Raw genomic sequence first — 288358 nt, 5'->3', positions numbered from 1 at the left:
AGTCACCTCAGAGGGTAATCTGATCATACATTCCTAATTGGGCATGTTGTGGTTGGTAGTCACCCCCCTGGCATATAGCATTATAGCTAAAGGTTTATCTTTGCCTTTAGCAAGACCTGTCCATTGTTTTATGTATCTAGCTTAACACACCTTTGAATTAAGCATAGTAACCACCTTCAAGAGAGCACATGAAAGCTCATGTGTAGCGGTGGTGTCCATGGGGGCTGCAGCAAAAAGAGTTTGGCGTGATGTCTCACACCATTTCATTGGTACAGCCAAACCAAGAGGCCTGAAGGCAGGACTTAGGCTATGGATCAGTGAATGAGTGCATGGAGGGTGTTTGTAAAATGTATGAAGAACATATGAAGAGAAACAATCCCAACAGCCCCTCTACTACATATAATATCAGCCAGTTGTTTGATTTTATTGATGATCTGGCCGACCTCAGCTGTCTAGCTCACCAAGCAAATATCCAGACACACCAGCCTTATAACAAAGAAGGAATTAAAGAGAATATCTATGTGCTCCTTCATAGGCAAGCCCAGCAGGCCAGTAAGTAGTTGCGTTGGAAACCTTAGGAGGTTGGGGGAAGGCTTGGAACACACGTGTGCACAGCCATCTGCAGTGGAGGTTCTGTATTATTAGTATCCTGTTTCCATCGTGGTACCCTGGAGCCAGGGTTGAATGTGTTAGATGAAATGTGAGGATCTAGTTCAATCTGAAGCTCCCATCATCCCCCTTTTTCTTTTTGTTTTTCTTTCTTAAACGTTATTATGATGATTTTGAAGGACGTTTTTCTTTGTCAGTTAATTTTGGTTTCAATACTTTAAAAATTGTTCATATTTGCTTTATAACATTCACTGTATTAACCCTTTTTCAAGTTGGGTTGGAGATGGTGGCACAGTTCAGTTATATCCTAAGATAAAATCTTAGTGAAAGACAAATGACTGTTCTTTAATTGTATTTGAGAGAGAGAGAGAGAGAGAGAGAGAGAGAGAGAGAGAGAGAGAGAGAGAGAGAGAGAGAGAGAGAGAGAGAGAGAACATGACCTTGGTAACCATCCTATAATACAACCCTGACTTCCTTTCTCCCAGCTCCATGTAATCTTCCCTATATTCCCTCCTTGATTTCAGATACACAAAAGAAAGTGAAAAACTGTCATTCTCCAGAGATTTTGAGATCTTGCTTCCTGGTAATTGTCATAAGTTTGGCTCAAATAAACCCATAAAAATTCTCCACAGGTTTGAGTGTTTTTATATCATTCCTCCTCCCCACTCCCCTGCGTGTCATCTCAGCCTAATTCTATAGAATTCCACCTACAACAGATTACTCTTCACTTGAGGTCAATATTTCCTTTAGTAGAACATTATCATAAGTATGTCAACAAATGAATGCATGAAACAATTCATGTCAAAATAAGGTAGGTTAAAAGTACCAAAGGGTCCTTTTTATTTGTTTAGAACACATAGTTCTATTTCCAAGTTTTCAGAATGATTTAAACATGTAATAAATTACTTACAATATTGAAGATTTTGCATCATTGATTTTTCCATTTTTCTATTTGTCGTTGACAGCAGTATTGAAACTCAAAGTTTGATATGAATCATAAAACTTTCCAAGAAACCATTCTGATATGTCTATCCCTACAACTTAAACACAATATCAAATGATGAATGCTTGCTGATTTGAACATGTTAAGCAAGGGTGTAGAATGTTTGCAAGAGGAATGCTTAAGGCTACGGCTCTGTATTAGGAAATGTTTACACAACAAACAGATAGCTTATAGTTTTAAAATTCCTTTTTTTGTTGCATTCATGCAAATACGAGTAATGTTTTTTATTTTCAACTATAAGTGTCTGCAGATCAGAGTTTCCTTCCTGTTTTCAAGCAAGCTTGATTCCTGATAGAAAATTTTCTATGAAGCGTAACTATTTTCCTATTACTGGCTTTTCTTTAGAATGAATTTTTATCTCATCATTCATCTTCTAAGTGAGGCAGACAAGTAAATCAGTAATGTGTTCATTTAAATTTTTCTACTATGTTGTATAGAAAGACACTGGAGAAGCATGTGAAACTGGTATGTTGAATAAACATGACACATGAATTGTCATCAAAATTCAATTTGATTTTCTTCTGCCATCCCATTACATTCCATTCAGTTGAGATAACCTTACTCTGCCATCAGATCTGAACCCTGGCGAGCCTATGACTTTTCTGCTTATAATGAACAGTTCTGCCATCACATTAAGTCAGACACAGTCTCAGTGAAAAAATTAGAATGTTTAGCCAATGGAATAATTAAAACTCAAAACTTAACCAAATACTATATATTTTTCTTTTTCCTTGGCTGGACCTGCTTCATGCTGGAAGCCTGCTGTGGGAAAGAGGTATATAAATTGCTTCTTCTACTTCTTGTCTTAATCCTCTTGGTTTGCAAATCTCTCCATTGCTAGCATTTGGTGGGCAGAGAAAGGAACAGGGGATGTTAAAGGATTTTACGCTAAAATTTTTCTAAGCTAGCTTTACCGTTTCTGATTGTGCTAGTTATTTAAAGACTTTATTCTCGTGAAAATGTTTCATGTACTTTGTACAGGTCCCTACTGAACTCATATACCTTGAACTTCCTGGTGCAGGCACCTCAAATCCAAGTACTTTCTGACAAGGTCTTTGTCCATCTGGTAGCTCTGTTGGAAGATACTCAAGATGCTTTTACACTGGCCTGTCTCCCATAAGGCACACATATCCTCCATGATAAGTCATCATATATCCCTTGTCCCCCAGCTGTGGATGTTGTGTAGCAGCCCTCTACTGGCTTTGTCACCAGAGCAGTTAGTTAGCTTTCTCTGCCTTCTCAGTTTTCTTGGGGAGGAGTCAGTGCCCAGTCAAGCATCCACCCAGGAATCTCGTCTTAGTTTGGCACCATTTTCTGCACTGTTTATTACACCTATAGAAAATACTTTTCAAGGCTCCACGAGGCTGTTAAAGGCACATGGATTAAAATACGTAAAGGCATGAAGACCCATAAAATATAAAGCTTTTGAATAACTTCCCCATAAATAACTGTGTTTTATGTACAATCCACTGTCTCTTCTTCCACACTGTCTCCAAGCTAGCTCCAGACTTCAGGTCCCCATCCCCCCATGTCCCAGGTCAATTAGAACTCCCCACAGTCTAGACCCCCAGGATCAAATAGGATACATACAATAAAATGCAGAAAAGTATAGTCCACACATTGAAATTTAGAAATTCTTAAGAGTATTCTTAAAAAGTATTCTTAAAAGGGTTTTGAGGCTTCTGTTGTTATTATAGTTATCTAACAATCTAAAATAAGATATTGGAAAGTTGTCAAATACAGATGTTTAAATATCTATTAAAATATTATAATACACCAGAACACTGATATAAACTTGAAATTACATTACCAGAAGTTAATTGCATACCTTGACTAAGGCAATTAAAGTAAGCAAAAAAACAAAACCAAAAGAAATCATAGTTTTGTTTGTAAACAATGGAGTTGGTCTCCTATGTGCTTGTATTAGTTATCTCTTGCTGAGAGTTTTAATACCTCACTGCCATTTGCTGGAGGTCCATCTCAGTTATTGCCATGTGGACCTCTCCATAGGAACACTCCGTATGGTGATTGCCTATCATCAGAGTGAGCAAGCAAGAGAGCAAGAGAAGGGAGGAAGCAGGAGAAAGAACACAGTCTTTGTAATGTAATCTTAGATGTGGCATCCCTCTACTTTTATCATATTCTACTTACTAGCAGCACACCATTAGTTCTAGTATACTCTCAATGGGGGATGACACAAAAGCATGACTACTAGAGCTGGGATATTTAGGAGCTGTTTTAGAAGCTATCATAATCCCCTTCCTGTTTTAAGACTATTTGATCCAAGGATTATTTCCTTTCTTATGCAGTAGTCCCCTCTTATATGTGGGGCATACATTCAAAGATCCCAGTGGGTGCCTGAAACTGCAGATAATACCCAACTGTGGGGGGGGGGGCGGCTCCACCCACAGACCTCCCCACCCCGGACGCCACGGATGAGAATAAGTCTACCAAGACATGATCTGCTTGGGGAGGAAAGGTGGCCGATCTCTGGAAGGAGAAGGACTGAGAGCCTTTTCCTCAATGGCTTTTATTGGGTTCGTTTACACAGGAATTCAGGTAAAGCTCATTAATCAGTGCCAGGAAGTAAGGATCAAATAACAAAGAACTCTGAGGGCCTATTTTGAGTCAGGGTCAGATAGCTAAAGAGCTGTAAAACTTTGAGGAACAAACTTACTTCTTCCTTGGACCCTTATCATTCAATTGAGAGCATTCGAAACAAAGCAATTTTCACAGGATTTTACATATTCTTTCTTAGGCCTGATCACCCAGGGAACCCGCCCTTTCCAGCACAGGGCTGCACCATCCTCTGTCATTATTTCAGGCTTAGGTGGAGCAAGGGAAATAAGGCAGCCAGGAGATTAGGAGATTTTCTCACAGACAATGAGGACTCAGGCTATGTCAAAGTTGAGGGGCGAGGTTCCATCACCCCCTTTTGCTGTAGCCCCCAAAGCCCCTTGGGGGCCTCCCACATGATCATGCCTGTCTTAGGTTGTTCCCCCCTTGAGGAATCTTACCCGTCATTGACTAACCGACCAAGCATTGGGGGCCAGGCAGGGTGAAGTAAAAGAAGCAGAAATGGTGCTCCTGCCAGGGAGATAAGCTTCTGTCTCCTTGGTGGCTTATGGTCCAAGGTCATTCCCTCAGCCTCAGCCTTGGTGGGGGTTACAAAACCCCCACCAAGGGGGTTCCCAAAACCCAACCCTATATATACTATGTTTTTTCCTATATATACATATATACTGATGATAACAATTTTTAAGTTAGGCACAGTAAGGTGAACAACAATGATGAATTAAAAAATAGAGCAATTATAACAATATGTTGTATAAAATTATGCAAATGGTTTAGGACCACTAATAAGCAAAATAAAGTTTACTTGAACAAAATGCTGTGACACCGCAGCAGGTGATCTGATAACCCAGTTGCCCATTAAGTGGCGAACAGGTGGGTAGCGTATACAATGTGCATATGCTGGGCAACGATTCATGTTCCCAGTGGGATGAAGCGGATAGCATAAGATTTCACTATGCTGCTCAGAATGGCAAGTGATTTAAAACCAAAGTGTTGTTTAATTCTGCCATTTTTCAATTAATATTTTTGGACCACAGTTGACTATGAGTAACTGAAACTTCAAAAAGCCAAAAAATGGATAAGGAGGTACTAAGTAATGAAATAGAGCAATACTGAAATATCATGAATTTCAATTCATAGCAATGCTCAAACTCCTGTCTATTTGCTCACTTTTAAGAAATGTTTAGCTTGGAAGAGTTTCACGTTTACTAATTTTTTGACCAATCAGAAAAAGCTAATTAAAAAGTCATAATTTCCCCACAGTCTATAGTTAATAAGTACTTCTTTTTTTGTTTTACATTTTATTTATTTATTTTTAGACAAAGAGAAAAGATGAGAGAAAGAGAAGGAGAGAAACATCAATGTGTGATTGCCTCTCACGCACCCTCTACTGGGGGACTGGCCCACAACCCAGGCACGTTCCTGGACTGGGAATCAAACCAGTGACACTTTTGTTCACAGGCCGGCATTCAATCCACTGAGCCATTCCAGCCACAGCTATATAATTAATAAGCACTTCTAACCAGACCTGTCCATATGAGATATAAACATGAGGAACAAAGAAAAAAATAAAAATAACACAGTAATAAACATGAGAAAGAAAAAATGAAACCATTCTCTCTCCTTTATCACTACTCTGGTCCTCAGAAAGAAACAAATTGGGAAGAGTGAGGGTTGGGATGCTGGAATCATATGGAGAAGAGAACACCATAACGTTTTGAAACATTGTAAATGCTAAGAAGGCTATGAATTTCCAGAGGGAGAACTGTTAAGAACTTGTCTTGGCTAGTCTTGACTATGCAAGCCATGTTTCTTTATTGATATCTTAAGTCCTTCCCAACCAAATGACATGTTTAGTTGCCATTTTGAATACATGGAACTAATCTTTTGTCAATAACAACAGCAAAATCCCTGAAATTCCATACTATGGAAAAGTGAGAGTTTTGCTGTTCTTAAAATTAATCTTTAAAAGTCAGATACTAAATTTTGACTTGGCATAAACTCTATGCAAAATAGCTTTATGTGAGAAGTTTCTTAATTAAGAAGAAGGTGCATAGTTTTTATATAGTGGTCAAATAAGTTATAATTAGCTGAGTGATTTAATTATCACAAAATAAGCGACCAAATTCAACTTCTTATGACAACCATGCTATACAGTTTAAGTAAATGAACCTTTTTTTTTCCAAAACAAACATTGTAACAAATGTTTCTTTTCCATTTTTATTGAATTTATTAGGATAATATTGATTGATAAAATCATGTTAAGTTTCAGGAGCACAATTATATAATACATCATCTGTATATTGTATTGTGTTCACCACCCCAAGTCAAGTCTCTTTCCATCACCGTTTGTTCCCCCTTTACCCTCATTTACCTTCCCCCACTTCTCTTTGACTGTGGTAATCACCATATTTGTTGTCTGTGTCCCTGAGGTTTTTTTCTTTGATTAATCCCTTCACCTTTTCTACCCAGCTATCCAACCTCCCTTCCTTGTGACAGCTGACAGTCTGATCTCTGCATCTATGAGTCTGTTTCTATTTTGTTCATTAGTTTCTTTTGTTCATTAGATTCCACATATAAGTGAAATCACATGGTACTTACCTTTCTCTAAAATAAGACAAAGACAAATGTTGCTTTTTATAAGCATATAGTTTCAAAGTCACTAATTATTAATCTTTGGAAGTTAACTTTTAAAACATCTATTTATGTCTTCAGAAAATATTTGCCCTTTTAGTAAATGAATAGAAACAAGTCTATGATGAAAAGGCACAAAAATTATACATTAATGTTCTTTTTAGATAACTTATGCAAATATTTGCTGACCTTTAAAAAATTATTTTTTGTACAAATCAAAGGACAAAGTGCTTTGCATTCTAACCAGCACTTTTGTCAATAACCTTTTTATGAAGAGCTATGGAAACTTGTTGCCATTGATTTGACTATAATTTTAATTATGGCACACCAAATAATTTAGGGTTTATTATAATTATTTTTGCAAATGTTAATGAGAACGTATGTAAAGTCATAATAATTTTTGTTAATAGGGTTTTATACTTAGTTTGAATACTAAACAGAGCCTGGTATTCTGGAGAATGCAAAAAGGAAAACAAAAAAAGAGGCTAGTTTACTTTACAATAAGGTGAGAATCTCTCTTCATTTATATACTCCTTTATTAATTTTAAAACATATACATCATATCCATGTAACACGGTAGCAACATATTCATTAGAAGTCCACTTAAATCCCAAACCTTGAAAAACTTTTTAGGTTTGTCACCTTAAGAAAGATGAAGTATGAAAGTGGGAAAAGCTGAGTCTAAGTAAAAGGATAAAATTCTTGCCAGAGGACATGCGTTTGGAAAAGAAAATTGCATTGACTCTGAAAAAGATGGAAGAAAGAATTAAAACCATGCTGCAAAATGCCTAGATAGTGGCATTTTATTGGGCAGAAAATTACAAGTGACTTTAGTTACTATCATGTGTCCCTTTAAATCCAGGCAGCTAATTTACTCTCTACTAACAAAATATAAGTACAGCAAAAGTTTAGAAATATAATTTCATGTTTTTAGAGAGCCAGAAACATCATAGTTCAGATGTTGTTAGCATGGCTTAAATGTATTTTCCAGTGTGCAAATTACAGCAAGGTCACAATACCACATTAAGAAATAATTACATGCATGTTAGAATAATTTGAACATTGTTTTTCTGATGAACATCTGATTTCAACAGGTCCCTCTGAGGAGAACAAACTCCATTCTGGGTCACATCCACCAAGCCTTCCACATCAAAATCTGTGCACCTGCCTCTGGTCCATCTCCCAGATAGTACATTTTTAACACATCAGCTGCCAGGGGGGGAAAGATCACAAAACAGAAGCTTGCTTCAAATGAAAAATTTTCAGCTGAGAGCATTGGGAATTATGCTGCCAGTCTGGCAAGTGATATGGAAGCATAAATTTGAAACCTATTATTTTATGTTATCTGGTTTGAGACACTTTCATTGCCATTTTTAACCTTGAATACTATCTATATATCTGCACATTAATTTAAATAAAATCCATGCATTTTTTAAAATTAAGAAAGTATTGCAACCAGATTCAAACTGAATTTCAATCATATGAATGTATAGGATCACTGTGCATGGTAGAAATTTTTTTACAAAAAAATAATGGCTTTAGCCTGAAATGCACATATATCTCCTTAGTTTTTGCCATTGCCTGTTACTTGGTCATTCTTCATCATTCTACAAAATAAATAAACAACTGTCACTAATACAGACATGTCACTTGTCAAACTAGCATAAGAACAACCAATTAGAAGGATTAAAAATTGAATCCTAAAATAATTTCAAGGAAATATTTGAATATTTCAAGATACTCAAATGCATATTAATCCAAATTCATTGGGAGATGGCATATATCATTAACATATATTTCATACACTCAACTCATTATTGGCTCAGAGAATACATTATTGTATTTTTAATAAAATCACACACTTCTGCAATGGCAGGTACTGCTGTCTTCATTACATGCATTCTATTCTTTATGTGCAGAAGGCATTTTCCTCCCCAGAAAGAAATGAATCTAATGAAAAATACATTTGTCACCTTCCCTTGCAGCTAGATTTGACCATATGACTAGATCAGTTAATGAAACCTCAACAGAAGTTTGCTGGGGGATTCTAGTAAAGATTTTCTTTCCTAAGATACTCACAACCCCTTCATGTGCTTACCTAGTTTGCTTCTTCCTCATTTCTGCCTGGAACATAGGTATGCCAGCTGAAACCACAGCAAAGATAATGTAACTAAGAAAAAGTCCAGGAGAGTTGCAGAGACTGTTGTATCCTGTGGTAAAGCTGAGAGTGATGCCCACCATAAGACTTCTTGCTGCACAAGAATAAATAAATTCTGTTTCTTTTTATTCTTTTCCTCTCTTCTCATTTTATTACTGATGTATAAGTTACATACCAGTCAAAGTACACAAATCTTAAATGTACAGCTTAGTGATTTTAAAAAAAAATCCTCACCAGCTGATATGTTTATTGATTTTAGAGAGAGAAGAAGGGAAGAAAAGAGAGAAAGAGAAACATTGACATGAGAAACATCAATTGGTAGCCTCTCGTACATGCTCTGACCGAGGATCAAAACCAAAACCTAGGCATGTACCCTGACCAGGGATCGAACCTACAGCCTTTTGGTGTATGGGATGACTCTCAACCAACTAAACCACCTTGGCCAAGGCCAGCTTAGTGGCCTTTTTTTTTTTTTTTTTACGTATGCATACTCCCATGTAACCACCATCCACATCAAGATATGTGCAACACTGCAGAAGTTTCCATCCTGATTGATAGCCTTCTCTACAGGCAATTTCTGTTCTAATATCTAAACTGAGCTTCTTAAAACTACTGTTTAGTCAGTTTTAGTCTTCTTATAGACAACTATAATTTTATATAGTTTTTTTGGTAAGCAAATTCCCTATGATGTCAGTAGGTTCACCACACAAACAATACTTTTAAAAGTTTTCCTTTGACAAAAGTCTTTTTAATCCTATATAGATATCAGCATCACCTCTGTTTCAAAACTAATTTTCTAAATTCAGTGCACTTGGAAATAATGAGTTTGTATACACTTGATTAGATATTGCAAACTTTTTGCAAATAGTTTTCTTTATACCTAAATCTCATTCCTAATACTTGATAGATATAAGCAAATATTATTTTCCTATTTGATTCAGAGATTTTAATTATCAATGTGACAAAATTGAGTATGTCTAGACAGACAAACTTAATCACTGCATGAAAAATAAACACCAAAGGTTACGTGGAGATTGTTTGAATGATAAAATAGCCCACATATTTAACTATAACCAACAAACATTTATTTCTACTTGTTTAACATTTCCTAGTGACATTCATATCTAAGATAAATAGTTACTTTATGAAAATTTTCCACAGTTTAAATAGTTACTTTATGAAAATTTTCAATATTTTCCATATTTATTAAATATCTTTTACTATTTTCTATACTTTTTGTAAAATATTGAAAATTATTGGATAATAATTGAAATGGCACTAAAACCTAAATTAAAATAATAAACAAGGTCATTCAAAATAATTTGCAAGTCTCCTTTTGCAACAGGCCATCTTTATGATGGTTATCAAAGAAGAATTAATACTGGAACCTGTATATGTTTAGAGTAAGTGATTTTAATTTAAAACATATCAATCTATAACTTACTGGCAAATTAAGAAAGGTTTCTTTTGGGAATTAATAGTCATCCAATTGTTTGCTGTCTTGTGATATTTAATGACCCATGGATAATCTTACTTCTTTCTGCCTCAGACTGTAAATAACCCAAAGGTAAGAAATTTAATAACTATGTCAGTTTCATAGGAAATAGTCAACCTCTGGGATTATCATGTAAAATACATGTGGTACAAGCAAGGATTTTGCTTTCCTCACCTTGCTTTATTAATCCCCTTCCTCCTGAACTAAGGCTACACTACTCCTTGTCTTATCAGATAGCTTGGGCAAGACAGATGACCTAGAGAAGACAGTAGGACTAATGAAACCCAGTCAATTTCCCAGATCTTATAGGTGTGAATTTGAAGTTGAAGTGGATAAAGAGTAAGAGTTCACTGTGCCAATTTTTTTTCAAACCAGAGAGAAAAAGGAGCTTTCAAATGGATTCGGGTCTGATAGTGACTCCTGTAGGGTCTTGCTAGGTCTGTGAAAGCCGTGAATAACAAACCAGTTGGGCAAACCAACTGTGGTGCCTGTGCCTGCAGCAGCTGGTCTCTTTCGGCAGGTCACTCCATGGGAGAAGATAAAAAATATTAAAAAATTTGATACACCATTTAGAAATTGAGACATTTCAGATTAGACTATAACTCTGCTCATGAACCAAAACTTTCTAAGACCTTTTTATGTGTATCATTCCTCATTGTGATGATACAATGAATTTGTTATAGAACTCATGATTGTAAAACCCAAGGAGTGTCTGATATCTTAAATAAAGGGGAATATTGTGAATATTCTGAAAGGGAAATATTCTGAATATACTCTTTCTCCTGCTCTAAATGGTATCTGTGCTCTCTGCTTCATTTTCATCATTTGTCAGTTTAAAGGCCTGAATCAATGATTCATCTATTTATAAGTTGGCAGAGGTGATATACAAATACACAAAAAGATTAAACTTACTGTGATTAGATAACTATAGATTAATGAATATTCTTTTATACCTTAAATGTCTTCTTAACAAAAATTTTAACACAGCCATGACAATGCATTCTTTTGGTAACAATTGAGAGGAAAATTACAGTAGGAAAAATATTCTCAAAGCTGACATCACTAGAATTATTAAACCCTGGTAATTTTATTCTGAATATATTACTGCAATAAAAGTGTAAAGGTCAGGTGGGAATGCAGACTGGTGCAGCCACTATGGAAAATGGTATGGGCATTCTTCAGAAAATTAAAAATGGAATGCCCTTATGTATGACCCAGAGATTCCATCCACTTCTGGGAATATGTGAAGGAACCTAAAACACTAATTCAAAAGAATATATAAATCCCTATTTTCACTGCAGTATTATTTACAATGGCCAAACTATGGAAATGACCCATGTGCCCATGAGTAGAAGAGTGGTTAAAAAAGTTGTTACATATAGCCCTGGCTGGTGTGGCTCAGTGGATTCAGTGCCAGCCTGTGAACCAAAGGGTTGCTGGTTCAATTCCCAATCAGGGCACATTCCTGGGTTGTGGGCCAGGTCCTAAGTAGGGGACACATGAGAGGTAACTACATATTGATGTTTTTCTGCCTCTTTCATTCTGTCTTCCCCTCTCTCTAAAAATAAATAAATAATTTTTTTAAAAAAAGTTGTTACATATATGCAATGGAATATTAGTTGACCATAAAAAAGAATGAAATCTTATCATCTGCAACAGCATGGATATAGCTAGATGCAGGTGTGTCCAACCTTCTGGTGTCTCTGGGCCACACTGGAAGAAAAAGAGTTGTCTATGGCCACACATTATATACATTGTGACACATAATCACAAAAAAATCTCGTAATGCTTTAAGTAAATTTACGATTTTTTGTTGAGCCACATTCATAACCATTGTGAGCTGCATGCAACCTGTGGGCCACAGATTGGACACCCTGATAGACGGTATTATGCTCAGTGAAATAATTCAGTCAAACATGATTTTACTAATATATGGACTATAAAGCACAAAAAAATGAACAAAGTTAAAACAGACAAATAGATGCAGAGAACAGATTGATGGTTGTCAGAGGAGAGGGGTGACAAGAGATTGGGTGAAAAAGTTCATGGGATTAAGAAGTACAAATCGGTAGTTACAAAATAGTCACAAGAATGTAAATAAAGTACAGCATAAGCAGTACAGTCAATATTATTGTAATCACTTTGGTGCCAGGTGGGTACTGGAAATATCAGGGGAACACTTGGTCAATCCTAAAGTATATGATTGACTACACAGCTATACACTTGCAACTAATACAAAACAATGTTGAATATAAACAATAACTGAAAAATAAAAATTTTAAAAACAGTCTGAAGGTCAAATATATATGTCTAAGCAGATTTCTCTTCTGTATAAAATTTATTATACCCTGGATGTCTTATCTCAGAAATTTAGACATTGTTTCATGAATATAAGAAACCAGAGGATAAATTTATAGCATTTGATTCTTGAGTGCCAAATTTACTCTATAGAATGTCCTTAAAGTATAAATATATGTTATATAATGTAACAAAAATGCTATTTATTATGGAGCAGATGACATGATTTGTCTAAATATTTCAGATAAAACAGTTATTCAAAAAATATCAACAATGTACCAAGTATTAGTGGTGATTTGATGGGAAATTTTAACAACCATGGTTATAATCTGTGGTGCAGAGAAAGATACATATTTAGGAAAAGAATATTTCCTTTTTTAATGTTTTATATTCAATTCTTTTTCAGTAAAATCAATAAAAATAGTGGTGATAAATTCCTTGAAATAACTCAGTGGCTAAAGTAGTTTTCTACATATTTTACCTAATTTAAAGTTTCTTTAATGCCTTATGTTATCTCAGAGAAAATAATAGCTATTATGCTCCTCTAAAAAATTTTAGTCATTATCTAAATTGGCTTTCTTAGTTTATAGTGTCCTCTCTACAGACTCAGCTTTTGTCATTTATAAAACAGTTAACATCTCTTTAAATAGCCATTAATAATTTATTTTTCTCATCTATAAAATATTTCCATAAAATCACATAGATCCACATCAGTTTTTATTATGTTCATATATAAGTTAATATATCATCTTTCAAATACATTCAACACAATAGTATTGATGATAACAAACTATGACTAATTCAGCAAAGTAGCAGGACACAAAATTAATATCCAGAAATCAGTTACATTTTTATATGCTAATAATGAACTAACAGAAAAGGAAATTAAGGAAACAATCCCATTCACAAATGCTTCAAAAATAATAAAATGCCTAGGAATAAACCTAACCAAGGATGTAAAAGACCTGTACTCGGAACAGTATAATACACTGAAGAAAGACATTGGAGAAGATACAAATAACTGGAAGCACATACCGTAGTCATGGACAGGAAGCATTAATGTAATTGAAATGTCCATACAACCCAAAGTCCTCTATAGATTCAATGGAATCTATAGAATCTAGATTCAATGGATTCTACGGAATCATACTACCTAGTAGCAAATGATACTAATAGGCCATAGTAATAAAAGAGCCTGGTGCTGGTATATAAAATATATATCATGTATTTCATATTTAGTGTCACCACACCATACATCTTTCTAATTCCATACTTCCACTGTCATTTTTGATTCAACAATTGTGAAAGAAAACTTTTGGATTTTTAGTTGGTATTGTTTGCTTAATCTAAATATACAGTATTTTTATAAGAACTAAAGCTCAAAATGTTTATATCTCTACACGTGTAAAATGAGCTAATAAAATCCTTGCCTTATATAGGTGTGGATTAATTTGATAAAATACATCCAGCCAGGTAGACTCAATAAACACTAATTATTATTATTATTTAAAAATATGTTTAAGATGTTGAGTTGACATTTGAAGAAAAACAATGATGGAAACTATTTTATTAAACCTAGAACCCCAAGTAAAATTAGTTAAAATAATTTTCCTGTTTTTTCTTGCTCAATTTTGATATTATTATTATTATAGGCTTTATTAAATTTAAAAACATCTTGGTTAGTTTAATACTATGGGGTTTTTTAGTCTTTAAAATTTTGAAGACTATAGCTGTAAAACAATGTAGTCTATGAAATTTGTTTGATATAGTCTGTCCATAAAGTATCCAGTCATGCCATATGAAAAATGGAGACATTTATATTTATTGAAGAAGATACAAGATACAAGAAACATTGTACATGGGACAATGACACCATGATTCCCTTCAAAGTAGGTACCTTGGTTCCTCACAGTTTTCCCAGTCACCATCAGCTGCCTCATCGTATTTTCCTGATCTCATGGACTACCTGAAATCTCTTTCCTTTCAAAGGCGATTTTAATTTTGGAAAAGCCAAAAGTCACAGGGCACCAAATCTCAGCTGTAGGGTGGCTGAGTCACCTGGGTGATTTGATGTTTCACCAAAAAACTCTGCATGAAATGTGATGCATGAGCAGGCAGGTTGTTGTGATGAAGCTACCAACCACCAGTTGCCCATAACTGCAGCCGTCTGAATCATCCAAATAGTTTCTGCAGGGGAATATTCAAGCCTAACACAAAATTTGATAAAGATTCATTGTTCGACTTGCTCAGACATTTTATATGTGATGGTTACATAGACACATGCTCACTCAACAGTTTCTACTGCTCCCACTGACTAGTAAAGTCATCATTGTTCACACATGCACATTCCAGTCCACTCTCCTTGGCGGCAGCCAATGTTACATCGATGTCACACAAACCGTTCTGGTGATTTTAACAATGGCTGGACTTTTCCCACACAGACCTCGTATATATATATGTGTGTGTGTGTGTGTGTGTGTGTGTGTGTGTGTGTGTGTGTGTGTACGGGGGGCAAAAATAGGTTTATAGCTGTTTGTATGAAAAAATTACATAATAAAAGAATGAATGATAATATAAAAAGAAACTGTTTCACATACTCACAACTGTAAATCTCCTTTAGACCACCCCTGTATATATATACACACACATAACATATTTATAACCTATCCTGTATTATTTTAATGTATATAGAATTGGGAAGATTACTGTGATTTTTATTGAACCATGGCATATGCATTCAACAAAGACCACTTTGAAAGCTCTCAGGGATGGGGCTGAGAAAGATGGAGACCAGCAATGCCTGCTGCCAGAATAGTCACAGTTTTCTCCTCAATTCAGTAAGTCCTGAATGAACTGAAGTCATGAAAGTCTGAATGTTCAAGCAAAACCAATTTTCCTTCAAATGTAATGTTCTTATTCACCATCCTTTTCTAGCTTCTCTCTCCTTGGAACCTCTTCTTCATGGAACACTGGGTTGATATATTTTTGAGTTGTAGTTAGTGAATCACACTGAGGAAATGTTGACAAATACATATAAGGTGGTCATTAAAAATAAAATCTGTTTCATCACCAGCAATACTAGAACAAAAGCATTTGCAAAACAACCCAAAATCCATTCCTGAATGAATAAAAAGAAAACAATGAAAAGAAATAAGAAGAACAATAAATGTTTCTTAGCAAACTTGAAAAAAGGGGAAAGTGCCCTGGCTGGTGTAGCTCAGTGGATTGGGCATGGGCCTGCAAACTGAATGGTTGCTGATTCGATTCCCAGTCAGGGCACATGCCTGGGTTACAGGCCACTTTCCCAGTAGGGAATGCATGAGAGGCAACCACACATTGATGTTGCTCTCCCTCCCTTCCCTTCTCTCTAAAAATAAATAAGTAAAATATTTTTTTAAAAGTAGAAAGCTTCTAGGCTAGAGTGATTTTTGCTACAATTTGGATGTGCAAAGAAACTTTAAAACTGTTTTCTTTCCAATAATTTGACCTTTTCCTTTAGCCTTTATCTTGCTGGCTACCAGGAAAAGTTAACTAAATATCCACCCAGCTAACACTGTCTTCAGAATAATTATTAAAAGAAAATGTATTACTATTTAAATTTTATTATGATGATTATTATAGTATTATGACAATTTTATTAAATCAATAATTATATAATTAATTATAAAATATTATCCTATTATAATATATTATTTTAATTTAAAAGAAAACCTTTAACCTATATAGTCACTTTTTTAAAAAGATGTTATTTATTTATTTTTAGAGAGAGGGGAAGAGAGAGAGAATGAGAGGGAGAGAAACATCAATATGTGGTTGCCCCTTGCACATGCCCTACTGGGGACCTGGCCTGCAACCCAGGCATGTGCCCTGACTGGGAATCGAACCAGTGACACTTTGGTTCTCAGGCTGGCACTCAATCCACTGAGCCACACCAGCCAGGGTGTATAGTCACTTTTAGATAAAAAAAATTGCTGTCTCCATTTCTTCTTATTTCTCTCTGTTTTTGAGGATAACACTTTAAACAAAATTAAAAAAATGAATAAATAATTGTTGGGAACCGCCCTGACTGGTATCAGAAGCTGAAACCCCCGCCTAGGCTAAGGCTAAGGGAACGCCCTTGGAACCGTGAGCCGGCAAGGAGACAAAAGCTTATCTTCCTGGCAGGAATGCTGCTTCTGCTGCTTTATTCATGACTGAACCCGCAAAAGCTTGGTCGGTTAGCCAAAGACGGGTAAGATTCCCCATGGGGGGAACAACCCAAGCCAGGCACGATCACTTTGGGAGGCCCCCCAAAAGAAGGACTTGGGGGGCTGCAGCAAAAGGGGGGTGATGGACCCTCACTCCTCGGCTTTGACAAAGTCTGAGTTCTCAGCGTCCGGAAGAAAATCTCCTTATCTCTCGGTGGCCTTAGTTCCCGTGCTCCACCTAAGCCTGAAACAATGACGGGGTAGTACAGCTCTACAGCTCGGTACTGGGAAGTGTGGATTTCCCGGGGTGATCAGGCCTAAGAAAGAACATGTAAATTACTGTGAAACCTTCTTTGTTCAAGAGTGCTCTCAGTTGAATGAGAAGGGTCTTAGGAGGAAGCTAGTTTGTTCCTCAGCCTTACAGCTCTTTGACCCCCAACTCAATAGACCGGCAGAGTTCTTTGTTTTCTATAGTTCCTTACTTCCCCTGGTGAGTGCTGTACTTTACCTGAATTATTATGCAAAATGAGCCTAATAAAAGCAGGTATGGACGGTAAATCAGCGTGCTCCCCACTAGGGGGGGTGGCCATTTCGTCCCTACTTCCCCACAGAAACTAGTCTGTCTCTGTGCATGTTTTTTCTCGCGTGTGTTTCGGCGAGCCATCCACAGCGTTCCGTGGTCACTGCTAGCCGGTGACCCACGCACAACAAATAATATCTAGGAGGAAAACCCCAATACAGAAGTCTTTTAATATCTAATTTTACCTGTGTTCTACGGGGGATATCTCTCCTATTCCCTCTGCTTGCACTGTTGCCTTTAGGACTGTAATTTGACAAGGATGCAACACGATCCTTCCTTTGTCAAAGATTGGGTGAGAGTTCCTAGTTGGCTCAGTGGCATCCCAGCCCCTTGCAACACTGTTGACTCCAGCAAGATCAGGCTATGACTTATTGTTATTTGGTCCCAGACAGGCAGTCTACAAAAAAGCCTTCAGTGCAAAGCAACCACGAACCTCTTAGCATAGTTTCCTTTGACAAGCTCCAAGATGCTTTCTGGTTCAATTCCATTCCTCCAAAGAATGAAAGGTGTTTAAGAAACACTAAGACACTAACTTTTAGGACCTTCTACTGCCTGAATATTTGCCAACAAAAATCTAGTTTCTACTTACTTGTCCCATATTAATCTTCTCTCTGCAGCTCTACTCTCAACCTCACTCTCAGCAACCTGATCGGCCTTAGTGGCTCTACACTTCCTAGACCTGGAGAGATGTTTGGTTTTCCCATTATGTCTTCCATATTGCAGCATTTCACTGTGAAACACCACAGCTTCAAGGCACAATTGCTGAAGATGAACGGGCCACCTCATGGACTTTACAAGGCAGCTCTGCAGGTGTGGTCCTACTCCCTTGACCGTGGGAATGTCACTTGGGTATTAAAATAACTAGGAAAATCTTCTCTCAAGAAAATACCTTGCTTTCAATGTTCTTGTATTTACTGCATAATCCTACTTTTGAATATTAGAATTTTTTTTCTACTAATATTCTAGGAAAATCTCTAATCTTCCATTCACAAGACATCCTCAGACCAACTGAAGTAAATATTTTGTAGTCAGAAATACCAAAGGGTAAACACATTAATAATCTTAAAAATCATATCACTGTTGCTAATGCAATTTTAATCCACTCTGGAAAAATCTATAATAGAGAAATAGAAGTTTATATAAGTGTATACCTCCATTTTTTAAATTGCATAACAACAACCAAATTATAAATAAAATTATTGAATATATATTTATGCCAAGTACTACTGATATGAAAATATCTCAAAGACATAAGTGAAAAAATACATATTAGAATTCATATAAAATGATACAATCTTTTATATAAATCAAATGTGTACTTGAAGAGGTATGTGTGCATAATCATGTTTATTAAATGCACTGAGGAAGGACCAAGTTAACACACACTGAATTGTTAATGATCTGTGGTCGGGTCTGGAAACAGGGAGTGTGCATCCATTAGGAGTCTGAGGTTGGATGGACCTTCACATGGTTTTGCTTGGTACAGCTTGTTGTTGTTGTTTTTTTTTTTTTGCCACAATATATTTACATACTACTTACATGTATTTTTTCATTAAAAAATTGAATTATTTAAATGTATGTTTCAGTGATTTAAAAGGAAGGTTTTATTAAGACTCTGAAGGGAGAAAATAATGATGCAGGTCGCTAAATGTTTTGGTGTCAAACCTTCCATAACATTCATTTCTAAATCTCTGCTATGTAACAATTAAAAGCTATTTGCTCTAAAAAGAGAAATAGCACATAGCAAAGTGGCTTGTTGCTAGGATTCCATATTGGACTAATGTAGAAAATGTTGAGGGAAATAGTACGAAAGAGGTTTTATTTACACAGCATGAAATGTAGATATTCAAGCAGGGTCTGCCAGCACAAAATGGAAGCTTTAAAATCATTTTTTACTTAAATGTAGTTGACAAGCAATTTGAGGGATTTTTCTTAGTATTGAAGAAAATCTCTTCAAAAATTTAATCTAGATTTAAAGAAGCTCAAATGTCTGCATGTTATGAATCATGAAACAACTCTCCCCCAAAAGAGAAAGTTATTATAGATGCTCTTTAATTTGTGATTTTTTTTTTGCTTTATAATAAAGGAAAAAAATTAGATGAAGAAATGTCCAAGATATTTATTTTAATGTTATTTTTAATACTTTATTTATGAAACATTTATCATTTATTGATGAACGTGATTTTATTCAAAGCAGATAAATTACTTTAAAAAGAGATATAAAGAACTATAAGGCAGACTATAAATGGCATCCTTCTTACTCTTCCTTTTGGGATTCAAGGAATGATTTTATATGTCTTACAAGCACTTATAGATATAGAAAATGCCCCTTGATATTCATTTCGTGCATGCTACTTTATGTATCCTGATGTATTTCTGCCCTCATTAATTAAGCATAAATAATTTTTAGATGCTATTTGTATATATCTTTAGTTTTTTATTTTATATGCTTTGTAACTCTTCTTTGATATACATACCTATAAATACATGTATCACATTTCTTTTAATTAACATCTGTTGAAAATGCCATTAAAAATACATAAAGGTAAATGTGCAATGAGGAATTTATTCACAATTTGAACTTTATGGTAATTTCAGTAAAATACTACCTATATAAATCTAAAAAAGTATTATTTAACATAAATTCTTATTTAGTTTAGGATTCTTATCAATCTATTTCCCTGGTAATTATTATTAATAACACAATACAGTTTGACTTTTAGTACATTTTAAGAACAACACTATAAGAAATTATAAACATTTTTAAAATTGCTGATTTTCATTAATGTTGGAGATACAATTAGAGAAGGTAGCTCATTATTGATGGCCTTTATTTTCCTCATTATCCAAAATAAGCTACAGAAGATCACTTAAATTTAGGGTACTTGTAACTACTCTGTTTGCACAACAGTATTCTGGACAAGATCAATTAAAAAAATCAAAATAATAAATTCTCTAGTCAACACACTACCTTTTTGTCATTGTTGATATTATTATTTTTATATTAGGAAGAATAAAGAGAAGCATTAAATATATTTTTGCATGAAAAGAACTATCAACAGATAAAAAGTCATTTGAGTCTAAGGGAAGCATCATAAATATGTTAGTTGCATTATTATTTATAATAGAGCAGACAGAGAAATATTTAAATTATTCCTGGCTTATTCATCTAATAAAACTACATGTAGACATAGAAATTATATTTGTGTGTATTTTGATAATATGGATAGTAATTACTTTAGATATGTTAGTCCTTAACATACAATGCTTTAGACAATAGTATTTAAAGTTCATATGTACATGGAAATAGAAATGTCACAAATATTAATTTTGCTTACTCTATGAAGGAATAATGAGTGAATATACTCATTAAATATTTTATTATTTAAAAATATTATGTAACAATAAAAATATAGCATGTTCAATTTCCTTAAATAGGATTTTAGTTAGATTTCTCATGTTTTATTGTTATTCTATTACAGTTGTCTTGATTTTTTCCCTTTGACCTCCTTTGCCCAGCCTACCCCCGACTCCCACAGTCAATTCCCACACCTTTGTCCATGTCCATGGGTCATTCATACATGTTCTTTGACTATTCCCTTCCCCTTCTTTCTACCACTATCCCCCTCTCCCCTCCTCTCTGGTCACTGTCAGTTTGTTCCATGTTTCCATACTTCCGGTTCTATTTTGCTCATTAGTTTATTTTGTTCATTAGGTTCCACTTGTAGGTGAGATCATATGGTATTTGTCCCTCACCGCCTGGCTTATTTCACTTAGCATAATGCTCTCCAGTTCCATCCATGTTGTCACGAAGAGTAGGAGCTCCTTCATTCTTTTTGCTGTATTGTATTCCATTGTGTAAATGTACCGTAGATTTTTTTAATTTTTAATTTTATACATTTAATGATTTTGAGAGAGAAATGTAGGAGGAAAATGAGAAACATCAACTTGTTGTTCCACTTATTTAGTTAGGCATTCTTTGGTCAATTTTTGTGTGACCTGACTATGAGCATAAGGCACATACAAAACCTGTAACCTTAATGTATGGGGGTGATTCTGTCACCAACTGAGCTACCTAGACAGGGCTGGACCAATTGGATTTTAAATTTCATTGAATGCTTCATCATTTATTTACCTTATTTCAAACACAGATAATCCACACATTGTTCTCATGCTGTTGTTGTTAAATGTACTATAATTTTTTGACCTACTCACTTACTGATGGACACAGGTTGTTTTCAGCACTTGGCTCTTGTAAATAGCACTGCTATGAACATAGGGGTGCATAAATTCTTTTGAATTGGTGATTAGGGATTCTTAGGCCATATTCCCAGCATAGGAATTGCTGAGTCAAAAGGCAATTCCACCTTTATTTTTTCAAGGAAATTCTATACTGTTTTCCACAGTGGCTGCACCAGCACAACAAATGCTGGTGAGAATGTGAAGAAAAGGGAACCCTAGAGCACTGTTGCTGGGAATATAGATTTCTGATTTTAAATTTGGCAAAACCTTTCACCAATTCTGCACTGTCAAATTATTTTATTAGCCAATCTTAATGAAGATTTTTTTTATTTTTGCTGTGTCACACAAAAAAAGCATTTGCTAATCTCTCTATAACCTGAAATTATAAACTATGATCACCCATAATCATCTACGGGTATTCACTATTTTAAAACTATGATTATTTTATTTTTGAATCTAATCATGTGATTGATTAAGATAGAAGAGACTTCATTTTCATACCATACACAATGAAATTCATTAAATGGAAAGCAGCTAACACTGAACATCATTCACCTCAGCATCCAAATCAAATTGAATGAACAGAGAGACTCCATATTGAAAGGTGCAATGAATATAAAAACAAGTCTACGGGTATTACTACTGTGCTTCAAGATATAAAAAACAAAAATGATAGTTACCATATATAGATTTTTTTTGAGCAGAAAAAGTAAAATGCAAACAAAACAAACAATCATACTGTTCCAGGAAACCTAATGCTACTTTCATTCCTCATGGTATTTTAATAGAAGAAGTCAGGGTTTTTCTCAAATAAATCACTTAAAATAAATTCTAGGTATCAGATGTTCTATTTAATTTTGTCTATTAAATTAAGCTGGTTCAAATTGTCCATATTCTTTTGGGGAAGTCTAATGCCTTCTTGAAGTTTCTTTAGGTTTTCATGAACTTGTTCTCAAAATGACCTCTAGTTCAATTTTTAGCTTCCCCCAAACTGTTGATCTCCCTTTTATACAGATGGTTGTTAGATCATTGTAGGATGCTCCAAACTACTGATGTTTATCAGTCTTGTAGGGCAGCCAAAATAAAGTGCCACAGAAAGGGTAGCTTAAACAACATTTATTTTACCACTGTTATGAAGGCTGGAGGTTTAAGGGCAAGATGCCTGTATGGTTGGTTTGGGGCGAGGCTTCTCTTCCAAACTTGAAGATGATCAACTTCTTGCTGTATCTTCACATGACCTTCCCTTAGTGTGCATGCAGAGAGACAGGCAGAGAGACAAAAATCTCTGATGTCTCTTTCTCTTATAAAAGTATTAGTCCTATTAGATTAAGGCCCCATCCTGATGATCTCATTTAAATTTAATTATCTCTTTAAAGGCCCTATCTCCAAATACAGACATATTGGGGTTGAGAACTTCAACATACTAATCTGGAGGTGGAATACATATCAGTTCATAATATGACTCTCAGGTGAAATTCACTTTTTAAAATTACTGTCTTTAAAATTACTTTCTTTTACCTCATTCTCCTTCCCTCCTCAAAAAAAAATCACACAAAGCATTCTGACATCTAGATATAATTGCTATCTAATTGCCAAATAATAAAGAAAATGGAAATGATAAATTTCTCTCTATACTGGGAATTGGTTTGTTAGATGCCATTTTCTTCACAATTAACGATTTCTTAAGTCATCTCTGCTTCCTTCCTTAATGAAGTTTCCTTCTCTGAGCAGCCCCCAAATTCCAAATAGTTTGTTGTAAAGGTAGTGTAACCATATCTTCCTTGGGCATAGACAATACATACAAGGCCCCAACATCTCACTTTCTCAGAGACATAATTAGCCTCTTTAAATAACATTTTTGCTACCTTCCCTATATAGTTTCTAAGGAGAAAAGAGTAAAATATTACATTAAAATATGTTATTTAAAATATTTACATTCTATATTTTTGGTTAATAGAATTTGATGTTTATGAATCAAATGACACATATACATAATTATCATTATTGTTGCCTTACAGCACATAGTGCAATATTAGTATTTAAATTTAAATGCCCTAACATTCATAAACTACATATTTGTAATTAAACTCATCATACATCAATGAATTGTATTTCTGAGGCATATAGATTTATGCTCATTAGAGTGCATATTGATCACTATCTACCTGACTACTGCAGATTATTAAGCTTTTCTAAATTCAAAATACTTCAAATGATATACATATATATACATATATTTTCATTATCAAACACATGACTAGATGATTTACAAATTAAATAATTATCTGGTTCCAATTGTGTATTATTGTATAATAAACTATTTAAAGATTTGTGGTTGAGAACAACAACATTTATTTATTTTTCTTACACATCTTTAATTTGGGCAGGGCTTCATGAGAATAGCTGTTTTTGATCCATGTAGGGTCAAAGTGGGGCAAGAATGGATTGTACTATTCATTGTTAACTTAGCTCATTCACCCTGGGGAAAGACAGTGGTGAATATGGGCAATTGAGTTCATTAACCTCAGTTCTTCTCCACGTGAATCGTTTCAGATAGTGCTTGGTCTTTCATTTCTTCCTCTTCCTTCAGATATGTATTTTTCTCTCTCTAATCTTGTACTGCTGGCATTACACATATGTTGTACTCTATCAAGCTATCTCAGAGGTCTTAAAGATTTTTTTCACTCTTTTCTTTTTTTAAGATTTTATTTATTTTATTTATAGAGAGGGTAAGGAGGGAAAATAGAGTGTGACAGAAACATCAATGTGTGGTTACCTTTTGAGCATTCCTCACAGGGGACCTGACCTACAACCCAGGCATGTGCCCTGACTGGGAATTGAACCAGCAACCCTTTGGTTCACAAGCCAATGTTCAATTCACTTAGCTACACCAGCCAAGGTCACTTTGATGAGTTTTTTTCAGCTCTTTAGATTGAATTATTTTCACTGATATATATTAAGTTAATTGGTTATCTCTTTTGCTATCATAAAATTGCTGTTAAACATACTTAGTGAATTTTTCATTTTAGTTATTGTCCTTTCCAACTCTCAAATTTTCCCTGGCTTATAATTATTAATTTATTTTATTCTGTTGATATTTCCTATTTGTTGAATTATTGTTTGCAAGTTGTCTTTTAATTTTAAAACCATAATCTACTTGAATTTTTAAATATATTTATAACAGTTGCTTCAAAGTCTATTTCTGCTAAATCCAGTACCTGAGCCCACTAGGAGTCAGTTTTTATTAAATACTTTCTTATCTTTAGCATGAATCAAGTCACAATTTCCTTTGTTGTATTTTACCAAATATGTCTATTATATTTGGTAAAAATATATATTTTATAGCAACTCTGAATTATTAATTTTATTTTTGAGGGGTTTTTGTTTGTTTAGGTATTTTGCTAACTTGGCTGGATTTGAACTGTGATATTTGTGTCCCCTGCATTGTTTCTCCCAAGCTGATGTCTCTCATCATATTTTATAACTGTAATTCATATTTTTCTAGCATAATTCCTGAGGGACTAGACTTCCGTTTGCATAGTTTAGTGGTCAGCCAATACTTTGGCAGATGTTGCCATTAGATACTTCAAGCTCTGCTGACTAAGCTATTAGAGAAGACATTTAAACGTGCAGCCAATTCTCAAGTATCTCTTGAGTTTCATATTTTGCTGGGCTCTCTTGAGTCTTCTGGACATATAAATAGTTGCCCATGGATGTGTGAAGACATTACCTTAGCCCTGAGGACTTCTCGTTCCCAGATCATTCCCATTACATTTATGGCTGGTCTGCCAACACTTATAATTGTTGTTGAATAAATGACTAAACTTTTCTTTGTGAATTGACTCTTTTTACCATTACATACTGTTCTTTTTTGTCTCATAACAATTTTGACTTAAAGTATATTTTGTCTGATATTAATAATGCTACCCCTGTTCAATTTTGGTTACTATTTACTTGAAATATTTTTCATCCTTTTACTTTCAAACTTTGTGTGTCCCTAGATCTACAGTGTCTCTCCTATGACAACATATTGTTGGATCCTGTATTTTATTTTAATTTTTACTTTTTATTTTTGAATCTTTATGGGTGCTTTATTCAGATGACACACAATCTGAGAAGACTGTAGGTTTGTACCCTAACAGACCATCTTAAGTTCCATTTTAAAATGGCTCTTTTTATATGGAGAGCAAAGTGTAGGTAAAGGATTTGGAATTCAGGGAAAAGTTAATGACATTTAAAAAACCACAGCATTCTCTCCCTGGGTAGTGGTCTTTAGCTGTGTCCTGGATGGTGGTGATAATCTCACTCTGGAGAATAAGGGCTCAGATACCATCTTGAATTAAGTAACAGTTAATAATCTTAGTAATCAATGCATGTAAAAGCTGTTGTTCCAGGAACTGAAGGTATGATCCACCTTGACTCCAGGAAACCATAAGCAGTTCCACTTTTGCACCTCAGGAGGACTGCAAGCAATAGATCCTGCATTTTAAAATACATTTTGCCAAACTATAACCTTTGATTGGGTAGTTTCATTCATATACATTTAATGTAATTACTGACAGGGAAGCACTTACCTTTTATGATTTTATTTGTTTTCTATATGTCTTACAGATTTTTGTTCATTCTTTTCTCTCCTTACTATTTTTTAAAATCATCCCTTGAGGATATTTTCATTGATTTGAGAGAGAGAGAGGGAGAGACAGAAATATTAGTGCGAGAGAGAAACATTCATCAGTGGCCACACCACAACAAGGGACCAAATGCATAACGTAGGTATGTGTCCTGACCAGGAATGAAAAACACAACCCTTTGGTGTATGGAGGACATTCCAAACCAGTGAGCCACCCAGCCAGGACACTTCCTTCTTTTGTGCTTAATTGATTTATTTTGTAGTGACATGTTTTGATGTCCTTCTCATTTCTTTTTATGTATATTCTATACATTATCTTTGTGGCTGCCATAGGGAATATATATATATAACATCCTAAAGTTATAATAATCTATCTTAAATTGATAATACAATTACAATTGCATACAAAAACCTTACAGCTTCATTCTCCCCTTTCATATTATTGACCACCAAACAGATGTTTATATATTGTGCTATTATTAACACACATTTTTTGCCATTTGGACTTTTTTTTAATTTTTTCTTTTTATTGAGTATATTGGGGTGACACTGGTCAACAAAATTATACAGGTTTCAGATGCACTTCTCCATCACATCGCTTATACACTGTACTATGTGTTTACCACCCTGAGTCAAGTCTCGGTCCATCACCATTTATCCCCACATACCCTCCTCCAACACCCCTCCTCCCTTCTGCCTGGCAATCACCACACTCTTGTCTGTGTCCATGGGATACTTTTCTCTTTTGTTTCTTTTTTGCTCAATCCCTCCTCCCTCCTCACCTAGCCACCCCCCCCCGCCTGCCCACCCAACAGCTGTCAGCCTACTATCTACGTCTGTCTCTATATTGCCTATTAGTGCATTTTGTTTATTAAATTCCACATGTGAGTGAAATCATATGGCATTTGTCTTTCTCTGACTGGTGTATTTTTCATAGCATAAGGCTATCCAGGTCCATCCATGCTGTCACAAGAAGGGTAAGATTCCTTCTTTTTGAAGGCCAAGTAGTATTTCATTGTGTAAATCTACTGCTTGTCTACTGATGGACACTCGGCTGATTCCAAATCCTGGCTATTGTAAATAACATTGCAATGAACATAAGGGTGTATATATTCTCTTGAATTAGTGTTTTGGGTTCCTTTGGATGAATTTGTGGCTTTTCTTTACATATTTCACTTTCATATGCTATAGAAAATAAAAAGTAGAGTTGCAAACCACAATAATACTGTTTTTTACACATGTCCATTTACTTACCTTTGTTTAAAATTACTATATAGTGTCCCTTCATTTCAACTTGATGGATTCACGTTAGTATTTCTTGTAGGAAGATCTAGTGGTAATAAATTTCTTCAATTTTTGTCTGGTAATGTCAAATTATCCCTCATTTTGGACAGTTTTGCCAGAGATATAACTTTCAGATAACAGTTTTCTTTTTCTTTTAGCATTTCATATATCGCATTCCACCACCTTTTGGATTGCTAGATTTCTGATGATAAATCCTTTAATAATCTTATTGGGAATCCCTTGTATGTGATTAGTCATTTTGTTTTCAAGATTCTCTGTGTTTTTTGGCAGTTCGATCATAATGTATCTAGATTTATTCAACATGAAGTTTATCAAGCTTCTTGGATGTCTTATTCATATATTCCATCAAACTTGGGAAGTTTTCAGTCCCAAACTTGGGACTACTTCTACAAAATCTCTTTGTCCCTTTCTCTCTGCCTCGCCCTCTGGTACTGCTACCATGTGTATATTGGTCTGCCTGATGGTGTTGCATTAGTCCCTTAGACTGTTGACTTTTCTTCATTCTTTTTTCCCTTTATTTTTTGCTCCACAAACTCAGCAATTTCAAATGACATGTTTTTGATTTTGCTGATTATTCCTTCCATATGCTTGTGTTTCCTGTTGGACTCCAGCAGTACATTTTTCAATTCAATTCTATTTTTCATCTCCAACACTTTTGCTTACTTTTATAATTTCCCTTTTTTGATATTTTCATTTTGTTCATAGTTTTCTTTATTTCCTTCAGCTTCTTTTTGCCCATGTTTTCCTTTAGCTTTTTAAGGATATTTAAGGTAGTTGTTTTGAAGTCATTGTCTAGTAGTATGTCCAGAGTATGTTCCTTGAAGACTGTTTCTGAAGATTTGTTTTGTTCATTTAAATGGACAATGACTCTGTTTCTTTGTATGCCTTATAGTTCTTTGTTAAAAATGAGGCATTTGGGAAAAAAAACAACAACTATCCTGGTCTTTTCAGTCCTGTGCAGAAGACATTTAATTATTAGCTGGCTCCCAAGCCTTGAAATAAGCTTGTTGTTGTAAATGTTTAGTCTTCTCAGGTATGTTCTGGGCACATGTCTTATCTGGACTTATATGTGCGTGATGTATGAATGCCAGACACCTCTTTTCCCAATTTTCCCCATGTGCTTTTAAATGAATTAATTTCTCAAAGGGTAACACCAAAAATCTTTTCAGGGCCTTAACTGAGCTATTATATTCCTCTGCTCATAATATCTTGCCCCAGGCATCTGTGGGACTGCATTCCTCCAATTTTCATGCCCTGCACCAACTGCCATGCCTCTGGGGCTTCCAGTCTGAGATCCTAACAATGCTGCCTTTCCTGTATAATCACCAAGTCAGGGAGACAAACACCGGTCTCTCAGGCAGGCAACAACAGACAGGACTTTATGAGCATTTCTTTCACTCTACTTTTTGTGGTTCAGGAGAATGTGGAATTGAGCCACTTCTTTCCAGTGGCTCAGTGCTGGGGAAGCAGTAAAGCATGGGTGAGTAAAAGTGCTGTGAAATTTCCTACCATTTTGAATGTGACTTTTTCTTATTTGGGCATTTGGTTAGTTGCTGTAGATTTTTGACTTGTTTCCAGAGTTCCTGTAGAGTTATTTTAGTCAGTCTGGGGTTATTTATTCAATGTTTCTGTTTAGAAATAAAAGCCTAGGAGCTTCCTGCCAACTTAGTTTCTCAAATGTAACAAGACACCGTGGAAAAAATTTAGTGACTTCTCATCTTCACTGGATACTATATGTCTGATTCTCTAGTTATATGTTCTCCTTAGGCCAAAAAAGCACTTTAGTAGAGCAAAACAGTCTCTCAACATCTTACTTTGCATGGGGCAATTCAAATTGCTAGCATCTTTATTCTTTCCACTGAAACATACTCAATAGGAGTGCTGGTGTGGTATGATTTCTACATGTATATGACCACAGTCTCTCTAGTTACTGGGAAATCAACACTCTCTCACAAGCAGAGTGCTACTGCTATCTGTTTAGGACTGAAATAACCTTTGTCTTTACTCAGGAGATAATGCTTGAAAACACACATCTTTCACACTTTCCACAGTGTAGGGAAAATGGAGTCAGTCAGGCTCCCTCACCCCGAAGTCCCAGCGACTGTGGCCTGGCAGTGTTCATGCAGCCTTGAGAAAAGGCCGGCACAAGTAGAATGAAGCTCTGTTATATAACTAGAGGGTCAATATTGGCACTTTGCCAGTTTTTTGTGCACTTAGTATATAAGGGGATAGGGACTTCCTGAAGTTCAACTCTCAGCTTGAGCATGTGTGGATTGCCCCACCCTGGAATAAAGGCATGTCACATGTCCCCACAGCTCCACAAATTTTCTTTGGTCTGCCTGAATCCCACATGAATCTTCCTGGCCTTGAGCGGCTGCAGGACACACAGTCATAAGATTTAACACAATAGGATGATCTACCCAGGTTTCTTTAGTACTGCCTCTTTGATCTTCTGATGGTAGATTTAAAAAAAAACTGTAAAGAGTAGCATTAGCTCACAACATAAAATAAAGTAAGACATGTTTAGGTAATTATTTTGTGTTAGTATATTTGAAAGTATCTCCTGTTTTTAAAGATACATTTAGCAGCTTATTATTACATGTCAATGTCCATCATATAACTTTGTTGCCATGACTACTGTCTTAACTAGTATATAGCAGATATATTTGAGTAGCAAGAACTACAGAAAAACATGTAGTCCATATATTGAACACAGACACATTCAGATACACACACACATACACGCACACAAATATATTACAAGGCAATATAGCATAGTGGTTAACACTATGGAATTTGGCACTAGTCTTTCTGAGTTTCACCCCTAGCTCTGTATTTACTCTTCTCTAACCTTGAGCATATTACTTAATTTATCTGTAATTCATTTTTTTCAGGTGTAAAATGCAGATAAAAGTAAGATGCAGCAAAGTTTTATTATTAGAATTAAATCACTTGGTACTTAAAATGCACAGATTATTTCTTGGAATATAGTGCATCCTCAATAAATGCTACATATGGAAATTGAATTTGTCAAAACTAAATATAATGCCTAAGGTGAATTTCGCTTATGTACAAGGTATATCAGCTTTTTTCCCCATTTAATTTCATATTCCACCTTTGCTATATGAATTTTATTTTCAACATATAATTACATAAAAACACCTGTATATCATTAGTAAATGTAGTCTTCATGAAAATGCTGGTTATAGCCACTGAAATAAACCACTTCAGGTTTTATATCCTATATAAATAGGAATTCTTTCATTGGAAAAGCATGTATCAGGAAAATGAGTATTTTGAAATAGGCCAGGTTCTAAAAGCACTAATAAGTATTTATGTAATGTGACCATATTTGAAGTATACTAGAGATTTTAGTTAGGACTATATGTCCCGTCTTGAAATCTCTATATAATGTGATAAATAGTATTATTTCTTTGTATCTCTGCCATTGCATTTTATCTTTGCAACAGTAAAATCAGGACATATGCTGATTAAAGGAATTGTTTTAAAATCTCTGGACCAAATACCTTCCTGTAGCATTAATTTTAGAATGCTTCCCTTTTCTCACTTAGAACATCTAGCTCTAGGTTAAATGATGAATCAGTGATCCTGGAAGAAACCAACGTAGATAAAGAGTTATATTCTGTACTAAATTGGAAAGTTTTATTCCATATTTTCAGACCTTTAAAGTACAGGGAAAATACATATTGCTCTTTGTACAGACATATCTCTTCAAGAAATGATCCACTTTTGCCATCAAAATGGAGTAGATGGATTTGACCCATTTAAAAAAGTTGTTATGGAAGAGGTTGTGATGATGCAGATTAATTTTCTAGCTCTCAGTGCTTCAGAAACTTTAAAACATTTATTATCACCATGTTTATGTGCTTGTGCAGTTCGGTAAAATGACAGCAACATTTTATCTCAAGCAGTTAAAAAAGAATGCATTTTTAAAATACATTTATTGGACATTTTACTGAAAATACAGGGATGTAATAATGCATACAATAGAATTATCAAAAATAGTAGCTATAATAAACAATAGTTTAAAAGATTTTATGGGAAGTAATAGACAAAAAAACAGCTTTCATTGACCATCTAGGTATATACTTTAAAATTGTTAGAGAGTTATCCTTCTCCTATAGTTAATGGAATGTTTGCATTTAACTAACAGAAAAAAAATGATAAAGAATTGTGTTTTGTGAGATGTTCATATATTTTTGCTAGCTTAATTTCATAAGCTGTACCGACACAAGCAAAGTGAAATGAAACAAAGACAATCACCTAGTGTAAAACAAAGGCTGTTTTTCACCCTAATTGACTAGATTTTTTTATGCAGAGAAGTGTTCATGCTTTTTAAAAATAATTTTTAGATAGTTACATGAACTTCTTGTTCCCCAAATTGTTGGTGAGAATAACATTTAATTACTCTCACGATACCATGGGAATAAACTTGAATTTTTAATGTGAAATGTACTGTAAAACATAAGGTTGATTGTTTTTTAAGAAGAGAAAGAATTTTGGATAAGATCAATTTTAATTGTGTGATTTTTAAATAAAGGGGATTGAGTAAATATCTTTGTTATCAAATATGAGTATTCACAATCTTCATCTGCATTTCTTCTAAAATAGGCAAGAGATTTTATAGGCAAGATATATTAACCTCCCTCATCATAAAGGGCAATCAGACAAGCCACAAGGTTTTAGAATGGGAGAAGAGACACATTCTTCACAGCTCCTATGAGATTTTGTGATCATGGATGACACTGTGCTTCAGTCCTGGATGTATCCTTTTTTTTTTTTACCATCATTAAAAGTTATTGAGTTAACTGCTCATTATACAATTTAATCTGCACTCTTAGTTATAATCTATTTTTAGGAAAACTGAAGTAGGTAAGTTAAAATAAAAGTTCTTCCATAACTTTTAAAAATGTATAAAATATTACCCCAGGTACATGTTTGAGATCTAGAATGGTTTTGTGGATTTGAGTAAGTTATTTTTTTGCTTACATATATTGCAAATACCTTTCCCCAATTCACAGCTTTCATGCATACCTTTTTTTCCCAAAGATTTAATTAATTAATTAATTAATTAATTAATTAGAGAAAGGGAGGGAGAGAAACATCAATGTGTGGTTGCCTCTCACGTGCCCCCTACTGGGGACCTGGCCCACAACCCAGGCATGTGCCCTGACTGGGAATAAAAACAAGTGACCCTTTGTTTCACAGCAGGCATTCAATCCACTGAACCACACCAGCCAGAGCTCAGGCATACTGTTTAAAATGCTGTCTTTGGAGGATAAGTTTTTGCTTTAAGTGCAATTCAATATATTAATTCTTTTTCTTTATGAATAGTGTTTTATATATCCTTTTCACCAAAACTGTATATACCACAACTAAGGAATGTATTCTCTTAGGATTTTCTAGAAATATTAGGGATTTATTTTTCTTTTATGTTTACTAATATACACATAATCCACTTGGAATGGATTTTTAGTATAGCACTATTTGGTAGGTAGCGTCACACTACACGGATGTTGTTAAAATCATTAAAGGGGGGGGCCATTGAACTGGGGTGGCTCTAAGGGCATGGTGGCCTTTGTAAGCAAACCTAAACCTAGGCCAAATTCAATTCACTGAAATCTGAGAAAGTGAAATTTAAAAACCAATCACAAATAACTAACTAGGCTTTCTCAAGCAAAGCAACCTATTTAGTTATAGCCAATCATTCCCTGACTAGTGTAGCTCAGTGGATTGGGCGTCGTTCTGCCAACACAAAAGGTTGCTTAGTTCATTCCAAGCCAAGTCTAGGGTTAGGAGCCCGGGAGAGAGAGGGGGGCCACTGATCTGTGTTCCCCTCACACATCGATGTTTCTCTCCTTCTTTTTCTCCATTCCTTTCTCTCTCTCTGAAAATAAGTACATAAATAAAATCTTTAAAAAAAAGAAAGCTATGGCCAGTTAAATAATTTCCTTGCTTTGCTTTGAGTCTTCTCTATAAAAAGGTCTCCCTTAGCATCTGTCAGGAAGTGCTCCTAATCACTTTTGGTTTGGCTCTGCCTGATTTAAACCAATGTATTCTCAAAGTCTTGAAAATATTAATGTGTCCCAGTTTACCCATTAACAAAATAAACTCATCATAGGATTCTGCTGTTGAATAAACATACATGAATGAATACAATAGCCTTAAATTATAGCATACCTTGATAGAAAATAGCCAAACATTGTTTGTTTGCTACCTCTGTTTCCTAGAGATGCAGAAACTTTAATATATAATTAGTTCTGAAGTAAGGGTTAAAATTTAATGGTATAATTTTCAAAAAGACCATGTAGTATACAGCCAATTAAGAAAAAAATGGCACTCAAAATAATTAATATAAAAGTTTGGTTTTTAATATAAGGAAACCCCTTATTGCTCCTGTAAATAGTGAATCTGTGAACTGGAGAAGACTTACTTGAATTCCAACTATCACAATTTTGTCTTTCATGCTACATTTCTTTACCTAAAATTCCTATGATTGTCCCCAATATTCAACTAGATTTTATAAGTTTTCAGTATAACAAACACCTCAGATTTACTTAGGGCCCCTCAATAATGTCCTCAAATTATTTCTAACTCTCATGTTTATTCTCATTCTTTGATCTTGTCATTTCTGGATTAACTATATTCAATCCCTCTCTGTATCTGTCTCATGTAAGAATTACTTGGTCACTCATTTTATTTACTGAAAGACTTTGTATCTGTCATAAGAGTTTTTATCAATGTACAACTGCATAATTAGAATATCATAACAGTTGTTTATTCCCTCCAATATCTATACATTTATTATATATCGATTTGCCTTATTGCACGGGCTGGCTTGGACTCCAAATACAATGTTAAAAGGCAATAAGAGGCATTTTTTTTCTCATTCCTAATCTCAGGAAAAACCCCTCATTATTTAAAAAGTAAGTCTGAATTTTGGTAGAATTTTGTAGGTGCTATTAATTAAATAACAAAATGTTTCTGTGTTTATGATTAGTAGTTTCTATAATGAATAGATATGTATCTTTTGAAACTTAGTTTCTCTTTTTTATTGTTGTTCAATTACAGTTGTCTCCATTTTCCCGCATTACTCTCCCCTGCCCTACAAACCCTCACCTCCCACATTCAATCTTCCCCATCTCCCTCCCCTCAGGCCACTGTCAGTTTGTTCTTCATTTCCATGTCTCTGGTTCTATTTTGCTCACTTGTTTTGTTAAAGATCTAATTATTTACTTATTAACTAAATATGGTGAGTTACAATGGTTTAATTTCTAATGTTAAAACAATTCTAATATTCTAGGTTAAACATATTTGTTTGTGATTTTTAACTGTTAATATGTTGTCAGGTTTTGGATTTTGTCATCTGTGCTCCTGAAAGAGATCTACTTGTAATTTTTTTCCTGGTGGTATTTTAGTCTGGTTTTGGTGTTAAGATAATGATAACTCAATAAAAATAAGCTTGGAATTATTTACTGTATTCTTGATTTTCTAATAATTTTATTTAGAAGAAGTTGCTAGTAACACACACCTGGGCCTAGATATTTCTTTTGGTGAATATTTTAAATAGGGATTCAGTTTCTTTTATAGATCTAGGATTGATTAAATATATTATTTGTATCGGTTGTATAAGTTATCTTTTCTAGAAATTTGTCTATATCTTCCAAAGTATATCGGCATACAATGACTCAATATTGAGGAGTTTGGCTCCTGGTTAAATAATTTAGCATGGTTTTTTAGGCCTGATTAGACACTTACAAAAACTCTACCTGACAGGCCTCATGGGGGAAAGCTACCCACCTCAATACCCACTCCCCAACCCCCAGTCACACCAGATTTGCAGCACAGCTAATGCTTTGCAGACTCTGAAGGAAGCAACACTCAGGCTGGTTGTGCTGTTTCCCATATTTACAGTGCTAGTGCCAGCACCCTTCTTTAACTGAAGTTTGGGAGGGAAGTCTTCTTCAGGTACCTCTGCTGAGCCCTCCATACAGGGACCACGGGGAAATACATCGTCTTTTCCTCACTCTGACTTGGTTGTATTTTGCACTCCTAGCCCTCCTCCTTCACACTACTCCCCCTCTGCACTCCCATCCCCCAAGTCAAGGTCCATAAAAAACAGCTGAAGCATTTTGTTCACAGCTCCCTCAACAGTAATATGACCCTGAAGGCTGCTTCTGCTCTACTTGACCCTCAAGAATATGCCATTGCATGGAGAACAATGGAACTGGGGGATTCTGCTTTTTCTCAGGTATTAGGCTCTTGCTTATTCCAATTCCATAATGATTAAAGGCTTAACTGTCTTTTAATCAAAGAAAATTTATTTTTTTAACATTTCATTTATTTCTTGATGATTTGATCTTTTGAAAGGAGAAGGTAGCTTTTATTATTTTTCATTTTCTTTTATTTTGAATTGAAATTCATTTGACATAGAACTGTAAATTTAAGGTATAGAACATACTGATTTGGTATATTTATATATTTATTGTAGATGATTGCTATTGTAGTAATAAAACATCTATCACATCACATAATTATCATTTATTTTCTGTGACTAGAATAATTAAGATCTAATCTCTTAGTAAGTCTGATCATTATAATATTGTTGTCTATATTCTCTATACTGTGCATACCTTTATTGTCATTATACAATACAGTGCTATTAACTCTAATCATTGTTTTATACATTAGATCCTCAGACTTCATTAATCTTATAACTGAAAATTTGTACCATTTTAATAAACCCTCCCTATTTCCTCCTCCCCTTGAACCCTGGAAACAACTTTTTTAGTCTTTTGCTATAGATTTGACTTTTTTTTTAAATTGCACACATAAGTGATACCATGTGGTATTTTCTTCCTTTGTCTGACTTATTTCACTGAGCATAATATCCACCAGGTTCATCTATGTTGTCGCAAATGGCAGGACTTCATTTCCTCCTTTTAAAGGCTAAATAATTTCCCATTGTATATATGCATGTATAAACTTTTTATCCATTTATCTGTGGATGGACACTTACATTGTTTCATACCTCGGCTGTTGTGCATGCTGGCGTGCAGATACCTCTTCAATGTAATGCTCTGTTTCCTTTGGGTGCATATCCATGAGAAATATTGTTTTGCACATGGCCATACAAGTTTACATTCCTACCAACAGCGCACAAAGGTTCCCTTTTCTCCATATTCTTGCTGGCATTTTTAATTTCTTGTCTAGTTGATAATAGTCCTCCTAACAGTTATGAGGGGATATTATTGGGGTTTTGATTTGCATATCTCTAGTGATTAGTGATGTTTAACATGTTTCCATATACCTGTTGGTCATTTGCATGGTTTCTTTGGAAAACTTATTGAATGAAATTCTCTATCTATTTTTAATAGGGTTACTTATTTTTTTTACTATTGAATTTTATGAGTTCCTTGTATATTCTGGGTATTAATCCCTTAGAAGATATATTGTTTGCAAATATTTTCTCCTAATCTATAGGTAGAATTTTTATTTTGTTGGTGATTTCCTTTGTTGTGCAGAAACTTTTTAGTTTGCTGTAGTCCCACTTGTTTAATTCTGTTTTTGACACATTTGTTTTGGTGTTAAACTAAAAAACAAACATTGCTGGTAACAATGTCAAGGAGCTTATTCCTTATGTTTTCTTCTATGAGTTTTATGGTTTCAGATCTTATATTCAAGTCTTTACTCAATTTTGTGTTGATTTGTGTGTATGGTGTTTGATAGAGGTCTAGTTTCATTCTTTTACATATGAATATCCAGTTTCCCCAACCCATTTATTGAAGACACTATCCCTTCACCATTGTATATTCTTGGCTTATTTGTCAAAAATTAATTGTCCATAGATGCATGGATTTATTTCCAGGTCATCTATTCTGATCCACTGATATATATGTCTTTTTTTATGCCAATACCATATTGATTTCTTTTTTTAATTAACATTTATTGTATTTTTTCCATTACCATTCCATTCTCTTATACCCCCCTAACCCCCCAAAATCACCAGACTATTGTCCACGTCCATGAGTCTTTTTTCCCTTTTGCTCAATCCCTCCATCCCCTCACCTCCCCCACCATGGCTGGCTTTCATCCTGTTCTCCATCTGTGAGTCTTTCCCCATTTTCCTTGTTAGTTCAGTTTGTTCATTACATTCCAAATATGAGTGAAATCATATGGTATTTGTCTTTCTCTGACTGGCTTATTTCATTTAGCATAATGTTCTCCAGATCAATACTGTCTTAAAAGGTAAAACTTTCTTCTTTTTTATGGCTGAGTAGTATTCCATTCATAGAATGGACCACTTGTCTCATCTCATTTACTCATCTACTCTATCCACTCATCTATTGATCGACACTTGAGCTCTTCCATAACTTGGTGGATTGTAAATAATGCTGCAAGGGGTACTTATGTTATTACAAATTAGTTTTTTCAGTTCTTTCAGATATATTCCCAGAAGTGGGATAGCTGGATCAAAAAGCAGATCCGTTTTAAATTTTTTGAGGTATCTCCATACCACTTTCTACAGTAGCTGTACCAGTCTGCATTCCCACCAATAGTGCAAAAGGGTTCTCCTTTCCCCACATCCTTGCCAACATTTGTTGTTTGTTGTTTTATTGATGGTAGCCATTCTGACAGGTGTGAGATGGTATCTCATTGTGGCTTAAATTTGCATTTCTCTGATGATTAGTGACATTGAACATCTTTCCATAGGTCTATTGGCCCTCTGTATGTTCTCTTTGGAGAAGTATCTATTCAGGTCTTTTGCCCAATTTTTAATTGAGTTGCTTTTTTTTTGTTTTTGGTGTTGAGTTTTGTAAGTTCTTTATAAATTTTGGATATTAACCTCTTATCAGATGTATTGAGGAATATGTTCTCCCTTTCTGTGGCTGTCTTTTTATTTTGTTGATGGTTTCCTTTGCTGTGCAAAAATGCTTTAGTTTGATGTAGTGCCATTTGTTTATTTTTTCTTTTGTTTCCCTTGCCAGGGAAGAAATGCCATACTGTTTTGATTGTTATAGCTTTGGAATACAGTTTGAATACAGAATCAGGAAATGCGATGCTTCCAGTTTTGTTCTTTGTTAAGATTACTTTGGTTTCTCATAGTCTTTTGTGATTCCATATAAATTTTAGAATGTTTTTTCTATTGAATATTTCTCTGAAAATTGACATTGGAATTTTGATAGGATTACATGTATAGATTAGTTTGGATAGTATGAACATTTTCACAGTGAATGACTTCTCTCAGGTCATTAGGTCATTAATTTAAAAGTATTTATTGGTCATCTATTTTGTACTTGGTACCATGCAAGAGGTGGAAAGAAACTATGAGAGAAATATTTAAATGAGCAAAGCTTTCTCTTACCTCTGGATTATCATATCGTAAGTCATCTAAACAGAAGGGAAATATACTAACTTTTCACCTCTTCTAATAGAAAATATACCCAGTATAATATAAACACTTGCAATGTCAGGAAATGCAAATAAAAATACATTAGCCAAAAAATAGGCAAACACATACACAAAATGTGTAGTGCTGAGAAAAATAATTTGAGAACAATAATATTACACAAAAGTTTATTACTCATTGAGAGAAATGATTGTGCAAATGCTTTATTACAAAAATATTTCCAAAAATGGTTTAATAATTAAATATGTGTTCTCAATATATTTGAAGCAAACTACAAGAAAAGAGTAAGGTAAGGCGAATGAACCAGTAGGATGAATTGGAAAAGGGTTTGAATCCCATCAAAAATAATTTCAAGAAGTATAATAAAATCATAAGAGAATTAGCAATGTAAAAGAAGTTTGATGATCATTCTACTAAAAAAACCTCCAATGGTAAAATAAATGTGAAAAAAAGTTGCTCTTGGATAAATGGGAAAGTGAAAGAGATATGAGCACTATTATTAACTGGTAAAAATAATGCACAAATATTATACAATGCACTTGTTGTAAAATATAAATCATGCTCTATAAAAGTTAATAAAGTACCTTCATGACAACATTGTAAATGGCTTCAATATTCATATTAAATGCAAATAACACTCAGAATTTTGTGTGTATTTTAAGTAACTATATGCTATTAAAATGAGGAACCCAAAACTTAAAATGTAAAAATGCCTAAATGTTATTTATAACCAGATTTCCACCAATACTCCTTGGACCTTTGTAAGATATAGTTTCACTTTTCCATGGTGAAAGTGAATTTATTGGCAGGCTAACAGTCTATTGTTTTCTTGGGAAAAAAGTTAATTGCAGAAGCTCGCTTATTTCAGCTTTCAAAATAATTTTTTAAAGATTACAATTTTATTATTTTATCTAAAACTTTTATGGAACCATTCTAATTATTTTGAGAATTTTTGGAATGTAGAACAAGCATAGCTAACAAAAATACAGAATAAAATGAAAAAAGTTGTTTATTTTCTACAGCAATTTCTGAAAAATTAAAATTGAAATATTAAAAAGAAAAATTACAGTGAAAATTCTAATTTCCAATGTTCCCTTTTTGATGGAAGAAAGCATATAACTGTGTTATGAATTAAATTAAAATACATAGTAATCAAATCAGCCTGGTGTAATAAAATAATAAAGTTTAAACATCTGGTATAAAATGTTAGTCCCTCCTGACAATAATTTCCAAAACATTAGGAAACCTAACTTAAAATGATATTTGCTTGGATATCCAATGCTTGAGGCCTCAAATAATGTCAGTGTTCTGTCAATGCATGCAACCCAAGTATCTATTCTGTTAAATATTTGGCAGAGTAGCTCACCCTTCTAGAGAATTTCCTTATACTAAACTGTACATGTTTTCCCAATGGTGAATTAGAGCAAAAATCACTTCCATCTATCTGAAACTTTCATTCATATCAACTAGATTATAAGAATAAAAGTAAAGAATGTAAATCTCCAAATTCTTAAAGATGAAGTTATGAACATCACATTTCAGATTGTATAGTGTATATAGAAACATTTATATAGAGTGAAAGTACTATTTATATTTAAATGAAATAGTAGAGAAAAATTTATTGGCTTAGAGAAATGGAAAATATGGGGAAGTGTGCTTCTTAGTATATTTTATTGATTACACTATTTTAGTTGTCCCACCTTTCCCCCCTTTGCCCCTCTCCTTGCAGTCCTCCCCCTTCTCTCCAGCGATCTCCCCCTTTAGATCATGTCCATGGGTCGTGCATGTAAATTCTTTGGCTTCTCCATTGCCTATACTGTTCTTAAAATCTCCCTATTTTGTGCCTACCCAATTATGCTTCTAAATACCTATATCTTTTCCCTCACTCTCCCCTTTCCTCTTCCCAGCTGATAAACCTCCATGTGATCTCCATTTCTATACTTATGTTCCCATTCTAGTTTGCTTAGTTTGTTTTTGTTTTCTAGATTCAGTTGTTGATGGCTGTGAGTTTGTTTTCATTTTAATGGTCATAGTTTTGATCTTGTTCTTTTTCTTAAATAAGTCCCTTTAACATTTCCTATAATAAAGGCTTGGTGATAAGGAACTCCTTTAGCATTACCTTGTCTGGGAAGCACTTTATCTGTCCTTTAATTCTAAGTGATAGCTTTCCCAGACTGAGTAATCTTGGTTGTATGTCCTTGCTTTTCGTCACTTGTATAGTTCTTCCCATTCCCTTCTTGCCTGCAAAGTTTCTTTAGAGAAATCAGCTGATAGTTTTATGAAAACTCCTTTATAAGTAAATGTCTCCTTTTCTCTTTCTGCTTTTAAGATTCTCTTTATCTTTAACTTTTTGCATTTTAATAGTTGAAGCTTTATTTCTTCTTCATGTTCCAAATCAGTGATTTGAATCCCAGCTTCCTTCCCTTCCTTGTTGGTTTTCTGTGGACTTTTATTCCCTTAGTAGAGCCCTCATTTCTTCCCTTAATTTTTGCCATATTCTATGAGATCTTTCAGCATTCTGACCACCAGTGTGTTGAACTCTGTGTCTGATATGTTGGCTATCTCTGCGTCGTTTAGTTCTTTTTTCTGAAGTTCTGTTCTGTTCCTTCAGTTAGGCCATATTTCTTTGTCTCCTGATTTGGCAGCTTTCCTTTGTCTGTGTACTAGATAGAGCTGCATTGATTCTATTTTAGTGCACCAGTTAGATTGTGTGGGGTGGGGACCTGGGTATTCACCTGGGTGGGTCAACCATGGCTATAAGTGTGTGTGAGACAGGTCAAAGAGGAGACAATGACACTGTTGGCTGACTTCCGGAGGCTTCCAGGTCCTCTCCTTATTTCTAGTCACTTCACCCACTTCCCATATGTGACTGGCACCCCTTCAACTGCTGTTCTGGTTGTGGATCCCAGGATGGGTGGGTTTGCTTATGTACCAACAGTTTCTTCCACTGCCCCAAACTCCACTGGGTTTACAGCCAGAAATTGTGTGGCTTTATTTACCAGGGCTGGAGCCCTGGGCTGCATGGTCTGGCATGGGACTGGGCTCACTTGCTCACAAGGTGTTCCCATGACTTTATGCACCACACGTGAATGTGGGGCAGTCCCCTCCACTGGCGGACCACTTCACCACCTCTCATCTCCCTGCCCCTGGCTTGCTGCTGCCACACCACATCCTCTCCACCTGTCTCCCTGTCTCTGCCCCATCTGGATGAATATAGCTTCTTTAAAGCCTCGGTTGTCGGACTTCTGTACAGTTCTGGGTGTTTTGGGGGATGATTTTTGGCAGTTCTTGGTGTCTTCATTTTTAAGTTAGTTGTGTTCCTTCTTATGGTTGTGCAAAGAGACAAAGCATGTCTATCATGCCTCCACCTTGACTGGAAGCCTTGGAAAGTATGTTTCTTGTTCAAGTGTTTATTTCTACTTTGATAAAATATCTCAGTTCACATCACAACATTTCTGTGAAGTGTGTATTATTATGCTCATTTGGCTGTTAGGGAAATGCTCTTAGAGTGATTCAGTAATCTGCTCCATTTCAGACAATAAGCAGATGACAAGCCAGGATTTGAAACCAGTTCTGAATGATTCTGATAGCTGTGTTTTGTGGGTTTGTTTTTGCTTTTGTTTTCAATGTACTCACATGAGGGTATGTGCAGGTCTGTTAGAGGATTGACTTTAGTGGGAAGCAGAGAGGAGAGAGGATGGCAGCTTTGGTTTCACCTTAACAACTCCTAGGAAATGCATAATAATAGGTTATAAAAGAATATAAAGAAATATGCCTCCAATAAAGCCCCAAGTAGGGCTTTAATTCTCAAACTCGGTATAAATTAGAAATAGTAATGGAGGATGTACTTTTGCCATATGGAGCATATGGCATTTATCTTTGTTAGACAAAATTCAGAATACACCTCATGAATACTTCCATTTAAAGACAGGTAAAATGAGGGTTTACATAAGTAGCCTGAGATACACCTATTAATTTCCATGAAAAATTAACTTTTATTTCTAATCACAAACAGGAAAATAGTTGCAGCTAATCATTTTGATGTCTCCAAGCTACAATAGAAAGAAAGCATAGAGGAAATAAGGTCCCATTGTAAACACAATCAGAAACTATGTTTCCAGCATAATGAAGAGGAAAAAAATACATAAAACTTTGAGTAACAGGTTGTCCTAGAACACAAGATAACACACCATGCTCCTTTTCAACCAAATCTGGATTTTCCACTAAGGCTTGTAATGGCAAATGGAAGAAGGAAATGCTGGGAAGAGACTGGGGGAATGGGGAAACAGTGATGTCTGGATGGCTCGTTGATGCAGGCAAAAACTTGTGGCTCCAAGCTAACCTGGGGAAGTGGTTCAAAAGCAAGGCTGTTTCTCCAGGGAAATAAAACTTCCTCCTGGAAACATGGAGCAAGTCTGTATATTAGGGTTTTAATACAATTTTAGATATAAAAACAAGAGACCAGGCTCTTTAATGAAGGCTACACACCAGTGAGTTCACCTGCATGTTCCCTGCACACTCAGGCTAGATGGACACATTTCAAACCCCAATCCTCAAATCTTAGCTCAATGTGAAAATGTGGAGACGAATTCACATAAAATATATCAAAGTGAAAGAGCTATCTCTTTCAAGTCAGAAAGCCTGAAAATCATGGTTAAGTGTAAAATCATTTTACAATAAGAAGATAAGGCAATTAAAGAATATAAAACAGCATGGCAGCAGCATATTAGGGATTCATTCTATAATATAATCATGAAAATTACAAAATGCCCATGAATAAGACTATAGAAAAATGCAATGGGAACAATAATTCAGTAAAATAAGAATGCATGAACACGACAAAAACTTTAAAATTAAATGAGAAATTCCAGTCAAATAAATACATGTGTGGCTAAAATAATACTGTTAAAAATAACCAAAAAATGGAAATAGCAAAGAGTAAAAGAGTTAAGAGTCTATTACAATGAAAAACTTGAAAACCCTTTATAAAAAGGTTTGGCGAGAGTGTGGACAAATAAGTACTCTTTTAGTCTTATTTGTGGCATTATAAATTGGTAGGACTTTTGTAACTTGAATGTGTACGTGTGACTTGCTGCAACCATTAATCTCAAAATTTAATCTGAAATATACTTTTAAAAGCATACCAACTTATTAGTAACCAGTTTTACTATAACATTACTAATTTAGCATCAACTTTCCAACTTATAATACATTGGGAACAACCTGGATGTATACAACTAGTGGTCTGGAGAATATCATGCAACAGCTTAAAAACTGAGATATATCAATATATCTTTCTGTGTTTGGGGATAATAGGAGTAAAGAGTCATATTCTAAAGAAATGGATGCAAAGGTCACAAACATGAACAGCTTTATTGTGAAAAAGGTGAATCAAACAATAGAGCAAGATCTCTGGCCAGATGAACCACTTTATTCTTAGAAATAAACATACCCATGTCCTAACAAGGAACTCTACAGAGTAGGGAACAGAGGCTGCCCTAGTAAACTCACTAAATTGAGGAACATAAAATAAACAGAGAACAGTCTGCTCCAAAAAGAGGCAGTAGCTGAGACTTATATTTGGAACTTTTTTTTTTTGGTCTCATTGTTATCAACCTGATAATTCTGGGAGAGAAGGAAGTGAGAGAGCAGAACTGACAAAGTTGTCTTTTTAACTGCACTCTTTGCAGGAATGAGCAAAACTTTCTGACTCTACCAGCCACTGTTAGATATAACGAGAGAGAAAATATTTACTATGATGGTGTGAATAAAACCAAGTGTGAAGTAATGTTACCTTGTAGGCCTCTTAAATGTTTATTTCTCATAAAGTTGATATCACACCTAATAAATGAAATCCAACTTGTACTTAGGAAATGAAAAAAGGACCATGATTCAAATAAAAAACTAATACTTTATCCATAAACATACTTTTTATCCACCTACAGGCTGCATGTGTCCATAAAAACACTGTGACTGAGGTAGTTTATCTTGAGCCTTTTTCACCTTTCCATCTCTCTTTCCATTTCTACCTTTCTGTTCCCAGATCCCACTATCATTTTCCTCCCACCCACCTTTCCAGGCATCTTCAGGCTACCAGTGTCCTTGAGGTTCATGGGCCCTCCTTACACACTGCAAAGCCTGGTGTTAATTTCTTAAGTCACCACATGCCCTAGGAAAATAGCTCTTTATTAGGTAAAACATAGAGTTTGTAGAAACTCCAAAGACTGGAATTTGAATTCTGGGTTTTCCCTTAGCTTTCTGGATGATATTAAGCAGGTTACTTAAGATCCATTAGCCTCATTATTTTAATGTATAAAATGCAAATATATAAAATTACCAAGTTTTCTGTTATATATAAACTCTTGGAATAAAGGAACTTTGATTAAATTATAACCATTAAGCAAAAGAGAACACCAAATAATTTTGTATTAAAGTAATTTTTCTTCCTAGAATCCAAGTCCCCTGTGATATAAGGAAATATTCAAATATTTTTGGATTCGAAATGCATAGACCACACAGATAAAGTTCAAAGGATGTATATTACAGTTGCATGACATTAGACTTCACTATTTCAATAAAGAGGAGGCCACACAGTAAATTGGAGATATGCTCAGTTTATAATGTGCAGTTCTAAAGATTTTAAAATATCTATATGATCACCTGTTTTGTTTGCCCCCTCCCCACAAAAACTAACAAATAGAAGAACTATGGAAAGAATAATTTCTTTTATAAAGCTGAAGTAAATGAATTATTGTTGAACATTTACGAGAAATACCCAAATAATACCAGAGCTGTGAAACCTGTTCAATTAGTTGAAGTGGGATGAGGGCGCTGCACAGAAAATTTCATTTGGTTACAAACTAATTGGCCTAATACCAGTGAACATGGGATATCTTTTCTATAGACACAACTCAGAGTTCTGAATTAAAATTCAACACACTGTATCAGAAAACAATAGCAAGCACATAAAATATTAGCAGTAATTGTTAAAAAATAGGTAAAAATAGGTAGAGTTTATGACAGATTATGAGTCAAAGAATGTAAACCTGGAAACAAAATATCATTTGTTTTCAGTTAATCTTTTCTTTTCCTCCTATTTTATTCAGAAATAACTCCAAACATCTGGGAATGTATTATTTAGGAAAACTGTGACTCATTTCCTTGGTGGAGCATATTCACATGTAACCACTGAAGTTATTTGTTGTTAAACTATCTCAGAGATCAAGCGATTCTGTTTTGGTATCTATCTCCCTTATAAATCTTTCACTCTTTCCCTTAAAATGTGCTGATAAGGCTGACCTTCTGTAAATGATACTGCAGATGCTCCTTGACTTAAGGTCAGGTTACATACCAATACACCTTTTTTTAAGTTGAAGATGAATCGCATACACCTAAGCTACAAAGCGTCATAGCTTAGCTTAGCCCACCTTAAGTGAGCTCAGAACACTTACTTAGCCTACAGTTGGAAAAAGTCATCTCGCTGCTGCTGCCCAACTTTGTAAGTAGTGTCTTACTGCATACCAGGAGCTCCAGAAGAGATCAACATTTAAAATCCAAAGTACAGTTTCTAGTGAATGTGCATTGCTTTCACACCATCATAAAGTCAAAAAGCTGTTAAGTCAAAAAATCCTAAGTCAGGGACCATCTGCAGTTACTATAATCCAAGAAATGTTCCTATGTCAGTCAGCTACCATTCCATTTTAAATACACATATATACATATGCACATATACTACACATTTTTATAAACATATATATACTTTATATATATTTAGGCCAATTAGTTTGTAACTGACATATATATCTCAGATATAGCACTTTAAATTCTACAGAATAACAGTTTATTCAGTTGTCACACAGCCTGCTGAGGGAAGAAATATCTATCGGTTTCTTCCCACAGCCAACACAAAAAGAGAAAAAGAAAGCCCCTCCTTCCAATGTTTGTCATTTAAGTCCCAACTGTGCTGTAGCCTTTAACTGTATAAGACAGCAAGACAGCACATTTTGTAGATTAAACCAATAAACTCGCAAACATAAAAAAAAACAAATCTCATAATTGTGGATTTCAATTAAAGGAAGGGGGATCAAAGCAAACATTCTGCTTGAAATTACACAGCTGCTATCTATACAAAATGAGAAAAACGTCTAGAGCCAGCCATAATTTTGCAGAGGGAAAGAAACCACGTGGCAAGCCCTGCAGTAGGACAGATTGTCTATGCTCCTCACGTCCCAATCAGTAATACAGAAATATTGAGTAATAAATTCCCTGCCTCTCTCGATCTGGAAAGCTCCCACCATCTGTGAAAGACAATTTGTAACAGCCTCAGTATTAAGATTCAGTAAACAATCATTCCCATTGTGCCAAGCAGTGGTTACATTTGGAGAAAAGCATAAAGCAAAACAATTAGTAACACCAAGACCCCTCTATTACAAATTATCCAGCCACCAAAACACTAGTTTCAATTGCAGAATTTCCTGTCAACTGAAGAAGAGTGCCGGAGATTATGCAGATCCGGCTACCTCTGTGGCCCCTACATAGGCCTCATTCTAATGTGTTGAATTATTATTGATGGCTGAGGCAGTTTTGCTCTGTTGGTGAACCAATAATGTCAAGGCAGTACCTGCAAGATTAATTATAGGAGAGAATAGGCTGAGGTTTCACGGGACCGAGACATTAATATAGACTGAGCATTAGTTTCAGGGGACTCAACAGACAGCTGGAAAAAAAGCCTCAAACAATGTGATCCACACTAAATCCTGGCAGCTGTACTTCAGCAGCACTTGAAACTTCAGCACAATTGTGCTTAACTGTGAGACACAAGGCATTATGTATAATAATAAAAAATCTGAAAATGGAAAATTTACAATTCAACCTGAGTTACAAATTCCAACTGACTTGTACACATAACATAAATAGATGACACTATTTCACCAAGAAAAGTTAGTGCTACTTTTTTAAATGCTTTTGTCCTTGGAACAGGTAAGAAGTGTGCTTCTCATTTACTGTATTTTCTTAGGTTTTGAGTAGGGTGATAATTCTTCCTGGTTTCCTCAAGGGATTATTAAAAGCACACACAATTTATTCTTAACTGCCCTAGTTTAGATGACATGGTCAACCAAGTTATAAAGTATATGGAGCCTGAAGCAATTTCTCTCAGTAACTAAAGCAATCGCTTACCTAAATATCTTATTTGCTTATAATATATGGGTATTTGTACTGTTTCATATGTTGAAAGTAAATTTCATAAAGAGAAGCTGATGTGTGTAAATAGAATGAAAGAAATGTTTCAGTTTGAACCTCAGTGAAATTCAACTCAAGGCTTCCACTTACTTTTGCCAATATCAAAGTCAGCAACATGCAATTATATCATGTGCACATATGCACACACGTGTAATATATATGTGAATACACATAAAACACCCACATAATATTAGCATGCATTTATTTAGTTCTTACACTATTCCAGGAACTTGTTGCAGGGCTTTACACATATGAATTCTATTGATCTTTATAAATATACAGGGTCCAGCAGAAGTAAGGACTTCTTGAGTGTGGTTGGTAGGGCAATACTATGGGTAAAATAATTTATAGTCTTAATTTGAACATTTCATTTAAAATGTCATATGGTGGACTTCAGTGTGATATTGTCATGTTACAGAAGTACATGTTTGTGATTTTGTAATAAAAAATTTTGTAATAAAAAAGGGGCACTATTTGTGCCTGACCCTGTATTTTGGTTCTATATATATTTTACTAATATTTATGGCTGAGAAAAATGAAGCAGAGACAAGTTTAGTATCATACTCACAGCTTAAAGTTGAATAAATTATAGTACTCAGATTTAAATCCCCCCCAAAACTCTGACCTCAGTGCCTGGTCTCTAACCAGCTGGCATGCCACCATAGGACATTTATGTGTGAGCAGCTGGCAGACACCAGAGCAAACCACAGCCACAAAGATGAAACTGTAATGGCCAGAGGCTTATAAGTATGCACTGCTGAATTTGTCATTGTAACTGAGAGGTTTTAAAATATCCTAGTGCAGAATAATTATCAAAAATAATTTGTGTTTTGTTGTGAATTAATGCCACCCTAGACTTTCTCCCTATTCTCCCCCAGCAGTGACTAGACGGGAAATGAGTTATCAGGCATCATGTGACTAAAGATGAACGTCACTGTCAATCCCACATAGACAGAGAAGAATGCTCTGCTCATGAAAGAACTTTAATCCCAAGTAACTGGAAGCACTGCACTCATATACATGTATGGATAACCTGTCATTGCCACTCACGGTGTATTTCAGTAGAAAATTTAGAATTTAAAAGGTTGTGCAATCTGAATCAACCATGTAAATTTGTACAGATTAATGTAATTTTAAAATTATAAAACAATGTCTAATTTTATACATGTTATTCGTTGTCATGAGGAAAACACAGGAACAGAGACCATGCTTTCTACTAATCAGAGAAGATAAGGAACAAGAATATGTTCATTATATTCTTCCCCTGGTATCTTAGGCCACATTTAAAGGAGTAAGTTAAAGCAAATGTTTTAGGAAGATGATGCAGCTCTTCTAACACTCCATAGTTCTCTTTGCCCACAGAGAATTTCCATGCCAGTGTGTAAAACCGTCCTCTTCATGTTGCTCTCCATCCCCAAGACACACCTCAGCTTTGAGGCATCCGTTGCCTCAGGCCCAGATCAACACTGGGCTCCACGACTAGGTGCTGAGATATGTGAGGCTCACAAGCTCTCTGTCCTCAGAGCGTACATGGTCTGGTGGGCAAGATGAGAAATAAATATGTAAGTAGGCAATTTAAAGAATTGGTTATTTCTTCTTTTTACTTGTTATACTTTCATGCTTCTTTTTACCTCAGTGTCTGTCATCTCTGACCTCTCTTCTATTCCTGTACAGGGTGGGGCAAAAGTAGGTTTACAGTTGCGAAACACAGTTTATCCTTGTACTATACTGTATTACTTATTGTATTATTTTGCATATGAACAACTGTACATCTCTTTTTGCCCCCCACCCTGTATAAATAGCAGGTAAGTCACTAAAATCTTTCGGTTTAATATACAAAATTTGAGGCAATTTCCTTATTATTATTCTTTTGCTTTCTATTCCTGTGAGATTTTCAACCACAAAAGTCATGTTTAATACATACTTTTTATGAATAGCACCTCTGGAATCTTTAATCATATTATTTTATATTTATTTATATTTTCTTCTTGAGTTTATTTTTATGTAACAAACTTTCTGAAATGAACTGCATCTTTTTTTTAGGTTGCTTCTCTTTAATATTACATGTACAATATGTCTTTTTTATTTTAGACTATTTAAAATTTTTATTTAAGATTTTTATTCAGGATTTTCTCTGAATTTTTGTTATTAAAATTTGCTTTTAAAGTTGGAATTCAGGTACAGCATGTTGAACAAACACTCCTCGGTTCATGGCATATATCATCACTGGTTTTGCCACAAAACTCTCTTGTTTCTATTATTATTATTATTATTATTATTATTATTATTCACTTTATTCTCTATTCCCCATTTCCATTTCTCTCCCCCACATACTATATGAAAGCAATTCTATAATGTTGAATATTGGAACAAATTTTGGTATATGTATATTCTCTTAAGAAAACATTTATATTCAGTGCTTGTATTTTAATTTACATGATGGAAACATATAATTAATTTTAAAATAATTCTTTTTGCCCACTTTACATGAGGTTTTGAATATACTTGTTGCCTTACCCACATTTAGTCTTTTACCTTGGCTGCTGCCTAGTGTTCCATTTGTGCATGCCCATCAAAGCTACTGTACACTTGCCTAATGATCTACAACTTGCTACAAGAAATCTCACTGAAGAACCTTACTCTAATATATTCCCTCACACGTACCTATGTGATAATGTCTTTGAATATATACCAAGTGGAATGTCAGAGTCTATGGAAGGATGGGGTTAACAGCAGACCTATGATCTATTTTTTCCAGCTATCTGGATATCTGGGGACAGAAAATTCTCTGTTCAAACCATCTTATAAACATGTGAATGTCTGGCTTTCTGCAGAATTCATACTGATATTTCTAGTGGTCAAGCCCTTATGTTTAGATACTTATAGAAGTCTTTATCAAATTTTAAGGCTGCCATAACAAAACGCCACAGGCTGGATGCCTTAACAGAAATTTATTTTTTCACAGTTCCAGAGACTAGAAATCCAAGAGAAAGGTTTTGCAGGTCTGGTTTCTCCTGAGGCATCACTCCTCAGCTTGCACAGGCCTGCCCTTGCACTGGATGGTCATTTCCCTGTTTGCCTACATGCCCAGTGTTTCTTTGTTCAAATCTCCTTCTTATGAGGATTACCTCAAATTGAAGTAAAGCCACCCTAATGGCTTTAATTTTAACTCAATTTCATTTTAAGTTAAGTAGCACTTTAAAGGCCCTATCTTCAATATAATCACATTCTAAGGTACTGAAGGTTGAGGCTTTTGTTTTTTTTTCTTTTCTTGCCACTATCTCCTTGTCGATTTTTGTATGGAAGACCTGCCCACTGTTGACAGTGGGGTGTTAAAATCCCCTACAATGATGAAGGTTGAAGTTTTGATACATGAATTTGAGCGAACAAACTTTGGCCCATATCTGTACTGTGCCTGTTCCACCTCAATTGCTTAAACATGGCATATCTCTAGAAAATGTCATGTTGTATAGACAACTTTTAGGGTATAAGTGGAAATATTTCATAACTCACATATATCCCTTTTGTGTAAGTGATACACTTCAAGAATAGCGTAGAATGCATGTCTTAAATCTGTATCAGACATACTGAAAAGTGAAAAGGAAGAGTGTAAGGAGTGTTGTTGGCAGCCTTGGATTTCTCCATGGCTCTTCTATGCTTCACCATGTCCATGTCCTTGAAATTATTAGCGAGATTTGATATTGAATGAGACTTCAGAGTCCTGTGTGTCTTATTTGTAAAATGACCTTTTGTATTACTCTACTTTATTCTTATGTTTGTATACCATCAGTTTTTCTATCCATTTTCATAAGGGTGTTAGAATCATAAGGCTTGTTTCAACATTTTTAATTTTAAAATACATTGAGAACCTATTCTATCCTTGTGCCATCATTTTTAAACAACCCATTGCTATGTATTAGCCAGTTGGTTTGTGTGTGTGTGTGTGTAAAAAAGAGATTTGAAAGGCATTCATAAAGAGAAACCAATACATTGCAGCAGAGGAAATAGTAACAAGTAAAATCTTGGAAAATATGGAAGAAGGCAAGATGACATTCTCAAGAATAAAAGAGGAAATCAGGGATCAAGACTGGGTGATGAGATCCAAAATGGCAGAGTAGTAAGTGGAAGATACACTAAACCCCTCCCAAGACCAACCTGGAATTACAACTAAATTGTAGAGAAGTCATACTGAATAACCAACTGAACACTAGCTAGAGAGATGCCTTATAACCACAGACAGACAGAAGAAACCACTTTACCACACCAAAACTGGTAGGGGGTGCTAAGGAGATGTAAGAAAGCTGGCTGGACTCCATGAGTGGCAGCTGAAGTTCAGCTGTTTTCCTAATCTGGTGAAGTTCAGGAATCTCAGAGACTCCCAAGCAAATTGGACCCAGAGAGGGTTACACCAAGACACATCATAATTAAAATGCAAAGCTTAAAGACAAGGAGAGAATCCTAAAAGCTGCAAGAGAAAAGCAGGTAGTTACATACAAAGGAGCACCAAAAGCATCATCTGATTTTTCAACAGAAACATTTTAGGCCAGAAGGGAGTAGCATGAAATAATCAAGGTGATGAAAAGCAATGATCTACAACAACGTTTATTTACATGGCAAAGATACCATTTAAAATCAAAGGAAAAATAAGGAGCTTCCTAGACAAGAAAAAGTTAAAGGAGTTTGTTAACATCAAACCAGTACTGTAACAAGTGTTAAAGGGCCTATTTTAAGGAGAAGAAAAATGGAAAGGAAAAAACATAGAAAAATAGTCTAACAATAAAATGGTATCAAATACATATCTATCAATAATCACTTTAAATGTAAATGGCTTAAGTATTCCAATCAAAAGGCATAAAGTAGCTGAATGGATAAGAAAACAAGACCCATATATATGCTTCCACCAAGAGACACATCTCAGATCCCAAAATACACACAGACTAAAAGTAAAGGTATAGAAAAAAGATATTTTATGCAAATGGAAAGAAAAAAAAAGCTGGGGTAGTCATACTTATACCCCAAAAAATAGACTTTAAAACCAAGGCTATATAGGAGACAAAGAAGGGCACTACAAAATGATACAGGTACAATCCAGCAAGAGGATTGTAGTGTATTTACACTAGCAAAGTAGCAAGATACAAAATTCATATCCAGAAATCAGTTGCATTTTTATATGCCAATAATGAACTAACAGAAAAAGAAATTAAGGAAACAATCCCATTCACAAATGCTTCAAAAAGAATAAAATACCTAGGAATAAACTTAACCAAGGATGTAAAAGACCTGTACTTGGAAAATTATAAGGCACTGAAGAAAGAAATTGAAGAAGATAAAAATAAATGGACACACATAATGTGCTCATGGATAGGGAAATATCATTAAAATGTGCATACTTGCCAAAACAATCTATAGATTCAATGCAATTCCTATCAAGATTCCAATGATGTATTTCACAGAACTAAAACAAATATTTCAAAAATTTATATGAAACCACAAAAAGGCCCCACATAGCAACAGTGATCCTGAGAAAGAACAAAGTTGGAGGAATGGCGCTAATGCAAAACTATACTATAAAACACAGTAATCAAAACAGCATGGTACTGACATAAAAACAGATACATAGATTAATGGAACAGAATAGAAAGCACAGAAATAAATCCATATCTTTATAATCAATTAATATTTGACAGGAAGCAAGCACATACAATGGGGAAAAGATAGCTTATTCAATAAATGGTGTTGGGAAAATGGGACAAATACATGCAGAAACATGAAACTAGACCACCTTCTTACACCACACACAAGAATAAGTTCAAAATGGATTAAAGACTTAAATGTTAGACCCCAAACCATAAAAATCCTAGACAAAAGCATAGGCAGTAAAATCTCAGAAATTGCTCATAGCAATTTTTTTTTGCATATATGTCCCCAGGCAAGGAAAACAAAAGAAAAATAAACAAATGGCACTACATCAAACTAAAACATTTTTGCACAGCAAAGGAAATCATCAACAAAATAAAAAGACAACCCACAGAATGGGAGAACATATTCCCTGATATATCTGATAAGGGGTTAATATTCAAAATGTATAAAAAACTTACAAAACTCAACACCAAAAAAACAAACAATTTAATTAAAATTGGGCAAAGGACCTGAATAGACACTTCTCCAAAGAGGACATACAGATTGCCAATAGACCTATGAAAAGATGTTCAATGTCACTAATCATCAGAGAAATGCAAATTAAAACTATAATGAGGTACGTTCCCACACCTGCCAGAATGGCTACCATCAATAAAACAACAAACAACAAGTGCTGACAAGGATGTGGAGAAAGGGGAACCCTCCTGCACTGTTGGTGGGAATGCAGCCTGATGCAGCCACTGTGGAAAACAGTATAGAGATACTTCAAAAAATTAAAAATGTATCTGCCTTTTGACCGAGCAATCCCACTTCTGGGAATATATCTGAAGGAACCCAAAGCACTAATTCAAAAGAATGTAAGCACCCTTATGTTCATTGAAGCATATTTACAATCACCAACATACAGGAGCAGCCCAAGTATTCATCAGTAGATGAGTGGACAAAACAACTATGGGACATTTACACAATGGAATACTACTCAGCCAAAAAAAGAAGAAAGTTTTACCCTTCGCAACTGAAGAAAGTAAAAATGGTACATACTTTGAGCTGTTTCCTTTAGTTACTTCAGCTGAGATCTTTTTTTGGTGAGAAAGAAATCAAGCAACAGATACTGTATTAGACTTGGGTTATCTACCTCATATATCTATTTTAGATTAATATAGCAATAACTATGTTTTATAAAGCACGTGGTTTTTAAATTGTTACCTTTAGATATAAAGTTTGTTTTGTTCAATAAAAGAAAAACTTAATTTGTACAGCAGTTTTTCCAAGAAATTTTAGCAAACAGTACTAGGAGAAAAGTTTGTGATTTCTGTTTCACAACACTGGGCATATATAACAAGGATCAGAAAATGTAAAAGGTGGCTGGGGTTTTAATGAAACTTTAATTCAGATCCCTTGCAGTGATCACAGAATCTTTATGCATATGATCTTCTTGTATAATTTTGACAATAACTACTCTCATGAAGTAATATCTCCATTGCCTAACATTTTTTATGTCCTGTGTTGCAGAGAGCTCTTGCTACCTGGTTCATGGAGAAGACTTCTTGATTTAACTACACTACAATATCAGGTGTGATTTCTTCATTCCCGTATCCCTGTATCATCTAGCCAATATTAAACAAAGTATGTTCCTTACATATACTTGTAGAATGAATCACTCTGATGAAAATCAATGTCATTATTCTGTAAACTTGTAATGTTTAGGAAAATTTGTCTGAAGCATGTTTATTATGACTGCTTCATATATTTTTATATAATTTTCATATCTCTGTCACCATAATAGTGTTGGCATCTATCGATAATCTTTTTTCATTAAGTTTAATATCTTCCTAGTTCTTGATGAATATTTTATTTTGACATTTTTGTATTAGGTTGAGTCACTGAGTCATATTTAAACTTTCTGTGTTAACAGGCTTTCTGTGTCACTGCTCCAACAGAGTAGGGGTTGGACAAAACTTTCTTATTCCCAAATAGAAATAGAAGTCGAGGTTCCCCATTCATCTTTAATTAATACCCAAGGAAGGGAGCCCTCTGCTGCTAGGCAGAGGTGGGAGTTCTGGCTCCCCTGAGAGCTCCTCTGATGTTGTGCTGCCAGCTGTTTTGTTTCCACTGGATGATGGTGAAATTCCTGATTCTCCAGGAGGTTCCTGCTTCCACCTCACCATTGAGGGGAAGGAGCATATTACTGCTGGGTGGCTTGGCAGTCTATGCTCTTTATGTAGTTTGCATTGGCACTGCGGGATGGGAAGTGTTATTACAACTGGTGATGATAGAAGTTTCAGCTTCCTACTTGGTACCCCCTGGCACCACCAAGACAAGGGGTTTAAGGTGTCTTCTAACATATGGGTGAGGATGAAAGTCAAGACTTCCCACTCAGAATTTTCTGGCATACACTGGAGTAGAACCATAAGTTTTTGTTTGGATTTGTTTGTTTTGGTATTTGGGATGGAATACAGTGATTATTGTACTAAAGTTTTGTGTCTTGCTAGGCTACTACTCCTAACCTAGTCTTTTGGATAGAGACCCTTGTTTGCTAGAGCTTTTTTGTCTATACTTCTTAACGCTTTCAGTTTTCTGACTTCCCCAGTTTGAAGACTGGTATGTATAAGACAAACACAAAACCCAGGGTACTCATCATCATGTTATTCTTGATTTCTGAGATCCCTATCTGGCCCTCTTTCTTCTTTACACGTTTGAAACCCTTCTTATATATTCTTTATATACAATGCCTCAGTTGTAGTTGTCCTTAGTGGAAGAAAGAATAAAAAGTATGTCTGTGCCATCTTCCCAGAAGCAGAATCTCTCTTGGAAGTATGTTTTCAAATTTCCAAGTATTAGGATATTTCAGCAGTCTCTAATTTACTGATTTCTATCTTTATTCCATTGTAGTTGTGTAGGAGACGGTTCTGCATGGCATGGGCCCAGCTCCCACTGGGAGATGCACAGGACCCACACCCACAGACAAGTTCTCCCATGGGGAATCAGGCCTGCAAGGTACCCAGGCCATTTTGAGACTTGCTTTTGCTAAAACTCCCTCACCCTGAATTGAGACACAAGTGCTTACTGTAACTTCCTAAAATCCATGCTCAGGTTCAACTACTTTTCCCTTTTCATTTGCAAATATCCTTCTTCTGTGATGTGATTAGTGGCATCCACTCCTTTGTTTTCTGTGAAAGGTAACCACCTAAAGCCAGCCTGTGCATAGTAAATGAGGACCATCATGTAATGTGCCGAGAAACCCAATAAAGGCCAATCACCGCAAGGGCCAAGGCTTTTTGCTCCCCTTGAGAGAAAAAAACCATGTTCGCCCTTTTCCTCCACAGGACTCAGTAGTCTGTGTGAATGTCTTGTATCTCATCCATAATGTGGTGGACCCCATGAGCTGGGGTCTGCATCATAGTTGGGAGCATACTATGGATGGTTTAAGTTTTCTTAACTAATTGAACCATATACAGCAAATGTTATATCTTCAAGAATAGTCAATTTGCATTTGAAAAGAATGTATACTCTTCTGTTTTTTTAAATACTATATACATAATCTTTTCTTTGGAGGTAATTGTAGAATCGTGCTCAGAATTAAACATTTGAATTGTTTAAATACCCACACAAATCTTCTTTTATACCAAGTAGCTGGTTTATATTTATATCTTGTTTCAAGAACAACCATTTTGGGATTCACAGAAAAATAAACAAATAGTGGTTGAAGAAGTCTAAGAAAATGCTGACTTTTTAAAAATTTAACTTACTTTCCTTATCTGCCTTTCCCCTCCATGATAAAACCAAGATCATGTAAAAGAAAAATTTAAATTAGGGTTAAATTCCCAAGTCAAGCTTTGATGCAAACACTTTCTCCAAGAGAACAAATTTTCCCTACTTCTCCTTTTTTCAAATATAAGGAAAACATTTGAGACAATTGAAGTTCAAAATCTCAAGCTTTTATCCAGGTTACTTTTATATACCAGGCTCCATAAGGAACCACAATTCTACCTTTACATTTCCCAGTGGAAGTACTTACCACCAAAGGGATATGCCACCTGTCCCTTGACTAGGAGTACACAGCTTAAAACCTGGTTTTTACTAAATGCGTAAAATATTTGGGTGTAACTGGCACTTTAAAAAATCAGTAATGACCATAACAAATAACTGAACAGACTTAAAAATAATTTGTTAACTTTGATATAAAAAGAACCACTTGTTTAATAACATATTTATATCTTGAAAAGAACAAACCATTGTGACCTGGAAGAGACTAGAAATTCTTGGGTCAATGATAACAACACAGCGTTTCAAGATATTCTAAACTCAGCAAGCCACTGAGCTCCAACTGCTCCATCCACAAACTGATGATCACAACTGAATGTAACAGACATCAAATCTTTTTTCATTATCTGCTGGCATGAGTCTATTTCTGGACCACCAATGGCCAAAATATATGCTTGAGGTGGGTTAATAATAGCAGAAAAGTTCTTCATTCTAAATATTCCTAAATTGGAGATTATAAAAGTGCCACACTGGAACTTATGTGGCTATAGTTGACCCTCTCATACTTTGCTGAAGAAACAACATCATTAGCAATGGTTTCCAGTCCCTTTACATGTGCATTAAATACAAGAGGTGTGATGAGTCCTGCCAGAGTACTGACTGCAACACTGCTATCAATGTGATTTTTGTCTTGTAACTATGTCCAGCCGAGGATTTACTTCAGGAACTTTTGTATTTTAGTTTTTTTTTCTTTTTTTTATTGTCATTCAGTTATGTTGTCCCACCTTTTTCCCCATTGCCCACTCCCACCTCATTAATTCCCCCCCATTGTCCATGCCTATGAGTCCTCTATTTGTGTTCCTTTTCTTGCCCCTTCTCATTCTTTCCCGCATTATCCCCTTCCCCCTGTCCCTCTGGTCACTGTCAGTTTGTTATTTAGTCCCAAGTCTCTGGTTCTATTTTGCTCATTTGTTTGTTTGGTTGATTAGGTTTCACTTATAGGTGAGATCATATGGTATTTGTCTTTCACCACCTGGCTTATTTCACTTAACATAATGCTCTACAGTTCATCCATGCTGTTGCGAAGGATAGGAGTTCCTTCTTTCTTTCTGCTGCATAGTATTCCATTATACACACTGAAGCTAAAGCCTGTATGAGGAAGTCATCAACAGAAATATTGCTTTTCCCTTCTAACATCTAATAAGTTCTTTCTGTACCAACAAAACTTCTCCCATATTGACATCAATAGAAAGGGAATAATGAAATATGGTTTGCTTAGATTGCATTAACTGTTGTGCAAAAACTTGATGAATGTTGCTGATGGAGATATCTGTGAAGACACCTGTAGGAGCTGGCACCACTCCTGGAGCCGGGAGAGGTGCAGCAGCTGCTGGAGCAGGAGCTGCTCTAGTAGGCACAAAAGAGTTGTTGCCCTTCTTGATGATTCATCAAGTAAAGGGTCCAGTCCCTTTTACTTGGTCAATCCCTCTTTCTGCTGCCAATTTCTTTTCATGATGACTAACAAATAACCTTCCCTTTGGTCCAGCAGGAGTAGCTGTTGGGGTAGTTGATGGTGCAGAGGCCACAGGTTGGGGAATTAGAAGAATAGGGGTCCCAGGAGGAAGAGTAGTAAGTGGCAGTGTTTGTGGTTTTAAATAAGTTACTTCAGTTGGCCTGTAGTCAGTAAGTGCCAGCATATCTGCCTCTTTTCCTACAATGATACAGAGTGATGTTCCTAGAGGGATATCTCTAGTCCCTTCTGGGATCAGAATTTTTGCCAGGTAACCTTCTTGTACTTCAAAATCTGTCATGGCTTTGTCAGTGTCTATCTCTGCCAATAAGTCTCCTCTGCTTAGCTTTTCACGCACTTTTCCTCCATCTCTGAATTGTACCCATGGTCACGGCAGGAGAGAGGGCTGGAAGAACCACCTGCATGTGAGTGGGATATGAGTTAAAGGAGCCTGCACAGAAGGTGTAGGTGGAGAAGTGGCAGCAGGGGTTGGTTCTGGGGCTGCTTGTGGGGTAGGTGCAGCTGAGTCCAATGTATAATTTGTAAAGGCCTCACTATCCTCAGGTTTTTAACTGCGATACAGATGATCCATCCATCTGGAACATCTCTGGTACCTTCAGGAACAAGTATTGTTTCCTTATAACACTCCTCCAGGCTTTCAAATCTTATACTGGCCTTATCAGTTTCAACCTCTGCAGTTGGTTCACCCTCATTGATTTTTCCCCTGTCCTTTTCTCCCACTGGGCGATGGTGCCTGCTTGCATTGTCGGGGAAAGGGAAGGCAATGGAAGCTTCTGATGCGGGGCCGAGCTGGGAAAGCTGCTGTGGAAAGCAATTCTGCGGTGTGGCCCACGTGCAGCCCATGTGCTGGGATGGCAGCCTCAGAGGGCCCAGCCTCTACAATACCCAGTAGTCGCGCTGCTGCAATGAGCGAGGGCCCGACCCTCCTGCAAGTCATTCTACAGAGCCCTGAGAGCCTCGTTTCAGCTGGTCTGGTGCAACCACTGCACCCAAAACCAAACCTCTTCTGGTTTGGAGTACAGTGCTCTATAAGTGTCAATGTGGGAAACTAGTTGATAATGTAACATAGATTTTCTATGTCCATATTTTTTCTCTGGAAATACGTTAAGAGAGATTTTCTGAAACATCAATCTCAAATTGTAGATTTATCTTTTTTCAGTCCTCAGCTTTTGCTATATGTATTTTAAAGCTCTGTTACTAAACACGTACACATTTAAGATTATTATGTCATCTTGATGAACTAATTCATTTGTTATTTTAAAATTTCCCTTATTTTTACATTTCACATACCTTGTATAGCTACATAATATTTTTTAACTTATTGATTTTAAGATGCAGTCTTTTCCACCATTTTTTAAAATTATAGTAAAACTATTCTTTAACTTTTGAACTATTTATAATTAAAGTGACTTTCTGGAAGTCAGTGTTAGGTCTCTCCTAGTTGTGTATTCAATCTATCAGTTTCTGCCTTTTATTTGGAGATTTTAGTAATTTATAATTAATTTACTTTTAGATAATACTGGGCTTAAATACTGTATTTTTCAGACTATAAGATGCACGTTCCCCCACCTAAATTTGGGAGGAATAATGGTTGTTAATGCTGCTATTTAATTGTTTACACTTACATTGGTGAAATATTATGTTATTTTTGTTATTAAATATTTCATCATATATTTTGCTTCAAATTTTTTTCCTATTTTCCTCCTCTAAAACCTAGGTGCATCTTATGGTCCAAAACATATGGTACATTGTGTTGTGTTTACTTTCTTTTGTTGTATTTTTTTTGTCTTTTCCTGGATTCTATGAGGTTGATTTTATTTTAAAAATCATTTTATTTGCCTTATTGGCTATTACCTATACCCGTTGGCTTATTTTCCTTCAGAAGTTGATCTAGGACTATGCTCATTGAGATCAGGGTCTGGGGGCATTTTGTAATCTTCAAGACCCTCCCGCAGGGTCAACAATATTAAAGGCATGTTCATAGTAACACACTTGCATGTTTTTCCTTGAGACAACAATCGTGTGTTCATATGAAACAAAATGCTTCATGCGGACTTCTCATTTTATCATACAGAAAGTAAGAAGATGTGTAACCAGGCCCACATTTTTTTAAATCAGTGTTTCTGCAGATTCATGAAAGGATTTTAAAGTGAAACTTATATGTATTTTTCCTCTAAATTTTTGACTTTGAAGAATATACTGACAACCACTACAGTTGGGAGCCACTATCTTGATGCCAGCAGTTTTGCTCATCATTGCTTTTGCATTACCAGTCTAATTGCCAATCCAATGAAAGAGACTAATACTGCCTTAATACCATTATAAAAATAATTTTCACCTACCAGTCTCCCTAAAAGTATATTGGGGACTTGGGGTAATGGGGAAGCATATTTTGAAAATTGCTGTTATATACCAATGGGGAATCCAAAAAATACTCTATATGCAGCGATATAGCTGGTTCGCACAGACATTCTGCTAAGTGAAAAACACCAGGCACAAAAGAACAAATACTACAATAGCATTTATAAAAATTCAAAAATATATAAAACTAATATTATAATGATGAAGTCAAAAGTATGGTCACTGTTTGAGATTGTAATGACTGAGAGGTAACATGTGGAAAGTTTCTTAAGTGCTGCTAATAGTCTATTTGTTTTCTTTTTTTATCCTCACCTGAGGACATGCTTATTGATTTTAGAGAGAAAGGGAAGGGGAGAGAGGTAGGCGGAGAAACATCAATATGAGAGAGAAACATCTATTGGCTGCCTCTTTTGTGTACCCCAACAGGGGGCTGAACCCACAACCCGGGTATGTGACCTACCTGGGAATCAAACCCGTGACTTTTCAGTTTATATGATGATGCTCCAACCAAGCCACACTAGCCAAGGCTATTTCTTAATTGGAGTGGAGGTTACATATGTGTGCTCATTTTTTTTGTGCTTATCAGTCAAGTGGCGTATTATGATCTATGTGTGCTTTGCATATATTTATGGTAAAAAGTATGTTATAAACAACTAAAATTTTATTTTTTAATTTTCTGCTTTATCTCAACAGTGATTTTAGGGCATGATCTAAATAGCAAACCAGGTGTGTTTGATGCACACCATGCTACAATATATAGGGACAGGTGTAACAGACCAGATATTCATAGTAAATAAGTCAGATCTCAAACACAGAACTAAGAAAGGACAGAGTGACACCCAGAACAAAATTTATAATATTATTACATAAACTAAAATGCACAAAAATGAACATACACAATTTAGGTAAACATGTGCAACAGAAGGATGTACATTAGAAATATTAGAATTGTTGTTCACAGAGGGAGGAAAATGAGAGAGAAAGAAAGAGAGCGAGAGAGAGATGGAAATAAACAAAGAAATAATTTAACACATAAAAGGAGGAACTTAATGTAGACTGATGATATGGCATGAACTGGGCAGTAAGATTTACTCAATGTTCTGGACAACTGTTTACAAGTTCCCCCTTTCTCTGTGATTTGTTTTTCTACTGTTTTAGTTACCCGTTGTCAAATGCAGTACAAAAATATTATATGGAAAGTTCCAGAAACAAATAAGTTTTAAGTTTCAAATTACCACACCATTCTGAATAGCATGATGAAATCTCCCACCATCCCACACCACCCAGCTCTGCCCCACCCAGGCTGTGAACTTTCCCTTTGTCCAGCATATTTGTGCCATTAGCAATGTATGCTGCCTGACCATTAGTGACTCAGTAGCCATCTCGGTTGGCAGATCTAAGAGCTATCATACTTGTGTTCAAGAAGTCTTTATTTTGCTTACTATGAACTTCAAAGCCATTCACATAACTTTTATTACAGTATATAGTTACAGTCATTCTATTTTATTATTAACCTCTTGCAGTGCTTGATTTATAAATTAAATTTTATCATAGATATGTATGTATAGGAAAAAGTAGTATACATAGGGTTCGGTACTATCTGTGGTTTTCAGCATCTACTGGGGGTCTTGGGAAGAATGCCCTGGAGGTGAGGGGCGACTGCTACATGAGATTTTTCTGAACCCTGGTTTTTCACTTTTATCTCTAATGCCTGAGAACTGGCAGATTATCCATAAAAAATACAGCAGACCTCTATATACTTCTTAAGACAGCATTGGTTCTATGAAAGGCTTTTTATTTATTTTAACCTGTGCTTTCGATTGTGACAAAGAATTATAGTTTTCTTTGATTTCTCCTCCAGTCATTGCTTTTGGAAATAACAAAGATTATGTTCAGTGGTCTGCAGAAGCCTGCATGTAGACCTTAGATTTGAGGAAAGGGAATGGATTATCATAAATATAAAAAAGATGAAAGATATGTAAAACATAGTGGTTACATCAAATAATAACAAAGGGCAGCTCTGTTTAAGAACTCTGGAAGTTCCTCAAAACAGTTTACTAGTATTTATCTTACATAATATTGTGAAAATAGAGTGTGTTATCTAAAGAATCTGAAGATAAATAGAATATTAATATCTATTTCTGAAAAACCAGAGTTCCCCCCTCTACCCCCAACAAAGGTATAAAATGGCATTTTAGAATATATGTTTTGATGGTTTTCACACTGATTTCAAAGGCAATCAAATTAGTATTTAAATATGACAAAATACACATATTTATTAAAAATTCATAACATTAACAAAGACATTCTAGTGCACTTTCTAACAGGCTATGACTGAATATAGAGTATTCAAAAAGTATTCACTGCTCTGTGATATATTTACAGAGCACAGGCTAAATAATGCACTTGTTCTTTATTTCCTTTTTTCATTTTTTCCTCTATGAAATAATGACACTTTCATTCAAAATCATACTGATATATATGTAGGTTCAACCCCCTCCGAAGTTAAAAATGATATGAACCTTGAGAAACTACTTCTAGAAGATCAAACACAAACTGTATTTACAGAACAAAGAAGCCTTTATGCTCATCAACACCCTCATCCACTCACTGGAGAAACACAGACTGATACCTTTTCCCATCTACTCAGTATAATCTCATTATCTATTACCTGTGGTATTGAAATGGTCTTTGTACAACTCTCTCTATGTTTATCTTGAATCCATTTAGTGCAAGTTAATCATTTTATTTAATATCTAACAAGCCTTCCATAATTATCAGCTTCAAATTTATATCAGACTCCTTATTATAACATTTGAAACACTGTTTAAGCCAGTGATTCTCAACCTTTCTCATCTCATGGCACTCATAAACTAATTATTGAAATTCTGCGGCACACCAAAAAATGTATTTTTGTCCAATCTGATAAAAAATAGGTATAATTTTGATTCATTCACACTGGGCAGCTATTGCTGTGTTGGCTGGTGTCACTGTTTCAATTGGTCATCTAAGGGAAAAGAGGTCAGTGCCCTTGCATAATAGTTAGGTATTGCATGTTTAAAAATTCTGGCTGCAAGCCAGTTGAAAATCACTGGTGTAAGCTACACCTACATTCCAAAAACTTGCCTCTCACTAATTCATTCATCCTCAACTTATTCCAGTAGAATTACTCCATGTAACCTCTGTGTTTTAAACACTTGTATCTACATACTTTCTATACTAAGTCCCCTCTATCTTAAATACAGAACCCCCTAAACTTGAAACAACCCAAGTCTTTCTTATTCTTAAAATTCTTTTCCATTTTTATATGAAATTACCTCTGGCTTCTTCAATCTAAATGCCCACACATTTATTATTTTTTATTTTGAAATAATAAGAAATTCACAGAAAGTAACAAAAACAAACCAAAACTAGTCCCATGTTGCCTTTATCAAATTTCTCCCAAATGGTAACTCCATGCAAAAACATGGTACAATGTAAAATCTAGAAATTTGGCATAATCCACAGAGTTTATTCAGATTTCACTAGGTTCACACTCATTTGTTTGTCATAACAGATGTGTGTAAAGGGCTATGCAATTTCATCACATGTAGATACAGAACTGTTCCATCACTATGTTTCCTTCATGTAACTTACATCATGTAACTTACCTCTTTGTATCACATACTCTTGCCCACACACAATACTAATACCTGAAAAACACCAATCTATCCACTATCTCAATAATTTTGATACTTAGTGAATATTATGTCAATAGAACATACTATATTAACCTTTCGACATGGGCTTTCTTTTACACTCAGCTTAATTCCTTTGAGATCATTCCTAGTTGTTGTGTGTATCAATACTCCACTCTTTTTTACTGCTCAGTGATATATTCCATGATATTATAGTTTGTCTAACTATTCATGCATTGAAGAATCTTTAGGTTGTTTCCAGGCATGGAGTATTACAAAATAAGCTAGTATGAATATAACATATTGGTTTTTGTGTGAACATGTATTTTTATGTCTTTGGCAAAGCTGAACAAGAGTGTGATGGTTGGGTCATGATAAGTGTACATTTAGTTTTATTACACTGACCACCTTTTTCTCCAAGAGCTGTGCTATTTTACAGCCAAAACAGCAATGCATGAGTGATCTAGTTTTTCTCCATCTCCACTAGCATTTGGTGTTATTGCTATTTTTATTTCAGAAATTCTATGTAGCAACATCACATAGTTTTAATTGGTATTTCTCTAATGACAATGATGTTGAACATCACCTGTACATCCTTTTCACTGAGTTATCTGTCATAATTTTGTCCAGTTTCTAACTTGATTGCTCAGTTTTTACTGCTAAGTTTGAGAGTCCATTACATACTCTACACATGATTTGTTAGATGCATGGTTTGTAAACAGTATCTCCGACATATATTATTTTACTCATACATTGTGTGACTGACATCATTTTCTATCTTGTATTTTAATATTAAATGTATGTTTTTGTTTGTCACATAGGACAGTGATTTCTAACCACTGTGCCACAAGAGACACACCGGTGTGACGCCACCATTTTTAAAAGATGCAACACCTGACTGTACCGTATTTTTCAGACCTTAAGATGCACCTAGACTTTAGAGGAGGAAAAAGGAAAAAAAAAATTTGAAGCAAAAAATGTGGTAAAATATTTAATAACATAAATAGCACAATATTTCACCAATGTAAATGTAAACAGAACTCAACAGCAGCATTAACAACCATTATTCTCCCCAAAATGGGGGGGGGGCATGCGTCTTATAGTCTGAAAATAGGGTAATTAGTTTATGTGTGCCATAAAATGAAAAAGATTAAAAATCATCACTATAGGAATGCAATACATAGAAAGGTAGAACCAGAGCTAATTAACCCTTATATATCCCCCCCACACACACACAAAGGTGTTTATTACAGAGACACCTAAAAACATTGATGCAGTGGTAAAGAAAGAAATAAATGTATTAAAATATGCATTTCAATCACAAGCCACCACACCAGACTGTTAAATTGATATAAAATAGAATCATAGTCCTGGCCAGTGCGGCACGATCGGTTGGACATCATTCTGCAAAGCGAAGGGTTGCTGGTTGGTCAGGGCACTGCCTGGGTTGCAGGCCAGGTCCCTGGTTGGGGGCATGTGAGAGGCAACTGATTGCTGTTTCTCTCAAACATTGAGGTTTCTTTCCCTCTCTTTCTCCCTCCCTTACTCTCTCTAAAAATAAACAAAATCTTTTTTAAAAAACCTCTTTAAAATAGAATCATATACTTTCCAAATGACTAAATGTTTTATTTTAATACCTGAATTTTATATCTTCTATCTTCTATGCAACATGACTTTGTTTAAGTTGAAGCTTTTCCCTCCACCTTAAAAATGTGCTATTTTTCACCATATAAGCCTTATCATGATGAAATTTTTCAGTTTACTCTGGCTTGAGTTTTTTTAACTTCCAATCAGGATTTATTTTTAGCCTACCTTGGAAGATCAAAACATGGAATCTAGACGTAGCTTCCAAATATGCCTTGATAGCTGCATTACCTTCTCTTCCTTTGGTATCTAATATTCAGATGGAGAGGCAAGTCTCTATTTTACTGACTTTAGACTGCTTGCTGTCCATTGATTCCCTCAGGATTTCACTGCTTGCTCTCGGTAAGCATTCTAAAGATCACTGCACTACTTCCAATTCCAGGAGAGTCACAGGAATTAGAGATGCAAATAACCTGTTAAGCCATCCCTGTACTCTTTTCACTGGGCGTGTTATTCATCCTGGTATATTTTTCTTTTTTTGTCCATCTGAACTTTAAGGAGGTTCAATAATTGTGTCGTCTAATGCTTCCATGCCAAGAATCTCTCTCAAAGGAATGGAAATCATATACTCCTACCAGTATCCAATATCTCCTGGACATGAATTATGATGGTTCCATTTGTCTTTACTCAAGAGTGTTCTGAGTTTGTGGTTGCATATTCAATGATAAGAGAGAAACATAGTGCTTCTGCCCACATTTCCTTCTTTTGCTGCTAACTGCCAATATCACCAGAAACATGATGAGCAGATCTGTTACAGCAGTTACAGTGGTGACGAAGTTAGGCCACTAATAGGAAATGTAAACAATTACCTGTTATTTATATTCACCATGAATTTCCCTTTCCTGAGTCATTTTTCTTAAAGGTATGCCTAATTTTCCTATGAAAGTTAGGAAAGCGGAAGTCAAGAGTGATGTATAGTTTGACTTTAAATACTTCACTTGGGAATGGTATAACATTGTTCGCAAGGTACTGTCAAATAGTTTATTATCCTTATAATGATAAGGTAAAAAAGATGGGTTATTATCCACATTTTACAGACCATTGCATTGAGGTTCTGATCTAGTGATTTGTTTTCGGTTACTCAATTAAACATGTTTCAAACTCAGATTTATTTGCTTTTTTTTAAAAAAAAAAAACAACATATGACAAAATCCAGAATTGTTATCCAGACATTCATTTGTTGAGACCTTCTACCTACAAAATTGGTATAAAAGACTGCACTCATCTAGATTTCCTACTGTCACACTCTCTACTCCCTCCCAGTCTTCTTTGTCAGCACATCTTTTATTGTTTCACTAAACTTTAATGTTTGAGAGCAGCAGTTATCAATTTTGGCTGCATATTTGAATCATCTTTTAGATTTTAGCTATCATGACACCCAGGTCATACCCTATAACTAAACAAGACTATCTGGAGGACAGATCCAGGAGTCAATATGCAGCAGTAGACAAAAGTAGGTTGACAATTGTAATACAAATAAATAATACAATAATTAATAAATAGTAATTCAAGAATAAACTGTTCCATGTACTCACAACTGTAAAGCTACCTTTGCCCACCCTGTATGTATTTTCCTTATAAGCTCTCCAATTCACTCCAAAGTGTGTCTAAGTTTAAGAACTCCTATCTCATATTTCTATCCTAGGCATTCTCTCAGCACTGTACCTTCAATCACACATTGTGATTTCATCTCCACACACTGTAATTTCATTTTCTAGCTGCATGTTGATTTCACTCAGGTCCCCATCTCCACCTGGCACTCTGTCCTCAGCTTGAGAAGCTTCTATGCTGATATCCTTCTTAACATTAAACTCAATAATCCTCAGATTGAAATACTAGTCTTCCCTCAAAATATATTTTTTCTCTTATTTAGTACACAGACTATTCTGCTGCAGAAATAACACTCAATACTTAAGTGACTTTATTAAAATATAAGAAGATGCAAATCAAGTGAAGTCTTGAGACTGAGAAGCTCCGCTCTTCTCAGCCTCCAGGTAAGTTTTCTTGCTCTCATTATTACCATCGGCCCACTGGGGAGAGGACGAGGGGAGTCCAGGGGCATCCCTTGAAGGGGCAGTGCTCAGAATGTACACGTATTCCACTTTTGTCCCTTCAGCCAGTTGTGATTCATTTAGTCACACCAGTCTATGTGAGCAAATGGATGTTCACTCTTTAGCTAGAGAGCATATACCTGGCTGAAATGAAGAGGAAAGAATTTCTAACTTTGGACAAGAAGGAGTAACAGGGACCCATATCACCCTCCTGCCTGAAATAATAGCAGCAACCACAAACTGACAAAATACATGAGACAACAGTTTTAAGGTGCTGCATATGAACAAGAAGGACCTAAGAGATGCAAATCAAGTGAAGTCATCCAGGCAACTTCCCTATCTTACTGTCAGAGATTCCAGGTCGTAGTATGGGAGGAGTTACCTGTCCAGACCTAGGAGGATGCCCTGAGTTGAAAAGGTGAACTTGACAGAAATGGGAGACTAAAATTTTCTAGGCAGCTAGATCTTGCAAGGCAGATTAGTGGCATAAAAATAGACCAACAACAGGCTGCAAAGGATACCCCTGCAGTATTAACATACAAAGAATATTTGCATGTTTGTAGAAACAGCCCAGTGCTGGTAATGAACCAAGTGAAAGGATTAAAGGTAACAGTGGCTGGTGCTCACAGGGATCAGGAATTGTGCCTTTTCTCATCAGCTGGACCAAACAGCCTCATGAGTCATAGAGCATTAGATCAAATACACAGAGGGTCTTGCCTCAGACATAGAGAATTAACTTTCTTTAGCCATGTACATACTTAACACAGTTCCAGCTGTTCCTCTAAAAATGTTAAAAGCAGACTTTCAAAGGATAAAATTGTTTTTGAATGTAAAAATTAAACAGATCATTTAAAAAATAAATTCAGGAGGCCAGAAGGGGGAGCTCTTGTGCCCTACAACAAGCACTGAGCCCAAAGGAAACACCATTTATGGTAACCCTCCCGCCTTCCTCTTCTCTACATAACAAGCTTTCTCTCCTTTGTTTCTCAGGATTTGTATGTGGTTCATGTGGTTTGCCACTAGACTGTGTGTCTCAAACTAATTCTTCATTGTTCTTGAATAAACTCATATTTCTGGAGAAAATATCTGGCTATCTATTTGTTTAAGGCCAATGCCATTAATTAAGCTGTATCCCAGAGCAAAGCTTGAAAATATGTTAGATTTTTTTTAAATCCAACACCCAACTAGTTGAAAGTCTCAGTGTCTCATATCCAATAGAAAATTACAGGCAGGAAAGAGAAAAAATCTCATTATGAGGAAAAAAATTAAAAGTGACCCTAAACTGTTACAAATGTAAGAATTAGCAGGCGAGTACTTTTAAACAGATACTATAACTAGATTTCATATGTTTCAAAAAGTTATGTAGACACATAAAAGATTCCTTTTTAAAAAGAACAAACTGAACTTCTAAAGATGAAAACTACAGTGTGAGATGAAAAATGCATTTGATGGAATTCACAGCAGATTAGACATTGCAAGAAAAGGGATTAGTGAACTCTAAAACCATAACAAAAGGAACTATCCAAAGTAAAACACAAACGGCAAAGGAGAATAACATAGTGAAGAGATCATGAGTGAGCTGTGAGACAACTCCAAGGGGCGTCATGTATGTGCAATTGGAGTCTCTACAGGTTAGGAGTTATCAGATGGAGAAAGGAGGGCCAGAACAAATTTTCAAGAAATAATGTCCAAAATGACTCCAAATATAGTACACAAATCTCAATAACTCTCAAGCACAAGAAACATAAAGAAAAGTACTCCAAGGCACAACAACATAATCCCTTTCTCAAAGGTAGTGAAAGAAAATCTTTAAGTAGCCAGAAGAAAAACATCTTCTTTCACATAAGTGTTTATTTAACAATGTAAGTTATATACAAATAAAGATAAGGAAAATTTCTTCCTCACAAAAATATGCAATTGAGAAGACAACAGAGTAACATCTTTGAAGTACTGAAAGAAAATGCTGTCAATGTAGAATTATTTACCTGGTAAAATTATGTCTCAAAAAATGTTGAACACAGACACAGCTCAGAGTCTCAGGAGAGGGAAGGGGGCAGGGAGGAATAGGGCTGCCACCTGCACTCCCTGCAGTCTGGTGCATCTGAGAGATGCAGTGGGTCTGAGTGGTCTGTAGGTGCTGCAGCTGCACCCAGTGATTTGGGCAGAGATGGAGAGCAGAGGTGCAGCCACAGTCACCAGATAACCACCACTGCCAGACAGAAATGCAGAGCCATTGGAGACTGGCCACCTCCCCCCACCCTTCCAGAGCTAGCAGTGGGCCCCAGAATAAGCGGGGGCAGTGAGTGCTCAGCTACAGGGCACATCATTTGCAGCCCAGACAGCTGGAGAGGTGGAACATTTTTGAATGAACAACACTCTGTGGTTAAACCCAATGAGAGGGTTGAAGACACAGAGGTGAGGTCTGGCAGTCACCATTACTGCGAGGAAAACAAAGCCACAGAAGCACCAAGCATCCTCACCCAGTTCATCCCATCCCCTCGCACTGCAACTGCACTGTTAGTGTCTGGTTGCAGGGGACTGTGTTGGAGTTTTACAGGCTAGGAGTCCCATCACTCACCACATCCCACCATGAGGGTGGTGCCCTAAGACCAAAGTGACCTGGTCACAGAGGAGATGCCCACCTCCCCAGGAAATACAAAGCACTTTCCACGTCCCTGCAGAGATCCAAGAAGCACAGTAGTGCAAAAAATAAAAAAATAAAAAAACCTGTGATTCACTACTGCCTATTAGAAAGACTAATTATCAACATACTAAATAAAATAGTTCCACTCTTAAAATTTTTTAAAAAGACAGACATTATTCCCATAGATTTCTAGGTGGAAAAGGTATCTATCAAATACCATAAATAAATAAGGCAATAAAGCAGCTCAGAAAGAAAATGAAAAAATCTCCAGGAAATCAACTGAAAGACATAGAAATATATGAGTTAAATGACAGAGAATTCAAGATTGCAGTTCTGAAAAACTCAGTGAGATACAAGAAAACACAAATAAGCAATCTAATGAACTCAGAAATAAAAATCAACAAACAAATATAATACTTTATCAATGAAATTGAAACTTTAAAAAAGAACCAAGTAGAAATTTTGGAAATGAAGAACTCAATAAAAGAGATGAAGAATGAAATATTAAGCTTAGGAATAAGAGCTGACCAGATGAAAGAAAAAAAATTAGTAATCTGTGGCTTATCTACACAATGATATACTATGCAGCAGAAATAAAGAAAGAAGAAGGAACTCCTACCCTTTATGACAGCATGGATGGAACTGGAGGCTATCATGCTAAGTGAAATAAGCCAGCCAGTGAAAGGCAAATATTACTTATAAGAGGAATCTAATGAACAAAATAAATTAATGAGAAAAACAGGACCAGAGATATGGAAACAGGGAACTGAGACTAAGAGCTGCTAGAGGAAACGGGGCAGAGGATGAGGAGGGAAGGAGAAGGGGAAGGGAATAGTCAAAGAACATGTATGAATGACCCACAGATATGGACGATGGGGCAGGGATGGACTGTGGGAGTGGAGGATGGGGCGGAACAGAGGAGGGCAAAGGGGGAGAAATTGGGACTACTCTAATAGAATAAATAAGAATACAATTTTAAAATTTTAAAAATATAAAGGATATTTTATAGGATAAAAATAGAAAAATCTAGAAATGATGCAGATGGAATAATAGAAAGAGAGACTTAAGAGGAAAAAATAATAGAAGAATTCTATTAGAACGATCTGACTGCCTCAGGAAGGACAGTATAATAATGGGTATACCAAAAGGAGAAGCAAAGGAGTAGGAAAGAGAGAGCCTATTCAAGCAAACAGTTGACAAGAACTCCCCAAACCTATGAATAGAGCTAGACCCTCAAATCCAAGAGGCAAGCAGAACACATAATTATCTCAACTCAAAAAGGCCTTCTCCCAGGCACTTTATATTAAAACTGTCAAAAATTAATGACAAAGAATTCTCACAGCAGCCAGAGAAAAGAAGATGGCAATGTATAAAAAAATACCCCATCAGATTTTTCAGAAAAAAAATCCCAAAACAAACAAAATCCTACAAGCTAGGAGAGAATTGAATCAAATATTTAAACTATTGAAAGAGAGAAATCACCAGCCAAAAATAGTATTCCCAGCAAAGGGAAGCTCAGGGAATTTACCACCATAAGACTGCCCTTAGAGGACATATTGAAGGGGTTATTCTACCTGAAACAACAAGTCAAAAGGATACAAGACCATGAGTAAGATGACTAATGGACAGAAGCAGAATATTGCTACCCTTTTTCAGAATAAGGTATTATACACTTAGAGAAAAAAACAATAGCTTCTGCAATTTGGAAGTGAACTGACAGCATAAATAGGGATAATTTATGACAAAAAACATAAAAGGAGAGGGGGTAAAAGTATGAATTTGCAGAAAGGTACAGAGATAAGATGCATTCAGAAGAAAAGGGAGCACTGTATATATGAAACTTTCTTTCACATAAATATAATGGTAACAACAAACAAAAAATCATACTATAACAAAAGAAGAAACAGAGGAAAAATTATAAAATGCCTCCAAACTAAAACAACAAACAGAAACACAAGGGAAACAAAACAGTGGAGACACAGAGCTACCAGATAACACAAGATAAAGTGGCTAAAGGAAATCATCATATATCAATAATTACCTTAAATGTAAATGGACTGAACTCACCAGAAAAAAGGCAGAGTAACGTATAGGACAAAAAACCCATAACCCTAGCATATGCTGCCTTCAGGAGGCAGATCTCAGCTGCAAAAACAAGTATAGAGTGGAAAATGATTCCCTGGGAAAATGGCATCCACAGAAAAACAGGTATGTATTTATATCTGAAAAAATGGATTTCAAGATAAAAATGTACCAAGCAACAAAGATGAGCATTTTATAGTGATAAAGGGGACAATACATCAAGAAGACAAAACATATCAATATATATTCACCAATCAGGAAGCACTAACCTATATAAGGCAATTACTAGTGGAACTAAAGTTAGAAACTGATAAAACACAATTATAGTAGGGAGTTGTATCAAACATTCAGAGAAGATTTGATACTTTCTGGAACTCTTCCAAAAAATTGAAGAAGAGGCAATACTTCCTACCGCATTATCATGATACCAAAACCTGGTAATGTACACACATACATACATACATACATACATACATAGTAATATATACACATAAATAAATAAACTACAGACCAATATCTCTGATTAATACAGATGCAAAAACCCCAAACAAAACCTTAGCACACCAAATACAATACATTAAAAAGACACACCACAATAGATGGGGTTCATCCCAAGGACATAAGGATGGTTCAAAATATGCAAATTAATCAATGTGATGTACCACATTAAGAATGAGTTAAAATCATAAAATCATACCAATAGATACAGAAATGGCATTTGCCAAGGTGCAACAACCATTTATAATTAAAACACTTAATAAAATGGGAACAGGAGAAAGTATCTCAATACAATAAAGGCTATATATGACAAACCCTCAGATAATACTGTTCTCAATGGTGAAAAATATAAAGCTTTCCCTCTAAGATCAGGAACAAGACAAGGATGCCCATTCTTACAACTTTTGCTCAATATAGTACTGGAAGTCCTAGCCAAAGCAATTATGCAGGAGAAAGAAATAAAAGGCATCGAAATTGGGAAGAAAGAAGTAAAATTGACACTTTGCAGATGACAAGATTCCTTATACAGAACACCCTGCATATTTCACAAAAAAAAAACTATTAGAAACAATAAAAAAATAATGTAAAGTTGCAGGATACAAAATCAATGTGCATAAATGCACTGTATTCCTATACACTCACAATGAAATTTCAGAAAGAGCATGAAAAAAATTCAATTTGAATTGGTGGTGCAACAAAAAGAATAGAATACATAGGAACAAACTTAATAAAGGATGAGAAAGACCTATACGCTGAAAACTACAACACATCATCTGAAGAAATTGAAAAAAAACAGAAAGAAATGGATAGATAGTCCATGTTCATGGATTGGTAAAATCAACATAGTTAAAATGGCCATATTACCCAAAGCTATGTACATATTTAATGCAATCCCCATCACAATTCCAATGACATTTTTTTAAAGAAATAAAAAAAAATCATCAAATTTGCATGGAACCACAAAAGACTCCAAATAGTCAAAGCAATCCTTGGGGGGGGGGAAACCCCAAAGTCAAAAGTATCACACTCCCTGACTCAATTATACTACAAAATGAAAATAATCAAAACAGCATTGCATTAACAGAAAAACAGATCCACAGAACAATGGAATAGAATTGAGAGCCTGGAAATGAACCCACTTGTATATGCACAAATAATTTCTGACAAAGGAACCAAAGCATATAATGGAGAAAAGAAAGCCTAGTGAATAAATAGTGAGAGTAAAATTAGAAAGACACATGCACAACAATAAGACTGGACTGTTATTTGTCACCACATACATAAATTATCTCAACACGGATTAAAGACATGAAAATATGACCTGAAACAATGAATTACATACAATAAAACATGGGAATAAATTTATGGACCATAGTCTTAGAGAGGATTTTATCAATTTCACCCTAAATTCAGGGGAAGTAAAAGCAAAATTAAATGAATGGGACTATATCCAACTAAAAGTTTCTGCACAGCAAAAGAAACCATCAACAAAACAAAAACACAATAACCAAATGGGAGAAGATATTTGCAAAGAACACCTCTGATGAGGGTTAATATCCAAAATATACAAAGACTTCATAAAGACAACACCAAACAATCCAACTGAAAAATCTGCAGAGGATCTGAACAGACACTTTGTCCAGTAAGGTATGCAAATGGCCAACAGATAAATAAAAAATGATGCTCAATTTCACTAGGATATTAGGGAAATGCAAATCAAAACCATAATGAGATACTAATACACCCTTTTAGAATAGCAATTATCAACAAGACAAATAATAACAAATGTTGAAGATGTTGTGGAGAAAGAAGAACCCTCATTCACTGCTTGTGGGAATGTAAACTGGTACAGCCACTATGAGAAATAGTATGAGTTTCCTAAAAAACTTAAGAATAGAATTACCATATGACATGGAAACAACTCTTCTGGGTACCTACCCCCAAATTTGAAAACATTTATTCCTTTTTTTTCATTCTAGTAATAGATATTTTTTGTTATATTTTCCCTTTACTGTTTATCCCCCATCCCCTCTCCCTGCAGAGCCCCCCACAATCACCACACTGTTGTCTTTGTTCATGAGTCCTTTTTCTTTTTTGCTTGATTCCTCCAGCCTCCAGCACCCCCCAGAACTGTCATCCTGCTCTCTGAGTCTGTCTCTATTTTGCTTGTTAGTGCAATTTTTCATTTGATTCCATGTATGAGTTAAATCATGTAGTATTTGTCTTTCTCTGACTGGCTTATTACACTTAGTATAATGTTCCCCAGGTCCATCCATACTATCACAAAGGGTAAACTTTTCATTATTTTACAGCCATGTTGTATTCTATTGTGTAAATGTACCAAGTTGCTTTATCTGAGGACACTGGGGCTGCTTCCAAAGCTATGCTACTGTAAATAATGCTGCAATGAACATAGCTGTACGATATTCTTTCTAAGTAGTGTTTCTGGACTCTTTGGGTAAGTTCCCAGAGGTAGGTCATAAAGCAGTTTCATTTTTACTTTTGGAGGTAACACCATACTGCCTTCCACAGTGATTGTACCAGTCTGTATTCCCACCAATAGTGAAATAAGGTTCCCCTTTCTCCACATCCTCACAAGGTATTTGTTGATTTATTGATGTTAGCCATTCTGACAGGAGTGAGGTGATAAACACCTATTTTGAAAATGATAATGCATTGTAGAATTTAAAACAAGAAAAAGTAAAAGGCATGACATGGACAATAGTAAAAATCTAGGGGGAGAGAGATGGAATGTGATACAGCAATCCTTGAAGGTAGATTGTGATAAGATAAAGATACATACTATAAACCTAAATCAACCATAAAATAACAAAAGCATGAGTTATAGCTAGTATTTTAGCTAACAAAGGAGGTAAAATTAATTCATAGAATTATTAAGTTAACCCAGAAGAAGGCAGAAAAAGAGAATTGTTGAGCCTGTTAAATGAACATGTGTTAAGTGGAGCCCCAGAGCATCAGATGAGCCAGGGTCCCACAGAGACCACAAAGACAAGTGAAAGGAGAAGTTTATTATTTATGGGTCCTGTAGAACATACACAGCATGTCTTGGGCAGCCATCAGGAGGTCAAATCACATGCAGACAGAGAAGGGCACATGACTTGTCAGGGTCTGTGTATGGAGTGCTTTGTGGTTGTGTGGCTAAGGCCAAAGTGGTCTATTCAAATGAGAAGGAGTAGGGTGGGGGGTGGGGGAGTGGGAGTCTCATGCACAAAGGGAAGGTCTTGGGAGGCAAGGGAGACTGTTTATCACAAGGTTATTTATTGGAGAAGTCATATCAGGAATTTTATTTGTGATTCTGGGCTGTTATCTAAGTTATATCCTTGCGTGAGGGATGAAGGTCAGTTTAAGGATACCACAGGCCCCTTATCCAAACCAAATAAATTCCATAACTTTATGGATAATTTATAAAATCCTCAACATTTGTTATAAGACTCTGTATGATCTGAACCCAATCTCTCTCATTTTATATACACCTCCTGTGATGTTCTTCTCTCCCAACAAACTGAAATTCTTTGGTATAGGGACCGTTGCACGTGGCATGGGAAATGTAGCCCAGCCCCCACTTAGAAAGGCCAGTGGGGAGTGAGTTGGCACACAGGAACTGAGCCCACAGATAGGTTCTCCCATGGGGAATCAGGCCTGCATTGTACCTAGGCTGCTACGAGACTTGATTTTGCGAAGACTCCCTCACCCTGGATTGAGGCAGCAAATGTTTACTGCATAGCTCTAAAGTAACATCCTAAAGTCTGTGCTAAACCTCCCAAGTATGGAGTGTAACCAGCTCAACTACTTTTCACCTTGATCTGTAACATCCTTCTCTTTCAAGTAATTGGCAACATTCTTTCCTTGTTATCTGTAAAAGGTAATCACCTACAGTGAACCTGTGCATAGTAAATGAGGACTATCCTCATGTAATGTACCCAGAGAAGCAATAAAAGCCTGTCCAGGAAGGGGTCGGGGCCTCTCTCTCACTTAGTGGCCATGCAGTCCCTTTTTCTCCGAAGGACGTCTGTAGTCCATGTGGATTTGTATGTTGCAGCTACATCACATGGATCCTGCTGGCCAGGGTCTGCATCACCTTGGTTTTACTAAGATGTCTCCTTTTCTTTTAAGGTTTACCTTTCCTAAAAGTGTCTTTGTCCTGGACCCTTTGTTCTAGTTAAACCATACCTAGGCGGAGGGTGTTACTGTTGACTCTTTAGGATTTGACCCTCCAGCTCTGGACTGTCTTCCCCTATGCTCATTTCTATATTAGTCTGCCCTCTTCTCAAGAGCCTAGAAGCAAGTAGGCTGGATAAAAGCCTTTTTTATGTACCTCAGAGAACACCTTCATTTTGTCTTGATCTAGGATTTTAACATGGAGATGTTAAGTGATTAGACTTAATATATGGGGAAGTTGAACTACAAAAATTGCTGTTGGTTGGATATGGGGGTGAAGGAGCACTCTGAAGAATGGCTTCCCACATTTCATCTTAACTATCTGTTTGCTTAACATCACTCATACAACACAAATGACATAAGAGTTGAGGACTACTGGTATTCTCAGACGTACTGCCAGTGCAGAGTTGGCATTCATCAAATATTTTCTAAAACTAAAAACTGAACCTTACAACAGTTCTATACACTTTATAATTCCTACTTATAAGTGAAGAAATTGATCTTTAGAGAAGTTGTATATCTAGGTGATAGCATAATCTAGAAATTAAGAGTGTATTTCCTAGAATTATACAACCTGAATTTAAATATTTGTTCTAACCACTATCAAGCTGTATGGACTTGGGAAAGTTACTTTAACATTCAATAACTTGACTTCCTCTTTCATAAAATGATGATAATATCATAAATAGGATGTTAGTATGATTATGAGATAAAGCATGGGCACTATTAATACATGTCTGACCAGCATAAAGCACTTAATAACTTTTAACTCTATTATAATTATTACTATTAGCAAAATACCACTAGTATAAAATTTGTTATCCAAGGTAACCTAATTAGAAGCTGATCCCACATTTGCACCCAGCCTTTTCTGCTTCTTCCACTACAATTACTACATTACAGTACACATAAAAAAATATTCAGTTTCCAAAATTTATCATTCCCTTTCTCATTCTTTTTTTTCCCACCCATGTTCTCCTTTGGACTCTTCAAGTGCCTTGATTTTAACCTCACTGACCATTCACCAACTTGGAATTTAATTACTTCTTTGTGACATTATGGGTTTTTACTCCTCAGATTTATAAGATAGATATTGAACCAAGTATGAGTCTATGGTGATTATTTTTGGGAATGTTTTATTAATATTAATAAACAGCAGCTGCATTATCTTTTCTATGACCTTCAACTTGTTTTTAATCTATGTACTTAGCTCACTTCAAAATCAATTTGAATTGATTTAATCAGGAAGAAACTTGACATACATTTTGAAAGATTTTAAGTTCTATTTCATAATGTACATATTAACCTTGCTGAATTCTTTCAAAGAACCTTAGCCTGAGAATAAGATTTTAAGGAAAAAGTAGGAATATTAGTAAATATACATTATTTCACTTAGGATGGTTTTTTTTTATATATATCAGTTGAAAAAGATTTTCTCAATCCAGTGCACATGTTATTCAATGGAACTTCTGAAATCTGCATTAACATTTCTAGGCCACCAGGGTGTCAATCAGCAAATTACTATTTCAGCACACTAACTACTACTTTAATGGCCAAAAAAAGACCATAGATGGAAAACAGGAATCATTTAGCACCTGTCTAAAGCAGAATTACACTTATGACAAAAATAATTGAGACTTACCTAAACCAGTAGCAGTAAAAGTAGTGTTTTACAAACTTGACTACATAGAATGTTTTATTTAAATGGCAAAAATAAACATTTTCGGCAAGTACTTTAAATTTTACTTTAAGAATAAGCCAAAAAGGTAACCAACATTTGTTTCCTCAAATAATCTTCAAGTTAATTTGACCAGACAAATAAACAATAGGTCCTAATTTAAGCGTGAAATCAGGAAAAGGGAAACATTGTGTTCTGCAAGAAACTTATCAGAGATGCCAGAGAGAATTCAGAAGTGACTACCTACCTGAATAATAATGAAAAATCAATGCAGTAAGCCATACATTGTCAAAGCAATTCTTTCAGAGCACTGCTAACATACTATTTTAATGGAAACAAAGAACAAGTTAGGAAGGAGTTAGTGATTTCTTTCAAAGGGAACCAAAATCATAAATATACCACATTTAATATCACTGGAAGAGGGGAAGAATGATGTTGGCAATGAAAAGAAAGAAATCTAGAAATGTATATTTTAATTAGGGAACTCTTTGGAGTGTTTCTTAAGAAAGCTAATGAAACACAATTATTCTGGAAAAACAAACATTTGCTAAATGATTACAAAGAGAGCATTTCAGATACCAAAGAAGTACAAAGGTAGGTATGATTATGTAGAAATGGAAGTAATACTACTTAAAAATAAAAGTTAGGCTATGTCATCAGGACAATGAACAAAGTTTCAATTTGATATATTTAATTCAACCATTTTAATTAAAAGTAAATCAATTGGATAATTTTCTTAGTTCAGGATAGAGATATATTATAGGACATATAAAACAGTTAATACTTGATATTATAAAATATTTTCTGGCCAGCAAATGAATGTTTAACCTTCTTGAAAATGAATGATCTTTTTTTTTAAATATATCTTTTTTTTTTTAAGATTTTATTTATTTATTTTTAGAGAGGGAAGAGAGGAAGATAGAGAGAGAGAGAAACATCAATGTGCGGTTGCTGGGGGTTATGGCCCGCAACCCAGGCGTGTACCTTGGCTGGGAATCGAACCTGGGACACTTTGGTTCCCAGCCTGCGCTCAATCCACTGAGCTACACCAGCCAGGGCTGAAAATGAATGATCTTAATTACCAAAACTATTCACATATAAAAAGCAATGTATAGACCATAAATGCTATAATATCTCACAAATCTGAACTATTTAGAGGAAAGAAATATATAAACAATAGCAAAGTATAATTTTACCACAAATAAATACATATTACTTTCAGGGGTTTGCTGTATTTCAAATGAGAGCATCAAACCATTGCCTAATGGAAAGACTGAAGCATTTGTAATTAGCATATATTTTGCCAATAGTTTTCTTGGAAAAATCTTTTATTTGCTCATAGAAGATTCCTCTAAGATCTTATTTACATAAGCATGTAAATATTTATTTAGTAAAACAAATAGAGCATAATAAATATCAGTCCATCATGGTCTAATTCATGATACAGCAACAGAAAACAAACATATCTATAACTTTTGTTCTATATCAGCTATTGAGCTAACAGCTTAACATATCTCTACTAATCATCACAACAACAATATGTGGTGCACTGTGCTTCTAAATACACATAATGTGCACTGCCTGCACCTGTATATGTTTCTTTCTTAATTATGAGTATTTGGTTGAAATGAATTTTTTCATTAAACATTTGATCAAATTGTTATAATTATACTTTTCATATCAGTTACAATGGCTACACACTACAATATCACACTACATATTTTATATTTTATGGGCATGAAGCATTTCCATAGGGAATAATATTATATAGGGTACCTTTTTATAAGTGGCCAGGAAAATATGTGTGTGTGTGTGTGTGTGTGTGTGTGTGTATTTTCAGTGTAATGGGGTTGTTATAATTTAAAATTTTATTTTGTATGCTTTTCTATATTTTCTACATCTCATATAAGTAGTATTAGTTTTTATAGTATTGTGATTTATAATTACAAATATATATATTTGCTCTACCTCCCCATTTCTGGCACAGAGCTAAAAATTTTGGAATTTCATAAGTGATGAGAGTGATTTTCATAAGTGATGAGAGTGATTAAGGTATCTTTTGTTATGTTAATAAGTTGAATTTAGGAAAACCTCTAAGGATGAGGCCAGTTGCCAGTGGAGCCAACTACCTGATTAGAGGGTGTGAACTTTCAGTCCCACCCCCAACTAGAGATTGAATAAATCGCCAATGGCCAGTGAATTGATCACTCATGCCTATGCAATAAAGCTTCCATAAACACCCAAGAGGATGATGTTAAGAGAGCTTCCAGTTGGTGAGTGTGTGGAGGTGCTGGAGAGTGTCATGTCTGGAGAGGGCACGGAATCTCCCCACCCTTTCACCATACTTTGCCTTATGCATCTCTTCCATCTGGCTGTTCCTTAGTTATATCCTTTTATAACAAACCTTTAATCTAGTAAGGAAAATAATTCTCTGAGTTCCATGAGCTGCTTTAAAAATTTAATCAACCCAAGGGAGGTGGGGGTCCTGATAACCTCTGATATACAGCCAGTTGGTCAGAAGTATAGGCAACAATCTGGACTTGCAACTGGGGAGTAGAATTTAATCCTCTTAACCTGTGGAGGCTGATGTTATCTCTGGCTAAACATTGTCAGGATTGAGTTAAATCATAGAACACCCAGTTATGGTGTCCAGAGTATTGCTTTTGTTGGTGTGGAGGAAAGCCCACCCTCTTCCATACATTGGAATTGGGCCCAGGAACCCAAAAGATTTTTATAATCATAAAGAAAAATCAGTATTGAAAATTAATCTACAATATGACATAAATACCTAATAGCAGGCATACCAGTCTGACAAAATGTAAACTTGAATGGAATGGTCATTTTGAGGAAAAGAGGCCTGATAATATATTTAAAAGGCAGTCTTTACCCACTGCCAGCAGCATGTACCATCAAAAATATATGTCTGTAGAACTACTGGACACTTAGGTTTTTATCATTAACCTAATGCATTGATGCAATCTTCTTCACTAAATATTCAACACAAATTTTCCCTGCTGGAAAAACTTTCAAAAGTTCACTCCTCCTACAACCAAGTTCTCTTCAAGTAAGGTCTTCTTTTTAGAATGAGTCCTTGAGGTAAAATTAAGTTCTGCTCTCCTATTTATCACTCTTCAATTGTTCTCACTTGTCCACATGTAAAAAACATGATTAGTTGTTAATAAAGTTCAAATAGTTTGCTATGCTAAGAGAAATTTTCAGCATCTGATTTAGAAGAACTGGGCTTCCTGAATGGACTGAAATGGCATAGCACTTAAACCTTGTGATTTTCAGTTTTCAAATCTTTTGCCTCTAAGTTAAAAAGAAAGTAAGATGCTTTTGTGAAAGAATTCCAACCTAAAAATGAAAATGGAGGATATGAAATGGAAAATTTCACTTACATACCCACAGGAAAACAAAATGAAAAAACTAAGAGACTGATTTCTCATAAATGCCCAACTGACAAAAAAAAACTGGTAATACTGAAATTTTCTTAAATGATGGAGAGTTCATCATGGATTAACTCATATTAATCTTGGAAATTTTTACATATGGTTTCCAAAGATATGAACAAGAAATGACCAGTTCAAACTGATCTCACAAAATGAGCTGAATTGAGCTTTGTATGAACTGGACTAGTTTTGCCTCCTCAGAGCTTTCCAAAGTTGGTTGCCATTTGTTTTTTATTTTAACAGACTCTAACTGGACTCTCTCCTTTTTGCATTCCCTGCCCATAAGTACAGCCCACCCCAAACTGTCAATGGATTTCTCCGTTGTTTGCTACGATTTATATTTCCCAAATTGCAATTCTCTACTATTCCTGAATAAATTCACATTTTGACAATTTTGAGCTTGCCTCAGTTTACCCTTTTATTTCATCTGACACTTTCAAAAGAACTCCAGAAGCATTACTGAGCTCTAAACTACTACTGTCCCTCTATATTCACACATTTACCCTAATTGAATTTTTTCCTGTAGTTTCTTCTCATGGCTTCTGTCCAGCCTTTTCTGGTTGAATCAATTTCTATTATTAAGTCTTCTCTTTACTCGGCAATGGTCTGTTCTTGGTCCACTATTTTCTTTATCCATTCTTAGAATGACTATCATTCCAGCGTTGGCTGTCTGGTCTCTTCATTTGTTTTCCTCTATACAAATTACCTGGGTTATTTTAAAATGAAATAAGACTAAAAATAGTTTATAAATAACTTATAAAAATTAAACAAAAATGTTTTGTGATATCTCATATACATAGATACACTATCATTAGCAATATGGGTATGGGTACAATGCATACTTACTGATTTATTTGGGTGTTTATTATGTGAAGAAGTGTTTGCTATTATAAATAAGTAAATGTCAGAAGGCACTTTATGGAATCTGACTAGTGATTTCAAATTCAGTTTCAATATTAAGCAAAACATTAAATAACAGTTAAAATAATAATAAATGAGAAAATGAACATCGACATCTACCAATTTATATAATATTTATGACTTAATGGAACAAAATTAAAATGGTAGATGTAGGCTACATGGAAGAACACTGAAAAATTTCTGTGTTCCAGAAATTAAAATTTTACATTTAATAATTTAACATGTTACAAAGGAAATGTAGACCTATAATCATATATTAGAAGAAAACAAGTCCCTATTAAATTAGAGTTGGAAAGAAAAAAATGCCTATTTGACTTCACATTTTTAATTAATGCACATATGCCTTATTATTTGGATTCTCACTAACTTAATATTCACTAAGATGACTCATAAATATTTTATTAAAAACTTACTATATGAATATATAAAACTGTCTATAATGAATTGGTTTGCACGTGCCAGTGAAAAGTGTTTAAGTGATGCAGTTTTGGTAAGAGAAAATACAGTCAAGGAAGTTGCATTTCAGCTGTTTTCCCAAAAGGACCCAGTGCTGCTGCGCCACTCTCGGGCATTCGTTCTTTTACCCATCCTTATCACGGTCACTTATCACCAAATACCAGCAGGTAACTGGGGCCTTCACTTTCTTTCTCTTGCTACCATTTGGTCAAAAGCGACTTTAAAAAAGCTGATATTTACATGTTTTATTTTGCTTAGTGATTTCTGCATTCATCGTGTATCTTTAACGTTTTTTCTTTTATCGGCATCACAGTATATGTTCACTGTAGAGCCATACATGAATTAGGTTTCAAATCTGTCTTAGTAAAAAGGTTATTGATGTTTAAAACAACTCAGAGGATACATTTCGATTTTCTAAAATAAACAATACTTAACTAATAGGTAATATTCACTCACTTCCCTGCCAAATACCTGACAATTGCATTCATAGTAGTATTGTCCTTATTTAGCTCTTGCTTACTTTTGTGTGACTTTACAAATGCTTGAACATAGATTTATTTCTATCTTAATTTTTCTATAATGAACCCCTATTTTGTAACATAAGACTCTTAGTCAAATCATTGCCTATGCCTTTCCCTGTTCTCAAAACTTTTCTATTTTCTAATCTAGTCCTCATATTCTTAAAAAAAAATTCTTTCACAGATTAGATGTCTCTGGCTCCACACAAATCCGTTTTTCTCTCCTTAAGATGACATCAATCATAGCAGAACTTTCCCGCATTGCTTGTCAGAGTTGAAACCACTGTTTCCTTGAAGACAAGTTGTGCTTTTTTTTTGGTAAGTGTTTCATTTTGTTGGAGTGATTCTTTACATAATTTAGTAAAGGATATAGAGGACAAACCTCAATTCCTTGCATAGCTAAATCTATCTGTCTATCCATCTATCTGCCTATCATCTATGCATCTATCATCTATCATCAATCTACATTATTATGATGATGACAAAAATAAAGCTCCATGTTAATTTTTCCCCACAAATTGGATGAAATTACCACATTGTTCTCACATTGCATAGCTCCTAAAACCAAAAGAATATAAACTTTCTTTATTGCTTTTTGTTTCTCATTACCAGCTTTTAGATCTCCTTATTTATGATGCTTCCAAGTTTTATAATAATGAATCTAAGTGTGTAACTGTTTTTACTCTTTTATTTTGTGGGCCTTTGGTAGACTCTTTCAATTTGAAGATTTATGCCTTCAGTTCTGAGAAAATTCTCTTTAGTATTTTTTTGTTTTATCTTGACCCAATTTTACTCTTCTACTTTCAGGGGCTTTTGATAATCAACTACTGAATCTTTCAGATTGGTCATGTATCTTTTCTTCTTTTTTTGTATTTTATCTTTGCACTTTTAATTATTTTCAAAGGGATTCCTTCCATTTCTTTCCAGACCTTCTATTTTGAAAATACTTTAGCAGTTATATAAAATTTTATAATATCTAAAATTTTTATTTCTTTTTATCTTAATCTTCTTTCTGAAATGAGAACATCTTTTTCAGAGCTTTTTAAATTAACTGGATATAGTAACATGATAACTATAATATTTTGAACACTGTTCAAGAGTTCAAGTTATATCTTATATTTACCAAGGAGATATGGTATGAACCATTCAGCTTCAAGAGTAAAGACAGATTGAAATTTCAAAGATAAAGATGGAGTGGGAAGAAATTGCTATGGCCTTAATAGATTATTTGAAGTTGTAGGCAGGCAACTTTGTTGCTAAAATAACTATATTATAGGTGTAAAGTAAGTGAAATTCCAAAATGATAAACAAAAGTCTACATTACTGCAACTTCTTTCTTTTAGTTAAGGTACAGTTATCAAACTGAATTCTGCAAAAATCTGTGGTTTTTCATTGTCTGAGCATACAAGACAGGCTTTTGATGTTAATGGTTCTGTAGGATGTGATTTCCTGCCACAATCTGTGTTTCAGTCTTTTGGGCTTTGTTTCTTTTCTTACAGTTTATATAGTAAACTTTCAGGTAAGGGAGTTTCCTATTGACAAAAGAAAAGGGAGAAAATATACAAGGAGGAAGAAAAGAAAGAAAAGACAGAAGCAGGAGACAGAAGAGTAAAAACTCTGCTACTTAATATAGTAGTCAAAAAACATTAGGTTAGAACTTTGAATGACCTCGTATTTTGGACTACAGAATTATTTGTATTTGATTCTCTTTTCTTTTTTAAAAAATAACATTTCATACTCTTCCTGAGATGACATTTTTATCATTAAATATAGCTAAAAATGCAAAGATCAGTATAGAAAGCCAATATCTATACTGATGCCCCCTACCAACCTAGTAATGTATCTCTCAACTTTTTCCACACTTATACAAACATAAACAAATGTACAAACTTTAAAAGAACCCTGAAGTAAACTATTAATAAATAATTGTTTTATTAAGACTTTTGCTTTTCTGGCCCCATGCTCCAATCTGAAAGGGATGACCCAGCTCTTTCCAAAGTCACTGTTAACATGATGCAACTTCATTTCATAAATGGCAGTTGGCCGAGGAGGAAGCTAATTTTCACCTTTGGGTCCTTAGTGCCTAATCGAAATTAATGCTTGGAGATTAGATTGAAAATGAATTACTTTTACAACTTTATGTTTAGAATTCTTTGTTGAGAAGATGTATTTCTTGTGTTCACTGTTTTATTATCTCAATTGTCAAAATGTTGTGAAAACCTAAAGTAGGTTGCTATTCATTCTAAATATTAAAAACATCTCCTAAGGAGATTCTTTCATTTTGGATATATCTATTATTTATAAACAGTTCAACTTTTTGCTTCTTGAATATTATAAATACCAGATATTGTAGAAAGCACAAAATGTATCTTGGTCTATGTTTTTGAAAGCTGTCACTACAGATATTGTTGGTAATTCGATTTTTATAATATAGTATATCCACTCGATGTTCCCATATGCTCCCATGTGCTCCTGACTCATTTTTTGTTGTCATATCCATGCCAGAAGGCATACAATTCTAGTGTAGTTTTTTTTTTAAGATTTTATTTTTTATTTATTTTTAGAGAGGGAGGGGAGGGAGATAGAGAGAGAGAGAAACATCAATGTGCTGTTGCTGGGTTCATGGCCTGCAACCCAGGCATGTGCCCTGACTGGGAATTGAACCTGTGACACTTTGGTTCGCAGCCCGCTCTCAATCCACTGAGCTATGCCAGCCAGTGCTCTAGTGTACTTTTTAATCAATTATGTGACCTATTGTTTTCCATGGCATTAATGAAAATGGGGACAAAAGAAACAGGTTTCTTTAGCACAGGAAGAAGTTTGGGCCTCTTTCTGCTCAGTAGCAATGAAGTTGGAGAGCTTGGATCACAATAACTCACAAGTACATTCCCTTTCATTCCCTCTCTGCCCACACACACCTATTATACATACACACAAAAACATGCACAATTCAACTTACCCTGTTCCACAAGTTTTCCCATTTCAGAATAATCAACATGTACCTTCTAAAACTTACTTCCCTGCATTTTCTTTTGTTCTATGTCCCAGATACTACAGAGCTTGAATCCAACTTCATTGTTACGGCCTAACAGGCAGAATTGATTTTAGGTGAAAATTTCTTAACTTCAAGGATTCAGACTCTCTAGTAAAAGAATACCCCATTCAGATGTCCTTCAAGAGCCTTTCTTAAATTATTTTGTTGAATTAAGATATATCCATGTACATCTAAAGAATATATAATGGCTTTATCAATGTGTATCTCAGGATAGATTTACATAAAGACTGATAATTACTGAGAATATATGTAAATATTTTCCTAAAAACTTTTTGTTTCAAACAAATGGAACTTTTGACTTTTAGGCTGAATGGCTAGTTCTATTTTCCATTTTCAGTTTCTTGACTTGACAATGTATATTAATGATGTTTTTCTGTCTCATCAGGCCTCAGAGGAAATGTAGGTAATGATTCGCAGCCTTTAATGTTGATTCATGATAGGTGCATATATTGAGTAAGAGTTTTTCCCCCAGCTCATCTTTGCTCTAAAGTTTAATATTGTAATTTAATAAAAATGACTTTGCAGCAGTGAAAGCTGTCCCAGTAAAGAAATATATGTATTTCAAAGCTGGTTCAGGTTCAAAGTTAAAACAAGAATTTTTTTTTTTTCTTATTGCCATGTCCGTCTTTCCCTACCAAGGGAAATCACCTCTTCAAAGGAAAAGACAGTAAATCTCTAAATCTCCATATTTACTCAAGTCTCAAGACTCTGCAGGGCAAAAGCTGCCAAGTCTATAGATTTACAATGTTTTATGTTTTATGATAATGATTTCCTCCAAGGGCTCATGGAGATGAAAAGATAAATTAATTTATCCACTTCCAACCACTGGTGAAAGTTTAGTCCCCATTCCAAAAGCTGCCTTTAGAACAGCTTCTGCACTATATAATTCATCAGCAGTGATTAAAATTTAAGACCCTCTGGATATGGCCATCTTGCACTGGGCCTATCAAGTGGAAAGAATTATAAAAAAGAAGATGAGGTTAGAGCTGAAGAGGGCATTGTGACATTTTTTCTGACCTAGTGATACTGCTACTATTGTCAATGATAATAATAACCAGTTACCTGCCACTAACTCTGTGCCAGGCACTTTTTGTATGAAATTCTCATTTCATTCCTCCCAACATCCCAACAAAGGAAATTCTAAAAACCATAAGGATCAGAGAGGTTAATTTTATAAACAACAGGCAGATATGAACCCAGGTAAGACTGATTCCATGCCCTTAAGAAACTTGGCCTCTAATTTGTGTTACACTACAGATTATAGCTACTGGGTTTTGTTTCATTTTTCTATGTAAAGATAATCCTTGAAAACTTTTATGTATTTTTCTGCTTTCATTATTAATGTTTTTCCTATTTTTCTTAAATGAGTAAATTGGTGAGTTCTCTTCATAGGCAACTCAACATGCTGTATATTTTTAGCTTATTTTCTATTTATATATTTCTTGTTTTTAATATCATAAGAAAGTCATATGATTCACCTGACTGGGAGCATGTAGTGATCAACAGACCAATAGGTGTTTTCAATACCATCACAGCACCTTCACATTTTCCATCTTACCATTCGAACCACACACACCTGCCTTCTGTTGTTACTAGAAGCTTTCACTCTCAGTAAACACTGTCTTCTACTGCCTTGGTCATCACTGGAAAACTGCATCACAAATGACAGAGATTAGGAACACTTTAAATTTAGGGGCTTCAAGTTTTGAATCAAATGCCAGAAAATTATGTTATTCACACATTCAGTACAATGCCTTAAGAGGAATTTTGAACTCAAAATATGGTCACACAAACAATGATTATTAAGTAGTCATTACTGGAAATTAATATATGAAAAGCATCTTAAGATTCATACACATCTATGCTAGTGGAAGAACCATGAACTATTTATGGGAAAGAAGCGAAGAGATGATATCTTGGAACATGCTACTAATGAATGTCACATAAAAAATATTGGCCATTTGTAAATAGAAAGTCAGGATTAAAGTTTTTACTATTCTATGACCAAGAGAATCATAATAAGCAAAAGTAATGTGTGTCAACTTGCAAAATCTGTTTCCTGTCTGAACTCTAAAATTTTTTAAACTTTAAAAAGTAAATAGAATAAAGAATTATAAAATTTAGAAAGTTTCATGTCTCTAGAGGTGAATAAGACTAAGCTTCTTCTTTGGGACTAAAAGATTTTCTTTAAAAATAATTCACCAATGTGAACTTTAGTCATACAAGTTTAAAGGATTTTTTGAAAGCTGTAAAATCAACTTTAATTTTAATGTTGTCAGTCAGATATTATATTTTATTAAAACATCACTGTGTGGAAAAGAGATTAAATTGTGTCTTAAAGCTAATTAAAATTTTGGTTAGATATGTACTGTTTTTTATTTAGTTTTGGAGTGGGAGTGCTGATGAAGAAAAGTATGGAAATGGATCTTAGATGAATTATTTTCCATTCCAATGGATCATTACTTTTGTTGGAGCTTTAGATATTGTTTCCAATACCCAAAGTTTTTCTTACCAGATGCATGGAGATTCACAAAGCAAGAAATACTGCTTCAAGGCTCAACTGACCACCTGTGGCCTCAACCTGTGGAGTGAGTAATTTCCCAAACTTAGGTCAAAACTCCAGTACTGCTTTGGAAATAACAGAAGGCCTGGCATGTGCAGTCATGATCTCAAAAATATATATATATTCTTAGCAGTAATCAAGATAAATACACTTCCTACAGTTCTCTAGCACAACACCTGCCAAAGGGGATCCAGAGTACGAACTGCAAGAAAATAGAGGGAGGGCAAAGACTATAGTTCTGATAACACATAGGACACCTATTGGAAGATACCAAGAAATAATGTTTTTGACATTATCAATCAAATAGCAGATGGATTAGAATCCTTGTATAGGAAGACAAAAATTATATATAAACCTACAAAATTCTAAAGTGAAAGGCAAAACCTACCCTCCAGATACAAAAGAAAAGCATCTAAATTAGAGAATGTAAGAGAACTAACAGCTTTGTATTTTCCTTTCTGGTAGGAGAGAATAAGAAAAGTTTATAGAGAAACCATTTTGTTGTTATAGGTACTGTTTACATTTAAGGGTTAATGATGTGACTTAAAAGTTTTGTGGGGCTTTCTAGATCATTTTCTATACTAGGAAGTTCAGATTGTCAAGAAATATGTGACATCACCATATGTGACATCACACAGCCATCACCATATGCCTTCCTGGAGCTGTCCTTTACTTTGGGTATTCAAGAAATAGTTAAGATTGAGAAATTAATTAAAATCTCAGTCATATATTACTAGCCAGCTTTTAATGTTTCAACTTTTAGCCATTCCTTGGAGATGTTTGGGTTTTTGTCCTACTCCTATATTTTATAATTTATTACAAGCTGCTATGCCTTTCATATCCTATTATCTATATTCTTAAATAATGAGAAAATACTTGGTTAGAGTGTGGAGATATCATAAATCTACAACAGAATTCTATTGTATTTCTGTTCTTTTAACCAACTATAAATGAAGAGAAACTTTCCGAGGCCCAGTTTCCAGTCCTGAATAACATTTGCATTTGGCTGTCATGTTCCTCAGTATACTTTTGATTGATTCAGAGTCTTAGTCTTTCTTTGCTTCTTACCTTTACTTTTGAAGAGTTGTTTTGAAGAGGCAAGCTATTTTGCAGAATGCTCCTTAATTTGGGTTTACCTCAAGTTTACGCATGACTTGGTTTAAATTATTAATTTTGGGTGAGAATGTCATAAAAGTGATACTATGTCTATATTGATGTATCATAGTAGGAAACTAATATGGTGTTAATTTTACCTGTTAGTGGAGTTATTGATTTTGGTGGTTTTGATTCTATACTGCCACACATTTGTAGTAAGAAAACCCAGGTTTACTTAAGAATGCCTTTAATAAAGCAGTAAAAATTACTTTTTTATAGCTTTACCATACCAGAACTTTTAAAAAATATTCTGGTACAAAATAAGAAGTATGTATAAAGCACATCTGCAACATACTTAAATATGATGGTAGTTATAAAGAAAATTGCTGCATACCCTTTTCTTTACATAAAAACCTTTTTATAATGACAAATAAAAGACAAACCACAGTTATTCACACATGGGTATTTAGTATATGTTGTCTAACAAACAAATGAATTAAAGGTGTGAATTCAAGAAAAGAATAATAGATAATATTTGTTACCAAAGATAATATTCGACTTTTCAAATGAAAATTAGAATTTTGGAAAACTTGTATCTACCACCTTGAGCTTTGAGAGCTCTACTATCATTAAATTCCTTTTTTTTTAAAAAAATGAGACTATTAGTAACATTAACAATATGAATTTTTGGTATTTTATAATGCAATGAATCATAATTATAAATATCTGTGTAATTCAGCAAAACCTATATTTTCCAAATGACCAAAGCATAATATGACAAATTCATGCATAAATAAAATATCCATTCAAAAATGCAAGGTAGGCCAATGGAATTTTATATAGCAAGCAAATAAAAACTTCATTATGTGCTTTTAAATTCCACATTGTGGATGACCCTTAAAAACTACCACTGTTGAATTTTGATATACTACCAAATAATACCCACCATTATCTGAAATAGCAATGAAAATACCCTTTCTTTTCCAACTACATATCTGTTAGTCAGCCTAGATTTTTTAATACATTTAAAACAAAATAACATATCATATTAGTTTAAATGCAGAACCAGATTAGAGAACTTGGCTGAGGAGCATCCAACCCAGGAAGAGCTGGAGAGGAGGGATTCTCTTCAAATCTGAGACCTAAAGGAGAATAGACCTATATAGTCAATGGTTTTGGGGAGGGAAAAATGGAGCGATCAGACACAAGAAGACTTACCAATTCTATCCTTTCAGTACGAGCTCTTTCTATCAAACCTTTTTCTCTTTCATTTTTATCAAGTTTGAAGCTTGTGTCATCTAGGAATTTTCTCAACAGACAAAATAAACATTTTTAGAAGAACAGTTCAACCTAAACCTTTACCTTCTCCATAATTTAAGTAAAACTTATCTTGGAATTCTCTGTAACAGGCCATGAAAAATCCAAATTTTATGTGCTTCTAAAATACAGTTTTTATTCCAACACTATAATTACTTGGTAAATTGTTATAATCATCTATATACTTTCTTTTTTAACTCTATGCTGTTATATAAGTACACAACAATGAGAATTTGCAAGAAATCTTGAACATACACAAAATATGCAAGAAAAATTTTAATATGTTTAGTGGATCTGCTTGTTTTTTTGAAATTAGAATACCAATATCTATTTGGTGCTTCCAAACTCTGAAATGGGCAGTTTCTTAAAAACACAAATGTGGGGAAAAATAACAACTGCAATCCCTCCTGCCCCCCCCGAAAATAAAGTTTCTACCACATCATGTTGCAGAAGTAACTGATGTCATCCAATAGAAAAAGAAGCCGAAAATACTTGTCATTTCTTTAACTATAGTCTTCCAGCTATAACAGTCTCTGTAAGGGAAAAAATCTTATTATAATTTTAAAATATATTTCTCAATTTATTTCTGTTTAATGACATTTATATGGGGAAAAAGTATTCAACAAAGAAAAACAAATAAGGAAAAACTCAGGAAATAAAAAATGAAAGCAAACATTCCAAAGATATTGTAAAATCGTATATTTTCTCAAGATGTTCTTGTTGATGCTTGCTTCTATTAAGGAAACCAACAAAAAGTGGAAGGGGGAGAATTAAATTAGACAACTGGGTAATAACCATAACAGCATCCTTTTTAACAAATCCAACTGCTGTTTATCTTAGAATCTAAAACAATATAATGGAATGTTTTTGTCCATAAAAGTCACTCAAGATCCAAAGTTATAAATGTCAACAATTTGCATAAAAGCTCAACTTTAAAGATTTAGTACTGTGTACAAATGAAGACAAAAATAAGCACAAACATAAGAGCTGCATTTTAATATAGGTATCCATTATCTAATGTTTATGTAATGGAAGTCAAATGACTTCATTATTATCTGTGCTATTATACTGAATACCAAATGAACTCATCATACAGGCATGCTTGCTTTACAAATTATCATATCCCCATCAATAACAGGGGAAACATATATATGCAAACTTCTTTAGATGACTAATTTGATTTTTGTGTTAGCTGCTAATGTATTATTAATCAACAGTTCATTATACTTTTAGATAACCTTAGTTTATTTGTGCTTTATTTGTACACAACTCATTTTTGTAATTTCTTGCTCTATAAAACTTTACACCTATTTAAGCAATATCATCCTTAGGTAATGAATACATATACACAAAAAATCAGATGGAAGAATATAGAGTCTGTTAAAATTATTTGCTTATATCTAAGTCTTAATAAGTGAAATCATTTTGGCATAAAGTTGTTTTTCCTATTAACTTGCTATTGTCAATGCAAAATGATTGAGCTCTGGCTTAGACTATACATTCATATCAACACATCTCCTTGAACATATTCAGTTTATACTTTCAATTTTTATTGTTCAAAATTGGTTTCATGGATGAAAATTTAATTTCCTTGGTACATGAATTGTTTTGATTTGCTAGGTAATACCCCAAATGAAATATTTAAAAGCAGATTTAGGTGAGATGATAGCTGAAAAAAATATCAATAGGAGTCAAACATTGTGGAGTTGTTTTAAAAACTCATAGAATGAAAACAGACACATTTTTATAAATAAGTGAATGAAAGATGATGCTTATGAGAAACAGCATGTTTGTTATGAGGAAATCTAGAATTCAAAAAACCTGGTACTATTATGGAAAGGCCAACTATTAGTAAAGGAAATTGACAATGGTTTATGATCTTTCAATGATGCAATTAGAGATATTCATTAGAATTCCGTATCTATGTACAAAAATATTCATTTAAAGTCTCTAACCAATACTGAATTTGCTTGGGTATTGTTTCCATGTAATATAAACCCTCAAGTCTTTCTAATAACATGATAGATTAAATAACATGATGGTTAAACATGTGTGACTGGTCTTCTTATACAGCATTAACTGACTTACATTACATCAAGAGATAAATGAAATATTAGTTAAATGTACTTTTATAGGAAATTACAGGGTGGAGTCTAATGCGTACCTTTTATGAAAATATTTCAATAGATACTAGCTAATGTTTATTAAATACTTGATAAAAGTAGACACTGTTAAGTTCTTTATTTGTATTTAATTATTTAATGCATATTACAACCCTGAGGTTGGAGCTCTAATCTCCATTTTATAGGTAAGGAAACCATGGCCTGGAAAAGTCACTGGTCCAAGAGTACATGGCTGAAAAGGAGCAAGAGATTCAAACCCAGACAGTGGATTCCAGCACGTTAATCCTTTACCACTGTTTTTTTAATAGATTGTTTAAAATTTACCAATAAATAGAGCCAAAATTAATACCAAATAATTTATAATCTTTTGATTTCTAAAGGATATATTGTGAAGAGATTTGATGACCTGAAAATTTATAAAATATATGTATATACATTAATTTTAATTACCCACTTGATAAAGGAAAACAGACACATCCTTAATTAACAACAAAAGAAGAAATTTTGATCCCTACTTTATTCAAGTATAAGAAAAAAATTAAGACTTACTAAAATTTGTTCCTTATATTCCTAACTTACAGGTAGTAGTTGTCCATTCATACAATGTTTATATTATTAAATATTTTTTCTATAGGTATTACAAACTATATTTGTTCCTCTAGAAAATTTTATTTCTTTAAGGAAGATAAGTAGAATATTGGATAGTAGTTTTTGTTAAATTAAATGTTGAAACTATATCTTGCTACAAGCTAGTGAGCCATTCACTATTCTAAACATTTTCTTGCATATGATGTACTTTTATGGGAATGGTTCTGGCAAGACTGTGAATGTAACAGATGTTTCAAAAGTTCAGTTAAAATAATCTCAACATTTAGTAGAAGTTTCAGGAAAAAGTTCTTGCGATTTTTACATCTTTTGCAACTTACAAAGGATTAGAATAGATTCAATGGCTGGCAATGAATCTTTTCAATTTTTAATGGCCTCTCTGTTCTCAAATATAGCCTTAACAGGGATAAACATATTTCAATTAGTAGTAATTGAGTTCCCTCTGGTCAAGCCTTAGTCATTATAAACTTCTGCCTAATATTCTAAAGTCAAGAAAAGGTTTTTTTTTCTTCTCCTGCTGGAAGATAGACTTACATATACTTCATTCATGTAATTTCATTTCATGTATGGATTATTCATACAAAATAATAAATAGTTGCATTGTTGAATTTAGAACAAACAAAACAAATCTAAAATATAAAAATCTATATTCTAACAAGTTTACCGCTATACTCCACCAAATTGTTGGAAACAAGGATGTCTACAGATTGTTTTGACAGTTTTGGATGCCACCAGATGGTGCTCTTACAGAGCCAAATAGACAAAACACTCACCACAAAGTTGAAAAAAAAATGTAGTTACTATTTGGACTACAGAAGTCATTATTTTTCACATACATATTCAGAGAATCCCATGATGTTCAGGAACCCATAGTGAGTTTATAATTCAGGGTCTGAAAATTTTTGACCTAATACATTTTTAAAACTTTATTGAAAATATATTTGAGAATCAAAATATCAAATATTGAATATAAAATTGCATTTAAGTTTGCAGGACTCTTGAGATCATATATATAGATTTTTTAGATAGCTATATTAATAGTAAGAGCTTAAAATGTTCAATATTATCATTAAATAATATTATTGCTAAAATTTGTATTATCTAATATGTGTAGAAAAATTTACTACAATGTTAAACTTACTAGGTACCAACTAGAAACATATATATGCATACATTTAAATGTGCATTAATATTTATAATATAAATAAATTTTTTGTTAATGGATTATTTTATTTTAGGCCTGAGTTCTTCTACATACCCCATATGCAGTGCTCCCTATTTATTAGCAACTTCATGCTCAGATGAAAAAGTAAGATTCTGGAGATGCAGATGGAGAATCTGCCACATCAAATAATGGAAAAATGAATCATGAATACACTGGGGAAGAATGGCCATTACTTATTGAAGATGGACTTTAGAGCAATAGTAATCTCACTGTACCTGGTAGGCCTGTAGAAGTAAGCTGTGCACACACAAGTCAAAAATAACATTTATAATATATACACATATATTTTACATTTATAATATATACATTTATGGCAAATAACACAATTAAAACATTGACTTGCCATGTTCATCCAAATCATTGTTTAATGATAACAGGAAACTCAAAATACATGTATTTAAAATAATGATATAAACTTGAGGAAAGTATAAATTACTGAAAGAATAGGAATCCTTTGATTATTATTATTATTTATTCGGTTTTTTTAATCCTCACCCAAGATCATGTTTATTGACTTTAGTGAGAGGCGAAGGAAGAGACAGAGAGGGGGAGAGAAACACAGATGTGAGAGAGAGACATCAATCAGTTGCCTTCCACACACGCCCTGACCGGAATCAAACTCACAGTATTTTGAACCTTTCAGTTCATGAGATGATGCTCCAACTGAGCCACACTAGCCAGGGAAAAATCCTTTGAATATTTAAAAACACAAAGCACAGAAAAACATGAGGCCAAACATCTGTTAGTCATCTCTATTTAGAGGTCCAGGATGAGAGTGTCACTATATTTTCTTTCAAAACTAACTTTATTGTTAGTGCTTTCCCCATGAAGTTTCAAAATTAGTACATATTATCTATTTTTTCCTTCACTCATCTCTGGATTTTTCCCTCAGGCAATTTAGAGTTCTGGGCAACATCTTAAATTTGTAAAACAGTAAGGATGGAGGGCAATCCTTAACAACTACCTGTTTTAAATCCTGCCTCATTCACATAATTGTGAGATCTTGGATAATTTATTATTTGGGAAAGGTATTATCTAGGACAATGCACTATTATAATACATTAAATCTCTCCATGCCTTAGAGTTCTCTTCTATTAGACATGATCATTAAATAGTACCTGTGTTGAACCAGCCCGATGTCTTTGAACTTGAACTATGTCACATGTTCTACTTAAAATTAAGGGCAAAGCATCTTGGACGTTTTTAAACTAGGTGAGTGTACGTACTCTTTTTGTTGTGCACGAAGTCCTCCTGGACTGGATTTTCACCTGGGCTCCAGAGTGGGGCCTGTGGACTTGTGAAGTGCAGAGTTGGAGAGAACTAAGTTGTTGAACATCACCCAAGTCTTGATGAGGAGATCCTTGGGATTATTCGAATATAAGTTGCAATGTCTAGAGAAGTTCTCTGAGTGGAGTTGTATTTAAGCTGAGTGTCTTAAGTTTTTTAGAAACACTATTTCTCATCAATTAATAAATGCTTATTGTAGAACAATAAAATAAATAGTACCTGTGTTATAGTGTAATTGTTTTTATTTTTGCTTGAGGATTAAATGAATCAGTATATATGTACATGTGTGTATGTATCTTGAATGGTGTTTCGTGTATGATATGTGTTTTTAAACATTAACTATCATCATCATTATGGTTGTCGATGTTAATGGGTCCATGGTGAAATAACACAGTAATGGCAATATAAGGTTTTTATTTTTAAATTACTTTACTTTAAAGAATCATTATTAGGTGGTTATGGCTTTTAAACAATACATAATATCCCATCAATACCAGTACATAAATATAATACTAGACAGTAATTTTATATAAAAGAGTTATAAGCTCTTTTAAAACAATACATAAGAATATAGAATAGTAAGTGAATGCACATCTCCTTTAAATTCACTTTTATTTCCAGAGCAGAATACAATTACCATTTTTAGTGTTAGTTTAATGGTCTGTCTTAAAACCTAAAATATTGGCAGTCTCATTGGTTTATAAAAAAACAAAAGTTTGAGGATCTCTAGTAGATTCTGCCCATAAATGTAGACAGGACTGCTCTTTCTCTTTTCTACACCAATAATAATTCTTTTAATATGAGGCAGATAAAAGGAGCTCATGTTCTCCCTTAATTCACTATCTACCCATTATTGTCTCAGTTCTTTTACATTTAGTCCAAACTATTTATTGTAGTTAACCATATCTCTTATTATTCCTGATTTTAGGTAGATAATAGGTATTAAAATGCTATGCTTTAAATATATATTTATATATTTTCATAACCAACTATGAGATATACTTATTATATAAGTAATAAATCACATGAGAACAAAAGTCCAAACCATTGAAGTAAATTGTTAGAAATATTAAAATTATATTCATAGACTATTTTTAAACTTACATCCTATATGTTAATAGCTACTACATTTCCTCAAGATGTCAGTTTCTTTAGGTTTTTTAAATAGTGTCAATTGGAAAAAAATATGATCAGTAAACATTCCTTCACTTCCTGAAAATGAACCCAACGAAAGCCCTACTTTAAACTGCAACCCCCTTCGCACCTGAAAGATGTGGGCTAAACTGTCCCTGTCTGTGCAGTTCCATTCCACAGTAAACCTGATGCTTTATTAGAGCCTCCAATGTTTCCAAACCTCTTTTCTTATCCGAAGTATTAGCAAAATGGTCAATAGTTGTAATAAGTGACTAATGTGTATTTTTCTTAATTATGTACTCAGTCGTTTGGTTTTCTCCAGTGGAGGCGATAATAAGCAAATGGCTGGAAGCCAGGGATGTGTTAACGTGGAGGAAGTGGGATTTGCTAATTCCCAAGTGGTCAAGAAAAGAGATAAATAAAACAATAGTGAATAAACAGTTCCTAAAAAATTGGAATGTTTGCAAATACAGAATGTAATACTATGCTAAAACACAGAGATTAGGACATTATGGAACATCAACCATTAAAAACAATTTGTCTCTGAATTGTGTGTTTTGCCAGGCTAAATTACAAAGCTTCCAAAAACATTTTCTCCCTTCTGCTCATATTATTATCTTTCATCTTCCTAAAATATTGGCCTGTCCCTGATTTGTGGTTTTACTCCAGTTTTTCTCTCCCCTGTGTTGTTCTCCTAAGTTTCTCATTCCCACCAACACTTCAATATGAAAACAAACCAGTTTTGTTTTCAATAAAGAATTCCTTAATTATCCCAACTGTCTATATTCCCCTCTTTTGAATAAGTTATAGCATAAACCTGTATACTATACAACTTATTTTCTTTGCTTTTACTTCAGGTCTATCAGATTTTGTTTCCCAGAACACCCATCACTGAAGAACAAGAGACAGGACTGGACTGTTGATCTACACTCCACAGCCCGCCCCTGCCCTTATTTAGGGAAGACTCTACAGTGGATATGTTACAATGCATGATATCCTGAGTCTCAGTATCTCACACCCTGATTGTATGTTCATCTCAATATAGTCGAGATTTTTTCCACCCAAACTTTAAGAAATATATGGATAGAGAGGAAAGTGGTATTAGTTCTACATAATTGCCAAAGAAGGTAACTTGCTCATGTTATTTTGTAGCTAATTTTGACAATTGCCAAACTAGATCCTACCTCTTTAAATCTTTTCTCCTTGCCTAATAATAATGAGACATGTATTAGAAGCTAAAAGATGAATCTAAAAGCATGATTGTCAGTTTGGATAAGCCATGCAGGATGGTATCTCAAGGTTTCCACAAAGCACTGTCCCATATGCCCCGGGGACATGGCATATCCTACTGGAATGGAAACTGTTGCTCCAGTGTTCAAGCATCAACAATCAGACTCCTAGTCCTCTTGGAAATGGGATTAGAAAAGATTAGACTAGTAGGCGAATAGAAGCACTGACAAACAAGAAAGGACTTACATGTTTTTTTTCTTCCCCTGGATATTCCTTCTCCTCTGAAAACCCATAAACTCCCCCACACACCTTCCTTCAACATCTAAACTACTACTGCCACTCCCATGATCAATTTCTCTGTTGCTCGAGCTGAGATGTTATTCTTTAGACAAGGAACCTTGAGTTTCTAGCTAACAGGAAGAAATAGGGTATGTATAAAAAGTAGGAAATCCACTCCTATCCAAAACATTTTTATCTTTTTAAATTAATGATAGAGTACAAAGTCTAGAGTCACTATAGAGTTGCTTTACTTGTAAATTAGGAAAAAAGTAATTTCTAAATATTAACATACTGAATTTTCTAACTAGCCTTCCTGAACTCACATAGTGTTTATCGTGATTTCTTTTGGTATCATTTAAAAATATATTCTAAGAACACTAGCACCCATTCCTCCAAGTATGCATGGCCGGATTAAATGTTACTGGCTGTTTAGAGTATAATAATTGTACTCTAATATAGTAATCTTCAACCTTTTTCATCTCACAGCACATATAAACTGATTACTAGAATTCTGTGGCACACCAAAAATATTGGGTTGGCCAAAAACTCTGTTATATTTTTTTTCCATAAAATAAAAGATACATTTTTCATTTTTAGCAATAACTTTATTGATTTGGATATTTTGAGTATGCTGACTATCTCCTGCTATTGGTTTCTGGTGGATAGAGACCAGGAGTGTTGCTAAACATCTTTCCAATGAATAAAATAGCCCCACAGCAAAGAATTATTTGGCAAAAATATCAATAGCACCAAGAAACTTCGCAAACCACTTTTGACACATTCTATCAGTCACAGTACCTTCTCCATACACTGCACAAATCTTTTTTTTCTGTTTCACTTGTGTTTTCACCTTTCTTGAAATAGCAAAGAATAATACACAGAAAATGTTGCATATCTTCTTGCATCTCCAATATTAAAATGACTGCACAAAAATTCACGAATTTTTAACTTTTTTAAAAATGCACGTTGATTTGACAGCTGTCACAACACAATCTAAAAAGTTGCTTCAAATTAAGCAAAAGACAACTAAGCACTATTAGAGCCATCGTATGGAAAAAAATAACATAATAGACCTTTGCTGAACCTAATATATTTTTTGCTGATCTGATTTAAAAATATATATATAATTTTAATTCATTCACACCAGGTGGCTATTGTTGTATTGACTGTTGTCACTTTTTAATCTGACAATCCAAAGGAAAAGATGTCAGTGCCCCTGACTAAATAGTGAAGTACTGCATGTTTCAAAAATGCTTGGAGCACACCAGTGTGCCTCTTGTGGCACACTGGTTAAAAATCACTGCTCTATAATATATTTTTCATTATTTAAGCAAATATGTAGTATGTCTTTTTATTTAGTTTACTGATTATTTTCTCTCCAAATATATTAAAGGAAGACATAATTTCCTCTTATAGCACTTCATGCCCAAATATATGAGGTAAATAAAATAAATTTAAGGATGTTTAAGTTATTTAAGTTATTCCTATAATTAGTTATAAAATTATATTACAAAAATTTTAGAAACATGTTTTGTTCTGTATTAGTTATTCAATTGAATCCATGAGTATGTGTCAACAGAGCTAACAGAAGGGAAAACTAAGCAATTTTTAAACTTCCTCACAGGTCCACATCTTTTTCTCATTTTGTTTGCTTTTTTTCATGTTTCTCCTGTACACACACTATTTATTTGGTACATCTGATGATTGTGAGACTTTTACAAATTCCATATTTCTTCAGAGTCCAAATACAAAATCATGTACTAGGCAATCTAACAGTATATAAGGGAAAGTGCCAAATGAGTTATACCTAGTTTTGGTCCTCATGTGTTTTCTGATCAACTGTGTGGAACAAAGCACATATATACACACCAAAACATTGGAAAATACTCTCAATATAGCATGAGAAAGGTAAACATAAACTTTTAACATTTCAATGGATGGACAAGTTCTTTCTGGTGGGAACTATTTGCTAGAGTGCATTAATCATGTATATATTTTATTTTGAAATTGTTTTCTTTTTGGTAAATTGATTAGTCCAAACTGACAATGCATATTCACAGAGATTATTAATAAATCAATTTTTAGATAAAAATAATTTTATGGTAAATTTTTTTTAAAAGAGAATACTTAATAGCTCATCTTCTGCAAATGGGTCTGCTTTGTTGTATAATAAAAAGGTATTCATATCAATTTTTTACTGATTGGCAAAAGCTACATTTTAACCATAGGAGGTCCCCACAGTTTGATATTATTTGAAAGGCGTAGTTTTAGAAACTTGATTTTTTTCTTAGCCAAAGACCAGAAATATTTTTCTCAAAGGAACAAATTAATTAACATATTCATAAAGACTGATATACATGTAAGAACAATAAAAGATATAAATGTGATAACAATATTTATTACTACATCACTTTCCACCACTTAACCCTGGCATTTATCTACCTCCAAGAAGATTTCTATGTATAACTTTTCCAGTTTCTCTACCTTTTGACTCTCTACCAGGTAGAGAGTCAGCTTGAGTCCTAAAATTTTGTGATGGGTACTCAGAAAGCTAGGGTAAAGAGATAGAATTAGAAAATAAGAGTTGAATGTTTTATTAAAAACAAACAAGATTTTCCCTGGCTGGTGTGGCTCAGTGGATTAAGTGCTGACCTGCAAACCATAGGGTCACCGGTTCCATTCCCAGTCAGGGCACATGCCTGGGTTACAGGCCAGGTGCCCAGGTGGGGGTGCATGAGAGGCAACCACACATTGATGTTTATCTCCCTTTTTCTCCCTCCTTTCCCTTGTCTCTAAAAATAAATAAATAAAATTTAAAACAAACAAGATTTGCCCTGATTGGCATGGCTCAGTGGATTGAGTGCCAGCCTGTGAACTGGACGTTTGCTGATTCAATTCCCAGTCAAGGCATGAGCCTTGGTTATGGGCCAGGTTCCCAGTTGGGGCCACGTGAGAGGCAACTGATCAATCTTTCTCTCACAAACATTGATCTTTCTCTCCCTCTCTTTCTCCTTCCTTCCTTCCCCTCTTTCTAAAATTAAATAAATAAAATCTCTAAAAAACATAAGAGCAAAAAATACTAACATTAAATGAAAAAGAGAAAAGTTGGGATCTTTTAATCTTAAAGTTGGGCAAAGACATTTCAATAGTACTGAGAGTAGCAGGTGAAGAAAAGACATTGGGGAGTATCCAGGCTTGGAAAGTCTTATACCATGATTTGGATATCCCTTAATGTTCTTTGAGAAATACAAGTAAATGACTAGAAAAATTAGAAATATTTATATGACCTTGGATATCAGGATTGTATCTATTTTAATGTTTTTCTGCAGAATACTAGCACTACAGGATCCTGGGCATCACTTGGATTACATATAAAAATCATTTTTATTTATAATGTAATTTATAAATTTTAAGTTGAACTGATAATTACACTCTCTGGCCAGCAGGGGCTTTCTTTCTTTCTTTCTTTCTTTTTTTTTTTTTTGGAGGGGGGGGGGCTAAATAAATGGCACTATAATTCTAATTAAATTACCAGAATGTATGAGTATGGAATTTTAAAAAAGTGAGAGTTAATTTTATTGGCTGTACCAGAATTCCTTTTTACTCTTTAACCAGAAAGATTTAGTGAACTTCAGAATTTAATAGTTTTACTATGAGCCACAGTATAGTATAAAACTTCCCAAACCTAGATATATCCAAAGTCTTTTTCTTCACTTGTTACTCTCAGTATTGCCAAAACATCTTCCCTAATTTTAAGATTACAAGATCCCAACTTTTTTCTTTTTCATATTTATTTAATCTCAGTAGTTTTTTTTGTTCCATTATTCTTCAAATTGCCAACTACTTCATTTTTATTAAAATAACTTATTGAAAATTACAGTCATAGTATTAAATAGTTTACTGATAGAAAAAACTGAGACAACAAGTAATAATGAATATTATTATCTTTTCTAACCTATCATGATACTTTCTGATTACAGGACATAGCCATTTATTTTTTAATTATTTTCTTCCTCATTAAAAATGTAAATAAAGGGCATCTCATCCTTCAAACTCCACATTTCTAGTACTTTTAGATATTGAGAAACAGCTGTAATAAGCAGCTTCTTTGGTGGTCAATGAGTCTGTGTCCTGAGGTATATAAAGGTAAAGTAAATTCACAAACATAAGTCTTCAATCTCAAATAAAGACAATATACTGAGAAATTCAACTGGATAAAAATTATAATTTTTAAAAGTGAGGATAAAGGTCTCACAGTCGACATATTGTACTGGTTCTTTCTTGCTAACTCATTATCACATTAATTTTTAGATATTTTCAGGGGGAAAATACCTGGGCAATTGCATTATTGCCAGCAAATTTTGTAGGTGAGCCAAGATTAGAATTCTCCATATGAATTATCTATGTATCCATCTTTCATTATATCTACCTATGTATCGCAATCCACAGTAATATCTCATTTGATTGGCCCTAATCTAACCATAAATTAAGTTTCTCCTCTGATTAAGTCTAGTCAAAAACAATAGTTAGCAGTTAATATATCTATGTTGGATGATATATACTCATCCTGACATAAATTACAAGTAAATTTGCAAAGATAGGGATACCTAAAGAAACTATTACTAAAGTTCTGATTTTTCATTTCACTAAAATAAGCATTTTTTAAATAATAAAATTGGAGAGACATAAATGAAATGATAAAGCTTTGAAATATGCATATATATACACATATATGCATATATATGATATATCATATATGTGTGTGCATCTCTATATATATCTATATATCTATATATCTATATATATGTATGTATGTATCTATGTGGTAATATTTCTCTGGCTTTGCTAAAATCCATAGACTAATTAAAGAAAAATATTTTTAAAAAGGGACATAAGTGCAGGTAAGTGTTTCTTTTGGTACAATCTGAAAATAATCAAATCCATCTTTTAGAAGTTTACTCATGATGACTTTTTGTATTGTTTTACATTGACTTTCTCTCTCACTTCAGAGATAAGCAATTCAACTTTACAGAAGGGTGGGCACAGCCAGCCATCAGCTCAGAAATGGAAAATTGTAATAACTGTATTTTCAGACATAATTCACAGGTTAAACTTGGTGGGAATTGCTTTCCTCTGTGTGTACTTTTGAGGATGATGCATTCTACAAAATGTGTGCTGCTTTATTTATTTATTTGTTTGTTTGTTTATTTATTTTTGGAAGATCACTGGATCCTGTAAGATGCAGTTATGACACAGGAGATGCTGTAGACTCCACTGGATTAACAACTCTGCATTTCATTAGCAATCTGTTGATATAGGCTGACTCTCATGTCATTTTTTTCTTTTGGTTGGAAAATATAATTTTTAATGGTTAAATGAAATTCTCTTCACACATTGACTAATAGTAAATCTTTTTATATCTCATTCAGTTTTATCATTCCCTCTGGCAGTTCAGTTGTTGGCTCAGATTTATTGAGGTCCAACAGAATGCAATTGAAATCTCCGTTTGAAATAAAATTCCTTGCATGAAAAAAAAAATCCATAAAAGCCTCATCCTTAGGACAGCAACTTTTATAGTGCAGAAATGATCTGAATAGCTCTCGGATGTTGGCCTTGGGTAATAGTTCAGATTGCATTATTGGGTATGAACCTTGAACTCTGAGTCTCTTCTCTTGCTGTTTCTCTTTTACTAGCACACCCACACATATTCTACTCTTGCTCACTTGCCATGCAAAAGAGAATCCAATCTTAAATTGTATATAAAAAACAATCTCACTTGTGCTTTTCCTTCCATAATTCAACAAAGTAATATCCAGGAAACTAGTCATATCACTAATCTGGTGGTAAGGATTTTGGAGTACTTTATTCATGTTCCATTTTTTCTCATGTACATATTGGAATGTTTCCTTGAGATTAGGTATAGATGAGGAAGCATCAAAATTATTTAAGTAATAAATAAAACATCTCACCAGTCTCTTAAAACAATTATTAGTTTGCTTATTTTACATGGATGTTCTTCTTTTAGTTTACATGGAAGACCTTCTTTTTCTACCTTTTTATTAAATTTATTGGGGTGACACTTGTTCACAAAATTATACAGGTTTCAGGTGCACAATTCTACAACACATCATCTGCACTCTGTATTGTGTTGTCACCACTGCAAGTCAAATCTCAGTCCATCACCATTTATCCCTGCCATTCCCTCCTCCACCTCTCCCTGGCAATCACCATTGTTGTCCGTTTCCATGATTTCTCTCTCTCTCTGTTTTTAAAATAAGACCTTCCTAAAGATGTAGGGCTTCGCTGTGGCATAGCCCTTCTCTTGTACAAAATGAAAATGGAAACAATGTGGTGTAGCAATAAGCAATATCCAAAGATACAGACCTTTATAAGTCCCTGTTCTGACTGTGTCAATTTCCTTAGTTAATGCAGATTTTCTATTGTAATTTTTGTTTATTTCCCAAAGGAAATCTAATCTATAACTCCAAATTGTACAGCTCTATGAATACTACTCCTGTCATTGGAGGTGACTTGGTGGAGAAAGGGTCTAGAGTACCTACATTTCTGAATCCCTGACACATTCTTTATTCTTATTACCACATATAACAAATTTCTCTTTTTAAGGATCTTATTTATTTACTTTTAGAGAAAGGCGAAGGGAAGGAGAAAGAGAGGGAGAGAAACATCAGTGTGTGGTTGTCTCTTGCATGCCCCCTACTGGGGACCTGGCCGGCAACCCAGGCATGTGCCCTGACTGAGAATCAAACAAAGACCCTTTGGTTCACAGGCTGGCACTCAATCCACTGAGACACACCAACCAGGGCTATAACAAATTTCTTATTGCAGAGAGACTCTATTCTTGTTAGCTCAAAAGAAGGATTTTAGAGGTACAGGCATACCTTAAATCATAAAAAAGAAAATAAGCACTCTAGGCTGGTTTTGGAATCAACTCTCATCATCATACTACAGAACTGGCTTTCTGAGAGAACTTGTCTGTGCTGTAACAAGACATACTGATCATGGTTCTTAACCTTTGTTTCATAAAAATCCCAAAGATTTTTGTGTAGAAATTAGCTTGGGAAACCAGTCGCATATTTGTTTTTGTTAACCTCTGCAGTTATAAAAGTAGACAATAGTATTTGTGGCACCTATGATTTTGACAACAATTAAAATGCAGAGGTATTTTATATCACTATAGTTGCTCAAAATTTCTAAAGATATTATCACATTGATTATTACTTCAAGATTTCAGTGAGTAATTGACCTATTCAATATGTTATTTCTTTATAATAGACAAAAAGTTTATGACTATATGACTACAATATATGACTATATTGTAAACTTTTAAAAATATTGTAATGCTCTATTTGTTTCCTTTGTAATCATAAAGCTGCTGTAAGCAGCTTTAGGTTCACAGCAATATTGGCTGACAGAAGAGACGGTGTCCGTATACTGTCTATGCACATACATAGCCTCTCCCACTGTCAGCTTCCAGCATCAGAAGGGTACATTTGTTCCCTAAATTGCCACCCAAAGTTTATATGAGGGTTCACTCTTGGTGTTTCACATTGTATAGGTTTTGACAAATGTGTACTGAAATTTACTCACAATTATAGTATCATACGGAGTAGTTTTACTGCCCTAAAAATCCTCTATGTTCTATGTATTCAGTTCTCCCTTCCCACCTAACTTCTGGCAACTATTGCTCTTTTTATTGTCTTTATAGTTTAGCCTTTTCTAAAATGTCATATAATTGGAATCATATAGTGTGTATTAATAGCTTTTTCATAGTATCTTCTTTTGCTTAGTAATAAGCTCTTACATTTCCTCATGTCTTTTCATGACTGAATAACATATTTCTCTTTATCTCTGTATAATGTTCCATTGTCTGGATGTACCACAATTTATTTATACCTTCACCCACTGATGGGCATCATGGTTGCTCCCAAGTCTTGGTCGATATAATTAAGTTGTTATAGACATCTATGTGCAGAATTTTGTCTGGACATGAATTTTCAAGTCCAAATAAATACCATGCAATGCAATTACTGGATCGCATGATAAGAACATGTTTAGTTTTGTCAGAAAATGTCAAACTATCCTCCAAAGTGGCTGTCATTTTACATTTCCATCAGCAATGAATGAGTCCCTGTCACTCTACATCCTCTCCAGCATTTGGTGCTGTATTTCGGCTTTTGACATTCTGCTAGGTGTACATTATTGGTGTCATTTGCAGTTCCCTAATGATATATGTTGTTAGGCATATTTTCATATGCTTATCTGCTATCTCTATATCCTCTTTTTTGAGGTTCTGGTATTTTGCCCACTTTTAAGCCAAGTTTCTGGTTGTTCATTTTCATGTTGAGTTTTAAGAGGTTTTTTTTTTTTTTAATCTTTATGGGCACTTTCTTCAGATGGCCAGAGATCTGAGAAGACAACGAGTTTGTACCCTAAGACCATCTTAAATTCTATTTTAAAATGGCCCTTCTTATAAGGAGAATAAAGTGCAGGTAAGGGGTTTGGAATTCAGGGAAAAGTTAATTGGATTAAAAAAAACCCTGCAACATTCTAGCCACAGGCGGTGGTCTTTAGTTGTGCACCAGGCGGTGGTCCTCTCACTCGAGTACCAGTCTCAGATACCATCTTGATTGCTTGCAGGCCCCCTGAGGCACAAAGGTAGAACTGCTTATGGTTTCCTAGAGCCAAGGTGGGTCATACATTCAGTTCCTGGCACAATAGCTTTTACATGCATTGATCACTAAGCTATTAGCTATTACTTAAACTAAAATTTTCCAACTTTCCAGGCCCCTATCATTCCCCCACCATTAGTTTAAACTGTCTTGTATCTGTGACATCGGTTTCATATGGAAGTACTCATTTTGCTGTTGAACCATGCATCTTAGCATTAGATTGCCTGATAGGGGGTTTAGGAGTACACTTAAGTGCAGATATACATAAGTGGGCACATTGTATGCAACAGCAGGCTATGATAATGAAAAAATGAAAAATAAAAATAAAAACAACAATGCCTAAGGCCAGTAATAAATACTAAGCAGCCAGAAGCTTAGTTTAGACAAATTAATAACAAAGAATCGCTCTCTGTTTTATGTTGGATACTGCTTCATTCACTTGCTTTATTTTATGCTCTATGGGCTGTGAATTATCAGAGTTTTAAGAGTTCTTTTTATATTTTGGATAAGAGCCCTTTACCAGATATGTCTTTTATAAATATTTTCTGCCAGTCTGTAGCTTTCTTCTTATTCTCTACACAGTGACTTTCTCAGAGTCTTTCTAATTCTAATGAAGTCCAAAGTATCAATTATTTCTTTCATGGATCATGCCTTTGGTATTGTATCTAAAAAGGCATGGCCATACCCACTGCCATCTAGGTTTCTCCTATGTTATCTTCTATGATTTTCACAGTGTTCTGTTTTACACTAGGCTTATGATCAATTTTGAGTTAAATTTTTGTAAAGGGTTTATGGTCTGTGTCTGGAATCTTTTTCCTTTTTATTTTTATTTTTTGCATGTAGATGTTAATTGTTCCAGCATCATTTATTAAAAAAAGATTATCTCTTCTCCACTGCATTACCTTTGCTCCATTTTCAAAGATCAGTTGACAATGTTTCTGCAGGTCTATTTATGAGCTCTCAATTTTGTTTTATGGATCCACTTTTCCAGTCTTTCACCATAACCACACTGTCCGTCCAGTCTTTGAGTTGGGTAGTGTAAGTCATCCGACTTTGTTCTCCTTTGATACTGTGTTGGCTGTCCTGGGTCTTTTGCCCCTCTAGAATCAGTCTGTTGATATACACAAAATAACTTACTGGGATTTTTATTGGGATTGCATGGAATTTGTAGATCAAATTGAAAAGAACTGACATCTTGATGATATTGAATCTTCTTATATATGAACATAAAATGTCTTTCTGCTTAGTTCTTTGATTGTTTTCATTAGATTTTATAGTTTCCCTCATATAGATTCTGTATATGTTTTGTTAGAGTTATACTGAAGTATTTTATTTGGGGGGTTCTATACAAATGGTATTGTGTTTGTAGTTCCAAATTCTATTTTTTCATTGGTGACTTAAAGGGAAGCAGTTGACTTTTGTATATAAACCTTGCACCCTAAGACCTTCCTATTATTGCTTATTAGTTCCAAAAGGCTTTTTGTTGTTGTTGTTGATTCTTCATTTCCTAGACAATCTGGAAAAAATATTTTTATTTTTTCCTTCCCAGTATGTATACATTTATTGTCTTGTCTTACTACCTTAGCTAGGACTTCCACTATGACTATATATTTACTTTATATTTTGAAAAACATTATTCTAAGAAGGCATCTGTAGGCTTTGTCAGATATTCAGTGGCCCTTGGCAAACATTCACAGAGACACAAAGTTAACCACTACCATTCTAAAAATATAAACACTGTTAGAAACTGGACCACTGCCTCGGCCATGATCCAAGCCAGTAAAATCAAAGATGTAAATTCTCTTTTAAATTATATTTTGGGGTTCGTGCAACTGATTAAATCTAAATTATTAAGAACTGTAGTTACAAAGGAAAGTCAGACTTGTAGGAATGCTTTGCTTGTTTCTTTTTATTTTAGGTGCATGATTCTCATACTGTATGCCAAATCATCCCAGGGCACGGCAGTAAATTTAGAAAAATGTCCTTTAATATTTTAGGTACTGTAGGGAAACATGATGGTGCCCAGCAACTGTCATCATGTGAAGGCTAACTTCAAATAATTCAAAACTTCAACGTTGGATCACACTGCCTTCCTTTTGATAACATCACATCTTTACAAGGTTGGATTTACAAGGTAATTGTAAGAAAAAGCAAGCACTAAGCAAACTTGATGTGAAACAGAAAACAAGGATGGTAGTGAATAATTTGAGTCCAGGCTGTAAGGAATTGTGTGGTACCAGCTGACACAGATGTCATCTGAGTGAGGAATTGTGGTTATTTAGAAGATTAAATTAAAATATTAATCTTTTCATTTTATGTGTATTATTTTATCAAACAGCAACTAAATTGTTAGAATATGAATACTTAATAATTGTTTACAGCTGTTTTTTAATAAGTAAGTCTTTAAAGATGATGATTATCTATCTTCTATTTATTGTCTAGAAACACTGAAATGTTTCTGAGATGCTAAGGTCACTAAACTGAGAAAGTTCAGGAATCTCTGCTTTAGATTTTACATTGAAAAAGTAAAATTGGCATTATGGAAAACAATGAAAAATCAGGAAAGCAATACATGGACTTCAGGTGGCATAGTTTCTTTATAGGTGATATAACTCCATTTAGGCCATTTCCATAGAACACTGGGATATGCACAATATAATTGTAAAACTGGATTTTCTAACTATAGAGAGTAACTAAATTTTTCTAAGCATTATATTGTAAACAAAATATTTTAGGAGTCAGTGAAGATTAAAGGGAGGAAATCTAATGGTAACAAAAAATAGCTTATTGCCTAATGAAATTTTTGGTTTGAAAATTGGGAAAAGGTAAATTAAGGCAGTTTGATAGATGTAGAAAGGAAGGATGGAAGAAATATTTTTGAACTGAAAGACTGATTTAATGTAGGAAATAAAGAAAAATATGAATGGTCCAATAATTCTAGCTTTAATAACTGGGTCAATAATTACACTATAGGCTGAGTTGCTAATACAACTTGGAATGGGAGATTTTCTCACTTAAAACTTTATACTTACAAATTTAAAATTCCAGATGACAGACATTTGGAGAGAGTAGGTAGTAAGCTGAAATTAACTGTTGGTGAAATCCTGAGTATGAATAAGGAAATATAAGCTGAAACAAGGTGGCATTGTAAAAAGAGATGAAAAGAAGTAGCTAAAGAGACTCAAATGTTTGAAGAAAAATGTATAACAACTGTAAATAATACCATGGAAACTAAAGGAAGAGGATTTTACAGATGGCATGTGTCTTCCCTTGTTAATTTTTAATATAGATTTTATTTTTTTCCACAAAATGGCCATATTATTCACTGCGATTTTTCATTTCTGAATGAATCAGTTTCTGAACGAAACTGGAAAATCATATGAAATAGAATTGAACAAGCTTTGAAACGATGAGTTTGAGTCTTAGCCCCACCATTCATTCATCTGGTGTGTGACCACAGGCAAGGCACTTAGTTTATCTGAAGTTATATAAAATTAAAACAATAGTGTTTACTTCCTGAGGCTGTAGAAGCATTAGAAATTCTATACACAAAGAATAAGAGAAGTGCCTGGCATATATTATTGTAGAGATTGAACAGTAAGTAAACTGCTCTAGTTTTCATCATATAAGTCAGCAAATCAGTTAATTTATACTCTTTTCATACAATTTTATTTAAAAAAATTTTATTGTTGTTCAGCGACAGTTGTCCCCATTTTCCCCCCATTACTCTTCCCTGCCCTACCTACACCCACCTTCCACCCTCAATCCTCCCCCACCCCACATTGTCTTTGTCCATGAGTCCTTTAGACATGTTCCTTGACTTGACCCTTCCTCTTTTTTATAAATTACTTTTTTTGCTAAACTTTCATTTTCCATCAGAGCCTTTCATCCATGGGTTCTAATTAATTCTTTTTCTTTTCTTTTCTTTTGTCCTCACCTGAGGACATTTTTTCATTGCTTTTCAAAGAGAGGAAGGGAGAGAAACACTGATGTGTGGGAAAAACACGGATCAGTTCCTCCTGCATGCACCCAGACCAGAGAGTTTACATGCCTGACCAGGGATCGAACCTGCAAACTAGTTTTGTGCCCACAACCAGGCAACACTCCAACCACCTGAGCCATCCCAGCCAGGGTTCTAATTAATTTTTATAATCAACCAGAGTTAGCTATTGTTTTCTTACTGTTATAAACAGTATGTTACACTGTACTATGTCTCTTTATCTTCTAAGAATTATCTCTATAATTATGCTAAAGTTATTTAAATAACTTTAAAATTTTATTTTCATCTAATTTTCTTAGATCTTTTCTTACGACAGCTAATGTTTCCCCCTCCTCTTAGTTGCTTCTTTTAAATTTTCTTTATTTTGAATTCAAATAACTAACCAGCATATATGAATTTATTGTGTGTAGAATTATGGTACTATCAATTCATTTTCTTAATATTTCCTTTAAAAGTTATTCCAATTGTAAAATGCCATCTGTTAAAATTTAAAACACCCTATCTTCCTGTAACCCTGCTTTACCTATCAGTGTTAGATCAACTTTCCCAGGCATCTGACTCCCCACCTCAGTGCCCTCGCTGCTACTTCTGCTTTTTGTTTGTTCTCTTGTATTTAATTCATCACAAGGTCTTAACAGTTTCCCTGCCACATCTCTAATTCAAGTCATTATAATGTGAACACCCACCACCACAAATAAAGGCACTAAATTCTCTCAAATAAAAGGTGGTACTATAATTTCAACTATACCTTTCACTTATTTTATAGACAAAAAAGCAGCCTATAGGTAAGAATACTGTTGTAAAATGTTTCAAAATATTATGCACCATTGAAGTAAATAACTGTAGTGTGTGGTTTTTTATCAGCACAGGCTTGTTGGCACTTTTATGTTGGGAAAACCTTTATATGAGGCTCACTTTCCTCATGTATGAAAATGGGAATAAAAATACACAAATGGTTATTGTGAGGAAGAAATGATAAAATGAACATAAAGTGGAGAATGACAAGTGCACGATAGACCTTCCCATTTGTTTCTAGAAGGAAAAGTCTAATCTGTTTTGCAGCTAAAATTCTGAAAGCCCCTGAAACAACAAGTATTACTATTTTCTGATAAGTATTATCTCAGCCAAGATGTGTGTATTTCCAAAGACAGGTTCCAGGCATGTGGGACTGAGGTGAGAGGTGGAAGCAGGAAGCCCCAGACCAGCCCTACACACACAGATCATCAAACCACCATTTCGGAATCTTTCTGATTATTTCCTACCTCTTTCCAATTATTCCTACCATAAAGGCTGTGTACCTAGGAAATCATACGGTGTGTGGATGACTCAGACAGTGTCTAACACAGCAGCCATGTATATTATTTAATACTATTTTTTAGTTATTTTCTGGATAATTGTACCATAATTATCCCTCTCTCTTTTCTCTGGGCTGTCAAATGGATAAACCAATATCCTCCAAGTTCTATGAAATTATGAAACATATCCTTTGCCTTAAGCTTAAAGAGAACATGCAGATTTGAAAGTAGTATTAATATTTTAGTAATTTAAAACCTTTGCCCTGATCCAAATTGATTAGGAAAATTCACAATTAACAGAGAAAAAAATGAAAAGGATTTAGGCAATCTCCAACTTTTTGACAGCTCATTCTAAATTAACCCCAAATTGTTGTTGTTTTTTAACACATATTTATCACTTTTAAATGTGTTAATTGTGTTAGGAGCACTGCAGCTGGGATTAATTTAGGGAGTTTGAATTGCCTTCTCTACAGCTGGTGAACACTGAAGCAAAACTGTGAAATAAGTTTTGCTAAAAGAATTAAATAGTTTGCACTGTTAATTATTCAACTCTTTTTTTGGAATTCTTTCTAAGGAGTCTAGTCCTAAATTATAAAAGGAATTGTCTTTCCCTCATACTGTAAACAGGATTATGACATTTGGTTGTTTATGATGCTTGTTTTATGTGTATACTACTATATATATAACATACATATACTACTATACATATTATATATCTAGTTATATAACTAGATATAGTTTAAGGTCTAAAGCTTGCAAGAATTTTGGAAAATACAGTGGATTTCAAAAATTAAGTAATGCAACAGAAAGCAGTCTATTACTTTAATGTGACCCACCACACATATACATGGGTTAGAACATCTTTAATATGCATGTATGTTTGTATGTATGTATTTACTTATTTAAGACTCTTTATGTTTCTTTATCTTCATGCATAAGATACACTATTCTGGAAGTCATTAGTTTTAAAGTCTCAGTCCTCTTCACTCTGTCCCTAGATGTCTATGGATGTAAGAAAAGCATAAAATGCCTGCTTCATATATATGAAATTTAAGACAAAATACATATTTGCGTTCACACTTCAAGTAGTAATATATACTATGCATATGGAAAAAGGAAAGGTCATAGGTGGTCCCTGATAGCATTTCCTCTTTTTTAAGATTTTATTTACTGGCCCTGGCTGGTGTAGCTCAGTGGATTGAGTGCGGGCTGTGAACCAAAGTGATGCAGGTTCAATTCCCAGTCAGGGTACATGCCTGGGTTGCAGGCCATGACCCCTAGCAACCGCACATTGATGTTTCTCTCTCTCTCTCTCTCTCTCTCTCTCTCTATCTATCTATCTATCTCTCTATCTCTCTCTCTATCTCCCACCCTTCCCTCTCTAAAAATAAATAAATAAAATCTTTTAAAAAAATTTTTGTTTTTAATTTTAGAGAGAGAGGAAGCAGGGAGAAAGAGGGAGAGAAACATGGACGCATATCAATTGGTTGTCTCCTGCACACCCCCAACCAACCCCGGCATGTGCCCTGACTGGGAATTGAACCAGCAACATTTTGGTTTATGGGACAACAACCAACCCACTGAGCCACACCAGTCAGCTGCATTTCCTCTTTAAGTTAGAAGTGAATCTCACAAATACAATCCTGAAATTGAGTATTATTTATCCAGAGCAAAAATAGAAATATTTTTATCAGATATGACTTTAATCTCTGATTAGATCTGACCACATACAATAAAATTTAGTTATTTGAAATTGAAGAAAATTAGGTAATTTACAAGATAGTTTAATGACATAGCATATAAAATTGCCAATAGGTTTAGTATAGATTCTTAATAATTGCCAACTATTATATATATATATATCTTTAATATTTTCTAAGAGAAATTTTAAACACGCATCCAAGCAGAGACATTATCCACATTTATCCATCACCTATCTTCAAAATTTACCAGTTCATAAATCATTTTTAAACTATAATCCCTTCCATTTCTACTTTTTTCTTACTTTTTTTTTTATTGTTGTTGAAGATAACAGGTACTTCACCATGCGGCTATCTACAATCTGGATTTAGCTGGTGGCAGAAATATGATGCTAAGATATATCTTCAAATCACAAATTTCCTATAAGTTGGAAGCTATATCTGGAGGCTTGAGCTGAATCTATGTTTTTGTTTGTTTGTTTGTTTGTTTGATGATTGAGTCCCTGTGGCTAATTTAGTTTATTTGTTACTATTCCACCTATCATGTTTCCCCATTTGCTTGAGTGGTTTCTTTCTGAAGTTTTCTCAAAATTGTAGATTCAAATGATCCACAAATTAAGGGGAGGTGTATAGCTTTTCATTGGAAATATCTGACCCTTTTCTCACTGGAATTTCTATTTAGGACTCAGTCTTGGCCTACAGTAGGATCTCAACAGCTGGCTGGTTGGTTAGCAGGTTACTCCATGACCATTTGCAGTAACTCAGTGATTCAACAAGTAAGTAATTAGATTGACCTATGCTAGCCAATGCTTTAAGTTGTGGGTTTTTTAAATGTGCAATGAAAGTTTAAGGAACTTATTTATATTCCAGGACTATTTATTAACTATCTTGAAATATGTCATTACTTACCAGGGGACAAAAAGATTACAATGTGGCCTTGCCTATGTGAGAAGCAGTTACTAAGAAATAATTATGTGTGAACTTTAGAATCTAGACTTAGCAATATTCAATTTGTGGTTTGTACTGTAAGTGTCTGATTTTATTTGGATGTATTTCTTCAGACAAGTAGATTTACCCACATTTCTAAGCAAGAAACCAACCAGCTTTACACTTTGTTGATCAACTCATTACATTACACTCATCTTTCTATTTTTATCAGTTCAACTTTTTATTTGAAATTTTCCATTTTTATTATGATAAAGTACATATAACATATAATTAAAAACCTAACAATTTTCTTTTTTTAATTTTCATTTCTTTACATTTTTCCCAGATTTACTGAGGTATAATGGACAAATAGCTGTGTAATGCATTTAAAGTATACAACATGAATATTCAATATATGTACACATTGTGAAATAATTTCTACCATCAAGCTAATTAACATATCAACCACTTCAGCTAGCTTTTATTTATTTACTTTTGTTGAGAATTCTTAAGATATACTCTCTTAGTAAATTTCAATTTTACAATATAATATTGTCAACTGTAGTTACCATGCTGTACATTGTATTTCCAGGACTTAATCATCTACATAATTGAAATTGTGTACCCTTTGACCTGCCTCTCCACATTTATCCCACTTCAGGGCCCTGGCAACCATGACTCTACTCTGCATTTGAATTTGATTTTTAGATTCCACATAATATGATATCAATGCAGTATTTATCTTTCTGTGTCTTATTTATTTCACTTAGTATAATGTCCTCTGGATTCATCTATTTTGTCACAAATGTTAGGATTTCCTTTTTCTTTTTTTAGGCTGAATAATCTCCTATTGCATATATATATATGGAAGCAACTTAAATGTCCATTGATGGATGCATTGATAGCATTTATGATAGCATATTGTAATCAATTATTCCATTAATGAACATTTAGGATCTTGGCTATTGTGAATAATGTTACAATAAACCTGGGAGTGTACATAATTCTTTGAGATATGGTTTTCATTCCCTTTAGGTATGTACTCAGAAGTGGGATTGGTGGATCACAAGTTGCCCTATTTTTTTTCTTTTTCTTTTTGATTTAATCTTTATTGTATTTTTTTTCCCATTACCATTTAGTTCCCTAAGGAACCTCCCTACTACTTTCCATACTGACTATAGTAGTTTATATTCCTACCGATAGTGTACTAGGTTTCTCTTTTCTCCATCCTGGCCAGCATTTGTTATCTCTTGTCATTTTGATAATAGACATCAAAAAATGTCTGAGGAGATAGCTCACTGTGCTTTTGATTTTCATTTCCCTGATAATTAATAATGTTGAGCATATTTTCATATACCTATTTACTATTTGTACATCTTCTTAGGAGAAATGTCTATTCAAGTATTTGCCCAGTTTTTAATTAGATTGTTTTTGCTTCTTTGTTTTGGTATAGAGTTGTATGATTTTCTTATATATTTTGAATATTAACTTCTTATCAGATATGTGGTTTTCATTTTTTTCTCTAATTTCATATAGTGACCTCAATTTTGCTGATTTTTTCTCGTGTGTGTGTGTGGTGCTTAAGCTATTTAATTTGATGTATTCCCATTTGTTTTCCTTTTGCTGCCTTTGATTTTGGTGTCAAATAAAAAATAATGATTGCCAAAACCAATGTCAAGGAACTTATCCTCTATACTCTATTTTCTTTTAAGAATTTTATGGTTTCAGGTCTTATGTTCAAGTCTTTAATCCATTTTGAATTAATTTATATATGTCATGAAAGATGGAGTCCAATTCCATTCTTTTGCAGGTAAATAGCTAGTTTTCCCAGCACCATTTATTGAGGAGATGATCCTTTTCCTATTGTGTATTCTTTGTGCCTTGGTTGAAAGTTAATTGACCATGTATACATGGGTTTACTTCTGATACCAGGAAATGTGATAGATACTTCCAGCTTTGCTCATCTTGCTCAAGTTTGCTTTAGCTATTCAGGATTTTTTTGAACATAAAGATTTTTTTCTATTTCTGTGAAAAAAGTCAATGGAATTTCAATAAAGATTGCAATAAGTTTGTACATCACTTTGGGTAGTGTGAACATTTCAACATTAAAATTCTTCCAGTCCATGAATAAAGAATGTCTATTTATTTCCTCTTCAATTTCCTTCATCAGGGTTATATATAGATTCTTGTGTACAGACCTCTTTCATTAAATGTATTTCCTAAGTATTTTATTCTTTTTTATGCCATTTTAAGTCAGATTGCTTTAGTAATTACTCTTTCTGAAAGTTTGCTCTTAGTGTATATAAACACAGCTGACTTTTACAGATTGATTATGTATCTTGCGACTTGACTGAATTCGTTTACTAAGTTTAACAGTCTTTTGATGGAGTTGCTGGGGTTTTTTATGTGTAAAATCATATCATTTGAGATCAACAATTATAATTCTTCCTTTACAATTCAGTTACTTTTTCTAGCCTAGTTGCTCTGAATGTAACTTTCAGCTTTTCATCACTGAGTATGATGTGAAATGTGGCTTTGTCATATATGTCCTCTATTATATTAAGGTATGTTCCATCTATACCTTACCTATTGAGTTTTTATCATGAAAGGAGGTTGAATTTTGCTGAATGCTTTTTATGCATTGTTTAATATTATCATATTTTTCCTTCATTTTGTTAATGTGTTTTATCACATTTATTGATTCATAGATATTAACAATCCTTGCATCCCTGAAATAAATCCCACTTGGGCATACTGTATCATTCTTTTACTGTGCTGTTCAATTTGGTTTGCTAATATTTTGTTGGGGATTTTTAAATTTATGTTTATCAGAGATATTGGCTTGTAATTTTCTTTTCTTGCAGTGTTTATGTTAGGGTTTGGTGTCAAAGTAATGTTGGCCTATAATTTCTGAGGGGATCTGTAGGAAAAAAATATATGAATTACAAATACATTTTACCTCTGAGACTCAACTTTTCATTCTTTTAGTGGTGACTTTTGATAAACAAGTTTTCAATTTTAACGGAGTCCAATTTGCCCTTTTTTCCATTAAGGTTGGAATGTTTTGCACCCTATTTAAGAAATCTTTCCTACTCAAAATCATGTTTAATTTTACTGCTTTATTTATTTATTTGACATCACTAGGTCTTTTAATCTGAGCAAATTAGAAGTGCCTGTAGTAGTCCTCCTTCCCCAAAGGAGGTCTCAACAGATGACTGACTAAAATAGAGCCCGTGCATAAATACCTCACTTATCTCCATCCACAGGTAAGATAACCCCCGAACTCTGTGTTATATAATGTACTTCAGAGTTTTCCCAATGGGTAGTTCTAATTGCTAAAACTAGTAACTGACTTGATAAGCCACACATTATTATATGCCTTCAATTTTCTTTTCTTACACACCCATTCCCCACCAAACTTACTTCACCACCCAATTATATTATTTGTAATAGGATCCTTGCTTGATGGTCTACCTGGGGGAGGTGGGGAACTAAGTAAGAACGTTATGCCAGAAGAGGATGAAGATCCTCAGGACGGGATACTGGAAACTGATTACTTGTTGACCAGAAAATAACAATTGCTGACGGCATGTAAAAACTCTGGCATTCTAAGTCATGCCCGCGTAGTGAAAGACAACCTACTGCACCTTTTAGTTCCTGCCTCTAAGAAAAAGAGTCAACTTTTGGTAGACTTATTTAAATTTTGGAGACAGCACATAACCCATTTGAAAATTCTAATTTTATGAATTTATTATATAATTCTAATGGCTGTTTTGATTGGTGTTCAGAATAAGAAAATGATCTGTATTAGATTCAAACTACAGTACAAATGAATCTGCCCCCTGTCTGGTACAGCCTATTATTTCTTGCGATGCTTATAGTACTGATATTGAGTTAACTAACTCTGTAAAGTCCTTGACAAGTCCCAGCAAGGGACTTTTAGGGCTCCATAGTAAGTCCTCGCTTTCTATAGCAGAGTATTAATTGTCCAGTGGTAGCTCCTAGTATGTTATTGTGTCCTAGTAGACCTTACATGCCTGTTTATCAGACATCAAGTGGCTGTCTTACCAGAGTACCCTAGCATATATAATTTATTATCAGATCTATCAAACTATAATATTCAATATGCATAGTGGCAAGTCATCGAATGATTGAAATGGTGCATTCAGAAGAGAGCTCAAACATGTTTAGAGGTAACAAATGAGTTACATAAATACATGGCTTAGATTCCTTTGTAATCTGTGACTGTTATACCAAATTCTCTCCCTCAACTCATATTATGCCTTGGGTGGGGAGGGGTGTTTGCATATGACTAAGTGATGAATAAGGATGAATTCTGGATCTGGTTTAACCAGGATATGGAGGAAAGCCCACATACAATATAAACAGTACAAAAAGAACATAATTATATAAAATATAATAATATATAACAATATGTTGTAATAATAACATATAAACACTGTGTAGGGTGAAAAAGAAAAGAACTAACATCAGTAAAGTTGGAAAACAGTGTTTTGATCATCTTTGCCTATGATGAAAGAAAAAAGTACTTAATTTACTTTAGTTAATATACTTTTGTTCATAAATTTGTTTTTCACTAAGGTATAGATAAGCAATTCTGAAATTACTTTATGTATACTGTAGGACTGAGCACATAAGTAATATACATAATAATATGTGAGTTCTCATTCTCAGAGAAAGGAGCTATAAATAGAAAAAGGGGGAAAACTACAATGAATCCTGTGGTGTGGGGTCAGAATTAGAGTTAACAGTATGAATTCATGGTTTTATACACAAACACACAGAAACACACACACAAATAAGTAGACATAGCAATCTGTGTGTGTGTGTGTGTATGTAACAATAAATATATTAGAAGGCTTGCAATTACAATTTTGATTACAAAACAAAGATATGGAAATAGAAAACTGCAGCAATTCCTCAGGCCAATGTAGTCATGAACAAAGTTGGGTCCCAGGTCAAATTAGATGAAAGTTGGTAAAAGATAATCCTACCTTTTCAGTTTCTATTCTCTAACATTAGTGATTCTTTTAGGTCCCAGACACCTTTGCAGGAGAGGAGGGGAAACACGTTAAATACACAGAGTATTAGAAATAACTTGCTCTGTCTGAAACTATTTTAATCTGATAAATTTAGGCAAAGTAGGTCCACTGAGTACAGTTAGCTTCACCATAGTGACTACAATAAGAGTTTGTGATAAAGGGTTACTTGTTTCCCCTTTGCATCATTGTTTGGAAATTTATGATCTTTGGATAGTTCAAGAGGAAAAGTGATTGCTTTGTGGGCAGTTTGTTGTCCTGTATATACTGACTTATATTCTCTGGAATTCTTAGGTGATTATTTTGCAGTCACCTAAAGTACATCAGTACAACAATCAGCACACTCTACCAGGCTACATGAAGTAGTCACTGACTCTGTCAGTTCATGTAAGGAATGAGAAAATGGGTTTAAAAAATAGCATTGCAGAGCTAATTGTCTCTGTCAAAGTCTTTCTCTTTTTCTATTTGTTTGCCTTTGCCTGGTCTATTCTTTCAATTTTATTCTGATAATGTTAATTTTTTTCATAGTTGTTACAGGCTATTAGCTCAGGGCCAAATAGATGTGGGTGTGAATCCAAGGTTACCCACTTATTTGACATTCTAAGTTATGTTGAAGGAATGAATTATTTCTACTACAATAATGATCAATGTGAAAAGGGAGAAATTATATTATATTTTAATATAACCACTTTTTAAAAATATTTTATTTATTTATTTTTAGAGACCATAAGGGAGGGAGAAAGAGAGAGAGAGAAACATCAATGTGTGGTTGCCTCACATGTGGCCCCCACTGGCGATCTGCCCACAACCCAAGCATGTGCCCTGACTGGGAATCGAACCCGTGATGCTTTGGTTCTCAGCCCGCGCTGAGTCCACTGAGCTATGCCAGCCAGAGCTAACCACTTTTACATAAGAGTTAATAGTTACTTAAACTTACTTTATGTTAGATATGTTGACAATAATTTTAATATAAAATTTCCCAAATCTTCAAAATAACCATAAACTAAGTATTGAAGTCATACCCATTTAGCAGAAGAAACTGATTATTAGAAATGAAGTAGCTCACTTAAGGTCACATTGAGTTTTGAAACTTCAGTGGAGTGTGGCTCTGATTGCTTAACACAGTCAATAATATATTTCCAAACTTATTAACTTATTCAGGAATTCATTTATTCCTTCAGAAAAAACATTTTATGTCAGAACCTTGCTAGATGCTTTCTACAGATATGTATTACTTGGTTTTGTAAGAGTATTAACCTCAATAATAATAAAATTTGCAAAATTTTTATTATTGCAAAACATAATGCAAACATAACATTGTGCATACATGCAAACATAACATTGTGAATTTGTATGAATAAGAGCATACAAATAAAAACTATACATGGGTCTCTTCATTCTTCAAATTTCAAAAAATGTGTTTCAATGAAAATCATTTTTTTTTGTTTTCCATGTAAAGTATTGCATAATCCCTTAAGAAAAATCATGTCAAATCGCAGGTTCAGTTCATGATGTTTTTTATATATATACACACACACACATATATATATATATATAATTTGTTGTGATCCTTCTATCATGATTCAAATGTCACAAATTTTTTTTTAGAAATTAGGTCATTGTTAAAAAGGAAGTTAAGAGTTGTCACTGTCACAAATACAGAGAGACCTAGATAAAATTCTTCACAGTTTCTGGGATAAATTCTAATACTGTGTATTCTCTTGATCTCTAAAAATCTGTCATTTCACTCATGCATCTCTACCTGAGAGAATACACCATTGTAATATATCCTCTATCATTGGCTATTGACTAGACCTTGAATTTTATGCATTTACAATAAAATCAAGATTTTACTGGCAAAAAGATACGCTCAGCAGATTGTTTTATGGAGGGATACTGACCCACAAACAACATACACAATAAGAAACATCAGTGAAGATTTTGAGGAATGTTTGATGAACAAATGAAAAAGACATTGAATAGGGAAAATTAAGGTTTATCTTGAATAAAGAATATTTAAAGTAGATTTTTAACTTTTTATTATGAGCAGTTAAAGAAAACAATGAATTATGATGATAGAAATAAAAAGCAGAGTATAGAAAAAAGAAATAGATGGTAGAACTAGACAGATTGGGTAAATGAAGAAAAAAGTAGCCCTGGCTGGGGTAGCTCAGTGGATTGAGCGTGGGCTGGGAACCAAAGTGTCCCAGGTTCGATTCCCAGCCAGGGTACATTCCTGGGTTGCAGGCCATAACCCCCAGCAACTGCACATTGATGTCTCTCTCTCTCTCTCTCTCTCTCTCTCTCTCTCTCCCCACTCCCTTCCCTCTCTAAAAATAAATAAATAAAATCTTTAAAAAAAAGTGACAGTAAAAAACACAAAAAGTTAATTGTAAATATAGATTTAAAAATAACGATAGGTATAAGGAGAAGAATCAAAAATTAAGAAAATAAAAAGCTGCTTGTATGTTCAATAAAGTTTATGGTATAGTGAATTACTCATAAAACTCCATTGAAGTTTCCAAATATAATTACTTCATAACACTTCCCTTTATAAAACAAAATATTTCAGTAGGAATTAGACAGTTTTTCAAGTATTTTACCTAAAAATATTTATACATGTCATCTAAATGTCTCACACAAGGCATGTGGTATTTTATACATATAAGACTATACTACAATGATAAATTGAATGATTACAGAGTTGGGTAGGCCCTAATGCTTGTTGCTGTAGAAGCAATACAAACTGTATATAAAGTTTTATGTTAAACCTCTAGCAAGTGACTTGGCATAGATGAGTCAAATCTTATTTCCTATAGCTTACTGAGGGAGTAGTGGGAGACTCCTACAGATCACCTACAGGTTCTGAATGGCATGTGGCACTAAGGTGGGAGTCCAGCTTAACTAGGACTTGATATGGCTCCTTGGGAAAAAACAAACAAAAAAACAAACAAAAAAATGTGTTTTCTGGCCTAGCGTCTCCTGTATCATTGCTTACCTTGTGCCTGTCCCTGACCTGGTGGGCTATTGGGGCACAAAACATGTAGAACAATGTTCAAAATCTTATGAAGCAGAAAAATAGAAAACATTTTACACCCCCCACCAAAGGCATCTGAAGAGGCCTGTATGCTCCCAGACAAATGCAGAGCTCCAGGCCAAGGTGCCAGCACTAAGGCTACAGTGCTTACTGCCAGGCTGAGTTCATTGCTGAGATCCACAGGCCTAGCAGTCTTCTCTAGAACCAGAGCCATCACCACTCTCCTGGGTGGGGTGCCAACTCCAAACCCTCCAGGTCAACTGAGAGGACTTAACACAGGGGGCAGATGGCTATGGACAGGCCCCTGATGGACCACCAGGAATTCATCTGGAAAGCACCCAAAGGGTAAACACCCAGTTATGGGCAGACAGGAGACTAAAACAGAGAGTAGAAATTTTATCCACCTAGAAATACAAGCAGCTTAATTTTTTTTTATTGAAAAAGACAATGAAAATGAGACTGATAACTTGGGAAAAGGGGGCTACCTGTTCATCCCAGGAAAGGCTGCTATAGCTGTCTAAATACAAATCACAGTCCCTGTGAGGAGGACTGAGAAGCCTTGGAAGGAGAGACTGCTACCTGCAAGGCAAGTCTCCTCCCCCTTTCCTACTTCCCATCACCACCTTTTCCTGCAGCCACCTAGGAGGTCTGCACTGTAAGGGGTCAAGACAAAAACAGAAAGTGAAAACCTGGCTTCAGGTTGCTAAAGCAGAAACAAAACAGGAATTTTTTTTTTTAAATCTAGATATAGGGAAGGAAATAAAACATATGTATACAAATGACATATATGCAATATAATATATAATATTGCATATGATATATATATATCATATATGGTTTTATATATCTATCAAAACAAAGGGTTATAATTTGATTCAACTGTAAATTTAAAATTATATAACAAAAGTTTAAAAATGATTCGGATTATCTTTCATGTCTCTACAACAAAGGTTCTAAATTAACTTTAACATCTTCATAATATGCACCATTGATAAAGCTTCATGGACCTAATATCGGAGCTCAAATTATAGTTATGCCTGGTTATCCCATTAAATTTAATAATGGCTCTCCCTATAATCTTAGGAAAGTAAATTTAAAACAGATACAGAATTAGGGATGGGTCACGTTAAGTATACACTTTCCTAAATTTCCCATAATCATAGTATCCATTGCCCTAAAATACATCATAGTTGGCATCAACACTCAAACACAAGGAGTAGCAAATTTAAATAATTTAAGTCTTTGACGTTCACAAACTGGCTTGTTAAAATGAGGCCCTGTGGACCTGCAGTTAAAGTAGATGATATGTCCTGATTTAAGTTAAAACAAGAAACAAAGCCTTCAAGTATTGAAACTTATTACTTAAGACCTAATTAAAAAGAAGGTGATTATCCCCCCTATTTACTAATTTGACAACAAAATTTTGCCTCTTCTTAATCATGGGGAAAAAACATGCCTCTCGCAATGGGTTGCTACAGCCTTGAGTATGTGGTTCTATCCATTATGTCCTCTACACCTAATACCCAATATTATTAAAATTACTACTCATCAAAATGGCAACTGGTCTATTTCACTATTATAGATCTGGCTAAATATGTTGATTTCAGTGACTATTTCAACAACCTCTGAGTTATAGTTTGGCTTCACTTGCAAAAGGACATAGCACCTCTTTTCTAGGCTACCTATGGGCTCTCTCACCAGCTTTGTCATTACCCACAATCTTTGGAGACATGATTATTAACTGTACCCACCTTCCTTAAGGGCACAAGTATGACAATAAGTTGATGGCATCCTTCTCCAAGGTATTTGACACAGTCGTTAAGGACATACAGGTCCAATATGGTATAGTCCCTGTTTTGGGTTTTCTTGTCAACATATTCCTTTTTATAATTTTTACTTAATCTCACCAATGCTGTTACTTACAAAACTATCTCCCTTAGAAGAGGAACCCTCCAACAAAAGACTGTAAAATTTATAAAAATTAGTATCAACAGACATTCCTGTTAGTGTCCTTAGAATGTTCTTTACTATACAGGTTTTGACAACTTCTGCCAATGCACTCTGGAGTCTATGGATAACCATAAGTTGTCCAAGGGTTTCTGATGCCACCTCTACAGCCCGACACCATTCACCATTAATAGAAAACTTGCTGGCATACCAGGATCTCGCAGAAACAAAGGCTCTCCCAGACCCCAAACCTGTGACATTCCATATCCAGCTGCCCATTACACCTTTGATCATGTAGGAAATACCTAATATGCTCAGCATGGCTACTGAGACCCTCCTTAACACAGAATGGAACTAACCCTAAGGCTTCTGGCATACTCCACCTGCAGGAAGAGGTAGTCTATCTCTCCTTAGTCTTTTGTCAGGCTTAGTCTGTAGTCAGGTGTCATGATGCTTAAGATCACTTACCCAGAGTCTCTGGGTACCTAGAGCCTTTGTGATTTACTGTAATGGGAGTTACAGTCTGTATAGGTGACATTGAGTTCCACAACCATAGTGGAACTCAATGGAATATTACTGCTTTCTATCCCTTTGCCAGAATATTCCTGGTAAGGCATGATGCCCAGGATCAACACAATTTGCCAAAGTTTAGGCAGTTATCTCAGCACTGGATGCTCTGGCCAACAAATGGCCACATCTTCACATTTATTCTAAACTGTTCATCCATTATGTAAGAGTTAAAACAGAAATCTCTGCTATCACACATAATGATGGTCTTCTTAAACATTTCCTTTATTAAACTCTAATCAAATGGACCCCTAAATGGATCTCTGTCTTGCCACAGGCATTAATCTCTCTTAATTGAAGGCTCCTTGATGGGCCCACACTTCACATCGACTTAAAAGAAATTTTCCTAAAGCCCTTCCTTAACTATACTTAAAAGGAGTATGTTTCACTTCCATATAAGTGAAGGTTTGTTATATGTGAGTCCCTTTAATAATGTCTCTCCTATTTTTATAAAGTTCCTGTCTCATTCCTTACATAAGGGTTGGCGGCCAGGTTGAGATGCATACTCTTATGAGACCCCTTAACCATACATAGATTGTCCCACACACTAGGCAGCTGCCTATCTGATATGGGAGCAAAAACTTCTTTCACACAGAAAGCCTTCCTGAATATTTGGGTTATAAGAAGTGAACCTAATCAACAAAACAAACAAGCAAGCAAAATATAACCAGAGACATTGAAATTAAGAACAAACTCACAGTAACCAGAGAGGAGGTGGAAGGGAATAAAAGGGGGAAAAAGGGGAAGGGTTTTCAGGAACTACTATAAAGGACACATGGACAAAACCAAAGAGGGGGGAGAATCAAGGGTGTGGGATGGGGATGGATGGGGTGAGGGGGAGTGGTCGGGGGGAAATGGAGACAACTGTACTTGAACAACAACTTTGTAAAAAGTTAAAAAAAAAGAAGCAAATAATTAATCCATGTTCTCCTTCTAATCCCCTCCAGGAAATGAAAATTAGTATTACAGGGCTATTCCCACAGAAAGTGTAGCTCCCAAAAAGGGAGATTGAAAACTCTACTTAGTAAATAAAAATCATATTCAAAGATAATAAAACCAATACTATATTTCCATAATGATGAAACCAGGTGATGCATCCTTGAATATAATTCGTGCTGCAGGCAAATCAACATTAAGTAGCAAAATCTTGTCAAGCATAGCTGCATATAATTCTGTTGTCCATTGTCCTTGTCACTCTTGATCTGATTGCATTCATTCGTTTGCAATCCAGAGGCCTGAACCACCCAAGTAAGCTATTCTTTCAACCAATACAGAATGGAGCTAAACCTAAGGCTTCTGGCATACTCTACCAAAAAACTCAACCAAACATGGCAAATGCTAAACCTTATGCCACCAAGTTTAGCTAATTCAAGCCCTTTTGGGCAAAGACCTGTCTGCCTTCTCCACCACCAACCAAACCAACAAATGAGGCACAGGGTCCATATCATTTGGCTAAATTAGTGCCCTGACTACAGGCCAATGCTAGAATTTCAGCCCTAATCTCATAATACCACAGAGACATAGGAACAAGACCCATATCAACTTGAGTGGGTACACACTTAGAAAGGACACCTCAGTCCCATATCCCAGATGACATGACCCAATTCATGACCTCACTGCTGGAGACGACATCACATAAGATGACACTGGTCCAACCCAAACCTTTGAGGTCTCCCGCTGGAGTTCGCTTTAGCCTCTGTGCCAAATATAACTTCATACCCCAGAGACTAAAATCTTCACCCCAGCAACACCCACAGGCTGTCTTTCCTAAGATGCTGACAGATTGGACACAGGATGATTATTGCTATTCTTCCCTTGATGTTAATAATTATATCATGTTTCTTGAGTTTGTTGTCTGCTTAGCTCATGATCATGTTATACTTGAGCCAAACTGTACACCCCTTTACCTCCATCCCTAACAGAAAATATGGTAGAGAATACTGCTCATTATGCCATTCTAAAAATTAATAAAGACTCTTGCTTTCCCTGAAAGTCATTTGCCTCATATAGTAACCTGCTGAACCTCTAGGTAAGAACTACCCCCAGTGCTTTGTTGTACTCAGTCCTACAACCCACCCTCTCAACCGTGGACATAAAAACCATCCCTTCTCTTTGATTACACACAAATACCACTAAACTTTGCATATACCTTATTAAACCATTAGTTTACAGCATCCAAAAATGTAACTGAAAGACCTGCACCTTGACTCAAGATATTGTCAACTAGATAGATATACATAAATGTCATACTTTTAGCACATTTTATAACCCTACCAATTTATGGTTAGAGATCCTGGAAGTTTCACATTTATTTTCATGACTAACACTATAAAAATAAGAAACTTGGTTATGGGCCAGCATATAAAGACTCCTTTAAATTCTATTCATGTTTTTCCTTTTTACTCTCATAATAAAATGTTATCTTTGTTTAAATCAACCAATGCCCTACTATCTAAAAGTCTCCTTTGTGATTAAGGCTAATCAAATACTCAAATAACTATATCTGTGAAATATGTCATTGGTACTTTCATAGGAATTGCATTGAATCTGTAAATTTCTTTGGGTAGTATGGGCATTTTGATGATGTTAATTCTTCCAATCCATGAACATGGTACATGCTTCCACTTGTCTGTGTCTTCCTTAATTTCTTTCTTCAGTGTTGTGTAGTTTTCTGAGTAGATGTCTTTTACTTCATTGGTTAGGTTTATTCTTACGTACATTATTTTTCTTGTCGCTATATCAAATGGGATTTTTTCCCTGATTTCTGTTTCTGATATTTCATTGTTGTGTACAAAAATGCCTTCGATTTCTGAATATTGACTTTTTATCCCACTGTTTTGCCAAATTCACTTACTAGGTTGAGTAGATTTTTGGTGGAGTCTATAGGATTTGGGCAGCTTAGATGGAACTGGAGAGCATTATGCTAAGCGAAATAAGCCAGGCAGTGAAAGACAAATACCATATGATCTTACCGATAAGTGAAACCTAATCAACAAAACAAACAAGCAAGCAAAATAGAACCAGAGACATTGAAATTAAGAACAAACTGACAGTAACCAGAAGGAAGGTGGGAGGGGATAATCGTGGGGTGAGTGGGAAAGGTTTTCAGGAATATCTATAAAGGACACATGGACAAAACCAAAGGAGGATGGGACCAGGGGTGGGAAGTGGGGATGGCTGGGGTAGGGGAGGAGTGAGGGGGATGGAGACAACTTTACTTGAACAACAATAAAAAATTTTAAAAAACCCAAACAAATAATTAATCTCAAAACTGATATGAAGCCATCTAGGGGACAACTGTAATGCAGTGTTTTAAAACACTATCTTGACCCAGTTTTGAGGTTCTGGCTAGAGGCCAATCATTTGTGTTTTCTGAGAAGCTGATTATATTTCTGTAAAGTTACACCAATGTGCCTGTCTTTCCTGCCTTCCCTTCCAACTCTGCACCTCTTCTGCCTCTGCCACCCTGAAACAGCAAGACTAACCTCCCTCCTCCTCTCATCCTCAGCCTACTTAATGTGAAGATAACACAGATGAAGTCCTTTAGGATGATCTCCTTCCACTTAATGAATAGTAAATAATCATCCTGATGTGGAGTGAACAAACTTATCTGTTGATTATGTCTGTGACAGTCTTCATTTGAAAATCTAATAACTGTACCGCAAGAGTTGTATGAGAGGTTTTTGTGTCATCATCATCATCCTCCTCATTAAACTCATCATTGTCTAGTATTCATAGTATAGAAAATCATGCATAAAATGTGTGGATGTGGATAGACTACTCTTACACAGATACACAGTGAGTGATATGTAATATAAAATTCATAATTTGTTAGTTTTCTTACTATTTTATAACTTTGCTTTCAAAGACTTACATTGCCATACAGTATGTCTCTCTCTCATAATTGGAGAAGCTGCATATTAGCCTACTGGCATAGTAAGTGGTTTTTAAAAAATGTTTCCAATACTGTATTATAAATTTTATAATGATTCATTCATTGGAGTATAGGCTAGGCTAGTGTATAGCTATTGTATCGATTACACTAGACTCCCATAAAGCAATCACATGACTGCTTCTTTGTTATTAATGCATGAATTAATATACTGGTAAATAAATATTAATTTCTTTTTCACATTTTATTTTTACTTTGGATGTCTAGTGTTAGTAATGAACACAATATCTACAGTGTTATGTATCATATAAGGCAATATTGATATAGGTACTGACAGATGACTCATAAAGAGGCAGCATAAACTTATAGTATTGATAAATGTATTTTCTGTTCCTTTCTGTTCCTAACTATGATTTTCCTAATAACATTTTCTCTATTAGTAGTTTTGGAGTAAGACTAGTTTTACATCAAGGTACATATAAAAGTGTAAATGATCAATGACAGCCAGGGAAATTCTGAATATAAGAGCATGTGGTGATAAGAATGATAGATCATAAAACATACTGTAAAATCTAATTAAAATACATACTCGTGCATGAATAGCAAAAACAATTGATGGAGAGAAATAGACAATAAAAGATATTCTAATGACAGTATGCAATTAAAACAAAGTTTTACAATAATTCAGAAAAGATAAATTTATTTGAAATGGCACTGGGGTACTGGAATAGACATAATAAGTAATGAATTAAAACAGATGTGTTCTTTCACCATCACACTACAGGATTAATTCAGATGGATCAGAATTTTAAATTTTAAAATATTGACAAGTCAGGGTCATAAAACAAATAAAGCACAAGTAAATTCCTGGATTCCTTTAATAACTTCTTTAAATTCCTTTGTAAAAGCAAAGGTGATATAGTCAACAATATTGCAATAACTATGTATGGTGTCAGGCGGGTACTTGAAATATCAGGGGAAACACTTTGTAAAGTATATGGTTGTCTAACCACTATGCTATACACCTGAAACTAATACAAAATAATGTTGAATACAGACTCTAATTGAAAAATTAAAGAAAATAAATTAACTGCCCTATTACAGTTGGAAAACAATGACCTAGGGTCTATGTCATGACCACTGTCTTGTTGGTAGGTCACTGATAGTTGAATCAAGTCAAACCAAATCTCAATAATTGAAGTCTAAAGTCCTTTCCATTATAATAATCCAAAAAGAGTGAAGTACATTAAATTTGGATATGATATTGGTTATTTAATGCAAAAATGTGAGCAGTTATATAACTACAGTCTTAAGCTATTCTAGCATAAGATAACTGCATATGAGGTTTTTTTTTACTGACAATTATTTTTCTCTTGAGTCATAAAGTTGGTTCTCATTTACCTCATTTCTTCCTAATCATCTATCTTATCTTTAGAAATACTTCTTTTATTAAAAAGTTTGAAAATATTTATTCACATTTTCTGTACTAGCAGGAATTAACTTTATATTTCTTCTTTTGAAAATTAATCAAATTTTAGCCTGGACTATTGATAGATTTCATTTTTCATTATGAGATGCACCAAGAGTTCCAATATTGTGTACCATCAAATAGGATTTTTATTTATTCATCACTTTCATTATGAGTAATCTTCATGCTCAATATTTTAGTCATCTGAATAAGTAGCAAAATTACACTGTACAATGTCAGGAAAATGAGGTTAGTCTATGTACAAGTAAAGTGAAAAGATTTTCTCTCATCTCAACTGAATTTGTGAACTAATAAATAATGTAAGAGAGAAAAGACTGGCTGCTGAAAATCAATTTCACTATCTAAAGTATATCAATATGTTGAAAATATAGAGAAATTCTAATAAGGCAAGCCACTGCAGAAGTCAGAGGGAAAAAGCTGCAGTGGGGTGCAAGCTGGAATTTCGTTATGCATAATGTCACTGTGTCACATTTGGTCAAAAGATCATGATCCAAGTCAAACTTCCTAACAGAAGGCATGAATCTCTAGGGGACATTGTCATAAATAAACCTATCAAGTAAGATCTGAGGATTCTTTATAGGTTCAATATAAACCCTCTTTAATTTGCTATCTGGGAAGTCTGTCATATTGTAATAATTTTATTACATTGACTATCAAATGAAAAAGTTCAATATGTTGTAATTTTCTCAGTGAAAACTTCTCCATTATCTAATATCAAACTTGTTTAGAAGGAACAAAAACATCAGTATTTTGTCTTGATGCCAAATCTATTTTTGTAACTTTGGAATTCATATCTGTGACCATGGTGTTCCTCGAAATTCAGTCTAAAGATGGGTAAATAACCTCTCAACAGAATATCAAATTGCCTAAATTTAGTAGAAGCAAAAGATTCAATATCAAAGTAAAATGTAGATTATCTATTGACTGTTGGCAAAAATTCAAGTTAGCAAAAATTCAAATGTAGAATATGAGGATAGTTTTTCAAAGCCACAGATACTTATTTCCAAAGGGGAAAAAAAGATCAGGCACAGCCATTTATTTTCACTATAATACCTGAAATAGTTCTTTTTTTTTTCTTCTGCAATTTTGGTAGTCTCAAAATCAAGTATTATTCAGTCTTTAAAAGATTAGGTTAATATTTCAATGAATTATATAATAAATACTGACAAATGAGTAAATTAAAAGTATACAGATCCTCAACAACAAAAAGACAAAAAAAAATTTTAATGGACAAAGGGCTTGAACAGACATTTCTCAAAAAATAAAAAACATACTAATGTTCAACAAACACAAAAAATGCTTTGTATGAAGTGAAAATGACTTCAAGAGTCTTCGTACATGGATGCAACACACAGTTGAGTACATTGTACAGTAAAGGAGCAGCCATGCTGTGTCTGACATCACAGGTCATCTTCATTTACCTTTAATACTTTTCCTTTCTGAAATAACAATCTCTTGTTAGCACACCAAAGCCTTTCCTTATTTTAAAATCCCTTCATATCCATCTCAGATTCACAATCATTAATATCATGCTGCAAGTCTGTTAATTTTACCACCATTTAATATACCCTGACCCAAGCCCAAAACCTCTGAGTCAGTCACTCTTGAAAACTTCCTATGCCTCCTTTCTCCCTGTCATTTTCATCACTCAATTCTGTCTGCTTTAACCATCTAAATTTTTCCAAATTCGTACTCATCACTCCAATGCCATAGTCACCACACTGGTGGTCTAAGCTTCCTTTTATTTAAAAAAATATGTATTTAATTTTAATTTACAGAAAATGTGTGTGTGCATGGTGTCACTGTATGATGCAAGATAAGAAAACTTCCTATTACTCTAAAAAGATCCCTAATGGCTTAGCAGTATACGACACACCCCTCCCCCCACAGCCAGACAATAAACAATCTGATTTCTATCACTAATGTTTAGTTTTGAGTGTTCTAGGACTTCACCTAAATAAAATCATAGAGTATGTAATCATAGAGTATGTACTCTTTTTGGGGCCTTCCTTCTTTTTTTCCAGTAAAACATTTTTTAAATTCATCCATGTAATGTATATCAGTGGTGCATTGTTACATTTCTCAGCAATAGCCCATTATATGAATATATGACACTGTGTTAATGCACTCAAGTTTGTTAGGCTTTTGGGTTATCTAAAATGATACCTATTTTAAATGAAGTTGCTATGAGTATTTGTGTACAGGTTGGGTTTTTTTTTTTTTTGGACATATGATTGATTTAATTTCTCTTTAGTAAAGACCTAGGAGTATAATTGCTATTTTATACATTAAGCTCATTTAATTTCATAAAAAACTATCAAACTGATTTCAATTACAGCTCATAAAAAAATACCTCCCAAGGAAGTGGGTGTCCTGCTTTAAGCAGTTAAAAGACAAAAATGTTGGGAACCGCCCTGACTGGTATCAGAAGCTGAAACCCCCGCCTAGGCTAAGGCTAAGGGAACGCCCTTGGAATGGTAAGCCAGCAAGGAGACAAAAGCTTATCTTCCTGGCAGGAATGCTGCTTCTGCTGCTTTATTCGTAACTGAACCCCAAAAAGCTTGGTCGGTTAGCTAAAGACGGGTAAGAGTCCCCACGGGGGGAACGACCTAAGACAGGCACGATCACTTTGGGAGGCCCCCCAAAAGAAGGACTTGGGGGGCTGCAGCAAAAGGGGGTGATGGACCCTCGCTCCTCGGCTTTGACATAGCCTGAGTTCTCAGCGTCTGGGAGAAAACTTCCTTGTCTCTCGGTTGCCTTAGTTCCCTTGCTCCACCTAAGCCTGAAACAATGACAGGGTGGTGCAGCTCGGTACTGAGAAGTGCGGATTCCCCATGTTGATCAGGCCTAAGAGAGAACATGTAAATTACTGTGAAACCTTCTTTGTTTAGAATGCTCTCAGTTGAATGACAAGGGTCTTAGGAGGAAGTTATTTTGTTCCTCAGTCTTACAGCTCTTTGACCCCCAACTCAATAGACCGGCAGAGTTCTTTGTTTTCTATGGTTCCTTACTTCCCCCTAATGAGTACTGTACTTTACCTGAATTATTATGCAGAATGAGCCCAATAAAAGCAGGTATGGACTGTAAATCCGCGCGCTCCCCACTGGGGGGGGTGGCCATTTCGTCCCTACTTCCCCACAGAAACTAGTTTGTCTCTGTGCATGTTTTTTCTTGCGTGTTTATTGTCGAGCCATCCACAGCGTTCCGTGGTCACTGCTGGCCGGTGACCCACGTGCAACAAAAAATAAATGAAATAATAGTTTTTAGATGTTGAAAAAGGGGCATTACAGGACTGTGATTTCTGAGAGAAAATTGAACAGATAGATGAGTTGAGTCCAACAATCATGCCATCTTACTGGGATATCCCACTTATAAGATAAAAAAAAGTAAATTACATTTTTAGAAGGATAAAGAATTGGAATATAAAAATAAAACCAATTAAAAAGGTCCACCAGTATCACTAAATATAGAAAGAAAGCAGGAAATAGTAAATTAAAGACATTAATTTCTTCCTGGATTTTCATATCATATCAATAGATAACCAAGTCCTGCTGCGTCTAGCTCAAAATTTCTCAGGTGTGGATATGCTGTGTCTGAGAGGAAGTCAAGAGATTATACTCTGAGGATGATGCACTCTTAGCTGGCAGGTACAAGTGAGAGCCTGGGGAGTATCTGTAAGATTGAATTTTGAGGGTGGTTAATCAAAGGGGCCAAAAGTTGAATAGTATTTAAGTTTTTATCAATTTGGGAATACTTCCTTGGCAAGGATCTCAGGGGACAGGGCAAACTTGCTGCAACGATGACTTCAATAGCCTAGAGTAAGAACAGCACATACTAAGTGAAATAAAAATGTCTAATTTTTTCTTCAAGATGGTAGAAAAAGAAATAAGGTTCCAGGAAATGGGTATACTAGAAAGGCTATATAACGGTAAGTCCAGAAGACCAGGACGATGTGTCAGAGGAGGGCCCACAGGACACACCATTACCCAGAGGCCATCAGTACCATGCTGTCGAGAGGGGCACTTGCACTGATAAGAAGTTTAGAAGTTACTCTCCTCTTCGGTCTAGAACTAACTGAGCCATCACAGAGCTGGTCTCAATGTACGTGGGACAATGAGATGCCAAAACGATAGAGGCCAGTTGGTGGTGCATAACCAGGAGACTGAACTTACTGTAAAGACAGGAAGGCAAAGATGGAAAGGTGGCCATAGGAGTGAAACCTCAGGGAGATCAAACCTGGTAACACTAAAGGAAAAACTGATGATTAGCCATTGAAAGTGCTTTTCAAAAGCACTTTCCACAGTAAAAAGACTGGAAATGTAGGAAGCTGAGTATGACTGTGTATATAAGATATAACAATAAGTGCTCAGTTCCCAGATCTGAGTCAGTACTTACATCAGGAACAAAGTGACATTAGAGGTGGACCCTACAACATTGTGGTAAGCTTATGCTATAAAGATTCCCCTTTCCATCCCCAAAGTTACATATCAAGTAACTGTACAATAGGAAAATGGGAGTGTGTAGCAGCTGAGTTGAAATCGATGCACAGAGTCCTGAAGTATCCATCTTGGTCCCCCAGTAAGAATGGAGCACAAATGGGAACCTATGGGATCTAGTGGTAAATATAGGAAGCAAGTACCATGCTGTGCTTGGCTAAACTCTGATTTAAAATACACCCACAGGGCCCTGGCCAGGTGGCTCAGTTGGTTGGAGCACTGTCCCATGCACTAAAAAGCACATGTGGGTCCAGACAGGGCACATACCTAGGTTGCAGGTTTGATTCCCAGTTGTGGTATGTACAGGAGATAACTAATGTTTCTCTCTTACATGGATGTTTTTCTTTCTCTTTCCCCCTCTCTTTTTTTCTCTCTCTCTCCATCACCTTTCCTCTCTCTCTAAAATTAGTAAACATATCCTTGGGTGAGGATTAAAAATAATAAAATAAAATATACCCACTGGGCCCACACGCTTTTCCAGTGGCCATTTTCCCAGTCTGTCAGGGCAGATTTCAATGGCTTGGGGGGAAAGCCAGTAGCGTTCTCAGAAACTGCCCTATATTCCTACCAATAAAATAGTGAATTGACTATCTATCTTCATATACTTAGGTGAGAAAAAATAGTATGTTCTGTACTTAATGCTAGGCAAATAATTACAACCCCATAACTGAAGTGGCATTCTCTATAAATCTAAAGATCAAAGGAATTTATCACTCTTAGCAAGTCAGAAAAAATTAACCTGTGAACTTTGTTCCTATTCTGCCATAGGTTCAGTATAGGTTTATAGTATACTATACAAGCAAAATACTTGTCAAAGATGGCAGAGGTCATTTAAGGGCCTGCTCAGGGTCAGGGAGAACATAAAATAAATGAAACACAAAAATGTTGAAAACATCACTTAAAATAATAACCATTAACATTGCAGGTAGTACTAACCAACCAACCACTGTGAATATTATCATTGATTAAGCACTCAGTATGTTCCAGATACTCAGTAAATTTCAACATTTGAATTTCCCCAGCAATATTCTTATATAGTATTCTCATACTATTAATTTCTTCCAATTTACAGACAAAAAAACAGGGCTTCAGAGAATTCAGATCATTTGGCTAAAGCTACATAGTTATCAGTGGAAGACCACTTTTAAACCTGTGCTTGGGAACTCTGCACTTTTTTTCTTTCTCGTATTTTAGGACTAGAATGTTAATTCTTCAAATGCTGGAATCTGTCTTGTGTGTTTTAGGGAGCATCTGTGGGGAGAACACCTAGGACAACAGCTTCCATGATGATACACACTTACAAGAGACTGCCTACTCTATAATGGGCCTAGGGAATTCAATATATGCCTTAGCATATGAAAGGCTTAGTGAAGTTCTACAGTAAGAAAACAAACAAAACAGAAAATATACTAAAACTAACACACCAAACAAACAAACTTGAAGTAGACAAACCAATTTGGCCATTTACCATCTCTCATAACAAGAAATCATAAGTAAAGTAGCTTCTGAATTGAATAATTCAAAGGACCAACACAATTAGGAAACACACAGGATCTTTTTTTCTTTTCATCCTGCTAGCATCAATTTTTAAATTATTTTTCAATTTCATACCATATAATGATCAAAATATGCCTGGAAATACTTTCCCCTGACATGCCAATTGACCTGACATGCAAATTTAAGGGAAATTTTCCATTCAAATGAGTTTCATATAGATATTTCTTAATTTATAATTTTTTTACTTTTAATTTGATGTCTCATTTTTCCTAATACTGCAAATATAAAGTTAATTTTGTTAAAAATTTTAAAATAAACTGTCAGCAGTACATGAAAGAAGTAAGATTTAAATAACCAGGGGTAAGCATTCCTGAAATATTTAGTGGTAGAATTTATTTTCTGTCTTGATTAAAAATTTAAAACTAATTTTGCATTTCTTAGAACAATGCAGAATCATGACATCAGTGGTTTCATAATAAATATCTGTATTTTGAAAATCCTATTGTAAATGAAATTCAGGTTCTTTTTATTTTTTCCAGAAAGCTAAAGAATGATGGAGTTTATTTAGAACTACCTCAGGCAACAAGTACATAAAAAACAATAACAACCAAATTGCCATTTATTTGTCTACAAGTAGTTCAGCTGGCCTATCATGCTATTAGGGATCTAGGCTCTCTCTTTCTTTCTAAATCACCAACCTTGAAGTACAAATTTTTCTTTTTCTTAAACATTTTTTAGTGTATTTTTCCATTGCCATTTAATCCCCTGACACTTTCTCGTATGGAACTGTTTTGAGTGTTGTAGTAATGTAGCTCAGCACTCACGTGGAAAACCAGTGGGGAGGGAGTTGGCACACAGGACCACACCCTTGGAGAGGTTTTCCCTTGGGGAATCAGGCCTGCATTGTACCTAAGCCGCTATGAGGCTTGCTTTTACTAAAACTCCCTCACCCTGAATTGAGGCAGCAAGGACTTATTGCAGCTTCCTAAAATCTGAGCTGAACCTCCCAAGTATGGAGTGTTACCAATCCAACCACTTTTCCCTTTACATTTGCAAATATCCTTCTTTGATGTAATTAGCAACATCCTCTCCTTTGTTGTTGGTAAAAGGTAACCACCTAATGTGAACCTGTGCATAGTAAATGAGGACTACCCTCCATGTAATGCACCCAGGAAAAAAATAAAAGCCTGTCCTGGCAGGGGTCGGGGCCCTCTCTCTCCCACTTAGAGAGCAGCTGTGCCATCCTTTTTCCCCCACAGGATTTCTGTAGTCCGTGTGTATTTGTTCATGAGCAGCCACAATATACACGGATCCTGCTGGCCAGGATCCACCTTACTTCCTCCCCCCACCATGCAATCACCACACTGCTGTCCATGTCCATGAGTCATTTTTCCTTTTTGCTCAATCCCTCTACTCCTAACCTCAGTCCAGTCTTTAGCTGTCATCCTGCTCTCTATGAGTCTGTCTCTATTTTGCTTGTTAGTTCAGTTTGTTCATTAGATTCCACATATGAATGAAATCATATAATATTTTTCCTTCTCTGACTGGCTTATTTCCCTTTTCCCTCTTACATCATGAATTTTCAATGCATATATATGGTAATAATGTAAGATAGGGATGGCGCTAACCTCATTGGTTAGCTGGGAAAGAAACATTTTTCCAGAGACATCTGGAACAAACTTGAACTTCATTGTCCAGAATTAAACTACCCATATCTGCAAGTGATTCTGGGACACTGAGGGAGAGAACTGTTATAATTCTTTCAGATCAATTATTACCAAATGCCTAGATTTGTTCATGTATGCACCACCAAAAAACAAGGAGATTTTTTGGGACCTTGCCTTTGTAACAATGTCTGGAATAGCTACCTACTTTCAGAATCTTCCAGGTTTTATAGGAAAAACATATGAATAGACTACTGCGTTCCAATCTGTTTGTTCCCTTTATTGGTAAGGTGACCTTGAACAAATAATGAAGATATAAGAATACTTCAAAAATTGAAACAATAAGAAAGCTTTCAAGACCCCACCACTACACGCTCTCATCTACCTTCACACACACCCACAGACCCTCCCCCGCTGCCTGACAACATTCATAGGTTATCTGTGCTCTCGTCTAAATCCATCTCTCCATTTGTCCCCCAGATCTTAGCCCTTTTTATCTGTTCAAGGGTATCGGTTCAGCAATCCTCCCAGCTTTCTTCTGTGGAGTTGATTGTCCTCTTTACTGGACCTTTCCCATCAGAATCCAAATCTTTCTTCCATCTTCACTTTTTTGTAAGCTTATATCCCATTCATTTGTTCCCCTTTGTCACCAGCAGTCTTTGAAAGAGTCACCTTTATTAACACAACATTTGTATACTTGTTTGAAAGAGACACAACACTTGCCAAATGATAATTTGCTACAACGAAGTTCAGAGAGAAAGAGATCATATTTTTCTCTGTGTCTTAGAAGCAAGAGTACGTTTCTCCTCATTCATCACTGACAGGATTTTATGACACAGTGATGACTAAGCAAGGAGGATGTAACCACATGAATTAAATTAAGCCAATCTTGGGTAAGCCATATGTCTGACACATGTGGTAGATGATAGCAAACCTTGGGAAAAATCCAGAAGTCTTCTCATGTAGTAGGAAGGATGGACATTGCATATATAGCCAATGCTGTCTATGCCACCTGTTGTCCTTCCAATGGCCTAGTCAGCTGGGAAATAAATATCAGGAACTTATTAAAACCCAGCTACAGACATTATTTCAGGTAAAGCATTAGTTCCTTTTCGGCATAATATCAGTTAATATCCCACAAGACACTTGTGTTCTATGAAACACAAATTGGACAGCACCATACAAAAAGAAGCAGAGAAAGAGATAATAATGACTTAGAGAAGTCTCTAAGGAATAATCAGTTTAACTGAAATATAAACATATTTCAGATTTGAAAATATAGTGAACACTTAAAACAAATAAGATACACTAGGAATAAAAATACATTAAAAGTAACAGAAACTAATATGCCTGAGAAACATCTCCATGCCCTTTTGAAATTCATGAACAGTGGCTCTGACATGTCACTTAAAATAACAATAACAAGAACAAATTTTAAAAGTATTTAAAAGAGTAATTGAGATAATCATAGATGCATACTAATGCAGTTAGTCCTCCATTTTAGCCTTATGAGATGCAATCTACCTGAACCGTCATCCTTTTTCATATCCTAATTCACACAGAACAAGCTAGAAGGAAAAAACAGTTATGGCATAAATGAATATATTTAACCAACAGGGAAGTAATCTTATGATGCCGATGGCTTACTCAGAAATGAGATTTACTTCCAGGTTTCTGATGATTTTAAAGCTATTTAAAAAACAGAAATAATAAAGAAAAACAGATGAGCAAAGAACCAAAATCTTTTATATGCAATCCTGCTCATGAATGCTGATCACGTGGACTCCATGACTGCCTAGATCTGTGATGCTTCCTTTTCTTTGTTTTACCTACCTGCAGAGAACATATCTAGCAATAACTCCTGGTGGGCAAAACTGAAATAAAAGAGACAACTCAAAATTTCTCTAAAGGTTCTGTTGGTGATCTGTTACCCTGAGGTGGGAATCACATACTTTTCATTGGAGTGGGGTATAAGCCGTGACTTTCTAAAATGTAAATATAATTTGGCTAATATTTTCCAGGGGGAAAAAATGAAGCACAATGGAAAAGAGCTAAGGTAGTTAATAACGATCCATTCTCCTTTCAATGCCTAATTGGTTGGGAAATAAATAAAAGATGGCTATTAAAACAGAGTAAGAGTTATTTCTGGTAAAACCAGTAAGATAATATGAGAGGGATGTTTCAAAGTAGGGTTTCTTATCCTCTGCTACCTTGGACTGAAATAAGTTAAACTGTAGAATAAGACAAAACTAACTAGACACTGATTTCCAAGCTCCAAAGCTGGCACAAAACAAGTTGTGATTATTTCATGGATACTAGACTTGAAAAGGGATATTTGTCCTGCTTGAGGATATACCAAAATAGGGGGAAAGAAAAGAAAGAGGCAGGGAGGAGGGGAAGGAAGGAAGGAAAGGAGAAGAGTAGGAAAGAAGGAAAGGAGGGAGGGAGGGAAAGAAGGAGGAAAAAAAGAAAGAAAATAAATGTTTCCCAACAGAATGTAACCCCTATAAAGGATCTCTGCTTTGCTCACTGCTGTATTTTCAAGTACCTGAAACACAGAGGGGCCTCATGGGAGAGTACTTATACAGAGTGTACTTCACAAAACTGTCACCAACACAAGTAAACGTGTCTCTGAGCTTTGTAAGGATAGGGTCTGTCAGCTAAGCAAGAAAAGACTGTTCCTTAATTAAACCTAATAATATTCTGCAAGTTTCCATTTTAATGATCAGCAGCAAGTGTATCTATTCTAACTGAGGGTTAATTCTCTTACTAGTTAACTCCGACTTCCAAAGTGTGTCCTCTGGCAGCAGAAATTCGCAATTCTGAGTTAGGCAAAACAAGCCATGTGCTGCACCTGGAAACAATTAAGCACCAAGACCATTTAGGAGCGCAGGTGTTCTGGCAAGCAGAAAACTTCCACTCTCTGTAACCAGCTGAAGATCCTGATTAATGGACTTGATTTTAAGCTCAAGTAATGTCCACTGAGTTGCTAAGAGAAATGATATGACAATGAACCTTAGTTCTTTGGGAGAAGAGCCATTACATGTTTGTGTGAAAATAAACCAAATTCATCTTAGCAGAACATGTGAGAAAGATATTAGTATTAATAATTCTTTGCATTGTATGGATACTTTTTTCTCTGATTCTCAACTGACTTCAGTGGAAATAATGGACCTTATAGTAGAGTGGTTAAAATTCTGTTTGAGGGAAATATAATCGTTGCAATAATCTTTCTGTGAAGAATTTATATTTTCCTACATCCTAGAACTCATTTTTTCTTGTACTGTATGGTGAGGAATTAAGGATGATGCTTCTAGGGACAGGAGACTGGTATAAGTTTGTAAAATTAGTACATCGATGATGCCAAAACAATTATTTCCTTTTCTGGACAACATTCTTTTGCTTGGACTAATTATGCACAGGCTAAAAACCATGATATTCCTGATTTGTGGTTAATAGTAATCTAGCAGTAGCAAAATCTTTAGTAACATAACCCATGATGGTTGAGTGATCACAAATTATTTATTTTAATTTTTTTGTCCCTAGGTCTAGATCTGATAGCTTTCCAGAGCTGCTGAAACCAGCAGGAACCAGCTTCTGCAAATTAATTCATATGGCTCTTTTCACATACAACATACTTTTAAAATACATTTCAGGAACTGCTTGTCCATTTTCCTCCTCTCTTTTGTCTTTCAATGGTCAACTACCATGGAAATAATAATATCCAACTCTTATTTTTAATAATTTAGATGTTTATGTTAGCATCTAGCAACTAGACAAGATTTGGCAGAATAATGTTTCAGAACAATAAACAAAATTAGTCAAATGATATTACATTTCTAGAAAAAAATAAAGAATATAACTATGTCTGTATTTAGCAAAGAGGTACATTCAAATGTCCATCCTATTTCCTGTGACTTCATCTCTGAAATTTTAAAGTATGTAAATAGTGTTTTCTGTCTAAGAAACTGGTTTAGACACTAAGAAATACATGTGAAAGATGCGACGCCTTTAACAATAAAAAAGTCTATATTCTGTATATTGGTCTTGTGTGTCCTTATTGAGCCAGCTCAGTGTGCTAGTAACTCTGATGCCAAAACACTTCCTGGTTGCCTCCCATATTACCTGTCACCCTTCTTACACATACAACTTTCTAAACTACACTATATTTTCTATATATTTTATTATTCCTGTTTATGGTTCCTTCTTCGTTCTTGAATCTAAGCTTCAGAAGCTACAATAGTGTCTGATAATAGGTCATAAATAAAAATTTCTTCTATAAGTGTGTAAAGATATTCCAAAGGCAATGGCTCAACATTAAAACTGTCATTTGCTAGTTGTATAATAGTTGACCAGTCATTTAATGTCATGAGTCACAATTGGCTATCCAAGGAATCAAGATAATAGGCATAATATTATCATTAGTTGCAGCTATCTATTGACCATTTACTAGGCATCAAAGCATATACTTGCATAATATAATGATTATAATGTACCCATTTTGATGGTAAGAAAACTGAAACAAATATCAAGTAATTTTTAAAATGTCACATAGCTAGAAAAAATATATAGATACACAATTTGAAGCCTAATATACACTGACTGTACACTTCTGATGAATAAGTTCCCAGAAATATAAACATGAATATAGTTTGTAAATTTAAAAGCAGCAGACAAGTGTACAAAACAAGCCAACTTCCTATCAAATTCTTTTTGATGCCTCAGAATAACAGATGGTGTACGTTAAGAAATAAATTTTATGATCTTGGCATATGCATTTCCAATGGTTCCAATGATCTATTGACTCACTAAAAGAAGAAATTATACCAACTAGAGCTTGCTCCCCCACCTAGAGCCTTGAGGGATCAGAGGCTAAACAGCAGTGCAGAGAAGAGAAGGTGAAGGGAAACAAAAGAATTGGAGATACTCAGCTGCTTCCCCTTCTATCCTTTAGTAAGATAAGAGTCTTTAAGAAAGATTGGTGCTTAGGAAATAATTGTAAGAAGCTGGTGAAGTCACTGAAGTCTGTTTACTTCTTACTCGGTATGGTGAACACATTGGAATAGCACTACAAAAACTAAAATTTATTCTGCAGCATAGGGTTACAGTACTCTACATATAATTGGTTTTTGTTTACAGTGTTTACAAAAGTTAAGAATTTTTGTGAAGGAGCTTCATATTATCCACCCATTGAGATTTTGTGCTATTCCTTGATAAGTACTTTTTTAATAATCTTGTTTATGTATGAGAGGTTTAAGTTTTTAGCGAGTTTAAAGTTACAGAAAACTTTGTGACCAAAAATATCAAATAATAACAATATAGTTCCCAGATTAAAAATAAACTTTTTAATTTTTAGGTTTCGAGGAAAATCACAAAGATACTACAGAGTTCTCATATATGTCAGGTTCCCCTCTGATTAGCATCTTACATGGGTATGGAATATGTGTTACAATTAATGAACCAATATTAAAGCACTTATTACTAAGTCCATACTTTACTCAGATTTCCTAAATTCATGGAACATCATTTTTCTGTTGCAGGATCCCATCAAGGATACCACATTACATGAAGTGGTCATTTCTCCTTAGGCTCCACACCTAAGGAGTGAGAGTTTCTCAGGCTTTCCTTGTTTTTAATGACCTTGATCTTTTTGAGGCACGCTGGTCAAATATTCTGCAGAAAGTCCCACAGATGGAATTTGGCAGGTGTTTTTCTCATGTTTAAACTAGCATTATGTGTTTTTGAGAGGAAGACCATAGAGGCAAAGTGTAACTTACATCATATTAAGAATACATGCTATCAACACGACTTGGCACTATTGACATTGACCTTCATGCCACCTGGTTAGGTTTATCACTATAAAGTTACTCCCCTCCCCCCTTCCTTCACATACTGTGCACTTTGGAAGGAAGTCTCCACAGCTCACATTTAAAGAATGGGAAATAAATGCCCCATGCCATCTAGGGAAGACGATCTAAATTAACCACTTGGAATTCATCTGCAAGAGGGCAGATTACCTGTCCTCTCAATTCCCTTTATTTATTAAGTCATTTATGTACATTAGTATGGACTCATTGGTTCTTGGACTTTTATTACAAAGATTGTATTAGATTTCACTTAAATATATAGGTCTTATTCTTACTAGGAATCTTATTCTTCATCTCCTTTCATCCTTTTTCCTTCAATAAGGTCTACACAGCCATGCCCTTACAATTGAAGTTAGTAATTTTTTTCTGTAGGGCGCCATCTTTTTTTTTTTTTTTAATTTTGTGAGCCACATGGTGTCCATTACAAGTAGCCCCAGACATGTTAAAAAGGTTATTGTGACTGCATCCAATAAAACTTTATTTAGAAAAGCAGATGGGACAGATTTGGTTCAGAGGCCATGGGCTGCCGTCCTCTGCCTTAAAACGTTCATTTAATGTCTCTAAGATCTTTACTCCATGATCGTTCTATGCTCTAATGACCTGTTTCCAGTAGTAACTTTTACTCTTGTGAGTTCTTAATTGCTTTCTGTGTAAATAGGCATTTTTATGTTTTCCATGCAATTTTAAACTTTGATAGAAGAGAAGTGGCACGTAACTTGAAAAGAATATTAACTCTGAATTCAAGAATTTGGAGAAGAAATAATATAGATGCTTTCTCTTCATAGACATTGGTTTAAGTCAGAGCTAAACATTCTGGGACAAGATACTTGGCTCTATTTGTTACAAACATTACTGTATGTTTTCCTAATCCATTTATATATATATATATATATATATATATATATATATATATATATACACACACACACTAATCATTTGGAGTTGGGGAAAGAAGAGAAGCAAATGGAAGGAAAAGTATCTTTGAAAACCAAGTCTTGGTCAATTTCTTATAGACTAAGTGATTTTTGAACAACACTTGCAGAAATGCACACCACATTGTGAAACTTACATTTATTAAAAATAAAATCAAAGCAAAATGAAAAAAACAAAGATTCAAAATGCAAAGTGAGCAACAGTTTGAGAAATACTTTCCTTCCTTTTCATATCAAACCTGCATAATGCCCAGTTAACACAACCATTGTATTAATGATAAAGTGGCTACAATACAAGTTGATTAGCTACAACAGCTCCTGTCTATTCAGATGTGTGAGTTCTGAAGGGGCACGGCTGCACCTAATTTGATTTCCCCCTGAGCAGTACATGATGTGTTATTTGATGCCCTTCAAAGGACACGATTAGCGGAGCTATAAAGTGTCTGATTTTATTAGCTTTGCTGGGTTTTATCAGTTTGTAAATGTGTTATTTTCTCCATTTATTGTGCCTATGGGATCCAGAGATAGAGTAAGCATCAAGTTAATATGTTTTGGGGAGGCAGCAATGGCCATACTTTAACACTTACGCTGTGCTGTGATGACATTGAAGGTGGAGTCGTGGAAACTGTAATGTCAGGGCCATTTATCAAGGCAATTCTTCAATGCTATAAACCTCAGCTCTGACATTGAATTTAACAGTAGGCTTTTGTTTTAAATAGAACCAAGCATTTCTGGGCTGCATTGCTAACAATCTGCCTTAACTGAATAACAAGTAGTCAATAACAGGAAAATAGGCCAGGCAGATGGGCAGGTGGTCAGAGGAGAAAAGGAAACAAAGGTGTTGCCCTATGATACTGTTTGCATTTTTTTTTTTTGACTAGAGAAAGACAGGATTTAATTTTAGGTATTTAAGTAAGAAAAGGAGTACTCCACAAGGATACAAAATGCCACCAACCCTTTGCTTTTAATTGGGGTAGAAAACACAGTATTCCTATATAATTAAATTGCTTGGCAGGAAACAATTTCAATGCCATGCATTCAAAGGGTGTCAATCCAAATGACACAATCAGCATTGAAGATGTGCAGAGTAGTTAACAGGTGTTTGCACCTCCAAGTTCCCACATTCTTTTCAGGCTGCCTTCAATTTAGTTTTCTTAGTGCTTATCAAAATCATTTGCCAGTGCATCAAAGATGGACACTGCATTTACTGTTCATGCATTTAATTCATTGAAGATAATGCCTATACAATGTTGCCATTTTTTACAATCCTATAAATTAGTGTTTTCTCTTAGTCTGGAATCCTGAAAAAAATCTGACATCTTCCTCTCCCACTCTGCCCACAAAGCATACCTATTTCCATCATTGGTTCATTTCTAGCCACTAACTTTACAAAGAGGTGAATATGACCTGTAACTGATTTGTTTAAGTGATATACATTAACAGAAATAATAATTACTAAGCATTGTAAGTTTGAGGACCTAAAAGCCACTTGATGTATATATATACATACATACATATGTATATACATATACATATGTACATATATACATATATACATATATATGTATACATATATACATGTACATATACATATATATGTATACATATATACATATATATGTATATATACATGTATATATATGTATGTATATATGTGTGTATATATATACATATACATATATATATGTGCATACAAGCATTTATTGTGTTGAATGTGTTAGGTGAAAAGAGAGACACATTTATTATGTACCGGTGTCATTCTAAGTACATTTTCTGTATTGTGTGTTAGATATTACCTCCTACCACAGCCTCATGAGATTGAAACCATTCTTATCCCAACTAACTGATGTGAAAACTGAGGTTAAGTGAGGTTAAGTGATTTGCCTCACATCCCCACAAGTAAATAGTAGAGTAGGGAGAAAGCAATTGTGAGATATTGTGAGGTAAGATCTAAGATATCCACAGAATGGGTAATTTAAATGATGTATCCAAATAGGCTGTGAATTTTTCAGTTGAAAGTTCTACATCAGCAATTCTCTCATTCCTTTCAGGTCTCTTCCCCTACACCCACTTACCCCACCTTATTGTATAGGCAACCTTCACCTACAAGGTACAGACTCTGACCTCTGCTAGACACTAGGTTGATAAACGAGCACTCAATATTATAGTTGAATTCAAAGACAGAACTGTATGCTTATACCAATGCAGTATATCTTTTCCCCACTAGAATAAAAGCAGCTGAAGTCAGAATTTTCTGTTTGTTTGTTTCCCTGTGGGACAGGGCATAACATCTCCGTAAGTAGATTTTCCTATATATTAGACATTGCATAACTTATTATTTTACATTAATTTTAGATGGCATCCTTTGACTAGGTAAGGGATCATACCATATTTTCATAATTTTTTAAAATCTATAAAGTCTGGATAAATTATTTGAATGTGAAGGAATATATCAAAGTCTGTACCTATTATGTATATACCCATCTTTGTCTTGGACATGGCCTGAGTTATTTGCGTTTTTCCAAGACTGACATGAAATTGCAAAAGGTTATTCTGTGCATAAATTATTTTATATTATACTGAACCAAAGCTCTTCAGCACATATGCATGCATACATGTGCACAGACACACATACATGCTCAATTATATTAATTCAGTTCATTTTTTAAAATGTTGCCTTTCACATATAATCCAAGTTGAGATGAAAATGGGAGTTAGCAATCTAAATGTCTTGGTACCCTAGAGAAATGTGGGCATTTAAAACAATGTATTTTTTTTCTAATTAATGTTATATTCTTAAAACCTCAAAACAGTTGGTCTTTTTTTCTAACTAATGTTATATTCTTAAAACCTCAAAACAGCACATCTACAACCTGAAATACTATTGACAGATACTTCTGTTCCTTCAGAAAGACTTGTAGGCTATAAAACCATATATTCTCATTTCTCTGGACATACACTTAGTACATATTAAATTGTCTAATATTTTGAGTACAAATTCTAGCATTCTTATTCTAATATACTGTTTTATTGAAAGGGAAGTGTGATATAAGAGTACTAATTTTCTTTTTTTTAAAGATTTTATTTATTTATTTTTAGAGAGGGAAGGGAGGGAGATAGAGATAGAGATAGAGAGAGAGAGAGAGAGAGAGAGAGAGAGAGAGAGAGAGAGAGAGAGAGAGAGAGAAAAAACATCAATGTGCAGTTGCTGGGGGTTCTGGCCTGCAACCCAGGAATGTACCCTGGCTGGGAATCGAACCTGGGACACTTTGTTTCCCAGCTCACGCTCAATCCACTGAGCTATGCCAGCCAGGGCAAGAGTACTAATTTTCAAAAGAGGTTATTACCCTGCCAAACAGTCACAGAAAACCAAATGGTGGGTTTATACAGTCTGTTTTTCTTAAATAATGAAACTATGGCTCATTAGTAAGTAAAGTCAAAAAACCTTTTATTCTTTAATCTTTTTAGTATTCTCTCTTTTTAAAATAAGTCAACTATAATTGTTATATATATATTATTTTCCTGTAGTCATTAACTATATACTCTCAAAATTAAACATCCTTTCAGGTTTCTGCATTTTCCCTTGGCTAAGAAGTGTGCATATGCACATGTGCACAATAATAACTTGTGACACCATACATACATGTATATGCAATACTTATAATTATGTATGCAATGTATGAGTAAATGTGTAGCATGTATATATGTGAAGTATATAATGTATTTTTTCAAAACTTTGAAATAGTTTATAGTTTTTATTCATAAAGCTATGATGGGGAAAATAAGCAACAAAAAGAAACAAGGAATTACAGAATTTTAAAATGTAAGAAATTTTTCATTTGCCTTTAATGAGAAATAACATAAAACTTCAGCATTTCAAGCAAGCTTTAAAAATTAATGTAAATGTACAGCTAATGTGCATTGTAAACAATAGCTACTATTATTTTCAAATAATTTTAGAGTTATAAAAAAGCAAAACAGAAAGAAAAAGACCTAAGACTTCCTGTTTACTGCTTTTCCAGGTTCCCAAAATGTTAACCTTTGCTACATGTGCTTCATCATTCTCTGTTTTTGCCTGAAATGCATCAAAGTGGGTTTTAAATATAATACTACCTTATATGTAAATATTTCAATATGTGTTTCCTAAAAGGAATATTTCCTTACATAAGTCAATATAATTATAAAAATCAGGAAATTAATAATGATGCAAAAAAATCTTATTCAAATAGCAACAGTATTTAACTAATATGCTATATGGCAAAATAAAAAGCAATGAATTAGTCAACAATTTAATACCAATTACTCCTGATACATAATTTTCATGTCTCTTCATTCTCCTTTAACCTGGAATAGTTCCTTAGGTATTTTTTATGAACTTGTCACTTTTGAAAAGTGTGCAGACCAGTTATTTTGTATAATGTCCCTCATTTTGAATTTGTCTTGTGTTTCACCATGATTTGATATAGCTTCTGGGCCAAAATAGCATAGAAGTGATGCAGCCTCAAAGTGTACCATATCAATAGTCATAAAATATTGAGCTCATTTCCTTTTAAGAATGCATTGAATATACACCTATATTTTGACCATTTCCTTCTGAAATCCAGGTGAGAGCCAACTGAACAGTATTATACCAAAAACAAACAAGTAAACAACAACAACAAAAAAGCAAGACAGAAAAAGAGCAAGAGATATTGTTGGGAACCATGTAAGCTCTCTTGGAGTTATGAGAGCAATCCAAGATTGAAGGAACTGTTAACAGCCATTGTTTACATTTCCCCTGCACTTGGGCAGTGGGTAAGAGCTCTATCCAGGCTCTCTGGCCAACCTATAGAGCTACAATAGCATGTTCCCAGCCAACCCTCCTGGACCTAGATCCAGCAGGAACAGGAAGGTGCCATAGCATGCATACAGGGGCTCCTCCACCTAGAGATTGATCCAGTTGGTAAGACAGGGTGCTGCTGTGCACACCCACTGGGCTACACATGCATGCAGGGTCTCCCACCTGGGAAGAGTGCAAGGCAATCAAAATAATGCAGTACCTACATAGAGAGCTGCCCAGTCCAGAGAAAATGCAGAGATAGGGAGGTGCTGCTACATGTGAACATGGGACTGACAAACCCAGACAAAGTTAGGAGCTAGCAAAGCATTGGAGAACCTGCACACAGAGTAAGTGGGTATACTGCTCCATAAGTATGTGGGCTGTCTTGCCTGCACAGGGTAAAACTAGCAAAGTGTTCTGGTGTGTACACTTAAGGATACCCCATCCAGACATAGTGTGGTAATAGTAGGGCATTGCCATGCACACATACAGATCAGCCCAACCCAGAACCTGCTGGGATTACAGATAATTAAAGCAACAGGGCATGCAGTACATGAACCAGGAAGCTTTTCCCACAGTAGAGAGCCCCAACCCAGATAAGAAGGATAGTAAATGTATACATACTAGGCTGACCCACCTGGAACTCACTCCTACTGGCTGGGGTGGGGGGGGGCACTGCATGCAACCACCCCAACTATGACTAGTCTGTCAAAACCACCCAGCAAACAATCTACATAAAAATCACATTTTTAAGAATAGAAGAGATAGTTATTTCATCTTATAGAAACACAGAAAGTAAAATAAAATGGGAAGACAAGAATATACCCCAAATGAAGAAACAAGAAAATACCTGAAAGAAATGGTCATAAGGATGCTCAAGAAGCTTGAGAGAAAAATAGAAAAACTTAGAATGCACTTCAAGAAAGAGTAGGAAAATGTAATAAAGAAACAATCAGAGATAAGGAATATAATAACTGAAATGAAGAATATATCATTATAAAAATGACATCAGTTTAATAATACATAAGAAAAGATTAGTGACCTTGAAGACAAAATATTGAATATAACACAAGCAAAACAGCAAAATGAAAAAAGAATGTAAAAAATTAGGATAGTATAAGGAACAGCTGCAAAAATACCAAGCACTCTAACAGTCGCATTATATAGATTGCAGAAGGAGAAATGGGGCAGGAAGTAAATTTGAAAAAATAATGGCTGAAAAATTTTCTAATTTGGGGAAAGAAACCGACATCCAGGTCCAAGAAGATCAGAGAGTTCCAAACGAGATGAACCCCCATAAAGCCCACATCAAGACATAAATGACAAAGGTTAATTAAAATGGCAAAGGTTAAAGGGCAATCTTGAAGGCAACAAGAAGGAAAGAACATGTTGCATACAAGGAAACTCCATGAGGTTCCCAGCTGTTTTCTCAGCAGCAACTGTTGAGGCCAGAACGGAATGGCAGGATATAGGATATATTTAAAGTGCTGAAGGAAAGAAGATAGAAACCAGAATACTATATCTGGCAAGGTTATTACTCATAATTAAAGAATATTAAATAGTTTGCCAGAAAAGCAAAAGCTAAATGAATTCACCACTGCTAAACTGGCTGTGTAAAAAAAATGTTAAATTGTCTTTTTATGCAGAAAAAAAGACCATGCCAGAAATAAGAAAACAGAAGAAAAAAATCTCACCGGTAAATGAAATATATATAATAAATACAGTGAACCAACCACTTAAAAAGCTAATATGAAGAAAAAAAGACAAAAGTAGCAAAATTAACATAACTAAAATAAATGGGGATACACAAAACAAAAAGATATAAAACATGATGTTAAAAACATAAAGTAGGAGAGGGAATAAAAATGTAGTTTTTTAGAATGTGTTTGAACTTAAAAAAATATCAGTGTAGAATAGGCTGCTTTATGTATCTGTCCAGTTTTTCCAGCCCCATTTGTTAAAAAGACTGCAATTGCTCCCTTGTATATTCTTGTCTCCTCCATTATAGATTAATTGACCATATAAGCAAGAGTTTATTTCTGAGCTCTCTATTCATTCCATTTACCCATGTGTTTGTTTTTGCAGTAGCACCATGCTGTTTTAATTTTTACAGCTCTATAGTATATAGTTTAAAATCATGTAGTATGATACCTCCAACTTTATTCTTCTTTCTCCAGATTGCTTTGGATAGTCATGTTTTTTTGTGGTTTGATATAAATTTTAAGATTATTTGTTGTAGTTTTGAGAAAAGAGAAGGGGAGTAAATCAAAAAAATACTGTGATAAGTTTGCATAGTGACAGATGATTGCTAGAATTAGTGGGGTTATCACATTGTAAGGCATAAAAATGTCAAATTATAGTACACTTGAACTAATATAACTAATATAACATTGTGTACCAACTATACTTAAATAGAAATACAATTCAATAAAATAGACTGTTATAGATATAGTTGGTTGTATATAAACCTTACTATAACCACAAACCAAAAGCTTATAAAAATACACAAAAAATAAAGAGAAAGGAAGCCAATCAAAATACTAAAGAAAACCAGCCAATCAAAAGGAAAGATGCCAAGAGAAGACAAAGACAATAAAAAAGAGCCAACTCCCCAAAAAATAACAAAATAGTGGCAATAAGCACATTCGTATCGGTAATTACTGCAAATGTAAATAGAGTAAATGCTCCAATCAAAAGACAGGGTTGCAGAATGGGGGGGGGGAGACCCATACATATGCTACCCACAAGAAACTTTAGATCAAAAGACATATACAGACCAAAAGGGAAGGTACGGAAAAAGACAGTCTGTGCAAAGAGAAATGAAAAAGCTGGGATAGCAATACTCATATGAGATGAAATAGACTTTAAATCAAAGAACGTAAAAAGAGACAGAATGTAAGAAGGACATGGCTAATAACAAAGTGGGTAAATCCAAGAAGAAAAAATAACAGTTTTAAATATCAATATACCCAACATAGGAGCACCCAAGTATAGCAAATATGAATGGAAATAAAGGCAGAAATACACAGTAATACAAAAAGAGTTGGTGAATTTAATACGGTATGTACCTCAAGGACAGACAGATCACTCAGAAAGAAAATTAATAAGGAAATAACGGCTTTAAGTACCACATTAGACCATATCAGCTTAATAGACACTTTTAGAGCATTTCATTCCAAAAGTTCAGATTACACAATTTTCTCAAGTGCATATGGAACATTTCCAAGACCATACAGTATGCTACAGAAGCAGCCTCAATAAATTTAGGACTGAAATTATATCAAGCATATTTTTTTACTTCAATGGCATAAAACCAGAAATCAAGTACAGAAAGAAAACTGGAAAAAACACAAATATGTTTTCCCAATGAATAAAAATGGAAATAAAACAGAAAATCAAAACTACCTTGGGGCAAATGAAAATGAAAACTCAACTTTACAAAATTTATGGGTTGCAGTAACAGCAGTTACAAGAGGAAAGTTTGTGGCTACACAAGCCTACCTCCAGAAGCAGGAGAAATCCCAAATAAACAGTATAACTGTTCACCTGAAGGAACTGAAAGAAGAACAAACTCCAAAGGAAGTAGAAGGAAAGAAAGTTAAGATTAGAGCAGAAATAAACAAATAGAAACTAGAAAAGATTAATGATATTAAGAGATGGTTCTTTAAAAGGATAATAAAATTGACAAACCTTTAGCAAGAGTCATAAAAAAAGAGAGAACACAAAATAAATAAAACTAGAAATAAAATAGAGATTATAAATGACAACACAGACATACAAAGGATCATTAGAAAACACTGTGAACAATTACAGGCCAAAAAATTGGAGATTCTAGAAGAAATGTATAATGTTTTAGAAACACACAAACTTCCTAAGTTTGTACTGAAGCATATCCTACAACAATACTCATAATCTTTATCATTAAATCTTGCCTTTATGAAAAATCAAAATGTATCACATTTACATAAGAGGACAAAAGTAGAGTATACATGAGGCTTAGGTATGACTGTATTCATTTCTTCACGTTTTTGTTTCTTTCTTATTCCTTTTTTATGAATGTCTATATACTGGTGATTGGATTGTGGAGGAACTCTCCTCAAATGTGGGGCTGCTGGATCAAAGAATATGTACACGTCAGCTACAAAGCATAACGATAAAACAAACCTCTTGGAAACCATGACCTCACATTGAAGGAAAACATTTCTAACCCTGTGGAAACCACTGGAGATTCCTCTCTGATCCCTTCTCCTCGATCCATAGAGGTGCCCACTCTTCTGAAGGTTATGTATATAGTCTAGATAGATTAAACAGATAGATATATACATACATATATGCATACATACCATATTTTTCAGACTATAAGATGCACTTCCCCTCCCCACTCCATATTTGGGAGGAATAATGGTTGTTAATACTGCCGTTGAGTTCTGTTTACATGTACATTGGTGAAATATTACATTATTTTTTATTAAATATTTTACCACATTTTTTGCTTCAAAAATTTTTTTCCTATTTTCCTCCTCTAAAACCTAGGTGCGTCTTGTGGTCTGAAAAATATGGTATGTACATACATACATACATACACACACACACACTGCCAGACAGATACACAGTTACCTAAACTATATTATTTTGTTATATTTATTTCCTTTTATAAAAATTGTTCTTCAAGTACAGTTGTCTTCATTTACCCTCCACCTCTCCCCTCTAGCCCAACCATCCCCACCTCTCTCCCCTGATCCAACCCCCGTCTTTGGTTTTGTCCATGTTTCATTTATAGATTTTCCTGAAAATCCTTCCCCGTTTTGCTGAATTATCCCCTCCGACTTCCCCTCTGGTTACTGTCAGTTTTTTTCTTAATTTCAATGTCTCTGGTTTTATTTTGCTTGCTTGTTAACTTTAAGACCCTAGGAAACAAGGTGGCTTCAGTGTCGGCCTCAGATTAGCACATCCAACCACTGTGGTGTGTCTCTGATCTATGTTCACCTTTAACAAAAGGGAATGAACGAGGTGGCTGAGCTGGTAGCAACAGTGATAGGACCCCAGTCCCAGGGAACCATCATCAACACCCAAGATACACAATCTTGGCAATTTCTTTAAAATCACAAAAACAGGAAGCAGGGAAGGTGAGAATTTTTTAAAAGGTTTTTATTTGTTTACCTTTAGAGAGAAGAAAAGAGGAAGAAGGAGAGGGAGAGAAACATCAGAAAAAGAAAAAGAAACATACAAACATCCAATACTAAACCAGGTAGTAAAATAATTGTGAACAGATCAATTACTAGTTATAAAATTGAAGCAATAATAAAAAAAATCCAAACAAAAGCTCAGGACCAGATGGCTTTCACAGGTAAATTCTCCCCAAAAATTTAAAGAAGAATTAATACCTCTCCTTCTCAAACCAGTCCAAGAAATTGAAGAGGAAGGAATGCTTCTAAACCCCACTCTACAAGGCCAGCATTACCCTGACACCAAAACATAAAAAAATAAAAAATGTAAAAACAGAGAGAAATACAAGCCAACATCCCTGATGAACATAGATGTAAAAATTATTGCTAACTCAATTCAACAATACATTAAAAGGACTATCTACCATAATCAAGTAGGATTTATACCAGGGATGCAAGGGTGGTTCAACATGTGCATAAAAATAATGTGATTCATCATATCAACAAAGCCATGTCTTATTATCTCAACAGATAATAAGCATTTGACAAAATGTGACATCAATTTATGATAAAAATTCTCAGCAAAGTAGGTAAAAAGGGGATTTACCTCAAAATGGCAAAGCCTATTTGTGACAAACTCATGGCTAATATCATAATCAATGGTGAAAAGCTAAAAGTTTTTATTTCTAAGATCAGAACCAAAACAAGGTTGCCACCTCTCATTTATGTTGCAGCCACAGAAATCAGATAAGAAAAAAAAAAATAATAAAAGGCATCCAAATTGGAAAGGAAGAAGTAGAACTGCCACTATTTGCAGATGACATGATACTATATATAGAAAACACTAGAGTCTGCAAAAATTTATTAAAATTAATAAATGAATTTAACAATGTAGCAAGGTACAGTATTTGCTATGTATCTATACACTCATAATGAATGATTAGAAGGAGTAATTCTTTAAAAACAACCTCATTTACAGTTGCTTCAAGAAGAAAAGCTAACTAGTAATAAATTTAACTAAGAAAGTAAAAGACCTGTACTCTGAAAATGATAAGACACCAAAGGAAAAAAATTGAAGAGGACACAAATAAATATAAGGGTATAGCATGCTAATGAATTAGAAGAAATAATATTGTTAAAATGACCATACTACCAAAAACCATCTATGGATTTAATGCAATCCCTATCAAGATTCCAATGACATTCTTCTCAGAATTCTAACAAATAATGTTAAAATTTATATGAAATTACAAAAGACAATGAATCCAAAAGCAATCTTGAAAATAAAGAACTAAGTTGGAGGCAGCACACTCCTGAATTCAAATTACAAAGTTACAATAATGAAAATAGTCACATTAATCAATGGAAAAAATAGAGAGCCAAGAAATAAACTCTGGTTTAAATGGTCAATTAAACTACAACAAAAGAGGTGAGGATATACAGAGGAAAAATTATAGTGACTTGAACAACTGATGTTGGGAGAATTGAACAGATATATGAAAAAAATGAAACTGGGTCACACTTTTATACCATATATAAAAATAAATTCCAAATGGATTAGACTTAACAGTAAGATCAGTAACCAAAAATCTCCTGGAATAAAATGTAGGCAGTACACTATTTGACATCAGTCTTAGTAATATCTTTATGGATGTGTCCCCTCAAGCAATGGAAACAAACACTAAAAATTGCACACTTGAAACCTGTATAATTTTTTAACAAATGCCACCACAATAAATTTAACGTATAAAACATAAAATTAAAAATAAGAAAACAATAAACAAATGGGACTTTGTCAAAACTAAATAGCATTTGTACAGTGAAGGGAACCTTCAACAAAAGAAAAGACAACTTATTGAATGGGAGAATATAGAGGGGAGCAAAAGTAGGTTTATAATTTTTCATAAGGAAAATAATACAGTAATACATAAGTAATAATAATAAACTGTGTTTCATGTACTTACAAATGTAAACCTACTTTTGCCCATCCACGTATTTATGAATGATATATCTGATAAGGGTTTGATGAAGAAATCATTGAACTCAATAACAAAAAATAAACAATCCATCAAAAAATAGACAGAGACTATGAAGAAATATTCTTCCAAAGAAGACATACAGATGCCCAACAGACATACGAAAAGATGCTCAACCTCACTAATCATCAGGAAAATGCAAATCAAAACCACAATAAAATATCATCTCATACCTTCAGAATGGTTATTATCAAAAAGGCAGCAAATAACATGTGCTGGTGAGGAGATACTGAAAAGGGAATACTTGTGCACTGCAGGTTAGACTGCAAATTGGTGCAGCACTTATGTAAAACATTACGGAAAGTCCTCAAAAAACAAAAACAAACTAAAAGAGATTTACATTGTGATCCAGCTATTTAACTTCTGGGTATTTATCTACAGAAAACAAAAACAAAAAATCCATCAAAAGATGAATGGATAAAGAAGATGGAATATTACACAGAAGTAAAATGACTGTAATCAGCTATTTGCTATAATTTTCCACATTCTGTTCAGAAGGTATCCAGCCATATAATGTGAAAGAGAGACATTTATTGAAGAAGAGACAAGATACGAGAGACATTGTACATAGGACAATGACACCTCAGTCCCCTTCAAAGTAAGCACCTTGGGACCTCATACATTTCTCCCAATCACCGCCCCGTCATATTTTCCTCATCTCATCGATAGTCTGAAATCTCTTCCCTTTCAAAGGTGATTTTAGTTTTGGGAAAAGCCACAAGTCACAGGGCACCATATCTGGGATGTAGGGGGGCTGAGTCATCTGGGTGTTTTGATATTTTGCCAAAAAACTCTGCACAAGATGGGACACATGAGTGGGAGGGCATTGTGGTGATGAAGCTGCCAATCACCACTTGCCCATAGCTGCAACCTTCTGAATCATCTGAATAGTTTCTGTGGAAGAATGTTCAAACTCAACACAACATTTGATGCAGAGTTTTTGCTCTACTTGCTCAGTCATTTTGAATGCAATGGCCACAAGTACACATGCTCACTCAATGGCATCAATGCCCCCACTGACTACTACAGTGACGTCATCATTGTTCATACATGCATGTTCCAGTCCACTCTCCTTGGCTGCCAGGTTACATGGATATCTGGCAAACTGTTCTCATTATGTTAACAATGGCTGAACTTTTTCTGGACAGACCTCATAAATGAATCTAGAGGGTTCTATGCTAATTAAAAGAAGTCAGAAATAGAAAGACAAATACCATATAGTTTCACTTATATGTAGAATCTAAAACAAAACAAAACAAAAACAGACCAGAAACAGATACCAAAGGCATGGGTGCCAGGGAGGGAAGGGAGGGTATAGGTGAAAAAGGTGAAGAGGAATACAGTCAACAATTTCATGATAAGTTTGCATGATTACAGATGATTAGTTGACTTAGTATGGTGAACACATTATTAGGTATATAAATGTCAAGTTGTTATATTGTACACCTGAAACTAATATTGTATGACAATTATATTTAAAGTAAAACAAAAAAAATAAAGTAAAAAGAAAATGGCACATGCTCTAAAGTTATTGTTCCAATCTGGACTCTGTGGTTGTTCAGTTCTGTTATTATCATTATACTATGTCCTCTCCACCTCCTCCATAGCTACTTCAATTGCTTGCATATTTTTATACATCTACTACTGGATTTAAACCAAAAGTTCTTTGATAGCAGAAATTGCATTGCAATCACTTCTATGTTCTACATATATGCTACATACTTTCTAAGGTGCCTGCCACAGAGCCACTTTGTGTTGAAAGCTCAGTGTTTGCTAGAATCATTCTAGCTATGTATCTACTAATTTACCTATTTTTCCATGTATCTACTCTTGTGAGCTATATAAGTACAAAGATATGGCTGCTATAAAATGTTGATTATATGCCTAATAAAAGCTTTAGAAAATTAGAGCTACTCTGAAAATGAAATCAGTCATTACTATGACATATCTTTTCCTATTTAATAAAATAACTGGAAGGTAAAATTGTAAATATTTAATTGGATTATCCATCTTTTGCAGAGACCTAACCTCTCTGTTACTCCAACAAAACTTACAATTTTTTTCTAGGACTATGTTCTGTAATAAAAGAAAGTGATTTACATTTTTTCCTTAAACCGCTTACAAAGTTAGAGACCTCGCTTGTAACACCATTTCTCTCTAAGCCTACCCACAGCTTACCCCTATATAATCATTATCTAATATAAATAGGAAAAGAATGTGGATTTATCAAATACCCATCATTATATTTTTCCCCAATTCTGCTTTAACTTCATTTTTGATAGATTTGCACTCTGGTTAGGCTCTATCAAACCTGTTTGAGTTCATTGGTTAGATAACAATGCCCTTTTTTATGGCCTCCCTCTGGAGAGAAAACAAGACAGACTGACCATACCAGTTTGCAGAGTAACCAGGCTGGTACAGGTTGAGAGCTGTTCCTCTTTGTTGGTGGTGGTGGTGGTGTTGTTGCTGTTGTTGTTAACTGAACAAAAGCTTGAAATTCACTTTTAGGGAGCTATTTGTGCATTAGTTCATCTTGTTTAGTTGGAATGATTCAATTGTGTTGCTTTAAAATTTGGTTGAAAAAGATTATTGATATAGGAACTTGTAGAAATTTGAACAAAGGGAACTGAAGAAGTCCTTTTGTTTTGAAAATTTGTTTGGGACAATCCCTTACTATTAAGTTGTCTTATTTTGACAATAAGATGCCCTTCGCATGGGTAATATATGTTGTCTCTCACATCCTATCATAAGTGAGTTTATTAGAAAGAGAAAGTCCTAATTGGGTAGAAAAGATGCAGAATATGGTGAACTGGAAAGCAAAGGCAGATGTATGTCAAATGTATTTCCGTAGCATGTTATATCATGTTATTGGGTCATGACCTCTTCCTTAAAATGACTGACTGCCAAGAAAGATCTGAAAGGTCTACAAAGAAAAATGCACATAATACTCCCCAGTCTTGTGTCATATAAACAACATTGTATTAGATTGAGGATCACATCAGAGTTTAAAATATCTATATAAGCTTCCTTGGTTTAGATGCTTTTCCTTGTCTACTACATTATCTTTTATATTCCTCAATACTTGGCAGATAGTACTTGTTAAATACTTATTAAACAAATTTATTTAGTTATTGATGCATATATACATTTGTTTGTTTAGTTTTTATAAGTTTCATGAATGCTCCCTCTGAAAAAAGCTTTCCAAAGATTCATAAAAACATAAAGTCTACTTTGGTGTAAGAATTCTCAGTGTTATAAATTAATTTACATAACTCAAATTAGAGTTTTAGAATCAAGAAAACATTTTTATTACTATTATTTTGTATTATTAAAAAAGGCATTCATTTGGTAAAGGTGATGAGTTTCTCAATATAATTACTTGGAAAAATTTCTATGTATATACACTCTAAACAATTTTTGAATGCTTATTTCAAAACATTTAAATGTTAACTATATCCCGCTAATCTTCTTGGTTGTAATTTTAAAAATCTGAAATATTAAAGGAAATAAGAGAAAATGCCAGAAATTATATTATTCTTTCATGTGCTTGCTTCATTTTTAAAATGTATCTTAATATTTATAAAGAACAACCATGTTCCTTTTTTAAAAATGCTGATTCTGCTTTATGTAGCTACTTTGAATTAGAAAGAATTGCATATGCAAATGCAATTCAATATCTTCAATTTAAAACTTCATTTTATAACATGCAGTGTTGAAGACCTTGGTAGCTAAGCTTTAATTCTCCTATTTTCTGCTTTTGTGATTTTAAGTTTTGGCCTAAAACTTTCTTCAGTGCTCCAGCGTACCTATTATTTCAATATATTATGTTTTTATGTTCTCTAATAGAAGCAGCTATTTATGCAGAAGTAATAAATTGTAAGTATTCTTACCAGCTGCTTAAAAGGAATTATTGGGAATGCAACTGGGAAACTGTGTTCTTCAAATTAAAAATACAGGTTTTCATATGACTATTGCCATGGTAATAGGTATTAGTTTTTAATTGAATATAACAAATTATTGCTTGAAAACAGTATATAATTTCAATTAAGTATTGCCCACATATTTTTGTATAATCAAAGAAATGTACAGAATTATATAAACCAGATTAACAGTGACAGCATTAGAAAGTCAGGTATACAGATGGAAGGTGGGTGAGTTGGAAGTGGGATGAAAAAGCAATTGAGAGATTTTTCTCCAGAACCTTTGCCTTATGAATTGTTTAAAAAGTATTGATTTTATAATATCAAGTTATGAAGTCAAATTCAATGTTGCTATTTTAAAACAATGGGGGAAAAGGGAAATTTAAAGAGAAATACTGTCAAGTATATTAGCATATTGTGCTTGAAACACAATTCCCATACACATTTTTATTGTTGTCATAAAAGTCCATTTTTTCCCAACATAATGAGAGTTAAAGATATGATATTCCACAACTTTGAATTTTAGGGGGGGGAGGTATTTCTACATTTATACATTTATCATTCCATTACCAGTAGACAGCCTGTCTAGAGCACCAGCAGGAGACTCTGCCCATTGGTCAACATGGTAGCAGGAGGAGGTTTTTATACTGAGCACTTGAAATGTTAGCAAGATAATTGGATAGAGGAAAAAAGCCCTCCTCCCCAATTTCCAGTACCAGATTGGGTTGAGACCAGGGAAAGGCAAGCACACATGCCATAGAATTCAAAATGGCACAGAGGAGGAGGAGGTAGACCAAAGAGGCCTGTCATTCTAGCCTGTGGAAAGGAGGGATTGGTTGCAAGGTGGACCCACCTGAAGCCTGTGAAAATGTAGGAATTTTATTGGTCATTTTGAGAAAGCACCTGGTGCATCCCATACCCAAGCCAAGGGGAACAAAGAGGCTCTCTGGTTCCTGACTCTCTCTTGGTCTGTGGCTCACTGGCTCATGTCCTGCAATTGGACAGTGAATTCACCAGTTCTCTCCATGAGCCAGGTGGCCTGTGGCGCATGGCCTCCAGGAGGGAGCCTCTCTCACTCTCTTGCCCACCTAGTGATACATTCTCCAGCGCATTCACACCCTTTCTCCTGGGAGCATGCAACCTTGCGGCCCTAGCAGCTGCATGGTCCATGTCAGTGTGGGCTCCACATGCAGGCTCCAGGAGGGAGCCTGAAATGAGCAGCAACCAGGAACAGCTATACTACCTGGATGGGGACTGTGACTATTTAGCAACTGCCTGCACGCCCCGAAGAACTGTGCTTTAGAACTTCAGTAAAAATGCTGGACACTGACTTTTGGCTTGATCTTGTTGAGAAGAGGAGCTTCCAGACAAGAGTCCACCATTCTCCCAAATTGTGTTGCCCCTAATTAAAACCTCTTTCCTTGAACACCAGCATCTGACTCACGACTTTGGCTTTTGTGACCACAGGCAGCTGAACCTGAACTTTTTTGTACAGTAACCTTCCTGGTGGATAGGTGGTATTACAGTAAATGTGAAGACGTAGAAGTCATGAATTCTGCATAATGTTTCATTTTCAGTTTCAAACTCTAAGTTATATAACAATGATCTTTGTTTCTAAAACTGAGAGGTGTACCCTTGTGCATAGGCTTAAATGAGTTTCTAGATTATACTGTATAACTTTTCATTACACTATTCATGATATATATATATTTCTTCACGAGATATTGAAAATTATACAGTTTTATACATTATCATTACTATAACATAATTACTATGTTACTCTACAAATTTCTCCACATTCAATTCAGTTTCATGCTTCCTTTGGAATATAAAGTTAAGAATGGGCTCATGGTACAATGTCACATTTAATTAACTGTGCTAAAACCTTCAACTGCTTCCATATGAGGAAACAATAGACATTTTACTTTCAATCTTTACTTGACTAAAAGTATATTTCTTACATATTTATTTCCGCATGTTAATAAAGCTTACTTTGATTTTCTATTCTTAAATTATCACTTTTCATTTTTCAGAGACACAATGAACATGTGTTAAATTTCACTTATGTGTATTTTATTTTTAATCAGAATGACTACACTTTGCAAAATTTCACCCATGTCTTATCAGTCTCTCTTGTCTTTTATTTTTTTAATTAATTAATGTGTTTTTAGAAAGAGTGGAAGGAAGGGAGGGAGAGAAACATCAACATGTAGTTTTCTTTCATGCACCCCCTCCTGGGGACCTGGCCAACAACCCAGGCATGTGCCCTGACTGGGAATTGAACTAGCAACCCTTTGGTTTGCAGCACAGTGCTCAATCCACTGAGTCACACCAGCCAGGGCTACCTTTTATTTTTTAATTACTTTTAAAAATGTATTGTTATTATAGTTTTCCCATTTTTTCCCCATTGCTCACCCCTACCCTACCCCCTCAACTCACTCTTGCCTTTTAAAATAAGTGTTACTTTAGTATCTGTCCACATGAAATAGTCTAGGGAATCATTCTATAATTTAATTCAAACTGACTGCCCAAGTCAGAGTATTCAAAATCTGAAAACTGAAGGCAATAAAACTAAAGAAGAACCTCTCTCCTTGAGAAATAAGCCCAGGAATGCCCCACTGTTGATTTAGTGAATACTTGTATTCACTAAACCCATAATATACTTGTTAAGAAACACAGAACTTGAAATCTCCTGAAGATTATAGGATGTAGACATGTAACTAAAAAATCATATTATTAAAATTTGTTTTCATATTTCTTGGTGTTAAATCATAGAAGATACAGGAATAGATGAGTTACAGATTGATGACCTTACAATTACAAGCTTGATAAATGACATTAAAATAAAATTTTTGTCATTCCCTTTATGAATACCCAGATGTATTCATTTTGAATAACTTTTATTTAGCACTTAATATGTAACAAGCTCTGAGCTAGGCACTGAGGTCCTGGCTGTAAAGAAGTGAGAAACTGCTTCTTCCTCCAAGTGAATCATCAAATATGAATTCAAATGTCTTGGTGAGGACGTTCTAAAACATTCCAGGAGTTGAACTGTGTTTGCTACCTTGATGATTATATTGACTACAAATTATTCTGTACAAAGTTTAAAAAAATTATACAACAGAATAAGACTAATAAAATCATGGCCTAAAATTTAGAATGTCCAATATTAGTTAATATATGATTCAATATTATACTGAAACCAATCAATTTGTAAAAATTTTTCCATTAAGGGAAACTGTCTTCTATGCATTGCAGAAATGTTTTGTTTGTAGAAACTGGAAAGTAAATGAGTGAAATAAAGAATAATAAGTACGTAAGATGTCATGACAACAAACTCAAGTGAGGAAAAAATATCAAAAATCTTCTTTCTTATCCTTAAAGGTGTTTCAAGGTCCAAAGGAGTTATTGTGGCTTAAGTAGTTTGAGAATCTCAAGTGATGGGATGAAAATTCTACAAGTTGTCTGATTTCTCTTTGTTTTTGTTTTTTGCTTTGTTGCTTTTGCTTTGTTTTGTTTGGAGAAAATCAAGAGTGGCAGAGAAAGAAAGGGATAGTTACTGCATAGTATGTTAAGTGCTCAAAATATCTAAGAAGATGAAAGTTTTGTTCCCATACACAAAGTGATAGATAACTTGAAGAAAAATATTGTTTAAAAAACACACAATTACACATACAAATACACATTTATCACATTTGGAAATGAATTAAACAGAAATAGGTAAAAGCATATAGAAGAATGATATATAGAATAAAACTTTAGTGAAAATTAAATGCTAGAATTTCAACAGAATATAAATTTATAAAGAATATTTATGAAAAATAATAATATAACTAGTGATGTTTTATTTATGCCCTAATGCTTCCAGAAAAGGGTAAAAATAAAGAGTATAGAAAAATGTTATTGCACATATACATTATATTTTAGAATAATATAAAATAGAGAAATCATTATGGCAAAGGTATATTTTATTTATTTTTTAATCCTTGTTTATTGATTTAGAGCAAGAGGAAGGAGGAAGAGGGGTAGAGAAAGAGAGAGATCAGTTGCCTCCCACATGCACCCTGACTGGGGACCAAACATGCGATCTAGGTGTGCCCTGACTGGGGATGTTACCTGCCCCTTTTGGTGTACAAGATGACACTTCAACCAACTGAGCCACCCAGCCAGGGCCCAAAGGTATATTTTCAGAACATCAGAATATGCAGTTAGCAAAGTTAAAATTCTCCAAGAAGTAAATTTTGAAGCAAGATGAAAAATTAGAGTAAATCAATAGTACCAGATGCTACTTATCAGAAAATACTGAGAGAATTAAAATGTGAGTTAGTGGGAACATTGACAAAAACATGTAATTAATAAATAAAAAATCAGTATTTCTGAAAGATTAGAGACTAACATGTTGCCTAGTCTTTAGAAAGAATTGAAGTCATTGTTCTTGAAGTTTTGACAAAGAATTTTACACATGAAATGCCATATTATTTTGCTGCCAACATTGATAGAAGTTTTAACATGGTTTCCACATTCATCCATGTCTAATACTTACTGAGCACATATTATGTTCCAAATAAACATAATGCTCTGTATTGATATAACTACAATTAATGATGAGGAAAATTAAGACAGACTACTTATAATAACAACTATAAAGTGCTATTTATGGATTGCCACAGATATGAGTATCTAGGTGAAGCAATTTCTATTTAAATGGCAAAGAGATAATAATTACAGGATTTAACTTTTTACTTTCTACAAGAATTATGTATATAAGTTCAACTAAGTTTTTTACAGAAAAGGTATAAAATCTTAAAAATAATCTAACAATGGCTTGAAAAGAAATACTATAATTAACAAATGCAGTAAAATCGCATCTTCCAGTATTTACTTTGGGTAAAATGACCTAGATGCATCTTTTATTTCAAGTTTATCTGCCTTGGCCAGTTAACACCAACATGAAGAGAAGAAAGAAAAAACAAAACTTCTAAGCAGATATCATTCAGTAACCAAACAAAACACATCACAAAATCTGTTCATTAGATCTGTGTTTCCTGTGTATTGACCATTGAAGAAGGAGGGTGTGAAATAATAGCATGTCTTAAGAGATCTGAATGTTTGGTTAGATCAGCACATTAATAGTGAATATGAATGTTCCTAAATAAAAGAAAACACTGAGCAGACAGCCAAAAAATAATGGTAAGGACTTCACAGTTGAGTAAAAGATACAGTGAACAAGGTCTTGATCAATATAACCAAGGGAATACTAGAATATCTCAAAAGCCAGGCAAGGCACCAAGACACTATACATACTACTATTATGAAAATGTTTAAGTTTAACCCTTGCTTGTTGTGGATGGAACCTGCTGAGTAGAGTTTTGTAACAGGAAAATTCATTATTTCCCTTGACTATCTTTATTTGCTTTTACTTGTTTAAATTTTTAGAAATTCCAAACTAAGAGGAAGTTTGATTCCCTTTGGAAAGTTTCCCAGTCTAGGGTTTTAGCTCCCTGTGTGTGCTTCTGAAACAGTCTGACATTCCCATAGAAAAAAGGGGTCGAGATACAAATAAATACATATAACTTTTCTGAATTTCTGAGATTAGGACTCTGTAATTATTCTTTCAGTACTAATTCTTTTCCTTATAGAATCTGTAGTTATCTTTAGTATGTAATTTTTCACATACATTTCTCCTCACCTAAATTTATTATACTTATATTATGCACATTAACACATGGATTTTTCTTCTGAGTTATGGCACTACAAAGAGTGTATTATATTAGATATGTTTAGCTACAGTAACCAATCATTGAACTAGTAACACAATGACCAGTAGTTCATTATCCAATACCAGTCACTTTTATAGGAGCCATATACCCTCATGGGCAGAGAGGGAGGTGGGATTTTTAGGATGAAGTACTGGAATACAATAGCCAGGTTATCAGCACAGTATGTGGTTATTGTTGGTTCCTATGGTCAATTTTCAGGTCGTATACTTTTCAGTCAACACTGTTCAACAACTAATGGTATTGGGGCCAAGACTCCAAGAGGAAAATTTATCCAGATATTTTATTCTATTAACATGCAAGGGAAAATTTGAAGCATCTGGTGTTGAGTTTGTCAAGGCAGAAAAATAATTGCCAGAAAACATGGTGACTTTAAAGATTTGAAAGGGCATCATTCATTGGCCATTGATAATGTCAAGGTTTGCACCTGAGAAAGGATTTTTTAAAGTTTTATTCCATGTTACTTATTTGCTTAAAGTTCTATCTATCTATTACCTATCTATCTATCATCTATCTATCCACACATTCATCTATCCATCTACAACATTCAGAAGTAAGATATTCTTGTAATTAGAAACAAAACTAAACACTTTATCACAGCTCAGGAATTTGAAATTGTGGTCCCTACCCCAGTAATTTATTCTTCTGCTAAAATTTTACTTCCCTCATTTTAGTGTAGCTACACAGAACAAAGAGCTTATTTTTATTGTTTATTCAGATAGGTCATTTTTGTTTCATTAGCATGACTAAGTGTTCCCTTTGCCTGGAGCTCTCTTCCCCAGATCTTCAAATGTGTACCCATCTCATTATTCAGTTCTCAGTTCAAATGTCATCTCTGAAAAAAGGCCTGATCTAAACACTATCCAATGTAACTCCTCCTTCCCTTTCTCCCTATCCAATTACCCTCTCTGGTATATTTCATAGTGCTCATCTCTCTCGAAATGATCTTATTTATGCATTTGCTTACATACGTATGTTTTCCAAAAAGACAGGGAGCTAGTTTTGGTGGTTTCTAGATGTATCAGCAGTATACAGAAGTGACCTAGCACATAAGAGATGCTCAAGCACTAACTGGGAAGGAAGGAAGGAAAGAAAGAAAGAGAAAGAAAGAAAGAAAGAAAGAAAGAAAGAAAGAAAGAAAGAAAGAAAGAAGGAAGGAAGGAAGGAAGGAAGGAAGGAAGGAAGGAAGGAAGGAAGGAAGGAAGGAAGGAAGGAAGGAAGGAAGGAAAGAAAGAAAGAAAGAAAGAAAGAAAGAAAAAAAGAAAGAAAGAAAGAAAGAAAGAAAGAAAGAAAGAAAGAAAGAGGGAAGGAGGGAGGGAGAGAGGAAGGAAGGAGAAGGAAGGAAGGAAGGAAGGAAGTAAATGACCATATTTGCTTCTTTATATGCATCTGTCCTCAGATTGTGCATTATTCATTTGAACTTTGAGGATTTGTGTTCTATAGAAGTTTCTGTACAGTTGAGAGTCTCTGAATTACAATGAATATGCAGGAAAGCAATGAGCTGATGTCCTGAATGTAAAAATTAATGCTTTACCACACCCAAATTATAGATCTTAAGGTCCCAGAGTAATGTAATTTAAGACAGATATTTTTTTTAACTGACAGAGTAGTAGAAAAGTTGAATGACCTACGGCTTAAGAAATATGATGGGAATGAGACATATCTGAATCTAATACTCATCCAGTTAAATAAGTTTTCTAAAGATTTTATGAAGGATTATCTCCAAATTGCATATCTGCCCTTTCCAAACATGAGAAACAGCTCTCTATATAAAGTTACAAGATGAAGAAGGCACATTATTTCATCTTTTCAAAGACCCCCTACCATCTTCTCTGTGTGGGGTTTAATTATCTGTAATTTCCAACAATATTGAGGAGGAATCTGGGCTTCCACATACATCATGGAACTTGGGGTCTTTCCCTATGTCCTGTGTAGGGGGAAATCAAGTCAGAAATTACACACACACACACACGTGTGTGTGTATACATATATATGCATATGTGTATGCATGTATACACACATATACATATGCATATGTGTGTATATGCATGCATATATGTATCTCCTATAGCATCCCCCAACATACCACATACTCATACAGGATCGCACACACACAAAAAGGAAAATATCAGGATATAAACATGTGGTTCTTTTTACAGATCAGAGAATTGATTGAAGAGCTTAATATAAATTAGCTCCTAATCCTGGTCATATGTCCAGACCCACAATGCTTCCCCAATTTATTAAAGGCATTTTATTAAATATGTGTGAGGAACTATACCAGAAGGTTTTATATATTAACTCAATTAATTCATTCCATGTCCATAAGAACACTGTAAGAGACAGAACATGATCATCATTTGACACAGAAATAAATAGGGCTAGAAAAGGTTACATAACTTGCTCAATGTCACAGCTATTATTATGTAAAGAAGGACGTGCCTCTTACTCCAAAATGATGCTCCACCCACAACAAGAGTAGTCCTTCACTGAAGAATGGTCAATGTAATCCCTGATTATTTTGGTCATGGGATGGAGGTTCATTAGTACATTATTTATCTCTCTAATTCATGAAGGGACACATATCACTGTCATATTTTGTGTTAGATGTTTCTATATGACCAATGAAATGTTACAAATATCACTTTAGAATGAAAAATAATCAATGTTTAATTATTAGCAATCAAGTTCCTTCATCCCGTGCCATGTTGACAAAAGACATCACCTGTTTCAAATAATACACCCACAGAATGGTGAAGCCTCCATCAAACTAGGAATTGTATTATGCCATGGATACATTTACAGGGAGTTGGAAAGGCCTAAAAAGAGTGTGAATGAGCAATAAACTTTGGTTGTATTAAGCCCCTAAGATTTTGGAGTTACATGTGAAGCACATATCCTAACTATCCTGACTAATCAAACTCAAATAGGATCTAAAACTTAAACTTCTTAACAATTCTATAGTTGATGATCACTCATTCATTAAATAAAGGTTAAACTTATTAAGCTTTATTACATTGTAATTGCCACATAAAGCTATAAGATATTTAAAGTTTACAACATGATGATTTGATAATATATATATATTGTAAAAGGATTTTCCTGAGTTAATACATCTATCACCTCAAATACTTGTCCTTTTTATTTTTGTGAGACCATTTATATTTTACTTTTAGCAAATGTCAACTATACAATACAGCATTATCAACTATGCTCATCACTTTATACATTACATCCTCAGACCTTACTCATTTTATAACAAAGTCCATACCCTTTTACCAGCCTCTCCCTATTTCCCCCACCTCGTGGCCTCTGGCAACCACTTTTCTAGTCTGTTTCTACAAGTTTGTCTTTGTGTGTGTGTGTGTGTGTGTGTGTGTGTGCGTGTTAACTTGGATTCCACATATAGATGATATCATGCAGTATCAGTCTCTCTTTGTCCCCTTCATTTCACTTTTCATAATGCCCTCCAGATTCATTCATGTTGTTACAAATAACAGAATTTACTTCTTTTTAAATGCTGAATAATATTCCATTTGAGTGTGCGCATGTGTGTGTGTTTATCACTTTATGTGTGTTGTTTTACTTTATCCATTTGTCCACTGACAAACACTTCGGTTGTGGCCGTACTTTGACTATTGTGAATAATACTGCAATGAATGTGGGAGTGCGGATATCTCATCAAGGCAATGGTTTCATTTCCTTCAGCTACACACCCAGGAGTGGGACTAATGGATCATATGGTAGTTCCTCAATTTTTGTGAGGAACCTGTTTTTCATAGTCTCTGTATCAGTTCACAACATCACCAAGAGTGTACAAGGATTTTCTTTTCTCCACATCATCACCATTTGTTATCTTTTTGTATTCTTGATAATAAAAATCCTTATAGGTGTGAAGTGGTATCAAACTGTGGTTTTGACTTGAATTTCCCTGAAGATTAGTAATCCTGAGCACCTTTTTATGTACTTGTTGATGATTTGTATGTCTTTTTTGTAAAAAATATCTATTCAGGTCCTTTAACCATTTTTTAATTGGGTTATTTGCTTTTTCCTTTTTTTTTTTTTTTGCTGTTGAGTTGTATAAGTTCCATGTATATTTTGGATAGTAACCCCTAATCAGATATGTGGTTTGCAAGTATGTTTTTTTCTCTTTTGAACTATTTTTATACATACAAAAAGGTGGAAATATAGTACTGATATTTTCTTTATACCCATCCCAAATTTCCCTCATATTAACATTTTATAAAATCATCACAAATAGAGAATTAACATTGGTATAATACTCATATTAAATTTTAGAATGTTTTCAAATTTTACCAAATTGCTCTGCTAAGACCTGATTATCATTTCAGGGCTCTAGCCAAGTTCTCACACTGCATCCACACCCTTCGTCTCCTGCAATCGGTTGCAAGTCCACAATGCTTCCCTCTTCATTATGTCTTTGATACTTTTGAAGAACACTTTGAACTCATTATGCAGAATTCCCTCAGTATGGATGAATCTGGGTTTTTCATGATTAGACTGAAGTTATGTACTTTCAGCAAAAATACTACAGGACTCAACTTCTCATATTACAAGATTCTGAATGCTAGTATGTCTTTACTTGTAATGTTTGGACATTAAAATTTTAGTTAAGATGGTTTCTGGCTTCTCCACTGTAAAGTGGCTGTTTTTACCTTTGTAGTTAGTAATTATACTATACAAATCTTTCTTCTGAAACTTTTACTAACATTAGCATCTACAAGTGGATCCTGTTTATAAGGAACTAAGTGTGTAAGTGTGTAAGTTTATAAGAAATATATCTGTGATGTTTGCCTAGTGAAGACATTTTTATTTTTTAAAGTAATATATTTATTGATTTAACTACTACCACTTAGAAGAGCTCTCCCTTCTCATCCACTTATTTATTTACTTCTATCCATATGGATTATAGATATTTGATTTATACTGTGGATTATAATTCAATAATATCATTTATCATGTGCTTATTTTTTCCCAGCTTTGAGCATCTTTATTGGATCTTATGTTCTGTTGGTAATACTCCATCTTTAAAATAACAAAAAAAAAGTCTTTATTTTCTGACACTACAAGAAATTTCAGCCTCATCTAGCATTTTCTCTTCTCTAACAATAGCCATGGGAATTAACCATTTTTTCTCAAGTACTTTATTACTTTTATTGAATAATGGTGTTTAAAACTAAGTGTTATTACTGGGGTGTCACTGCTCCTAGGCCTCTCAATGAACAGAGCTAGGGAATATGTGAATGTATAGTAACCTATGCATATAATCTGTATTTCTATACATTTGTCTATCTTTTGCACAATATACAAATATAATTATAATTGTGAGTTTTTAGAGATATATATCCACTCATTAAGTTATTGGTCATTAAATATGACCAGGTTCACTATACTTAGGATCTACTCAATGAGACATAAGCAAAGTTTTGATTAAATACAGAGCTATCAAAACCAAATATTTAAGAGTAGAAAGCTATCCAAGAGAGTAACCACAAAAGAGTAATTACACAGACCAAGAATCTCCACTATAGCAAACAACTGGAAATTGAACATTCAGTGAGCACTTAGTCTATGCTGGGCATTTTGCTAAGTACTTTAGACATACTGATTGATTTAATTTTTATAAGAAACCTATTAGCTAATACCTTAGTTTAGGTTGCTATAACAAATATCACCAACTGGGTAGCTTATAAACAACAGAAATATATTGCACACATGGAGCCTGGGAAACCCAAGGTCAAGGCACAAGCACGGTAAGTTTCTGGTGATGGCCCACTTCCTGACGTACAACTGTTTCCTTCTCTCATGTCCCCACATGGTGGAAGTTGCAAGGGATTCCACTGGAGTTTCTTTTATACCGCACTAATTCGATTCATGAGAATTCCACCCTCATGACCTAAGCACCTCCCAAAGGCCCCACCATCTAATTTCATCATGGAGACTTATTAGAGGACACAAAGATTCAGATCATAGTAGTTATGTATCATTGTTTTCTCCTTATAAATAGGAAAGCTGAGGTATGGAGAAATTAAGTAAATTCCCAAAAGTCAAACAAAGATTTAGTGGCAAAGCTGAGGTTTAAACAAGAGCGATCTAATCTAGATTTTAGCTTTCAACCAGGGAAGTTGCAGTAATAGATTGGGCATGGCCTGAGATAAGTTCGACAACACAGCACATATAAGGTAGTCAATGGTTTGAATAAACTTAGAAGAAAGATCTGTGATAATCTCATAACAGTGTTTAGTTATTGACAGTTCAATTCCAGCTTTCTAGGCTCATGCTACAAGGACCCGATGCCTATCTCAGGAAAGAAGGAAGACATATGTAAGTTGTTTAAATTGTTATTCAGTTATCATGTGAGTTTATAAAGAAATGGCAGGATCTTTTAAGTCTGGGGCCAAACGTAAGTGGATTCCTCTACTCTGCTACAGTTATTATTCTACATATCATTAATTGTCATCTGGGGTGAGATCCTTTTTAAATTTGTTCAGATTTGTTAACTATATATGGCATATGCATATTCAAATACAACATGCTTAAGTGATGCATACAATCAAAAGCAACACTTTTGCAAAGGCTGATTGTTTGATTTTAAGGAGGAAGAGCATTTGAATGATATTCTATATAATAATTCTTAAGTGATTGATTCATTCCATAAAGTAGTTATCCTGAATTTTAATGATCTGTTAATGTAAAATATAGGCAATAGCGTGAAAGAGTTTTACCTGAAAATATAAGCTGTAGTGTATTTATTGAAACTATAGTGTATTACAATCTTTAACAACATAAAATGCATAAAATGTGTTAAATATGTATATTTAGCTAATCTTAATTATTATTTCATTAGAGTATGTTTGAGAATAATATATTACCTTAAGTGCTCTTAGTTTATAGAGAAAATAATTATAAAATCACATGGATATTTTGAAACTATATATGAATTTTGGTTTAAAGGTATATGGTAAATACATAAGCATTTATGGTGATTAAATAAATCCATATCCATATACTTATATGAGTGTTATTCAAGAACTGGTAAAATCTCATTCCTTATTTCTTAACAAAAATTAATATCTTTAATATGAGAAGGGGAATTCATATTGGATTATCTCCATAGAAGAATGAAGCAAGATGGGAATACAAAAACAATTGTTAGACAACAGAAAATGAAATAAAATCACAGCTAGTAATTTACACCTCTCATCATGATTAATAGTTCTACTATATCCTCAAATGCAGTCCTACGCAAAGTGTTACACATGTGTAGATTATTGATAATTATTTATTTTTTCCACTTTAATAACTAAAGCTATTTTCTTGAATCATCTAGTTGTCTTCTGTTACAGGTTATCATTAAAATATAAATCTGACCTGGCTGGTGTAGCTCAGTGGATTGAGCGCGGGCTGGGAACCAAAGTGTCACAGGTTCGATTCCCAGCCAGGGTACATTCCTGGGTTGCAGGCTATAACCCCCAGCAACCGCACATTGGTGTTTCTCTCTCTCTCTCTCTCTCCCTCCCTTCCCTCTTTAAAATAAATAAATAAAATAAAATAAAATAAAATAAACTTCCTAATGTTTCAAAAAATATATATATAAATCTGAACCACATGTTTTATATGATTTACATTGTTTTCTCATACATAGCACAAACATTTTCAACTAGAGAAAAAATTATTTTGTGAACACTGAATTATAATTCTGAATAGTAGTTAGAATGCTGATTATATTCATTTATTGCTTTAATATTTATTAGCAATTCTTAGAATATATTAAATAGTGGTAAATAAGCAGTAAATAAAGCTATATTGTTTGAACAGGCTATGGTTTCATAATAAAAAAATTAAATTGTGCCTATTATATACTATTTATCATTACTACAATTTCAAAGGAGATGCATTTACAGCAAAGTATCCTGACTATCTAAATTACAGTTAGAATAAACGGCAAGTACTTAGTACACCTATGTAGGGTCAAATGAAAGAACAACTTAGGATCCTAATACAAGTGACCTAGGTTAGTGCGATGGTAAAAAGTTGCACAGGTATCAAGGTCCTATACCAGTGCAGCTACTCAAAATATGTGAAAAACATGTAATTCATTCATTCTAATCTGAAATAAATTTCTATAAGAAGAACACTAAGTTTTCCCTTTGGCATCTTCCTTTGAAGAGAAAATATCAATGAACAAAAAAAATTCACTGTAAATTCTACTTCATTTCATCAATTATGTATATAGCAGAATTTCACACTGAGGTGTTAAAACTGATCTGAGAAAAATATCAAAATACAGTTGCACTATAATTTTGTGAAGTAACTGATAATCAGCTCAACTGCCAAATAGACATTTCTTCAGCTGGCTTAATTTGCCCTCTAACCACATTGCATAAGACTAAGGTTCACACTTAACATGTAACATTTAGTTTTCTGTTTGGTTCATGGAAATACTAGGGCTTCATACTGAACTCTTCAATTTAATCATTTAAAATATTAATATTCATGGCCTTGTGTTGCTTCCCTTAGAGATAATATATTTAGTTAAATTTTAGGCATCACTCATGATATCATCCAATACCTCAAGGAGACCAATATCACTAAAGTGCTAGTAAATTTAGAGGTATTGAACATAGAAATATAGTAACCAACATTAGGTTGGCAATGTGCAAATGCTGGTGAAACACTTTCCATATCCTCTAGCTCTTCCACATTAGTACTAGAGGAAAATAGTCTTCCTTTCACAGATGCAAGGAGGATGTTGCTGTTGTACATGTTTATTACACATCTCTTCTGTGCTTATATGACTAGTTCTTTTCAATGGGGCTGTTTTAATATTTTATCTTGGTTTGAATCTTTTCTTCTAAAGATTTTATTTACTTATTTTTAGAGAGGGGGGAAGATAAGGAGAAAGAGACCAAGAGAAACATCAATGTATGGTTGCCTCTTGCACACACTAGGGACTTGGCCTGCACCCCAGGCATGTGCCCTGACTGGGAAATGAACTGGTGACCCTTTGGTTGGCAGGCTGGTGCTCAATCCACTGAACCACACCAAATGGTGCTCTTTTTTTCTACTTACTCCAAGTCTAATATTCCAGTCCTAATCCAATCTCTGGTCTTGTCAAAATATGCCTTTTCACTGCAACCTATCATTCATTCAGTATTTAACAATAAATATGAAAAACTTACATATGGTATAGACATTATTTTAGGTGCCAAGGATACAGCTAGAATAACGATCCTGTTTATGAGAAGTTTATGTTCTATTGGGTGTTGTGTGAATAAATATATATCAGCTTATAAGTATTTTGCTGAAAATTAAAGAACCTAGGTATACAAGATTTTACTTTAAATGAAATGACGAGGTGAAGGAGGTAGTGTGAAAGCTGTGGACACAACAATAAGGATATAGCAAGCAAAGATCAAGTTAAAGGACATTCCAGGTGAAGGGTATAACATATTCAAAGTATTTTAAGGTAGGTACTAGCTATGTGAAATGGGGAAGAGAATTAAAAAATATTAGCAAACCTGGGTATAGTAGTATAGTACGTAAGAGAAAGCATGTGCAGAAGTTTAAAAAGGTGCCAGTCATTTTTTAAATTTTTTTATTTAATTGTTGTTCAAGTACAGTTTTCTGTCTTTTACTCTCATCCAAGCCCATCCTCCCAGCCTTCCCACCTCCCTCCCATTTCCATCTACCCTAGTTTTTGTCCATGTGTCCTTTATACTTTTTCCTGTAAACCCTTCCTCCTTTCCCTTGAAATTTCCTCCCCTCTTCTTAGTTCTATTATCATTATTATTTTATTTTTTGTACAGAAGTGTGATATGTTTTTTAAGTGTCAATCTCTTGTACTGAGAATAAACCATAAAGAGGTGAGTCAGAATGGAATCAAGGAATCAATTAGGGAACTATTGCTTTGTTTTGTACAAGAAATAAATGTAGTTTAGACTACATTGTCAGTGGTAGCAAAGAGAGAAATAGAAAGAGAGTGAAGTTAAAAATAAACAAAGGAAATCAGAATAGCACCCATATTTCTGGCTGAAACTGACTGCAAAATCATTTACTGAGAGGGACGCACATTGGAGAGAAAACTAAAAGAGATCAAGGTGCTAAATTTGAACATGCTAAATTTGAGATTTCAGATAAATATTAGACAACAAAATTATGTGCCCTAGTATATCCTTGGATATATGAAACTGAAATTATAGGGAGAAACTAGAATCAATCAATCTCTCAATCTCTCTCAATATCTGTTTTTCTCAATCTCTCTCTCCCTCTCTCTCCCCCTCCCTCCCTCCCTCCAATTCCCCATATTCCCCATTTGTAGTTGCATCACTGTGTTAATTTTCACTTTTAGCATTGAAGTAAATTAATCCATTCAATCATTGTATTTTATTCTTTGTTAATGAAGTCTCAATCACAATAATTTTATAATTAGTTTCAATAGTTGACAATGTATTTCATTTTTTGCCTTTTTTCTTTTAGAAAAAATTTTGTTTATAAAATTAACATTTATTGGGGTAACTGGTTAATATCTACTCTTTTGCTTTTTTCAAATCTATCATTACTATTTTGTTCCTTTGTATTTTCATACCAATTTTAGAATTAGCTTTTCAATTTCTAAAAATTTAATGTACAGGTTTTACATATTTTTCTTATATCAATTCCTACATACTTGATATATTTGATGTCATTTAAACATGGCAGAATTTTATCAATATACAAGTCTACCCTGAAATTGTTCAGCCATTGTTAATATAATGAGCATTGTTTGCATGACATTGATATAAACAGGCAGCAAAGGAGAATGGAGTGGACTGTGCATGTGTGAACAATAATGACTTCACTGTATTAGTCAGTGGGGGAGGTAGATGCCGTTAAGTGAGCATGTTCTGTGTGGCCCTCGCATTCAAAATGATTGAGCTAGTAGAGCAATGAATCTGCATCAAATTTTGTGTTAAGTCTGAACACTCCTCCATGGAAACTATTAGGATGATTAAGAAGGTCACAGCTATTGGCAACTGGTGACTGGAAGCTTCATGACAATGCACCTGTTCACACATCACATCTCATGCAGAGTTTTCTGGCAAAACATCAAATCACCCAAGTGACTCAGCCCCATACAGCCCAGATTTGGCACCCTGTGACTTCTGGCTTTTTCCAAAACTAAGTCACCTTTGAAAGGGAAAAGAATTCAGACCATTGATGAGATTCATGAAAATATGATGGGGCAGCTGATGGCAACTGGAAGAACTATGTGAGGTCCCAAGGTGCCTACTTTGAAGGGGACTGAGGTATCATTGTCCTATGTACAATGTTTCTTGTATCTTCAATAAATGTCTGTTTTTCATAGTACATGGCTGGATACCTTCTGGACAGACCTTATATATCTTAAAAGAGATATACATTACATAAAGAGATTACATACATTAATTAGAACCTAGGAGATATTTAAATAGATATTTAAAGAAAGTTTGTTTAAAATAAACAAAAACTAATACAGTCATGAAGCATGTAGCTATTTACACAATGACATAATTTTAATAGTATTTGTCCTCCCTTCCTTCAATGGTCAGAGACCACTCTTAGGCTTAGTGTGGTGTTAGAAGCTAGGCATTCATCTACCTCAAATGAAACATAAAAATTACAATATCATTGTAAACAGTTTGGAAAGTCCAAGAAAGATAAAAATTCTCACATTCTCACCAATGAAAGACAATAACATTTCACTCTCTGTTAGTTTTTCTACTAATGTGTTTATCTTCTAATGTATTTTTATATGTTTCTATCATTACTAAAGTAAAATATTTTCCAACTTAATATGTGAATATTCTAATTTTCCTTTTATACTTGGAAGCCAATATTTGACCTGCAGGTTAGTTTTGTTCCAGATACATTGTTCTTACCCTTCATCACTTTGCTTCCCATCCCATACTCACAGGCAGGAAAAAAAATGAGCATCTTTTTTTTTCTGCATAAATTATATAGACTTACATAGGATTGTCTAATATAAGCATAACACATTTCGTACAATAGATAGTACAGTGGAAATAGTATTTTCACCTAACAGGCAAGGACATGTGTCTAAGAGAGACAGTGTAATTTCCCTTAAGTCACAACAATTCTGGGACTGGAGCACATGTTACCTTCACTAGAAAGGCATCCTCTTTCCATTCTTCCAATAGATTTTCTACTTACCCAATGTCTTTTCTCTGTAAGGCACAACACTAGAAACATTTTTGAAAAGTATAATTAATTTTTACAGATACTCCATGGAGAAGCTAATTCCAAGCCCAATTTTGTTAATGAGGAAATTTTGGTCTGTCATCAAAGTTAGTAAATCCAGGTCTGGCACAATCCCCAAAGACTCCCATACTAAGAGATTATTTATATGATATGATCTGAAAGGTTTTGAGCAGTTTCTTACACAATCTTCTCCTTTCCATATGCTGCTGTAAGGATGATAATTTAACCATTAGACATTTATTATTTGGGCTAATTTATAGGATCAGAAAAGTTTACTATGGAGATAGAGATTCTTATGTAGAGCACAAAAAAAGATACTTTTGGAATATGGGATCCAACATTTAGAGGATTAGCCTAAATTAGCCTCTTTTTTTTTTCTAGAAAACCAGAGGCCAGCAGAAGTCATGGCATTGTTGTAGGAAAAAATATTTAAGAGTAACTACTTGAAAAATATACCTAGGAATTCACATTAGTACAGACTGAATAGGAAATGAAACAAAAAATGTATATGTCCCTCAGTTTTACAGACTTGATGAAATTATCTATCTAATCTCAATTTACAACTGTAATATTGTATGTACAATACTTCATCCAAAATATCCTAAATTCCCCTAATTTCTAGATAACCTTTTTGCTACCCATGACTATGTAAAGACATTTATTTTCATGTTAAGTAAATATGACATATTACTTAGAGAATAGAAAAGGTAAACATTAAATGTTTTTAATACCATCAAGTGTCAAATCAGGAACCAAACAAAGTTTACAGCCTAGGAGCATAAGAAATTAGGTGGTCAGATGGAAAAAGTGTCCTCCAGGGACAAGAAAGTTTCAGCAGTTCCATTCCAAAGTTTTGCCTACATGCCAACAACCCTGCCATGGCTGATTGCCTTGATGCCTTTTATCTGGTTTTGATCTCTCCCTCATTAATGTACAGAGTAGATCAAAATCAGGCAACATTCCATTTGGAATTTGTTGGGTCTTTTTATTCAATGTAGAGATGGAATGGTAAAGACTTGGCAATAAGATTGACACAATATTGAGAAGTTTCACATCTTTGATTGGATGTCAGCCATCCCAGCAACAATCTCCACCACTGCATTATAAATTTGGGATGCAGCTATCTAACAGAAGGCTAACTGAGATTATGAAGAGACAACTGTTTGGCTCATTATAAAGTCAGATGTGTTCTTTGGCATTTGAGTGGACAGCAGAGACTTTGACATTAACACATGGCTCATTAGGAATGAATTTGAGGTTGGCCTTTTGTTGCACTTAAAACAAAATATCTAAGATAGAGAAGCAACTCATTGAAAATGCGGATACAATCTCTTAAATATACATAGCTCTAATTTAAAATGAAGGCACTGTTTCTCCAGGCATTTGCTATTAAGATCACAGTGCATGTCTTAAAATTGTGAAGAAAACAATGAAATGGTATGAGATCATGTTCCTTTTATCTTTCTTGTTCCCAGTGACAAATACACTGACTTTTCCTGTTCCTCTTAACTGTTTGTCATGTTCTAGAACAGGATGTCTTGTAGTTTCACCATAGGGTCATGTTTACAACATTACACAGTAGTTAATGGTCAGTTACAACTTTTTATGATAAATTTGATTTTGCAACTCAAATTTATAATGATTCAATTTGCAGCAAGCTGAAAACTGAAACAAAAGGCAGGTTACTATCTTGAATCCAACAGGCAGAATACTCTTTGATGTTAAAGTAGTTTAGCAATGTGTACTGAAAGCAGTATATGCACTATTAGAACAAATTATTTAACTTACAGTGTTTATCAGCTTTGCATCTCTTCTAACATGCATATTTGTTGTTTCAAATACTTTCAACTTCCCATAACAAAATACAGTGTTTCATTTTCAAATAATTTGAATATCATTTTCATTTAATTTTAAACAAGTCTATGTTATAATCTGTTTTGCTGCTCTGTGAATTTAAAATTGCAAACAAATAAATGCCGCTTTCATAATTTATGTATATAAAAAACATACACCAAGTCAATTGAGAAAAGTGTGCCTCCCAGTCCTGTCAGCAGTGATGAAAATTACAAATTCCGTATAGTCTGAGATATGTTTGTGGAAGCAAATGTGATGCTCAGGGAAAGAGCATATCTGTCAAATATTTCACAGACAACATGACATGACTAAAAGCTTCAGAACTGAGTAATGCTGAAATGTATAAAATGGTTTCACGTATTTTTGAACCTTGAAGATTTTAAATAACAAAAAGGTGGTACAAACAGTCCATAAAATGAACAAAAAAAGAAATAAATTAATTTAAGCAAAGAAGTTTAGTTTGAGACTAAACCAGCATCCACAACTGCCTCTTTTTCTGCATATTACTGGTAGGACCTCAAACAAGGCATATTTCATACTGGAAGTGATGGAATACTCTGCTAGGCAGAGATGCACTAAGAATATGGCAGAACTTTTCTAAAGGGCCTGCTTTGTATTCTGAACATATGCATCTATATTCTGTTTTATCTTTGTATTCCTTCATGGTTTCTCATGTATAGAGAACAGTTAAATATATATTTTTAAACAACTAAATGTCTTTTAAATTATTTTATCTTTGTACAAGTTTTCCAAAATAAAAACATATGTGGTTGATCCTGAATGTATATGATCCCAAAATATGAGATGAAAATAACTAAATAGTTAATAGCATTGAATAGGAATAAGGATAAGTGCTTCCTCAATATGACCCATGATAAACTACTTAAAATGTGTTGTTATTGTTTTTAAATCTGTGAAATGGAGAGAACGTATTTGCCTTTCCAAACTCCAAACCTATGAAGAATGAAATAAAAAATCTTATAACACTTTAAAAATATATAAATATATAGGGTTTGAGAAAGCGGTATGCATTTAAAATCCCAACTTTGAAAATAATCGTGAAAGGATTAATGAAATCAACAGTCTAAATGCCAGTAGAAAGCACACCCATTGCATGTAAGAATTTAGTTTTTTGGTTTCATATATATGAAGTCTGTCCAGAAAAAGTCCAGCCATCATTAATATAACAAGAATGGTTTGCACGGCATTAATGTGATTTGGCAGCCAAAGAAAGTGGACTTGATACAACCATGTGTAGACAATAATGACTTCACTGTACTAGTCAGTGGGGGTGGTAGACACCATTGAGTGGGCATGCATACTGTGTGTCCGCTTAGACATTCAAAAGGACTGAGCAAGTAGAGCAATGGATCTGCATCAGATTTTATGTTAAGCCTGAACATTCCTCTGCAGAAACTATTTGGATGATTCAAAAAGCTGCAGCTATGGGCAAATGATTGGCAGCTTCATAACCACAATGTCCCTGCTCATGCATCACTGTCTCATGCAGAGTTTCTGGGTGAAACATCAAATCACCCAGGTAACTCAGCCCCTCTATGGCCCAGATTTGGTGCCCTGTGACTTGTAGCTTTTCCCAACACTAAAATCACCTTTGAAAGGGAAGAGATTTCAGATTGTGATGAGTTTGAGGAAAACACGAGGCAGTGGCTGATAACAATTGGAGAACTGTGTGAGGTCTCAAGGTGCCTATTTTGAAAGGGTCTGAGGTGTCATTGTCCTGTGTGTAATGTTTCTTGTATCTTCTCCAATAAATGTCTGCATTTTTCATATTACATGGCTGGATATCTTCTGAATAGACTTCATATCTCATTTGCAATCATTCCAGAATCAAAGACAATATGGATTTAAGAAATGATTATTAAGAAATTACCATTTGATCAAATACAAATCACTCTATTTAAATAGTCTTTTAGTAATGATTTGGGTAACCCTTGTAATCTAACACTTGTAATCACATATACACACTCACACATTTCTTTTGTTTATCTATATTTTCAATTTACAATTTTACATTTATAATTATCATTTACTAAAATATTAAATGATCACTGTATAATTTATGTATAAATAATGCATATGTCATGTGGCACTAAGAAAAATGTAGTCCACTACTAAAAGAGCTTTTCACTTTTCCCAGATTGTCCAAATTTTCTGCAGTATAACCTATGAACTCACTACTACAATAACTGAATTAAGATATCTACCTATTTAAAATCAACTCCAAAGTTGCTGCACCACTTATCTAATCTCCTCCCTGATCTTCAGCTCCCAAAATGCATATAAACATATCTTCTAATAAGTTTCAGATTTAAGAAATCCTATTTATCCCAAACTTCTCCAAAGTGTATAAACAAGCTAAGTGACTCTAAAAATGATCTGTGGTTAAACATGCATGTAAATCTTGGGGACGATAAAGCTCTTCAAAATCATTAGTATTGTTTAACAATTTATTATACCTAAGTTTGCCACACTATATGCATTTTCTTATTCATCCCTAGTTCTATCCATAACACTCTAAAGTCTGAGAACAGAGAGAGACTAGGAAGGTAATCTTTCAGAGTTATGCCACATGTATAATTACTTCTGGAAATGAAAGAGTGGAGATGATTCTCCGCACACAGGTTATTTTTGGTTTTAAGCTCTGTGGCCTGATTTCTACTTGACTACCATATGCATTTTTATTTGTGAAGGCTTCATTTATAGGTTCATAGAAGAACTTACACTCAGTTTTATACTATATTTTTGATACATTCTTTTTTTTTCTTGTTCTTGACAATGCTTCTTATCTCTTAGAAATACGTTTGAGGAGAATCTATATTCCTATAATATCTCTAACAAGGGACACTTTAAATAGACATTGGTAACTGGTGAAATTGTAAGCACTGACCTCCGAATGTCCTAAAGGGAAAAGCTCTCATCCACTGCCAGGAAAGGTCTCTCAGGGATATTCCTACTTGTATTTGAATGGATTTCTGAGTCTGAGAATTTTTGTGCACCACAGAGAAGGTTATCCCTTCTGGTATAATCATCCCATCAAACAGTCATTTATCCTGAGCAGTACTGTGCTGCTGCCTACATTTAGTCTCATAGTGAGAATGAAGTCATTTCTCATGAAATCTCTTAATGGATATCTCTACAACGCATTATTTTTATTGTAAATAAGGTGGTAGGCAGTAATAAAACATGACAAAATGTAAAATGCATTAATGTTTTGTTAAATCTCAAGATGGTGTTATACATTAACCCATATTTTTCAGAAAAGATTTCTTATATTTAAAATATTTAAAGAGATAGAGCTAAAACTTACTTTATTCAAATATTTACTTTCATCAGTATGTAAAAGATGAGAGTAAGGAAATGGGGATTTTAGGCATTGGGTGTATTGTTTTTAATCACAATCTACAACTATGAAGAAAGCTGAAGAGAAAGAATTATTTCCCTATGAGGTAAGTTCCCAGTTTAGTGAGGGATCAAACCTGATATTTGAACAGAGCATTTGAAAAACCAATCCACAAAAGGAAAACCAATTGTAAATGAAAAGGGAGTTTTATCATTTGAATAGCAAAACAGATTTGAATAAATTTCAATGTCTGTATTTCAGAGTTAGTTTGTAACATGTGAGTGTCAAGTAACTCCCCTCCTCATACAGCAAAATGATTAATCTAATTCCTAAGTTTATGTATATAAAATGGTATCAGGTATTTGAAAGATGGTTTTATCCTTTGATCAGATTTGGATGGAACTAAAAAACAGGTAAAATTTATAAACTGTTGTTTAGTTTTTATTTCATAATTATAAACTAAACTCTGAAATCTAACTAGACTCTGAAGGTGATAAAAAATATGCACCCAAGGAAGGAACTGAAGGGAGAAGCAAAAATAATAGAACACTGAGAGCTGATGACGGTAGAGGAGCACTCACCTGACTTACAAAAGGAACCATCTAGTGGCTGAGATAAAACACAAGTCAAATTCATTAGAGCTGTTCACAGTGAGCATGGTGATGTTGCTGGTCTTGCCACTCCTATACCCAAAGTGCTCCATGGCTTCTACAGCATTTATGTCACTTTTATCTTGCCAAAGTTTACATCTGCCATCCAGCCACTCAGCCTTGGCAATGCAGATAAAAAACAGGGAACCATTTGTGTTGGGTCCAGCATTTGCCATGGACAAGATGCCAGAACCCATTGCTTCAGGGTGAAGTTCTCATCAGCAAGCTTTTCCTTTAGGTGGACTCCTGCTGGTGCCATTAGGGCATATGAAGTCACCACCCTGACACATTAACCCCAGAATAATTTTTAAAGAGGAACCCTTATAACCTTTCTCTCCATTGCTCAGAACACAAAAGTTCTCAGCTCTCTTTGGAACTTTGTGTTCAAACAACTCAAAGGAGAAACAGTCCAATTGCTCCTTGTTGATGATGTAGAAGAACACAGTGGGGTTGCACAAGGCTGGGTCTCCTGACAGAGGCAGCAGCATTGGCACAACCCAGAATATGTAAATTTTTCATCAAACTCTTGATTAAACTTTTCCTTCTCCTGTGTGCTATCACATCCTCCAGAACAGCACCCCCATGTATCCTCCAGCCTTAATATTCTCCTGTCCTTATAAAAGGAAGCTGATAAACATATTCTGGTCATATTTCAATATCTCAGTATTTTAATCAGCAGCATAGTTCCTCATTTATTTTTCCTGAATGCTATGGAAGAAACTGACAGGTTCTCCACTGCTGTGTTCTCCGCTTCTTCTTAGGCATACATATGATGGCCACTGTCGCAGATATGTGTAGCCATGACTAATTACTATCTGGAAATGTTAGTGGAAGTGTGTCTCACTTTCAGGCCATAGACCATGAAGCCACTTGGTTTCCTGTGTGATATTTTTCCTCTCAAAATGGTCATGTTGACCCTGGAGACCTCACACTGAGGAAGGCAAAGTCTCTACAATCCTGTATCCCTGAATAACCATATACAGAAGGACGCTTTCTGCTGATACAAAACACTTACCTTTGGCAATTATACAGCAAATCATAAAATTCTATTCTGTTTGGTTCATCATCCATTTTCTGGTCTATACATTAAAGTAGATTATATCACTTTGTCTAATGAACACACCCAGACAGACTGTTTATATATGGTGGACTTTTAGACAGGCACACTCATTGGTTATAGATAGGAAAATTAGCATAACAGATTCATCCTAGATATCTTTCCATACTGTAATAAAAAGACTTATTTGTTTTAAAGGCTGCATGATATATCATTTGGCCATATTTTATTTCACTAGTTTCTCCTTGATAGAATGTACCACATTTAATTGTTATATATTTAAATGTATTCAGTGCCTACTGAAAGCCTTTTGTACTCTAATTTTATTATCCTTGATTTATTTAATTTATATTACATCATTTGGCTGAATTTTAACATTTTCAGGTTTTCCCCAAGAATGCTTGGATGCTATTGTCTCCATGTGTTTTATGTGTACGTGTTTTGAGACTTTCAGTCTTAATAGTTGAATGATAACTTGCCTGGGGGTGAGGGAGGAATTCTTGGTTCATGCTTATTTTCCCTAATATTTGTAAAACTTTGTTTCTCAGTTATGTTGAATGTTGTATAGTGTTGCAAAGGACAATTTTTTCTAATTATTTTGTAACTTGTGTTTCTCTAAATACCCATAACTTTTTATCTTGGTTATAACTGAAAGCAGACATTCCTCCAAAGTTATAGAGGATATATTTATTTTACTCTATTAATTCAATAATATAGAAGGATATCAATTAACATTTATAACATTTTATCAATTTCTTTTGGACACCTATGCCATTTGATCTGGAAGTTCAGGTTTTTATCTCATTACTTCTTTTTTTCTACTTTTTTTTTAGTATTTTATTTATTTATTTTTAGGGAGAGAAGGGAGGAAGTGGGAGAGAGAGAGAGAGAGATCAATGTGCGGTTGCTGGGAGCTATGGCCTGCAACCCAGGAATGTACCCTGGCTGGGAATCAAACCTGGGACACTTTGGTTCCCAGCCCGCGCTCAATCCACTGAGCTACGCCAGCCAGGGCTTATCTCATTACTTTTATAGTGTTAATAATTTTCAGGTGCATCAATTATTGATATGTCTAAGTCATAAGAACATCTTTGCCTAACTTCTTTATGCATCATCATCTCTTGGGTTATATCTATCTATCTATCTATCTATCTATCTATCTATCTATCTAATCTTTTATCTATGTAATATTTGACCTATTTTAAAATTTGACATTCCTTTCCTTAACTCAGTTTGTATCCTTGTCAATCCTATTGCTTCTAATTTGTTTCACTTATTGTATGTCTTTAAACCTCAGGTATATTTCACTGAGAGTAAAAGCTTACTCATTACTTCTTATTATCATATTCTTTCTTCTGTTTTACAAGTATTTTTCATTGCCTTTACTTTCTTAAGAGTAATATTCTTTATTTTATGATTGGGAGTAGTATTTATATGTTCTTATGTAAGAATCTCATGCATATTTTTACCAATTACCTATCTTTTGTTTTTTATATTCATTTTGTTTAGTAACTTATTAATGAATTCATTTTATGCTATACTACCTTTATTGCCACTAATATTTAGATAAGCTATGTCTATCGAGACTAATACCTTTCAAAAGAATAATATGACAAAAGAAATTGAGGAATAAACTGGAGGCATCAAGAAGTAAAGAACATACTTCCAAACTATGGAACTGTAAGAAAGATATAACTAAAGAATTCCCAAACATATAGGTCATCTTGTTTTCTGTAGCACAGGTCTCACATTCATAGAAGTAGCTTGAAGTTAATGTGGGATTGAAAAAAAATATGGTGTAGTACTTCAATGTGCAGAACTGTTTTATTTTAAATAAATTTACATTTTTCAAGGCTCTAAGCCCTCATATAAACCCTCATATAAGATTCTTGCAATATACAACACATCAATTCTTCAGACATATTTAGACATATCCAGTCAAAATCATTCAGGAAGCATATCTACATTTTTCAATTAGGTTTTCTAGAACACAAGAACGACATGCAACCATATCATAAAGAAGACAGAAAAACTTAATATGTGGTGTCATTGTAGTTTTGATTTTCATTTCCCTGGTCATTAGTTATATTGAGCATCCTTTCTTATGTCTATTGGTCACGTGGATGTCTTCTGTGAAGAACTGTCTATTCAGGTTATTGAGTTGTAACCCCTTATCAGATATATCATTTGTGAATATATTCTTCTATTTAGTGGGTCGCTTTTTTTTGATGGTTTCCTTCACTGTGCAAAACCTTTTTGATTTTATTTAGTCCCATTTATTTATTTATTTGCTTTTGCTTTTGCTTCCCTTGCTTGAGGGGACACATCCAAAAAGATATTACTCAGATTGATGTCAAATAATTTACTACCTATGTTTTCTCCTAGTACCTTTATGGATTTAGGCCTTACACTTAAGTCATTAATCCAGTCAGAATGGCTATTATAAATAAGTCAACAAATAACATGTGTTGGTGAAATTGTGGAGAAAAAGAAACCTTTGTGCACTGTTAGTGGGACTACAAAACAGAGCATCCTCTATGGAAAGCAGTATGGAGACTCCACAGAAAACTAAAAATAGATCTATCATACAGCCCAGAAATTCCATGTTTAGGTATCTATCTGAAAGAAAACAAAAATACTAACTTAAAAAGATACATATGCTCCTGTGTTCATTGCAGCATTATTTACAATAGTCAAGATATGGAAGCAAACTAGGTCCATAAATAGATGAATGCATAGAGAAGATGTGGTATATATAAACAATAAAAATCACACAGCAATAAAAATTAAATCTTGCCCTGTACCTCAACATGGATGGATCCAACTAAGTTGATGGATACCCTCAACTTAGAGGGTATTATGCTAAATGAAATAATGCAGACAAAAAAAGACAAATGCCATTTCATTTCACGGACATGTGAAATCTGAAAAAAATAAGATAGAAACAGACGGACAACTCTAGGGGAAGGAGATAAGGGGTGGAGGGATCCAGCAAAAAAGTAAAAGGACTCATGGACAGGACAACAGTGTGGTGACTTCAGGGAGATGGGTATGAGTGGAGATGGAAGAGTGTGTAAGGGGGATAAATGGTAATGGAAAAATTAAAATTAAAAAATAAATAAATAAAATAAAATAAACAAGTAAAACAAAAACAGACTCCCAGAGACAGATACCAAAGGGATGGTTGCCAGAGGGTAGGGGAATGGAAAGATGAGTAGAAAACGTGAAGGGATACATAGTCAATAATATCCTATAAGTTTGCAAAGTGACAAATGCTTACTAGAATTAGTGGGTGATCACAAGGTATAAGGATGCCAAATCGCTACAATGTATAGCTGAAAGTAATATAACTAATGTTATATATCAACTATACTTATATTAAAAATAAAACATAGTATGTTTTGGAAAACAACAGAAGGGAAAACATTGTCCGAGTTAAAAGTAAAATCAACAAGGGTATTCAATAAGAGAAGTCAGAAACACCAGAGTCATTAAAGAGCTTTTTAAAGATACCAGGGTACAAAAGAAACCTGGGCATGTGAGCGATGGAAATAAGGTAGAAGAGATGTAGGGTCTCTTAGATTAGGCTAAAGAACTTGGTAAAAAACAACAATAAAATTTCATTATTATTTTTATTATTTAAAATTTTTTATTGCTGTTCAATTACAGTTGTCCCTATTTTTCCCATTACTCTCCCCTGTCCTACCCACCCACCCACACTTAATCCTCCTCACTGCCATTTTTTACTTTTCTTTAAACAAATGGACTTCTGGCCAAGATGGAGGTGTAGGTAGATACACTTGGCCCCCTCACACAACCAAAAGAAGGACAACAACAAATTTACCAAAACAAAACAAAAACAAAAACAAAAAACCCCAGAAGTGTCAGAAAATCGAACTGTATGGAAGTCCAAAAACCAAGGAGTCAAAAGAGAAACATTCATCCAGACTGGTAGAGGGGTGCAGCCGGGCATCTGAGGTAGAGTGAATGCACGGCAAGGTGGCAGCTGGTGGACCAGGCAGCACCACATTTGCTTGTGAATAACTTGGAGGAACAACTGGAGAGTGAGACAGACCATGCAACCCAGGGTTCCAGTGTGGGAAAAGAAAGCCTCAAAAACGTTGGCAGTAAAAACCTGTGGGGTTTGCAGCAGCGGAAGAAACTCCCAGCCTCACAGGAGAGTTCATTGGAGAGACCCACAGGGTCCTACAACGTACATAAACCTACCCACCTGGGAAACAGCACCAGAAGGGCCCAATTTGCTTGTGGGTAGCAGGGGAAGTGACTGAAAGCTAGCAGAGAGCTGAACAAGCAGCATTGTTCCCTCTTGACCCCTTCCCCACATGCAGTGCCAAAATGCAACAAAGTGGGTTGCCCCACCCTAAAGGATACCTAAGACTCTGCCTCTCACAAAGTAACAAGCAGCCCAGACAAAGAAATATGGCCCAAATGAAAGGAAATATCAAAGCTCCAAAAAGAGAATTAAGGAAGGAAGAGATAGCCAAACTATAAGATGCAGAGTTCAAAACACTGGTTATCAGGAAACTCACAGAAATGGTTGAGTATGGTTGCAAAATAGAGGGAAAAGTGGTGGTTATGCAAAGTGAAATAAATAAAAATATACAGGGAACCAACAGTGAAGGGAAGGAAACCAGGACTCAAGTCAATGAATTGGAGCCCAAGGAAAAAATAAACATTTAACCAGAACACAATAAAAAAACAATAATTCAAAAAAAATGAGGAAAGGTTTAGGAATCTCTGGGACAACTTTAAACATTCCAATATCTGAGTCATAGAGGTGGCAGATGGAGAAAAGGAAAAGCAAGAAATTGAAAACATTTGAAAAAATAATGAAGAAAAACTTCCCCAATCTGGCAAAGGAAATAGACTTTCAGGGAGTCCAGTAATTTCAGAGAATCCCAAAGAAGTGGGACCCAAGGAGGTAGGTACACACCAAGGCACATCATAAATTGCCCAGGATTAAAGATAAGGATGGAATCTTAAAAGCAGCAAGAAAAAGGGAGTTACCTACAAAGGAGTTCCCCTAAGACTATCAGCTGATTTTCAAAAGAAACCTGCAGGCAAGAAGGGGCTGAATGAAGTATTCCAAGTCATGAAAGGCAAGGACCTACATCCAAGATTACTCTGTCCAGCAAAGCTATCATTTAGAATGGAAGGGCAGATAAAGTGCTTCCCAGATAAGGTCAAGTTAAAGGAGTTCATCATTACCCAGCCCTTATTATATGAAATATGAAAGGGACTTATCTAAGGAAGAGAGGATAAAGAATATGAACACTAAAATGACAACAAAATCAGAACTATCAGCAATTGAACCTAAAAACAAAAACAAAAACAAACTAAGCAAACAACTAGAACAGGAGCAAAATCACAGAAATGGAGATCACATGAAGGGTTATTAGCAGGGATGGGGCAGGGGAAAAATGGGGGAAAAGGTACAGGGAAGAAGAAGCATAAATGGTAGGTACAATATAGACAGGGGGAGGTTAAGAATAGTATGGGAAATGGAGAAGCCAAAAAATGTATATGTACGACCCATGGACATGAACTAAGGGGGAGAATGCTGGTGGGAGGGGCAGTGCAGGGCAGAAGGGAATAAAGGCAAGAAAATTAATTGGACAACTGTAATAGCATAATCAATAAAATATATTTTTAAAAATGAATACCTGTTAGTCATGGATAAATGTATAAGTTTAAGCCTAGTTGGTATACACACCTCTAATTTTCTTTGTTTTCTTCTTAAGAAGAAATCTGGCAGTACAGCACATGATAAGCCAATTTGATTGGAAATTACTCATAGAAAAACCTTATGATTTTCTTGGAATAGTCCAACTAAAGGCTAATCAATGATGATTTAAATAGTGGCATTGTAGTGGAGAAGAAAATCTAAAATCAAAAGCAAGTCATCCACAAGTTTGAGAAAATAACTATACAAATTTCAGTGAAGTTGGGCTATAGGGAAAAAGGAGAGAAAAAAATGGTAATGAAATGTGTTGAAAGGAGAATTTTACACAATATATTATATAATATTTTGGGAGGGTAAGTCATGCATTCTGTAAAATAGTTTGAGATAAAATAATTCTAAATGGAATTCTATTTTTATTTTCATTTACTTTATTTTTGTATTAAATTATTTTTATTGTTCTTTTACTACAGTTGTCCCAATTTTTCCCGCTTTGTCCTTCTCTGCCCATCCCACCCTTCACTCCCACAGTCAATTCCCACACTGGTGTCCATGTCTGTGGGTCAGTCATATATGTTCTTTGTCTAGTCCCTAACCCTTCTTTCCACCATTATCCTCTTACCACCTCCTCTCTGGTCACTTTCACTCTACGTTGTACATTTACACAATGGAACACTACACAGCAGAAAGAAAGGAGGAACTTCTACCTTTTACAACAGCATGGATGGAATTGGAGAATACTATGCTAAGTGAAATAAGCCAGTTGGTAAAAAACAAATACTATATGATCTTACTTATAAGAAGACTCTAATGAACAAAATAAACTAACAAACAAAATAAATGAAATTCTGTCTGGAAATACTTGTATGAACTTTCAGTGATGTTACTAGGATATTCAGTATAATTTAGAGAAAGATGCCAATTTGAGACTGCCCAGTTTAGAAATAATAAATAAAATTATCAGTTTTAATAACATTAAATATTTGTCAAATAAGAGTTTAAGTAAGAATATAATCAAACTGAAAATGACTACAAAGTCCAGCTTTTAATGGGCAAGTCGGGGAAGATAACCCAGTAATAATTAAAAAGACTTTAGGAATATCAGTTGCTAACAAAAGAAAATAATGGCAGAAGCCAAGGGAGAACATATTGTAAAATTTCTGGGTATGGAATACACTATTAAAAATACTTCAGAGATATGAAATATGCTAAATATTTCTTTTTACATTTTTACTTATTTAAAAACATTTTTTGTTGTTATTCAAATACAATTTTTTTCCATTTTCCCACCACCACTTTCCCTGCCCCAACGACCCTCACCTTCCACCCTTGACCCTACCCCCCTTTGGCCTTGTCCATGTGTCCTTTATATATGTTGCTTGATGACCCTTCCCCTACTTTCCCCTGTTATTCTTCTTTCCCCCTTCCCCTCTGGTTACTGTCAGTTTGTTCTTTATTTCAGTGTTTCTGGTTTTATTTTGCTTGCTTGTTTTGTTGATTAGTTCATACAAGTATTTCCACATAGAATTCCATTTATTTTGTTTGATAGTTTATTTTGTTCATTAGGTTCCTCTTATAGGTGAGATCATATGGCATTTGTCTTTCACCACCTGAAATAAGTTTCACTGAGCATAATGCTCTCCAGTTCCATCCATGTTATTGTGAAGGTTAGGAGCTCCTTCTTTCTTCTGCTATATAGTATGCCATCGTGCAAATGTGCCACAGCTTTTGAATCCACTCATTTACTGATGGGCACTTAGGTTACTTCCAGCACTTAGCTATCGTAAATTGTACTGCTATGAACATTGGGGTGCATTGGTTCTTAATTCAATTGTTTGTCATCCTGAAGTGGAGCTGTGTGAGTTCTTTATATATTTTGGAGATCAAACACTTGTCTGAGGTATCACTGGTAAATATATATTCCCATATGGTTGCTTCCCTTTTCATTTTGCTGATGTTTTCTTTAGCCATACAGAGCTTTTTATTTTGATAAAGGAAAGGAGGAATCCTTAGAAAGAGTGCTAAATGAAAGAGGCAAGTAAACTACCTGATACGAAGTTCAAAACAATGATTATAGATATTTTCTATAAGCCTACAAGTATAAGTTTATATAAGTCAAGAACCACAAGTTGATATTGAACGCAATTTCAGAAAGACTGAGTAAAAGGAGTTGGAATGGTGGCCAAATATTAATGTCTTAAGAAATGTGTGCTATTAGGAAATTAAAGGAATTTGAGAAAATAAGCACAAAACATCTCTCAAGATGATATGTAGTAATGGAAAGCATTTTCTAATGAATTATGATAGTCTTTTCCTTGATCGAGTGATTGTTTTCAGTATAAAATAACTCTTATACACAAGAATTAAGACAATGATGAAGAGAAAACAAGGAATTAAAGAGAGAAAGAAGGAAGGAAAGCAACAGAGGGAAAGGAGAGACAGAGAAAGAGGGAGAGACAAAGAGGGAGTGGAAGGGAGGGAGGAAAGGAGGGAATAAGACTCCTGACAAAGATTTGTAGGAGGCAGAAGGAAAGAAAAACCAAATGAACTTTGAAAAATTACTGTCTTTATGTCAGGATGGAAAAATGAAGTAGATATGATTAGGAAATAAAGGAAATGGAAGTTTTGTTTTTTCCTGACATTTTAATCTTTAAAATATTAGTTATGGATATTGGTTTTATAATAGGGAGGCAGTGTGTTTCTATAGACTTAAAAATGGTGTCTACAAGTTTTGCCGAGTGTCTGATAGCACAACAAAGAACTTTATGACTGTGCTTAGATCCCAGGTATACCTGGGAAGTGTGGATTTATTAAAGCAGACACTGGCCGCAGTGTCTGCATCATTATGGATGAAATGAGACATTCACACAGACTGCTGAGTCTGGTGGAGGAAAAGGGACAGCATGGCTTTTCTCTCAAGGGGAGCAAAAGCCTTAGCCCTTGCCATGACTGGCTTTTATTGGGTTTCTCAGCACATTACATAATGGTCCTCATTTACTATGCACAGGTTGGCTTTAGGTGGTTACCTTTTACAGAAAACAAAGGAGCCAATGCTGCTAATCACATCACAGAAGAGGGATATTTGCAAACAAAAAGGCAAAAGTGGTTGAACTGGTTACACTCATCCTTGGAAGGTTTAGCATAGGATGGATTTTAGGAAGTTACTTTGCAATAAATGTCCTCAATTCAGGGTGAGGGAGTTTTTTAGCAAGAGCAAGACTCAAAGTGGCCTAGGCCCATTGCAGGCCTGATTCCCCACAGGAGAAACTATCCATGGGCGTGGGTCCTGTGCAACTCTGACTGAGAGCTGGACCCATGCCACGCAGAATGGCCTTCTACAATTTATAGCCCAGTCTTCAAGGTTGTGCACATTCCTCCAAAAATAAATGACGTGTTTTGGTCAATGCTGGACCAGTCAGAATTTACAGATAAACATGATTTTGAAACGGTTAATAGTCTTGGGGAAAAAATGTTGTTAGTATTCAGTCTGGAAACAGGTGTGAACAGTTTTTAGCTCTTATTTTACTCTAAAATTTATGTATACCTTATTGCATAAGTCTGTTTCATATTGAAACATTTTAGTCTCTTTGTGTATCCTTTAGTCTTCCCTGCATTCACACAAATAGTAGTATCTGTCTTTCTAGCCATGCCTAAATGTTTTACCTCTGTGTTCTCAACATTGTCTCCTCCTAAAAAGGACAGGGACCTAATTGCCTCATTTTTCACATTCTAAAAATCTTTTTAAAATCTCTTGCTCTTCACTAACTTTTTGTTTGTTGTATTTCAAATATTCATAGACAGGGTCTTCATATCTTCTTTTTAACTTCCAATTACCATACGCTTCCTACATTTACCTTTCAGTCACATTTTCAGTTTATAGCTATTGTTTTCATTTCTTGACCACATATTCTCTCCCTCTTAATTTTGTCTTGCTTCTGACATAACCACATTTCAGAAATAAAACTAAATTTTCCAAAGATCTCCAGATTCTTCTTGCACTTTTCATTTTCCTGAACCACTACTGCATGTGGCACCAGGCTCCAAGATGCCCCCTCGTGTTCCCCACATGCTGGCATTCAGACCTTTGTGTAGCTCTTCCCAGACTATAACAGCATTGGTCTGTGTGACCAGCAGAATATGGCAGAAGTGATGAGACATTACTTTTGAGATTGTTATGAAAGACACTAAAGTTAGAGTGTCTCTCTCCTTCCTCCCTTCCCCAAACCTCCCACCTTCTATTTCCTTAAAGAAGCTTGCTGTTATGGTGTGGTCAGCACTATAGAAAAATCTACTTGCTGAGAACATTCTGACATTCACTATCATATTATTCTATTTTTACTTTCTATTAGCTCTTATCACTATCTAAATATATCTCATGCATTTATTTTCATGTTTATTATCTGTCTCCATACAAGATCACATTGTACATAATAGCAGGAACTCTTACTATTTTTGAACACTGAAACTCAGAACCTAGAATAATATCTGGCATAGACTAGCTCGATAAATGTTTGTTGAATAAAATAATTTAGATGTCTTGCCCTTATAGAAAAATGTGACAGAGAGTATTATTATCCATCTCCATTTGTACTATAAGTAAAGCACAGTGAGTTTAAATGCTATGGGTACAGTCATATTCCATCAAACCAAGAATCATAAATAAAAGATTATTTTACTTCTTTATTTGTAATGGCACCCTGCAGCTTCCCTGATTATTGGCTATTTCTGTGTACTTAGTGTACAAATTACTTTGACATCAATTTTCCATTTCCAGATGTACAAACTCTGAATTATTTTTCCAAATAACTTCCTCAACTTTGCTCTAAGGCACAGGTGGCAAACACAAGGCCTGTGGGAGGGATCCAGCCCTCCACCTTGTTTTATCCGGCCTGGCACCTTGTTTCTACCTAGCGGCAGCACCCAGCTCTTTGCCCCTGGGTAAGGAGTAGTTATATTTATACAGTCCTAAAATTACATTCAGCCCTTTGAAGCCAACCTCGAGGCTGATGTGGCCCTCTGGTGAAAATGAGTTTGACACCCCTGCTCTAAGGTATACCCTGGTAGACAACACCATCATATGCATTTCATAGTTCTCACAACTAAAGGGAAAAAGAGGAATCTGTTCCCCATGCCACCATCCCTAGACCTCCCTCACAAAACATTGCTTTAAGACTTGATGTCTAGATATTGGTTTGACTACATGTGGCTTGCAGGAGTCTCACTCTATAAGGTATTCTGTAAGTGAAAACTTTTTAAAAAATTGTTGTTCAAGTACAGTTGTCTCCATTTTCCCCTACAGTTGCCCCCTCCCCACCCATCCCTATCTTCCACCCTTCATCCTACCCACCTTTGGCTTTTTCCATGGATCCTTTATACATGTTCCTTGATGACCCTTCCCCTTCTTCCCTTTGTTATCCCCCTCCTCTCCTCTGGTTACTGCCAGTTTGTTCTTTATTTCAATGTCTCTAGTTCTGTTTTGCTTAATTGTTCTGATTTGCTGATGTTTTTGGCAGATCCAAGACCTTGGACTATGACTGATACATATTATACTTTTGTGAATCTTTAAAATTATAGTTAAATTATGATGATTATCATTGTTGAGTAATTTTCCAAATATTAATTACATATATACATTTTAATACAATATTTATAATTATTGTTTTTGAATCCTTAGAACTTCAGAAGAAACTTTTAAATATGCATTAAAATATAATTTATTAAGTAAAATCCAGTCTTAAAGATACCTGTTTCTAAAATTTGCTCAGGTCCAGCTATATAACAAAAATAAGGTCATTGAAATACAAATGTAAAACCATTCCAGATGGTTTAATATTCTATAAAACATCCAGAATAACTCTAAGATAAGTAAATTAATAAATAATAAGTATGAATTGTAACCATTTATAATCTCTTTATCAAAGTCCTGGAATCAGAAACTAGCTAACTATGTAGATAAGGCTTTTACTTGCATAAATTAAACCTCAGGGCATAATATGTAAAGCATAATATATAAATTCTTGAACATATGGAATGAAAGGAGCTGTTTAAAACCTGTAAATGATATCACACTGGTTCTCCATTTTTTAAAGTCTGCCTAATTTTGTCCTATATCACTTGCTCTGTACTTAGTGGTTAGGTTTGAATTACTATACTTTCTCCACACACTTCATTATGACCATGCTGTTACCTTTTCTTTTTTAAACCCCCTCATAATCCCTACATCCAAATTTAGTAATTCGGTAACACTTATACTTGTATTGCAACCTGCCTTCCATTTGGCTGTAAATGTCCTGAAGCCAGTTTCTTAAGGTTTAATAACTGAATTACATACCTTTCAGAAACCAATTTGGCTGTTACAGTCCAAAGTCTGCTAAAATATTAAGATGTGCCTTATCTGTTTTGATGTATTATTTGAATTAATTAGTGATAAGTTTCAATTCCCTTATCTTGGCTTTATGCAACTTGTGATTTCACATCTTCCACATAATTAATTCTGCTACTATTCTTTGATCCTTAATCAACATTTCAAATTCCTTTGTTTATTTCAGTTGTAACCTGCAGCTCTTAAATTTACTCTATTTTTACTTTACTTTCAAAGCCTAAAAGCAAAGCCTAATTTTCTAGGTGTAACAACAGGGAAAAAAAGAAAAACACCAGGATTGTTAATAACAGAATATAATAAGGATAATATTTAAATTTAAAAAATGAAAAGAAAAATAATTTTTAAAACCTTCTTACAAGTCATTAGAATCTCATTCACTGCTGTTATTGAGGTTTTCTAAATTTTAACATATATGTGCTATAAGTATACAAAATTTAAAAATTTGAAGGACTCAAGATCTTAAGATAATAAATATATTGATGTGCCTTTGCTCTCTAAAATATGTCAGAAAAGCTGTGAAGTCTAAAATATACTAGGATGATAAAATACAGTGTAAAAACACTCTAAATATGAAATCCTTCTAACCGGAGATCATGCTAAAATTAAAGGACTTACGCCCTGGCTAGGTGGCTCCTTTACTTGGAGAATCATCCCATACACCAAGGGTAGCAAGTCTGGTCCCCAGACACAGCACATGTCTAGGTTTTGGGTTCAGTCTCAGGTCTGGGCATGTATGGGAGGCAACTTATCCATGTTTCTTTCTTTCTCTCTCTCTCTCTCTCTTTCACTCTCTCTTTATCCTCCCTTCCTCTCTCCCTCCCTTCTTCTCTCTCTCAATCAATAAATATATCCTTGGGTGAAGATTAAGAAAGAAAAAGACAAAATGAAAAGTTTGACGGGTTGAACTCAACCAATAAAATTGCTATGACATTATCTAAAAGTCACTAAATTTGTTACAAAAACATATATATTTATAAAATGAGTAGAACTATATGATATTGAATATAAAGAAATTATGGTAATGACTGACAAATTTTACAATTGATCAGACTTAGCATAACATTTTTTTAAATTTTATTTTAATTGTTGTTGCAGTACAATTTTCTATCTTTTAATCCCATCCCAGCTCACCCACTTAGCCCTACCCTCCTCCCTCCCATTTCTACCCGCCCCTAGTTGTTTATCCATGTGTCCTTTATACTTGTTCCTGTAAACCCTTCCCCTTTCCCCTGAAATTCCCCTGAAATTCCCTCTCCTCTCCCCTCTGAACACTGTCAGTCTGTTCTCTATTTCAATGTCTTTGGTTATATTTTGCTTGTTTCTTTGTTTTGTTGTGTAGGTTCCTGTTAAAGGTGAGATCATATGGTATTTGTCTTTCACTGCCTGGTTTATTTCACTTAGCATAATGCTTTCCAGTTGCATCCATGCTGTTGCAAACAGTAGGAGCTCCTTCTTTCTTTCTGCTGCATAGAATTCCATTGTGTAAATGTACCACAGTTTTTTGATCAATTTATTTACTGATGGGCATCTAGGTTGCTTCCAACACTTGGTTATTGTAAATTGTGCTGCTATGAACATTGAGGTGCATAGGTTCTTTTGAATTGGTGTTTCAGAATTATACCCAGTGGGCAAAAACTAAAATCTTTTCCACTAAGATCAGGAACAAGACATGGTTGTCCACTTTCACCACTTCTACTCACCATAGTATTGGAAATTTTAGCCACAGCTATCAGACAAGAAAAGGAAATAAAAGGCATCCAAATTGGAAAGTAGGAAACAAAATGTCATTGTTTACAGATGACATGATAGTGTACGTAGAAAATCCTATAGACTCCACCAAAAAACTGCTTGGCCTAATAAATGAATTTGGCAAAACAGCAGGATACAAAGTCAATATCCAGAAATCAAAGGCATTTTTGTATACCAACAGTGAAACAGCAGAAGCAGAAATCAAGAAAAAAATCCCATTTGATATAGCAAAAAGAAAAATAAAATACCTAGAATAAAGCATAACATTTTATATAAGTTGCATTTGGCTTGATTCATTTATTTTTTAGACACCTAATATTTGTCTTCATATTTCTTTATATGTTGGCTAATCAGAAAATGTGAAATTTTAACTTCCAAATGTAAGTGAGTTTCTCTTCTAGCTAAATGAAACAACTTGCAGAAGTCCAACATTCCCACTAAAACAACCAGATTGGTAATTGATTATACATAAACATATAGATGCATACGGTATCATATAGGTCTTAGATATCTGCTGAGAAAGCAATGATTTGCAGTGCTAAGTTCTGAGGCGAGAAAAGTAAATAAAAGTCAATTTTGCCTCATGGTTAGTGGCTTTCTTTTGGAAAATCTGAGACTGTGTTACACGTCATTGAGTTGGACTCAGCTCCTGGTTACCTTATGAATGAGTGATGTCCATAACGTCTTTTTTTTTTGCAATTGTAATTAACTTTATTGTTCAGTTTTTCTTTTTTCTTTTTTATTGTTATTCTATTACAGTTGTCCCAGTTCCCCTCCCCCTTTGCCCTCCTCTACCCATCCCAACTGCCCCCACTCCCACAGTCTTGTCCTTAACTGTTTGTAGACTCATGTCTATGGCTTCTTCTATGGAGTCAATCCATCTCATATTTGCCATTTCTCTTTTCTAGCTACCTTCTATTTTTTCTAGCATTATTGCATAATTGTCTCGTTCAAAGATCCCTGACTTGTCATGATGTGCCTGAGGTAGGACTGCTTCAGTTTTTCTGTTGTTGTTTTGTTAGTTTTTTTTTGGGGGGGGGGGCGTATTTTCTTTTTTATGCCTCCATTAATATTTTGCTCTAGGACTCACTCACCATTCTGGCAGTCCTGGCTGTATGTAGCAATGTCTTTCAATACCAGATTTCAAGTGAATCAACTTTTTTTCTATCAGCCTTCCTTACTGTTCAACTTTTATGTCTGTACACAGTAAATGGAAATACAAGGGCATGGAATCAGATGATTATTATGATTGGAATATTTTTAAAGCAGTTAAATAGATACTTGCATAAATGTTTAACTTATGTTATAAATGCTCAACATGTTTAAAATGCTCTTTTCCCATAGTATTAAACAAATATCAGAGTAACTACAAAAAATGCCAGTGGCAACTACTTTAAGAAATATACACTATGGTAGTTAAAAGTTACTTAGCTCCAACACTTTGCCTAAACAGGATTTAGGAGATGAAATTGATTAAGTTACAGGAAAGACAATATAATGGCTTGGTAATTGCCATGTAAATACCCTATCACCATCATTAGTGTAAATATGTGATTGCTTCTCTCCTTTAAAGAAGACTCCGGTTTATATGGTATTTACTTAAGGACCATTAAATGTAATTATAGGGTGCATTACAGGAGAATGAAAACAAAGTAAAATTTGGTTTTGCATATCTATAAACTCTAGGAGTTATTTTCTAAAAATCATTTTGTTTTGGACAAACACTCATGTTTGGACATGAGTGTATTGTCTGTCCCTTTCCATATCCAAAAGGATATGTCCCTATCCATATTGACAAAGGTTAAACAGTTGTCCCAGAATTTTTTGACATAACTTGCTGAATATGTTGCATATCTTATTTTGAAAGTGTAACTGTATTACAGCTGAGGAATGAAGTCATTAACCTGGTACTCAAGAAATTTGTCAATGATAATGATGTCATGCAATAACCTTTTCTTTTTTAATACATCATCTGTGTGTTATATTTTGTGTTCACCACACCAAGTAACTTCCATCACCACTTATTGCCCAAAACGTTCTCTTACCTACCCCCTTCCCTCTGGAAATCACCATACTGTTATCTATAAGTTTTGTGTGTTTTTTGCATAATCCTTTTATCTTTTTCACCCAAACCCCTACCCCTCCCCTCTAACAGCTGTATGTCTGTTCTCTGTATCTATGAGTTTGTTTCTATTCTGTTTGTTAGTTTATCATGTTCATTAGATTCCACATATAAATGAAATCACATATTACCTGTCTTTCCCTGACTGGCTTATTTCACTTAGCATAATATTCTCCAGGTTCATCCATACTGTCTTTAAGGATAACATTTCCTTCTTTTTATGGCTGAGTAGTATTCCATTATGTAAATGTACCACTGCTTTTTTGCTTATTCATCTACTGATAGGTAGCTGGGCTGCTTCTAAATCTTGGCTATTGTAAATAACACTGTAATAAACATAGGGGTGCATATATTCTTTCAAACTGGTGTTTCAGGTTTCTCGGGTAAATTCCCAGAAGTGATACCACTGGGTCATACAGCAGTTCAATTTTTAACTTTTAGAGGTGTCTTCATACTGCTTTCCACCATGACTGCACCAACCTGCATTCCCACCAATCTGCACCAGGGTTCCCCTTTCTCCACATCCTCACCAGCACTTGTTGTGTGTCCATTTATTGATGACAGACATTCTGACAGGAGTGAGATGACTGTGTTTTCAATTTGCATTTTTTGATGATTAGTGACATTAAGCAACTTTCATATGGCTATTGGCCATCTGTATTGTCTGACGATGTGTCTCTTCAGGCCCTTGGACCATTTTTTTAATTGGACTGTTTGCTTTTTTGGCATTGAGTTTTGTAAGTTCTTTATACATTTTGGATATTAACCCCTTGTCATATGTATCATTGGCAATTATTTTCTTCCACTCAAAGGGTTATCTTTTCATTTTGTTGATGGTTTCCATTGCTGTGCAAAACCTTTTGAGCTTGATGTAATCCCATTTGTTTATTTTTTTCTTTTGTTTCCCTTGTTCAAGAAGATATAGCAGAAGAAATATTGCTATGTGTCTGAAATTATTTGCTTATGTTTTCTTCTAGAATTTTTAAGGTTTCAAGTCTAACATTTAAGTCTTTAATCACTTGAAGTTTATTCTTGTACATGATAGAAGAATGTGGTCTCGTTTCTTTCTTTATTTTCCTTTTTTGCACATATCTGTTCAATTATCCCTACACCAGCAGTCCCCACCCTTTTTGGCACCAGGGGCCAGTTTTGTAGAAGATAGTTTCAGGCAATTTTTCTGTGGACGAGAGACTGAGGGCAACAGGAGAAGCAGAGCTCAGGCGGAAATGCAAGTGAAGCCTTGCTCACTTGCCTGCTGCTCACCTCCTGCTGTTTGGCCCTGGGCTGCCTGGTTCCTAAAAGGCCATGGACTGGTACCAGGCCATGGCCCATAGGTTGGAGACCCTGCCCTACACCCTTTACTGAGTAGACTATGTTTACCCCATATAGTTATGGGTTAACTTCTAGTCTCTTTTCTGTTCCACTGATCTATATGCCTGTACAAATGCCAGTACCAGACTGTTTTCATTGCAAAGGCTCTGTAGCACTGTTAGATATCAAGTATTGTGATCCCTCCAATTTTGCTTTCCTTTCTCAAGATTGCTGAGGCTATTCAGGCTTTTTTTTTGTTGTTCCATATAAATTGGTATATTATTTGTTCTAGATCTGTGAATTATGCCATTGGTATTTTAATAGGAATAGCACTGAATCTATAGATTGCTTTTGCTAGTATGGATATTTTAATGATATTAATTCTTCCAATACATCAACACAGTATATGTTTCCATTTATTTGTATCTTCCTCAATTTCTTTTCAGTGTTCTATAGTTTTCCGGATACAGGCCTTTTACCTCCTTGGTTAAATTTATTCCTACGAATCTTATTTTTTGTTGTTGTTGTAATAGTAAATGGGATTGTTTACTGTTTCTCTTTCTGATAATTCATTATCAGTGTATAAAAATGACACTTTTCTGGATATTTATTTTGTATCCTGCTATTGTACTGTATTCATTTATCTATTCTAGTTGTTTGTGTGTGTGAAATTTTTAGGGTTCTCTATATACATTATAATGTTGAGGCAAATAGTAAAAAGCTAGGAAAATTGCTGGGCATTTGGAATAGGAAAACTGAGACAAGAAAATTGAACAAGGCCAAACAATTTGAACAAGTTACAGCCAGCTAGTGAATCATAAGACCTATCTTCCCCAACCAAAATGCTTGAGAGCAAATGCTTTATACCTCTCCTCCTTAACCAGAGAGAGAAAGAGAGAGGGAGAGGGAGAGGGAGAGAGAGAGATATCAGTTGCCTCCAATGTGCCCTCCAACCATGGACCAAACCCACAGTTTAAGTATGTGCTCTAACCAGAGGTCGAACCAACAGCCTTTTGGTGCATGGGGCAACACTCCAACCAGGACCATATATGCTCAGTTTGATATATCAGCATTTTAATAATGCCCCTGAAAAGATAATAAACATTCTGCTAAAACCATTTTCTAAGATTTTCATGTCTGAAGAGAGACAAAAATCTTCAAGACAAAGACCCAGTGTGGGGTCATGATAGAGCACACCCGTGTCCCTTCCGGGGCATGAACTTTTTACTTCCCCCTAAACTCTAAGGTTCCCCATGACACTTGCAACCAGGAGAGCCTGGACTGCAGCAGCGCGTTCCTGGCTTACCCTTGATCCAAGGTTCCCTTTTCTCTGACTTCCCAGTGAGCTAAAAGCAGCCCCACCTTGGCTCACTTATGTTACTGTGACCTTCACTTCCCAGTGAACTAACAGCAGCACTGCCTTGGCTGACTCCTCTCCTATAATATTTCTAGAGAGAGAAAGGAAAACACCATTTAGGCTCCCTCCCATTGGTTCTTCTACCCTAAGTCCTTCCTTTGATTCACTGTCCCCAGCTTTAATAAAGGTACACTCAAAATCACCTAAACTTGTGTTGTGAAGCCTTTCATACATGAAGAACCCACAGAGTACAGGCCAGCCTGAGGCAGAACCACTCTGGCCAGGCTCTATTCCGGTAGTTATGTCATTTGAAAATAATAACAATATGGGTGTCTTATATTTCTTCTTCTTTTCTGACTGCTGTGGCTAGGACTTCCAGTACTGTGTTGAATAAAAGTGGTGAAAGCAAACATCCCTGTCTTGTTCCCAATCTTAAGAAAAATGATTTTAGTTTTGGCCTGCTATGTATGATATTGGCTTTTGGTCTATCTCATATGGCCTTCATTATGTTGAGGTATGCTCCCTCCATTCATACCCTGCTGAAAGTTTTCATCATAAATGGGTGCTAAATTTTATCAAATGCTTTTTATGCATCTATTGATGTGATCATGTGATTTTTATCCTTCATTTTGTTCATGTGATATATCATATTAATTTATTTACAGATATTGTACAAACTTTGCATTTCCCAGAACAAATCCCACTGGATCATGGTGTAATATATTGCTGGATTCAGTTCACTAATATACCGTTGAGGATTTTAGCATCTAAGTTCATCAGGGATACTGGCCTATATCCTTGTAGTCTTTATCTGGTTTTGGAATTTGGATAATACTGGCCTCATAAAATGAGTGTGGAAGTCTTCCATCCTCTTGAATTTTTTGAAATAGTTTGAGAATGATAGGTGTTAGTTTTTCTTTGAATGTTTAATAAAATTCTCCTGTAAAGACATTGGGTCTATGACTTTTGTTATTGGGAATTTTTTTATTAATGTTTCAGTTTCACTGGCCATGTCTATTCAGATTCTCTGATTGTTCCTGATTCAGTTGTGAAATATTGTATATTTCTAGGAATTTGTTTTGCCCAGGTTGTCCAATTTGTTGGCATATAGTTGTTTATAATATTTTCTCACAATCCTTTGTATTTCTTTGGTATCAGTTGTTATTTCGCCTCTTTCATTTCTGAGTTTATTTATTTGGAGCCTCTCTATTTTTTTTTTGCAATGAGTCTCATTAAAGGTTTGTCAATCTTATTTATTTTTTTGAAGAACTGGCTCTTGAATTCATTGATCTTTTGAATCTTGTTTTTAGATTATATTTTATTTCTGCTCTAATCTTGATTATTTCCTTCCTTCTACTCACTTTGGGCTTTGCTTGTCATTCTTTTTCAAGTTCTTTTGGAGGCAATCCATATACTGTATACTTGTGCCACCGTCTTGACTGGAAGTCTGCCATTTTATTCTTTTAACTGTGTTTCTGTTGTTTATTCTTCTTTCTTCTTTTTCTCCTTTCTCCTCCTCCTCCTTCTTCACACAGGCCCTTTAATGTTTCTTGTAATACTTGTTTGATGGCAACAAGCCCCTTTAGCTTTATCTTGTCTGGGAAGCTCTTTATTTCTCCTTCAACTGTAAATGATATCCTTGCTAGGTAAAGTAATCTTGGTTGTAGGTCCTTGCTTTTCATCACTTTGATTATTTCATGCAAATCTTTTCTGGCATGAAATATTTCTGTTGAGCTGAAATAAGCTAACAGCCTTATGGGAACTCCCTTATAAGTTACTGTCTTTCTCTTGTTGCTTTTAACATTTACTCTGTTTTTTGCCTTTGCTCTTTTAATGATGCATGTCTTAGCACAGACCTCTTTGGGTTCATCTTGTTGCAACTCTGCACTTCTTGAACATTTGTGTTTTCTTTCCTTATCAGGTTAGGAAAGTTTTCAGTCATTATTTCTTCAAAAAGGTTCTCAACTCCTTGCTCTCTCTCTCTTCTCCTTCTGGTACTTCTATGATGCAGATGTTGTTATATTCCATGTTGTTCCAAAAGTCCCTTAAACTGTCATCATTTAAAAAAATTTTCCTTGCTCTGATTATCTTCTACCTTGTTTCCCAAATCCCTTGTTTGATCCTCTGCTACAACCAACCTGCTGTTTCTTCCCTGCAGTGTATTCTTCATTTCAGATGCCTTATTCTTCCTTTCTGACTAGTTCATTTTTATGGTTTCTATGTATTTTTATGCTTACTCTGTGTTTATGTTCTCAGTGATTTCATCCACTCTTCCCCTACACTCCTTGAGTATCCTTATAAACATTGTTTTGAACGTTATATCTGGTAAATTGCTTGCCTCCATTTCATTTTGCTCTTTTTCTGGAGATTTCTCCTGGTTTTTGTCATTTGTAGTATTTGTTTCTGCAGTTTGGCCTCCTTTTCATATTCATTTCTATGTATTAGGTACATCTGCAATGACTCCCAGTCTTAGTATGGTGTCCTTATGTAGTAGGTGCCCCGTGAGACCCTGTGTCACAGGTACCTTGATTACTTGTGTTGGGTGTTCCAGGAATGTCCCTTGTGTTGGTTGTGTGAGCCTTCCTGTTATAAAAGATCCTTGATTGCTAATTACTCATTCTTACCCATTCATGTGAAGGTTCAACCCTCAGGCTGACTGACTATGGCCATCAACCCAGAGCTCATTGTACAAGGTACTGTGCAGGTAATGGCCACACAGAATGGAGTTCACCTTAGCTTAGTCTGGTGCCTGCTGAGAACTCCTTTTGAATATGCCACTTTTGAAGCTACTTGGATCCTGTTTTGATGTTGTCTGAAACTGGCTACTGGATATCTTCATTCTGGGCTTCTTGGGAGGGACTTTGGTGCAGTCCAGTGTCAGATGCTGCCTACATCTGGCCCTGGGCAAACCTATTGGAGCTAGAAAATGATCCCCAGTTTGTGAATGCCTCTACTGGGCCTGGATATACACAAGAAGGACCAAACTGCACACCAAGGCTGGCTTTTACCAGCACCAGGACCAGAGTCAGGTCACCAAAAGTGCTTAGGAACCGGAGTTCCACCTTCACCTTCCTCTGTCTGCTGGCTGGCTGTTATGCTCAGTCACTGAAAGAGCCTCTCATGGTACTAGAGTTGCATGTGATAAATTCTCATTAAGTCACTAGGTAAGGGTGAGAGGTTTTCACCATATCTATACAGGTTCAAACTTGGTGCCATTGCTAGGTCTGTGCCCACTGAGCAAATGTCCCAGTGTATACCAAGTCTAGTTCTCTGGGTGCTCACACACATGTGTGGTGGGGTGGAATTTCAGAGAGGTATCAGGGTGAGACCAGCAGAGTTCATCAAGCCCAAACAACCAAGATCCGGCCACGTGAAGGAAAGTTTCTGCACCAGTCTGGTATGAAAGAAAAATATCTCCTTCATCCAAGAGCCACACAACTCAGTCTGTCCCAGATTCAACCAGAGTTGGATCTCAGCAGGGTGGGATCACTGGGATTCAGGAGAGGGTGGTGTGAGTCAGTCTTGAGGAAAGTGGGGAGGTGTGGCCCCCACATCATATCTCAGCAGGGTGGAGCTACCAAGAGTCAAGAGGGTGTGGCTACTGGGAGCCCAGAGAGTGGAGCTAGCAGATCTCCCAAGACGGGAAGGCACCAGTTAGGTTCACGGGAAAGTGGAGCAATGGCCCTTGCTCTTAAGCCACACAACTCAGTCACTGAAAAGCCCTGAAGCCATGCAACTCAGTCACTGACACCCGCTGAGTTTTCCCTCTACATCTGGTCCAGGAAGCTGACTCCTTAATAGGGAGAAAACTCTGCATCATGAATGGAAAGGGAGACCAGTGTTGGGCTATTGCATTCCTGCAGGCTGATGTCATATGGAGAGGCACATTCCACCCTAGAGAAGTGGCATCTATGGTGCAATAGAGTAACTAAGCACAAGGGGTCCTGGATTATGCCTTCAGATCTCTTCTCAGAGCCGCAAGCCCTAGTCTCTTCTCACAAGACTCCACCCTCCCTTCTCCGGAGCTCAGGGTGAGTGGCTGTAAACAATATTTTGTGTTGGCTCTTTAAGAAGGCGCCTGTGTCTTTAACTGACTCCCATCTACCTCTGGTAGACAGAACCCTGCTGATTTTCACAGCTAAATGTTATGTGGACACCTCTTCCCAGCTCTAGTGCACTGGGTTGGGGAGCCCGGCTTGAGGGTGAGTCTTCATGCTTCTCAAAAGGAGCCTTTGCAGTTGAGATATCCCTCCAGAATTTTAGCCACTGACTGTGAGAGCCAGGCTAGTTTTTGTTTTTGTTTTGCAACTCTGCATTTCCTACCAGTCCCTGAGTGGCGTCTTCTGTAAATCATTTTTCATAAGACTTTTCTTCATCTAGTTTTCAGTTGGTTATTTAGGTTGATTGCTCTATATTTTAGTTGCATTTCCAGTTAGGTCCTGGGAGGAGATGAGTATAGCTTCTACCTACTCTGCCTATATCTTGGATCCTCTGATGAACTTAACTCTTTTTTTCTTGCAATCCTCTTTACAATATATAGTTGATAACATAGGAAATAGGGCCGTGTAACAGATATTCTGTGTTCACACAATGTTTTTCTACCTCCTGATGGGAAAATCAGACTATATTTCCCAGCATCCCTCTGGCAAAGGATTGCAAGTCATTGGAAGTACACCATGTCCAGGCATGTTTTACTTTTAACAAGCAAGCAAACAAACAAAAAAACCTCTTCCAAGTAAGTTTCATGCCCTCTCTTCCCCTAAGTGCTAGCTAGAGGCATAAAATCCATCAAAACATTCTGAGTCCCTAAGGATAGCAGAAACAAAGCATGAAAGGAGTACATGGATGCCCAAGTCCAAGGCTGTGCAGAGATTGAAAATACCACATTGTACAAGGTAGGCCCCAAAAATATTGGAATTATCTTCTGGAGGGCAGGCCCTTTGTAGTATAAACTTCCCCTGCTAGGTGAGTGTTGTAGGAACCCATCTGTATCAATGTACCAGCTGGCATTGCTGTGAAAGGCTGTGTTTGGCTTCAATTAATTTTTTTGAAAACTTTCAAACATTTACCCATTTCATGATGGGTGATTTACGAGTGCACCTGCCCACACCACGCTGAGTGTTCAGCACTTTTTGATCAAAATCAGCATGACCCTATGCACCACCCTCTCTATTCACCCAATCTCACCCCAAGCTACTTTTTATTTGTTTCCCTGAATGAAAAAAGTCCTCAAAGGGAAATGGTTTGCCCTTGTGGAAGAGGTAAAACAAAGAAATGGCAGAAGCACTAAAAGGCATCAAAATCAACAAGTTCAGAAGGTGTTTTGAGCAGTGGGAAAAAAATTCTCACTAGGTGTATTGCAATAAATGGAGAGCACTTTGAAGGTGACTGAAATTTAAACATGTAAGAATACATGATTTTTATAAATAAATTTCACATTTTTGGGTCCCCCTCATATATGTGGGGAGAGTAAAACAGATATTTGCTGATTGAAAGTCAGACTATACAGAGACTGCTCTTCCTTCTACCTTCCTGTGTAAGATTGAAATTCAGCTAAGAATTGTAATACCCCAATATATTTCTTTGAAGCACATAATTAAAGGGCAGCTGAAATGGATTTTTCCATTTGGCTTCCAGTTACCTTATCTTTGAAAATGAGATTAAGCAATCAAAAAAGTTGCTAGATGCTTTTTTTCAGGAGGAATTGAAAGTTATGAAAGAATGTGAATAAGAAGAGGTAATATAATTTTAAAATAATAAATTCTAAAATGAAAGTAGAAATTTATTCTAAAATAGCCAACAGATGAAAGAGATCTTATTTATTCTTCAACTATGACTAGTAAATCAAACTCTGATGAAAAAAGTATAATGTATTCTTTTATAAAATGATCATTTGAAATGAAAAAAGTAGCATGTCTGAAGGCATTAGTTTATTCTTAATTATGTCTGGAATGCATTCGCTTGGAAAGCTTGCAGTGAAATCAGAGCAGTAATATTTCATATACCTTGACAGACTGAACAACCGTCAGAATGCTGAACAAACAATGTAGAACCACCTTTACTATTACCCATTGGAAAGTCTACGGAAATAATTCTTTCTTTAAAGAGTAACTCCTAACCCCAAATTTTCTTTGCTTTTTAAAGTGAAGAGACATTTTATATCTTCCTATTACCTTTCTGATACAAAAAGAGTGCAGAAGATGCTCAGTAAAATGCATCATTGCTTAGAGAGTTTAATTCATTGAAAAGAATGTAATAGATAGTTGTGATTCATAATGAAATGAATTTGTGCAACCCTCCAAGTGGAAAACTGGATATCTTCTATATAACTATTAGGGCCATTAAAGTTGGGGTTTTAGTTTTTAAATTTTAGAAATTCCATCAGAGAAAAATAGAATCACCCCAAACCTCAAGCTCTGTAAATGTGAGCATATACATGTATGAATAAATTTATAGTTTCTTAAAATATTCTGAAATCCTTTTATTTATGTATGTCTCTGCATTAAACAGTACAAAAATCTCATATATTAACTAATAATAGCAAAGCTAGTTAAGTTGTGGAATAGATTCAGTAAAGAAATAACTTTGCTTATTTTTTATTTGTCAACTATAATTTACATTCAATACTATTTTGTATTAGTGTAAAGAACAATAGTTACATAATCATATAATTTATAAAGTATCTCCCCTTATATTTCCAGGACTCATGTTTTAAAATAACCTAATGTAAATGAAACATCATTCAAGTGAGAAATATCACATTGTTAACCCCCTAATGAGAAAAACAAGAATTTACAACATAAATGAGTTTAATATTGCATTTTCAAAATGATTCCTGAAAATATTGCTGTGTGGAATATTTGAGATTTTCCTGCCTATGTTGTCCTCTAGGACTTTTATGGTGTTTCAATTTATATTTAACTCTTTTATCCACCTTGAATTTATTTTTGTGTATGGTGTAAGTTGGTGATCCAGTTTCATTTTTTTTTGTATGTAGTTTGTTCAGCTCTCCCAATACCATTTGTTGAAGAGGCTATTTTTACTCCATTTTATGCTTCTGCCTCCTCTGTCAAATATTAATTGACCATAGAGACTTGGGTTTATTTCTAGGCTCTCTGTTCTGTTCCATTGATCTATGTGCCTGTTCTTATGCCAGTACCAGTCTGTTTTGATTACTGTGGCCTTGTAATACAGTTTGATATCAGGTATTGTGATTCCTCCTACATTGTTCTTTCTCAAAATTGCTGCAGATATGTGGGGTCATTTATGCTTCCATATAAATTTTTGAAATGTTTGTTCTATATCTGTAAAATATGTCATTGGTATTTTAATAGGGATTGTGTTGAATCTATAAATTGCTTTGGGTAGTATGGACATTTTGATGATGCTAATTCTTTCAATTCATGAACATGGTATATGCTTTCATTTGTTTGTGCCTTCCTTAATTTCTTTCTTTAGTGTTGTGTAGTTTTCTAAGGATAGGTTTTTTACCTCCTTGGTTAGGTTTATTCCTAGGTACATTCTTGTTGCTACATCAAATGGGATTTTTTTCCTGATTTCTGTTTCTGATATGTTGTTGTTGGTGTACAAAAATGCCTTTGACTTCTGAATATTGACTTTGTACCCCACTGTTTTGCCAAATTCACTTATTAGGTCAAGTACTTTTTTGATGGAGTCTATAAGGTTTTCTATGTACATTATCATGTCATCTGCAAACAATGGTAGTTTTACTTCCTCCTTTCCAATTTGAATGCCTTTTATAGAGGAAGGGACATAAAGGAAAGAATAAACACATGGGACTTTGTCAAAATAAAAAGATTCTACAAAGCTAAAGAAAACAGCAGTAAAATGAAAAGGGAACCAACTGTTTGGGAAAATATATTTGCCAATAATACTTTGGACAAGGATTTGATCTCTAAAATATATAAAGAACCCACATGACTCCACACCAGGAAGACAAACAGTCCAATTTAAAAGTGGGCAAAAGGCTTAAACAGACACTTTTTCAAGAAGGTCATACAGAGGCCCCAGAGACATATGAAAGGATGCTCAGCATCACTAGCCATCAGAGAAATGCAAATTAACCACAATGAGATACCACTCTACATTGGTCAAAATGGCCATAATAAACAAATTGACAGCCAAGTGCTGGTGAGGTTGTGGAGAAAAGGGAATCCTAATGCACTGTTGGTGGGAATGCAGACTGGTTCAGCCACTGTGGAAATCAGTATTGAATTTCTTCAGAAAACTAAAAATGGGACTGCCTTTTGACCCAGCAATACCACTGCTGGGATTATACCTAAGAGTCCTGAAATACCAGTTCAAAAGAACCTATATACCCCAATGTTCATAGCAGCACAATTTACGATAGCCAAGTGCTGGAAGCAATCTAAGTGCCCACCACCAGTAAAGGAGTTGAGCAAAAACTATGGTTCATTTACATAATGGAATATTACACAGCAGAAAGAAAGAAGGAGCTCCTACCCTTTGCAACATCATGGATGGAAATGGAGAGCATTATGCTAAGTGAAATAAGTAGAGTGGTGAAAGACAAATACCGTATGATCTCACTTATAAGTGGAAGCTAATCAACAAAACAAACAAGGAAGCAAAATATAACCAGAAACATTGAATTAAAGAACAAACTGACAGTAATCAGAGGTGAGAGGGGAGAGGAATAACAAGGGAAAACAGGGGAAGGTCCATCAAGGAATGTGTATAAAGGACACATGGACAAAGCCAAAGGGGGTAGGTTTGGGGGTAGGAGGCAGGGATGGTGGGGTGGGGGACTGAGGTGGGGTGAAAATGGAGACAATTGTACTTAACAATAAAAAAAGTGGAAAAAATAAAAATAATAAAAATTATGTCTGAATATTTGAGAAATTTTAATTATTATGGTTAAGGTAGCATCAATACTTAAAAGATTAACATCAATGCATCATTAACAAAGCTGGATGACAAAGAAATTCAAATGCTAATTTTTTAAGTATTAGCAATGAAACCCAAGTTCCCTGAAATTATCTGATAAAGTTTATTTCATGAATATCCACTAGAATAATTATGATAGGACTGTATTTCTTAAATGTATTTAATTTTTATGTCTTAATCTAGGCCCCAAAGAGCCCTTTCTTTAAGAATATTGTTTCATTTGATTAACATAAATATGAAAAAAGCCCATAAGGGTAAAGTTTAATGGGTTTTATATGCCCTATTCATGACATAAAAGCCACAGAAATGAGAACAAGTATTGTTTTTAAAGTGTAGCACTCTCCAAGTGTGTATATTTTAACAAAGCTAACTCCTTTAGATGAAGAAAAAGTTATAAACTAATATTTTTTCATTTAATTTATCTTAGCTTGTTTTTATCAGCAAGTGGCCCATGTTGTAATGTTCTTAGCATCTTTTCTGTCATGAATAACCTTACATCATTTTCTATTCTATTTAATTATTCTCTCTTACTTGAAACATAATCAGCATTAAACCAACTGTGCATTCTTGAATGAATACCATTTCAATAATACATTGATTTTTCAAAAAGCACAAGGTGGCTAGTAATTTTACTTGAAGCTTTCTCTACTGACTATTGCCCTCACAGTTGCAAAAGACTGTATCAACTTGCTACTGCTTACTGCTGTCCCTAATACACTCATTACACCATGCATTCTCTCAGTCTGAAACTGTGACTGGCCAGGCAACTATTCACAGCCAGAAAAGACATTTTTAAAGGAGAAGGCATCCTTATTATTATGACTGATTGGATCATAGAAAATCTCATAGCACAAGAAGCAGACCAACATCTTCAAAGAGGAATTGTTTTTCTGAAAATTCTCTGTACTAGTATATAAGTAATCCATATATTAATATGACCTGCATGTAAGAAACCCACTGACAGAGAGGTGTTGATAATCATTCAATCAACAACAAAGTTAGATTGCTAGCAGAAAAGGCCTCAAACACTCAGAAAAGAAGCACGTTAATCATGAACATGTAGCTTCTAGATCTTAATCTTGGCCAGTGATGAATTACATGTGTTTTGGCATAAATTCTAAATATCAAGTTTCACCTTGGGTGACCCATGCAGCTTCATAGAATTATGAACTTCTAAAAAATGATTGTATGCCATCATTCTGTCCCAGAGAGGATGTCATAAAATCATTGATTCTTAGTGCTGGAAAGAACCTTGGTGATTCGATCCAAATCTTTAATTAACCAATGAAAAAGCAAATAAACTAGGAGAGCTGAAGTGAATTCCCAAATATGCAAAGCCTACTTCTTTTGGTAATTTTTTCTTATTACCATTATTACTACTGTTATTTTGAAGTTTGAAAACAGTCATATATTGTCACATATATATGATGTATTGTCACAGTATGAGTCTTTATTGGTTAGCACATAAATAACAGTGCCTTCTATAACAACCTCCAAATCTCTGTTCCTTAATACAAAATGGGTTCATGTTTTACTTATAAAAATCCAAACTTAGATATCTCTTGTCAGATGGCAGTGTTCATCCTGTTCATTCAGGATCCAAGGTTTGTTTAACCTTTGGGATTCACTGTGGAGCTTGTCCTTTGTTGGAACCTCTGCAACAGGCAATAAGTGAAGGAAGACAGAGTGTGGAGGATCATGCAAAAGAATTATATGAATCTGGCCTGAGAAGTGGGTACATCTATTGATCAGAAAGCCATATCTGACTGCAAGAGTGGCAGAGCAGAAGATGCAGTTTTGTTTTCTGGCCTAGAGTGTAGTGTAGTAGAAGCTTTGGGGTGTCATTCAGATTCCCCATCAGGACTGAAGTGCTTATTACTTCAGCTGTTTGGAGTACTAGTAGGAGGTAACTCTCAGCTAAGTTATTTTCTGAAAATGGCTTTCAGGTGAACATGTCTAACACAGCTAAGTTCTTACATATCCCCACAGGCCACCCACTTCCATGACTGGTCAATGAGGGCTGTGACAGTCCTGTACCACTTCCTTGTACTTAATTCTACTTCCTCCACTCCTGTGCACAGGTGCAGAAACCCACCTGCAAATTTGCATCTCGGAATCTGTTTCTTGGGGAATCCAATATTAGGAAACTGGAAGAAAAATCATCTCTGTGTAGTCTGACTTTAATCAGCAAATATCTACTGAAATAATAAGGATACATGTAAGAAAGTAAGTGGAAAATTTATTCACATTTTGCTTCACCCATCTGGGTGATACTTTCAGTAAAAATAATTATAAGAATAGCCTATAGTAACTATCATTATTATAATTAACCAAATGTTTAGTATGCCTACTAGTTAGGATACATTCTGCTTCAAGGAACAATAATAATTAGTAATTCAAACTGACTTTCAACAATAAGGAAATTCATTATTGCACTATCTAGAACAAGCAGCTCAGGCACAGGAAGAATCTAGACTTCATCACCTTGGGGCTAAAAAATATCCTAAAGGCTCCAAGTTGTCTTCATCTTAGAATCTTAGGTCTTTCCTCAATCTAGACAATTTTAGTAGATCTGTCACTTCTAGAAATTAAAACAAAAATCAGAAAAAGGTTTTTATTTCTGTACATTTCTCTTTGGAGTGCCAGTCATGTCTCATCAGTTAGGGTGGTACTACTCCTACAGCTAAACAAATCACCAGCAAGAAGAAAGGGACAATTGTGATTAGCTTAGACCATTCAGAACCTACCACAAGCAAGGTGTTTTGCCAGGCTCCCCTGAGGCACAAGTTGTGAGGAAAAGGGATACAAAAAAAAAAAATTAGCCCTGGTTTCCCTGTGAGCTGGTGTGTACACTTGGTTCCTGCTGGGTCAGCATGGACGGAGGAGGTCTGAGGGGTTCTTATCAATTATGCTCTTAGATACCACTACTCTTTTATATCAAAGAACTTTATCTTCTTTGTGAATACTCTTGTGTAAATATACTCAAAGGCGCTGTTCATATTTTTAGGGCTTGTATTATAATTTATAAAGTTTTATGCTGGATTCTGTATGGCTATACATACTCACTCTTGGAATAAAGACAGGGCTTGCTCTTTCCAAATTCGAGCAGTCTTCAGAGAGGAAGACAGGTATATTGGCTTGGTCATAAAGCAACAGGAATGGTCACAGTGACCATGAAATGAAACAGGTTTTGTACAAATTAATGTAGTTTCTTATTTGCTTTTGTAAATTGAATAAAAATGGAGTTTTATGTAAATAGAAAAAAAAAGAAAAAAGTCAGGTTTGTTTTAGGAAGGAGAAAATGGTCTGGAGGAATTAAAATTAGGTAGGTAGTAAGCAATGTCAGAATTATTGACCAAAAATATAAGGCTGAGAAAAAAATATTGATTTTTTGTAAAAGACAATTTCTTCTACCATTTTATAGGTTTTCCAAGGAAAGCATTCATTTTAAAAAATTACGTTTTACCTTTTCCAATTATAATTTCATTTTGTAATTGGTATGTGTCATTTTCTTTCTCTTAAAAATGAAAATAATATAGGGTTGATGTTTGAACAGTGGTGTACAAGAAGCAGGATGGGCATGACAGGAGAGAGTGAGGAAAGGTCAATCTGTAAAACTAAGAAAAGTGAAAATAAACAAATCATTATTTTAAATAAATGGTCTTTCCTCAAATAATGTAGTCTTTCTATATTATATAATGAAGTTATGAAAGTGAGATATCTTTTGGGGAAAATATACTCGATGCAAAGACAGAAAGATACAAAAAATATATCCGAGAAAAGCACTGAATGAAAACATGACAGGAAATGTAAAAATCTTTCTTCAGAAGTGACTTTAAAAAATAATTATATATTCCTTACATAATTCAAAAAGAAGGGTTCTACTTTTGTTCTTTATTGGTCTTTTGTTTTAAATGTGCTAATGCACTGTTAACGCATTTAGTTGAACTTGGATGTGACGTTCAATTAACATGTGTTCCTGGTAGTCAAGAACATTATAAAAAGCATCATTGTATGGTACTAAAACCACAAATGTATCCAAGCAGGGAAGTTAATAAGCCATCATTACCATTTATATCTTGTTCTTATAAGTGCTGAATCTTACAGCAAATTACATTGATGTTATAAAACTATTATATTCAGCATAGAACCCAAAATACCATATACAATATCAGTCTCAGATTCATGATTCTTTACTGACCCCAACCACTGAGTAGAACCCAGGAGCCCAACTCTTTGAAAGCACCATCATTAATGATTTCAGCTTATAAAACTCACCCCCTAGAAGCCAATGGGGAGCCAGGTCTTTGAGCACTGCCTACCTATAATTCCAGACTTGGTCCCATTTCCTCAACTAATAAACCCTTGCTTTCTTGGCTACAAAAAATAAAGACAATAAAGAAAAACTAGCACTAAATAATACTACTTTTATCATGGCAAAGGTAATTTACAAAATCTCTGGTTTTATACTGGATATAGTACCCTGTATAGTAGCCTCTTATGCTAGTATTACAATTTCTCTGACTAAAATTAATCATTGGTTATTCAAGAACAATGTATCTACTGTGGGCACCATCCAGACCTCTTTGCTTCCACTCTCTAGCTCTCTTTCCTAACTTTTGATCATTTCAACCAACATTAGCATATCTAGTAAAAGATAACATAGAGAATAAGGCTTAATACAAATAAATGGGTCAAGGTGACACTGGTAGAGGAAAGTGCTGAAGACTACTTGAATATCAACTACTGATTATAACAAAACATTCAGAAGACATTACTGAAAAAGTTAAAATTTTAAATATATCAACAAACTAAAGCATAAATTACTTTAGCAGCATATTTCCCTTGAAAATTTCAAAACATTTAAAGGATGATAAACAGGAAGACTGCATTACAAAAAGTCAGAGGAGTCCCCTATAAATGTGGTGTCTTGATTCTCAAGTCAGTGTTCTATCACGTCATCCTACCCTTTAAGACACAAATTAAAAAATGACATGTTGACTTTTAACAACTTTATTGAGATATAACTGAAATAAAATAAATTGTACATGTGTAAGTTTTCACATGAATGTGCCATGATCACAAACATGATAATAAATATATTCAGCACCCCAAGTTCCATATGAATTTTAGAATCAGCTTTTCTACTGCAACAAAGTCCAATAGGATTGACTTAAATCTGTAGATCACTTTTGGGGAGTATGCCATTTTAACAATATTTAGGTCTTCTGATCCATGAATGCAGTAGTTTTCCATTTATTTAATCTTTAATTTCTTTTAGCAATGTTTGCTGGTTTTCAGTATGCAAGTCTTGTAGCTTCTGGGTAAGTTTATTGCTAAGTATTTTATTCTTTTTGATGCCATTGTATAAATAATTGACTTTAAACTTTCTTTTCAAATTGTTCATTGTCACATATCAGAACAGGACTGATTTATGAGTATTGATCTTGTACCCAGCAACTTTGTTGAATTAACTTATTAATTCTGGTAGTTTTATTGTTGTTGATTCTTTATAGGATTTTGTATATATAAGGTCATGCTATCTGAGAATAGAGAGTTTTCACATCCCTTTACAATTTGGATGACTTTATTTCTTTTTCTAGCTTAACTGTTCTAGATAGAAATTCCAATAGAATGTTGTGTAGCAAAGCTGAAACTGGGAATCCTTATTTTCCTGATCTTAAAGAAAAAGATTTAAGTCTTTCATCATTGTGTAGTTGTGAATTTTTGATTCACAATGAAGTAACCCTGTGTCATGTTGAAAAAAATTGCCTTTTACTCCTAGTTTTCTGCGTGTTCGGCTAATTTTTTTATCATAAAAATCTCTTCAATTTTGTGAAATACTTTTTCTACATTAGTAGAAACAACAATGCCTCTTTTCATCCTTTCATTCTATAATGTTGATTGAATATGTTTCACACCATGAACCACCCATGCATTTCTGGACTAAGTCCAACTTAGACCCAGTATGTAGCTTTTCAATGTGCTGATGTATTTGGTTTGCTAGTATTTTGTTTAGGATATTTGCATCTGTATTCATTAGAGATATTGGTCTGTAGCTTTCTTGCATTGCTTTCAGTAATGACTTCTTTAATGGCTTCATTATCATATTAACAAGTTAGGAAGTATTAACTTCCCTCCTATTTTATGGAAGATTTCAAAGACATTAACTCTTTTTTAAATGTTTGGTAAGATTCACCAGTGAAGCCATCTTCTCTGGGTTTTTCTTGGGTGGGAGGTTTTTATTATTTATTCAATTTCTTTCATTTTTAAACATCTATCCAGACTGTAATTTTTCTTGAGTCAGTTTCAGTATTTGTTGTGCTTCCAAGAATAAGTCTGTTTCATGTAGGCCATCTAATTTATTGGTATATAATTGTTCACAGTATTCTCCACAAATTAATTTTAGTTTATATAATGTCCAAAATTTTATTTCTGATTTCAGTATTTTGAGTTTTATCTTTTTATTCTTGGGCAGTATATTAAGATTTATCAATTTTGTTGATATTTTCAAAGAACCACCTTCTAATTTTTTTATTCTCTATATTTTTTTCTATTCTTTGTATCATTGATCTCCATCTTTATTATTTCCTTTTGTTTGTTTTGGGAATTTCTTCTGGGTTTCCTTCTGTAATAAATTTCTAATTTCATACCACTGTGGTTGAATAAGATACTTTGTATGATTTCAGCCTTTAAAAATGTCTTAAGATTTGTTTTATGGCCTAATATATGATCTATTCTGGATAATGTTCCATGTGTACTTGAGAAGAATATATAATCTGCTGTAGTTTGGTGGAATGGTCTGTATGTGTGTGCTAAAACTATTTGGTTTAGCACACTGTAAAGTGTTGTTCAAGTTTTCTAATTTTTAGTTGCTATTCTGTCTAGTTGTTCTATCCACTGCTGATAGCAGGGTACTGGAGTCCCCAACTATCATTGAAAACAATCTAGTCCTCAAATCTGCCAGTTTTTGTTCCATATGTTTGTAGAGTGTTGTTAGATGTATATATTACAGCTATATGTTCTGGTGGATTAATCCAATTATCAACATACAGCATCCTTCTCTGTCTCTTATTAAATTTTAAGTTTAAATATACAATTATATTTTGCATCTTTTATCTTTTTTAATTTTTATGTTTTATGTTGTTCCGATTATTTCCCCCTTTGCCCCCTCCACCTAGCCCTTCCCCACATTCATAATCAATCTCCATCCCATAGTCTGTGTCTGTAGGTTCTTCAAACAAGTTCCTTGACTAATCTCTTTACTTTCTTTCAAACAACACCCCCAACTCTCCTCCCCTCTTACCACTGTCAGTCTATTCTGTGATTCTATGCCTCTGGTTCTATTTTTCTCATTAGTGTATTTTGTTTATTAGATTCTTCTTATAAATGACATAATATGGTAATTGTCTTTTACCACCTGGCTTATGTCACTTAGCAAAATAGTCCCTAGTTCCATCCAGGCTGTACAGAAGGTAGGAATTTCTTCTTTCTTTCTTCTGCATAGTATTCCACTGTGTAAATATACCACAGTTTTTTAATCCACTCATCTATTGATGGGCCCTAAGGCTGTTTCCTATTCTTGGCTATTATAAATAGTGCTTCTCTCTACACAGGGGTGTATAAGTTGGCGTTTCAGAATTCTTAGGGTACATTCCCAGTAGTGCAATTGCTGGGTCAAAAGATAGTTCCATTTTTATTTTTTGAGGAAATATCATACCATTTTCCACAGTGGCTTCAACAGTCTGCATTCCCACCAACAATGAAAAACCTGCTGCCAACATTATATTCAATGGGCAAAAACTAAAAGTGTTTCCCTTAAGATCAGGAACAAGACATGGGTGTCTGCTTATTCAATATAATACTGGAAGTTCTAGCCACAGTGATCAGGCAAGAAAAAGGAATAAAAGTCATCCAAATTGGAAAAGAGGAAGTAAAACTGTCATTATTTTCAGACAACATGATTGTGAACCTAGAAGACCCTGTAGACCCCACCAGGAAACTATTTGACCTACTAGGTGAATTTGGCAAAAAAGAAGGATACAAAGTCAATATTCAGAAATTGATGGCATTTTTGTATACCAATGATGAACTACCAGAAAGAGAAATTTTAAAAAAAATCCCATTTACCATAGCAACACAAAATAATAATAAAATACCCAGAAATAAAATTAACCAACGAGGTAAAAGATCTGTACTCAAAAAACTATAGAACACTAAAGAAAGAAACTGAGGAAGATACAAATAAATGGAAAGCATATATTGTGTTCATAATATCATAAAAATGTCCATACTACCCAAAGCAATCTATAGATTCAGTAAAATTCCTATTAAAATACCAATGGTATATTTCACAGACCTAAAACAAATACTAGAAAAATTTATATGGAACAAAAAAGACCCCAAATAGCCTCAGCAATTTTGAGAAAGAACAAAGTAGGAGGGAATCACAATACAATACCTGATATCAAGCTAAACTACAAGGCCACTGTAATCAAAACAGTCTGGCACTGGCATAAGAACAGACACATAGATCAATGTAACAGAACAGTGAGCCCAGAAACAAACCCACATTTCTGTGGTAAATTAATATTTGACAAAGAGGGCATGAGCAGATAATGGAGTAAAAATAGTCTCTTCAATAAATGGTGTTGGGAGAACTAGACTGGTGCTTGCACAAAAAAAAAAAAAAAAAAGAAAGAAACTAGACCACTAGTTCATACCATACATAGAAATAAACTCAAAATGGGTAAAATACTTAAATATAAGTTATTTAAAAGTCCATAAAAGACCATAAAAGTCCTAGAGCACAAGTGGCAAACACAAGGCCCACAGGCCAAATCCGGCCCTCCACCATGTTTTATCCGGCCCAGCACCTTGTTTCTACCCAGCAGCAGCACTGACCTCCTTGACCCTAGTTAAGGAGTAGTTACATTTATACAATACTAAAATTACATTCGGCCCTTTGAAGGCAACCATGAGGCTGATGTGACCCCCCAGTAAAAATGATTTTGACACCCCTGTCCTAGAGGAAAACATAGGCAGTAAAATTTCAGATATTCCATGCCACAATATTTCTGCCAATATATCTCCTAGGGTAAGGGAAATAAAGGAAAAAAATAAAACAGGACTGTATCAAATTAAAAGGCTTCTGCAGAGCTAAAGAAACCATCATCAAAATGAAAAAGTAACCAAACACATGGGAAAACATATTTGTCAATGATACACTAAACAAGCATTTAATCTCCAAAATATAAAGAACGCATGTGACTCAACACCAGGAAGACAAACAATCTAATTTAAAAATGGGCAAAGGATGTGATCAGACACTTCTCCAAGGAGGACATACAGAGGGCCCATAGGCATATGAAAGGATGCTCAACATCACTAGCCATCAGAGACATGCAAATTAAAACCACAACAAGATTCCACTGCACACTTCTCAAAATGGCCATCATTAATGATCAACAAACAACAAGTCCTGGCAAGATGTGGAGAAAAGGGAACCCTAGAGCACTGTTGGTGGCAAGGTAGACTGTTGTCTTAAAGTGGTATCTCATTTTCTCAATTAATGCTTTTTTGTTTTTTAATTGCATTTTCTGTGTATACCATTTTGATTCCCTTATAATTTTCATTTACTGTACAGTCTTTAGTTATTTTCTTACTGGCTACCTTGGGAATTATAATTATCTTAACATTGTAACAATCATAGTAGAATTAATACCAATCTAGTTTCAATAGTATACAAACAGTTGTACATATATAATTTCATACCCCACCACTATGTTGTTATTATCACAAATTATACCCTTATAAATCATAAACACATTCAGATTTTTCCAGTTTCTTATTACAAATAATGTTACTATGAAAACTGACATACAAGACTTTATATTAATGTATGCTTTCATTTTTCTTGGGTAAATACCTAGATGTAGAACTGATGGCTTATATGATCAATTTATGTTTACTTTTTAATGATACTGTCAACTTCTGCTCCAAAGTTACTGACACATTTGAAGTTTCCTTAAAGAAAGGCTTACAATTCTAGCTCTTCACAATCTGGCCAATATTTGTCTGTCAAGTGGTATCTCATTGTGGGTTTAGTTTACATTTCCCTAATAAGTATAGGTGTTGACCATTTTGATGTCCTTATTTACTATTTGAATAACATCCCTGGTAGAATATCTATTAAAATCTTTGAATATTTAAATCTTTAAATTTTAAAGTGGGTTATTTGTCATATTATTGAATTGTAAGGGTTATTTAATTTTCTGAGATACATGTCCTTTATCAAATAAATGATTTGAAATGTTTTCCTCAAGTCTCTGGTTTGTTTCCTCATTGTGTCACTGGTGTCTTTTACAATGCAAGTGTTGTTAATCTTCATGAAATCTAATTGTACTTTTCTTTTCCTCATGGGTTATATAGTTTTGTTGTTGGGGCTAAGAAATACTTGCTTACCTCCAGTTCACAAAAATTTTCTCCTGTGTTGTCTTCCAAGAATTTTCTAGTTTTGGTTCTATTTTATAGTTCAATTATTCCTTTGTTATTTTTTTGTGTATAGTGTAGGATGAAGGTATGAATTCATCTTTCTGCATGTAAATATCTGATTGTCTTAGCATCACATCTTGAAAAGATCCTTTCTCCACTGAATTGTCTCAGCAGCTCTATAAAATTATCTTGACATCATTGGTAAACATCTTTCACCACTTGCAAAGCAATCAAGCACATATCTTTGTTGTGGTTACTGATGTTGTTATTAACAAAATTATTATCATTATTACACTGTTACACCAAGCTTTTTTTAGAATGCAGTATCCTACCTTACTTTACACAGATTCATTAAATCATCTATTTATAAAGCACAAGGCCATTCAAAAATCTAAGTAACCTACCCAAATTTTTTTCCAGAGCTAGAATAATTTGGGTATTATAATTATTTACAATCAAAACTATTCATGATATGAGCACTAATCCCTAAGCATTTAAACTTGTTTTATACATTCAAGTTATAAATTATAGGAAAATAAATCCCTGAATCATATTTATGTCTTTATACATGCACACACTTACACAGGCCTGACCATATTGCTACTTATACTGATATTCTGTTCAAAAAATATGAATAACTTTCCATGTCGCTAGTATTCATGGGCATTATTTTTGTGGTTTCATAAAGTTCTGTAAAATGGACCTCACAATATAATTATGTTCATTTTCTTTTACCAAGGATTTTTCTAATACCAGTCTTTGCATTCCACTCCTTTAAATAGACTAGCTGTCTTTCTCTAGTTGTCTGATATCTATTCTGTCTTTAATTCTATATAACTTGATAAGGCCTAGAAATTTGGACAAAATATCTTACCTTTGTGTTCTTTTATAATTGCTTTACCTATCTTAAGATTCAATTACCATATTTTCCTGTGTTCAGGTCAAGCTGACCAAGCAACTACTTAAAGTGTCAATTGATAACTCAGAAATCACTGAGTGGATATCAGTCAGTTCATTACTAATCTTATACATATTAAAATGGTTGGAGACAACTTTACTTGAACAATGATAAAAAAATTAAAACAAATGGATATTTTTTTCTTTGGGGGATTGAAAAGTGATATCTTAAAATATTAGCAGTAATTTGTATTAATATTGTTATGGCTATATTGCATTCAAAAAGTTTTCAGAGTAACTTCTTACCTACTCTATGTCTTAAGCTTTGACACATATGTACTAGTCAAAATAGTTTGGTTATTACCTAGTCTGATAATTTTATATGACTTACATACTATGGGTCATGTGTGAAAATTTATGTAATAAATACTTGAATCATAGTTTGTTGGATATTGATCAGTGTGGATTCGACCTCAACAAATATCTATAGTTCTAAATGTTCTTTAAATTTTACTTTTACAAAAAGAAATGATCTGTGTATATGCATGTCCACACATGATATACACAATGACTGAATGACAATGAGAACCAGTCACACTTTATTTCTTCAGTACTCCTCATTGGGTTTTAGAAAGGCAAGTCAGGTCAGCTGTTACTAGACATTTAAAAACACTTTAAAGACATTAGTTTTAAGGAGCACTATAAAAGTGTCCACTTGGGAAGATGAGAAGCAGCTCATCACATTAAAGCTCTGATAATTGTGAAGAGCTGAGTATTTCTCTATGTTACTGACTATAAAAAGTAATGATTATAACACCCAGAATGCTGTATCAAAAATTTTCATTTTATGTCAGTGTTTTCAATCTTTTGCTGCTCATTTCTGGTTGCCGTAGAAGAGAACAGTTATTCTTTGTCAGGTTGAGGGCATTCAAGTGAACCAAAAGGTCAATCTAATTAAAAAAGGGAAAGAACTTCAAGCCACGAGGGGAAAAAAAGATCCAGCTAAATGCCAAGGAATTTATATTACTGAATACATGAGGTAAACAGTCAAACAATGAGATGAATGCACAAAGGTGTCAAAGAGGGAAAAAAAGGTAGAGTCTGTGACCTTTAAATTATTACTATTTTTTGTAAATTAAATGATATTTACTCCTTAAAAGAGAAACATCAACATTAAAAACATTTACAATACAATTAATTTTATCATGGTTTAGTTTTGGAAAGCTTTATTTTCATTGAGTGATTCACAAGATTATTTATATTCATGAATTATTGAATAGGGAAATTTGATTAAAAGGTAGCATTTTCTCAAAATGAATCTTCCGAAGGCCATACTTCATAATTTAAATTTTCATCCTTACAAAGCTATCTATCACTTGAAACTGGTCCCCCAAAATATTGTTGATAACATCTTATTAGAGTTTAGTTAAATATTTTCAAAAATATATTTCAAACTCTGCAATATTAATGGTTTGCAAAGCAAAATAGAGAAAATAGTTATAGCTAAACCTTTTCACTTTTCTCTCTCATGCCATTTCTTTAACATACATGGAACCATTCAGCAGTGACTATATAATGAAAATTAAAAGTTCAATAAATGATGGGAATATCCTCCTGCACTGACCAAATTGCTAGTTAGACTGACTACATTGCATTGGCCACCGAGTGATTCTGATGCATTTTAATATTTAGTCAAATGCTGTATGGTAAAAGTCTATTGGGTATCACTAGTTCACCAGGGACTTTAGTGTCATGGTGGATGGGGAATGAGACACTTGATTAATAATTATATTATTGATTATTTCACCTCTGTTATATGTACTGGCCCAAGCGTACAATATGCTTCTGGATCAGTCTTACAGACAACTTTATTTTTTTTGTCTATGCTTTTGAAAATCAGAGGGAAAAGGATTCCATTTGTCTCTGCAAAGCCATGATTTCCAGTTTGCTTCCGTGTATCAATAACCTGAAATGCCCTTTAACTTTTTCTTAGCCAAATACATCATTTTTAGTTGAAATGAGACTGAGGATCCATTCATTGTCCAGGTACTAACCTTTAGCTCATGAAAAGATACTGAGGCAAACACAATTTTTCCTGTAGTTTTCATCCTTTCACAGTGGGTACTGACTGCCAGTGTCCTAATTTCCCAGGCTAGTACCACAGTTCCCCACAAGGACTAGCTTTCAAGCCCTCATCACTGCACACTTGGTCAAACTCTGGCAAACTATCTAGTTCTTAACAGGTTTCTTTGCCTTTGGTGGGTAGCAATCAGCAACCTTCATATCTATATCTGTTCCTGTTTCTTTTTATGTAGATGTCTCTTGAATTCCCAATTGCTGCCCACATAGTTGTTCAATTTTTAAAGGACCATGAATATGCCTCTGTTCTGCTTCAGAACCTGTATAAATCCAAAATGTGTTTACAAAGCTTGAGTTAAAGTGGAGCCCACCACAGGCATACTTCAGAAATAGGCCACATTCAAAGTTAGACCACCACAGTAAAATGGACATTGTGAGAACATACATCACATGAATATTTTAATTTTCCAATGCACACAAAAGTTATGTTTATATTATACAGTCTCTACTAAGTGTGCAAATGCACATACCTTAATTAAAAATATTTTACCACTAAAATATGCTAACCATCGTCTGAGCCTTCAGCAAGTTGCATTCTTGCCACTGGTGGAGGGGTTTGCCTCAGTGTTGATGGCTGCTGACTGATCAGGGTGGTGGTTGCTTAAGGTTGGGGTTGCTGCAGCAGTTTCTGAGAATAAGACAACAGTGAAGTTTGCCACATCAATTGACTCTTTCATAAGCCATGTATCTGCAGCATGCAGTGCTGTCTGATAGTATGTTAGCCACAATAGAACTTTTCTCAAGGTTGGAGTCAATCCTCTCATACCCTGCTAATGCTTTATGAAGTAAGCTTATGTAATATTCTAAACCTTTTCTTGTTGTTTCAACAATCTTCACAGCATCTTCGCTAGGACTAAATTCCATCTCAAGAAACCACCTTTTTTGCTCATCCACAAGAAGCAACCCATCGTCAGTTAAAGTTTTATCATGGGATTACAGCCAAGTTTTATCATGGGATATTTAGGCTGCACTTCTAATTCTAGTACTCATGTTATTTTCACATCTGTAGTTACTTCCTCCACTGACGTCTTGAACCCCTCAAAGTCATCTATGAAGGATGAAATCAACTTCTTCCACTCTTGCTTTTGTTTTTTTTTTCCATTAAAAAATATTTTATTGATTATGCTATTACAGTTGTCCCATTTTTTTTCTTGCCCTGCACTTACCTTACCTCCATCATTTCCCCACCTTAGTTCATGCCCATGGGTTGTACATATAAATTCTTTGGCTTCTCCATTTCCTATACTGTTCTTAACCTCCCCCTGTCTATTTTGTACCTACTACTAATGCTTTTTATTCTCTGTGCATTTTCCCCCACTCTCTGCCCACTCCCTGCTGATAACCCTCCATGTGTTCTCCACTTCTGTGATTCTGTCCTGTTCTAATTGTTTGCTTAGTTTGTTTTTGTTTTTAGGTTCAGTCATTGATAGTTTTTAGTTTATTGTCATTTTACTGTTCAAATTTTTGATCATCTTATTTTTCTAAGTCCTTTTAACATTTCATATAATAAGGGCTGGGTAATGATGAACTCCTTTAACTTGAAACCTTATCTGGGAAGCACTTTATCTGCCCTTCCATTCTAAATAATAGCTTTGCTAGATAGAGTAATCTTGGATGTAGGTCCTTGCCTTTCAAGACTTGGTAACTTAATCCTGGGTAACTTAATTATGATGTGCCTTGATGTTTGCTTTCTTGGGTCCAACTTTTTTGGGACTCTCTGAACTTCCTGGATGTCTTAGAAGTCTATTTCCTTTGCCAGACTGGGGAAGTTCTCCTTCATTATTTTTTCACATAAGTTTTCAATTTCTTGCTCTTCCTCTTCTTCTAGTACCCCTATGATTTGGATGTTGGAATGTTTAAAGTTTTCCCAAAGGTTCCTAAGCCTCTCATTTTTTGAATCCTTGTTTCTTCATTCTGCTCTAATTGAATATTTCTTTCTTTCTTGTGCTCCAAATCATTGATCTGAGTCTCAGTTTTCTTCCCTTCACTGTTGGTTCCCTGTACATTTTCCTTTATTTCACATTGCATGGCCTTCACTTCTCTATTTTGTGACCATACTCAACTGATTCTGTGAGCAACCTGATTACTAGTGTTTTGAACTCTGCATCAGATAGGTTGGCTATCTCTTCATTGCTTAGTTGTATTTTTTCTGGATCTTTGATCTGTTCTTTCATTTGGGCCATTTTTCTGTCTCAGGCACCTGTTACATTGTAAGGGGTAGAGCATTAGGGCAGGGCAACCCAGATCACTGTGTTGTGGTGCTGTATGTAGGGGAGGAGTCCAAGAGGGAACAATATACTTGCTGGGCTCTCAGCCAGCTTTCAGTCACTTCCTCTTCTACCCACAAGCAAATTGGGCCCTTCTGGTGCTGATATCTGGGTGGGTGCGTTTGTGTATATTCTATGACCCTGTGGGTCTCTCCAATGAACTCTCCTGTGAGGCTGAGAGTTTCTCCCACCACCACAACCTCCACAGGATTTTACAGCCAGAGTTTTTGAAGCTTTCTTTCTCCTACTGGAACCCTGGGTTATGCAGTCTTTCTTGCTTGCCAGTTGTTCCTCCTGATCTATCCACACACAAATGTGGGACTGCCCAGTCTGCCAGCCACCACCTTTCTGCGAGTCCTCTCTGCGCTGGGTGCCCATCTCTGCCTCTCTTACCAGTCTGGGTGAATGTCTGTTTCTCAACTCCTTGGTTGTCGGACTTCCACACAATTTGGTTTTCTGGTAGTTCTGGTTATTTTTTGTTTGTAAATTTGTTGTTGTCCTTCTTTGGTTATACGAGGAGGCAACATGTATCTACCTACACCTCCATTTTCACCAGAAGTCCTAAACTCTTTTTATTGTTGATATTTTGACCTCTTCCCATGAATCATTAATATTCTTAATGGCATCTAGAATTATGAATCTTTTCCAGGTTTTCAATTTACTTTTCCCAGATCCATCAGAGAAATCACTATTTATAGTAACTATAGCTTTAAAAAATGTATTTCTTACATAATAGGACCTGAAAGTCAAAATTAGTACTTGATGCAAAGTCTGCAGAATGGATGTTTTGTTAATAGGCATGTAAACAACATTAACCTCATCATACATCTCCATCAGAAGCTCTTGAGTGACCAGCTGCCCTGTCAATGAGTAGTAATATATTTAAAATGATCTTTTTTTTACCTGATCAGTAGGTTTTGACAGAGGGTATGAAACAATCAGTAAACTGTGCTGTAAGCAGATGTTTTGTCATCCAAGATATATTTTTCCACAGGCAAAGTAGATTTAGTATGATTTTGGAATGGAATTCCTAGTAACTTTTGGAATGGAAAATGAACACTGGCTTCAACTTAAAAGTCACCATCTTCATTAACCCTACAAAGGCAGTCAGCCTGTCCTTTGATGCTTTAAAGCCACATATTGACTTCTCCTCTCTAGCTATGGAAGACCATGCCATACTCTTCTCTCAATATAAGGCAGTTCATCTACATTGAAAATCTGTTCTCTAGTGTAACTGCCTTCAATAATTATGTTAGCTAGATCTTCTGGGTAACTTGTTGTAGCTTCTACATCACCACTTGTTCTTCACCTTGTACTTTTGTTATAAACACAGCTTTCCTTAAACCTCATAAATCAATCTCTATTAGCTTCAAACTTTTCTTCTGCAGATTCCTCACCTCTCTCAGCCTTCATATAATTGGAGTGACCTTGGGCCTTAGTCTTAATTAGACTTTGGCTTAAGAAATGTTTGATTACCTTAAGGCAGTTTGATCTATCCAGAGCACTAAATCTCTCTCCATATCAGCAATAAGGCTGTTTTATTATTCATGTGTTCAGTGGAGTAGCTTTTAATTTCCTTCAAGAACTTTTCCTTTGCATTCACAACTTGGCTAACTGCTTTGCACAAGAGACCTAACTTTCAGTTTATCTTGGCTTTCATCATCCTTTCTCACTAAGTTTAATCATTTTTAGCTCTGGTCTTTGGTTTAAAGTGAGAGACGAGACATGCAACATTTCTTTTCACTTGAACACTTACAGGCCATAATAGGATTGTTAATTGGCCTAATTTCAATATTTTGTGCTTCAGGGCCTTGAGAGGCCTGAGGAGAGGAAGGGATATGGGGAAACTGACATTATATGGAGCAGTCAGAACATACACATTTATCGATTAAATTCACTCACTTTTGTATGGGCATGTTTCATGGTGCCCTAAAACAATGACAATAGTAACACCGAAAATTACTGATCATAGACCATCACAACAAATACAGTAATAATGAAAAAGCTTGAAATATTTGAATCATTACCAAATGAAAAACAGACATGAAGTGAGCAAATGCAGTTTGAAAAATGGTGCTGATAGTCTTGCTCAATAAAAGGTTGCCACAAACCTTCAACTGGTAAAAAAATACAGTATCTGTTAAGCACAGTAATGCAAAGTGCAATAAAACAAAATATGCCTGTATATCTCCTGGTATATGTGTTTTGGAGCTACTGAATGCATGGAAGAACTAGCCTCTGGAGTGGAGTTGATTAGCCCTAAAATAGTTGTGTAATTATTGAGTGGGTTTTGTGTAGTCCTATCTACTGTGTCACATTCTCTGCTGGATTAGTAAGCATGGTCAAAGAATTAGCATATCTTCTGCTGATGATTCCAGTTTTAAGGCATAACCAACTGTCATTTTCACTAAAAATAGAAAATCAATCATAATGTGGTTAATTGTGTTTCTGCATATAGGCCTTGTCAGTTACTTTCTACATTGCAGACTTTATATAAAACATTTCTGAGGGGGCATTTCTCACAGAATTTAATATTTTTAATGCCAACAAAATCAAAAATCAATGAGTTCAAAAATAATTTAACAAGTGATATATTATCCATGCCCTTTTTTAAATTTTGGAATTCAATCTCTTTATCTTTCATACCATAATGTAAAGACATGTATAATTTTCAAAGATAGAATTGTGTCTGTAAGATATTATATATCTTAATATAAACATGAGAAGACATGATAAATTGGTTATATTTCAGTAAATTTCTCACATACAGAATATTTTCTTTTAAAGAAAGCTATTGATATTCACTTATCACTCAAGACCTCTGGAGAGCTTCTAGAGCTTCTTCTTTGCTGGGAAAGTACTAAGGGAATTAGAATTTTCCTTTGAATGGGATTAAGTCATTGTAGTCTTCCAAAACAAGTAAAATAATAAGGGGGCAGAATCATAGTGGGTCTAATTTTTGGTAAAGCAGAATTATATTATTTTTTTACTGGAGTACCTGTGCTTAGGTAGTGATTTTCTATAAATCTTTATCAATGGTCTAATAATTCACTGACTTGTAAACTGTAAAACTGTACTAAAATTTTAAAAAGTCTTGATATGACTTGGGATAAAATGTTACTCTTACCTCTTCTCACTACAGCTTTTCTTTTAATCCTTTCTTGTAGAAATTCTTACTGAATATAATGATATTTCTTGACTACAATCTATAACATAAATGAAGATATGAATCCATAAGACAAATGGTTTTAATTTTTTCACATATTATATTTGGACAGATACTGAACATGAAACAGTAATACAAGGATACAAAGTATCAATTTTGCTTGAATATTTTCTTTCATCATTATTTGTGTGTTTATTGTTATGTTTTCAATTGGTACATAAACTTAATATTGTCAAGCTCCAGAATGGACTACTCATAAAAGCTAACTTTTTATTGGACTACTTAAAAAGCTAACTTTTATAGTATTACAGTTAGCAGATATATTTATGATGTAGGTACTATGAAATTATTGCTATTATAATATTAATATCCCTTCACAGCATAATTTGAGTGACATTAGTTGTCTGAATTTCCCTGATTTATACTTTAAAATCTACCTTCTAAAGTGAAAGAACATTGAAACTCTGTTTTGACAAGGCACTAGAAGAACCAAATTATAATGTGTGAATCTCTTGGTAAGTATGAGCCAGAGTAGAGGGAATTGGGAGTTTAGTACACCAGACTTGCATATGTCATGACATTTGGAATATATATTTCTGATATCAGATATAATTAGCTCTTGGTGTACAGAAACCTCAGTCTTGGGCAGAGGTTAGAAAAGCCCTCTAAAAGACAACGTTTTCCAATGTTTTTCTTCCTATGCTTCTACACCATCATGCTTCTTTTCTGATATGATAATTCTTTCTTTATTAACAACAGTAATAGAATTGGACCTAAGTCATTGTCCATCTGGTCTTGGCACTATTCAGTCTAAGGATATTGCTTCTTCCTGTGATTACCATTTGTTGTATGATTATAGTTTAATTCACACATCCATTATACTTATGGTCTTACTAACACCCTACTTCCCCACAGCTATAATTTTGTGTCTAAATATGTGTATTGTAAGGATTTGAAACTCATGATTTCTCATCCCAGGCAATTACTTCTAAGATGAAAGTAGGAAAAAGTTGCAAAAATTTCCTCCTTTTGTCATTTCTGCCCCATGGGCAAAATTAGAATGTTTAATCCTTCAAAACTCATTGTTGATGAAAACATTTATTTATATAAGTAGAAAGCTGCCATGCAACTTTAAATATCTTTAAAAGGAGTTGTACTTAAATATTTTCCTGACCTTCCTTGGCTTAAAAAAAAATCACACATCTCAGGAAATTCATTGTTTTTTCTCACTTCTTAAGGTCCAATTTTTCTTTACTATATCTTTACCTTTATTGGTCTAGTACAAATTTTGTTACATAGTAGGAGTATTTTACATTTATATGAGCGATTGACATTTTACAAATGCAGAATTGAAGTACCAGTAGAATTGACAAAGCTTTTGAGGTTGATGATTTGCCAACAGTGCAACAGAAACATTTTTATACAAGCCTCTCCAAGGTTTGGTTTATAAAACCAAATCAGAGAGTTCTAGTAGTATATTCTCCAATTTCTAGAATGATACAGCTAAATTTTCCTTTACAACTTCAATCTAGTTCTCATCCTATAGAAACAGTTAGGAAACATCTTAATAAATAATAAATAAGTATCATGTATTATACTCCCAGACCCTCTCTTTCTTTGGAATTACTACTTCTCTACCAGCCTTGCTTATTTTTCTTCCATTAAGTTCCATAAATTGTAGCCAATCTTTGACTTTACTTGTTTGCACTGACCTTAGAGCCTTTTTGAGGGATACCACTGAGGATGTGTAGAAACTACAAAAGAAGTCAAAGCAACTGTTTGGGAGTTCCAGATGAAAGGACTGTAGATCCACATATCCCTCTACTAACATGCACCAGCTCCTAAATCCATGCCTGAGTTTTCAAAAAGTGATGGGAAAAATGGCTGATTATGACTACTCTAAGGAGAGGAACAACACAGTATCTTTCATGGGTCTGAAAACCAGAATCTTAAATGTACTAAATACATATCTCTATTGTAGCAAATATATTACACATTGGAACCAGCACACATCACATCACTTATGACATAGGTAATTTGAGATTATTACTATATAATATTACTGTGAAGAGATGATATTGTTATGTAATATTACTATGAAGAGATATTGCTATGTAATATTACTATACTATAAAGAGATATTGCTATTGCTATTTCTCTTCACAGCACAACCTGAATGATACATTAGCTTATGGAATTTCCCTGAAAATGATACAAATAATGTGTAATTTTGAATTCAATACAAGAAACTTACTACACTGCTATTAGAATTAAAAATCACACAAAACTGATCCAACAATTATAGAAAAACTTGAAAGTTAGACAAAAGTATTTTTAAACAGAAAGGAGAAATATACATAATGTTTTCTTTCAAACCTGTATTATTTTTCTAAGCATGTTTTCTTTAAGAAAAGCAGCAAATATTAAAGATGAAAGTATCTATAGCACTCATACTAATTTACTTTAAGCTAAAATTAATGCTGGTATTGAGCTAATAAATTATCACATCACACTGCATGTTTACATTTTGCTTTGTCAAAGATACTTTTAAAAAGACAGTAAGACAGCTATTAATACATCATTTTTTAAGTGACATATGTAATAAATAGTAAGGTAATAATACCATTAATGTTAACAATTATTAAATCGTTATGTTATCCTGGCTATATAGAAAAAACTAACAATCTAAAGTTTTTGCAATATCACATTAATGACTTAAAACATCTTAAAACCTTATGGAATATGACGTGATGAACTAAAGTTGTAGATCTCAAATTTCTTGGCAAGATATTATAGAGGATAAGAAAGATTGATCTAAACTTCTGTAGAACAATCCTTCATTTCTATTAATCTATAGAACTTTTTAAAAAGATTTTAGTTATTTATTTATTTTTAGAGAGGGGTAGGGAGAGAGGAAGAGAGGGAGAGAAACATCAATGTGTGGTTGCATTTCATGCACTCCCCACTGGAGACCTGGCCTGCAACACAGGCATGTGCCCTGATTGGGAATCGAACTGGCAACCCTTTGGTTCGCAGTCTAGTGCTCAATCCACTAAGCCATACCAGCCAGGGCCTAATCTATAGAACTCTTGAAGTAATTTGATTTAGGAGTAAAATCCAGCATAATCCCTTAAAAGTTAATAATATCCATTAACTGACTAAAAAAAATGGCTTTTAAAAATACCTTTGTGTTTCAATCAAAATGATAGAAAAATGTGATACAGTTGTAGATAAGGCATAAAAGAGTGAATTTTCTATTGTTCTTTAGATCATGAGACATTCAAGGGATTTTTAAACTAATGATTAACATAATTGGCAAGTTTCAATTTCTCTGTTTGCAAACAGACAGATTGAATTTTGAATTAGAGATAGTGGTAGAGAAATAACAGTTTTGACTGTGAAAACCTGCTAATGAAAGCTGCTACTTCATGCTCAATGCATAGAAATTGCATAACTACTGTGCTGAATTGATATTTTCATACCATGGAACTTCATAATGATACTAAAGAATGTAACTCATAGCTTAGCAATTTTTCTTAAACATCTAGTGTTGAATGAAGAAAACAGCTGGACAAGATAAAAAATTTTGTTAGTGCATATGCATGATATATATAAATCTACATGTTTTTAATTTATGATGCAAGGATTTATTCTCCTAGAAATACAGAATAATCAACCCAACAGAAATATTATTAAAATATTAATTCTGTACTAGTTCAAAAATAGATGTAAACTGTTAGATCATATGTGGAAATGTTATTACCAAACTTTGGTTGGAGTGAAACTATACACTGTACCTATGGAGTAGATTAAAAATTGCCTACAAAAATTAGGCAGTAATAAATGACAATTAAAAATTGAGATAATTCACTACCAAAAAACTGCTACTACAAAAATAATAAATCAGTCTTCAAGAGAAGGGAAATAATCCCAGAATGGAGCATAGAAAAGCATGGAAGTAAAAAAAAAAGAGCTAAAGAAATAATAATGAGTGTAAATAACAAATATAACAATGTTTAAATATATACATAATTTAATTGCATATATTTTAATATGCATAATTTAAAAAACAGCAAAAGGAAAGAGCTCAGGTGAATAGAGTTAAAATGGTCTAAGGCCATAATATTATCTGAGAAATGGTTATAACTACATTATTACAAATCAAGGATGCACACTATAATATATGGGGTAACTGCTGCAGTACCCATTCTGCTAGAACATCATTAGTAAGGCCTTTTTTTTCTTTTTCTTTTTACACTCTAGATATTAGCACAGCTTATTCAGCTTTCAAGGAAAACAGATGACAAAGACTCAGGATGCTCACATGGCAGCATCAGTCACGTCTCTTCAAATGGGAATCTATACAAAAATTCAGGGACAATTCTTTGGCCTAACATGTGAAAGTTCAGGTGTGAGTACAGAAGCCATTGGTTCCATATTAGAATCTTGGGGCATTACTTCCAGATCCCTGCAAAAACAATCACAAAAAACCCACTTCTTCATAAATCATTCTATAGAGAAGAGAAATCAAAGCTGTGTTTTCCAACCTGATATTTATAATTCATTCATGAACCATCACCACCAGCACCAGCCCAGTTGTTGGGAGTATGACAACTGAAAAAGTTTTCTCATCAGAGCTCTATTATGTGGAACAGCTAGGTAGAAAAAGATAACCCTAAATCAATTTCTCATGTAGAAAGTTTTCTAACTCTGTTCTTGCAGCTACAACAATAATAGTAACAAGTTAAATATTAAAATGCCAAGTTCATAGAGGAGACAGCACAAAGAGATAAAAAGTGAGGGGAAATATCCAGTAGGGCAAAGAATAAACAAATCTTAAGACAAGAGATATGAACCTAGATTAGGAAGTAATTGCATTAAATGTAAGTAAGCTAAATGTTTAGCTAAAACTTACAGAGTACATTAGAAAGTAACAATATCTATAATGCTTACTAAAATCACACTCTTAGTGTTAGAAAAGGGTAAAAATAGAAAGATAAAAAATGCACACCATGAGTACACTCAGAAAAAAAAAACTATTACACATGATAAATGAGTTAATAATACAATTTACCAGGAATTTATGATCATTATAAAACTGTAATTGCTAAGTGATATCTATTCAAATTATATGCAGTTAAAACTGAAAAATGAAGAAAAATATCCAAGTCCAAATTACAGTGAGTTTTTCAGAGCACTTTTTCAACAATTGATAGCAAACAAAAATATGCAAATATATAGAACAATGTAATTATAAAATGTGACCTATTTCACATATATAAATCTATGTAAAAAAATGTTTATTCTTTAAACTGCATGAAAATGAGTGGATAATAACCACAAAGCAAATCTTTGAAGGTTGGAGAAAAAAATTGAAACCAAAAACAAAAAGAAAACTATAAAAACCCTAAAAGAAGGAACTAATAATATATCTGAAAGTATTCCATGTAAAAATTCATATAAAAACTATAACATGAAAAAAAAATAATGAAATAGGATATATTAAAACGTACTATTTGTAGCAAGGCTATGATAGGGATAATTTATAGCCTTAAAACACACAATAGAAAAATATAAAAGGATGAAACAAATGATATATTTATAAAGTTAGGAAAAAATGACAAAGTAAAATCAAAACATAGAAATAAAAAATAGCTCAAGTTAATAATACAGAAAATAAACATTTATGTAAATACAACTAAATCAAAATTTTAGCTTATTTAATATTAAAAAAGCAATGAAAGGGGGAGAAGGCACAGATTTCTTATATCAGGCATAAAAAATAAACATCATAATATATCTTATACATATATTAAAAGGTTAATAAAGGAAGATATTAAGGTCATCTGCATAAAAATGGAAAAAGTCCTGAGAAAATAAATGTAAAATTGCCAAAAGAAGAAAGAATCTGAATAATTCCATATTTATTTGTAAAAATAAATTTATAATTAATTTAAAATATTCCCACAAAGAATATCTTAGTACTTGCTGTTTCCATCAATAATTTTTTCCAATTATTTAAGGATGAAATAAGGAATTCATATAAATTCTTCAATAAAATTTAAAAAGTATGGAACACTTCCTAGTCATTTAATCAAGTAAGGATAACACCGACAAACAAAATTTACAAGGACATTACAATAAAAAAAATCACAATCTAATTACCATTGTGAATGTATAAGAAAATAATAAATCAAAATAAAATTATATTAATAATTCTAATGGCATATTAAAAGAAAAATAGATGGTGGTTATGGTATATTTTCCCACAAGGAACAAGATGAGTTTAACATTCAAAAGAAAATAATTCAACACATTAATTTCATATAGGACAAAATATGGTAATTTTAATAAATACAGAAAAGCCCAATGTTAAAATCCAACACCCATAAGTGATAACAACTTTTGGTCAACTACAATTAAGAAGGTACTTCTTTAAACTGAAAAAGAGTATCTATAAAAATATATACATCGAATTTAATATTGTTGGTGAAATCTAAAAAATGTTTCTATAATTGATATGAGAGTGTCCAATATCTTCATTTATATTTAACATTGTCTTGGGAAATATCAGAGTCATAAGAAAAAGAAAAAATTAGGTAGGAATTGAAAAAGAATAAATAAAATCACCACCATTCATAGCAAGCCATATCGTATATGCATAAAACCCAAACTCAGCTTCAACCTGAGCTTCAGCTTCTAGTCTTTCTCCCTGAACAGCATGAGCTTCAGCACACACTCCAGCTTCTCCACAAATTACTGGATCCTAGGATCCATACAATACCCAGCCACCAGGTCTGGCCGGCCAGCAGTGCAGCCAGTAACTATGCAGGTGCTGGGGGACTCAGGCTTTTTGATGTGGCCCACTCCACTAGCATGTGGGACAGTTGGGGACCTGGGGGACCTGGGTGCTGGGATGGCCAGGGATCTGGCAGGCACAGGGGGCATCCAGAGCAAGAAGGAGACTATGCAATGCCTGAATGACTGCCTGTCCTCCTACTTGAAGAGGGTAAGAAGCCTGGAGGCTAATAATTGGGGACTGGAGGGCAAAATCCAGGCACACCTAGAGAAGAAGGGACCCCAGGTCAGAGACTGGGGGCATTATTTCAAGACCGTTGAGAACCTGAGGGCTCAGATCTTTGCAATTTCTGTGGACAATTCCCACACTGTTCTGCAGATTGACAATTCTCACCGTGCTGCTGATGACTTCAGAGTCAAGTATGAGATAGAGCTGGCCATGGGCCAGTCTGTGGAGATGACATCAATGGGCTCCAAAAGGTCACTGCTGATGCCAGTATCATACAGCTGTAGCTGGGGACAGAGATTGAGGCTGTCCAGGAGGAGCTGCTCTTCATGAAGAAGAACCACAAGGAGGAAGTAAATGGTCTAACAAAGCCAGACTGCCAACTTTGGGTTGACTGTGGAACTAGATGCCCCCCAAATCTCAGGACTTCAGCAAAATCATGACAGATACCTGGGCCCAGTACAACAAGTTGGCTTGGAAGAAATGAGACAAGCTAGACAAGTACTGGTCCCATCAGATTGAGGAGAGCAGCACAGTGACTACCTTGTAGACTGCTGAGATATGAGCTGCTGAGGCGACACTCACAGAACTGAGACATATGGTTCAGTCCTTGGAGACTGACGGGGACTTAATGAGGAATCTGAAGGCCAGTTTAGAGATCAGCCTGAGGGAGGTGGAGACATGCTATGCCATGAAGATGGAACAGCTCAAGGGGATCCTGCTGCACCTGGAGTCAGGGTGGCCCAGACCTGGGCAAAGGGGCAGTGCCAGGTCCAGGAGTATGAGGCCCTGCTGAACATCAAAGTTAAGTTGGAGATTTTGATTGCCACCTACCACCGCCTGCTGGAACAAGGGGAGGTGTTGCGCGTGGGTCACCGGCCAGCAGTGACCATGGAACGCTGTGGATGGCTCGACAATACTCGAGAAAAAACACACATGCACAGAGACAGACTAGTTTCTGTGGGGAAGTAGGGACAGAATGGCCACCCCCCCTAGTGGGGAGCGCGCTGATTTACTGTCCATACCTGCTTTTATTAGGCTCATTTTGCATAATAATTCAGGTAAAGTACAGTACTCATTAGGGGAAGTAAGGAACTATAGAAAACAAAGAACTCTGCCCGTCTATTGAGTTGGGGGGTCAAAGAGCTGTAAGACTGAGGAACAAACTAACTTCCTCCTAAGACCCTTCTCATTCAACTGAGAGCATTCTAAACAAAGAAGGTTTCACAGTAATTTACATATTCTTTCTTTGGCCTGATCACCCTGGGGAATCCGCACTTCTCAGTACTGAGCTGCACCACCCTGTCATTGTTTCAGGCTTAGGTGGAGCAAGGGAACTCAGGCAACCGAGAGATAAGGAGATTTTCTTCCAGACGCTGAGAACTCAGGCTATGTCAAAGCCGAGGAGCGAGGGTCCATCACCCCCCTTTTGCTGCAGCCCCTCAAGTCCTTCTTTTGGGGGGGCCTCCCAAAGTGATCGTGCCTGTCTTAGGTCGTTCCCCCGTGGGGGAATCTTACCCGTCTTTGGCTAACCGACCAAGCTTTTGGGGGGTTCAGTCATGAATAAAGCAGCAGAAGCAGCATTCCTGCCAGGGAGATAAGCTTTTGTCTCCTTGCTGGCTCACGGTTCCAAGGGCGTTCCCTTAGCTTTAGCCTAGGCGGGGGTTTCAGCCTCTGATACCAGTCAGGGCGGTTCCCAACAGGGAGGACTTTGATCTTGTTGACACCCTGCACAACAACCACTCCTTAGAAACCATCCAAAAGACCACCATCCACAAGATGGCAAAGTGGTGTCTGAGGTCAACAACACCAAAGTTTTCAGGTGCTAAAGGCAGCAGAAGTGGGGCATCCTTGGTGGGGAAACAGCACAATAAAAAGTACAGAGTTCATTGAACATTACAAAAATAAATAAATAAATAAATCCCAAAGGAGATTACAAATAAACTATTATATTAAAAAATGAATTTACAAGTATCCCTAGACATGAGATCAATATGACTTCATCAATGTTGTGTATTCATGCATACATACACATACATACATGCACCAACTGGGTAACTAACTTACTTATAAATCTCAAACATGTCCTCCATAAAATGGAGATATTGAACAATTCTTTCCTCCTTTTCTTGTACACACATCACTTGAGTATCTGACAGAAGTTCTTATTAAAAAATGCAAAACCTCATATATTTTTGCTTTATAGAGTTTCAGCATTCTTTTTACCTACCTATTAGTTGGTTTCTGAACTTCCTTTTAACTCCGAACATCTGTGATTCCATGATTTGGATATAGCCTACAGAACTGCACAGTCTGATACCAACTGGGTATATACATTCACCACACATTTCCTTGCCTGCTATAACACCCTCTCCCACTCCTCTCAACACTTGTTGTCCTTGTACATTCCTAGAACATAGAAATACTGTCCTGTTTTTTCCAGAATTACTGAAATATTTTATTGTCTAAAAAAGAATTTAATTAAATGAATGCTGATCAGTTCATTTAATCATTTGCAATATCTCATGAGGATAAATCTATCCACTCACAACCTGTCATTGTACAACAGTAACTGCATAATGTACTGCATGTATTATGTATATGTATAGATGTAGAAATATCTTGTTCCTTTTAGCACTCAATTTGTGCCCCATGTCTTCTAATGTATATTTAATACATTTCTTGCTGATACCTGATATTTTAAGCAATAATGTTACATGAACTAGAGAGTTAAAAAATGAATATAACATACCCTTTCACAAAGAGAGAATGTATATTAGAAGTTAAAATGGATTCATCAACCATGGATTCTGGTTTTTAAGTGAAAGATGACTAGATTGTTCAATAGAGTGATGCCGTGTTTGCAGTACCTTAAAAGCTCCTAGTGTAAAGAAGGAATAATGTATAAAACTCATGCTTGTAGAATTTTTTAAACTTACTGTAATAAAACTGTACTCATTTACACTGACCTCTAAGAAAATGCAGTATCATTCTCTCATTTTCCAAAAGAAATGCAAAATCTCCAATTAATATAAAATTGCAATATGACTCAAAGGAATGCAAACATGAACTGCATCTGAGAAGGTGTGGCTCCAATACTATCCTTTTGACTGGGACCATCTTGAGAGCTGATAAAGTACTTTGTCACTAATAGTTGTCAGGTACCAACAGTAAACTCATTTTGAGTTTAGAAAAGGTTTAATTCTTTACATGGATGGTTCAAGTGAACTTCTAACCCAGTATTTCAGTCACTTCACCTCGGAGAATATATGTTTCCACATCTGACAAGTGAGAGAATTGTATTATAAAGGTTCTAATATTTCTCTCCATTCTACTGATCTATGAGTCCATGTACATAAATAATTATAGTTCAAGCCTCTTAAGAACTGAAGCAATTCAAAGAGGGAGGAGATGACCTCCAGATGGGAAGATGATCTCACTGATATAGGTATAAAGGGCTCTGAAAGCTACTTTTCATGGAAAGGCATTCTAAATACAAGACAATGTAGGGTCATAAATTTTGATGAAAAGTGTATTTGGAACAATATGAAAATTATCTTACGTAATTTGAATGGTGTTGGGAACCACCCTGCCTGGTTTCAGAAGCTATAACCGCCCCTCCCCCCATGGCTAAGGCTGAGTAAAAGACCTTGGGACCATAAGCCACTAAGGAGATAATACTTATCCTCACAGCTGGGGTACACCTCTGTCTCCTTTACTTTCCCCTGCTTGGCTCCGGGCAGATGACTGGTCAGCCAATAACAGGTAAGATTCCTCAAGGGAGATGACCTAAGACAGATATGGTCATCATGGGGCCGTCAGGGAAGAACTTGGGGGGCTATAAAAAAGGGGGTGATGGACCCTCACCCCTTGGCTTTGACATAGCCTGAGTTCTCATTCTGTCTGCAAGAAGTCTCCTAATCTCTTGGCTGCCTTGCTTCCCCAGCCAGACTTAAGCCTGAAACAGTGCCAGAGGGCAATGTAGCCCTGGGTAGGAACTGGCAGTTCCCTGAGGAGATCAAGCCTAAGAAGGAATGCATAAAATCCTGTGAAACCTGCTTTGGTAAGAATGCCCTCAATTTTCTGATAAGGGTCCAAGCATAAAATGAGTTTGTTTCCCAAAGTTTTGTGGCCCTTTAGCTATATGACCCTGACTCAGAAGAAGCCCTCATAGTTTTTTAAATGTTATGTATTGTTTGATCATTATTGCCCAATAATTATTGATGAGTTTTCCCTGTATTCCTGTGTAAATTGAACCCAATAATCTTTGAGAGACTGGCCACCTTTCCTCTCCAAGCAGACCATGTCTTGGTAGACTTACTCTTATATGTGATGGCCAGGGGGGCTCTGCTGGACAAAGATCCCCCACAGAGTGGGATGAAAATGTAGTGGTATTTCAGACATAAAAGGAAACTGGGTGTAATCCTTTAGCTACTAGGGGATAGTTGTAGGCTTTGATAGAGTAGGGTCTAATAAATGACAATGGTGTACAAAAAAAACAAACAAAAAAGAAATGTTTTCTGGAAGTTAGTTCCATTTTTGGTCCTGCTTATTTCATTCAACACACATGAAGAAATAAACATTCAGACTTGTAGTTTATAACTTATAACCTTTGCAAAGCCGAATGCTAGAAGGGCAGGTAAATAATCTTTCCATCCTTTACAAATCATTATATCACATAAATGAGTAGTGTGAACTCAGTAGGTATTCAATTTTTTTACCATAAGTTTAAAAAATAATATATGATATGTATAAATATAAGGGAAGCAATTAGAAGTATTAAAAAAAAGGAAAATATCTGGCTTTATTCTTTACTAGGTATTTTTATCCATTCCCTTTAAAACAGCCAAAAAACAGATGCATTTATACAAATTCCTTAAAAAATACACAAGAATTTTATATCATTGTACCTTAAGTGATATAAAAGAATGAAATATATGTTAAAAGCCATCTCTCTCTCTTTTTTTGCAAAAACTATTTTACATGTATGGCAACAATGATTTAATTCAATTTAACAAATATTACTGAAATACAGTCTCAAACATTTCAACTTCAAAACCACTGGTATTAATGGAGTAATATTCAAACCAACATAAATAATGTTAAAATGCTCATTACTTAAATGGCATTTATTTAAAATATCCAAACTAATGCCAATAATTGTTAAGTAATAAAAATTATCTTTTTCTCACCTTTAAATTCATTTTTATATGCTGAGGTATCCAATTATTTTATTTTCATTCAAATGTATTTTGGTACAAAGCAAAAGATTATGATGCAAATTAAGACATCATCAAACATAAAACTGTACATTTTATTAAATTACATCAAAAGCCATTGTGTGTATATAAAGTCATTTTATGCTGACTCTGAATTAAATTTATTTCCTCCATGCACAGAACTTAAAATGTAATGTATAGGGTAGTAAGCAATCAGACACTATTTCTAATATTCATAAAGCCAACATTTTCTGCTTCAGTGATGCAGTGAATTAATTGAAATTGAGTGTATCTCAACATAAATTTTGAAATGCCTTAGCTATGCTCCTTCTATTAAAACTTGCGTGAATTAAAAATTCATTAGATAACAACTTACTGTAAATTCTCTTAAACCTCTTAGTTATTTTATGTAGTTTATGTTCATTCACCTTGATTTACACAAATTATTGGTATGTGAGAATTGATGAGTCATCACATCCTATATATAAGATCATATCTTCCCTCATTCTATTATTCCTTTATGATTAAAACATCACATCCTGAAATATGAGAAATATTACTGGCCATGTGGGTGTTGACGTATACATCTTATTAAGCCAAAAGGATGTCAAGGCATTTTATTGTACTGCCAAGAGAAGACATAAAAAGGCCAAATATAAGCAAACTAATGAAAAGAAATTATCTTTGCATCCCTTTAAGAATTAATTTACCTTTATTCATTCTAGTTATAAATTTTCTACCTTAATCATGTTTGTATACTAACATAGTTTTTGATAGAATTTTTCTTTAACTTATAACCAAATAGCCAAATATCTATTTACTGTATATCTATTGATTAACACAAATGAACTAGTGTTTGTTAGTGCTTAATTATAATCCTAAAAAGCATCTTACACTGGTTTGTTTAATATTTAGATACTTTTGAACTCCCTATGAGTTTTCCTTTTTTAGGACACAAATATTTCTAGAAGACTATTTATGTGCAAATCAACACTATTTTCTGAGAAATACTGAACTATTTCCTGGAAGACATTAAAAATCAGATCTAATTCTGTTCATAAGTTTTAAATTTAATTTAATAAATTTACTTAGATATTTACATTTGATAAGCTAAAATAGAGAAATGAGAAATTAAGTTTATTCTAACTTGCTTTTACTATTTGTGATCAATATTTAATAACCTAATTAATATGACATTATTTTGTTTTTTATATTATGTTTGTTGCCTCACCATTTATCTCCATTGCTTTGACTTGTAGATGTACCAATGTTTAAAACGTCAGCCTCTTAAATTTTCCACAGACAGCTGAAATTCAACATGTTCAAATCTGAGTCCTTAATCCTCATTTAAGAATCCTGCTTCAGTGATCCATGTCCCCATTAAAGTCATTACCTTCCACCCAATTTACCAAATAGAGTCCTATAATCTTTTAACCCCATTCCCTCCAATTCCCTTGGCTATTAATGTCAAATCTTAATTATTTCTTTAATTCAGAGTTTCCTCCATCTTTACTGCTAGCATCCTAATCTATGTGTCATTATTTCTGTGTAGTTTATTGGCAAAAGATTCAATGCATGTTCCAGCACCATTCTAAAAACTGAAAATTCACTTTACAATGATCCTTTAAATAAAGTATTTTATCCCTAGGCTTAACAATGTTACATCTGAAATTGCACTTGAAGTAAGGATCATATACAAACTTCCTCATCTGTCTCCTGGAATGGTATTCTCCACTTACCTCTCTGCACTCCAGCCATATGGCCACTGTTTCCTTGCTAACACAAGATGTGCTCCTTTCTGTTTCTGGGACTTTGCACATATTGTTCCCTCTACCTAAAATGCTATCTACCAAGGTGTCTCCTTATTAATTTTTAATCAACCACAGCTGCCAAGGGTTATTGCTGATGACAGAAACCTCCCTAGGTATCTAAATCAAGGGATTAAGTATCAGCAAAAGTATTTGGAAAGGCCTAGAGGAAAACTCCCAGAACAAAACAGAATCAGTCCATTAGAAAAGCTATTGCCTCTAATGGCCTTCCTGCAAAGAAGTAGTCCTTTAGAATCAGTTTAGTTCTTTAATTCAGGTGTTGAGAATGTACAATCAAGATACTGCATTACTGTCTCTGCCACAAATAATTCAACTCTCAAGAGGCTGAGGAATGGGGGGAAAAAAAAAACTTTCAAATCTTACATGAGTTCAAATAATGGGTGGAGCAAATTTGCATCTACCAGAGGTGTCCAACCTGGGGCCTCCGTGCCGCATGCAGCCCAGGATGGCTATGAATGCAGTCCAACACAAAATCATAAATTTACTTAAAACCTCTTTTTTGTTCATCAGTTTTCGTTAGTGTTTGTATATTTAATGTGTGGCCCAAGACAACTCTTCTTCCAATGCGGCCCAGAGATTCTAAAAGGTTGGACATCCCTGAATGTCCATGGAATACAGCATTAGCTATTTTTGTTGTTGTTATAAAATAACACCATACAAGAAGGGTGGAATGTGGGTTGGGCAATCCAACCCACAGAATCTACTGTTATCTGTCAGATATTAACATAAATGTCACTCACTCAAGGAAGACTGACTCAACTTCCCCAGACAGGTCAGATTTCCCCTGACATGTGACAGCAGTCAACGATCACAATTGTATTACAGTTGAAAGAGTCCCTGAGTAATTACTTATTAAATATCTAGCTTCCTCCTCTAGATTGGATTAAATGTAACTTCCTCAAAGGCAGGGACATGTCTTTTTTGTTCACTGCTGCATCCATACATCGAATGAACAATTTTGAGAGTGTCAAGCAGTCCAGATATATTTTATTGAATAAATCACCATTAGATTGTCAGTAGGCATTATATTTGTTTTTCATAAATACAAAGAATTTTCTCAAAGTATAATTGTTATCAAAATCAAATAAAGAACTTTAATAAAACCAGCATTGTATAATAATAGGGCAGTTATTACTACACTGGGGTAAGTTTTAAAGAAAACTCAATTGAACCCAATTACCATATTTTAATTGGACAAGTTGAGGACTGCAAATGAACCAGAAGCAGGATTGGGCGTTAGGGGGAAGTGGGACCTAAGTAGCACTGGTAGTTTTTGCATATATCTTTAAAATTCAGCTTACTGTTGAAAAAATAAAATTCTGGGTTCTAAATTGAAGCAAAATAGGCACAATAAAATCAATAATGAAAACATAAAACTGTCTATTCTATTTTAACCTACATGGAATGCATAAACTTGAATGTAGACCCCGAAATAGGTCTTGAGTCTATGGAAAATATGTCATACTATGCTATCTTGGGAAATTGATTTTTAATTGCTTTTTAAGTGCTATTTATTTATTTATTTACTTAATTATTTTCTTCTGTTAACTTGTACAAGAAAAAATATACAAAATAGGAAATATCCAAAAAGGAAGCCCCAGTAGATAACACACACACACACAAAAGAAATAGCAGAATTGAGAGTGTTATATAATTTACTTACCCTTCCTCTTCTGAATCTGACTGTGCCTATGTTTTACCAAATAATTCAGTACACCGTATAGAACTAATTTTAGTAGAGGTGTCAGGATGGCCACTATCTACCATATAAATTTCACATTTTTTTCCCTTCAGTGTTTCAAAGGTAAATATGCATTTTTATTGGGACAGGCAATGACAAGTTTTATTTAAATTCAGACTGAGGTAGGTTCATCTACTGTAACTCATTTATTATCACATGTAGCTCTCACAAAAGTCTTCAAATTATATATCGCTATTTGTATTTTCAGGGAACATAGACAAATGCTACTTAATAAGCACATTTAGACCAATTATTCAAAGTTAGGCTAGAATGCTCCTTGTACTCTGCCAGGTCATCTTCTATGAACATAATTTTGCTATAAGGACTTAATACAGTATAACTGGTGAGAATGCACTGTGGTAAAATGTTAAAATATGTAACTAAATATGTTTTGGTAATTGAACACTCTATTTGATGGTCTAACCTGCAGAATTTGGAAACAGTGATAGCTAGTGTCAGAGACAATGCACAGGCTGTTTTAGATTATAGAGGTCTAAACATTACAGTTTAGTGGAGTGGATCTGAACTTCTTCATGGAGTTCAATGCCCTCTTTTTTCTAGCAATTCCTGGTCAGTTACTATCTCACATAAAATTAAAATGTTGAAATAAATAAATGAATATTGCTTCATAAAAACACCAAGGAATAATGGAAGCAGCAAGATGTTAAACTCAGATTCACTGGTAGTACTGTAAGCCATTCACTTCAACCAGCTCTGATTCTCATACATCTCATTATAAAATGATGTTAATGCTGTGTACCTCCTATGGTCGCTCAGTAAATTAAAGTTAGTTAAATGACCGGTGAATGACAACCATTATTACTTCATCAGTGAAGCATATCACTAAAATATAAATTCAGGCATTAAAGAGAATGCAACATTGTGACCAGTTAGTCTGAGTCCTGTTGGCTGGTAAAGTGGAATTCCAAACCAGATATACCTGCAAAGCATCAATGTATTTTGAGTCAAAGCTCTGGACATACACAGTTTATTTTTAAACTAACTTTAAAGGTAATGACAGGAATTTTTAAATCTAGGTGAACTTGAAGTTCTAGAATGTGATCTCTTCAGGTTCTTTTGAATTGGGAGAAGGAAAGCTATCTCACTTAAGTTGCACAAAAACCATAGCTTAGGCTAATGCTGACTTAAGTCAAGCCCCTAAGATCCAATGTTGTTAAAAATAAATGAAATTATACTGCACATATCATGTTCCAAGAGTAAAGTAAAGGTTTTTTGGAAGTATGAGTCTGGTACTCATTTTAGGTTTTAGTTCCTTGATACAGAAAGAGAATGCCTTGCTTGTAGTTTTGATCAGAACCCAAACCCCATTCAGCAAACAAACTAATACTTCCATTATAATTTTGTACCTCAAGGCTCTTTGAGATTATAGTCCTTCAAAGTCATGGTCCATACATGTCCCATGCTGAGAAAATACCATTTTACTCAGGACCATAAAGTGTTTTTCACTAGACTTTCACTATAAAAGGCCTACAACACTAGAGGAATAAATACTATGACAAATCCCTAGGAGGCAATGCATGAGAGATGATCTTACACACTGCCTCCTAGATTCTATCATACCAGTATGGTTCAAAAGTGTGAAAGTAAAAAAAAAAAAAAAAAAAAGAGACAAAACAACAATCACAGATTAAAGGAGATTAAGAAGATATAATGACTAAGCTAATCACAGTATCCTGTATTGAATTTTGCATCAGGAAAATCACTTGTAGAAGCTTTTTAATTTGATGATGTCCCATTTGTTTATTCTTTCCTTTATATCCCTTGCTCTAGGGGACATATCAGTGAAAATATTGCTGCATGGAATATTTGAAATTTTCCTGCCTATGTTCTCCTCTAACACTTCTATGGTTTCATGGCTTATATTAAAATCTTGTATCCCCCTTGAGTTTATTTTTGTATATGGTGTAAGTTGGTGTTCAAGTTTTATTTTTGCATGTAGCTGTCCAGATTTCCCAACACCATTTGTTGAAGAGGCTCTTTTTAATTCCATTTTATGCTCCTGCCCCCTTTGACTAATATTCATCAGGGGACATGTATAAAGGACTCATGGACAAAGACAATGGGGGTTGGGGGAAGGTTGAACATGGAAAGTGGGGATGGGTAGGGCTGGGGAGAAAGACAGGGAAGGAATGGGGACAATTGTAATTGAACAACAATAAAAAAAGCGAAAAAGAAAAAAGAAAGATCACTTTTTAAGTACAAATCTATTGTTATTTAATAGTACTGTACCAATGTTAATTTCTTACTTTGATCAATGTACAAAACCACATGAGTTACTAACATTAGGGACACCTGGATGCAGGATATATGGAAACTCTATGTACTATCTTGGCAATTCTTCAATAAATTTAAAATCACTTCAAAATAAAAAGTAAAAAAACAAAACAAAGACAAGTTTCCCTTTACCACTGATTGTGATTTGAAGCTTAGCTTACTTCTCTTTTGTTTTCTGCCATCCTTATTTTATATTGTTCCCACTTTTCTAGAATATAACAGCATTTGACAAACCTTTCCTTTAAGTTTCTTTGTAAGACTTCTGACTTTTAAAAATTGACTGGCAAAGTTCAAAAAAAACTTATTCCCTGATCATTTCTTTATGCTGCCAATGTCACTCACATCCAAGATCTTTGACCTACAATTCTTCTAACTAAATTTCTACAGTGTTGACTGTCACTCAGAGAAACATAAATACCAGCCTCTGGGAATTATATGTGCTGTATGAAGAGAAATGCTACCTTCAAGTGATTCAGCTTGTTTTAAATTCACCATAAAGTATATGGAAAGACAGTCTGAAATTCAGTCTGAGATAATACATTTATTTATTGATACAAGTCACACTTATGACCCCATTATTTAGTGTTCACTGTATATAGAAAAGCAGACATAATGCAGCAGAACTGAAAAAGTAGAAGTGGCCATCCTATCCTCAAATAAGTTAATGGACTAGATTGCGCATAAATGCCATTGCAGCTTTAACAGGCCATGAGTCTGTGTATCCTAGCCCACATTGATTTCCAATAATTGTATCAAATGATCCTTATCAGCACCCTTGACAATTAATACTAGTTGCCATCAATGACTGGGTAGGACACTGAAGAGAAATATTGGATTGGCCAAAAACTTTAATTTTTTCCATATGATGGCTCTAATAGTACTTAGTTGTCTTTAACTTCATTTGAAACAATTCTGTTAGATTGTATTGTGAGAGCTGTCATATCTGCATGCATTTTAAAAAATCAAAATTAATGAATCTTTGTGCAGCCATTTTAATACTGAAGATGGAAGAAAATACACAACATTTTGACATATTATGTTTCGATATTTCAAGAAAAGTAAAAACAACTGAAACACACACAAAAAAGATTTGTGCAGTGTATGGAGAAGGTGCTGTGACTGATCAAACATGTCAAAAGTGGTTTGTAAAGTTTCTTGTACTATTGATCTTTTGGCCAAATCTTTGCTGTGGGGCTGTCTCAAGCACTGGAAGATGTTTAGCAGCACCCTTTGCCTCTACCCACTAGAAGCCAACAGCAGAAGAGAGCCGACATACTGAAAACATCCCAATCAATAAAGTTATTGGTGAAAATGAAAAAATGTGTCTTTTGTTTTACAGAAAAAATAGACTTTTTGACTAACCCAGTAGGATTTACTTTCATATAACTAAGTTTTTCCCCATGCTCACTCTTAACTATGATCTATACACCAAGCATCTAAATGAGTCCCTGACTTAGACAATTTCATCCCTAAAGTTCTTACTTACAGCCTTCACCTACACTAAAAAAGTTACACAGGAGTGAATTGGCCTTATCCAGACTCATCCAGAATGGCTGTTTGTATCTTCATTCTACTTTGATACTTCCTTACTATTCATATTATCTAATAGTGAGGTATGAGCCATAGTTCTGGGTCAGAAGCAGTGTTAAGAATCAAAGGATGAAATCCAGAACCAGAAGAATCAAGAAAGATAGAGGTAAGAGGTAGTAGTAAATGGCAAGTCAGCAGGATAGCAGAGATTAGGAAGTTTGAAAAGGTAGAGGTAAAGAAGAAAATATGCCTCAAAAACCACCGAGCAATCAGATATTAGAAAGTATTGCCAAGCTGGAGATCAATCTGGTCAGAGTCACATAAGGTTTTGAACAAAAGAATCAAATACAGGACACAAGAGATTAGAGGACCATTGGTTCAAGTAATATCTAACCTTGAACATGTACAGAATTTTCACTATAACCTGCTGGAGATATGATTCACTGAGTATGGCTAATCAGAGTAAAGACATTCAGGACTGATGAATTAAAGTAATTTTAAAGTATTTTTTTTCTTTTTTATCTTATTTTACAAAGTATTTCTTTTTTTCCAAACCAAAATCTGAAATATATAAACTCATTATATTCACCCACAAAATGTCAATCTGTAATTTTAACATTTTTTGTCTTTGGTAAAACCACCAAAAAATAATCATCTATGATTAAATCCACAAAATTCATTTCAATTCCTCACATCTTTCCATGGTAAATTGATAAGAGCATCTACCCACAAACATCGTTTGTGGCATGCATCCACTTTCCTTTATGCTATTGATTTAGTTCCACCTCTCATCATTTTTCACAAATTTCAATAACCTTCTAAATGTTTTCCGTGTTAAATGTCCTTTCCATATCTAACTAATTACCTCAAAACCTAGCATGATTTGACCAAGAACTGTTGACTGCTTAAAGAATAAGCTTAAACTTTTAGAATAAAATTGCAGATCCTCCCTGAACATGCTGTAATACATATTTCCAGAAAATGTGCCTGCTCATGCAGACTTTTTTTACCTATATTGGAGCATTTAAACTTCAAAAAACTCTAAACATTGCCCCATATCTATACAATTACTTACACTACTACTGCTCTAAGTAATTCTCCTTACATCCACCTCCACTTGAGAAAATCCTATCTTTTATAGTTCAGTTTAAATGCCAGTATGACTACCAATCACTTAATATCTCTTAGCAAATATTTGTCTCAGCATGTACACTACCATACATGATATTTACACTCTTATATGACATTAATCATATTCACTTTCTTCATCAATTGAGTACCAAGCATCAAGGAGAGGAGCTCGCTCTGGTTCAGCTTTGTATAACTCAACACTTATATGGATGAGATAATTGCTTAATTAGGTTGAGCAATTTGGAAGGACATTATAATTTGGATAGAGGACTAGGAGAAAAACAGAAAAAGAAATGAATATAATGTAAGATTTAATAATAAAATGAGAGGGAGAGAGGAACAGATGGAATGAGAAAATAGATCATTTCCTAAAATACACTTAACCCTATCTGATAAAACTACTTAGTAAGAGATAAAATAATTGATTTTGAGCATCTCTCATTTAAAAAAAGCTGTGCTTCTTCTTGTTACTCAAAATGGTGCTCCTCATTGGACCAGCCGAAGATTCTCCATATTTGACTTTGTAAATGTTATAAATATTAACAGTAATTGTTAATAACTGTCATTAGACAGTATATTCAATACACTACCTAGAGATGGCTGCTCTTAGTAACAAATTTCCTTAAAAAGCATGTTTCTATATATTTTCATAGGTGTATGCCAAAGTAATCAGAATAGAAAAAAAACATAAATGTTCTATGTCTTTTATAAATTTGTATTGTATAATTATTTTTTCCTAAGGATACTAAATAAGAGATCCAAACTATCTCATCTGTACTATTACAGGCAATCACTTTGGAATAGTGTCAACCAAATGACTTTTATTGCTGTGTGTTTGATTTAACACTGTTTTGCTATCTGATTCACCCTGGGTTTTCTGGGCTATACTGCCAACATTACACGGAAATTACTTGCTTTAATATTCACCCTAATATAGATACAATCCTATAAACTTGAAGAGATAATTTTTCAAGAAAGAAAACAGGAAAAGTAATAGAAGCCCATTTAGGGGAAAAAGAAAAAAGCATTTTCTGCATACTTATACCTTTAGGAGACTGAAGCTATATAGGACATTGCACATTCTACTTCTTGTACTGCAATCCACAGCCTTCCAGAATCTCAGAATCCATCTATCTATATCATCTATCATCTATTATCTATGTTTCTTCTTCTTTGCCTTCTTTCATCCCTCCCTCCCTCTCCCTCATATTAGAGGCAGATAAATCTATCCCTTCAGTTAAGTTACTGTGACATTGCCCAACCTCCATGAAATTATGTGAGGACTTGTACAATAAATAGTTCTAACAAATGGGCTATGATTAATACACATCCATTCTGAAAAAGAGTGGTGTTAGGCACTCTGTGATTTCTCCTCACCACAGTGACTAAAGAGGCAACAAGATAGAAATGCTAAGAATCATTCAGTCACGGTATGAAATCTTGGAAAGGTATTGGAAATCACTGTGGATTTTGCACAAGTGAGAGATGAACTGCTGTGTTGAACTGCATAGATGTGAGGGTTGTTTGTTATGACAGAGTATCCTAACCTACTCTATCTGATGCAGATAGATTATGAGCATTCGGACAGTAGGGATACTCAACATGGACTATTGACATTTTTGGTGCTTACAGATACTAATCAACATTTTGGAAAATTTAATCTAGGATTAGAGAGCACATGAAAAATTTACTTAAAAAGGGTTCTTTCCACATAACATTGTGTGCACATTTGTATTACACATTCAATGGGTCTCAATTCTGGGAATTAAATATTTTATCTATATCTATATAGGTGTAGCTGTAGATATAGGTATAGATGTATAGATATGCAAGCCTCTTAACTTACACCAATTACATCAGAATTTCTGGGCTTGTGCCTGATAATACTGGTTTTTTTAAAGCTTACATGATTCTTGTTCATACTACTAGTTTAAGACCCACTGTGATATGAGGTAAAGCTGTAGTTTTTGGTTTGCTTGCTTTTGGTTAAATAGACCTTTACAATCTGTCAAAACTTCAGTAACAAACTTTTATTAGAGTATTACATTTTATTAATATACATACAAACATCAACTCCTCTTTTTTCTGGAATGCCACCTAATTCATATTTTTAGAGAGAAAAGGAGTCCAAAAAACATGGAATCAGTAAAAACAACATAGATTTGGAATAAAAAAAAATACCTATGTTCTAATATGAGTCCTTTGCTTAGTGTGTGGCCTTAGGCAAATTCCTGAATGACTTTGATAACAGTTTGTTCTTCTGAAAACTTTAGTTAATAATTTTCTTATAATGTTGCATGGGATAATTTGCATAAAGCAATAATCATACTATCTTAAAGTTCTTCTATAAAAATAGGGAACTTTATAAAAAACTGAGGATGCCAAATTGGTATTATGACTCACAATATCATTTCACACTAGTTTGCCAAAGCCGAACTTCCAAAGTTAGAGGCCAAAGGTATACTGGTATTACCTGTTTGAATTTCATATCCACTCTGAAATGGTAACATATTATTTCGTATCGAGTGTATTTCCTTCCAACAGTGTCTCCATGTTCTTTTTAGGATTCTACCTTGACAACAATCCTTGAGAGAAAGAAAATATGAGAAAAGCATAAAGCCACTGGCCTCCTGAAAAAAGAGATGAAAATAGTCCTACAGCAGAGAAATTACTTAGAAAAAGACAAGCATAATCATTGTCTTTATTATAGAAATTTGACCTACAAAGAAAGTGTAGGTAATTTGAGCATTTTTGGTATTATTTATCATCATTAAGCTCCTGGCTCTTTTTGGCAAACCTTCATTCCATCTCAGACCCAAGCACTGAAACTAAATTGGATTTGAAAAATACCCTGCTTTCAGAGAGCTTTCACTACAATTGATGGGAAGAGTTAACTGAAAACTAATTAATGACAAGATTATAAGAACATAAAGGAATATAAACCAATACTTTAATACAGTGGTCCCCAACCTTTTTGGCACCAGAGACTGATTTCATGGAACACAATTCTTCCGAGGACCTGGGGGTGGAGCAGTGTTGGGAACCTCCCTGCCTGGTATCAGAAGCTGAAACCCCCGCCTAGGCTAAGTCTAAGGGAACGCCCTTGGAACTGTAAGCCAGGAAGGAGACAAAAGCTTATCTCCCTGGCAGGAACACTGCTTCTGCTGCTTCATTCATATCTGAACCCCAAAGCTTGGTCGGTTAGCCAAAGACGTAAGATTCCCCAAGGGGTGAATTACCTAAGACAGGCACGATCACGTGGGAGGCCCCCAAAAGAAGGACTTTGGGGCTACAGCATAAGGGGGTGATGGGCCCTCGCTTCTCAGCTTTGACATAGCCTGAGTTCTCATCGTCTGGGAGAAAATCTCCTTATCTCTTGGTTGCCTTAGTTCCCTTGCTCCACCTAAGCCTGAAACAATGACAGAGTGGTGCAGCTCTGTGCTGAAAAGGGCGGGTTCCCCGGGTGATCAGGCCTAAGAAAAAACATGCAAATTACTGTGAAACCTTCTTTGTTTAGAATGCTCTCAGTTGAATGAGAAGGGTCCAAGGAGGAAGTTAGTTTGTTCCTCAAAGTCTTACAACTCTTTGACCCTGACTCAAAATAGAACCGCAGACTTCCTTGTTATCTATTGTTTGATCCTTACTTCCTAGCAGTGAGTAATGAGCTTTTACCTGAATTCTTATGCAAACGAAACCAATAAAAAGCCTCTCCGGAGGGGAAACAGCACACTCTCCCCACCAGGGAGGGTGGCCAAATGGCGCCCTCCAGGAGAGAGGGTGGCCAAGGTGCTCCCCATGTGAGGAGTGGCCCTGCTGTTCCTATTCCCCCACAGGACCTGGTTGTCTCTGTGTATGTTTTTCTCACATGTTTTCGATGAGCGATCTGCAGTGTTCTGTGATCACTGCTGGCCGGTGACCCATGCATCAAAGCGGGATGATTCAAGTGCACTACCTTCAAGCTCACCTCCTGCTGGGTGGCTGGGTTCCTAACAGGCCAGAACAATACCCAGCCTGGAGGTTGAGGCCCCTACTTTAAGACTCATCAGCAATGCACTATGGGAGAAGAAAAACTGAAAATGACATTTATCAATTAAAGGAATAAGTTCCCATCAAATAAATTTCTTTTATGACTCAACAAAATAGAAAAGGAAGTGTTTAGGGAGGAAGAGGTGATGAGAAGGAACTGTTGGAAGAGAAATATTTTTTTGATTGCTCCAAATTCTTAATGTCATTAACATGAAATAAATGGCTGCACAAGATCATGAAGCTATTCTAACCACTTGCTCCATTTGTAGACATTCAAACTTTTGAAAGAATGAATCAATGAGTAAATGGGTATTCTGAGTCAACCAGCATTGACTTTGTCCATTTCCCTAAACATAACTAAATAATGTTAGCCCCCAAATCTTTGGTACTTTTATGAATCTACAGATTGTTGAATTAAATTTGACAGAATCGTACTTCTGGCAAGATGGAGGAATAGGTGGATGCACCATACCTCCTCACACAACCAAGATTAGAACAACAACAATTTACAGCTACAATAACACTCAGAACTGATAGAGGATTTATCTGAATGGAAGTTGGACAGCCAAGAAGTTGAAGTAGACCCGTACATCCAGACTGGTAGGCGGCGCCAAGAGGACGAGCCGGGCAGGAGCAGAAGTGGGGAAAACTTGGCGCGAAATCGACATGAATGCCACCCGGCGCGCAAGAACACAGCGGTGGTCCATGAGTACACAAGCTGTGGCTGGCGGACCCAATGAGGTGGCGATTGTGGACCAGGGCAGAGCTCGCAGCCCAGGATCCCAGAGAAGGGACTGAGATCCCAGGAGAACAGAACTACCTACTGCCATTGTTTCCTCCTGTCCCCACTCCCGCACCCACCCCCACATATAACATCACAATCTAGCGACTGGGGTGCCCAGCCCCGGTGAACACCTAAGGCTCCGCCCCTCACCGTAACAAGAGCGACCAGACCAAAAAAAAAAGAGAGAGAGAGAGAGCGATGGCTCAAATAGAAGAACAAATCAGTGCCCCAGAATTCATCCTTTTGAGCGACCAAGAAATAGCTAACCTATCAGATGCACAGTTCAAAACACTGGTGATCAGAAAGCTCACGGAAATGGTTGATTTTGAGTGCAAATTAGATGAAAAGATGCAGGATATCATAAAAGAGATGCAGGAAGATACACGGAAGAGAGCCAATAGTGAAGGGAAGGAAACTGGGTCTCAAAACAATACAGTGGACCAGAAGGAAGATAGAATCAACCAAGTAGGAAAGCATGATGAAATAAGAATTCAAAAAAACGAGGAGAAGCTTAAGAGCATCCAGGACATCTTTAAACGTTCCAACATCATATAGGGGTACCAGAAGGGGAAGGGGAAAAGCAACAAATTGAGCACGTATTTGAACAAATAATAAAGGAGAACTTCCCCAATCTGGCAAAGGAAATAGTCTTCCAAGAATTCCAGGAAGCTCAGAGAGCCCCAAAGAAATTGGACCCAAGAAGAAACACACCAAGGTACATCATAATTACATTAGCCAAGGTAAAAACAAAGGAGAGAATCCTAGAAGCAGCAAGAGATAAGGGGACAGTAATCTACAAAGGAGTTCCCATCAGACTGTCAGCTGATTTCTCAAAAGAGACCTTACAGTCAAGAAGGGGCTGGAAAGAAATATTCCAAGTCATGAAAGACAAGGACCTACATCCCAGATTGCTCTATCCAGCAAAGCTTTCATTTAGAATGGAAGGGCAGATAAAGTACTTCTCAGATAAGGTCAAGTTAAAGGAGTTCATCATCACCAAACCCTTATTTTATGAAATGCTAAAGGGACTTATCTAAGAAAAGAAGATAAAGAAAAAACATGTGTAGTAAAAGGACAGCAAAATCACAATTATTAACAGCCACACCTAAAGCAAAACCAAAAGAAACTAAGCAAACAACTAGAATAGGAACAAAACCACATGGTCACATGGGAGGTTAGCAACAGGGGGGTGGGAGGAGGAGAGAGAGGGAAAAGGTATAGAGAATAAATAGCATAGAATGTAGGTTGAAAACAGATAGGGGGAGGGCAAGAATAGTATGGGAAATGTAGAAGCTAAAGAACTCGTAAGTATGACACATGGACATAAACTAAAGGGGGGGAATGTGGGTGGGAGAGGGAGTACAGTGTGGAGAGGAGAGAAGGGGGGAAATGGGACAACTGTAATAGCATAATCAATAAAATGTATTTTAAAAAAATTGACAGAATCTGGATACTGGTTCTTGAAATATCCTGATAAAATAATATTCTAAATAGGAACATTTATGAAAATAGAAAACTTTTAAAGAAATATAGTAAAAATAACATGGGCAAGTGTAAGTCCCAAATAGATGGTAACAAAAATTTATACACATACCCACACAAATCCAAAGTAAGCAAAGGACTACAAACACTACAGAAAAGTTATTCACAATTTTAAAGATAAATAAAAATTAGTTTTTCCAGTTTTCCTAACACCGTGTAATAAAGACACTGTTTTTTACTCCATTGTATGCCTGTGTGTCCCCTTTGTCAAATGTTAATTGACCACAGAGACATGGCTTTATTTCTGGGCTCTCTACTCTGTTCTTTTGATCTATGTGTCTGTTCTTATGCCTGTACCAGAGTGTCTTGATTACAGTGGCCTTGCAGTATAGCTTATAGTTTAATATCAGGTATTGTGATCCCCCCAACTTTGTTCTTCTTTTTCAGGGTTGCTGAGGCTATTTGGGGTCTTTTTTAGTTCCATATAAATTTTTGAAATATTTGTTCTAGACCTGTAAAATGTGCGATTGGTATTTTAATATGAATTGCACTGAATCTATAGATTGCTTTGGGTAGTAGGCATATTTTTATGATGTTAATTCTTCCAATCCATGAACACAGTATATGCTTCCCTTTATCTGTATCTTCCACAATGTCTTTCTTCAGTGTCCTGTAGTTTTCCAAGTACAGGTCTTTTACATCCTTCATTAAATTTATTCCTAGGTACTTTATTTTTCTTGTTGCTAAAGTAAATAGGATTTTTTTTTCTTAGATTCTCTTTCTGATATTTCATTGTTGGTGTACAGCAATGCCATCAATTTCTGAATATTGACTTTGTATCCTACTACTTTGCTGAATTCACTTAGTAGGTCAAATAGTTTTATGGTGGAGACTATATGGTTTTCTATATACATGATCATGTCATCTGTGAATAATGACAGTTTTATTACCTCCTTTCCAATTTGGATGCCTTTTTATTTCTTTTTCTTGTCTAATCACTATGGCTATAACTTCCAGAACTATGTTCAATAAGAGTAGTGAAAGCAGGAACTCTTGTTTTGTTGCTGATCTTAAGGGAAATGCTTTTAGTTTTTGCCCATTGAGTATGATGTTGGCAGTAGGTTTCTCATACATGGCCTTTGTTATGTTGAGGTATTCTCCTCTGTTTTCACTTCACTGAGTGTTTTTGTCATAAATGGGTGCTAGATTTTGTCCAATGTGTTTTCAGCATCTGTTGATATGATCATGTGATTTTTGTATTTCATTTTGCTTATGTGATGTATTACATAATTTATTTATTTGTGAATGTTATATCATCATTGCATCCCTGGGATAAATCCTACTTGATTGTGGTATATGATCTGATGAAACTAGACCAACAACTTATACCATACACAAGAATAAACTCAAAATGGATAAAAGTCTTAAATATAAGTCCTGATACTGTCACAGTCCTAGCAGAAAACATAGACAGTAAAATCAGACAACCCATGTAGCAATATTTTTGTCAATATATCTCCTGGGGAAAGGGAAATAAAGGAAAAAATAAACAAATGGGACTATGTCAAATTAAAATGTTTCTACACAATTAAAAAAACTATCATCAAAATGAAAAGGAAACCGACTGCACGGGAGAACCTATTTGCCACTGATACTTGGATAAGGGTTTAATCTCCAAAATATATTAATAACTCATATGACTCCATACCAGGAAGACAAACCACCCAATTAAAAATGGGCAAAGGACCTGAGTAAACACTTCTCCAAGGAGGACATACAAATGGCCCATAGGCACATGAAAAAATGCTCAGCATCACTAGCCACCAGAGAGATGCAAATTAAAATCATGATGAGATATCACCTTACACCTGTCAGAATGGCTATCATTAATAAATCAACAAACCAGTGCTAGTGAGGATGTGGAGAAAAGGGAACACTTTTGCATTGTTGGTGGGAATGCAGACTGGTTCAGCCGTTGTGGAAATCAGTATTGAATTTCCTCAGAAAACTAAAAATGGAACTGCCTTTTGACCCAGTGATTCTAATTCTGGGAATATGCCCTAAGACTCCTTAGACACCAATTCAAGAGAACTTATGCACCCCTATGTTCATAGTGGCAATACTTGCAATAGCTAAGTGCTGGAAGCAGCCCGAGAGTCCATCAGTAGATGAATGGATTAAAAAACTGTGGTACTTTTACAGTATGGACTAAATACTATCCTGCAGAAACAAAGAAGGACACCATGCCTTTTACAATGGCATTGACAGAACTGGAGACTATTAAGCTACAAGTGAAATAAGCCAGTTGGTGAAAGACAAATACCATATAGCCTCACAACTGGAATCTAATAAACGAAATTAATGAGAAAAATAGAACCAGAGGCATGGAAAAATGGAACAGACTGATAGGTGTAACAGGGGAGGGGGGAGAGGGGCAATGGTGGAAAGAAGGGGAAGTGATAGTCAAAGAACATGTATGAATAGCACATGGACATAGACAATGAAGAGGGGTTGACTGTAGGTGAGAGGGGTAGACTGGGTGGAGGAGGGCAAAGGGGAAAAAAAGGAATTAGGACAACTGTAATAGAATAGACAATAAAAAATAAGGTTTTTCTACTCTGTTTCAAAATTTAAAAAAAATTTACCACACCCATGACAGGACAAAATACAAAAAGCACTGCATTTAATGTTCTTGTATAGTGCAAGGCAGCTTCAAGAGCATTAGGAAAGGTTGAAGGAATATGTGTGCAGAACGAACTGGAGACGTTACTCATTCTGTCTGGTGAAGACTTCTTCAGGGAAAAAGCCATTAGCAGTGAAGACATATTTAAGTTGTTACATTTATATTCATTTAACTTTTGTATAGGAAACTTTTCTCCAAGAAACTCGAACTGTTGCCTTTTTGAAGAAGTCAAGTGATTAAAGAAGCCTAATGAGGAAAAGAATCAATGGCCCAGAAGTACTGAAATTAGAATTAAGAATTAATTGATTTTTAAAAATCAGATTCAGAGGGAATATTAAATGCCAATTCCTCTAGAACGATTAAGCTTATAGTAATAAAATGAGTGGGTATTGCTTCTAAAGTAGAATATTTTGATTAGATAAGTTTCAAATTTCAAGAGGTTGGTTTTGAAGAAAGTTTCTCTGAGAGACATCAATAACATCTTCCTTCATTAGTGAAAATAACATAAAGCCAATGAGGGGGAGCTCCTTCACTGGAGGAAAAGCACACTCGTGATCTGATATAATCACTATTTTCATACAAAAGGGTTAGCATGGTCATGTAGTGTAGGTACAGATATGTTCTAATTATAAATATAAAATGATTGATTTAGCCTTTCAACTTCTCATCCATTTTCTCTTTGCTTTGACATGCAAATTAAATTTTAATATTTTTGCTTTTGCGTTATGAACCAGTTAGTTATAATGTAATGTGTTGCTGTTTAAAGAGTGAAGCAGAGTAAGTTTTTCTGCAAATATTTTTAAATTATTTCCTACTAGAAAGTATAATCTTGCCATTGTGCTCTAAATCAGAGAATACCTGCAATTAATGTTGTTGGGAAATTAGCCATCCTATTGTGGCCATCTTTATTATTCATAAAATATCTTAGATGAACAGATGTGTTTATGCAATTTTGTTTGATAACTTACAGAAAACACAAAACTCCATACAAGTACCAAAACAACAGGTGCTGCAAAAAGGACTCTAAGGAAGCTTATTGAATTTTATAGGCTTATCATTTCAAAGCCAAGAATATATGATAGGACAAAACTATAGGCGTTAATAAATATTAAGAAGCTTGATAAGCAGACATTCAAATGGGAAAAAAGAATCTTTTCAGATAAGATGGTATCCTATGGCTCTCTCTCTCTTTGTGTGTCTCTGTCTCTGTTTCTCTGTCTGTCTGTCTGGTTCTCTCTGTCTCTCTCTGTCTCATATGTGTACATACACAGAGAAGGTCCCTGAACAATGTCATTTCATTCAAAGTCATTGCATTATAACATTGAGAAAATGCTGAAAGGCTTTATATCAATTAGCTTATAGTAAAATTGGTTTTGTTAATGCCATTTAGCTTGAAATTGCAGTACCTATCAACAATGTTTAGTGAGAACTTACCCTGCATGTGTGTGTAATTGCTTTCACAAAAGACTAGCTAAGTGCGTGGCTGTTTACATCTAACCAAAGTCACAGTAACAGTCAAGTCAGTATAATAATAGTTCATGAAAATGAAATCATTATATGGTTCAAATATAGTTAGTGTTGTATTTTCAAATTACATAAGGTTATGTCAAATATTAAGGTCATCCAGAGTATCATTCAAGGTTATTATCTCTTTGAAACCCCTGTCTGAACTTTCCATATCTATACTATTTACATGAACACTACCCACTTTACTGTATGACATTAAGAAAATAAGTCCTTTTTTGCTTAATTTATTCATTTTTTTCACCCAGGCCCTACCCCTACCCTGGCAGCTCTCAGTCTGTTCTCTGTATCCATGAGTCTGTTTCTATTTTGTTCATTAGATTACCCTGTTCATTGGATTCCACATACAAGTAAAAGCATATTTATTTGTTTTTCTCTGATTGGCTTATTTTGTTACAGAAAAGGTGACTCAGATGGCTTTGGGGTTTACGAAGTGGAGTTTTATTCACGCATGCGAACCCAGAGGAGGCAGTCTCCAAATTCTGGTCCCCGAGCTCAGGCTGGGGCTTGCTTATATTCTTGCTGCAAAGGCAGAAGCAGGAGAAGGGAGGAGCACAGCCTGTGGCGGGAAGCAGGCTTACAGAAGCAGAATTCAGAGGTTAGAGTGCAACCTTGAGATAATTGCTATCTAAGAATGGCTACCGCTCAGTTGTGCCCTGTTACAGTCTCCCCTTTTGATGCTATAAGGTGCTTGTATTCCTTTAGCATCACCATATACCTGGCTATATAGCTGAGGTGCTGGGGAAGGTTGCAACTGCTGATACTGGTGTTGGTACTGCTGGAGAGCTAACACTTTGGCAGCTGCCCTATGAGTCACCATGGCCTCCAGGTGTTGGACCAAGGTCCGAAGGATGCAGGGTCCCAGCATTACACCTAGGAGAATTATGAGGATGGGCCCCAGAACAGGTAATATCCATCTCATCCACATTTGTGGGTTGAATCCAAAATTCCAATGCTCCAGCTCTTGGGCCCGTCTTTTAATGTTTTATTTTAATTCTTTTACCTTTTTTGCTACTATAATTGATTGGTTGACAAAATAACAACATTCTCCCAGGAACATACATGTTCCACCTTTCTCTGCAGTGATAAGGTCTAAAGCTCTCCGATTTGGAAGGGTCACTTCAGCTAAGGAGTTTATCTGCTGCTGTAAGGTGGTCAGGGAGTCGGCTACATTGTCCATATCTTCGTTCAGTTGAGCTGACAGCTTGTAGTAGGTGGATGCAGACAATCCCACTGTCCCGACTCCTGCCCTCACGCCCACTGCAAGACTTGTCCCTATAGCTATAGCGGCCCCGGCTCCTCTCTTATGCCAGCAGGCTTTCTCAACTTTAGGCTGCAGTAGGTCTGTCATTTCCTTAGGGGTCTGAATGCTAATGCTAGGGGATAGGAAGACTTCAAGGCAAGTCCCAGTCCAATTATGGGGTAGGCACTTATAGGCTGCCCTCCCATGGAGAAGGAAGATTCCAGGTTCAGTGCAGAGGCTGCTGTTGTTGGGAATGCTACACTGACTAGAGCAGAGCTGGGGGTTGAGTGTTCCCACTTCGTTCCCCTGCCCAGTGGTCCGGTTTACCACCAGACAGGTCAAGTTCATTCTCTTGGTATCTAGGAACACAGTGGTAGCTACAGGACCCTGGGTTATGGTATGACCTAAGTCTGAATTTATGGGTCCTATTCCAGCTCAGGGGCACTGGAACACTCAGAAGGCCTTTCTCTTCCATGGGCAAACATACCCAGCATTCTTTGGTGGAGTTAGTAATATTCTGATATGCCATATACATGGCTTGGAGTATCTGCTGAACTTGGACTGCTAGGCTCACTCTCTGCAGGGCCTCCTGAAAGGCCGTGAGGTTGGCCCCTTGGTAGATAACTTCCTCCTGGGCCAACCGGTCTGCTATTTCTCTTGTAGCTTCTTTCCTAGCCTGTTTAAACTCTGTCTGACCCATTCTACTCACATGGCAGTAATAATTCCAACATACTTGTTTGCCTGGGGTCCCATATGCCTGACACATCCAGGTCTGGTATCCTGTGGTCCTGGACATCACTCCATTCCAGTATACCTTCCCTCCCCAAATACAGAGGGATTGCTGTGACCAAACGCAACCTGATGGCATGTCAGTGGAGGAGCTGAAAGCTGACCCTGGGAGATAGTAAGAGATCACTCCACTGCTGAGAATAATCCTACGCTCAGGGGTATTACATTCACAGGCTGGGGCTGAGACAGGGTCCACACTTGTCAAGTGAAGCATACATTAAATCCAAATGCAGAGACCAAACAGAGATAAACTATTCCTAGGGTGATCCGTTCCATGGGATTCCATTCCACAGGGGCCACAGTCACTAGTCCAATTCCCAATACTCCTGTGAAGGTGCCAGTTAAAGTCAGGTACCCTGCAGAACAATGGTCCATTCCTTGGTGTCTTCTCTACTGGTTGGTGTCCTCCAGAGCCTCAGAGTGGGTATTCTAGGTGCCGGCCTAGTCCTCAGGTCCTCAGGATCTGCCGCTGCTTTGGCCCAGCTATAGTGGATCCAAGGGGTGATTCCTGCAACTTTAAGGGCAGTCGAGGTAGTTAGTAATACCAAGTGTGGCCCGGTCCACATGGGTTGGAGTGGTTCTTTTTTCCAATCCTTTACCCATACATAACTTCCTGGTTTAAAGGAGTACACTGGCCCCCCTCGGGGTTGGGGTCCCTGGCCCAAACCGGCCCCATTTATTTTTCCTAATGTTTCCCCTAGCTTCTGGATATATTTTGTCTGTCCTAAATCACCTTGCAACCAGAGTCCCCCCTTTTGTATACCGAGAACTGGGGGAGGTCTCCCAAAAACTAGTCCATATAGGGTATATCCTGAGGGGTTAGGGGCATTTCTAACTCTAAGCAATGCTAGCAGCAGCAAGTCTGTCCAGGGCAGTCCAGTTTCCTGGTAAAATTTATCTAAGGTTTCTTTAAGAGTCTAGTTCATCTGCTCTACCTTCCCAGAACTCTGGGGTCGATAGGCAGTGTGTAGTTTCTGCACAATGTTCAGAAGCTTGGTTGCTTCTTGGATGATTTGTGAGACGAAGGCCAGCCCGTTGTCACTTCCAGTGGTCAGAGGCAATCCGTACCTTGGGATGACCTCTCTCAGGAGGGCTCAGGTGACTTCCTGGCTTTTCTCTGTCTTGGTGGGAAAAGCCTCAACCCATCCAGAGAAGGTGCACATGATTACCAGGAGGTATTTAAACCCTCGGCTAGGCCTGACTTCAGTAAAGTCTATTTGTAGGTCTTCAAAGGGTTTTTTACCAGTGTGCTCTATCCCCAGCCTCATCCCCGGATGCCCAGTGGCGTTGTTCTGAGCACATGTTATGCATTGTGCTGAGGCGGAAGCACAAAGTGTTGCCAGGTTGGGGAAATAGAAATACTTCAACAGATTTTCTAGGGAGGTCTTGCCCATATGGGTGAGGGCATGGCACTGCCTCACTAGATTGCTAGCTTGTCCTTGCAGTATGTGTATTTTTCTGTCTGGCAGTCTCCACTCTCCTCCAGGGGTCTTGTGACACCCGGTCTGGCGTGCCCACTCTACTTCTGCAGGGGCATAGTCCTCGGGGCTGACTTGAATGTCCAGGAGGGGGCCTAGCAGCGGAGCAGTTATTTTTGCCTGGTCTGCTCTGAGTGCTGCCATCTTGGCAGCCTGGTCTGCTTTCTGATTCCCTTGGGCAACTGCGGTATCAGGCTTCAAGTGGCCCTTGCAGTGCATGATGGCCACCTTAGTAGGTACCCATACCGCCTCTAGTAGCTGGAGTATTTCTTGTTTATTTTTTATCTCTTTTCCCTCTGCTGTCAACAACCCTTGCTCTCGGTATATGGCGCCATGAATGTGGAGGGTGGCAAAGGCATACTTAGAGTTTGTGTAAATGTTGATCTTTTTGTCTCGGCTTAACTCTAAGGCCCTTATTAGCCCCCATAGCTCAGCCCTCTGTGCTGACCACCCCACTGGCAGTGCTTTGGCCTCTATTATTCTGCAGTTGTCCACTACTGCATACCCAGAGACTCTCCTGCCCTCAACCATATAGCTGCTTCCATCTATGTAGTAGGTGGCATCAGGTCAGACCAGGGGCTGGTCCCGAGGCCTGGCCGGCTGACGTGGACTTCTTCAGTTACTTCAAGACAGTCATAGTCCGGCTCCCCAAGTTCTGCCGGGAAGTAGGTGGATGGATTGACTCACTTCACGGTCTTAACATGTACCCTTGGGTCCCCTTGGAGAATGTCCTGGTACTGAGTCAGTTGAGGGTTTGATAGCCACTTATGCCCCTGCCCGGCAAGGAGGCTGTTCACCACATGGGGTACATGGAGATTGATTTCTTGACCTAGAGTTAACTTGTCTGCCTCTTGCAGGAGAGGCACAGCAGCAGTGACTGCCCTCAGACAGGGCGGCCAGCTGGTGGTGACATGGTCCAACTGCTTAGACAGGTAAGCCACCAGGTGTTACTATGGTCTGACAGGCTGGGTCAGGACCCCAAGGGCTACCTTGTTTCTCTCATGGGTATACAGATCAAAAGGCCACCCCTGATCTGGTAGTCCAAGGGCAGGAACATGACTGAGGTGCACCTTGATATCTTGGAAGGCTTTCTGTTCATTTTCTCCCCATTCTAGGGGTTTGGTATCTGGTCCCTTCAAAGTCTGGTAGAGGGGCCTTGCCATGGAGGCAAATCCTGGTATCCATATCTGGCAAAAACCAGCTGCTCTGAGAAATTCCCGCAATTCCTGTTGAGTGCGGGAGGAAGGGAATCGGGCTATGACAGTTTTCCTTTCAGTGCTCAGGGCCCTCTTCCCTCGGGAGATGAGGAACCCTAAGTATTTTACTTGTTTCTGGCAGATCTGTGTCTTCTTCCAGGACACCCGATACCCTAATTCAGGCAGGTGCTTCAACAGCGTGTATGTTCCCTCCCAGCACCGTTCCCAGGATGGGGCTGCCAGGAGGAGGTAGTCCATGTACTACAGAATCATCAGGTCTGGCTCCCCCTCAGCGAGGGGCTTCAGGTCTCTTGCTAGGGCTTCCCCAAATAAGGTTGGGGAGTTCTTAAACCCCTGGGGCAGTCTAGTCCAGGTCAATTGAGTCCTGACTGCAGTGTGCGGGTCTTCCCATTCAAAGGCAAAAATGGGTTGGCTGGAAGGTGCCACAGGAATGTAGAAAAAGGCATTCTTCAGATCAAGGCAGGTAAACCACATTGCTGTTGGGGGAAGCTGGCTCAGGAGGGTGTACGGGTTCGAGACTGCTGGGTGGAGGATGACGGCTGCTTCGTTGATGGCCTGCAGATCCTGAACAGGCTGGTATCCACTCCTGTCCGGCTTCTTGACTGACAGAAAAGGGGTGTTCAACTGGGATTGACAGGGGACCAGTATCCTGTCCTGTAGGTGTCTGCGGATGACCTTGGAAATCCCTACGTAGGCCTCTTGGGATGGGATACTGCTGCAGGTAGCAGGGTGTAGTCCCTGGTTAGAGTTCTATGACTATGGGGGTCTGGGTCTTAGCTCGCCCGGACGGGTTGCCTTCAGCCCAGATCTTGGGATACTCTTCGTGTAGCTGAGCCTTCAGTCCCAGTCCCAGTTCAGTCTCACCTTGGTTCCCTTCGTCCTCTGAGTGAAGCCAGCATTCTTCCTCTTTCAGGAGGAATACAGCCAGGATGCTCAGGGCTTGTACCTGCAGGTGGGCTTCCCCAGAAGGCTGGAAGATGACCCGAGCTCCAAGCTTCGTGAGTAGGTCGCATCCCAATAATGGGATGGGACACTTGGGTAGGTAGAGGAACTTGTGCCTGATGTAGTGTCCCCCTAGTTCCACAGTGAAGCCTCGGCAAAATCTCTTAGGGCTACTGGGTCATCTGGTGGCCCCGATAATGGTGATCTCTCGCCCCGATGGGGTGGGGGCACTGGAGTTGTTACAACTGAATGTTCCGCACCAGTGTCTACCATGAATGGCAGGCTGTGGCCCCCTACTTTCATTCTGACCTTGAGCTCTTGGGGGGGCCTAGATTCAGAGAGCCTGGTCCTTCTCAGTCTGAGTCCAGCCCGGCCAGGTTGAGGATAGAGGGAGCTGCTTCCTCGGCTTCCTGCTTGGGGGGCCTTTTCTTTCAGTTCGGGCACTCCTTTTTCCAATGTCCTCTCTCCTTACAATAAGCACAGTGGTCCCGCTCTACACTCTGGTGCCCTCCTGCTTCCTCCCTTCTCTTGCAACCTTTCTTGTTTGGTGGAGGGCATCTGAGGGCCGTAGCCAGAAGGGCCGCTTTCTTTTCCATCCTCTTCTGTGCCTCCCTCTTGGCTGCTTCTTCCCGGTTGTTGTAGACCTTGTTGGCAATCTCGACGGACTGACTTATGTTCATTCCAGCAAAACCCTCAAGCTTCTGGAGTTTCTTTTGGATGTCCAAAGCCAACTGTGAGCCGTAGGCCCTGTTGACCATCTGCTGGTTGTCGGGGCTCTCCGGGTCAAAAGGAGTATAGATGTGGTAGGCTTCATACAGTCACTCAAGGAAATTACCTGGACACTCATCTGACCTTTGAGTGACATTCGCCACTTTGGACGTGTTGGTGGGTCTCCTTGCCCCGGCATGGATTCCACAGAGTAATGCATCACGGTAACAGGCCAGGGCCGCTTTTCCTTCCTCTATGTTGTGGTCCCAATCTGGCTGGGTCTCAGAGGCTGCCAGTCGGGCCTACTGGGTGGGGTTTAGGGTCCCCACAGGGGCAGTCACCTCCAGGTGATGGTGTGCCTCTTGTATGATGTGTGGGCACTCCTCCATATTGAACAGGGTAAGTAGGAGCTGCCGGCAATCATACCAAGTTGGGTGGTGAGTTCGCATGACAGACTCCATAAGGTCAATCAGAGCCTGCAATTTTTCAGAATAGGAGAGAGTATGATGTTTTCAATTAAGGAGGTTAGTCATGGTAAATGGCTGGTAATAAGCCACAGTTCAATCGGGTTGCTCTGTACCATCCGGGCCCATGTGCGGCAGAGTCTGAGTCTCCCTGAGTGGTAATTGCAGTCCGGGATGGCTGTGCAATTGGGTGGCGACCAGAGAGGCCGGGGGAGCACCTGGTTCTGCCGTAGGCACTGAAGGAGGCAGAGTGTCTAAGGTGTCTAAGGCTGGAGAGGGTTCCTGTGCTCTGAGAGCAAACGGGATGGAAGAGTCACTGGGACCTCCTACTCCAGGTCTCCCTTGGAAATAGGAGGTAGGCGTCCCTGGGTTATGAGTACTCGGGCCAGGTCGTACTTTGAGAACCTCAGGTGCAGCATGGCTGGCCTGCCTTTTGTGGGCCCCCCGCGACACCAGATGCCTTGACTGAATGTTTCACACAGCACTGCAGCCATCCTGGCATATGCTGTGCTAACTCCTGCCAGCAGTCAATATAAACAAACTGGTCGGGGTGACCTGGCCTGCCTGTGACTATGAGATGGACCGCCCGTATGATGCCTAGATTCAGGATGCCTTCAGGGGGCCAGCCTACCCCAAAAGCTGACCACTCGGATGAACAAAAAGACTCTAATTAACCCGCATCCATGCTCGGGTCCTGGCCCTGAACCGATCAAAATTCTGTAACAGGCAGTCCAGTACTGTGGAAGTACCCCGCCCCCATGATGAATCCTCCCAATCAGCGCTGACAGATAAGGGAAGGGACTCTTGGGTCACCTGCCTGGCCTCTCCTCTCTCGAAGAACTTGGGTCTGTCTTGGCTAAGGCTGCCCGGGTAGAATTTGGGTTAAACTCCCAGCCGTTATGCCATACAACAGACCGAGGAACCGCAGGTTAGTGCTCACCCACACTCCGTAGGCTTCCGCCGGTGGAGCAACAGACACAATCATTCACACACACACACAGAGTTTATCACATCCCTCCCTGCCCCGCCCCAGCAGGGGAACCCTACCCGGGCCTTCCGGCCTGAGAGGTGATCAGTCTCTCCTTCCCCCACAAAGGTGGGCCTGGTCTCGGGCACTGGTCCCCTGGTCATACTGTTGTCTGTCCATGAGGACTTCTTACCCTTTGGGACAGCATGGATGGACCTGTAGAGAATTATGCTAAGTGAAATAAGACAGACAACATTATGGTGATTCCCAGAGGAAAGTGGGGATGGGGTAGGTAGGAGAGGGTATAAGGGGCATAAACAGTGATAGAAGGAGACTTGACTTGGGGTGGTAAACACACAACACAATATACAGCTGATGTATTACAGAATTGTAGCCCCAAACCTATATAATTTTATTATTATGTCACTCTAATAAATTCAATGAAAAAAAGAAGATCAAGTGAAGTCCTAAGTCATTTCTCTCTCTCTCTCTCTCTCTCTCTCTCTCTCTCTCTCACACACACACACACACACACACACACACACACACAGAAATTAATAGTAATAGGAAGGGCTTTCCTTCCCCATTCAAATGGGAATCTTCCCAACAATGAAAACTACAGTTAATTTAATATGTATGGAAACAATATGTTTAGAATATTAATCTTAAATGGTGTTTATTACAAATCTTATGTGATATACTACCAATGAAAACAAATTTTAAAAATAGCACACTGCTAAACTACAAAATATTTTCTACAAGTTTAGGCAGAACTTTGTGATATTGCTTTGTCTCAGAGCAATATCATCATCGCTAGTTATCAACATAATAGGTCAGAGTTTCCATGCATTCATAGCCCTGTATAAAGGAAGTCCCTGCACTATCTTTGCCATATTGAATCAGTAACAGACAGTGCATGATGGGTATTTCCAGCTAATTTTGAGAAAGAGAAAAATAATGCCAAAATATTGGATATGCGAAATAATTTTGTATACTTTTAATCAGAAATTTGGAAAAGGTGTGTGTGTTTGTGTGTGTGTATGAGTATTTGTGTTGTGACTAGATTGCAGATTTACAAAGAGTGGTGTTTGTACTTTATAATTCATAGGCATCATGACATTTCCACCACTGTAAAATTAGAAAATACACATCATCTTAGTACTCTTGCTGATATCATAGTGGCTATAGTGGAAGGAAATAATTTGAATAATTAGCAACAATAATAACTACAATTTTTTAACTAAAATGTGAAAAAAGTATGCCAAGAAATTTAGAGTATTTTATTTTATTTAATTCCCATAAATCTTACTATAAGTCACAGAGCTAGTATATTGAAATCAGGTTAGCAATATGGATTTCTATCATTCTAAACCAAAGCACTGCCTACCTAGATATTGGAAAATCAGCACTTAAGAAAATTTTCTTTCTAAAGATACTATCCAGTTTTCTTATTTAGGTAAAGAGAATCAAAGCCTGAAGTTGCGTGCGTATGTGTGTGTGTGTGTGTTTGTGTGTGTGTTTTAATTTGGTAAAGGGGTTATCAGAACAAAGAACAAGAGTTTCATGTTCTTTGAACTTTAAGGCTAGATAAAAGAGACTTATTAAAAATATTAGGTTTAATTCCAAATATATTGACTAACACTGAAGGCTGTGTTTAAAAAATATGAAGGGGCCCTGGCTGGTATAGCTCAGTGGATTGAGCGTGGGCCAGCAAACAAAAGGGTAGGCTGACTGATTCTCAGTCAGGGCACATGCCTGGGTTGCAGGCCAGGTTCCCAGTAGGGGGCACACAAGAGGCAACCACACACTGATGTTTCTCTCCCTTTCTCCCTCCCTTCTCTCTCTAAAAATAAATAAGTTAAATTTTTAAAACATAAAAGTAAAAAAATAAAATACATGACGGGTTTTGTTTCCATGCCTTAGTTATACCACTTAATGTCTTAAGTATAGTATTAAAAGAATAAAGAACAGAACTACTCTATTTTAAAACTAACACAAGCATATAAGTTGCTTTGCATCTCTGAAGTACATCCATATTTCAATGGACTGAGTTAAAAAAGCAAACTTTTATCGGAAGCAACAGATCCTTGGCTCAGATATATTGTACAGTCATTTTACATTTGCCCCTAAAGGACAACTGTCTTTGTAACCAACATGATTTATTACAGAATGACAAGATAGGAATGAGCTTATGATTCCATAAACTCCATTTCTTTTCTCCAAATAGGACCTAGACTAATTTATCTGAAGCAGTATTTTAAAGTAACCAAAAGGTTGTAATATAAACTGATACCCCGTGGACTGCACTATAGTGTTGTTATAGAATGAATTGGTCACTGATGACATGACATGAAAAACTGGTTAGTAGAAGAATCCCTTCCTGGAAAGGAACGTTTCTACGCAAGACACCCATCACTGGTGTGATGTGATGCATCAGCTGTAAATACAAAGGAGCCAGAACTATTCTTACATGGAAAATCAAAAGCAAAACCAAAACTATCGTTGGCTTCAATAATCAAAATAAAATCTCATAGAATCCATGTTTTTACCAAATAGTCAATCCATTTTCTTCTCAGGCTCCATTCACAAATTTACTCTTTTTACCAAAGCAAAGAGAAAAATAAAACAATCCTCTATTGCTGTATAATCATGCATAAATATGGAATCCAGCATGATCAAATCCAAGTTAATTAATACAAAGCAAAAATAAAAACATGTGCCAAGCTCTGGCCAAAGGGCATTACATATTTTAACTAATTTAACGCAATTCCTTGCAAAGAGATAAAAAATACATTCCTTATAAAAATGTAGTGACATGCTACTTGCAGAGATTAACAGGACATAAAATTCCTTAGAAATATTAAAGATATATATTATATTACTGAATAAATCTTCAGTAATTCTGGATCTATTGACTGAGAAAATGCTACTTTTGATGTAAAAAGTAGCACCTACTTCCCAATTTGAATTTGTTCCCTGTACCATATTTACTGAGTGAGTTTTATATTCCAGGTTTTCTATCAATACCCAGGACTCAACAATGAACTGGACAGGTAGTGCCATGCCTTCATGAATAGCTCAGGACTCACAGAGGCTGATGAACAGAACAAACAAGATCTTTAGAAGTCCCATTGCCATGCAACCCCTATGGTAATGTTTTAAATGATTTAAGGAAAGTTATAGAAAACTCGAAATTCATTTCAGAATCTATATATCATTCTTAGCATTTAAACATTATAATTATATAAAATATATAGAAAAATGTATTTATTATTCTGTATTATAGTTTGAGCCCTCAAAGTTTTCTAAAAAATTGACAAACTACACTTTTTTTATATATTACAGAACTTTCCTTATAACTATGTACCCAATGTGTCATGCAAAAGCCTCTATGGCAATTAAATATTAATGTAGAAATGTTACTTTCTTAATATTTTCCACTAACTTCTTAGGCTTTTATTTCTACCTTCAAAAATACTAGAGTTGTGCTCTGAGTGATCAGATCCCATTTCTCAAAATTTCTGAAAGTGACCAAGAATTATAATAAAATACATCTATAATTGAATGCTTACCACTACTGATGGAAGGTGTTGAAATTTATGAAATAGTTTTACTTAATCTATACATTAGGAAATCAAGAAAGAGGCAACCAATAAGCAGTGCTTTTACCTGAGACCTGAATACTAGCATGTAGGTTTGAATTGGCCATCTGCTAGAAATACTAATTCAAAAAAAACTATGCACCCAATGTTCATAGCAGCACAATTTACAATAGCCAAGTACTGGAAGCAACCTAAATGCCCATCAGTAAATGAGTGGATCAAAAAACTGTGGTACATTTACACAATGGAATACTACACAGAAAGAAAGAAGGATCTCCTACCCTTTGCAACAGCATGGTTGGAACTGGAGAGCATTATACTAACTGAAATAAGCCAGGTGGTGAAAGATAAATACCATCTGATCTCACAAATAAGTGGAACCTAATAAAAAAACAAACAAGCAAGCAAAATATAACCAGAGACATTGAAATAAAGAACAAACTGACAGTAACCAGAGGAATTGCTTTCTTTCAGGGAAACAAAAAAAAAAAGTAACTTAGGGTGAGATTGGCTGAATAGGGAAGGTGGTGCATGGAGTCATGCTGTTGTTGGTCAAAAAATGCTGAACATTCAGCATGGTGTGGGCAGGTGTGCCCATAAGTCACCCATCATGAAATGGGTAAACACGTTAAAAGAGTCTTCAAAAAAAATTCACTGTACCTGAAGGCAGCCTCTCACAACAATGCCAGCTAGTAGAATGATACAGATGGGTTCCCAGAACATTCACCTAGCAGGGGAAGCCTGTATTACAGTGGGCCTACCCTCCAGAAAATAATTCTGTTTTGGGGGGTCCCCGCTTGAATATATGATGGTGATCCCATAACATTATAATAAAGCTGAAAAATATCTACTGCCTGGTGATGTCATAGCTGTTGTAGCATCATAATGCAGTGCATTACTCACATGTTTATGGTGATGCTGCAGAAAACAAACTCCTTTCCTAAGGACCCTCCTTCTCTTCCAAAATTGCTATACCAATGAAATGGTGAAGTACTGTTTGGCAATAACACACCTTTCCAGAGTTTTTTTATTGTCATTAATACTCCCAGACATTCTCCTTCTATTGATGATCTTTATACCAAGATCAAAGTGGTGTTTCTACCTCCATACACCACATCTTTGATCCAATCACTGGATCGAAAAATTATAGCAGATTTTAAGACCTACCACCTGAGGAAGACCTTTGCCCAGGCTACTGCTGCAACTAAGGAAGACACTGTCAAAACACTGATGCAATTCTGAAGGATTAAAACATCTATGACTTGATCAAGAACACTGCTTGCATTTGGGGTAATGTCACCAAAGAACGTATGAATGGCATCTGGAAGAAGACACTCAAGAAATTTGTCCACGACTTCAAAGGATTTACCAAGGATAAGGAGGTTGCATGAATCAACAAGGCTGTGACTGAGCTGGCAAACAAGTTTAACCTGAGTGTGGATGAAGATGACATTGAAGAGCTCATAGAGATAGTTCCTGAGGAACTGACTAATGGGGAAGTTGTTGGGGGTAGAACAAGAATACACAGCTGAAGGAGAGGCAAGAGAAAAAAATTACAGAAAAAAAAGAACCACTCAAAAACTTCACAGTGAAAGGTTTAGCTGAAGCTTTTGCAGACCTCAATATCCTTAAAAAGTTTAAAAACATAGACACTAGAAACAAAATATTTTCATTAGTAGAGACTATCCATGGTGTATGACCTGCTTACAAGCAAATTTCTGAGGAAAAAAATGAAAAGAAAAGAAAAACACCAAGAAAATCACCATGGACACATTTCTGAAAACAGTAACACCTTCTCAAGAAGGATGTTAGGCAAGTCCTTCAAGAAGTATTCTAGAATAAAAAGGCACTGGTATAGGAGATGACTGTTCCATGCATGTTACTACTCCTGAACACCTTACAGTGGGAGACGATGTAGAAGTGAAAGACAATGACATTGATGATCCTGACACTGGGTAAGTCTAGGCTGTTGTGTATGCTTCTTGGTTTTTAACAAAAAAAGATTCAAAATATTAAAAAGGCTTACAGATTAAGAATATAAAGAAAATATTTTTGTACAGCTGTACCATGTGCTTGTGTTTTAAGCTAAGTGTTATTACAAAAAAGCCAGAAAGTTAAAAAATAGTAAAATTCATAAACTAACAGTTATAGTAAGCAAAGGTTAATTTGTTACTGAAGAAAAAATATATTTTTAAGAATGTAATATAGGCCTGGCAGGTGTCTTTCAGTTGGTTGGAGCATTGTCCTATAAACCTAAAGGCTGTGGGTTAGATTCCTGGTCAGGGCACATGTCTAGGTGTGAGTTTGCTCCCTATTGAGAGTGTGTATGAGAGGCAACTGATGGAAATTTCTCTCTCACATTGATGTTTCTCTCCTTCTCTTTCCATTTCCCTTCCCCTGTCTAACACCAATACAAAAAAATGATATGCATCTCTATATTAAGAGCAGCACTATTTGTAATTGCCAAGACTTGGAAATAGCCTAAGTGCCCATCAGATGAGTAGATAAAAAAGCTGTCGTACACTTACACAGTGGAATACTATGCAACAGTAAAAAAAAAAAAAAAAGAAGAAGAAGAAACTCTTACATTTTGCAATAGCATGGATGGACCTGGAGAAAATTATGTTAAGTGAATTAAGCCAGTCAGTGAAAGAAAAATACTACATGATCTCACTTATATGTGGAATCTAATGTATACCTAAAATAATGAACAAAATAGTAACAGAAGCTTAGATACATAAAACAGACTGACAGTGGCAAGAAAGGAGCGAGGAGGGATGAAAATGGTGAAGGGATTAACCAAAGAACATGTATGCACAACCCAAGGACACAGACAACAATATGGGGATTGGCTTGGGGAGGGGAGAGGGTGAGGCTGGGTGGAGGTGGGGAAAGATAGAAAAAGCAGGAACAACTGTAACATCATAAATAATAAAAATAGACCCTGGCTGATGTGGCTCAGTGGACTGAGGGTCTAAAGGGTCCCTGGTTTGATTCCCAGTCAGGGCACATGCCTGAGTTGTGGGCCAGGTCCCCAGTTGGGGGTGTATGAGAGGCAACACACAGATGTTTCTCTCCCTCTCATTCTCCCTCCCTTCCCCCCTCTCTCAAAATAAATAAATTAAATCTTTTTTTAAATCTTTAAAAAATAAAATAAAATTTTAAAAATAAAAATAAATAAAATAAAAAATTATGTACTTAGGTGAGGATTAAAAAAAGAATTTAGTGTAGCCTAAGTATACAGCAATGTCCTAGGCTTTCGTATTCACTCACCACTCACTCACTGACTCACCTAGAGCAATTTCCAGTCCTGCAAGCTCCATTCATTATAGTGCCCAACACAGGGATGCCACTTTTTAATCTTTTATACCAGTGGTCCCCAACCATTTTGGCACCAGGGGCCACTTTCTGGAAGACGATTTTTCCACGAATGAAGTGGGGTGGGGCAGACAGGAGGCTGAGCTCAGATGGTAACAACATGAGCTGAAGCTTCTCTCACTCACCTCTTGCTGTGCAGCAGGTTCCTAAATAGACCAGGACTGGTAGGGGTCTGCAGCCCAGGGCATGGGGACCCCTGCTTTTTACCATATTTTTACTGTAACTTTTCTTTTTAGATATATTTAGATACACAAATGCCACTGTGTTATAATTGCCTACAGTATTTAGTATAGTAACCTGCTGCACAGGCTTATAGCAAGGAGCAATAAGCTACACGGTATAGTCTAGGTATATTGTAGGCTGCACCATCTAGGTTCATGTAGGTGCATTCTGACATCAGGGCAGTGAAATCACCTACTGACACATTTCTCAGACACTATTCCTGCTGTTAAGTGATGCATGACTATATTTCAATAAAATTAATTTAGTTGGACAAATTCTTCTACAGATGTTCTCCAAATACCATGGCATACAACAGAATAAGACACATACAGTAATTTGAAGTAGTTGGACTCAATAATAAAAAAGCAAACACTTTCATTGTAAAGGTAAAGATGATATTGTCCTGGGATTAGAAGGCGAAGCAAGTGATATATTATTACTCCCAATCAAAAACAAATACAAAATCTAATTTGTTTTTTTCCTTATTATATCTAATTTGGCCTTTACTAATAAAACAAACTACATCTGAGTCATTTGTTCATTTAACTAGGTCATTTACTATACTATTTGGTTATGGGTGTGTGTTAATATACACAGAGGAAGTATAATAAAATTTTTCTCATAGGATCTCAGATGGATTTCAACTCTTCATTTAGAATAATTTATAATAATATCTGTTTCCACTAAAGGTCACAATTTTTGATTCCATGATTACCAAGGAAAATCCGATTAATAGACAGTTTAAGCCCTTGATTTTTATTTCTTTTGAGTCTTATCTGCAAGACCTTCATTTCTGCTTTCCACTTTCACTGCCATGCTAATATGTAACAACTTTTACCTGCTTTCAGTAAAGGTAAGGACTTGCCAAGAAAGAGTTTAGGAAATTTAATTTTGAAAATGGTGTTTCAAATGTAACCATTTTCTCAATACTGCCTCTGTTTTATCAGACAGACTGACATCTATTCAACTCGCCGACCTGCACAGAGCTATAAAACAAGAGAAATGTTAGCAGGATGATGTCCAAGTTTTGGCCTTATCTTTATGTTGTCAAGTAGAAAAATTGTAATGCATATTCTGAAAATATTCTCATGTGCATTATTTTTCCTTTAATCTCTTAATCCACAAAACGCAATTATTTTTCTAGTTAATGCATATGTTGACTTCAAGGAGAATATAACACTAGATTCTTGGAAAATTATAATCATACATGATACTGATATAAAATGCCTCACACATGCATTCTCCGAACACCCTGGACCAGCTATTCAAATACAGATTTAATGAGATATGTGTGGTTATTTTTGGAAACATGAAATTTTATAAATAAGTCTAAGTATTAAAAGTAAACTAATATATTTATTAAATACTTGTATATTATTTTTAATTACTACAGTACAATAAATTGTTACTTTAAATAAGTTTTAGTGTACAAATTCATTGTTTCAGGTTTGACATCAGTATTCATTTTAGATGTTCTTCCTTAAACCTATGTGCTTATTCAACTTATGAAATAGAGTTAATAATGTGTCTCTACATACTCATGTCCAAATTTTCCAAACTAGAAGTATTTGAAGCCTTAAGATTTCATTTTTCTTCCCAGATATTTTGTAGAAAATACACTGTTTTTCTACATGAGTGAAAGGAAGAAAACTCAAGAAACAATATGTGCCTGCAATACATAAATATTTAAATAAGAAAGTCTTCACAATGATTTCACGTACTATCAAATTAGACTGGATGTCTAAAAGTGTAACTAAGTATCCTGTGAGAGCTTTCAAGTTAGAACTGTTTCCCTTCTGAATGATGAATGGCCAACTAGAACAAGAGTTCAAAAATAGAACTTAAATTTAATTAGCCAATGAAAAGTCTAAGTGCTGCCATCATATTTCATGGCCACAGTCATTTCACAATTTACAGTATAGTTATGGGAAGGAGCCCGTCACTCACATATAAATTAATCTGCAATATTTTAAGGGCAATCAGCATGTCCTGTAGTATTCTTTAATAAAATAAATGTAACAATAGCAAGATACAATTTACTGACACACAGCACATACCTATAATGATGCTTAATTTATGGGCCTTGATTCCACCTATTCCATTTCCAGCTCGTAGAATTTCAAGTTTAGATATACATTTCATATAGGACAAAGTTCAAGAGCTTTAAAATGACAGCACATCTCTACATGGCCTAGGCCCAGCATCATCCACCACTCTGAGCGTTCCCTTCAATATCAAAACACATGTGGTTCCCACACAAGGCTCTTGTTATTTCAATGCTACACTTCCCATAGTGCTCCTCCACTGAGGCTCCCTTTAGTTTCTTATCCATTTGATTAAATCTCAGCCATACAGTGAAACAGCTAAAACACACTTGGAGTTAACCCTCCCTGATAATTCTACACTGGGGTATTTCAATTGTTCTCATTTTCTTGCCAGCCACAGATCCTAGGCATATTTCTAATCTGGCATTATAATTTATTTCTCTATTCACAGCACATCATGAATTAACTGAAAGTATAAATAACTCATTTTCCTTAGTGCCTTTACTCTGGTTATGTGTATATACTGGTTCTACATATACAAATTTTAAAATTTATTTTTAGAGAGAGGGGAAGGAAAGGTTTGAAAGAAAGGGAGAGAAACATCAATGTATGGTTGCCTCTCACAGGCCCCCTACTGGTGACCTGGTTCACAACCCAGACATGTGCCCTCCCTTGGAATTGAACCTGTGATCCTTTGGTTTGCAGGCCAGTGCTCAATCTACTGAACCACATCAGCCAGGGCACATAATGATTTTTACATATATTTTATGCATATAGTGGTTACATATGAATATATTTTATATATTTACATATGTATGTGTGTATACACACACATACACATACACACACACACACATTGTGTTCATACATATACACCAGCTGTTGTTAATCAGGAATACTCGGGAAAACAGAAACCACTCCATAGCAAAATTTAATTGAGAGAGTCAGGTGTTTCCAAAAATGCTGGAAGGCTGGAAAAATGAAAGTCAGGAAGGCTGATCCAGCTAGTTTTGAGGAAATTGGATAATTTTAGGAACCACAGGAAAACCACCAGTTATGTCACAGCTACCCACAGAACTAAGGCAGGAAACCTTTAGGAAACCCTTATGGAATACATGTCTATCAATGCTCATGAGCACTCCTTCCACTGCTGGAGGTTACGTTAATTATGACGATCCTAATTAGTATGGCTTGTGCTTGCTTCTTTTCTTTCTTTCAAATCTCAGATAAATATCTTGCAGAATCTAACCTACATTCTTACTGACAAGGACTCTGAAAACATAGTTCCAAATCTTTCATTTCTTTTGATAATGTAGAGAGCAAAGAAGAGAGACAATGCTACCTAGATGCCAAGAGGCAATCAGGCACATTCTACCACCTTCACTATAAGCATCCCTACAGTGCCTCCTATCCATATTTACATTCCAAACAACAATTACAGACTGACAGCCTTAGAGGGGAGTGCAGAGGGGGCCTGGATGAAACAAGGTGAAGGGTTTAGCCAAAGAACATATCTGCATGACACACAGACACAGACAACAGTTTGGTGATGGCCAGAGGGAAAAAGGGGCAGAGGCTCAGTGGAGGGGGGTCAAGGGAGGATAATGGGAACATCTGCAATATTGTCAACAATAAAAATAAAGTTAAAGAACAAATAAAAACAAAACAATTGCCATGTCATCATTCTTCACTATTATGATGTAACCACCCTTAAAATACAGTAGTTCCCCACTATCTGTGGTTCCACTTTCCATGGTTTCAATTACTTATGGTCAAATGTGGTCCAAAAACATCAAATAGAAAGTTCCAGAAATAAGTGATTCATAGACTTTAAATTGTGGGCCAGTCTACATAGTGTGATGAAATCTCACACTGCTCTGCTCCATCCCACACCGGACATTCTCATCCTTTTGTCCAGCATATCCACAGTGTTTATACAGTGCAATAAGGTACTTAGAGGGAGAGCACTTTCACATAACTTTTATTACAGTATATTATTATAATTGTTCTATTTTATTATTAAGAATTATTGTTAATCTCTTACTGTGCCTAATTTATACATTAAAGCTTATCATAGTTTGCATGTATGAGGAAAAATAGTGTAAACAGGTTTTGACACTATCTGCAGTTGTATACATCCACTGGGGGTCTTAGAATGGATCCCCCAAAGATAAGGGGGACTACTGTGTCTATCAAACAAACGAAAACAGGTTTATCCTTGACAACCCTAAATTAAATAGTGCTTTAACCTGTGATTTTGTAGCAATTGAGCTATTACCATGTCCTCTTCTTCTTCTACAAAGGAATAGAGTAAATATACAATTGTAAAGAATCTGTCAAGTTTACCTATCTCCAAAGAAGCAGTGAGTGACCTTTGATACCAGGGAACAGGCCAACTTAAAGGGAGAGTTCTGAAACACAAATATCCTGACCTCACTCTCTCCCTTCTTCAGACCTTTCCCCAAGACCCTTCTATCGGCTGAAATCAATTAGAAATCAAAGAGTATTAACACCATTTGATATCCTGGAACAAGTGAAGAATGGAGATGGTGAAGAGTAGATCAGGATGGGAAAATGCAGATATGCTTTTAAATGTATTCAAACAACAATAAAAAAGATAAAAAATGTCTGAATAACTGAATCACTGATGCAAATATTGGGGTACTGAGTACACTGGACCTCCGCAATGGCTCAACTTCATGAAAAATCAGGTGGCAGTCTCAACATACAGTTTGGTGGAAACATTGCTTATTTTAGAGGACTTATTCTCTGAAGCTAAACTTTTTATACCAATTGTATTTTATCCTGTGAAGATAGGAAACAACCCTGGCAACTACATTCGTTAGAATAGATAGTTAGAAGCCACGCCCATGTTTACCCATGGTTCCTAGACTTGTGTTTTCCAGTTATGTAGGAGAAAGAAAGCCATTTATCAACTGCTGGCCAGAGCATATACTTTAGTTTTTAGTATATTCTTCCCTCCTTCCTCAGTAACCATATAATAAAATCTCTAATAGGACAATCCACCACTGTATAAGGTAAACTGTTTCTGCCTGGAGGTGTATATGTGGTAAAACCTCTGAAACAGAGAGTGAAACAATTACCTCACTAATTTTCCTCTACAATTACCATCTTGGCAATAATATACTATGGACTACTATTAACCTCTGCCTTTACCCTAAGTTTACTTCCACAGAAAACAATAAACACTTCTTAGAAATATGTATAATAATGTAGGAGATTTACTGAGCCCTAGGTTATTCAGAAGAAGAAGAAGAATATGGTGTGATGTCTAGTTTATACAACAGGTCAGTGAATCATCTGTCAATGTATGTGTGTGCTGTCAAGATAAAAATTAAATTATTTTGGTCTCAGGGTATCTTCTCAGCTCACCATTTCTCAGGTCTGTCCACAGTGTGCTGGCTTCTGTACAGAATACTGGAGAGGGTCTTACTGAGGGAAAAGTTGTCACTGCGTGATAACTAGCTACAGGACTTATTAGTCCCTACATGTGCTGTTTGTTTTCCCATATAGCTGAATAAAATGGATAGAATAAAACCAAACACATTTTGCCACCCAAGTACACACCATTAAAGATGAATAATAGGTTGGATTAAACTTAATTTATACTAAATTATCTTATTTTAAAATGGAAAGAAAAACTCAAGATGTGCATTAATTTCTCTGGAAAGTCAAAATTTGGTACTGGTTAATATTCCAAAATATCAGCTCACCCTTTTATTATAGGGAAGTAAAAAAAAGAACAGAGAATCCAGGCTAAGTTTCTCCTTAATATTCTTTGGAAGAAAGATGCCTCTTGGCAAAAAGCTAAGATGCAAGGATATTAAAAACTTAAACACCTCATTAATTATATAGCAGAATAAATAAATTATTAATACACAACCTTCACTATACAAACTTAGATTATACCCAGATGATGACCAAGGGG

At 35.3% G+C, this 288358-nt stretch overlaps 2 pseudogenes; one reads left to right on the top strand and one right to left on the bottom strand.

The window, feature by feature from the left end:
• The first annotated feature begins 248 nt into the window (after positions 1-248).
• Positions 249-560, top strand: LOC123820514 (annotated as a pseudogene).
• A 57755-nt stretch (positions 561-58315) lies between these two features.
• On the bottom strand, positions 58316-188713 carry LOC123820424 (annotated as a pseudogene).
• Between the last annotated feature and the right edge of the window lie 99645 nt (positions 188714-288358).

This window comes from Phyllostomus hastatus, unplaced genomic scaffold (genome assembly GCF_019186645.2).
Source record: "Phyllostomus hastatus isolate PE091 unplaced genomic scaffold, TTU_PhHast_1.1 phas_contig_348, whole genome shotgun sequence".
Taxonomy (NCBI): Eukaryota; Metazoa; Chordata; class Mammalia; order Chiroptera; family Phyllostomidae; genus Phyllostomus; species Phyllostomus hastatus.
The sequence above is the reverse complement of the archived record's forward strand: the minus strand, read 5'-3'. Positions and strand labels throughout refer to the sequence as shown.